Source organism: Phasianus colchicus, chromosome Z (genome assembly GCF_987193195.1).
Source record: "Phasianus colchicus chromosome Z, bPhaCol1.hap1.1, whole genome shotgun sequence".
Classification (NCBI taxonomy): Eukaryota; Metazoa; Chordata; class Aves; order Galliformes; family Phasianidae; genus Phasianus; species Phasianus colchicus.
The window spans coordinates 73,627,286-73,915,643 of NC_143476.1; the positions used below are offsets into that span (position 1 = coordinate 73,627,286).

Here is a 288,358-nt window from a genome sequence, read left to right on the forward strand (position 1 = left end):
GATTTTCAAGAACTGCTGAAGGTCAGGTCACAGGCTAGCAGCAAAATAGCTTTGCACAGATTCATTTTACCTCACTTTATTATTTGTGTTATTCTCAATGAAATCATTGCATAAGGTCATCAGATAACTATGCATATGTTAACTTGCTCTCTGCTTCATCAAAAGCATTTAACCAACACACTTACAAGCATACTGTAAACAAAGTGATTTCTATTTCCAGTATGGATCTTGATGAAATCTGCACTGCGAGGTCAATGCCACCCAACTTCAAGAACAAGCTGCAGTTGCCACTCTTTAAAAATAATGTATAAAGCCTGTGAGCTGTGGTGCCTGCTGCACTGCCGGCACTCACACATTCCTTTTTGATAGATAAACGTTCTGGGAAATCCTGACTTTATGTGCCATGCAATTTTTTAAGATCAGATATAGCAATTATAGTAAGCGTGACACGTTTAAAATAAAGTATCCTCAATTCAGTGGGAAGGGGATTTGGTGCATATCAGAGTCCTGTTTGTTGAGGTGACAGATTAACCATGGGGTGGGCTAGCACTGCAGCATTTCCCTTAAATGTTTCTGCCAGGTAATGTCAACCCAGACTTATCCTTTTGCCAAACGGGAACAGACATTATTCAAAATTCTGAGGTGTTTTTGAACTGTCCCACAGCAATGCAAAGTTCAGCAGCTTTGAAGGAACCCGAAGGTCTGGAGTGTGAGCAGTACAATATAAAAGGATATAAATCTGGTATCCTAGATGTTGAAAAGTAATGCACTCATCTATTGGGAACTAATCCATGCTGGAATGTATTATTTTAAAAGGAGTTTTAGTTAATTTGCTTGCCTGATTTGTTTTACATCTGGAGAGGGGTATGGGGTGTGTGTGTGGGGGGGGGGGGGGGGGGGGGTAAGTAAATTTGGGGGGGGGGTAAGTAAATTTGGTGTGAAACATCGTTATTTTAGGTGGGAATAATCAGCCCACTGGACAAACATTTCTCTGCCTTGCCTTGGAGGTACGTTTGCATGTAGCTGATGCAGCAGCATGCATGCCAGGAGTTTCAGAACTGGATGTTTCAGACACAGAACACGGCAGTGTGCCTGGTCTGAAATGTGCTCAGCTGTCTGCTCGGTGTAGAGGAGCATCTTCTGCAGCTGCATCATAGGAAGCAAGCAGCTGTGCTGTGCAGGTGTGTAGGTTGCATTGTAGTTGGGGATTGTTAGGAGCTGCATACCTACAGGTCTGCTGCTGAGGGAGGCAGCGTCTTCCCCTTTGTGCAACATCTGTGAGTTTTAAGAAGTTAGCTGCAGTGTGAAATACGGTTGTGATTAGACCTCCGTACCGTTGCCGGGTCCGTTTCCAAAACTTTCACCAGACTTACAGCCCACATTGCACAAGGACACGCATGCAGACAGGCTACTGGGCAGGAGCACACCCTCCCGCAGTATTTAAGGACCCTTCGGCATCTCGCTGCTGGGCAGAGCAGAGTGGTCACGCTGGTTTCCACACTTCCTCCCTCACGCTCTCTCCAAGTTGACCACTTGATCAGTCCGCGGCATCCCCAGCCCAGGTGACAGACATCACCGCCTCTCCCTATCGGCGGCACGGACCGCCTGCAGGGGTCCGTCCGCACCGTGCTGCGGGGTGACCGATGCAGGAAGCGGTGATTCAGCCCGCTCGCGCTTCCCCGTCCGCGGGCCGTGCCTGGGACCGGGGCCCGGCGCTCCTGCCAGGAGGCGGCGCCCCGGGCAGCCGCGGGGCGAGGCGGAGCCGGGCCCGGTTGGGCGGGCGGCCGGCCCGGGCAGCGGAAAGTTTGTGCCCGGTCCCGGCCGCCGCTCGCCGCGCCGGTGGCCGCGGAGCCGGGGAGCCGTACGGAGCTCGGCTGTCCGGGCTGGCAGTATGAAGCCGCAGCACTCATGTGCGGGCACCGGGCAGCGCGGCGCGGTTGGCCGCGGCAGGATGGGCGCGTTAGAGCTCGCTGTTAGCCCCGTAAAACGCTTGAGGACTCAGTATGCCTTGCCCTGTCTCTTCGCAGAGGAAGCCTACCAAAAGCTGGCCAGCGAGACCCTGGAGGAGCTGGACTGGTGCCTGGACCAACTGGAGACCCTGCAGACTAGGCACTCCGTCAGCGAAATGGCCTCCAACAAGGTAAGAACCAGCCGGGGGTCGGTGCCCGTGTCGCCGGCGAGCCCGCGTGGGGCGCGGGGTCCGGCGCTGCCGTGAGCCCAGGCGTGCTGCCAGCGATGCGCTTGGCTGCGGGGAGCCACGCGGGCACCCTGTGCGTTATCAAAACCCAAACCGGTGGTTTTGGCTGCCGTGCTGATCTTTTCGTCTGATTGTTTCACACTCGTCCCACTGCGAGCTGGAGCACTGGTCTAGGACAGTGCGTGGGAATCAGCATCGCAAAAGGTGATGTAGGCAGGGAGAGCTTGTTTCCACCGATGGTACCAATCGGGTTTTGTTTGTAAATATAAGTGCCTAACGAAGCACCTCCCTAACGCGGTGTCCTCTGGAGGAACACACTCAGAGCCAATGGCCAACCTAATTACCATCTGTGCAAGTACGTCTGTTATTTGCTATGACAGATAGCAAGGTCAGGGGGGTACTACTTAGACCGACTCTTCACTGAAGCTCACAGTGCCCAGAGAGGGGTGCTGGACGCTGCTGTGCGTGGAACTCTCTTCTCCTGCTCTGCAGTTCTCAACTTCATTCGTACGTATACTTTTCTTTGTGATTTGGGTTTACAAACAACATGTAACTACTATGTAACTATGTTGCTGGCATTTATTTTTGAAGTGAATTTAGTAAGCCTGCTTTGCTTCAGAATGTATTTTCACATTTATTAGCAGATATCCCAAGTACTTGGGGAGCAACATGTAAAATGAGAGAGAATGATGTCTTAATTATAGCAGATAAAAGGACTGTTTCTTGCCTCTTTAATCTGTATTTAGGCAGCTATATTTTATAACCATTTTTGTTGCAATGAGGTTTCTTTAAAATCAGATAATTCGGAGTGTTTTTGACTCAGCTCATGCTTCTTTTAAAAGCTGCTGTGTCTTCTGATTGCCCCTACCAAATATCCTCTCCTCTCATCCGGATCTGAGCCCGGCTCAGCTTGGGGGTGAGATGCGGGCTGTTGGCACTCCAATGCAGGCTGTCCTGTGATAAAATCAGTTTGTTTCTTTGTTGTGTCTTCTGCTTCTCCTGTCTTGAGACACACTTATTAGCAATTAAATATCCCTTTTAAGAGTTGCCCTGCTCTGTTTTCAGATTTAATTTCCAGTTGAAAGATTCTGGATATGTGGGTATGTGCCATAAATGTATCAAGTGAGGAATCTTGGAATTGTTTCAGTACTTCATGAATTCAGTGATACAGTTATCATTGCTCCAAAGGGACAATGGTCACGGCTGGTCTTAGGACCTGTCTTGACTTACTGACAAGTTTGAACACCTGTTGGTGTCCTTTCTATGTCTGTATCACCACTATTTCACAAAATCCTCACCTATTCATTACCTCCTTAAGGCAGACCTGTTGTATCTTATGAACGATGATACCGAGGTAGTTTTGGAATAAGATAAAACTGATTACAAGTCAATTCTTCTAGAGTTCTCACAGTTCTCTGATGAGCAAATACAAAGATGCTACATCTATTGCTGTTTTTCTTCTATTTCTTTGAACTAATTAAAAGTGTTATTTGCCACAGATTACAGGATAAGCTGTTTCTGCACATGCTTATTCAAATGGAAAGGAAAATGTGATTTAGAAAAAAAGTTTATTGTCCTGTTTCAAAAACAGCATTGTGCAGATGAAGGATTGATACACATTGAGCCTTGTTGTTGTGGTTAATCTGAGAGTCAGTAAGACTGATGCTGAGCTTCATAGCAAAACTGGGATTTTGTATTGAAGAAATGTATTGCCTCAGTCTGCTTGGTCTCTCGAATATGGATGTACATGTCTAAAGCACTTTCCTATATAGTATTTCACATTGCAGCATGTAGGAAGAGGCTGGTATTACTGTACTGGCAAGGAATAGCCACCCTCTGGTTTTGGAGGCTATAATCAATTCTTAAGATAATTTTTTTCTTTTCCTCTTTTCAGAAAATCTTTCTCCCCTGTATAAAAATCTCTTTGACATCTTTCAGTTATTTTTCTATCATGCTGGTATACTAACACATATTAACCATGATATGAATTTTTCTTTAATAAGTGAGCCTGTGTAAGAAAACTCAGTGCAGGAGGATTTTAATTTTCAATCTTCTAAAGAATCATTTCATTCTTGATTATTAAAATAAATCCAGCTTTTATACGTTACCTCCTTTTTTAATATAACTGCAAACTGTAACATCGCTGTAAAGCTCTTAGGTAGGTGATACTATTTTAGTTTATGAAGAAATTGAAGCCAAGTGAATAAAACTCAGTTCAGCAGGAATATCCAAGGTTACCCAACTCTTTATACGAAGAGTAAATTCTTAAAAATTATTCGAGAAAATCAGGAAAAAGGTCACTGTGTGTGGGTATATAAGTGTGGTTTCTCATGGTGTTTATCTTTCCATTTATCTGGGTTTCTTTAAGAAATAGCTTGCAATATTTATTTACTTGTTTATTTATTTAGCATGTAATGACATTTTCATCATTGTTAACTTGACTTATTTACATGAACAGGAGTGGCAGAGGAGCTGAGCTCTGTGCTAGGTAAGAACTTTTGTCCTACATGCAAAGGCTACCATAGCATTGGGAAAAAACAAAACAAAAAGAAAAAAAAAACCCAACAACAACTACAAAACAAACAAACAACAACAAGAAAAACAAGAACAGAGAAGAAACTCCTGACTAACATCTGTAAACTGTGTCTCTATCATGGTTCTGGGTTTTCTTTCTGTGATATTTGTTTGAACAGAAATAAATGAATTTGAGGAAATGTCTTACTAATTGGGGCCACTAAACATAGGACCCCAAGGCATAATTAGATGCCTCTGTGTAACGGTTCTGATTTCCAGAGATGCTAACCTGCAACAATTTCTGTTAACAGTGAGTGACGTCTCTGAAAACTGTAGTTTTTATAGGGCTGTTAGCTTGCTGATTGTGATTCCTATGTTAAGATACAGGCATCTTTCATTATGCTTGCACAAGCAGGTAATCTTTTTAAAATAGTAAGGTTGCAAGGTGATGCATATTTTATATTTCTTTTTCATCACTACTTTGTTTTCTTCATGACTAATTTTCTTTCTCTGCCAAACAAGATAAAAACAAAATATCATAGGTGAAAATTTCTCCTATTTTGTGAGAGAAGGACTGGGGAGGAATGGGAGAAGAACTGTCTTTTTCCAGCATGTGGTTCTTCAGTCCTGAGATGAAGTCCATGATTTTGGGTTTGGACTTGCAGCTGCTACTGTGGCAGACAACAAATTCATGTGACAGCCAATACAAAGATGCAGCAACAACTCTCTGTAGGACAGCACCAATTGTAAATCAGTCAGTAGTATTTAGCATGAAACTAGTATTTAGAATGAAACTGATATGGAAAAACATATTTTAACTTTTGTAATCATGACTTTTACAAGTATCACTAGTGTGTTGCTTTAGGGTGCCTGAACTTAGACATGGAAAAGTTTCAGTTTGTGTAAAGTCTTTTGTTGGAATTTTAAGTTTGTTGCAGTCAACAGTTTTTTTTTGCAGGATTTACTGATGACTGTTCATGAACAAGAGTGTAAAAAAAGGTCCATGGAGGTTAATACAAGGATTGTCTCAGAAGTTTCTTTCCCACTATATAAGCATACATAAAGGTCCTTTCTTGAGGAATCTTTTGTAGGTATTAATGCCGAGAAGAGTGAGTTTTCATTTAGTTTGACCATGATGACTATGAGAATAGTTTTTAAAATAGAGCTGTTTTGCGTTGTTCAGTGTGTGCACCAGTATGCAAAAATGCTTAGATTAAAGCAGAAATCTATTTACAAACAGTTCCTGGTGCTGGCTACTAGTCCAAATCCTCCTGAGGTTTTTGAGCGAAGATGCTCAGAGCATCAATGTTACCTACCATCTACCTTCTAAAGATCACAGTAATGTAACTCTGACTGCAGATATTAGTGGGAATATATATGTTTATGGTTCTGTACTTGTTACTTATGCTCAGACAGAAATTTGAATGTATTTTTTAATTTAAAAACAAACAAAAAGAAAACAACAACAAAAAAAAACACAACAGTTTCCAAGATGTAAACATTTAGTACAAATGAAAATTATTCATGAAGGAAACAGGCAACTTGAGATCTACAAAGTTCCTGTTTATTTATTTTTTTTTTTCACATTCCCTCCTGATATCCCCTACCGAGTAGAACTGTTTTATAATCACATTTTCCTGCTGCTAAAAAGAATTTTTCCTTTCCTTCTCTACAGCGTTGAAAGGTTCACACAAGCAACAGGGAGCCAGCTAACGTAATATCCAGGGGAAGAGGGAAGCTAAACTAATTACTTACTTGAAATAATGGGCTTTGTATAAATTCCCTAACATGGTTCAAACAGAAGTTTTGTTTTACCACTGATGGGTGTCCCAGTGGCAAGAAAGAGCTCCTGCTGCCTGCATCCCTGCTTTATCTTTGTTTCATTCTGTGGAAAAGCTTGGATGACACGGTGGTCAGTAAGTAACTCTACAGGAGCCTGAATGGGCTGAGTGTAGAACAGATGAAAGTGGCTAATGTAGCTTGATCGTTTATTAACAGGATAGTTGCCACTTTTGTCTTTGTTTTGAATTGTCAGCACCATCTTTGGTGACAGATTTGCCTCCCATTTATAAGCTTGTTTTCAGAAATTTCATTCATAAGAGCATTATTGTCTTGTGATTTTTCCAAAAGTGAAAGCTCAGCCAAAGTAAAATTGTATCCTCTTCTGTCCTAGCCACACATTAGAATGACCTGTTTCCAATTAAGGGAAAGGATAATGCTGTCATATCCATTTAAAAGGATTTAAACACCAGTCATTCTCTTGTGTTTCAGCTATGGATCATGAAAAGTACATGCTGGAAATGAGTAGAAAAGAACTTTATTGTTATCACGACCAAATTGTTGCAAAGTAGACAGGACTTCTGCTTTGCTTTTCAAATATAAAGAACACAGATAACCAGGTGGAAAACTTGATGGAGCTTATCTTGTGACAGTCCTGTTATATAACATCTGGCAGTGCCATCGCACTTGGCTTGTTGACGTGCTAGTTTAATTGGCTCTTGACGTTCCCAGATCTTTCTAGGAAAATCCAAGGACTTGGTTAGCGCTTTAACATGCTGCTTCTGATGAAGATTACAATTAAGCTAGGGGCAGCTGTTTTTGAGTAAAAGCTTGTTTGAATGCAGCATCAGGAAAAATGTCATTCATCAAGGATTTTCATTTGCACAGTGAGAAGTAAAGGGATCCTGATGAAGTGGTGAGATGGGGAGATGGAGTTTGGACTGATGCATATTTATGCACAACTTTTCTTATACTTCGTAGTGAGAAAAAAGGAAAAGAGGACTGTGGAGGTGAGGAAGGACTTCCTTCTCAGCTGCACTCCTCTGTTTTCATGGTCTGAAGCCAGAACTCATGAATTCAAAGACTTCTGGGCTGGACTGTTGATCCTTGTGCGCAGCCTTACTTACTGCCAAGTCAGACTGCTCATGCTTCTGGAGAACAGAAAATTTGCCCTTGAGTAACCGCAGTGACGTGTTGAGGTATATATTTATGTACTTATATATTTATATAATAGGGAGACAGCACTTGTATGGTGCAAGGCTGTGCCACAGGGAGATAATGGCTGAAACTTGCTTTCCAGCAGACGGCTCGCAGCTCCTTATCGCTTACCAGCATGTCCATCGTCTCGGAAATGAGGGGACAGGGTAGTGAGGTCAGTTCAGTTGTGGTCAAATTTCATCTGTACTAGCGTGTGGTGTCTGTCAGGGTGATGTCAAATGAGAAGAAACCAAATGAGGAAAGACCAGATCATCTGAAGCCAGAAGTGGGGTTTTTTGGGGCTGTAGGTCTCTTGGAGACACCTGCCTCATTGGAGTTGTAGATCTCTTGCTGAGAAGGACAGAAATGAGTGTGGTGGGCCAGACTAAACACCTGGGTTTGGAGCAGCCCCTTCTCTTTGTGCAGGATTTGCACATGCTCACTGCTCATGGCGTGACAAGCAGGCAGTTGTGATTTGGAGACCTAGGAGCCAAGATTTGACCTGTAATGTTAAATAAAATACAATGAAAAAAGACACTAAAACGAGTCAGAAACCCATAATCTCACAGATTCAGTCTTTACTTTACATTTTTGAAAAAATGCAGTTGATTTCTGCATCTCATATTCCTAGTTACGTAAGATGAACAATGCATGTTTGAGTCTTACTGTGATGTAATTCTTTTAAAGTTTTTAGCTTCTGCCAGTGTTATTGCATAGCTTTTCATTCACGAATAACTTGATAATTTTTTCCATAAATATAAGCAAATGGCCCAAACTATCACACAAACAACCTATTTTTGTAGCCCCTTTAATAATAGGAAGTGCCACAGCATGAGAGACTTTTTCCTTGTAGTGTAATGGCACAGAATAATGTAGACAAAATCATATGAATAACTAGGATTACATCCGAAGGAAAAAAAAAAAAAACCTTTAATTTCAACCACCATAATAGAGAATTTGGAAACTATGAAGTATTTTCCATTATCTAAAGCTAAATCGTAAACATTAATGTGTCTTTTTATTGCATTTACTTAAAATGCTGTATATTTCAAAGGTGTTAGTTGGAAAAAGCATCACAAACATGAGTACTTTGTAACTCCTTGCTTAATAGTGGAGTTGGTGGCTATTGACGGGCACAAATATTTAGCTGCTTGTGGCTCATGACAGTGTTTAGAGCCAAGAATTCCTATTTGTAGAGTGTGTTGCTGTAATCAAGGTTAGACAGTGAGATATGAAGCACTTCAGAGAGATATGGCCATTCATTTTTTTAAATTTTGTGTTTTCAGTCATAAGCAGCTTATGCTGTTGTCTGAAGTTGTGGTACAGTGAATGTGGTGCACGCTGAAACATCAATCCAGCCTCTGCATCATAAAGAAACTGCCCTAAGAAACCATTCTGTTTCTCAGATACGTTAGCAAGGGGCTTGCTTTGCATCATCTGCCAAAACTTTTCACATTTAGGAGACTTACCATAAAATAAAGCATGTTACGGATCAACGTGTCCTTCAGTATGGTGAGCATTCCTACAGCAGAAGTCGATGTCAGTTCTAGGTGCTTGCAGCCAGTCCCTTGCATAGCTGAAAAAACAAACACAAGCAAGGAAAAGCATCATGGAAAGCAATGCCAGTCATCCTACCTTGAGCAGAGCAGCAGGGAGCAGCTGCCTCCCGAGCTGTGCATCTCCTCTGAGATGCCCAGCTGCTGCAGCTGCGCAGCTGCCTATCTGGCTGCTGGCAGAGCCCAGCTGTGATGGCACATCTGACTCTCCAGCCCTAACACTGCTGCACAAGTATTGCCTGCTGCTGGCTTTGCTTTGCAGGTGCTGAAGTGGAGCTGCACTGTCAGTAGTATCTATCATAAATCACAAAGCAGAGCAGTGAGACAAACTGGTGTGCAGCGCCTGTTTACAAGATTATCTACAAATAAAACTTAAACAGCCTGCTTCTTCTATTAATTAAGTCGTAAGCCACTAACAACATGATCAGCTAATGAAATTGAGTTGACTGAATGCTCCTATCAGATTCCTCAGCATAGAAGGTATTTAACTAAAATGTGCTCTCATAATTACTTAGGGAAAGGCGATTGGCTTATTGGTGCATTTTTTTTATTGGCTTCAGTTGAGGAGGGAAATCAAAAGGTCAGAAAGAGGTTAAACTGGAAGCAGACCTCCTGGTTAAATTTGTTTGATTTGTGTCATATTACATTATATTATATAGCTAAGAAATAACAAACTTGCAATTAATATACAAGTGTAGATTTGCATAGCAATAGCCCATCTCTCCCAGTTCAAGATAGTTTCCAACTTGTATAGAAAGTGTAGAAGTAGCTTATCTGTATACTTAAAACAGCCCAGAATATATGATTAAGATGTGTTTGTGGTTGCCAAAGTCAGTGACTGAAAATATCTTTCAGAGCTGCTTGCTCCCACTTTTACGTGCTCATGTATGCTGTCCAGATAGTGTCCATATGGCGCAGCTCAGCAGCAGGACTTCACCGAACACACATCCACATGGAAGTTTGTTTTCCAGCTAGAAAGATCAGTTGTTCGTGGGCTTTCAGAACATCAGACACTCATCAGCACTGGATGTTGGCAAAATATTAATGAGGCACTAATTATTTTAACACGTACTAGTCTAGGCTGGTTTTTAAGCTCCTCCATCCTTCTTCTGCACTAATTTAGTCGGTGTTAATGGTAGCTTTTGCCTGCTTGCATTCATGAACACCATACATTAACCAGAAGCATTACCTTTCTTTACAACAAATTTGTCGTTATGAAGAAATGTACAAATTTTTTGAATTCATATAAAGATACCAAAACAAAACCAGAGTTCACTTGCTCTGGAATAGATAGATTACAGGAAATACATAGTGAGCTGCAACTTTGTAGCCATTGTTATGTATCAGTAATATTCCTCTGATCCATTAGGCCAAGTCTGTTTTTTGATGGATATAGAGATACATATTTTTCAATTGCATTAGTTTATATGATTTAAAGTACCTGTTCAAGTAAGGATTAATGTATTTAAACTAGGCTGTCTGATGATGTTGCATCCAAAGTTGACTGTTCAGCTTTAATGGAATAATATTAACCAGAATCAGAGACAACCTTACGCTGCCAACTGAAGTAGTAATGTTGTTTTCCTAAACTGATTTTGGCAATTTAGTGTGAACAGTTGTACAAGAGATGTCTTTTCTAGTAGCCAAGAGCAAAATGACTAGCTATTGATATATTAATTACCAGAAATCAAATTTAAAGAGGACCACTAGCCTTCTCTTGAAGTGATAAGGTGGAATTTTATCATGAAATGCCCTTATCTTGTTGTATACTGGTACTACTCAATAGATTAAGGAAGACAGTGCTGCACTAATTTGTTCTGAAAAAGTTATTTTAATGGCAAGAGGCAGAAATTAAGATGCCAAATATTCTACTTTTTTTCTCAAGGTATTAGTGTATATGATGCTCTATAAAATGTAAACTTAAAGGTAGCTCACACTGAACAATTTCTTTTATGTAGAAACAATGGTTTTCACAATACATCAGTCACCCACTGGAGCTTCAAAGGGTGATCTAAATAGTAATTTGCTAAGTGAGGATATGATTCAGGTGTACTCGATGACCCAAGGAAGCAGTTAGCTTTCAGAGCTGGTTTCAACAAAGAATGGGCAAACACCGAAGTTGACATTTTGCTCTTCAGTGGTGTTTCTGCAAACTCATCAGTGAGACTCCAGAAAAGTAGTGTAACTACAATAGTAAAGAATGGCAGAGGAAAGCATACTAGGGTTTAGCAAAGAACTAAAAAAATAGCAAGATAGTGGTGTTTCATCAGAAGAGTAAGAAAGAGTTTGAAGAACAGAAGCAACTAGGAAATAGACTGCCAAATAAGCATTGTGGACTTACATATCTTTAGGAATGTTTTATTGAAAAATAAGCATGGAAGACTTTTTTCATGCATAGAATCGTAGAATCCTTAGAGTTGGAAGGGATCTTTAAAGGTCATCTAGTCCAACTCCCCTGCAATGATCAGGGACAGAAAACCACGTTGCCCAGAGCCTGATCTAGCCTCATCTTGAAAGTCTCCAGGGATGGGTGGACATCCAATATATCTCTGGGTAACCCTCCCAGTGCCTCACCACCCTCACTGTATAAGACTTTTTCCTTATATCTAACTTAAATCTATCCTCTTTGAGCTTGAAACCATTTCCCCTTTTGCTTTCACAGCAGTCCCTGCTAAAGAGTCCATCCCCTTCTCTCCTGTAGATACTGAAAAGTCTCTACCAGCTCACCTTTGAGCCTTCTCTCCTCCAGTCTGAAAAGTCTCAGCTCTTTTCAGTCTGTACTGGCAGGAGAGGTGTTCCATCCCTTGGATCATTTTTCTGGCCCTCCTCTGAACGTGCTCCAATAGGTCTGTATCTTTCTTGTACTGAGGACTCCACACAGTGCTTCAAGTGAGGCCTCACCAGCACAGAGCAGAAGAGCAGGCTCTCCTCTTTTCAGCTGCTGACCACGCTTCTTTTGATGCAGCCCAGGATATGGTTGGCTTTCTGGGCTGTGAGGATACATGGCTGGCTCATGTCCAGCTTCCCATCCATCAGTAGCCCCAGGTCTTTTTTGACAAGGCTGTGATCAATCCTTTCCTCTCTCAACTTGTACTGGTAATGGATGTTGCTTCAACCCAGGTGCAAGACCTTGCACTTGGATTTGTTGAACCTCATGAGGTTCACCTGGGCCCACTGCTCAAGCCTGTCTAGGTCCCTCTGGATGCCATCCTGTCCCTCTAGTGTGTAAACCACACTCCACAGCTTGGTGTCATCAGCAAACTTGATCAGTGTGCTTGACCCCACTGTTGATATCATTGATGAAGATATTGAAGATTTTAAACCATGCTCCCTAGTGCTATGTCCAGTTTTCGAATTCCTCCATGAATGGGACTCCATAACTTCCACTGGCAGCCTAATTCAATGCTTAACCACTGTGTTTGTTGAAGTAATTCTTCTGAATGTTCAATCTAATCTGCCTCTGATTCAACTGCAGGCTGCTTCCTTTGCCACTTCTCACCTGAGAAAAGGGAGCAGCACCATCCTAGTACAACTTCCTTTTTGGCACTTGTGGAGAGCAATGAGATCTCCCTTCAGCCTCCTCCTCTTCAGATGGAACGGGCCCAGTTCTCTGCACTGTTATAGCTAAAATGATTGACAACAAGCTCTAAAATACTAGATTTATACTTGAAAGGTAACAAGGAACACATTTTTGTGCTGGCCTTGTTATGGGAATTAAATTGCTTGTCTCTCTGACACTTGTGAGCAGCATCTGAGAGCTGTGAGGGACAGGCACATAGTTGAGATCATTCAGAATGCCTTGTTTTGCTTTCTGAACATGTGTTTCCCTCGGATTCTCCCTTCTCAGCCTTAGCTGAGCCACATTCAGTGTTTGCCGCCACTGGCAACCAGAGCCAAAAGGACTCCAGCCCAGCCCAGCTCGTTATACTTCAGGCTGATTAACGTTCCTTGAGGCAGCCGGCATGGCAACGAGCATACTCGGATGCCTCGGCACCTCTGTCTCCTACTGCATGCTGCTGGCAGCTGCCCTGGGCACCATAATAGGAAGCTCCTAGGCCTGTCATAAGAAAACAGGGCTGGGGGGAAAAAGAAATGCAAGCCTGATGCATATTGTGGCCATGGCAACAGGCAGTGATGAGGCTGCCATTTTGGAGTGCGTGCAGGCTGGTGTGGCTCAACAGAAAGTGTCTTGCTGGATTTACAGAGCAGTTCTGTGTGTGCATGTCAGAGGTTTTATGAAACATTACTGGCAGAAACACAGCTTGCAAAAAAAAAATCTGAAATTAAGTATGCAAGGGTGTCTTTAAATTAAATTATTTTTCACTCTAACTGAAAAAAACCTTAGCTGGAATTTTTTTGTTCATATTTACTCCTGAGAAATGGCAATACAATGAATTGTTTGACAAATCATACTGTATCTCTGAGGATGCCCAAACTTTAAACCCCAAAGCTCATATTTCTCAGTAAAAATGATTATATTTTTGTCATACTGTGAAGCATGACCAAAGTTTTGTATGTCTGAATACTGGACGCAGGTAAGACTGCACTTGATAATTTGGTAATTAATTCCTTTTTCTATCTTACTAATGTCATTAAAGCAAATGTGTACATTTGCTAACCGGTAGTGATTTACTGCTGGGTTGGTGTTGGTTTTTTTTTTCGTTTTTTTTTTCTCCTCCTCTCTCTAAAGGCTTCAGAGGCTTTATTTTTTATTTTAAATGAGTTCTTAAAGGGAGCCCATTGCTGTGAAGGTGATGCAGGTGGCTGATGCCTACGTAGTGCTTGGGATTTCTTGGATAGCCTTCAGTACCTCTCTGCGTATAGAGCTTAGTGTGTGGCTGTTTGTTTGTTTAATAGAATGGCTAAATTCTGCTAGTAGATAATGGCTAAGTTCTGCTAGAAGATAAAGCACACTGGAAAACTTCTGCAGAAACAAATCTTATCATTTGGATTTAAAAACTTAGATGTTGCTTTTTCTTCTGTTGTCAGAGATGTACATCTGTAGTCTCATCTTTCTTTCACAGTTTTAGCCATGTGAAAAATAGGTTGGTTATATCCATGTTAAAAAAAAACAAAAAACAAAAAAACCTGTGCTGTTAGGATAAAGTAGAACTGCAAAAAAGAAAAAATCATCTTGTCCCTGTGTTGTGGGGGTTCTTCTTTCCTTTCCAGATAGCTATTATTTCTATACTGATGGATCTCTGAGATGGTTTAGAAGTGGTATAAATAAAACAACGCTGATGTACATCGGGTTTTTGCTTTTGTTTTGTTCTTATTATCAGAGCTTGAACAATTTCCTGATAATAGGAAACTAAAGCTGGCTGACAGACGTAAGTAGGGGATCAGAGGATAGATTTGGCTCTTAAATCTTTCTTCCTCTCCATCATTTAAATAGAGAGTGTCTAAGAATGAAACTACACCTTAATTGCTGCTAGAAGGAGGGGTGATGGGGTTTTCTCTCTGTGCTCTTTTCTGGTTCCTTTCCCAGAGCCTTGGCTGCTGTGCATTAACACTGTACAAACCTATCTGCTCCCCAGCCTGCCTTTCTGCCTGCATCCTGCCAAGTGATGTGCTCACCCTTGGGGATGCACGTAGCGTGTCACGAGGTGCAGGAACTAGTGTAGTGGTGTGAGATCTATTTTGACCCATCCCTTCTTGTGGCTGGAGGACTTTGAGCTGTTTTGATGGCTCACAAAGCTGAGAGATTTGCATCCTTTTGTTCTTGGAAAATTTTCCAAGCAAGAATAGGCGTTTGTGTTTAGACTGTTACTTTACATGAGTGGATGAAGACAACAGTAAGCTGAATAGCAAGCAAGGCAAATATTTGTTTCTAGTCAGCAGAAGTATGTATTATGCTTATGATGGACTGTACAATACTGGGAGTAAGCATTACCTAATGTGTGCTGAGAAAACAGTCATAAAAACCAGAAATATTTTTTGTTTTTTAAAGCGAGGAACATGTTTTTTACAGGTATTATATAGAGTTAAGCAGTAATTAATAGAAGAACTATGTTGATCTTGTGAAGTAAGTTTAAAAATTAATTTTTGTATCAGTTAAAGCTATCAAATGCTACATCCTAACTCATTTTTGTAGAATTTCCATCAGATGAGAAAGCAGCTGTCTAGCTGACTATGTAATTGTATAGAGAAAAACTTTCCTGGGTTTGTTCTCTGGTTTGGTGCCTGAGTGAAAGCATGTGGGGGCTGGAAGGTGGCAACCAGTGTTGCCTTCCAGGCCCTGGGGCATCTGAACTACTCTTTTGGATTCAGCTAGAACTTGATCTAATGTCTGCTGGAGCTGGTGAGCATCTCCAAATCAGCTCTGCCAGGCTTTGGGTTCTGCCCATAGACAGTTTTATTAAGCATTGTTATCTCTTTATCAAGAGCTGGTAGAATCAACTGTTGAGCGGGAACTCTGAAGAACTGGAAACAATTTCATTTGTTTCATGTTTTGCCACTTCTGTGCTTTTTACTGCAAAACTGCATGAGTGCATGAGTGTGAGCCTCTTGTCTGAAAACATAAATCAGGTATTCCTAGAGTTTCATGTACTACTCGGGGCTTTTCCAGCTTCTCCAAACACTATACTTTAAAAAGGTACGTTTTCACAGCTTATTCTTATTGAAAAGAAATAAAAATTCAAGTAAAAAATGAAGAAGATGCCAGATTTGCCTAAAGCATATTAGTTTTCTGTGGCATTAACATATTTTTTTTCAACTAAGGAGTTCACAAGTGACCTAAATTATAAAAGGAAAAGCAAATTAAGTAATTAACAATATGATACCTGTTAATACATATATATATATATATATATATATGTTTAAACCATGAGTAAAAGCAGTGTTAACAGAAGATTATTACAGTTTGGCCTCACAGTGTATACTGGAAATTGTTAGGTAATAGCTGCCTTTGAGTGTTCTCAAAGGAAATATTGATTTAGCTATAAAACTGTTTCCTTGTAAATACTGATTTATTGGCACTCTGTTGAACCTGGACTGCTCAGAAGCAACCTACTGTAACATTACAGGGGGTTGAATACATTGATGAGGGTGGATTGATTTCTATTTATATACTGCATACTACTTAGGTAGCTTTGAAAGTAATGCCTCCTATTTATTTCCACGGGAACTACAATAGTTACAAAAAAACATAACAATACTATTTGATAGAGCAAATTCTCAGCTGCAGAATATTAGTTGTGCAACTACAGGAAAGCTGGGGAAGGGCTTTCATAAGGGCATGTAGGGACAGGATGAGGGGAGATGGCTTAAAACTGGAAGAGGGTAGATTTAAACCAGATATTAGGAAGAAATTCTTTACTGTCATGGTGGTGAGGTACTGAAACAGGTTGCCCAGCAAAGCTGTGCATGTCCTCTCCCTGGATTTGTTCAAGGCCAGGCTGGAGGGAGCTTTGAGCAAATAGGTCTAGAGGAAGGTGTCCCTCTAGAGGTTGGAACTACATGATTTTAAAGGTGCCTTTCAACCCAAACCATTCTATGATTCTGTGATTTATGAACGTGCCATGTGCTTAAAAATCTGTACTGGCAGAGGTCAGCCACTGTTTCCACTGCTGAAATGCACCACCCATTGCCTCCCTGTGCTACACGTAGCACTCACTGACATTCACTGTTGCTTGCTAAACATTTATGAAGACCAAACAGTGGATGTGAACACAGCAAGGCGGCAGGTGGTGCATTTCAATAGTGGCAATAGTGACCTGAAAAACAAGCCACGTTCCAGACAGCCATGCAGATTTTTACAAGCTCTTTATTGTGCTCTTTGTTATAGTTTCAGTGGGAATAAGCAGGAGGCTTTACTTTTGGAGCAACCTATTTATTTATCTCCCTATATATTACTTGACTCCATGGGGTAATTTTGGTGGGGTTTTTTCTGTTTGATCCATTTCATAATAAACATTGAAATTCTCTCAGATGAGAAAGCTTGTACTAAATTCTTTAAACAAGAGCACTACTTTGCTTGGACTGTATTGAAGGGCAGAAGGTGTGGGCATTTTTTATTACTTTTTTTTTTTTTTTCTTTTTAATGGCTCCCTGTAGCCACCTTAACTGAAATAAGCACAAAAATTAGCCATGTATGGGACAGCACCTGTTTGTAGCCTTGGGCTGTGAGCTGGTGAACCAACAGCTGGCTCTGGTCTGCAAGGTACGTTGTCTAGGGAGCACTGGAATGAGCCTGAGCTGCTCTTCTGTGCTATCTTGGGTGGCAGCTAGTGTAGCATACAGTTGTAATGCCACTGAGATCTGCAAGCACAAAGCAGCACATTTATACCCCCAAACTGGATCCTGTGTGGCAGATGAGAGATAAATTATGGGCTTCAGTACAATTCCATGAATACACCACGAGTTTCCTCATGCAAATACTGAGGCTTTTTGTAAGAGAGATTTAAAACATGGAGGTGGAAGGTAAGCAATTTGGGAAATTGCTGAGCGGCCTTTGGCCTGGTTTTATCTCTTCTTCATCTCTCTTTCATGTAGACTAGGAAACCCAATCTCACATTGTACCTGACTGTGGAACTGGAAACCACTTTGTGTTTGCTTCATTTGTCCTGGGGGTATGTGCAGTGCTAAACTCTGGCAAAAACAGACCTGCTGGATTTTTGTATGTTTCCATGTATGCATATGACAGAACTGTGGATGAGACTGTTATCCGTGCTGTCCTGGACAGATAGATCTTCATTTTTTTCCAATCTAAATCTATTTACAAATTGTAGTCTAAACACTTAATGAAACAAACGAGAGATACAGAATAGAATGAGTATTTGTTGGTTAATAACCCTCTCTGTTGTGTTTTTTCTTCCTTGAAAGAACAATTGCACCATCAAATGCACTTTTGTTAGTGGTACATAAGCCATGGTTTTATGAGAACTGGAATCTAAACCAAAAAACTGCATGAAGCAACTTGTAACCTCATTCAAAATGTTGGTATCTGCTGAGCACAATTTATAGAAGCTTGCTAAGGCACGTATCTATCAGAGCCATACTGAGCTTGTGTCAGTATGAGTAGTGTTACTTCTGTCCAGAGGTCTCTGCTTTTATCTGCAGTGTCATTGATTTTTTTTACTTCATAAGATGGCTATTACTTTCTGTCAGATTTTATAAGCTAATCAGTAATTCTAAGGATATAATATAATTTTTTTTTTTTCATGTCTAGTCTTAATGTAAAACTAGAAAAGAATACCATATTTGTTTTAATTTTTGCTTTTTATGCAAGAATAGCATATGTGTTAAGTATGACTGCAGCTTTAAGAAGTTCTTAAAAGCCTCATTTGTTTTAGTATGAAATGGCTGCCATTCAACAGGGTCTCTGATGAACTGCTAAAACATGTGCTTGGCCAGGTCTACAGCAGGAACACCTCATTAAAGTCATTAAAGAATGTCACGTTACAGCAGAAGGGAGATGAATGCAGGCATACCATCAAGGCTGAATTTTGTTTCTACATAGCAAGCCAGTTTCTACATCAAATAGGCTGTACCTCTAAAGCTAATTTTTTGCTGGTGTAGTTGTATCAGTCTTTGAATAAACATACCATCACAGCTTGGTAAATTAGGAGTCATTGTTCCTTGCAGATTTGTCAGGCGTACCTGTTTGCAAACATGCACAATGTTGTCTACAAGCCTCTCTTGTAGCTATCACACAGTAGATATCTGTGGGTAGATACACATACACATCTGTGGGTACGCACACATACACGTATGTACACACAGATATACATACATACACAGGCACACACACCCTGAACATGTAAAGTGTGTATAATATGTTTAAGTTATTCAGATAATTTTGTATTTTATATTCATTTATTACAGAACTATTTTACTAGCGCGAATTGACACAATGAAAAAAAAGCAAAAACAAGAAAGGACAAAAGGGGAAAATGCAAAATTGCATGAAGGCTGTGGCATCCCCAAGGAATATGTACCATGCATTGTTTACTGGTGGCAAGCTTTTGCTTTCATTTTTCACCAAGTATGTTTGTTAGACGAGGCTGCTAATTAGTCAAGTGTTAACTAAATGTGAGCTAGGAAGAGGAGAAAAACCTGGTCTGATAATGTTTAAAGCCAAAACCTTTCCATTCAGAAAGGAACTGTTAGAATTTCCTAAAAATTTCTAGGAGAAAAAAAAAAATAAAACTGTTTCTCTTTTCACAATATTTAAATGACAGAATGCTTGATTTCAGAGCGCTTTGGTATTAGAAAAACTGGCGTTACCATTTTTTAGTCTGAATGCCTTTATGGATTTAGCTCAAGTTGTTTTAGGAAAGGCTTTTAACTACACTGTAAGGAAACTGTTCCTATCCCTTAACACAACTGTCCTTGTGCTGTGTTATACAGATGCAGCTTGTAAATCTAACATATGCAGTAAGTTGCAATAGAAGGTTCCTGCCCTTACTGTAGTTTGGGCAACATGTTACAATTTCTAGGAACTAGTGTGCTGCAGGACAGGCAGTTACCTGAGGCTACTATCATGCACGTGCACACCTCCATGGTACAGTAACTCTTGTTAACAGTAGCATTCCTCCAGCAGCAGTAGTGTGTAACTTTAGGGGTGTTATTGAAGCCTTATGTCTTTGCAGCGCCTCTGATATTTTTACTCTTTGTTTTTGGTATGTCTTTGGATAGACATTCTCTGCCCAGATGCACTGAAGTAAGCATAGGCATTCAAAGGAGGCACATATACTAGATCACACACCAGTCTCTTTACTTCCTTTTTTTTTTGCTTTCCTTTTTGTGATGGTGGTTTGTAAAGTGGCTTTAGCCTAGTACAAGCCCTGAGACTCCACTTAAGCAAAATGTGCCATTTTTATCTACTTCTTGACCTGATAAAGCATCCTTGTCTGGAGCTGCACTTTGGTAATAGGGCAGTGCATATTGGTATGTTTGGAAAATGATGTGATTGAAAGCATGACGAAGAAATGGCAACCCAGTGAAATGCCCATGTTTTTCAAAGTGAGGCTGCATGAGGGGCCCTGGACAACCTGATCAAAATGTAGTGTCCCTCTTCTCTGCAGGGGAGTTGGACTAGATGGCCTTCAGAGGCCCTTTTCAACTCAGGATTCTATGATTCTATGAAAGTGCAGTATAAGCTAAATCATGAAGCTTTATTGAAGACTGATTTCCACCTGGCTCTGTTCCTGCATTTCGTAAAGAGCAGGTGGAGAGGCAGGATTCTTCTCTAGCTGCAGACAAAAGGGGTGAGGCTGATAGCAGTGCTGTAGTTGTTTGTCCATCGTTGCTCCAAAGACATGAGTGGATGCATGCAATTAAAAGAATTGAGATGAAATGCCCCAAACTTCCTCAAGGCACTGTCTAAGAAGAGGTGGACAAAAAGATGTAACTAAAAATGACCTGCTGTGCCATCCATAGATGCAATTTTAAGGAGCAAGACTTATCTTTTGTCCTGTGTATGACTTATTTTTTTTTAAACTTGTTTTTGTTTGTTTGTTTTGGGGGGAATTTTATAGCTGTTACTATTGTGTGTTATGCATCATCCTGTACAAGGTACCATATCTGCAGTGAATGTAATACAAGTGTTAAGGAAAGAGGGGTAAATACTGTTTTTGTTCCATAAATAACAGTTCTTGAATCTGTCCAAGAAAGAATGCCTCCTCACAGGAGTAAGTACTCTGTCTAAAATTTTAACCTTCACTTGAATAGTGTTCATGGTTTCCTATCCTGGTTTTATCAGAGGGCCAGAGAGTGGCTCTTCTGTGAAGTGTGAGGCTGTTTGGTACTGTAGCTGTAAATATACACTGTTTTTTTAAAGGTTTGCTTGGGATTGTTCACTGCAAAATTGGTTGTCATGGAGGTGTAAGAGATAGAGACAAACATCATTAAAATAATATACATTTCTACATGCCAGGTACAGACTTAAAATAAAATAAAAAAAAACAACAAAAAACTATGTAGTCTACTCCAAGGTCCCTGAGCTCATGTCCACTTTAAGCTGATTTTTTGTATGTGTGCCAGTGTCTTTCATAAATATAGTGAGAACCTTTGAGCAAAACATGCAGATGTCTATTAAGAAACATGCAGATATGATGGATTAACTGTATTTCAACTAACATTGCAGTAATTTAAGATATATATATTTTTAATCTTGCTTTAACCTAGGGTATTTTTTGAAACACATCCAGAGCTGAGGCATAGCTAACTTCCTGTTGGTTCACAGCTTTGCCTGTTATGATGCAGAAGTATTTTATGTTTATAAAAATAAATTTGGATGCATGAAAACATGTAGTTTTATTCTGGTTATGATGTGATATGTACATGCAAGTAAACGTAAAGTATTTTATTTTAGCATTGTTTTTTAACAGCAGAACTTCAAAGGCTCTCTATTCACATCAGATGCTGTTTGCAGTAGTAATTTTGTGGACAAAAATACTTCCTTGTGGTTACGCATTTGGTTCTGTCAATTGCAGAGTGGGATAGAGAGATAACTACCTGAGCTATTTGTCACAGCATCTGCCAGCGGCTGTGCAGTCATAACTGCAGCTGTAATCATGCCCCAATCCACTTTTCTGTGATCTAAATTAGCTTTTAACAGTTGCTTTTATCTAAGTTGCATTATTTTCACAGTATTGTATTTGAGGGGAAAGGTAAGTATATCAGAGAATATTGTAAACTGGAACATATTAGTTGAAATTAAACTCCATTTACTGGAGAATATTTATTGCTGTTCTAGTTGTTTTTTAAATGTGTTATAGCCTTTCTGTTCCCTATCATTATGTAGAGCAATCCCTGGAAGAAAGCTTTAGATGAATATCATGTCTTAAAGATTGACATTGGTCCTCAAAGCATGGGTTGAAATAGGATGTAATTTTTGTTGTTTGTGCAATTATTTTGGAGTGCCTATTGAAAACAATTTAATTGTAGAGAATATGTATACAGATCCTGGTTCAGCATGGTTGGAAATTGGTGGATTGCATTTTGAAATTTGTTATCTAATAAGATCAAATGTGTTCCTATATACCCAAAGCTAAGGCTTCCACCATCACTAGAGGGCAGTAAATACAAACACTGAATTACATATTCTACCAGAAAGAAAGCTGCTTTTAAAAATTAATTTTTATATTTAAATGAGTAAAGGAGCTCAACTCAGTTGCTGGATTTTACTGTGTATTCCCACTAAAATAATTCAGGCAAACGTTGTCATCTGTCTTTTCAGCAACACAAAATAATCACAGTTGATGCATGAGAATTATATATCGTTTCCCAAATAAAATGATTCATGAAACAGTATGGCTTAGAATTCTCCATTGTGTTTAGTGAATGTAATTGTGACAAACAGGAGGCAGCCAAGAAAATTATGCTATTGAAAAGCTGCATAATTATGCTACAGTTCTGATCCTTAAAGATGAGGCTCCTTCAGAAGAGTGAGAGTTTTCCAGTTACAGCCTCCAGTTGTTAGCCTCTGATGAAGTTCATCTCTTGATAGCAGCATGAAACCCAACTTCATCTCCAGCCCTGCTTCTCTTGGTGCATGGCAGTTGATTGCTGCAGCCAGAATGTCTCCTCAGACTCCAAATTCTTCCTTTTTTTTACCTTTTTTTTTTCTTTTCCTCCTGTTCAATTAAATTCTAGAGACACTCCTTTCAGTAAGGGAGTCTTAGCTGGAACTCAGAGAAGATTGGTGAAGCTGGTTGATTTAGTCTTTCCCTTTCTGCTCTGCTACATCTAGTTCCAAGCCAGTTCCGATTTTGGTTCACTTGAATCCGTCCACACACCCTTGCTTATGGGATGAAATGACCACTTCTTGCTGTTGTGGTTTCCTAGCAGTAAGTGGACTTCCAGTCTGTGGGAAGTCTTTTCTGCAAGGGCACATGCCAGCCTGAATGTCAGATGAAGTTGGCTAGTCGTATGGAAAAAGTCTTGTTTTTGTGATCAGTAAGACTTAGGTCTAACATGGGTAACTGCTTCCATTGTCTACTGTGTAGAGGTCAATCTATAAAATGTTTTCTATTACTTTTCAGGTGGGATTCTCATTTTGTTCATGAGAAATGTTCAGATGTTCCTGTTTTACAAACTTAAAAGCTAAAATCTGGGCTGCATTTAGCTGTCTTAGTTTTTCTTTTTGTCATATATGCCCTACATCCAGAGTACTTGCATTCAGGATTGATGCCTAGACTTCTGTTTGGAGGCTCCTGATGCAGCTTTATAGATGATCTGGAGCATTGTGTTTGTGTTAAAAAGTTTTGTTCTCAGCTTTCAAAGCTGAGCACATTTATATGAGAGCTCCCATATGGCTGGTTACTGCCCTGCAGAAGGAAGACCAAGACTGTAAACCTCCTCTTGGACAGATGAAAAGTAGTGCTTTCTTTCTGTCCTTTTCCTCAGACCTTAAGCATTGCCTTCTTTCTTTTGTAGTCGACTGCACCTTCAGGAATCTTTATGTACAACCAAGAGAGGGGAAGGAATGTGGTTACTTTATTGTGGAGGATCAGGCTTTCTGCCGGGCTTCTGAAGATACAATCCTTTTTTTTTTTTTTTTTTTTTCTTCTCATTTATGTATTTTTGTATATCAGAAGCCCTGTATCAGATCTCAGGGAAAAGTGAGCATTCCTTGACAGTCTTGTATTCCACGGGATCTTTTGGTCCAGTCTGTGTACCCTAGAGTGGTTCACACACAACTCTAGGTTCTTTTGGCAAATCATGACTGTTAATATGACAGATGAAAAAAAGAATGGAATTCTTCACAAGTATAGGTGAAATCCTTCTGTATTTGTAGAAAAAAAAAAAAAAATCAAATTTTTCATGTTCTTTTGGAAGGAAAATGGATTGATTATTTATTTATTCATTCGTTCATTTATTTATTTATTTATTTTTGCCAAACTACATCAGTGGCATAGGGATTTATGGGAAACAAATAGTTTAGGTAGTATGAGTGCTGACAACTCTAGAACTTTGAACTTTGTATAGAGGTAAAGATTACTGCTTAGATTGTAATATGAATGTTTATGGTAACTCGCTGCAAACTTCACCACAAATGCACAACTTTTAAATTGTTAAAGTTGCTTTCTAGGAGGGCGCTTTTGTAGGAGCAGTATAATCATCCTCCATGATACAAACTATTTAGAACGTAGCATTTCATCTGAAGAAGGTTAATTTTCTGGGATCATTAGCCTTTCATTAACAGTCAGCCCTTGAATGAATGTGGTTTAGCCCATTCTTAGCTTCTTTCTCCCCTGAGTCTATAAACTCTTCAGAGTTGCTGACTTCTTCAGTGTAGTACAGTAGGGAACTGTGTTCCCTCGTTACCTTGAATTTATTTGCAGGTAAATTCTGTGAACTGTAGTTCACATGAATAGTATAATATTAAATGAGTGTTGCCTGTGACCTCTGCATCCTCATGGTTCACCATATTTTTTTTTTCTTTCAATTTTTTCTGTTATATGGAAGTTTCCATAGCAGTGACTTTAATTCCAGGACATGAATGAGAAAAAAGAATACTGTAAGATAGTTGCAGGTCTTGCAGAATGTGATTTAAAGCTGCTTGATTAGATGAAGACATTTTGTGGATGATTGTTAGAAATCCATCAGCAGTGCTTCTTAACCCATTTATTGTTCTCTTTCTCAAGATCAAGGTTGCTACTGCAGAATGGTGTACAGTACTAAATCAAATGCCTTGCAATAACTCAAGAATATAACATGTTTAAAGGCTTAAAACAGTGTTTACTGGCAATAGTTACATTCCTTCTTCATAGTTCCTTACAAAGCAAATGCATAAAATAAGTGCAGTTCAGATTTTCCTTTGTTTTACCCAGGTCTGAAATTTTACAAAGTTGCCTGAAGTTACCCTGCCATACGAATGCTGCTTACGAATTCTAATTGGCACAAAATGAACATTTTTGCAGTCTTTCAAAATTTACTAAAGCTGTACATTACAGCTCCTGGGAGCTCTGCCACCTCATTTATGACTCTTGTGGAGAAAGTTACCCAGGCTTGTTGATTAAATAATGGCCAACATTTCCTAAGGATGTTAAGAGACTTTGTCACCTTTCTGCCACTTAGGGTTCTGTACGTAGGTTGCTCTGATAGTAATGCCTCCTATTTATTTCTATGAAAAATATAACAGATACAAAAAGCATAACAATGCTACTTGATAGAGCAAATGACAGTGTTATTGCTAGGAAAGCTTTGCCTGCATAGTCCATCCTTCCTTGGCCCAAACAGTTGTAAATCAGAAGATGTCAAATTCAGACTATGTGGTGGATGTGGTAGGATAGTCCACTGAAGATTGACATTGTGCCCCGTGGTATTCAGACTGATATGGGGCTTGGTTTCATCGTGTTGCAAGAGAAAGGTTATCTTCTTCCCTGGCCTGACTCTGGAAGTTTCAGCCCAGTTAACATTGTGATGTAGTTATCAGACTTGGTGGTTTGTCTGATTTCCATGAAATCCAGAAGGATCACCCTTTTCCTATCATAAAAATAAGTGCGCATCATCTTACACACTGAAGGCTGCATTTTGAACTTTTCTATTACGGGGAATTCGCATGTTGTCACTTCATGGACTGTTGTTTTGACTCCAACTTATAATGATGACACCATGTCTTCACCATGTCTTGCCACCATTGATGACACAATCCAGGAATCTGTCATCTTCAGCATTGTGTTGGTTCAGTAGGTCCTGACAAACTTCCCTACAATGTTCTTCCTGTTCCTGTGTGATCATTTATGAAGCCCATCTGGCACAAACTTAGCAATATTCCAGCATTGCCACCATTGTTCCCAGTGCATTGAAGCTGACATTCAGTTCTGTACACAGTTCCCTGGTTGCAATTTTCCAATATGCATGGTGGACTGATTGAAGCATTTTTTATGTTGTGGTGTGACAGCTGTGATATGGCACATCTTTCATCTTTCGTTGTCATCACAGCAGAAACGTACCACCACTGGCTCACTGTCCTGACATCCACTGTTTGGGCCCCGTAAACATTCAGCAAGCATCAATGAATGCCAATGGTTGCCATTAATTCCACATGGAGGAGTGATATGACACACATTTGCTCCATGTGCACTTCCATGTCAGACCCATTTTGTCTGAGTGCCTCTCTGCTGCCATCTGTTACATGGCAACAACATAGAATGGGACATTAGTGGAAAATTCAGCCTCTACTGCCATACCACCATCATCTGCCTTTGACATCATGGACAAACAAGCATTACTTTCAGAGCAGCCCTCATGCAGCATTGCTTGTGGAAAACTTACTTGTTTTCTGAATTATTTTTTTAATCAGTTAACGTATTTTCAAATTACACTTTTCTCACTTCTGTATTCTCTGTTTGATTGGAACTAGTACAGAAAAACGCCATTGTTCCACCTTATTCCTTCTCCCTGTTATGTCTTCATAGGTGTATCATATTTCTGAATTTCCACCACTCTAACTTCTGTTTTTCTTCTCTCTGTAAGTTACAGAGCAGATATTTCAAATATTCCTCATCTGAAAGTTAGTGGGTTTTTTTCTTTTTCTTTTGAGGACATTACTTAATAATATTTAATTAGGAATCAGCCTTTGATGTAAAAGAGGGAGAGAAATGACATGACCTTGGTTTTTCAGTGTCCATTTTTACTCCCTATTGCCTTCTTTCCGTAGTCTCTACTTGCTTATGAATTTTCAAGCAGCTCTTTGTACCTTTTTAGCTGTGTTCAGAGGCAGCTCTTGCAATCATCAGTGTTGTGATTTTTAAGATGAGGTGGAAGGCAATGATGGAGTCTATTTAATTAAAGAAATCAACGAAACTATTTTCAGCCCTCATTGTTAGTATTGGATAAGAGCAGTGCTCTCTTGTGAGTGAATGGAAAACAATGTGATGCAGGCATAGGAAAGCTTTATATTGAATGTTACAAAGCTGAGATGAAACAAACAGGAGAAATATTTTTCAGATTTGCTTCTTAGGCTATTTTAACCTCTTTCTGAGTCTCTAATAATCCATCTGTTTTCAAAAATTAATTACTTTGTATTCAGCTGCTCTAAGAGATCTAGGACAGGTATAACTGTGCTTTTTATACACATTTTACATTACCTTTTCTTATGAAAACAGATATGTACTGGATGGTCCTTTGACTGTGGCCAGTTGTCACACTGTTATGCATTTCTCTGCCGTAAGGAAGAAATTTGTTTATCCTGTATTTTGCCATATTGATTTCTACAGGCTTAATTCTTCCGAAAGCATTCAGTGTAGCTGACATTGCTGGGTAGCATCATCCAGAGATCTGGAAACCACTTCAGCCTAAAGGTCCCTTATGACCGTTGTCAATCAGCATCTCCCAGTGAATCAGCACTGCGGCTCAGGCTGGATGCTACACCTCATTCAGCCTGTCCTTAGACATTTCTTCATTGTCATGTCAGGATGCTCTCCCATTTTCTGATACAGGGAGTCTCGGAAATTTGCCGCACTAATGCATATGCCTTGCAGAAAGTGGTGCACGATAATGTACTCCTCCATTTAAGTTTTAGTCTCTGAATGGCAGATGGTGCGTTATTTTATTTAATACTCTGAGTCAGCTCACTGACATGCGACATTTTCAATTAATCCTTTTTTTTTTTTTTTTTTTTTGGCTTTGGATGTATAGCTTTAATTGATTATATTAATCTGCCAAGGGAGAATGAGCAAAAGTTGAGTAAATACAGTGAGAATATGAGAGGACTAATATCTTTCTTTTGAATTCTCCATGGAAACTTAGCATTTTCTGGGAATTATAAGACACGTGACCAGCCTTATTTCAAGAATAGCTGGTTTTTTTCTATTAAAATGGGTGAAGAAAAAAACCCACATGCATACACACACAAAAAGAAAAGAAAGGAAAAGAGAAAGAAGAGAAGAGAAGAGAAGAGAAGAGAAGAGAAGAGAAGAGAAGAGAAGAGAAGAGAAGAGAAGAGAAGAGAAGAGAAGAGAAGAGAAGAGAAGAAGAAAAGAAAAGGAGAGAGGAGAAGAAGAAAAGAAAAGGAGAGAGGAGAAGAGAGAAGAGAAAAGAAGACAAAAGAAAAAAGAAACAGAGGAGAAGAGAAAAGAAAAGAAAAGAAGAGAAAAGAAAAGAAAAGAAAAGAAGAGAAAAGAAAGAAAAGAAAAGAAGAGAAGAGAAAAGAAAGAAAAGAAAAGAGAAAAGAAAAGAGAAAAGAAAAGAAAAGAAAAGAAAAGAAAAGAAAAGAAAAGAAAAGAAAAGAAAAGAAAAGAAAAGAAAAGAAAAGAAAAGAAAAGAAAAGAAAAGAAAAGAAAAGAAAAGAAAGGAAAAGAAGAAGAAAAGAAAAGAAGAAGAAAAGAAAGAAGAAGAAAAGCAATGGAAATTGACTTTCAATGGGCTGAGAAGATCATTTTTAAATTTGGATTTCATAAAAATGAACCCCCTTTGTGTTTCAGTACATAAAGATTGCTCAAGAATCCTGGTAACTCTGTGTTGGTATTTTTTTTTCCTTCATTAAGAAAACTCAAATGATTTATTTCCCTTCCATATGGAAAATTGAAGAGACTAGGAAAGACACATGAACATACAGAATACTCATTTTAACTGCTTGGATGACAAGTCCATAGAAATGAACTGGCAAATGCTGCCAAAGGTACAACAACTCAAACTAATTATTTCCGAATGGAGTGTGAATGCTGCAGGGGAGGAAGCCATTATTAAATGGCATTTGCTGTTTCAAAAAAAGAAAGAAAAAATAAAAGAAATACCCCATCCCCAGGAGAGTCCCTGGTGCTGGCCAATCAGAAATTATCCTACCTCATGTCACCAGCCCCTTGCATTTATATCTTTTAGGGTGACATACTATTGGCTGCTAGTTAGGCTCTATGGGAGGGATTAGTGGCACTCTTTGTGGCTTCCCCTCTAGGTCCTTATTTGGTAGCTTTTGATAGAGCAAGTCTTTCCAGCAGCTGAGCATCTTGACATACATTATTCATTAAGTCCTGGTGTTCAGGAAATATGCATATCCCTAGCTCTTCTGATATTTCTTCAACTCATTCAATATGTCTCTTCAACATTGCCTGTGAGTGCTTGGAATTTTACAAATGGCATTTTTACAATCAGAAGACTACACAGTTGGATTTCATTTCAGAGTGCCTCCTGTGCACACAGTTGCTGAGAACCTGAAGATCAGCAAAAAGAATTAGGAGAGAAGGCATCTTTCTTCTTGAAAGTCTTTACGGTATCAGATAGCAAAGAACTGAACAGCTTAGATTTGATAGTATAGAAAAAAAAAATCAAAAATGCCTGAGGCAAACTATTTACTCTCAGTTTCTTGGGGCTACATAAAGGTAGGATTTTGTTTTACCTTTTAAGAACCTTGATTTGCGGTGCGTGATTGCATGATTACTGGATATCACGAGTATTTGCGGATAATAGGGCTATGGGTAATATGCATATACAGTCAAAAATCAGAAAAGCACGCCTTTGTTCAGCAGTGAGGATGAACTGCACTGTATACAATCTTTCTGATATGCTGGAACCTGTAAAATAATTTTGCAGTAGTGGATAATTAGACAATACACAACGCCATAGAAATTCAGAAGAGTTGTGTTCTTTTATGAAAGACTGCTACAAAAATGTATTTATAGATGTTAAAGGATTAAAAACAAAACAAAACAAAACAAAAACACTCAAAACTGAGGCAGCATACAATAGGTTACAGCATGATTAAAGAGGCTGAGGATAATGGATGAATGCATGACTCATACTGATTTTAACAGCTGAAGAAATGTGAAATTATCAACAGTATGTTTCAGCGGCATTTTCTCTTAGCCTGTGCATGTGTGGCAGTTTATTGATTAAAACACTGGGAGAATGAAAATTGTGTTCTTCTAATATTGATCTACATTATTATGCAGAGCAGCTTTGAACTAGCTTGAAGCTGCAGTTGTGCTAAAAAATAGAATTAAACCAGCTTTTATCTCTTTTATGGGAAAGTTTTGCACCAATAATTAAATCAGTGTGCCAGTCAATGAAATTCACTTAATACAAAGCTAGGCTTGGGCATTGTTTTATCTCTGCTTGTTTATTTGTGCTTAAAAACAAACAGTGATATTTCCATATGGTTAATGAAGCATCATCCTTTGATTGACGTGTAGTAATTCTTCCAAATAATCCTGTTTCTCTTTTTTACTGAATTAAGTCATGCAAGTATTTAATTAAATCATTATATATTACAAACAACATACTCACTGATTGAATCTCTTGTGCTTTTTGTATTACTATCTGCCTTTATAATTGCTTTGTTTTAAAAGTGGAAGTGTAAAACCCTCATTAGGTCATTGTGTCCGATCAGGTCATTGTGACTATTCTCTGCTATTGCAGAATTGTTACAGTGTATTCTCGGATTTTGTTCAGTCATCTGTGAAGAGACAGGATTCTGTTATGCTGACTAGGTGAATTCCTTTCTCATTTAAAAAAAAAATAAGATGGAATTATTTTCCATTCAACTAATAGAGTAGTATTTATTATAATTTGCTTGGAAATATTTTCTGGATTGCCAGACAGCTACTGTGGTGTTCTGTCTTGCTCAATAATAAAAATTAAATCACCAAACTTAAAAAAAAAAAAAAAGAAAAATGAAATCACTGTTACTTACCTCTAAAATGGTTACAATTATTTAACTGTTAATAACTAAAGTTGAGCAGACAGCATGATAGCTGCAGCTGATTACACATGGAAAATATGTCCTCTATTGTATAGATAGTGTCCTATACTGTGTATAGGTAATGATTTCAATATGGAAGCGAAGTAGCACTTAAATACAGTTATAGCATAGTGCTTCCTAAGTTCACAGCATGCATATCTTCGGAAAAAATGTGAAGATGTAGAGGAAGACCTATGCTTACTGGCAAACAAAATTCAATGATTTAGGATATTTTTGAAATGACAGGGAAGACTGAAGTGTGATAGGTCATGACATACATTTGCATTCCTTACCATTTATATATTTTACTTACTTGTCTGTGCTTCAGGCTATACTTTATTGTCTTCTTTTAAATTATATTGGAGAGAATGATGGCCTGATGGATGTAAGAGATTGGCTTTCACTGAGTATCTTTGCTTGAAACAGTGAGCACACTATCACAATGCCAGGCTCAGAGACAGGTACCTGACTGTAGCTTATGAAAAAAACCAAAACCTTGATATTAATGAAATAAATAGACTTTCAACCAAAATCCTTATTTATTGAGAATGCTGTTTACTTAGTAAGAGTCCTGTTAAAATCAAAGGTAGTTTTGCTTCAATAAACATTAAAAACAGAAACCTGATGAATCTATAAGGCTGGCATATTTTCAGTTATGTATGTTTAGTGTGTGTATATATATATATAGTTAATATAAATAATATGTATAAAAAGTGCAGTTTGTTTTATTTTGAGTTATGAATGCCTTTTTTAAAAGTAAGTGTTTTTAGGAGCAGGTAGCCTGAGTGAGAAAGGTCCTCTTAGGGTATCTACACCCAAGGCAGTTCTGCATGCTTCTCCCTACGCAAGTTAACTGCAGACTACACATTTACTGGAGCTTTCTGTTACTGAATCAAGGAATGACATTATGCAAAAGATGTAATCAGTTGACCCCATTTATATTAAATGTGCAGACCAAACTTCTTCATAGCCATGAACTGATTTTCTGGGTAGATCTTTGTGTCTTTGGAGTTGAATGTGAAGTTTCCTCTGGCTTACAGATGCTAAGTCTCCCCAGAATTACCTCAATCTGGTCACCATTTGCGAATACAGTTACTGCAAAAGACTGTCCAGATTTTTTTACATAACTTTGCTGACATCATCAGAAATCATATCTTTTCCTCCACAGAGTTGTTTTTTTATACCAGCAGTTGGCTGTAATATATTTATACAGTGACACGGACACACAGAGCATGATTGCAGAAGGACCTTAACTACCCAGCTCATTCCTCAGTCTAACGTGTTCTTTGAAGATGACTGCTATTTAGGAACCTTTTCTTATCAACACATTTATTCTTATGCATTACAGCTCTCTCAGTATTTTCAGAATTTTGGCTTTTTTTTTTTCCTAACCTCTGCTTGCGTGACAGCAGTATTCAGCAGTGAAGAACTGCATAATTGACTTAATGGACATTTTATAGCCTGTTCATTTCCTGAGGGAATTTCCTAGGTGATAGTCAAGGGCAGTGATATTCCAGGGGGGGTACAGAAATGTCATTTTTCTAATCTTACAGAGCCTAGCATGTAAAATGAGAAAACCTTTCTGAAGAACAATGCAATATATGCATAACCCTTCCAAAAGCCTCCACTTTCTGCCTATATTGAGCTGATAGTATTGTAATTTAGTTGTATGATGTAAATGTAAGCAGGATCCATTGTGACTGATTCTCTTCAACTAGGAATGTATGTGCTATTCAGTTTTTAAAAATTCTTAGTTAAAATGTGTTTTACATTTACTTTCAGTAATAAGAATTTCTTCATGTTTGGTTTGATTTGTTTTGAAAAAGTGCTAAATGTTACTTCTGAGATGACAAATGATGAGAGTCTAGCCAAGTTCCAGGTACTTACAAGAGATGTTTCCTGGATGACTGAAACAGTGTTGACTCACAGATAAAACAGAAACTCCTCTGATTTGCAGTGAGATCTTGCGGGAGCCATGTGAGAATTAGGCAGGGTTCTATTCTCAAATAACAGTACAGGGATACATAAATGTGTGGAAAGCTGACGCTCCTTGAACAAGCAACTGTTTAAGGCTTTGCTTAGGCCTGTATAAAGTTTTTGAAGACTTGGTAAAATTAGAGATTCAGATTTGCTGTATTTTTTTCTTCCCCAATGGAGATTTTAAACATGAAAGGATTGAGTAACATGCATATATACTGAAACCAGATAGTTTTCTTGATCATTTTGCAATATCTCTGTCACTCTTCATTTCTTTTATTTCTCTCATGCTTTATTGTTCTTCATCAGAAACAGCTGTCTGCTTACGGTATGCAACTTCATATGATTCAGTGTGGAGGACGGTCATAAGGTTTTGTCATGTATAATTAGGAAATCAAAGCAGTTTTCTGAATTCCATCTCAGTCCAGATGTTTTCAAAATAGTTGTCAATTAAAGCCTGTTCAGCAGCAGCACAGCCTTTCCCAGATTTTATGCCTAGGTGTTCAGGTGACTTGTGGGGTGATTGGAGGAGAAAAGGCGGATCTCTGCATCAGTCAGAAATGTAGAAGTAGAAGGGACTACTGTGGTGCATCAAAATTAGTCCTCTGTCACTGTGAGCAATAAATATTTATTTCAAAATTCATAGAGAATGTACTCCTCAAGCTCTTCAAGATGATGCCCAGTGCACAGTAAAAACCCGAAAGCTCAAAGGCCAGAATTGTTCTCAGCACTGGAAAACAACAACACACAGGATATACTAACCTCTGTGTTTATATGGTATTATTCTGTGTAATGTACAAATAGTCCAAACGCTAAGCTCCAGCTGAGGGCAAAAAGGACTCCCAGTGTTTATTACTTTGAACATGCTGGAAAACTACTAGCTGCCAGTCATTATTCAGAGAGTTTAGCGCTGAGTGTGAGCATTGCTTGAGAAAATGTAATGCTGTTAGCAGCATCACGAGGTACTCCATCCACTTTCTGTAAGTGGAACTAGCCTCCAGTGTTAGTAAGAAAGATATCTTTCTTCCTATCTGCCCAAAATTAAATATATGAATCAGATAATTTATTTATTTATTTATTTATTTTTAAATCAGATAGCTGCAGAGGAAGCTTTAATAGGTGAGTTCCCAAGCCATACTTACGAGCAGTGGCTAGATGATCCTTTTTTAAAGAGCAGCAGGCGATAGAGTTGTTTTTCTGTGCAGCTGCAAAAATTGAACATCAGAGTCACCTATGGAGGCATATCAGGAAACAGCTAGACAGACACAGACCTGATGAGGGGGATCCAGAGACATTAGCAGCATTAAATTTAAGAATGAGAGAAAACTGGGCCAGTGAATATACTGATGACATATCTGGAAGTTAATGCCATTTTGTCAACTTCTGGCATTTGATTATTCCTATACATTTCATGCAAAGTTTCAGGTTCTGAATGTCGTGTGGAGACGAGTAAGTCTGTGAGATTGTCATTGTGAATAATTTCTCACCTTGGGTGTGTGAAAAAAACTGTTGACTTAAATGCATGTTAACAGATTAAAGAAGGGCTTTAAAATGTGTTTTCAGGACTTTTAGCACTGTTATGTTATTTTTTGGCAAGGATTGACTCATTTTTAAATATTTATAATATTGATCACAAACACATAATGTCACTGTAGAGGACAATGCTGGTTTCATGCAGAATATGTAGCCATAAAGCTCATTGCTTACAAAATGTTTGCAGTATGGTTCAGATTTTCATAAATCTGTTGAGCACTTTCTGGCACATGGTGTGTCTAAGATAAAAATTGTGCCTTTGGTATGTGACAGAAGTAGCATTTGTTGTAGGAGTCTTTGTAGGAGGAAATTCCTGGGCTGATGGCATGTCAAGGCGGCAGGAAAATGCAGTGGCTAATGGTTAGAGTGTTACACTAAAAGTAATTTTTATATGGTGCACTGTGAGCAGTACAGTAATTGGTGACTTCCAAAGACATTGTAAAGAAAATAACATCTTTAGCTGTGCAAAGCCCCTTTGAAGCAAAAGCTTTGATTCCAGTGGGATGAAATGGAAAAGAAATGGATAATGTTTAGTCTAGTGCTTTATATAATATATAAAAGAAGAATTTACCAATTTTCTACATAAAAAGAATTTCTACAGGGTTGTGTACTAGGGATAGAGATTGCTTAATGTAATAAATAGTCATGACTGTGTGAACAAAGTGGAAGATGAGTCTGAAAATAGCATAAATTGCTTGAGTTTGTTAAGAACAGATAGGAAACTAACAAAAAAAAAAAAAAAAAAAAAGATGGTGAACTAGTAGACTAAGTTCCATTATGACAGATACTGATTTACACTGGAAGGAATTTTTTTTACTGGATCATGGGTATTGCTGAGTTCTACTTATTGGTAATATCAAGTCAGATGTCAAAGTGGTGGCACAGGTGTCAGAGCACAGGGGTTGTGGAGTCTCCTTCAGAAACTGCCTGAGTGTGGGCTGGGGCACCCTGCTGTGGGCACTCCTGCTTTGGCAGCCAGATGAACTCAAGGGGTCCCTGCCAACCTCAGCCCTTCTGGGATCCTGCAAGGATGTCTTTTAATCCTGTATTTCTGAAGGAATCAAGAAAGAATTATAATGATGCAATTAGCTTTAAGTTTCAAGGAATGCTAATATCCTCGTGCATAAAACAGATTACCTGTGGGACTTGCTATCTCACAGGGAAAGCAAGTTTTCATATATGGTTGTTTTCTGTATCATATGAGTACTGGCAATTTTCTGAGGCATCAGACAGGGCAAATCATTTTACTGACCAAAATAATTTTAAGAAAAAGATAAGCTTAGTTCTGTTCATACTGGTGTGTAGGAACTCAGTACGTTTGATAAATTTGAGGAGTGCAGTCAAATATATTGTGTAGATCAATGATGAGGCATGCAACTTGAACGGTTGTAAAATGTATCACCAAAAATGTACAGTAGGTTAATTTACTAGTATAAGACATCCTTAGAGACAAGGGTCTTGTATAAACATTTGCATTTTATCTTCAAATTAAAATCAAAAACCTGAAAAAAAGATGCAGTGTTTGTATTTTTATGCATATGCCTTATAGCTTTCACTTGAAAGTAAGATCCTGCGCCTAAGTAATTAAATCACTGTTCAGTATTTCTGGGAATAAAGAATTATATTGTCCAAACCAGGAATAAGGTAGAAGGGAAGAACAATATTATATGTCATTTTTCCTTTCACCATTACCTTAATTTAGTGTGTATTCTGACTGTTGTGTCCTTTACCCTATTACAAGTAAACTGCATTCTCTCATCCTGTCTGAAATATGTCTTGATCACTAACTTACACTTTTGTTGTTGTTGTTGTTCCTTTCCAGTTTAAGCGAATGCTCAATCGGGAGCTCACTCACCTGTCTGAAATGAGCAGATCAGGCAACCAGGTCTCTGAATACATATCAAACACATTTTTAGGTAAGACAATGATGGGAGTTTTACCTTTTTTGTTGGTTTGTTTTTAAGGCTTTTAAAATTGAGTAGCTTTCCATATTGCTTTCTGTCTTCAGAAAGTGTACATTCAGTATTTCATTGGACAGTATTTGAGCAGAGTACGGTTGATCCATTCCATCACAGCTCATTTAGTTTGTGTGTGTAGTTTCCCTGTGTGTGTAGTGACAAATAAGTATTCATCTACATATTGTCATGTAGCGTTACAGTGATTGCTACCAAATTAAACAATGAATGAGATAAGTATGCAATATATTAAAAATAGTTTTTCCATTCTGTTTCCCTTATGTCCAGAAGGAAGTTAGAGCCAAGCGGTTTCAGTGTGCAGAAAGCAGACAGTCACAAGTAGCCTCATTAAATCTCACAGTTCTGATGCTTTGGTATTCCCTGCCTACATGTGAGAAGGCTGATGAATATGACTAAGTCAACATCTGAGCAGGAGGCTGCCAGGAGAGTTTGTGCAGCTAAAGAGCTTACTCTGTGGGATGCATGCTTCGAAAAAGCCTCATTGCAGTATTACAAAGGCTGTGGTTTCTCCTCTATAGTTGCGCAGATCGCAGTGTGTATATCTTGTTAAAACTGGTGAAAATGAATAAGACTTGGTTCCATACAGCTGATTTTGGGACTTTTTTCTTTGGTCAAAAGAAGTGGGTTTTTTTGTTCAAGTCCACTTTGTGCTGCTTGTCATCATAATCTGAATGGATTGCTTAATGAGCTGGTTCAGATTATCCATGATTGCAGTAGCATGCCTGAGCACTGCATTGCAGCACAGCAGGATCTCTTACATGAAGGAAGTGATGAGCCTGTATTGTAGTGAATTGCTGTTGCACGGCTTCAGGAGTCCTGAAAATGACAGTGTAATGTTGCCTGAGAAGATGACCTACTTAGGCTAACTGAAAAGACCGAGATACCAGAATCTGCATGTCTTTACTTGAAAACTTAAGGCTCATTTTGATGGGATAAGGAAATGTATTTGTCAGCCTTACAGGATACCTCAATCTGGAGCAGAAAGAGTGCTGGAGAGGACATCACTTACAAATTACTGAGCCATGGATATTGTTTTGCAGCTCCATATAAATGAAAACCCATGCTTAAAAATGTAGATGCAAGAGGAATACAATGTGGAAAATAACTCCACTAAATCTTATGCCTAAATAAGATCCTTAAATCTAGTATTCTCAAAATGCGCAGCCTAAATATGTAGATTCTGAGCAACAATTAAAAGAAGGAAAATGTGTATAATTCAAATAATGTATTAAATTATCTACTAAGACAGTAACTTACCTCCTGAACATCTATAGACTCTCACATTTGAGATTTAGGAAGGTGTAATTGGAGGTTTTCACTGATCTTCAGAATGGATGGACTGCAAATACGCCTATATGACATGTATAAAATTGTTTTAATGATAATAAATACATCCCTTGTTGAAGAATTAAAGCTCCTATCTTGAGACTGATAATATCCAAGCTTTATATTTTTCAGTGTAACTAACGTGTTTTCCTGTGAATAGAAAGCATAATACAACCTGTCAAGGAGTATAATATAACCAGGGTCAGAATGGCAAGTTGACTTTTGTGGCTATTCAGATGGTCCTGAGACACTTTACCTCATTGTTAACAAAAACACAGGCAATCCTGTGGAATTCCTTAGCAGATCTAAAGCTGTTCAGACAGTCCCTTCCTTTCACTTGAATTATTCTGACAGCTCAGCTTATGAATCTCCCTTTGATGGGTCTAAGCTTTGTGAATATGACTGAAACCATAAACATCAAAGCATGAACACGAGTCACTGTTCCTCATCTGTTGTCAGTTTGCACCAGTCAATAGCTCCAGTGCTTATCCTCCCCCATTTTTCCTGATTGTCCGTATGCAGAGAGCCAAGTGTGGTGGGGGCAACCCGGGAACTTGGTGCCACAGGCTAAAGCTTGGTGACATTTCTGCAGTCTCTTCTGTGCTCTGATTTGTTTGGAATTTGAGGAGTCCAATAAATGCAAGCTGGTAAAGGGTAATTAAAAAGAGAAATGAAAAGGGGAAAAGTAACATGCTAGAAATTAAGAATTGACCAGCTACCCTCATCTGGCTTCAGAGCCTTTATTGTAGATGACCATTTCAAGAAGAATAAAACAGACATGTATATTTTTAAGAGCCCTGACTTTTTGTTGTTGTTTTTGTTTCTTCTAAGAAATAAAATCCCAGTTTTCCTTCTGGAGTCTCACATTAGAAGTATGTCCCTGATATTTCTGGTTTTGCTGTGAGGTTTCTTAAGGGGTAGAAAAGCTGCAGATACATTTTATCAGATTAGAGATGACTTAGAGGAAGTATTAAAGCACCACATTTAAACACAGCATGAATAAAATGAACAAATATTTGTGTAAAATTCTAGCAGTTTTGGCAGGAAATCCCTCAGTTGCCCTAACTTGGGTTTCATTGGAGACCACAAAGTCTGCAGTGCTCCACATCCCCATGGTGTTTCTGCAATGATCATCTGGCAATAGCCTACATATACTTTACTCTGCCTTTAATCCTTGACAGATTGGTAGAAAGTTCTGCTGGCACATATGTTGATGAGGTATATGAAGTTATGCTAATGATTCTGCAGTAAAAGCAAAAACTCAGTAGAAAATGTGGGTTTTTTTAGCAGAATAGTCCTTTTGCCAGTATTACTGTATTTATAGGTGCTATAAATTGTAACAGAAAAGAACTGCACTGCTGATGTGAGCTGCTTTCCCATGCAAAGCATTTGTTGATATGGCTCTACCAGCAAAAGCCTTTCTGTGTTGTGCAAGGTCTTAGCACAAACAGCCTTCTCACACAGTGTCACAAGTGTCAGGTCCTTGGAGTCCTGAGATGTTTTAGAAAAATTATAAAATATGGTCTTAATTTTTTTTTTTTTTTTTTTTTTTCCCCCCCCAGAAAAGAAGGAATTTTAAATTTTATTGGCAAATGAAAATACAGTCTTCTGCTCACCTGTAGTAACCCATTTTAAGTGAAACAACTAACCCTGTGCTGTGGTAGTGCTCAGGGTGCAAGGGAAGTGGAAATAAGACAGTCACAAATCGTATTTGAAGCCAGTTCAGAGATAATGATACAGTTTGTGATGCAGAGTTCTGCTTTACTGATGTTCAGATCTATATTTATCTTGTTTCTTGTTTTTACTGCTCTCAGTGTGAAGTATCTGCTGCAAAATCTACCGTGGCAATTATAAGTTCTGTTAAATTTAATGAATGTTTAATGAAACTTAACAGTGAAGTGGGCAAGAATATTTTTAATTCATTTCAAAAATATTTTTCTTAATTCCTTTGAAGATAAACAACATGAAGTTGAAATCCCTTCTCCAACACAAAAAGAGAAAGAGAAAAAGAAGAGACCAATGTCTCAGATCAGCGGAGTCAAAAAACTGATGCACAGCTCCAGTTTAACCAATTCCAGTATTCCCAGGTTTGGAGTTAAAACAGACCAAGAAGATATTCTTGCTAAGGTAGGGAATATTTAAATATTTGAATTTAAACCACTGAACTAAAAATAGAGAACTTATTCCATCTTCTGCTTATAACTATGATTTCAAGCTGTAGCAGTAAAGGCTGATATAAATCCAGTGAAGCGGAAAAGTAACAAGTGAAATCAGAATCAGGCCTTGAGGGTTGATTTCCACATGAACAGGATTTCAGCAGGAATGTTAGCTGCCTGGAGGTGGGATGTAAATTAGCAGTTGTGGATACAGTAATAATGCTGCATATTCCTAAACAATACCTGAGGAATGAAGAATGAACTGGTATACAGTCAGAGGAATGAAAATATGTAGCAACCATATGTTTTTCAAAAATGCACAACTGTACGTAGCGTTAGAGCTATTGTTGCAGGTCCTGTCATTTGCTCTATCATTTCACGCACATCTGTTTTTAGGGACACTTCCTGTGATTTTGCATCAGTAGCTATATGGCAGTAATGTAAAACTATTATAAAGTGATTATTCATTCAATTTTAGAGGTTTGCTTTTGGAAATATGCCTCTTCGTATGTTCCTGGGAATCCCCCACTTCATACGAATCATCAGTCTATTGCTGAGATGTGGGGAGATGGCAGCAATTCAGCCCCTCCTTGAGCCTACCAGACAATGAGATGGAAAGTGTGTCAGTTTTTTCAAGATACTGTACTATTTCTTCTTCTGTAACACTCCACTTAAAAGTGGCACTCCTTCTTGCTAGTAGGTTAAAATCAGGAAAGGTGGTATTTGCAAATGCAACTATTTCAAGGTTACTAGCTACAACTTTCCCCCTTGCAAAGTTTAGCATATAATATTTGCAGGGGATCTACCAGACAGTAGGCTTTGCATTATCACAGGTCTGCTGTTTGTGTCTGTTTCAACTGACAAATGTTGGAGTCCTGTGTGTTAAGATTTCAGCATTGGCTCTTGCTCAATTCTGTTGTAGGAACTAGAAGATGTGAACAAATGGGGCCTTCAGGTTTTCAGAGTAGCAGAGCTATCTGGAAACAGACCTTTGACAGTCATCATGCACACCGTTCTTCAGGTAAGTAGGAGCAGTCTTGCAGTTTTGTGCTTATCTCAGAAATTTTGCTGGACTTTGAAATCTGAATTGTTTCTCTTCTCCCTTTCTAGGAACGAGATCTGTTAAAAACATTTAAAATTCCAGTGGATACTTTAATAACTTACCTGATGACCCTAGAAGACCACTACCATGCAGATGTAGCATATCACAATAACATACACGCTGCAGATGTTGTTCAGTCAACCCATGTTCTGCTGTCAACCCCAGCATTAGAGGTAAATTATTCTTCAGTGGGAAAGAGACAAACATGAGAGAAAAGGACATACTAGGACTCTGTGCAACTAAATGAAAAAGATTTTAGTTTCTGCAATGTTTTTTCAAAAGAAATCTTGACGTTTCTTTCATGAATTACACTCTTTAAAAGATACTTTCTGAGGATCAAGATTTATTTACCAACAAATATTGTACAGAATGTATCACATTTTTCTTAAAATCATGATCTATTACTTGCAGATTTGTGCTGCAGTAACTTTATAACTTGTTCTACTGTCTCATTATTAACTGCCTCCTCTTCCATCATTATTTCACTTTTGGGACTCCCACTAACTACAGTGAAATTGCTTAGAAAAGATGAGGGTAAAGTGGGTTTTGCTCAGTAGAGCCATTTGGTTTCTGTTTTGAATTTGTGCATGCTTGTCCTGGTTCTGGAAGGCTATTTGGCTATTTCTGTGTTTATTCTCAAGCAAATTGAAGCACGTGCTAAATTTTCTCTGGATTATCTAATTTTTTTCATAAAAAAATGTGCTAGCGGTGCAGCCCTTGTTACATCAAGCACTGACATATCCCAGTGAAGTGCTGGAAAAAGGCAGGTAAAGCAAGCAGGTGAAAGAAGGCTTTGTCCTCATTTTCAAAGATCAGCTGGATTTTAATTCCTTTTCATTGCAACCAATCTTTCACATTACTGAATTCCTCTGCTCTACTTTCCTCATAATGGGAGAGCCATCACTGGATCTTAACACAGTTGGCAAAGATCCTCAAAGTCTCAGGAGTTCTCTTGAGAAAGATTTTCATCATCTCCAAAGGAACATGAGACTATGTTCTTAAATCACTCTGACTTTACTAAACAGCTGAACTGATTGTAAGGTGCTTTTTTTTTTTTTTTTTTTTTTTTTTTAATCAGCTGTTTCTTATGGCCTTGCTCTCCAAAGCTTTGGGAAGTAAAATCTGCCCAATGCCATTGCTGACCTATGTATTTCAGTGTTGTTGATCAGTTATGAAAGCCATTATATAACTTGAAAGCTTGTAACAGCAGGAGCATGGATGCAGTAACATAATGGTTCCCTTGCAGTTCTCACTTCCTACCTTCCTGATAATCTCATACAGAATAAAAATCAGTAAATGTTAAGTAAGATATCATAGTAGTTTATCACCATTTCTTCTCACATCACTGAGGAGATGTTCTTTCTCCAAATGCAGGAGTATGTGTTGTTTGTGTAACGTAGGCTGGAATTTTTAGCTTGAATTTCTACTATAAAGCAGAAATCTAAATCTGTAATTAATGATCTAATAAACATGGATTTATTTGCAGACTGAAACTGAAAAACACTTCAGTTATTGTATTTAGTGAAGCTGTCAGTGTGAAATAAGGATAGTTTCACTTTGTCCAACCTCGAAATATTTATGGAATTCTACATGACTGATGATTTACAAAAGGTTTTAGTAACCTATATGTAAAATATATTGAGATTCCTGATGCATTTCAAATGTGTTTTGCTTGTTCAGTCAGATCTAAATTCAAAGTCGAGTTTTTGTTGTTTTTTTTTTAAACTGAAAATAGTTTTTCATTTATTAGTGATTGTCATTTCTGTTTCATGGTTTTCTAGGCTGTGTTCACTGATTTGGAGATTCTTGCAGCAATTTTTGCCAGTGCAATACATGATGTAGATCATCCTGGGGTTTCAAACCAGTTTCTTATCAACACAAGTAAGTTTTCTGTTCAGAGGTTTTGTCAAGATTTTGCAAATCTGCAACTAGCACCTGAAAAATATGCAGTTATTTCCTTGTTTATTTGCATCTGTACCTTCCTTCATTAAATAGGTAGATGTTTGTATTTAAAACTGGATACTATTTTATATTATCTGTCACTTTAGACATAATGTATGCATAGTACCTACTAGCAAGAATTAAGATAGGAACTATAATTCTGGCACTGTTTCAGTGTATTGGATATTGTCACTTTCCTGGAAGTTAGATAGTTTGTTTAAATTAATTAGATAAAGTGTAGAAGATAAAGGAAGATTAGATAAAATACCAAAAAAAAAAAAAAAAGAGTGGTTATGTTGGAATCATACATTATGACCAAGAATAGCCATACTTTTTTTAAGAAATATAGAAAATAAGTTTCTTTTTAGAAAAAAAAGATCAGCAAGCCCTCCTCTGCCTCTCCCCAGCTGCTGTACTTATTTTCTCATCTTGGTATGGTCATGCCTCTCAGACTGAATTTTCTCAGCCTACCCCTGCAAACTGTAGCAAATCTTTTTTTTATCCGTCTAGATTGTGCTCCGTGTATGGAGGAAAATAAACTAATGAAATGAGACCCTAATGCCATCTCCAAATTTGTTGTTGTTCTGCATTCTTCATGGCTGTTCTGTGCAGCATTGCATGGACTACTTCCTCTCTTTTATCTTCTGCTTGAAAAGCACTGTGAGTCTCATTGAGTACAGCAGTGGCATATTTACTGAATGGCTTCTCGCCACAGTGTGATTTGCTTTGATTACAGTGTGGGTACCACACTGTAGGTCAGTGCAAGTTCCATTTAAAATATTAGTATATTATTTATTTTGACATCCTTTGTCTTCTCCTTTTACTGACCTAGAAGTACAAAATTGAAAATAATACTAAATATCCAAGCAATGTAAGAAGAAAAATCTACATAAATGAAAACAAATTTAGGGCTGTGTATTTGACCCATGTGGTTTGCACATTCACAGGCACTGTCATTTAGGCACATGGGTGAATCTGTTCCTCTGGTTCTAGAATAGTATGACCTCATATCAACAGGATAGTCTGAAGAAGGGAGATCCTGTTCTGACTCATTGCTGCTGTACATTCAGATAACACCTCCAGTCTAGCCTGCATCTAATTTTATTTGCCTGAATGGCCTGAGGGCTACCCTGTAGTGAAATTCAGATTGGTGACTAATCTACAAGGTGGAGGAGATCCCTGTGTTGGTAACAAGTGCAGTTCAGCAGAGTGGTGCAGAAATGTAGTAAAGGCATTGTGCATGAAACTGTGTGATGTCCAAATTCTTTCATTTTTAATAGAATTGAATATCAGGAGATATCGGTGGCTCTGAGGTGCTATGTGGAAAGTTTTTTTGGGTAAGATTGCCTAGATGGAGGGACCAGAATTGTTATGTAAAACTCCCCTTTAGGCAGATGGTTGAAATTCAGCTGAATTAGTAGTAATTTTGGTTTAGCAGCTTAGAAGAAATGTCCTGTTCCTCTCAGTTCAGCTTTTGATAGAGAAGGCTTTTATGTAAAACAAGCAGTGTCACCAGCTGGAACTACTGTTGCCAAGCTCAAATGAAACAAAGGGATTTTTGCCACTTGAGTTGTTACATGTATGAAGAAGAAACCATATGAACACAGATAGACCATCTAATTTAGGTTTGTTTAGGTATCTACTAACTGACGTTTTCAATGAGACTTTGAGAATCAGTGACTATATGGATTATACACGTACAAAATTTCTCAAATCTGAGATTTTCCTAACCTCCAGAAGATCATTTTCTTCCACTTAGGTTTTCCAATGAAACTTAGAAAGTATTAGCATTTCACTAACAATTGTGCAAATACTTACGCTTAACTGATCTTCAGTTACCTTAATTATGTATTTATTTCCATATTTCACATTATTCTTTATAATTATTTATATGTGATATTTCTAAGTATTGCTTCCCTTTTTCAAAATTTAAGGTCTATTTACAAAGTTGTCCAAAAATATGATCCCTCAGAAATACTATTAAAATGTAAACAGATATGGATTGTGTTAGTGACAGGGTAGATACCTATTTGATCATTTTAAGCTTGCCCTTTCAGACAAATAGTCTTTAAGCTTATAGTGTGCTACAGAGTTTACCAACAAGATGAACTTTCTTCCATTTCCACCTTCATTACATAGTTAAACATGTTTTAGCTCAGTCTGTAATTCCAGCCCTTCAGTAGATCAGCAGTGGATGCTATTTGAAAGGAAGATAAACCACTACTTGTCCTCTTTGTAAGAAAAATGACAAGTAGGCGAGCTATATAAGTATTCTATGAAAGAGATACGATTTGACAAATTTGCTTTCTTTTTCCTTTTGCTATTACATTTTTGCTACCATCAAGATAAGGAAAGGTAGAGGAAGATTTTCCCAATTTATGAGATCAATAGGTTCAGGACAAGTGAGGAAGACAGCAGGAGAATACATAATGAAACTAATGAAATCTAAGGAGCAGGGCTTTTATAGGCACCCCACTGAGCCAGAGGAATTTTGAAACAAAACTGCGATAAAGGATGATAAAGAGACAGAGTTTAGAAAAGACTTGCATATGGTTAGATTTCAGATAGAACAGCTGTAATAAATAGAAATTAATGTCAGCACTTCACAAGCGTGGTTGTATAAAAAGTATGTCTTTTTGATGATAGATTCATTTTCAAGCTGTGCCTTAAAACAAATGCAAGCTGGCTGTGTGGTGTCCCTGTGTGAAATCTAAATCTGTGTAGAAAATTGTCTTAACTGCCTTTATTTGTCAAAGCTGACTGTTCAGACTGTTTGTATGTGCCTCAGTACAAGCATTGCTAAGAAGGGGTATGAGCTCCACTTACTCCTGCAACTACCTGGAGTGACTGACTGAAGAACACTTCTGTTAGAGATAGCAGCATTTTGGCATCAGGAGTTAATCATACTCAAACACGAGACAGTAGACAAGGCCACTGCTTGCATTTTCAAACCACACAGAAATGTATGACTGTCCCGTGAGCCTCCTCTATAGATGTCCTGTTCTCGTAGACTAAGACCCCTAGGCCTTCTTCTGTGAGTGTCTTAGATAACTGCAGAAGTACACTGAAAACCAAGATACATGCTCTTTGCTTGATCTGCAGCAAAGCTTCAGCTGTGTATTCCCAGATCTGAGTAGCTGATAGATACAACTTCACTTGAATTTTAGCACACACATGGTGGCAACAAAGACAGGACTAGAATAAAAAACATTAGAATGTGTTTTAGTTTATGCATTTTTGTGTAATATTTTCCATATTGTTTCATGTGTATATGAAAAGGTATTCTGAAAAACATCTTCCTTGTGTTGTTTTCTAACTCACCATTCCAGCACACTGCACTGCAAGGCTGGCTTTTTTCCAGCATACTTTTCCTTGATTTGTTAAGATATTCAGTTAATTCTGAAGTTTTGGTCCTGTGGGAACTACAGGAAGTCTGTTACTGAAAGCTCATCTGTAAATCTTGTTAGGACTGTAATGAGTTTGAAAAATCATAAGGGATTTAGTGGAAATACAGGTTTTAGTAACGTTCTACCCTATGACTGTTATTGCAGATTCTGAACTTGCCTTGATGTACAATGACTCATCAGTACTGGAGAATCATCACTTAGCTGTGGGTTTCAAGTTGCTACAGGAAGAAAATTGTGACATTTTCCAGAATTTGACCAAAAAACAGAGGCAGTCATTGAGGAAAATGGTCATTGACATTGTGAGTTCTGCTTTAGAGTCTTTCTTCCTTAGGGCCAGTGAAATAAATTGTAAAACAAGGTTATTTTACACGTTGTTAGATCCATCATCAATGAAATAAAAATTTGAAGTTTTATTCTGTGTTGTCCAAACATAAGCAGTGAGTTATTCTCAATTTCAATTACTGACTCTATATTTTTAGAAGGTACACAGTCCTGGTTCAAGCTGTTTCATAGTTGATGTCTAAGTCTGCTATTACACAATCATAGTTAGAAATTTTCTACTGAATTGATGATGGACACTAGTGGCACATGGGACTCAGACTTCTGTAGTATATTCAGATTCAGATACAGAAGTTACATTTTTTTCCCTGAGAATAGTTTGTTGCTGCATCCAAAGGTTTTTTTTAAAGTCAGTAGAATAATTTACCTAATACTCATTTATCCTTTCTTTCTCTTTTATTGTTTATTTGAAGGTCCTTGCTACAGACATGTCTAAGCATATGAATCTTTTGGCTGATTTAAAAACTATGGTTGAAACCAAAAAAGTGACAAGTTCTGGTGTCCTGCTTCTTGATAACTATTCAGATAGGATTCAGGTAAGAAAACTCATCTTCAAATAGTCATTCATATTAACTTCTGTTAATAACTTTTGCCTACCAAACCCCCAGCTGGGGTCCATTTCCACACATTTTATGTCTCATTCTTTTCCCTCTTTTGACTTACATGTTTCTTACATGTGATGTATTCCATTACATACTGAGTAATAAGGTAGAAAAGTACTTCTGGACTGGTTTTGGTTTTGCCCTGCCGTTCAAATTATCAACATCTCATTGGTCTTTCTCTGAAATATTTTCTGTCTCTTACATAGGCAGAAGAAGCAGAAGTGAGGTAATTCATAGCTATTACTGCAAGTGTGAAAAACATCCAAATACTGAGTTTTGCTGTTCAGAATAGATCTTGCACTACATGTATTTTCATGATTCTGCCTCACAGCCACCAAATGTGTAAATGGAAAAGGAACTGTTTTTCTTTAGTGTAATAACACAGCAGGTGTTCAATCTATTTTAGGTTCTTCAGAATATGGTGCACTGTGCAGATCTCAGCAATCCAACCAAGCCACTCCATCTCTACCGCCAATGGACAGACAGAATAATGGAGGAATTCTTCCGCCAAGGAGATCGGGAAAGAGAGAGAGGAATGGAGATAAGTCCCATGTGTGATAAGCACAATGCATCTGTAGAAAAATCACAGGTAATTGATTTGGTATTCTTTTCTTGGGAAAAGAATGTCCAGGGCCATTCTTTATATTTTGATATATTTCTGAATGCAGTATTTCTTCCCCTCTCTCCCCCAACTTCTCCCCAGAGTTAATTAATTCAGCTCCTGTGTAGCAAGTGAGAGGAGCTGAGGTTCTTACTGTGGAAACAGTGCATAGCAGTGTGCTTGCTGAAGGAATTCCATCACTGTCGTGATCTGCAATGAAGCACTGGCTTCAGTAAAGAATATTTTATAGCTGCTCATTTAGGGTTTCTTCCAAAAGCAGAATTAAATATAAAACAGCTGTTTGGCTTGCAAAGTGCAGTAGAATCATTTGCAAAGAACAATTACTGTGAAAACATATCCTTTCCAAGTCTATATTCAGAATTATGAATGAGGCATCTGAAATGGTAAAAGATCCTGATCTCCGCATAGAACAGCATGGGTTACTTTCAGACACCTTAAGAGCAGTGTGTCTAGTGTCTCTTACTAGAGTTATCTTTCTCAGACATTATAAATATCCAAAGCTTCTATGCAGTAAATAGATTAAATGACTGTCTTATATGCATGGTTTATTATTTCTTTGTGAATAAGATCTCATCCTGATTTTGTACTACTTGAAACAGGTGGGCTTTATTGACTACATTGTTCATCCTCTGTGGGAGACATGGGCAGATCTTGTTCACCCGGATGCCCAGGATATCTTAGATACACTGGAGGACAATCGAGAATGGTACCAGAGCACAATCCCTCAGAGTCCCTCTCCTGCACCCGATGACCAGGAGGAGAGTAGACAGGGCCAGACTGAAAAATTCCAGTTTGAACTAACACTGGAGGAAGATGGTGAGTCAGATACCGAAAAGGACAGTGGAAGTCAAGTAGAAGAAGACACCAGCTGCAGCGACTCAAAGACCCTTTGCACCCAGGATTCAGAATCTACCGAAATTCCTCTTGATGAGCAAGTAGGGGAAGAAGTAGAAGAGGAGGAGAATCAGGCAGAAGCTTGTGTAGTAGACCATTCTTCTGACACATAACAATGAGGACATAGCTCATTCTTTCTTGCCCCCTCCCTTTTTCTTCTTTCTCTCTCTCTCTCTCTATCTCTGTTTGTGTGTGTGTGTGTTTTTGTTTGTTTGTTTTTGTTGTTGTTGTTGTTGTTGTTGTTGTTGTTGTTTTTTAAATTAGGTAATGGTTTCTAAAGTGTATGTCATGTGCTATCACCATGATCACAACTCACTGTCATCAGCCAGGATGTTTGTTGAGCAAAACTGACCTTGGTGACTCAGTTTGGCACTCAGGAATATTGTGACCAGAATCTTCACCTTCATTGCATCAGAAAGCAGGGGAGTGAACATCGATAAACTACGTTTTAATAAGCTCTCAATTTCGCAAATTTGATTAAATAAAGCAAATGTTTTCACAGGAGCACCACCTGAATGCTGGTATGCTTTGGTAGTTTTTGATTTTATTTTACTTCACAAGTTAAGCATTGGATAATGTTCATCATCAGAGGAAACAGACAGAAAATAAACTGAGGTTCTTGCTGGAAAACAAATGCACACAAACGATGGGATACAACATGAATCTGTGTAAGACGAATGTGTCACCAACAGGAAGATGAGCTGTGGAAATCACATGATTTTCAAATTTGAAGTCTTCCTGATAAGTGACTGAAAAGAGTGTGACACGGTGGGTTGCACTAAACTCTGCATTTTGTATAATATGTAAAAGTGTTCTTTTGTAGAGCTAACTTTTATTATTAAGTGTACTGAGGTATTATATTTAAACAAGAACGCTTTCAGATTTCATCACATTTTTTTTCCAAAGAGTAACTTGCAAGTTTTCAGTACAAATCTGTGCTACACTGGATAATACTTCTAGAGGTTTTTTTTTTCCTTATTATTTTGCACCTTAGAATTTCATTATAATATTAAGTTGTAAGAGTTTATTATTTTATATATTAATGAGTTCCATGAATATCCCTTATGCTACCTAAAACTCATTCAGTGTGATGGCATTTTTTTGTTGTTGTTTTCATTATAATATTCCCAAACATATTAGAGGAAGTTTTGCTGTTGTTCTGATAGTGGTCTGATCCTGGCAATTCTGTCTTACTACCAAAAGTGGTCCTGTTGATACCAGCTGGACTATTAAGATTAATGTTTGCAGGAGCAGAGCCAGTAAGAAAGATAATGAATTGTCTTTTTGATATGAAGACTGCTCTTCTGTCTCTCTGAAACACAATTTTCAGATATTGTTTTGCCTGGGAACTGTAGACTGCCAAGTCAGCACAGGCTAATACAGTGTTTGGGATAATTATTTTGGCAAAGGAAGCATTACTGTAATGTTTCCAATTCTGACTCTTTGTATTTTTTTTGTCTGTTTGTCTGTTGAGCTATCTAATTCAAACCATTCGCTAATCTCTGACATACATACAACATAGAAATCGTGATTAGCATTACTGTTTCCATGTTTTTATTGCCAGAATAGCCAGATTCCTCTTTTGTGTTAATACTTCAAAGTAAATGAGCAATGCATTATGAGAAGAGGGGTAGTTTACTCTACATTATTATTATCTCAGATCTTTTCATTCTGTATAGAGCTTGTGCTGAGGGAATCCTACTTTCAAGTCTGATTGGTAGTGAAAGCTTTTGTTATTTGGAAAACTCAGTGAAGATAGGAGCTCATATTTGTCATTTTCCTGACCTTTTGGGTCACATGTAACAAAATAATTTCATCTGCACTGCTTTGCACTTCATTAAAATTGTAGTTTTGACTAGGGAAAGAGTTGTCTGGAGAAGAAGCAGACTCCCACAGTATCAAGATAGAAGGCTCCAGAGGGACCTCATTGTGGCCTTCCAGTACTTGAAGGGAGTGTATAAACAGGAGGGGGTACAGCTGTTTAAAAGCGTGGATGGTGATAGGACAAGGGAGAACGGTTTCAAACTGAGACGGGGTTTAGGTTAGATCTTAGGAGGAAGTTTTTCACACAGAGGGTGGTGACACACTGGAACAGGTTGCCCAAGGAGGCTGTGGATGCCCCATCCCTGGAGGCATTCAAGGCCAGGCTGGATGTGGCTCTGGGCAGCCTGATCTAGTGGATGGCAACCCTGCCCACAGCAGGGGGGTTGAAACTAGATGACCATTGTGGTCCCTTTCAACCCAGGCCATTCTATGATTTTCTGATATTATGATTCAAGATTATTTCTTAACAAAAGAAAATATTATCAACAATTATTTCCAGTTTGGATTCATTTCCTAGGAAAATTGCATGATATGAACACAAGTAGTTTTTGTTGTTGTTGTTGTTTTAAGTGTCTGAGGTCTAGAATAAGAACTTGTTTAAAAAGTATTGAGTAGTCGTTCAGCTTTTAAATGTGTTTTGCATTCTCCTTTATCCAGGTCAAAGTTTTCTCTACTTTAGCCCTCACAGGGCTTTAGCACAGATGATGCTGAAGGAGGAAAGAGAATGAAGAGAACTCATGTTTTTTCATGTTTTGACTTTTTTGTTCTTCATCATTTTTTCCTGATCCACCTAAAAGTCTTCTCAATCCCCAAGAGTGCCTGGAGCTTTAATAACGGAAAAGCAATATAAATTCCAAAATAACCAGTAAAACCTGAAAAGGTTTTGTATCTGCACAAATTGAAAATAAATGAAGAGAATAACACCATATTGAGATATATACCCATACATATGGACAATCACATAATGGAAAATGATATCATTTCTTAGAGATGGGGATATAACGCACTGTACAATCTTTTTTTTTTCCTCTTTTGCCAAAGTGTGTTTTAGCATTGCGCACTGCTTTAAAACAATACAATTTACAAGTGGCTTTATGTATTCTAAATATTTTTGCCATAAGAAAATGCAGTGAGTTGGGTATTGAGTGCAGCAGCGGGGGGTGGGGGGTAAGAAAATTCATATTGCTTATAACAGTACGCTTTAGCTTGCAAGTTACTGTACTCAATAATGCTGTGTTTGAATTTTTAATTGTTTTGTGTCATTGTTAAAAATTATAATGAAAGGATATAGATAGAACAAACAGCATTCAGAAGTTTAAAAAAACTTGAATGAAATGGATTTTACAGAAAGCTTTGACAATTCTCTTAAAATGCATTATTTATTTTATTTGTGCCATAGATTTTTCTCACCAAATGACCTTACCTGTAATACAGTCTTATTTGTCTCTGTTTACAACTGTGTATTTATTGTAATGTACATACTGTAATGTTAATTGTAAATTATCTGTTCTTATGATAACATCATCCTTGTCTGGGTGGTGTTGCTCTATTTGGAAACTCTTGGTGAGAGAATGATTATTGTGGATACATATTTCTTGTACATTTTTTTCTCCTGTAATATATTCTGTGTCACCTTAGAGCTTGTTTATGGAAGATTCAAGAAAAGTATAAAGTACGTGAAGATATATCAATAAAATTAAAAAAAAAAAAAAAAAAAAAAAAAGCTGCAGGTCTTTGGTCCCAGGGCTGTGCCTTAACTTCAAAGAATATTTTTTTCTGTTTTGCTGCATTTGAAAGTAAGGTAGCTTTGGGGATAGGGCTGGGCATATCTACCATATTTTTAGTTGCTAGCTGATGTGGTTACTTGTGCGAGCTAGTTTGCATGATACTACAGAGAGCTTTCATTCATAAACATGCTGGAAGTTGAAGCTTTTCCAGACTTCTGGCAATATAATTGTATTGCCTCTCTGATTATCTTTTTACAGGCTATCATCAGGGATTATTGCAGCCATTACTTGCTACTAAAAAAACATCGATGCTGTATTTCAGTACTGAATTATGCTGAACAAGCTTTGGAAAGCATCTCTAATAAGCATTTGGTTTTAGTGCATATTTGCAAATGAAACAAATGGAACTAAATGGGGATAGCTCATATAGTTGTTTTTTTTTAATGATCATCTAATACTCTTTATTTAGTAGCACAAATTAGCACTATATAAGCAGAATCAATAAAGTAGGACAAAAGACAGCTTCAATCTTGGAAATGCTTTCCAACACTAATATTAGTGTTACAAGCAGCCAAAGCTTTCATTTTGTATAGATGTATGTAAGGCTTTGTACAGGTGTGTATAGCATAATGCACTAGATCTATAGGAGAATGATAGGCCTCTAGATCTTTTAATAACACTAGTATTAGGTTTGCAAGCTGGACTCTGAGCATCTCTTGCTGTTTGAGTATCACATTGTTCCAAACTGCGTAGGACTGATAGCAGTGGATTTGCCAGAGCAAGGTAAATACCTCTCCTCATTCCAGTGATGCCCAGCCCCTGTAGCATGCGACCTTTCGTTAAAAGGAGTGATTCTTTTTCAAGTGAAAACAGAGCCTCCTTTTAGACACAAACTGTAGATTTTAGCAGCCCTGGCCCAAAGGAAATGGATTGCTTTTGTTTTAACATTATAAAAGGGACACTATAACAACAAAAATCCTGAACAACTTTTTGTTATTAATTTGGGGATGTCTTGAGAGTGGCAACTTGTGTGAACATTGCACATGACAATTCTTTCACTGGTTTCTTAGCCTCTCTTTCAGCCTATGGGATAGTACTGTACATCAATACCTTCATATGAAATTTTTATATGCAATGGAAATAAAGCATGTGTTGATTCTGCCTAGTTACCGTATTTGATTTCCTTTTGCAAGTTTTTTTTTTTTTTCCTACTTACGTATCATAGCTGTGACATCTCAAGAAAAAGCATTTGTCGGAATACTTATATTGCAGTATTTTTCTTCATCATACTATATTATGGGTAGATAATAAAAAATAAATGTGGGCGTTTATCACATGGGATGAGTCACTCAAATGTGATAGTTCATGAAGTCTAGTCCAGAGAAGAGCTATGCAGTTTTCTAGAAAAGCATTCAATCTCAATTTTCATGAAATTTTACTACTTACTTTAGTTGCAGGAGAAGCATATCTCAAGAAAATTAAGTTAAGCGTTAGCTGTAAAGGAGCTAGGTGGGTAGGGATTGCCTAGAGAAGCAATACTCTGCAACAGAAGTAAAGTGGCCAGAAAAAAGGGAGCATATTGTAATTAAATATTGACCAGACAATCTCTGCTCTACATGAATAAAAAGATTTTTAAATTCGTTTCATAAATGGCAGCTCTTGTCCTGCAGAAAAAATACTGCAGAGCCATCATTCCTAGTGTTCTTGAAGTGGCTTTCATAAGCCTTCCCTCGACCAGAGTGATTTCTGGGCGTGGAGATTTTTTGCTTAATCGAAAATACAATGGCTGCTCTGAAAGTAATGCATTTATTTTATGATGTTGGCCCATGATGTCAGAGGCAGATGTTGGTGGTATGGCAGTACAGGTTGAACCTTCCAACCAGTATTCTATTAACATGTTGTTGCTGTGTGACAGACGGTTGCAAAGGGGCAGTCTGACAAAATGGTGTCTGACATGGAAGTGCACATGGAGCAAACGTTTGTCATTTAATTCCTCCATGTGGATTAAATGGCATCCACTGACATTCACTGATGCTTGCTGAACATTTATGGGGCCCAAACAGTGGAGGTGAACGCAGTAAGGTGGGTAGGTGGTGCATTTCAGTGGTGGCAACCGTTACAGATTTTGTTGGGTGTGGCATACAGGCTGACGTTCATAGCTGGTGAAAAGACATAGCTCATGGTGGTGGCTGTGTTGGAAAATAGTGTTTTATAGCTGAGAATTTTCCCTATCAAATAGTGTTATTGGGCTCTTTGTTGTAGTTTCCACGGAAATAATGAGATATTACTTTCAGAGCAACCTATGGACTTTCGAATTAATAATTTAAAAAATTCTTATCCCCATTCTTGAGACTCCTAGATCCTCCCTTAGATTTGGAGTTAGTCTGCAAGGAGTGCAGCTGTTAGAACTCCTTTTGAACCATATTTGGTTGGCAGAGGAGGCTGTTGATCTGGGCTGAGAAGAGGAAGAAATTCCATAGAGTGTCACGGGGCAGATAAAACAGGCTGTGCTCCTCATCCATGCCTTGACTGTCCTCACACATTCCCAGCATCCCCTATAGGAAAATGCATAGAGCATGGCCAATATATGTCAGGGAAGAAGGAACCCAAAATTCCTGCTATTGAAATCTCTTCAGTCAGGAGCTTGGATAGCACACATCGTGCAGGTGAGAGCCTGAAGTTGGCAGGGCAAGCCCACTGCTTCCCTCATCACACTGCCTCTGACCTTGTGTGTGGCAGTAGTAATGCTTCAGATGGACAGGCAAGAGCATAACCAAAAGGGATCTCCTGCTTCCTTGCAGGTCAGCTATGGCTATGGGACCTGAATGTATTTTTGAACTTGTGACTTCTCTGTTTTCTAGGGAGAGAAACTGGCTGAAGAGCTGCAGCATTATTTGCTCATCTTCTGCTGCACTGAAAGCAGAAGTCACAGATGTTATCAAAATCTTCATTTTAGTTTAGCCTACAAGGTAAAGAAAATGTCCAGCTTGCTTCAGTCATTCTGGTTGAGAGACCTGCAAAAGTAATAAAGGAGAATAGGATGTTCAAAGAGCAGAGATCTGAGTGACAAATTTGGAGAAAAACCTGGGAAGAGACAAATATGTTCAAACTAAAATCATCCCATCAAAAGTGATCCTGTCGCTTGGACATGGACATGTTGGAACTGAGTTTGACTTTATTTATCTCAGTTCCCCAGGCACAAAGCTGTTTTTTTTTTCTTCTCACAAAAGAAGTATGTTGAGGTCATTGGAGCTATTGTGGTAATAAGAACTATGTGAGTGTTTCACAGACATCCAGAAAGTCAAAAATTATTCTGATATAATACAATTTAGCAGAGGTTTAAAGTCTAAAAACATGAAATTTTTAGTGCAAGTGTGCAGATGAGCCGTTAGCACTGAAAGGAGAAGAGTGACTACACAATTGGATACACAGCCCACAGTGAGAGCAACAGATGCTAAGTGCAGCTCTGTCCTGCTCTAATAGCATAGTGCTGACAAGTTGTACAGATGGCAAATGATGATCAGAAGGTTCCACATTGCAAGGTTGCCTCCAAGCATTAAAACTCTAGCCTCCACCAATCTTACCCAGTGCCCTCCACTGGGGCTGCGGAGTCAGATGACTATGATGGCAGCAGAACCATTTCTTACCTGAAGAAGCCTGGAAAAGAAAATGCAGGTTATGTAATACATAGTGTATGTGCTATATGGACATGTGTTGTATATGCAGGGGACATGGCATACAGCAAGTGCCTGTGGGCCATTGCTACATAAGTCTAGACAGAGACAGCTAAAGGTGGTTTAAAAGCATCAGTACCTTTTGATAGCTGAAACTCTACAGAAACAGTACACCAAATCTCTTACAGACTTATTTGGACTGACCAAACCAAGAGCTGTGTGTTACCCACTGCATTCTCAGACCATGTTTGGTGCTCTATGCTGCTGCCAGGGGCAGACTCCTGAGCCATGGTGCTGGCTGAAGCCCCATCCCATAGCTATCTCCACTTTGATACAAGGTACACTTGAATACAGAGACACTGGGTCATGTCCCTCCTCTGATGATGTAGAGCTGCACACACAGCTGGCTGTGCACCTACAGCTAGGCACTCCTCTTCTGACACCTGTGTTGTGAAAGTGGTGCGGTCGACACAGTTGAAGGAAGGGATGCCATTCAGAGGGAACTTGAGAGGCTAGAAAGGTGGGCACGGGTGAACCTGATGAGGTTTAACATGACAAAGTGCAGAGTTTTGCACTTGGACCAGAGGAATCCCAGGCATCCATACAGACTGGAAGGAGAGGTCCTTGAGAGCAGCCTTGCAGAGAAGGACCTGGGGGTCTTGATAGATGAAAAACTTAACATGAGCCAGCAGTGTACTCTTGCAGCTCGGAAGGCAAATGGTATCCTGGGCTCCATCAAAAGAGGGGTGGCCAGCAGGAACAGGGAGGTGACTGTCCCCCTCTACTCTGCTCTTGTGAGGCCCCGTCTGGAGTACTGCGTCCAAGTGTGGAGCCTCCACTACAAAAAAGACAGGGAGCTGTTGGAGAGGGTCCAGAGGAGGGCCACAAAGATGATCAGGGGACTGGAGCATCTCCCCTGTGAGGACAGTCTGAAGGAGCTGGGCTTGTTCAGCCTGGAGAAAAGAAGGCTGCGGGGTGACCTCATTGCAGCATTTCAGTACCTAAAGGGAGCCTATGAACAGGAGGGAAGTCAACTCTTTGAAATGGTTGATAACTGCAGGATGAGGGGAAATGATTTTAAGTTGAGGGAGGGAAGATTTAGGTTGGATGTCAGGGGGAAATTCTTTACAGAGAGAGTGGTGAGGTGCTGGAACAGGCTGCCCAGAGAGGTTGTGGATGCTCCGTCCCTGGAGGTGTTCAAGGCCAGATTGGATGGGGCCCTGGGCAGCCTGGTCTAGTATTAGGTGGGAAGGTTGGTGGCCCTGCATGTGGCAGGGGGGTTGGAGATTCATGATCCTTGAGGTCCCTTCCAACCCTGGCCATTCTGTCATTCTGTGATTCTGTGAAGATCCTACACAAAGCAGTCCTCAGCCTTAGAATGGTTGCCACTGAAGAGAAGGAACGAGAGGGACAGCCTGTGCAAGGTGGTGCTGGCTGACAGCAGCTGCAGAGCAGTGCCACTTGCAAAACTGCACGTGAAAATAAATGTTTGAGAGGGAATGAATGGGAGGCTATTTGGTAGTGTTGAGGATGTTAGTGGGATAAAGATGTTCAGGATATATAGTGCTATACAATTATGCATTTTGAGGGGGAAAAAGATGGCAAAGAAAAAGTAAGTTATTAAAAATCTGGAATCTTGCAAGATTCAAAGAACATGACATTTATTTTACCCAAGTGAAAGTTAGGATTTGGTTTGACCACGTGGGGCCAGAAACACGATGGCTGCTGGTCTGTTCACCTGGTGGGCAGGGCAGTCACTGCAGCACACAGCTGCCCCACTGGGGAGCAGGAACTAGGTGATCTCAGCCTTACAGTAGAGTGTTGTGCTGTACATGCTGTGCAGTGCCACAGGACTTGCTTTTATGAGTGTTTATAATGATAAGTGCAATTCACTTTGTTTTAGCTGACAGCAGGCTTGTTCTCTCCAAATGGTGGATGTAACAGGGAGGAGAGACTAGTACTAGGAGGTGGAAGGGCTTTTTCTATCAGATTTTTTTTTCAAATGATAAAGCAGCAGGGCCTTTTATTGCAAACTAGTAAAGCATTTTCTTCACAAATAGCTTTCTCTTTCTGTTTCTAATAACAGTCTCCAATCTGAGCTGATTTTCTCATTTAATCTTCATTGTTCTGCTCTTTCCTATGTGTTTGCAGGAGAAAAAGAGCACTAGATTTTGCACTGGATTGAGCAGCACAGGCGCTCAAGTGTCCATGTGGGTATTTCCCCTGCAGAAAGGGCTCACGTGGAGGGGGTGGGCATCAGGCTGCAGCACTTGCACCATCGCCACGTGCTGTTGACTGCAGTGGCTGTGTGTCACTCTGCATTAGCATCACAGCAGTGGCCCTTTTTTCCTCAGCTGGAATAAAAAGCAGGGCATGTGCACGTGTACTTGTAATGAGCAGAGCCCCAGGCAGCCAGGCTGCAGTGCAGTGAGGGTTGGCAGCCTCCTGACCTGTTCACGAGGCTCCCCCAGATGAAATTCTTAGATGAGATCTCAGGTTTAGGGTTTGCCACTCACACTCTGCAGCATCCCATGCCTCAAGGGCATCTCCAGGAACAAGGAATTGGTAGGTGGGTTTCTATTCTTGTGCTTCTCTCTCCTGCCACAAAATATGTCTGGGTTGGTTTTCCTCTTCCTCCCATCATCAGGTAATTGAGTTTGATGGGGTTGGTCAACATGGATGCATTCAGACAAGGGAGAAGCTGCCTCTGCCAGTAAAAAGGATGTGTGCAGTTCATGGAGGTAGGCTCCTGCTCTCTGCTCTTGCTATATGACTGTGCTAATATGCACCAACATGTGCATGTCTTTTTCTTACATGTACATCAAATCACTGCAAGTAGATGGCCCCAGCAGCTCCCACAGCCTGTGTTTCATGTAATACTCTTCCTCCATCCCAAAGGAATGCTATTAAATAATTTATGAATGAGCTGTGCAGCCTCTTGCACTGAGGGCTTGGGCATTCCCTTCAGGCAATAACTCAAGGATGGCCTGGGCAGTTCCCTGGGTTTCTCATTCTCCTGGTGATACAGTGATGATAACTCCAGATAATCTCCTTGCCCAGCAGAAGATTATATTTTTGCCTTTTGTCCTGAAATGTGTCACAGCATCAAGCTAGGCTGTGTTGTTGTTCAGCCACATCCTGCATAGCATGATTTCACTCTCTTTTTCGTGAAGTGATCACTGATCATTAAGAAGCCACATATTACTTCCTCTCCTACAGATCCTACAGAGCCAGTTCTCTTGTGTCTTCTCTCCAGCTCATAGGCTCTGGTGGTTGTTCTGACATCACAAGCTCCTGGCTGATCCTACACCAGCATGGTAGATACACTGGTGGTTTTTATTCTCCTTTAGCTTTTTTTTTTTTTCTTTTCCCCATGAAACTTGAAAAATAAAGACCTTACAGATGGCAAAATTTGGAAATTCAGCTGATGTGTTCAAACATTAAGAACAGCCATAAAGACAGCTGGTGTTAGTACCTCAGCTGTGTGTCCTGGGAAAGGACTGCTTTACTACAAGCACCCTTTCCCTGGTGAACACTATCCCTTTAAAACTTGTAATGTTTCCTTGTGTGTACAAAATGGATGAAGTCCGTAACTATGCAGCAAGGGGCTAAGTGCCCACTGGTGTGGGGACAGGCGTGGACAGGGGGTACCACCATCTGAGCTGTTCAGCCCCAGCTCACTTTCATTCAATTAAACAAATGGGTGTCTGAGTGTAGGCGCATGCTTAGGATACAGCAGATGTCATCTGGGTTTATTTTATTCCATTTCATTTATTTCATTTCATTTTTTGCTGGTGTGGCTTTTCAGAAGAGTATTTCTGTATCATCTCAAGTTCTGCTGAAGGCCAGGCATATAAAACCTCTTTATTTGCAATCAACTGATAAGATAACATCGAATCATATGGAAAATGGCCTGTTCAAGATTGCCTTGAAATTCAGTATGAAATACACAAACAAGAAAAGGAGAAATGGAAATATTTCAAGGAAATTCAGACAAAAAACAGGGGGGAAAAAAAAGGAGAAAGAAAACAAGTTAATTGCAATCAACCCCAGGTTTCTGACACTTCTTTGCAAAAGTGCAACTTCTTGATGAGCCCTCTGCTTTCTTCATAGAACTGTAGAATCTACAATTTTCTGTAGAAAATGTAGAAAGAAAGAAACCTTCCAAGGTCACCTAGTCCAAATACCTTGAAATAAACAGAGATGCCTACAGCTAGATCTGCTTACTCAGAGCCCCATCCAGCCTGACCTTCAATGTCCCCAGAGATGGAGACATCACTCATCATAAAAATTTCTTCCTTATATCCAATCTGAATCACCTCTCCAGTTTGAAACCATTTCCCCTTGTCCTATCCCAACAGATGCTACAACAGGTCAGTGTCTCTCTTGTATTGAAGACTCCATATTGGGACGCAGTAATCCAGGTGAAGTCCCATTAGTGCACAATAGAAGGGCAGGATCATCTCCCTCGAACTGCTGGCCACATTTCTTTTGATGCAGTCCAAGGTGTGGTTGGCTTTCTGGGCTGCAAGGGCACATAGCTGGCTCATGTCCAGCTTGCCATCCACCACTACCTCCAAGTTCTGTTTGGCAGGGCTGTGCTCCACGTTTTTGCCTCCCAGCTTTACTTACAGTGGTAGTTGTCATGACCCAGGTGCAAGACTTTGCATTTGGATTTACTGTACCTCATGTGGTTCACCTAAGCCCACTGCTTGAGTCTGTCTAGGTCCCTCTGGATGGCATAATGTCCCTCAGGTGTATTGATCACACTCTACAGCTTGGTGTCATCTGCAAACTTGCTGAGGGCACATTCAATCCCACTGTCAATGTCACTGATGAAGATGCTGAAGATCGCTGGTCGCAATTCTAACCCAAGGGACACCACTTATCACCAATCTCCATCCAGACACCGAGCCATTGACCATCACTCTCTAGGTGTGTTCTCACAACCAGTTCCTTGTCCATTGAACAGTACTGCCATCAAATTTGTATCTTTCCAGGTTGGAGAGAAGGATGTTTTGTGGGCCTCACTGAAGTCCAGACAGATGACATCAGTGGCTCTGCTGACAAAGTTACATTATCATATAAAGTGACAAGTTTGGTCAGGTGGGACCTACCCTTATTAAAGTTATACTGGTTATCCCACATCACCTCCCTCTCTTCCGTGTGCTTTAGCACAGCTTCCAGGATGATCTGCTCTATGATCTTCCCTGGCACAGAGGTGAGGCTGAGAAGTCTGAGTTCCCTGGGTCATCCTTTCTAACCTCCTTAAAAATGAGCACTCCATTGCCTTTTTTCCAGTCATCAGGGACTTCATTTGATCGCCATGACTTTTATCATCAAGACTGAGTCGGTGACTATGTCAGCCAGCTCCCTCAGGACTCTGAGATTCATCTCATTGGAATCCACAGACTTAAGGATGTTCAAGTTCCTCAGGCAGTCGTGAATCTGATCTTCTCTTTCAGCAGGACAAGCATTGCTTTCCCAATTTCCAACTTCCAAACTGTCCACTCAAGCGCTTTGTGTAGAACAGTCGCTAGTGAACAGAGAGGCAAAAATTTGTTGAATACCTCACTTTTCTCCTTGTCTGTTGTTAACAGCCTGCCTGCGTTGCTCACTAGGGAGTGTATACCCTCCTGGACTTCCCTTCTCCAGTTATGTATGTGTAGAAGCTTTTCTTATCCTTCTTTATACCCCTTGCAAGTCCAGTTCCAGTTGAGCCCTGACTTTCCTCACCCCATCCTTACAAAGCCTTGCAGGATCCCTATGGCCCTCCCAGTATCCCTGTCTCTGCTTCCACTGCCTGTGCATTCTCTTCTTCCTCATCAGTTTGACCAGCAGGTCCCAGTTCAGCTATGTCTTTTTCTTGCTTTCCTTTTTCCTTGCTCACCTGGGAATGGAGAGCTCTTGTACCCTAAAGAAAGCTTCCTTAAAGATCTGCCAGCTCTGCTCTGCTCCGTTATACCTGAGGGCAGTTTCCCAGGAGGTTTTGTTGACTAATTCCTTGAAGAACTGTAATTTGGCTTTCCTAAAATTTAGCATCCTGATTTTACATTTTGTCCCATATTCCTCAGGACTGTAAACTCCACCACAGTCACTGCAGCCCAGGCAGCCTTCAATCCTGATGTCACCAGTCAGTTTACTCACACTGGTGAGCAACAGGCCCAATATTTCATCCCTTCTGTTGAGGCCATCTGTAACCTGGCTCAGGAATTTATCCCGGAGCCTCTTAGATTGCCTACAGCTTGCCTTCAACCCTTGGTGCTGTAGGCCCTGGATGTTTTTGTGTGTAAAATCTGAAGGGACTGAGAGTCAGAAGGGAGAATTGGGAAAACACTAAAAAGCAAAGCTTCTCCACCCCAATGACTCAGTCCCAAGACACAGCTCAATGCCCAGAGGAGCTGTCTTGTGGGAGCCATAAGAACAGCCTTCATCCCAGTGCTCTCCTCACAGTCAGTAATTAACATTAATGAACTTCATCAGTATTCAAACAAGTTATCCATCAGAATTCCTAACCTGAAAAAGCAGCACAACTTGTAACTGAACTAGTTTTGCTTTCCTTCATTTTCCCTGCAGGTGAGCTCTTGAACATTCTTCATAAGAAATATTTCATGGGATTGCCTCTTTTTCCCCCTCACCAAAATTATCAGTGGAAGTCCCACCTTCATAAATATATGTTTATTTATTATTATATCTGCAGATGTCCAGAGACATTAGTAGGAATGTTGTTGGAGATTCTGTTCTGCCCTGGATGGGCTGTTTGCACAAGCTGCCAGACAGGAAGAGGTGCAAAGCCAAGAAGCACGTTTGTCTGCAAAGTTGTCTGCTTGACAGAATCCTGCACATCTTCAGGGTTTGGTGAACAGTGAAAATCAGAACTGACTGCCATGGGAACAGGGGGAAAAGGCTTCTTGTGCCCCTGCTCATCACAGGCCGTGTGGCTTAGCTAGCCTCAGAGGCCTGGAGGTCTATATTCAGATATATTTGGGTGGTTTTCTGCTACATCTCAGCAGAGCTCCACAGTTTTCCTTGTTGTCACAACATTCCCTGGTAGATTTTATCCTGTGGAGAAAATGTTAGAGTTTGCCTCCTTTTAGTAGGGGCATCCAAGCCTCTCTCCTCCACTGCATTCAGGTGAATGGAGACAAGAGCCTGGTTCTTTCACTGTTCTCCCAGTTAATAGCAGGCAGTGGGTTCCCACTTCTTTCTGGGACCCACATAGTTCCCAGTGCTTTCTGGGATATTTAAGGGAATAAAAATCCCTGTCTGTGAAAATAAATAAATAAAATAGACCACAGAAGGAAAAAATGCGTCAGTCTTCTTAGCCAGGTCACACTGCATTTCAGGCATTGCTGCTGGGTGGCTGTGACCTGATGGAAAATCTTACAGACTACGCTGCTGCTGATAAACTGAAATCTCCCCTGACAGGGCAGAATTTTGTGCATGATTTAAACAAAGAAAAAGTAGATGGGGAGGGATGGGGGACATAGTTGGTGTCCAGTGAATCCAGAGAATGATTCCAAAGGCATTAATGAGATGCAGGAATGGCTTCACAAGAGTGGGCATGAATCACTCTTTTCACCTCTGTGCTGCATCAGCTCAACTGCTCCAGCGTACAGCTTCATTAATAATTAATACAGCTTGGAAGCAGTCCAGCACCATCATCTCTTGTCACAGCGGAAGGGACAGTGTGGGCTCTGATCTGCACTGATGCTCCCGTGTTACAGCTCCAGGAAGGACGGCCGGATTTGAGAAAACAACCAACAAGGTCTCTGTGTCTCACTAAGAGAGAACAGCGGTTGGCTGGGGAAGCTGAGTGTTCTGCCCAAGGTGAAATGAAGGCTCCGGATGAGGAGGGAACAAACACACAATAGAGAAAATAACCTTGACATCTGCAGCACAGCTCAAACAGCAAAATAACCGGGAGCTCGTCAGAGGAGAGAAAAGCATTCCCACTTTCTGTGTTGCCTCAGTGATAGTCTCTGAAGAATCTTTAATGAACTGCTAAAAAGAGCTTATGTCTGCTCAGGACTTAGCTTACTGCAAGACAAAGCACTCCTTGGCCCTCAGAGCCCTGTGACCGGTCTGACTGGGGCTCTCTGGGTGTGGGATGATAGATGGGGGATATGGGAAGCATGATTCTGCCTGAGGAATTCATTCCCTGGCTGCATTTCCAGCAGTCACTGAGAGGTGGGCTGCAGCTTTCTCACTGGGTAAGGCAGCAACATCCTGAGCATGGAGGCCAAGAAGGTCTTGGAGCAAAATTCTGTGGGCCAGCTCATGTGGAGTAAATCAGGCCTCGGTGAACAGATTAACTGTGGGCATGGCAGATGGAATCCTATTTTGGATTGACTGCAACTTATTTTTGTCAGCTGTTCTAACCAAAAATAAAGCTGCAACTTCCCCCGACACAGAGGGATGTTAAAGCCTACTTACTCCAATAAACTGTCCGTGTCAAGGTGGTGGGATGGTATTCAACATCATCTACCAGGTCTTAATGCAGAATTGTTATACAAACATATGAGTTAAGACTTTCAAAAGTACTTTCATGATTTAGAATTCACTACATAGTGAACTTTATAGGCTAATAATTTAGGGATACTTATATACTTCTTTTCTTGTTGGAAAGGAGAAATTTTATGTGGATGTTTGTGTGATTGAGTGCATTTCTCCTCTGCAATAGTTGCACTGAGCAGAAAATAACTGCCTTGCCCAGGTCATTAGTGCCAGGGCCAATGATTCTACCTGGATTAATTCAAGCAGTTATCACAAGCAAAACTCCTGGTCAGGTTGTCATCGAGAGAAGACCTTTCCCACAGCAGAGTCAACAAGAAGGAACATATGAACATTTTTTGATTTGCTAACTTTTACTGAAATCACTTGTCCCAGCAATGCTAGATGAGGTGTGACACCAAGCACTGATGAGGCTGCTCTCTCCAACAGCTCTGCTGGGTTCATCACTGCAGCAAAGGGCTGGTGAGCTGAGCTGTGGGACACTTCAAAATGGAGAGGACAGGAAAGTTTCATGAATCAAGTGGATTACATCATTTTAGTGACTAAACTGACTTTAACAGTGGATATAAATGAAGCAAGTTCACATCCTTGTTGCATGCTCCCTAGTTGCAGAAGAAGTAAACAGACTAGAAAGTCACAGAGTCTGTCTGTCTGGTATGAAGTGAGTAGTAAAATGCTGCCTTTGCTTTGATTTTTTTTTTTTCTTTTAAATTTCCTTTCACACTTTACAATTCAAATGAAGGAAAATGGAGCAGAGCAGGCTGTCTGATAAAAACAGAACAAAACTGCAGAAGTGTCAGTTTTTGCTTTTTTTTGGCTTTGTTTTGCTTTATTGCAAATGCCAAAGCCACTCGCAATAAGTTTTGACAGGGCAATCTTAGAAACAAGTATATGAGTCAAGAGATCAAAGTTGGTTAATCCTTTGCTCATCTGCAGCAGCTGTTAACTTTCTTGGATGTCAGTGGGTGCACTGTGCAAGCCTGGTACTTGCTGCAGCAGATGTGATGGAAAAACAGCCACCCTCCACTCACTGTCTCTCTCCTGGGACTTAGTGCTAGCATCATTGTCTGGAGTCTTGTTTACTCCAGCCTCGTTCAGTTGAAATAATGAAGTCAGATGAAGCATATTTAATAGCTAAGTGCTTTTTCAAATAGAAGCAGGTCAGACTGCCCCTCTGCCTGAGCAAGGTTGAAATGGGATTTATTTTGTGGCAACAGAAAGGAATGGAGACCCAATGACAATGTGAGGGAGGCACAGACGCCTGCAGGCTCTGCCTGTGCAAATGTACATTTCAAGCAGTGAGTTATCATGACATTTGTGGTTCATTATCTCTTGGAGAGTCCAGTGTTTATGACTTATATCAGCAAGACTGTCCTGCAGGGCACAGTGCAAAGAGCTTTTGTTTGGCTGTGTTAGCAGTAAATTCATTTTTCTATCTTCTGCAAACATGTACTTCCAGTTTTCACTTCTTTTCTTGTCAGGACCTCATAAAGGGTTTTATTTCCTCACTCAGCAGGTGATCTGTAACAACTCCCTTGTTACTGGGAGGAGAGAAGGAGCTAGGAGAGGTGGCAGAGCTGGAGGAGGCTGCCACCTCAATCTGCACCTTCTCCAACTCCAATTCTCCCACAGCACTGAAGAACTGAATCATTTGTCAACTGCATTTGAATGGCAATTTGTCATATTTATCACATCTCATCACTTATCCCACCTTTACTCTGAGTAACTCCCTGCACTCTCATGTTACTTGCTGCACGCAGGAGTCCTTTTATTTAGGCTGTGGCGTTCCATTGTTTCTTTATCCATGCTCCCATGAGGTTTCCTTCTTTGTATTTGATATGTCTTCACCTTCACTCTTGCACCTTCCACTTCATTAGGCATGCTCTGCAAAGGATGTATTTCTGTACCTAGAACAGGGCAATTCACGTCTATCATATTCTGTTATTTCAGGTGAATACTTATAGTCATATAGGTAAATAGACACATTAACAGTCCAACTCATTTTCCTCCTGGCACTGAATCTTCCAGAAACATCGTGGGTCTCCTGTTCCTTCATGGTTAATATCATCCAGAAGTAAGTGTTTGTCTCTATGGTCCTGCACAACCTAGTCTAAGCATCCCTGCTTTAGAAGGGTCCAAAACTGCTCTGGGAATCTGAATTTTCAGCCTTCATCAGTGGGTCATGATCAACTATTTTTTATCATAAAAGTTAACTATTATACTGTGTTAGAAACAAATCCCTGCACCACATGAGAAGTACTTTGGCCCCATTCTCCCCTCAGACCATGAGCTCTGAGCTACCAGGAGGCGTAAGGTTCTCTTTGGTGTCTCTGGATGGGGAAGATCTGGAGCATCTGGGACTCCTGACCTGCCTGCCATGCCACTGGGTGAAGCATCTCCTCCACAGTGCAGTCACCCACAGGGAACATTGCTCATGATTCAGCTTTGTCAATGAAAAGCCCAATACCACAGATTACAGTGTCACTGAAGATAGAACTGTGCAAAGATATGAGGATATGCACTGAAACAATACTTGACTGGGTGCATTTTCTCCTATCTTGACAGTTGAAATGGGGCAGACAACACCTCAAACTGCTGAAATAATGCTTCTTAGAGAATATAAAAGCCAGTCCACCATAAAAAGACATGCCATCACAGTGCCCAGTTTGGTGTCATTGTGTTCACATGGACGTTATCCACATGTCTGTAGTACACCACAAAGTGCAATAGTTCACTAAACACATGCACAGGCTCTCTGCCACTCATTGACTCGTTCATCAGTACAAGGATAGCAACTTTCATTTATGGTTTCAGCACCCAGCAGCTTTCACTATTGCCTACGGAAATGCAATCAGAACAGAAAAATAAGGCAGAGAAAACCTGAGCTTGTCATGTCAGATTGAGACATATTAGCACAAGAGAAAGGAAAAAAATCAAGGAAATACAGCTCAGATCTAACTAGCAGAGTGGCTCAAAGAGGCCTGGCAGTGTCAAAACTTGTCAAGGCTGGTTCTAAGTGCAGAAAAAGATGGTGGTCCACTTAGAAAGATATTAAACATGGGCTCAGACCCATATTCTCAGATGGATTGGTGGATGTAAAAACATCTTCTCATTGAATTAGGTCAATTTACATTTGCCTGGAAAAGGGATAGGGCAGAGCAGTGCCCATGCCAGGCAGATTTTACCACTAAGAGCAAGGACACTTGTTAAATCTAAGGTTAGGACACTTGTTAAATCTAAGGTTATATGTTTTTGATCATGGAAGAACCCCTGATTCTGGTACCTTGATTGATACTACTTCTTCTTGCATAGACTTTGAAGAGAAATTAACAATTCAGAATGTGTTTGAGTGAGAAACATTGGTGCACTTTTTATTATGGAAAGGTGGCTGGTTCTTAGGGTCTGTACAATTAATTTCACATAGGCACAAACATAAAACGGGATTACCTGAGTAATTGCAGAGATGACAGGAGCTTGCAACAAGGAGGAGGCCCAGAATGCTGGCTGGCCTTTAAGATGGGCAGCAGGTTCTGGCAGGAGTCTCTGTTACTACTGCAAGAGAAGAGGTCTAAAAGGCATGGAGAAGTGGAAGAAGAGTGCTGATTCTCAAACTGTCTGTTTCTATCCCCTGGAAAGGCTGACAATTTTGCCTTATCTCATGGAGTGCTCTTCCCAACAAATGGGATTTCCTCTGCAGCCAGGGTTCCCTTACAGCATGGGAAACCATGTGCTACTATCCAAATTACGGCTGGGCGCCTCAATGCTAGCGCTGGACATCCTCCCAGAATTTAATTAGACGCAGTAATGAAAATAGCATGCTGTTCTCAACTGCTGAAATGAGCAGGGAACTGCCAAGATGACAGAGAGCACGCTACCAGGTCTCAAGGACACTCATGATTCACACTGCAGGAAAACACCTGACACAAAGCAAGGCACTCCTTGGGAAATTCCATCTGTGTTTGAAAGGATTCCTTCTCCTGCACTGGAGAAAAAAAGAAGAGTGGGAAAAAAAAAAAGAGACCTACTTTCCTGTAGGAATGTAGAAAACCAGTGAATGTAAGGCAGCTCACCCCATAGTCTTTCTGCCAGCAATATCCCTAATAAGCAAGCTTGCTGACCTAGATCAGAATCCATGTACTGAGATGCAAACTGTGCAGCATGGACCATTGAACAGACACTCTGAGTGCATGTGCAGTGAGCTGTAGATAGGCTGGCACAGGTGCTGTTCCACGGGCAATGGGTGCTGTGACATCTGTCTGCCTGTGTCACAGCACAGCTGCATAAACTAGCAAGCAGGCAGCATGTCTTAAGGCCACATTGTTCCAAGAAACCACCCCATGCTCAGCATCTACTCTGTACCCAGCCCAAGCAGCAAGTGAACTCTTTTAGGGTAAAAATGCCTTGAAGAGTACATCTCAATAAGTGAGGGAAGCAAACGGTAGGGATACCACACTGACAGTCAGCCTCCGGAAGATACAGCCTTAACAAATCCCCTCCCTCCCTTGTGTGACACATAGCATCTGTAGAGTGAATATGCAACCTGCAGCGGGGAAGTGCAACAGCACAGGATGTCTGTGCGTCACATGCTATTCCTGCTACCTGAGTCCCCTGGTACATCAGGGACATGTTAATGCCAAACCATGTGAAGAATCTGCTCTCACCTCCCACCTCGTTCCTTACATCTATCTTCTGAGCAGGTGCGTGTATCTTGACACACCAAGGGAGGCTTATGAAATGACGTTATTGTAAGGATGAAAAATAAGTTTGTGTTCACTTTTCTGCTTTCTATCAGTAATGTATGATTACATAAATATCAGTACTAGCAGGTCAAGACAAGCACAGATAGCATCATTAGCCTGTCCCAGGCTCATGCGTGCTCTCAGGAGTGCATATGAATGGCCACCAAAACAGTGGGCGTTCTGCCTATGCAGAATTACAGTACCCTTGCCTCATTCCTCTCCAGTCTAAGATCATGAGTTTTATCTAGCAGAGCACAGTCCTGGGTCACTCATGTCCAGGCCACTTGGCACTGCTGGACAGACCCTGCTTTCTTCTGGAGTGAGGAAAAGTTAATTCCCAAGTTTTTACCATTGGCCTTCTGGACCACTGCCTGTTGCCCAAACTCAGAAACTCTTTTTCAACAATAATCTCCGACTTGACTTCTTGTAGAAGTGTTGCACCTCAATCCTAGGATTTTCATTCTGTCACATGGAGAACATACATGTATGAAAGCAAGAATAGAAAAAGTGATCATTTTATCTGCAACTTGAAATTCTGAGGAAGAGGGGAGGGAGAAGGGGAAGAAAAATCAAAGCTAGTGCTTAGTCTTAGTTTCCACGCTTCTGTGTGATTAAATGCAGTAAAACAATAACCAAGCAGGTCTTTTGACTTGGCATGTTCATTTTTCTCTACGTTCAGCAAAAGCTTGATATCTTTGGCTTAGTCTGCATCCTGTAGAATGCCAGGAACAGATAAAGGAGCTGTAGCTGACGGCTTAGTCACACTGTTCTAAGGTTTAGGGGATTGAATCAGTGCTATGTCAAGGACTCTGTAATGCACCATATGCACAGTGGCTTTATTTCTGATTAATATAAAAAATGGCTAAGATTCTTCCCCTAAATCAATACAGACTACCAAGCTGTTCAAAGCACAGCTTAAGTGGGATGTAAGCAGAGTGCTGGTCTTCTTGGAGTCCCTGTGCAGATTTAATCTATCTGTCTTATAACTCAAATCATGTGTGCCTTGTGAAATTTGGTCTCTTAATGAAAACAGCAGGAACTGAAGAGTCAGTATTATAATGTTAACTCATTGCCTCTAATGAATCATCTCCAGCACAACCAGCATCACATTGCATTAATGCAGTGCCACCTGATCCTATCCTAATCTCATCAATTCAAAGCACAATCTGGCTATGCAAAACTCAAGGGGTATGTGTGGAAAGAGCTACATACTTAAAAAGGTGTTTGGTTTTTTTTTTTTTTTTACAGTTCTCTTCCATTTGAAACTATGCAAGCCTCATTAGAAGCATGGAGAGTTTTAAATGCCTGCTGTGGAGAATTGATTAAAGCATGCTTTCAGGAAGCTGGCAGCAGTGAATTCATTCATGAAATTCTTCCTCCCAGTACTGAAAACGTGTGCTTTGTCATGTCACCATGTGAAAACAAGCTGGAAGGTAAAGGAGTATTTCACAGAATGATGGTATGAAATTGTGTGTTTGCAGACATGTGAGCAGGTTTTTTTCTTTCTTTGTTTTTTTTTTTTCTTTTTCATTTTTCCAATGACATCTCCAGTTTTTAACAGCTCCTACAACAGGAAAACATGTGAGATTTTCCAGCTTAGCAGGCTGCATCAAAGCATGCTGGGCATACTGCCCTCAGACCTGCCTTGTTCTTCAAAGTTATCAGCCCAAAGGAAATAAAACCATCCTGAGCCAGAGAGAGGTACGGTTACTTTGTTTAAATCAAGCTGCACTGCTCCAGAAATCTGCAGCATTTTCAGACTGCTCAAGAGTGATAGCACCAGGGGAAATGATTCAGAGATTTTAAGGGCATTTCTTCAAGGCCATGTCTTATGTCTTCAAAGTGTGGCTTTGGAGAGCGCAGCTGAATGGCAGGTGACTCATAAATGCCTGTTTTAAAGGTGGGCTGTCATTAGCGTGTCGTATATGAAGTAGATAAAGTGTGAATCCACTGGCGAAAGCCAGTGATATGATCTCATGGGAAGGAACCTGTCAGCCCTGGTGACTGAAGTGTTTTAGATACAGAAAGTGGAGCCAGGAGTCCCTTCCTGTTACAAACTCAGTCATTCAGCTGAGAAGAGCCCAAATCCCCAGCTCCCTCCTCATTTACTTACATGCAGACTTCGAGGACTGCAGAATCACCAGTTATGTAATCTGACCTCTATTTCTTGGAACTGCATGCAGCTATTCAAAGCTCTGATTGACCCAAAAAAAAAAAAAAAGAAAGAAAGAAAAACACTCAGTATGATATCTGTGTAGGTGGAAAACTTTTATTTTACCCTTTTATTTCAAAGTGCTTTATTTTTCTTGTAGAGATTTCTTTTTCCTAGAGATTAATTTTTGTAAACACCAACTGACAAGCCTCCCAGCTGCAATGATTCATTCTCTTACCATTCACAGACTTAAAAAGTAAATTTTGCCTATAATCAGAAGTCCTGTCTGAGTTGGCAAGACAAGAAAGCTTTGCCCAAAGGGAAGTCTCTGGTTATCTAGCAGGAACACAAACATGCTAATGAGGAGCAGGAAATCTCACCTGAGGTTTCCACATCACACAGATAGCCTTGTTTCCACATGGACTGAGGAATGAGGCAGAACTGAGTACTGCCCAATGGTGTCTGATAAGACTAGGCTTTATTTGTGCAGTGGATTTAAAATGTGCTCAGCATCCTCACAACTGACAGATCATGCAAAACACTTCTATTGGGTAAAAGAATAATCTTTGAAGACCCTAAAGTGAGTTTTCTTTGAGTTCAAGAAGGACAGGGAGATGTCTGCAGATAATGTTTTGATGCAAGTGGTCCAGGCAGAAAATTTATTCTATGTTGTATGACAGAGGCAAGTTGATACACCAAGCTGGCCACTGAAAAGAAAATACTGACATGGTTGCTTCTGTTGATCAGAGATGCAATATCAGACCATCAATATCTTCCATTCTTTTATGTGATTACAGTACCTTGTCTGGATAGCTGCAAACCTGGTATCAAATGTCACCGGCAGGGTAGGAATTGTGAAAGACTGAATAGATACAGGAGTAAGAACAACATGGATTCCTTCTTCACTTCCCCCTCTCAAACCTAGCACAACTAACTCTGATCACTTAAAACCCATCTAGATTGGTCTTCCTCTGTCCCCCTCTGTTTTTTCTACAGGCTCTGATGATGCTTCTTCCTCAGAACTGAGCTTTTAATCCTCTTTCTCTTCTACACACACCTGTTTTCCTAAATTTTAAATAAAGATACAGTGGAGACACAACAGATCTCAATGCATATAAATAGAAAGGCAAGAGTAATCTTCAGCCTTTGAATGAAGAAGGATTTTTGGTTAACTCTTAAGCTACTACCATATTATGAGCAAATAACACATCCTCTGTCTTACATGCTTTGGTCTTCTCTCCACATGCAACAACATTCACTTTTTGGAAACAAAACACTGTGAACTGGTGTGGTTATTTGACCTTGGCTGGCTATCAGGTGCCCACCACAGTGCTCTCTCACACTCTATACTTAGCAAGGCACGGGGAGAAGATACAAATGACAAAATTGACAGTGCAACTCTCAGAAGCAGTGAACAGATGCTGCAGTTAGCACATCAATCTTTCTTCTGAGAAACTTCAGGGCCTTCTGTGGACATGGTTCAGGAGCACTGGGAGAATGCCTGGCAACCCTTATTAGAAATGTGAGAGTGCCCACTGCTTTTAGGAAGAACAGAGTGCAGGGTACCACAAATGTGTGGGCATGGGGAAGCTCTAACATCTTATGTGTAATTATCTGCCCTTGTACACGGAGCCTTTACTATAGCAACCCATTGATTAGGGAGGGTCAAGCATTCCTTCAGATGCTGTCTGGGAAAGGAGTATAAGAGTCTGGTCTGGCACACAGCTAACAGAAGCAGACAACAGATGCGGCAGTTTATGCAGAAGGATGTGAGGAAGGGGTCGAAGAAGGGACCCAAGCATTGAGTTTGGCTCATTTACCACAGTTTCGGATATCATGGTGACATTCCCTTATTCTTTTTGGTGTTCTTTTTACCACACTTCTGTAAGGCCTTTGACACTGTGCCCCATAGTGTCTTCATAGACAAGATAATGAACTGTGGGCTTGAGGGGTGCACAGTGACATGGGTTAAAAACTGACTTAGCAGCTGAGCTCAGAGGGTAGTGGTCACTGGTGCAAAGTCTAATTGGATGCCAGTAACTAGTGCTGCATCCCACATGTCAATACTGGGCCCAGACTGTTCAATGGTTTCATTAATGTTCTGGATTTTGTAACAGGGTTCTACCCTCAGCTTTTGCAGATGACACAGACAGGGAGGGTTGTGCTGCCATCCAGAGAGACCTCAACAAGCTAGAGAACCAAGCTGACAGTAATCTTGTGCAGTTCAATGAGAAATGCAGAGTCCTGCACATTGGGAAGACTAGCTTCTGGTACCTGTACGTATCGAGGGCCACCTAGCCTGGCACAACATTTAACTGCCAAATAGTAACACTAGACTAGTGAGAACAGAAAGCAAATTACAGGCATCTTCTCCCCATACTCTTCTACCTCTTCCACACCAGCAGTGCAGAGGAATGGGCAATCATGGCTGCTGTCAGTCCCTGCTGGCCCTTCCTGGCCATTCCCTGCCCCTGCTCGCATGGGCTCTGTCCCTCCCACAGGATGCTGTCCTTTCTGACCAGATCCTGCAAGGACTTCCCACAGGCTGCAGCTCTACAAGCACTGCTCCAACATGGCTCTGTGCCACAGGGCCTGCCATTCATGACTGCAGTACTCCAGCACAGGGCCTCAGAGGCAGCAGCTCCCCCACCCATTCTGCCCCACTGTGGGCTGCTTTTATAGAATCACAGAGCCACACAGAACTGGGGTTGAGAGGGACCTCTGGGGATCATCTAGTTCAACCTCCTGCTAAGTCCTGTAGATTAGGTTGCACAGGAAAGTATAAACAAACAATCTGCTATGATACAAGCAGTTGGTATAAAATGCAACTCTGGTAAAGAGATTGCCACCAATTTCTATTGCATCCAACCAGAAGAGTAAAAAATACGCTTCTCTAAGTTTCAAAATGTATGAACAATTCATGGAAGATGGCTTATTATTGGAGATAATAAACTGGTGCAATTTTTATTTTCCCAAATATATCACCATTAAATGGAAAATAAAGGCTGATGGAGGCCCAGGCTGGTGCCCTAATACATGCATCCATGATTGGTGAGGTCACTGACCAAGGAACTGTGATGTCAGCACAGATGGCTGTGACCCTGCTAAACTGAGCATACCTGCAAGACTTGGATCACTGAACCAGGCCTTGGTTGTGCTGTGGCATTGCTGGCAGCAGTTTTTGGTGCTCATTCCACAGCACCTCCAGTGTATCCCCCGCCCTGCCGGGCTCACGCAGCTGGGACACTGCAGGGTATGCTCGCAGCAGCAGAGGTGAGTGTTACAGGGACACAGCCCAGGGCAGCTGGTGGGAATTAAAGGCTGGGGCATTGCTGCTGCCTGCCACGGGAGCAGCAAGTGACCAAGGCCTCTCTTTTACAATTTGTAACATCTGATGATGGCGGCACCACCAGTGAGGGAAGCATCTTCCCGACCTCAGCTCTCCCCAGCCCACTGCACAGACTGGGACTTGGCATCAGACTGGACCTGCCCCATCTATTGGCAAGATGATGTCACTTACATGACCCCTTGTTTCCATCAGCTCTGCTATGGCTTTGCACTCTGGTGGGCAAAGAAGAAGCCAAGTTGTGCCGTATGTGGGCAACAGATAAAGACCATACAACACTTGGTGAGGTTGGATGATGATTACCTCGAGTGCTCTGTCCCGCATCCCACAGAACACTTAGGTTACGGCCTGCAGGATGCACAAGGGTCTGCAGAACTGGTGCTCATTATGGCTCATAAGCACAACTTCCTACCCATGGTCTAGGCTGCCTTTTTCTAAGAACATACAAAAGACCTCAAACCCTGGTTCCAGTGGCTCCAAGATGACATCAAGAATGTCAGCAATGAGTGGTGGGAGGTGTTTGCCGGACAGTGCACTGTCACAAGCTCCCTCTGTACATAAGGGCTCAACAAGGCAGCCTTATTACAGGTACTGTGGGTGTTCATCAAAGGTGGTGTTTGTGCAGGGGCTCAACACCATCACTGCAGCCCTGTACATCCGAGACATCCACCAGCAGCAGGGCTTCCAGGACACCTGTGTTGCAGGAGGGCAGGAAGGCAGCCCCACAGCCACCCCCAGCCCCAGCCCAGTCTCTGTCTTACTGACAAGGCCATTGACATTGCTGTCCCTACTCATTCTGGTTTCTCCCTCTTCTAGCCCTGGCTGAGGCCACAGAATTATTACTATTATCATGTCAGAATAATCATCCCTGGAGACATTCAAGGCCAGGCTGGATGTGGCTCTGGGCAGCCTGGTCTAGTGGTTGGTGACCCTACACATAGTGGGGGGGTGAGGGGGAGTTGAAACTCAATGATCATTGTTGTTCTTTTCAACCCAGGCCATTCTGTGAATTATACATTTATTTCCATGATCAGAAACCAGCTAGTCATGACAGTGCTAGTAAAACAAGCATGGGCCCTAACAGGCTGAACTTTTAAAATCTCACTTCAAACAAAAGTTTCCCAGTTTCAATCATTTTGATGATTATTCTATGATTCCAGATTTTCATATATATATACAGATCACTATGAACAAACTACAGTTGTTACTTTGAAAGCACTGAGTAATTCAGTATATTTTAATATGTGAAGACTTCTACAGTCTTTGGCAGGTTTGATAAAGAATCTCTTCTAGCTTAGAACATAAATTATTGGGCCTCGGTGCTCTCAGATCTAAGGAGGCTCTCCATGGGCTATGCCTCCTCGAGGCTTCAGCCACTGCTGCGCCATGGGGTCCTCTGTGGCTGCACAGGAGATCTGCTCTGCATGGTCCCAGTGGGCTGTAGGGGATGGCCTGCTACTTCGTGGGACTCTCCTGAGCTGCAGGGAGCTTCTGCTGTATATCCGGAGCAGCTCCTGTCCTCCTGCACTACCCTGGGGCTTCTCTCACACTTCTCACTCCTCTTTCCCTGCTGCTGTTGTGCAGCAGGTTCTCCCTGCCAGTGGTGCACCTAACCTCTCTCACAGCTGAGCTTTGCTCAGCAGGAGTTCCCTTTTGAAGCAGCTAGAGCTGGCACTGATCTGCCATGGGGCACTGCAGGGTTTGGCTTGCAGAGGCTACAACTGCAGCCTTCCTGATACCAAAACCTTGACATGTAAGCCCAATACATTGGTAACATCACTGTAAATAATTCTGCAATTTTATAGAGAAGTTCTTGTTTTACACGGACATGAAAGGTGAATCACTTTACACATTTGATTATGATCATCAATGATCTGTGCTCATTTAAATAATTGCTGTTGTCTGGTGTTGAACACCTCTTTTTATACACATCACTGCTTTTTTAGTGTATGTTCTGACCTTTTTGCAGTGGGAAGACAACTTTTTTAGCACACAATAACAGTAGAATTTAACTTCTATTTTTCTCTGGTGACTCAAGACTGTTTAAGAAAAAACACAGCTGAACAGAATCATCATGCAGCAATGAAAAAAAAAAAAAAAAGGAAATGTTATTTAACAAATATTTCACTGAGTTACATTAAAAACCTTTTTTTGGGAGGGAACTTTATTTTCCATTCTGAGCATATGAAAAGCAATGAACGTGGTGGAGAGGAGTCTGACTCCCTTGAGAGGACCCCCTCTTCTTTTGCTCTGCTGAAAGGTGAAAACATTGTACATTTTGAATTCTTTTCAGAGACAGTTATCACTGTAAGTAAGAGAGAAAACCATTCTTTCCACTGCAGAGATTATCCTGTTTTAAATACAAAAATAATGGCATTTATTGATGACCACTAAGTGGTTATAATAAGGGTAAAACCCTGAGCACCAAAAACCATAAAATAAAAATTAAAAAGGCTTTAGCCGGGTGCTGGAAAATTAAAAGGACTGCAAAATATTTGTGATTGTAAGCAGATACTTGAAATTACTTTTTATTTGGAGAGTTATAGCATAGTTGTCATGAGAGAATCTTTAGTTGCAGCTCTGTGAAAAGCCTCTATCTACTGGACATACTGCAGTAGAGTGTAACTTATCTGGGCATCAGGAACTAGAAAGCCTCAGTACAGCAACCAGAATTATCTCATGGCAACTCCTTGACCATTTTTTTCATTTTTATCTCAGTGTGTGAACCAGATTTTAAAAAAGAATTTAGGAGATCTAGTGGTCATGCATCTAAGGTAGAGATTTTCCACTAAAATGATAGCAAATATCTCTTTCATCCTGGAAGGCCCTTCTCCATCACTGCACTTAGGGTTTTCCTGGAAGTGACTGCTGTCTGCACACTTTACGTGACATTATCCAAGCCCTCCAGCCTTTAATGGAGGCATTCAGGCAGAAGTAGGCTGAGCTTCCATTGCAGAGGCAGTTGCCATCTGCATCAGCCTTTCCTTGAGATCACTGCATCCTGCAGCAGAACTGTCTGCAAAGTTATTCCTGGACTGCTGCAGTTCATGGACACATATAAAGGAGGCATTCACCCAGCCGTGGGGCAGGCAACAGGGGAGCTGACAATTGGCCTTATGAGCATTGCTGTTATCCCTATCAAGTTAATCAGCATGTTTGCAAGGACCCTTGTTAAATGTAAGTGCATGACATGGTGGTGGATTAGTGAAGGTTACCCACAGTGCAGACTCTATCACCCTGCACCTTTCTCTAGTCTGTAAAGCTCCGCTTCCCTTTGAGAAAATGCAGCAGCTTCTCTCACTCAAGAAGCAGCAACTAGAGAGGTGCTGGTATGAAAAAGAAGATGCTTTCATAGTCTCAGGCAGCTCCTATATTCTCCATTTCAGTTTTCCTTAGAGTTTGCACTTTTCACTCAATATGTGCAAACTTTCACACCTGCTCTATACCTGATACTTCCTAATTCTCACATGACATTTTCTTTGCTGAGATGCTTTGTAAATAGTTCAGTTCACTGCCACATCTCACAAAAAGCTCTAAGCTTGCCTGGACTGCCCCTTATGCCTGCAAGCATCTTTCCACATCTGACACCCTGCACTTGCTCTGGTCCTGCTCTGAAGAAATGGGGGCTTTCCTGAGCCTCACCAGCACAGATGGGCCTTTCTTCTGGTCCTGGAGGACAAGTGCAGTTTGCATCTCTGAAGTCTGTGGCAGTTAATGTGTCAGTCTAGCACAATTCATAAACTCTTCATGTTGGTGCTGTTGCTCTCTGCCCAGCTCACAATCTGTGCTGCATACATTTTAGGCAGGTGCAGGGACTGAAGGCAGACAAGCATGGTTTGTCACTGGGTGAGCCAAATCCATCTTCCCTACTGTCACTGAGCTCAAACACCATTCCACAGAGATTTCCAAGTGCTAGCTGGAAATACTGTGGGTGGCAGTCATTAGGATGTGACTGTCCTCTGTACCCATTCCATTAGGGATGTATTTCAGACCAAGCAGGAGGTTTTCTGACTTATTTACTGGTCAAATCCTTCATACCCAATGCCCCATGATGTCTCGTGTTCCTGCTGCCTGTGCCTGAGGAGGAGGATGGTCATAAGCATGGTCTGTGCTTCCCTGAGCTCAGGCTGAGATGAAAACCTTCCCTACAGCCTTGGGCTCTGCTGCTTTCCTGCCACAGCTGGGTGGGAGTGATGCTCCCTGTGCCAAAGTAGCTCCTCCAACACCCTGGTAGCTCACTCGCTACTATGTGGTCCAAAAATGCCATGTGGCCACAGGCTGTGTGAAATTAATGTAGAACCTCTCCCATCACTACATGTAATAGAAATATGAAATATTTTTCACTCCTTTATTTAATGGCCATGAAATCAATCATAAAATCAAATTTATAAATCAAAGGCTAATGCAGTGTGCTGTGTGTTCACTTTGTGACCCTGTCTGTGACCTGGTGGGTTTCACATCTGCTAGTCCAGCTGGAAACCTACCCCTCCTTGCTACTGTCAGTCAATTCCAGTTTAAGCTGAGAAATTCAGAGCTAGTCAGCAGGGGAGGCATCACCAGGATGGCACTGGAAGCAGAAGTGAAGTCTTCCATGTTGCCCTTGACTCAACAGAGTTTGACAAGGGAAGTGGTCAGTAATTAGGAGGTAGCTGGCTTTTTTTATTGAATAGGTCTTTACAAGATATCTTTGTCTTCCTTCAGAGGAACATGGACACCCTTCAGAGAGAAAGCCTTGATTGGTACAAAAATGAATTGATGGCTTAGTTGAAGCTGAGGCATATGAAGTTGAAAACAGGTATGGTATGGGATGCTTTACAATGGATAGCCACAGCAGTGGTTCCCAGGAAAAAGCTCACTGTGCTGGAGATTTGTGCCTGAAGTGAGATACAATGCCTTGCAATCATTTCTATGGTTCATTTTTTTGTATTTTTAGTGCTGCCCACTCTTTCAGGCAATGATTACTGCTGTGACTGTATAAATCAGAGCTGGATGACTTTTCCTAATTGTTTGCTGCAGGCAAATTTAGGCAGGTTGCTGAGATAAAGAGTCACAGTCCTGGCAGAACTAGGCAATGGCAGAGCTGTTGGGGACAGGTTGTGATAACTTAGATGCAGGGAGTATGACGAGAGAAGCTGTTTTCTCTGCTATTCAGGGAAGATGTTTTAGGAGGAGGTCACCCAGACATTTGCAGCCAGTTCTGCTCTCTCCCCCAGTCTGAAATTAATGTTAGTCCAAAGGCTCCATCCATGGGCTAGCTATGTAAGAGACATTCGCAGCCTCTGCCTGACTCAGTGGGGCTGGTCTGTCCCTGACAGACAAGCAGACAGGCATATGCTGAACTACCAATATAGGGAGGGAGAACAGGTCCAGGAGTGAGCACACGTCTCTTAAGCAAGGAGATAAACAGAAATATATTTGGAGTTCCTGCTATTTCCCTAATGGGTCTGGCAGCCTTCAAAAGTCAGGTTTATAAGCTTTACCTATGCAATAAGTATTTTGGAAAATGCAATATTTTTTTTAAAAGCATGATGATGAGTCATTCTTAGGGCCAGGCTTTTAAGAGAATCCCTTTTTGCAGAATTTGCTTCGGGATGCAGCATTTTTGTAGACTCCAGCCTTGTGCACAACGCAGCTGCCATGTGGCAAAAGAAATGTAGCAAGGGATTCTTAGCAGCATGCTAGACAGTGATTCCTATGTTCTGTATTATGTTTCCTTGCTTCGATATCTTGCATAAACTCCTTCCCGTGACATTTCTTGATGATTTCTCCCCTGTCTGAGAGGAAAGAGAGGGAGAACAGAATGCAGTGGTGAAGGATGAGAGAAGGAACCCACAGTAAAAGACAATGAAAGGGCTTCACAGAAAGTGGGGATAGAGATTGTTTGAGATAGTTTACAGAAGCAAATATGTAGAGGTTGTTAGAAGGATGGGGATTGCAGACACTTGGACTGAGACAATGAGGGGGATAGAAAACATAAAGAGTTTGAGAACAGCACGAGGATGTCTGGCAGGGAGGTGACAAGATGTCCTCAGGGCAGGCTAGAACTGGATTGGGGGTTGCCCCTCCTGCAGAGTCAGAAGTTTACAGCGAGAAAGACTATGAGCCTTTGTGAGGATGATGATGAGCCTTCATCCCGCTATGCATACGCAAGGGGGAGGGCCTGCATGCTAATGGGTTCCTGGAAATCTAATGAATTTGCATCCGAATTCCTGAAAACAACTGACTGTGTATTAGTTCGGCCTATGTCCCTACTCCCATGGCCAAGGGGGACAAGGATTGGGGTAGGAGACCCACTCTGAGACCGCAGCACGCCCTGCAGATCCCTGAAGTCACGTGTTTCCCCTCCCATGGTTCTGTCTGTCTGCCAGCCCCCTGCCCAGGCCGCCACAGGCAGTGATGCTGCGCTGCAGCACTCCCTGCTTCTGGCTGAGTGGCAAGACCTGGGTAAGACAAACTTTCTGCATGGCTCTGTGAGCCCACCTGGAAGCGCTGGTGGATGCATCAGACAGATTACCCGTTGTATGAATAAATGCAGAAATTCAGGTAGGCTCCCAAGCTAGTAGGTCTTTCAGCAATAAAGAGTAATTCTCCAGGGGGTATCAGAGGCAAGTGGAACATTGTGATGCTGAGCTTGGATATGGAAACAGACATGGAATCTTTCCCATTGCAAGGAGCAGTGGGAAAGCATCACTGCCCATCTCTCTTTACAAAGATGGGAGAACTGGCAGCACAAAGCATTTTTTTCGCTTGCTCTTTCTGCCCTCACCTAAGCAGCATCTCTCAACACATCCCAGGCACACTTGGAGCACTGACAAAAAGCCCTACGCACCAGACAATAGAGCAGATGAAGCCAATATATTGTACGTCTTTTAGGCGCCTATCTCACAGCCTTCCTGGAGTCAGATCCATGGTTTGGGAAATTAGTGGAATGAGAATATTGAAAGCCATAATTAAAGACAGACTTAGAAAACGTCAGCAGCTGCCGTCAAAAGTGCGTGCTGTGGGTGAAACAGAATGGGGCCCGCGTGGGAAAAGGGGGAACAGGGCCTGAAGGGAATGTACATTTTTCCCACGCTTAGACAGACAGAGGTAAAGGTAGAAGATCAGGAGATGTGCAAGTGGCTCAGCAGATGGCATAGAGCTTAAATTTTAAAAAAGTCTTGTTGCCACATGTTGGCCAAGAGAAAACAGCTCTTCACTTGGAAATGAATAATATATAATAAACAATAATATATAGAGATTTTTTTTTGGGGGGGGGGAGGGTGAAAAAAAAAAAAAAAAAGCGGGGTTGGGATGTGACTGTGAGCACACGTAAAGGCAGCTGAAGGGAGCGGTACTCGGAAGGTGCACGCAGCCCGGCAGGGCTCAGCACCTCGCTGCGTCCCGCCGGGGAGAAGGCACGTCCCGCCTCTGCCGCCCCCTGCTGCCGGACCGAGCACAGAGCAGCGAGGGTGGGAAAGGTGAGGTCAAAATACACGTCTCTCGGATCTAAATTGCTTTCAGAGTGAGGGCTTCTCCTGAGATATAATAGCGCTCAGCTCTTTAGAGTGTTCTCCTGTGCTCACGCTGAATGTGGCCAAAGTGACCGTATGCACTGCAGGCACTCCGAGCCCACGCTTCTTGTTCAAAAAGCTCTTGTTCTGATCAGGAGAGCAGCTCTCAGGCATCCCCCCATCTTGATGGGGTGATGCTGCAGCAGGAAAACAGCCTGGCTTTATGCTTGTCTGCAGAGATCACTGTGGATGTGATCTCTGTGATGGATAAGTGGATTCTGCACGGTAGGACAGCTTGAACTATTGACCAGGCTGAACAGCAGCCTTCTGCCAAGCAAGGCCGTTACAAGTGGAAAATTCTTCCTGTGGAAGATGAAATGACAGAATACTCTCAAGGCAAAATACTCAGAAAAAAAAAAATAATAGAAAAAGAAGACAGGGGATTTCTTCACTGAAGAGCAACAACAAGAGCAAACAAATGAACAGATTATTTTCCAGAACTGGCTTTTGTAAAGAATTAAAGTATTTGGCCTTGTTTTGTCCTCAGCAGCTGGGCAGTAAGACCTCACTCCTGCTTTCCATCAGCAGAGTTCTCTGCCAGCTCTATGGACTCCTTTGTCCTCCTCATATTCCCCCAGATTACCTAATTTTGCTCCTTTATATATCATATAATGATAGAATGACTTGGGTTGAAAGGAATCTCAAAGTTCATCTAGTTCCAAACCCCTGCTGTGGGCAGGGCTGCCTCCCACCAGTACATCCTATCCATGGCCCCATCCAACCTGGCTCTGACCAACCCCAGAGATGAGGCACCCACAGCTTCTTTGGGCAGTTGTGCCAGCACCTCATCACCCTCTCAGGAAATTTTCCCCCAGATACCTAATCTAATTTTTCCTTCTTTTAGTTTAAAGCCATTCCGTCTTGTCCTATCACTATCAAACTGTCTAAAGTACTGAAAGGCCACAATGAGTCTCCCTGGAACCTTCCCTACTCCAAGCAAAACAAGCCTGCCTTCCTTAGTCTTTCTTGCAGGAGAGGTGCTGCAGCCTTTTGATCATCTTTGTGGCCTCCTCTGGACCCAATCCAATGCCTTTCCATTTTTCTTGTGCAGGGGGCCCCAGGCCTGAACACAGAACTGCAGGTGGGGCCTCATGAGGACAGAGTAGAAGGGTACAATCTCCTCCCTCTCCCTGCTGTCCACCACTCTGTTGATGCAGCACAGGATACTGTTGGCTCTTAAGGCTGCAGACACACACTGCTGGCTCATGTCCAGCTCTTCATCCACCAGAACCCCCAAGTCATTCTCAGCAGGGCTGCTCTCTATGTCTTCTCTCAGTCTGTACACATATCTAGAATTTCCCCAACTCAAGCATAACACCTTGCACATGATCTTGTTGAACCTCATTAGAGTCTCGTGAACTCACTTTTCAAATTTGTCCTGCTGCCTCTGGATGGTGTTCCTTCCTTCTTGAGAGCAGCCCTGCAGAGAAGGACCTGAGAGTCCTGAAGGATGAAAAACTGAATATGAGCCAGCAGTGCGCTCTTGCAGCTCTGAAGGCCAATGTATCCTGCGTTCCACCAGAAAAAGAGGGGCCAACAGGGACAAGGAGGTGACTGTCCCTTTCTACTCTGCCCTCTTAAGGCTCCACCTGGAGTACTGGGTCCAGGCCTAGGGCCCCCAGAACAGGAAGGACGTGGAGCTGTTGGAGAAGGTCCAGAGAAGAGCTAGTAAGACGATCAGAGGGATGGATACCTCTCCTAAGAAGACAGGCTGAGGGAGCTGGGCTTATTTAGCTTGGAAAGGAGAAGGCTGTGAGGACACCTTATTGCACTTAATGACCCTGCTTCCCTGTGCTCTCTCCGTGTAGCCTAAAGCTTCCTGGTTGTCCCCCTTGCCTGTGCATGCCTCAGCCTCCCCTCCGATTTCTTATGGTGTGGGTCTGGCTACTGCCAGAGCCTTCTCAAACAACTGTCTTTGCTGGCTGGCATAGCTGCTGACTGATCAGTTTCTGAGCCAGCCCCTTTTTAGATGGCTTCCAATGCAGCAAGGCAGCAATGTGGGAGGATGCTCTTGTGACCACAGTATGCCTGTAACATACAAAAGCAATGCATAATGTTCAAACGTTTGAAGACTATATTTCCCCTACGCCAGCAGGCACAGTCAAGGAAAGTCTCTTCAGACCCCGAACGTTCTCAGTCAGAGAACCAAGAAGGCGGACTCGCCCCTCATGGTCACCCTAGCGGTCGGCGGCACGGGCCGGGCCGGGCACGCGGTAGTGAGCGGTGCGTTTGCGGCACGCACGCGTTAGGGGGCCATCTAACTCAGCGCACACCGCACGGACGCGTCACCCGCAGCACCTGCGCGGAGCCGTGCCCTGCTGAGACCAGAAGACAAAAAATGACATTTCTGATATTTTTATTTCCGTGCGAAGTACAGCCGCAGAAAGCCAGATTTTAGCTGAGCCCTTCATTGCTGGGCCGTGGGTTGTCGCGGCTGAAATAACCTGCCCAGTGCTGTGTCCGTTCCCTTCGGCACCGTGAAGTGAAGCGCTCGCTGGGCTGGAGCAGCACCTTCCGGACAGCAGCAGCAGTGCAGCGCGCTGCCTCGGGAGCGGGGCTTCCTCTGCCCGTACTTCGAAGCAGCTCTGCTGAGCTCTCTGTGGTCATCGAAACCAGCGGGCACAGCAGCCTTCCTCTGCCGCGGTTTGTCTCTCCTCATCGCTCCTACATGTGGCTTGTTATCCAAATGCAGAATTTGTCCTTGCCTTCCCTGGCACAGCGAGTGGTTCTTCTGATTACTGGACCGTGTTTTCAGGAAACAGGACTCACTTCCCAGAATTTCAGCACCGAAAGGTCATAGTTACCTCTGAAGTGTAAGCAGTGAACAGGGGGAAAGCATCTTTTTGCCCAGCACTTACGCACCTAGCTCTGACAGGGCAATGGAAACATGCTCACAAGGTCTGGACCACCAGGTAGCTCAGTGCAGAGAGAAAGCCTGTTGTCAGTTAGTCCCCACAGTGCAGTTCTGTGGCTTCTCCACTTTGCTTTGGCAGCAGTTGCCGGGTGCCTTCCACACCAAGTCAGGGATTTCATAGAATCATAGAATGGCTTCGTTTGGAAGGGACCTTGAAGTTCACTCAATTCCAACCCAGAATCACAGAATCACAGAATGGCCAGGGTTGGAAGGGACCTCAAGGATCATGAATCTCCAACCCCCCTGCCACATGCAGGGCCACCAACCTCCCCATTTAATACTAGACCAGGCCCAGGGCCCCATCCAATCTGGCCTTGAACACTTCCAGGGACGGGGCATCAACAACCTCTCTGGGCAGCCTGTTCCCCCAGCTGTGGACTGGTTGTCTTCCACCAGCTCAGGCTACCCAGGATCCCTTGATCCTGGCCTTGAGTATCTCCAGGTATGGGGCACTCACAGCTTCTCTGGGCAGCCTGATCTCTGAGAAAATAATCTCCTAACATCTAACCTAAATATCCTCTCTTTTACTTTAAAGCCATTGCCCCTTGTCCTATTGCTATTAAGCTATGTAAAAAGTTGGTCTCCACCCTGCTTATAAGATCCCTTCAAGTACTGGATGGCTGCAGTAAGGTTCCCCACTGGAGTCTTCTTCAGGCAAAGCAAGCCCTGCTTCCTCAGCCTTTCTTCATAGGAGAGGTGTTCCTGCCTTCTGTTCATCGTTGTGACTCTTCATCTACTCCAACAGCTCCACATCCTTCCTGTGTTACAGGGCTGTGTGGGAGCAGTTTACTGTTAGTCAGGACTGATAATGCAGTAGAGAAGGTTTAGCAGGTTAATGAGTGGTCTTTCTGTCTTCCTCTGAAATGTAATAGGGAATACGTTATCTGCTTATGCAGTAGGGAAAAAAGCCTCTACTATTATATTTCAGGAAAGTAATTAGTGGAAAGTCATGTGCTGAAAGGGAATTAAGTTGAAATTCTCATCCCAGGATCCAGTGCCCCTGATACCAAGTTATGGGAATTACCCATGAAATAAAAGTGGACAGCATGCAGCCTGCTGAACAAAAGCACAGGATTCATACAAGAAAGGAAAGGAGCCCTGCACATGCCCTGTGAGAGCTGCACTGCTCTTGCTCAGGCATGGCCACCACGCACCGGGTGCTGACAGACAGTCCCTGAAAGTCAGAGGGAGAATGTTATCCCCATCAGTAATGTTAGAGCAGATGTTTTTACCCCGTGTGGATAATAATCTGTGCTCGTTGCATGTTGTTTTAGTGATACAGGAAAACCCAAGTGTTTTTCTGCTCTGCCAGGTGGTGTGTGGACAGATATGTGTCCTCACACTAAGCAGACGTCAGAAAACTCATCTTTCTATTGTTAATTACTGAAGACAGAAAAGAAACTGCAGTTTGACTTGGGCTTTATTTTATGTCCAATTTCTGATGTTGTTCCAAAATGAAAATAAAAGAGAGGGCCGGAAGGCAAGTTCCAGCTGCAACACCCACCAGCTGCTACCTTGCTCTGTGGCAGGGCTGGTGGGCAGCATGCAGAGCTGAACACAGGGCACACCTGGTGCTGCTGACCCCTGGTAGTGCCTGCCATCCTGTAGGCCAGGGCCAGACACCAGGTATTTTTTCTTCCTTGCAGAGCAGTGAAAATAGCATTAACAATGAAGACATGCTCTAGCCAGCTTTCAGTACATGTTCATGAAACAGAAGCTGGCCAGGGCTGTAAAAAATAGCTGTTTTGATGCTGTGTTCCTAAACTTTATTTTAATCTTAAAACCTCAGGAGGCTGCTGAGGGGCAGGCATCCTGTGTGGCACCCTAAGATGTTCTACAGCTATTCATAGTCTTAGATTCTAACCACAAGCAATTGTTTGAAACAAGATCATACACATTTCCTGGGTCCTTGAAAAGCCCAGCAGCCCGTAACAGGCTTACCAGCAAGTCTGTCTGCTATGTGCCTGACTGTGTGCATATTGAATATGATTCTATAATTTTATTATGTCCATGTGGCTTTTTTTCTTTCACTGATACGGTGTTTGAGTCAGCGTTTGCCCTTCCACGCCTTTTTTTGTCTGTCGGAGTGGTCTCTGGTCTCACCTTCTTTCCCTTTCTGTGGGGAAGCAAGTCATGCATCAGGTTGGGGTGTCTCCTCCTGCTGCTGCTCCTTCAGCACCTCAAGGCCTGACAGAGCCCAGGCACACTGGGATCAGGCCCTGTCTACCAAATCACGGGGACAGGATCTCACACCATGTTCCCATCGCCTGTGCCTACTATTGACAACATGAGCTCACCATGACCTACGCTACAGCTTTTCCATACTTTCCAGTTAAGTTTCAAATCCTCTGCCTTATGATTTAACTTGTCAGGATATTGCATGTGTGCAGACACGCAGGTAAATTAAGGCACTTGATAAAATTTCTGAAGGGACCTTTGTTCTTCACTTTACAGTGCAATATTTGCGTAGTGCAATTTTGTTCAAATTTTGGTTCTTAATGACCTCAGCTTTCTGATTAAGCTGTGGAGTCCATTTGGTTGTGTATAAGCCTGCAGTTTGTCTTTCTCAGTTTTGGTCCATACTATTGCCAAATCATCCACCCTCACTTCGCAGGGAAATTCTGCCCATTTGCCCTTCCTTAATCAAATTAGGCATATTTTCTGCATCACTTTGTATCTTCCCTTTACATCATCTTTTCTGAAGTCTTTCTCATTGGCAGTTAGGAACTTTCTATATCCTATTCTAGTTCTGCTTCTGACAGGGAATGATACAAATGGGTTTTCATGAGCAAGAAACACAGCATAGGAAGTTCCTCACAAATATGCGCAAGAACTTCTTTACGGTGAGGGTGACAGAGCGCTGGAACAGGGAGGTTGTGGAGTCTCCTTCTCTGGAGATATTCAAGACCCGCCTGGATGCCTACTTGTGCAACCTGGTGTAGGGAACCTGCTTTGGCAGGGGGGTTGGACTCGATGATCTCTGGAGGTCCCTTCCAACCCCTACGATTCTGTGATTCTGTTGTTGAAACAGGTTTTATCCTTTTGGATCACCATTCTCATCTATCTATCTGAGATTTACTCTCTAGGTCTGCATGATTAAAGCCCTAATGTATTCCAAATACAAATAATGAAAAAATATCCTGTTTCCAAGGTGTCAGTCAGAAGTATGTCTATGTCTTCTCCTTTATCCTTCACCTCGTAGCCCTCATTCCCAATTGTTTTCCACTTGCCCCGATAGGAAGAGCAAGTACACTGGGGGCAATCTCACAGATCAATGGCAAGCAAAAGGTGATGGGGAAATTACTATGTTTGCTGGTATCTGGGATGACTTCCATTCTCAGAGGCAATTCAGTAACAAGAGCCAGTGCCATAAGACAAGCTCTGTGAATCAGGGCTTTGAGCTGCTCAGCAAAACCTCCTTAGAGATGACGGATCCTCAGTAATATGCTGGGAAGCTCCTTGTGTTGAGTGAGAACTGGGAATTAATCTGACAATTTTTGCTCTGCAGATGAGATGTCGAGGTAATAGAAAAACTGGGAGACTTGACTGAAGCACAGTGCAACAATGACAAGGAACAGGAACCACTGAATTGCAAGCGTGCTCCAGTGAGCAAGTGCTTTAGCAATTTATAGAATGATAAATGAAAATTAAAAAGCTTTACCTCATGCTAAAAGGCCAACATGTAGGATGCCACAACGTTATGCTTTTGGTAGGAAAATCTCTGATCTTTCTCCTACAAAGTCCTAAGGCAAAATGTCCTGTGAACAGTGGGATGGAGACGGATCTAAGACTAAGCAGTGCTGCTGAGGGACTATCCAGTAATGAATTACTGCAGATGGCTATAATTATCAAAAAGGAAGTCATTTTTTCACAGTTGTAGAAGGTAAAAGGAGAGGGAGAGTGAGGGTAAGACTATGTCACCACAACTATGATATTCACGAATATAGTCTCTTGAATATTTATTGTAATTGAAAAAGGAAAGAAAGAAGTCTCTCAACAAAAAAAAAGCTAAACAAACAAAATCCACTTGGTATACAGAAGTCACATACAAACAGAATATTTAATGGAATACACACAGTCTCTACGTCCACATATATTTAAAACTCTGCACATGGATAAAACTTATACTTCACGTTCAGACAGGAACTCCTGTGGATGAATGCAGAAGATTCACAACATTTGTCACCCAGCAGCATTTTAAACTAACATATTTTTTAGAACCACAGTCACTATATTGCAGAAGTAGCTGGTGGAGGAGGGACAGATTGAGTCTCATCCTCTCACAAATGTATCCTAAGCAAGAACTTCAACACTTATCATCAAGAACAATTCAGCAAGTTAGCTTGAAGGAGCCAGAACAGCTACATTTCAAGGTAAGTATTTGTCTTTGTGTATATATTCATAGGTCTATAAGGAATAATAAAAATAGTAGGTAAAATTATCTGCCAGCCCTTGAATACTCAGGTCACTTAGCAAAATAAAAAATTAGGTAATATATCCCCAGTCCTGTAGCAGCCTGTATATATGCACTTAACTTTCTATTAGAACTGTTATTTTACCTGCTGCTTAGCTATAAAGATGACCAGAATTTCCTTCTTTTACTAAGAAATCTCAAATTCTCTCAAAATTAATTTTCATTTTACCCCAGACTGTATAATTTTGCAAACGGTTTCATAGCAGTAGGTATAAAAGCAGGAAGAATTTTAAGGGCTGCTCAGTTCATTGCAAGTGCTGTCCTGTGCTACTTAATGCAATTTGGCTATTTGCTTTCTCAGAGAAACTATGTGAAGACATAGGAAAGGAAAACCATGGTAATGGTTTCCAGCAGGCCTTAGATTTCAATGCTTTTCTTTGTGAGTCAAAATTAAAACAAAACAAAACAAAATTCAAGCAAACAACCAACCATACAAGTTAACTTAGTATATTGTCAACAAAAATGTAAAACTAAAAATATACTTTGACACCTTTTAATGAAAATGGGTTTTTAGAAAAAATTCAGTACAAACAGTTACTCTTCTTGTCTCAGTCTCAGTGGCCTAACTTTTCTTAGCAGATTTCCAGGGATCATGACACATTCTCTTTGAAACCAGAGAAATAGCAAAGAATTAACAGAACAAGCTTCTCCTCTGTGCAGTCCATAGGCACAACTGGGAACCACTGGTGGATAGGTGTTTCAGGGTTAGAAGTCCCATAGGTGCCCTAAAGATTTGAGAGTTTTGCTGAATAGTGATGGCCTTGCTCACGTGCTTAGAGAATTATCAGAAATATGCAAGGATAAGAGGAGAGGAAATACGAATGATTGGATCTCTCATTTTTATGTCATGGTTAGATTCTAGACTGCACTTTTTGCCAACTGTACTAAGGAACATGTAGCTGTTGAGTGAAAAGTCTGGGTGAATATATTTAATGTTGTATTTATTTTCCTTTTTTAGGATCTAGAAAAGTTAAGGAAGTGAACTGGCATAAATAACTAATTAAAGTCACTGTCCACTGTGCTAGACTACTTTGACTGTGACCTTCTGGCTGTTCCCAAAAAATGTTAAATCAGGGCACCTACTGAAGTTTGCAAAGTTATCTGCAAGAGTATTGGATACTCCTATTAAGTTTTTCAGATATCACAAGTTAACTATATCATATTAAAGAAAACACACTTATATGATAGTATGCAATATAGGCAAACAGATAACATAGCTGATAACACCCTAGGAGGTTATTCTAATGTATCTAGGGAACATGCTTTAAAAATATATGGAGATAGTTCAGACAAGTTTACAAGCATCTTCTGACTAACTGTGTTGTCCCACTAGCGTTGATGTAACATGACCATTTCCAAAGAGGATACTCACAGTTCTAAAAGTAAAATTGACATGCACTTGCAGTAAACATACAGACATCTTTTACCATCATCTCATATATGAAAAATAGTTTAAATGACTTAAGAATAGAGTATTTTTACACTACACTGATAAAGCATTTCCTATATAAATTTTACTACAAGACACGCAGAGCTACTGGAAATCTTAAGCCACACAGGCATCATCAACACCTTACCACACACACAGGACACTTCTCCCTTTCACACAGGTTTATATACACTGAATAAGTCATTAAATATTGCACTTATTGGCCCATGATTCCTCAGTTTTGAGGTATTCAAAAAATAGAAAACATATCTATTTTTATAACATATTTTCATGCAACATTTAAGACATTTCAGTTTCACAAACACGAGTATATAGGTTACATGTTCTGACAGTTCAACTGAGCCACGACACTTCTGACATTACTGACAAAATATTAAACAGGAGTTACACACAAACAGTTCATTTAACACTAGTTGCAGGTACATGTCAGAGTTACTCAAATAAAGTTATCGCCAGAAGTGGTACGCAATCCCCAGCTTTCATTAATGCAAGTTATGCGTGAGCCTGAAGTTACTGCTCTTCTGCTTCTCCTTCACTGAATCAAATACCAGGTACCTTATTCAATAAATGGCAAGCCACCTGCATGTGCTGGAACCATGGAAAATAAACATATGGTCTACAGATGTAATCCCACGGATTTCTGGTGCTAATGAGTTCTGGATAAGTTTACTGTGGCATTTACAGAAAGCTGCACTTAATGAGATAAGTAGCAGTTGGAACTAAGTGAGTGTCAAAGACATACTGCTGCATATGCATACTAAATGTGTGTAGTTACAATTCTGATTCAGTGAATATCCATGGATAAACAAAGTAAAATAAAAGGAAGGAAAAAAAGAAAAAAAAAACCAACAAATTTGTAAGCTGAACTGCATTCACCTCTTCTTAACAAAGAACTGGTAAAAGTTGTTCAGATAACTGAACTGAGTTGCCTCTTTAAATGACGCTAAACATATGATGAATTCTTGTATTGAAAAGCCTATGTGTATGGATTAAACAGTGTAAATCAACAGAACTCACTTCTCTGTTGGCAGAAGTGAGATACTGCTCTACACTCTCTAAAGAATTTACATACTCAGGGTCTCAAACTGCTATATCTGTCATCCTAAAGGGGAACCAGGCTCACATACTCACTGTCTAAGAAACAGGCCAAGGAGGAAAATGTCCTAACAGTCGATCAGCAGGACAGTAATTTAGTTTATGCCCTTAAAAATACAAGCAATAAAACTTGCCAAAGAAATATAGAAAAGAGTAGTTTGTGGGAGAGATTGTTTTTTTAGAATGCAAATGCAGCATCTTTCATCTGCTGTTACGTAACAGAGGCATCATCACCAGATGTAGAATTTATACCACCTTTTTTTTCCCCCTAAAATTGAAAATTCAACTCAAAGCATTCTCAAATATTGGGATCAAATTTCAGCAGAATTTGGGTATCATGAAATACTTTGTTCCTGAAATAAAGAAGGTGCATGTGGTACAGCCGAATGTACAGAGCTGAGCAGACTGGGAAGAAAGCTTAATCCTTCAGAATGACGCTCCGGAAAGGCCACAGAAACGTAGTTGCTCAGGTAGTTTCTCTAAGCATTGCATTAAGTATAAGCACAGAGGAACAAACAGTTCCAGGTAACAGTCACGTACACAGCTGTTCAGAGAGAATATTTTTTGACAGAAAATCCAGCTAGCTTATATGTATTTCAAACACCAAACAAACAGATCTAAACAAACTACAGCAACAACAACAAAAATATGCTAGTAAATTAGCTATGCTATAAGGATTAGAATGCTTGTGAACATGAACTTCTGATCAGAATCAGAAACATGTGTCTGAAGGTTAACTCAGCAAGGCTTGCTAGCTCTCTGGCTGGTTGGTGCCAGGAGGCACTGCAGGAGCCAACTGTGTCTTGTATTCCCATGTGATCCCAAGACATTTTCTGAGCACTAGTTTTTCATACAGCAAGCAGTACAATATCAGAACATGATAAGGCTGCTGTACTATCCATGCACAGGATTAACTTGCTGTAAAAGCATCAGTATAGATCATAACCTGGAAAATAGTTTGTGAAGTGACGGTTCAGCTGGCACTATGGAGTTCAGGACCCTCTGACCAGAGGCATCTAAACTCTCAAAAATGCAATATGCTCTCTGTGACAACTGTTGTATCTCATCTGTTGGCCTAAATTTTGGTGAAAGAGGTCATTTGTGATTGGAACAATGAAGCTCCATGACAATAATCTTATTTCTGTTCTGAGAGTGACAACAAATTAGTGTAAAGTATGTGAGTACTTCAAAAACATTGAGGCTGTAAATAGTTTTGGTTTTCAATTTAATGAACCAGACATCTTGTATCACTAAAATATCACTGATCCTTTCTCTCAGCAGAACTGTGTCAAATACTGCTTCTGACTCCTCCAATGACTAACTCATAATCAGTGACTACTGGATGGGGGTGAAGAATGATCCATTGGTTGTTGAATTTTGATCCTTGATTAGGCTAGGATGGAATTTCCAAAATATTCAGTAATAACGTATCTCTTCTTGCACTTAAGAAAATTGCAGTTCTGTCTCAGAATCAGTTGGAGTTGAATTAGATTGACGCATGCTTCAGTTGGAGACCCTGTGCTATGAAATAGGCCAAAGCTTAATTTCAACACAAATGAAAATTATACTCCTGTTGGCTTCCACAGAACTCAAGCTAAATTTTCATAATGCTTGAGGAAGGAATAGTAAGTTACTTCCAAGAAGCCCTTCTGTCTTTCATGTTCCTCTGCAACAGCCAGGTTTCACCCTAGGAACGTGAAGTATTGAGAGCTCATGATGCTTGTCATCTGAATCTGACCAAAATTTATGGCAGAAAACTCGATATTGCTGTGAAACATATAGCTTCAAAAGCCAACCTATTCCACTGGTTGGAAAATCAAAACTTGTTTTTCCAACAGTAGGTAAACCTGACTGTTGAGAAAAGTTCTCCTTGAACATCCAGAAAAGTCAAATTTCAGAGGAAGGGAGGGTAAGATAAATCAGGTTAGATGGGACATAAGCAGGTCCCAGCCCAGCCACCTCAAAGCAGTGTCAGCTGAGAGGTCAAAGCAGATCGTTAGGATTTTATCTAGTTTTGTCTGAAAACCTCCAAGGATTTGATGTGAACACATTAAAAGTTAATCTGAATAATTCTGAATTCTATGGCAATGTTTGAGTGTCAATACAAAGAACCTAGGAGTTCTTACATAGTGGTTGGGCCCTGCATTTCTGCTTCAGGTGAGCCCTTCCTCGTAATGTGTGGCAGTCAGTCAGTGTTATTCTGTCAGCTGCTTCCCCCAACCTCCCCATCCCATACAAGAAGATCAAGTATGTCAGAGGCTAGAGGTTTTACTTGTCACAGAGCAAAGGTGAATATTTGCACTTGTAGTAATGCTGCATGATCCAGAAAATGCCCAAGATCTCTTGTGTTGATATCCTCCATTCACATTACCTCTCCTGAGGATATAATATGACTTAAACCTTTTCTAAATAAATGAGAGCTGCTGTTGATTGCTGTCTCAAGGCTTTTCTGCTCACTTTTCTCCAGTATGTATAAATGAATATAACAAGCATGGGGAAGAAAACTGGCCTCCATCCATATATAGCACCCTTGGTGTCCTGTCACTTCTTTTATCTAAGCAGCCAGTACCCAGTGAGTGAAAAGGTGTCACTGAAAGTTCCCCAGCACAGTTGTCAACATGCTCCCGTAGACACGGGAGAGAAAAGTACTGCTCTGTAGGAGGCTGGTTTATCGTATGTATAACACATGTCTCTTCTGCCTGACTGCTCATCAGCTCCAAAGAGGACAGTACTTGCTCTTCGTGAAATTCAGCAAGTGAAGGTTCAGCCTCCCTGTCTACTGGGAAAATAAGTGTTTAAGGAAACTTGTTAAGAGGACATAAGTTTTAAAACCCTAGAATGAAGAAGGATCATTTAAGTTAGCAGCCAATGTTGCCCTCTGGTGGCCATTCCGTTTTGCGTGTGTCTCTATATGCCTTGCTTGAACGTTGTTTTCACCATGTCAAAGTCAATATCGGTTATTTAACCAGTTAAAAAAAAAAAAAAAAGACAACTAACAACAAAGTGTCCATTTTCCTCACTGTCTTTCAGGAGTTTATATAAATTACCTTTGAAAAAAGAACTGTGTACAGAGGGATTCCTTTGCATTTTCAGTACCTTTTGTTACTTTCATTTTCTAATTAGTCTTCCTATATATTTTTTTATTTTTATTTTTTATTTTTTGTATTGCAGACAGTTAGGGAAACGTCAGCCTTGTCTTAAAGCCTACGAACAATAAAACAGTTAATTCCACAATTATGCAGTTTAGCTTAAAAATGTCACTGTGACAGAAATAAAGGTGTTGCATGAAGAACTATGTACTGGACATAGATGTGCCGCCAATTACCATTTTAAAACTGTGGAATATGGCTATTTTTATTAAATTCATTGAAACAGAATTTGTGTACTTTATTCTCCCTTTTTGTATGTACTCCTGTGTACTTCACAGCCTTTCCTGATTTTATAGATACATTCATTTTAACTTAGGAAATGATAACCATTTCTTATTATTCCTAAAGTTATTTTCAAAATCTTTCCAATCTGTGATAGTCTTGTCCAAAAAGATTTCCTCATCAAAGAAAAAATAAGGTCAAACTAAAGCTCATTGACATCAGCAACACATCTACATTAGGTCTGAGTGAAATTAGTAGCCAGTAGGTGATGCTGTCCCAGTGACTAAATGGGAGATACAGTTCCTGAAAGCTTAAGCATGCAGGTATGACAGCAATGTGACAAGACAGTTTTTGGCTATGAACAACTGATTGTAATGGATTTAGCTTTTTTAGGGGTAATATCTGAACAGAGTGTTCAATATCTAACACCAGTGGAAAGAAAAAGAGCTGGTCAGACCTGCTCTGCTAGGGCAGAAACTACCAGGGTGTCTGCATGTTGGAGTGAGAAAATGAGTGAAGTTTCAGAAAGGAGTTTAACAAACATGCAGTACCCACACAAATGTAAGTATATCCTAGCCAGGATGAAGTATCTAATGTCTCTGAGGATCTGCACTGAACACCCACATCCAGTTGCAATCTCAAAGGAAGGGCAGGTAGCTTGAGGTCCAGGAAGGCTGGAGGTCTGCTCCTTCTAACTTCTACAGTTTCTAAGCACACAATGTGTAACATACTGAGCCCAGACTTACTCAAGCAGTATGCTCAAGGAAGTGTTCCTTATACAAATGATCTAGACAGAATGAGTGATTGGCTCTTTGAAGTAATATTTCTAAATTAATTGTTGGTCAGGAGAAAATATAAAATTCCTTGGCCGCTGCCCTAAGGATTCAACTATATAATTTGAAACCAATGATGCAAGTCACATGGCACCAGCTGAAGTAAGTATAATGTGAAACAGTAAAAAGAAAAGAGAAACTAATAGCCATCCTGCATGCAAGAGCCAGAAGCTAAAAAACAGATTATTCTTTCAAACTATTAATATCCCCATCTTCATACATATACTCAACTAGATGCTAATGTAGAATAAAAGATTTTTCTCCCAAATAAATTACTAAGACAGTATAAATAAAGGCATATAGACCATTCATAAATACTCTGTTGGCAACAGAACGCGCTGGAGCTGCCTTTGCTGGTAGCTGCATTAACAGCCACAGTTGGGTTGCTGTGGTGGAGGGGTGTCCTTTAGTCGTGTGTTCTGCTTGCCGGCAGTGATGTTGGGATCTGTCTCCAGACTTTCGGACATTTTGTCACAGATGATATCCACGAGTCGCTCAAATGTCTGCTTGACATTAATGTTGTCCTTGGCACTTGTTTCAAAAAATTCAAAACCTAAGAAAATAAACAACACGTGTATGTTTGATACATATTTGAGACTCTCCAGTCATTGTACAGACTTCTCGACACGGATGTATGTGTGATAAACAGAAAATAAATATGTGAGAGCACATACATAAATGAGTGATATTGCAAAAGCAGTTAAACTTGTAACACAATCAGGGCAACTACATTAGTGTCATTTACTTTATAACAAGTCAGATAAAATACAGACTAGCTCAAATACATTCCCTTAAACAAATTATACATTAAAACAGTTCCATATAAAAACTGACACCAATTTGAGAATCCTATTAAACTAGAAATGCTATGTATATCCAGCCATTGTGAAGGTATAATCTACTGCTCTATCTCTAGCTATTATGCTTCTCTGAGCATTATTCAGCTGGAAAAAGCCATTTGCATCATTTCATTAACCTCGTGCCAAAATAGACAACTATATTTGGAAACAAGCAGGTAAAAAAGCAAACAAGGCAAGGAAAGCTTTCTGCAGTTTGATATCTCCTTGAGATGTAGATAAATCTGTGGGGAAAAATCTGTGTCCACGTCTGGAGCCCCCAGTACAAGAAAGATAGAGATATGTTGGAGATATGTTGGTCCAGAGGAGAGCCACAAAGATGATCAGGGGAGTGAAGCACCTACCCTGCAAAGACAGGTGGAGGGAGCTGGGCTTGTTCAGCCTGGAGAAAAGAAGGCTGTGGGGTGACCTCATTGCAGACGTTCAATACCTAAAGTGAGCCTATGAACAGGAGGGGAATCAACTCTTTGAAACGGTTGATAACTGCAGGACAAGGGGAAATGGTTTTAAGTTGAGGGAAGGGAAGATTTAGGTTGGATGTCAGGGAGAAGTTCTTTACAGAGAGAGTGGTGAGGTGCTGGAACAGGCTGCCCAGAGAGGTTGTGGATGCCCCGTCCCTGGAGGTGTTCAAGGCCAGATTGGATGGGGCCCTGGGCAGCCTGGTCTAGCATTAGGTGGGAAGGTTGGTGGCCCTGCATGTGGCAGGGGGTTGGAGATTCATGATCCTTGAAGTCCCTTCCAACCCTGGCCATTCTGTGAAAAACAGGACCACTACATAAAACCAATAAACAAACAGTTTTTTCTCTTTATTTGTTTATGGAGAAGGACTTTTTATCTATCCATTCCCAATGATTACCTCAAAGGCAATGAGAACTACTGTTAATACAGAAGCCTATATGGAGCAGAACTAGCTTTCCTAAGCTCTCTTTTCTGCTCTGTTTTGTCCCACATCTTATCTCCCATGTCTGTTTCCTGTCAGATTTGTACACTGCTGTTCAGCCTGCAATACAGGAAGTTTCTATCAGTGTCAGGTCTTCTCTATTCTTTCCAATTTCTTTTTTCTGTTTGTTTGTTTGCTTGCTTATTAGTTTACTATGCCTCTTTCTCCCCCCTTGCAGATTATGTTACATATTTTTCTCATATTTGTCTCATTGCTGAATTGAGGATTTCTTAGAAATTTGAAGTTTTTACTTCTGTCTTTCCATTGCTTAAGGTTTAAATAATAAGAGTTTACAAAACATCTACTCCACTGGTAATCTTACAGAAGTTACTTCACTTCTGCACATCTATTTTGATTCTTTTTAATCAGTGCTGAAAAGCAGTGTGCCCTTACCGCCACGTTTAGTCAGGAAATATCAGTCACTTCAACTCTTGACAGAAATGCAGGAAACAGCTTTATTATTTATGTTGTGTCAAGCTAATCTTCTATTTCCAAAAGCTACTTAAAACTAAAATTGAGCTACTTAGATAGTATGTTCATCATGTCATCTAAACAGGATGTAATGCACATGTGCTCAGTCCTATAACCACTTGGCAGGTAGTTTTTTCATACCTAGAGATAGAGCAGGTAATTATATCTAGCTTGGCATGATAACCCAGTATGTACAAATAACCAGTGCAAAAAGTTAACTCTGTGTTCTGAGCATTCTTCATATTTTTACTTTATGTTAAGTGCCTCGTGCTAAGAAGTCAGAAAGTTAAATTACTTAGATGTGTAGGAGCTAAATGCAGGCCAGTGCTGGTGCTCATAGGTAGTTTAAATATCAAAGCCTATACAAACATCATAAAAGGATTTAGTCATGTAACTTACGGTAATATAAGCAAGAAATAAAATCTCACAAACATGAGCTTTTTTTCCAAGCACATTAGCTTGAAAAATTTTCTTTCCTAGATATTTCTGGAAAGCAGGAAAACTGGGATAAAAGACCAACATCTGAAAATTATATACTGGGAGGTGATTTTAATCTAAGTCTCAAACCAATTTTTCATTTAGTTTAGCAATCTTCTTCTTAAGTAGAAGAAAAATGTGGAAAGCCAGTGTAGCCTTATTTGTTGATGGCTTCAGTGCTCCTAAGGCGCTCCAGTAGGAGAAAACTGTTCAGATCTATTGGGAGCTCTTGGGTGAAAAGGAGGTCTTCCACATTTCCACTGCTTTGTGTTGAAACATGGCTGTGGCTCTGTGACACAACAGTACAGTCAGATCTTCCCACAGCTGTTGCCATCTGCTGCGCAGGAAGCAGGAAGAGAGTAGCTGTTCTAATGACGTTCAATTTGATTTCAAAGATATACATGCGCTACAATCCAAGAGGATGACTGCAGGCCATTATTTCACTCAGACTCTGAGAGCAACCTGACCTGTCTTGGTCAGGCTGCCTTCACCAGGGAACATGCTTGCTGTGCTTGTGCAAGCTGAATATGGACCATGGGCATAACTTCAATAAAATGGCATGAGATCTGGAGTCACTCCCTTGGCTGCTGGGAAAATCACATTATATTTACAATACAAACAAGCCACAGCTCTGTCAGAATATCATTACGACTGCCAAGATAACAGCTCTCTCTTCTGATCATCAACCAGCTCCGTCACATCCCATGGTCCCATGGGTGATGTGTCAGAATTTGTGCCCACTGCATGTTTCTCCTCTTTTCAAATAAATAGAAAGAGATGAAACTGAGTATGAAATGAAAAGAGGGGATAACTGCCTTGTAATCTGTCTAACCCCCAGCAAGGGTGTTGCTTTGATATTTATTACGTTCCCTGCCAGCTCCAACACATTTCAAGCAGAAAAAAAAACCCTACACTTTACAGTATGAGTAAGAGTGATCTGATGTGTGGAAAAGAGATAGCATAAGCACTATGCCCTCGCTATTTGATGCAATGTAAACTGAAAGAGGAGAAAGAAGTATACAGGCAGGACAATAGAGCAGAAAGGCTGACGGACAATTAGATGATGCCTGAGAACTGCAACACCAAGGCCTCTGAAATGACAGGAAGAATGAATCTCTAAGCTGAGCAGTTTTTAAAGGCAAGAACACAGAATAGCTGGCACAAGAGGTGATCATAAAATGGCAGGTGATACAGCTAGACAAGTGATCTGGGCAGTGGAAACAGAAATTGGAAGGAAAAGAGTCACAAAGATCACGCAGGAGATTGCTGTCAGAAAATACTGTAACAGAGAGATGATGAAGACAACAGGTCCACTACCACAGTGAGAATGCTCTGCATTTTACTGAAAAATGGAAACCCTCTTTTTCAGAGTAGTATAGGACCTTATGGCATGTTCAAGTACAAATATATTTATTCAAAGAAAAACAGAACAGCTGTGGAAAAATCTGTGGAGTTGAGTTATGGTTTTGTTACAAGAAGAAAATGATAGTTACAGTAGCAGTACAGTTGAGTATGAGGCTATGCCTGTGCATACATTGCCTCTGTCTACTTTTTCATTTCCTTTGTGATTCAGAATCTTCCCAACCTGAACTTGCAAAGATGAGATGATGCACAGACTTGAGACAATGCTCTGACCTATGAAAGGGCGACTGAACTCCCACCTCTCTCCACAACAAAGTACTGAACTTACTGTGTATCTGATCTGTACGGATACAAATTTCAGTCACTCAGGAGGTGGTTCCTTCAACAACCCTGTGTACAGACCAGTTGATAAGCACTATTTCTATGTTTATATATGTTGATAACTACTCTAAATGGTGAAAATGGACAACAGTTCAGAGAGTCTCATCTAACACAGCTGAAGAAATTCCTGCAGAGCTCAGGAGTGGGGCCAGTTTTCTTTAATATCTTTATCACTGATCTGGATGAATCAGTTCCCACTCACTAAGTTTGCAGATAACACCAGCTTGGGGAAGAGCACTGATCTGCTTGAGGGTAGGAAGGATCTGCAGAGGAATCTGACTAGGCTGCATGGATGGGCTGCATCCAGCTCTCTAAGCTGAAGCTAAATGCTGGGTTGGCACTTGTGTAGTGGTGGTGTAGGCTCAGGGAAGTTTAGCTGGAATGTTGCCCAGCAGAAAATCAGCTGGTGGTGCTAGTTGGCAGCTGGCTGAACAGGAGCCAACTGTGCGTCCAGCTGGCCAAGAAGGCCAGTGGTCTCCTGGCCTGTATCAGAAGTCGTGCGGCCAGCAGGCCTTTAAAAGTGATTGTTCTTCTGTCCTCAGCCCTGTGATACAGAATGTGCTGTGTCCTGCTCTGGGCTTCTCACTACAAGTAGGATGTGGAGGTGCTAGAACCCATTCAGAGAAGAGCAACAGAGCTGCTGGAGGGACTGGAAAGCAACTATGAGTGGCAGCTGAGGAAACTGGAGTTGTTTGGTCTGGAGAAAAAGAGGGGAGACCTCACTGCTCTCCACAGCTACCAGAAGGGAGGCTATAGGAAGATGGGTGTTGGTCTCTTTTTTTCAACTGAGAAGTGACAGAACATGAGGAAATGGCCTCAAGTAGATCTAGGGAAGATTTACGTTGAATATCAAGAATTTATTCACAGAAAGGCTGCTAGGGCATTAAAATAGTCTGCACAGGGAGGTGGTGGACTTGCCATCCCTGGAGGCATTCAAGACCTCTGGAAGTGAAACACTGGGAAATATTTTAGTGGTGGACTTGATAGTGTTAGGAAGATGGTTGGACTTGATGATCTAAAGGGTCTTTTCCAATCTACATGATTTTAGGACCCTTGCAACAGCCTCCTGACCATCCTGTGCAAGGAATTAAATTCCCCATGTGTGTATTACCTTATGCAAGTGACTATTTCTTTTTAACAGAAATTCTATCCATGAACGTCTGTGGAAAAGTTTCAGCAAGATAGGGGGTATTTTTTCTAGCAGAGAGTGTGAAAAAATACTTCATGTAAAAACTCCTTACTTATGATTGTTTTTCATTTTGTTCTGGGACATTTTGCAGTTTTTTTCCTGGTGATCTCTGCTCTCTTCCTGACTCATTTTGCAAATGCTTCACTGTCTCTAAGCAAGTGCTAAGAGACTGTGAGTTCCTAAAATGCTGGTGCATGATGCCCTTGGATCCATATGCCTTTTAGTACTATCTTCAGGATTTTTTTTTATTGCTTGCTATTAACTGAGAAGAAAGGCTTTTTGTGCGATCATGAAACTGAAGCGAGGCAACTCCTTGGCAACGCTGAGGGCAGCAGAGCTCAAAGAACGCTGTGGTCCTACCACCCATGATGATCTGTACTGTAGAACTGGATGAGATCAGGCAGAGCATGTTACTGGAAAGATATGAAAAAGTCCAAGTTGTACATAGGCATGTTAGGCAGAATGGATGAGAAAATACAGAATATTTAAACACCTTCTGAGCATACGAACATTATGTATGGAAGATGAATGAGGATGCATCTTTTAAATCCCTTTTCTGTTGTTTCACTCACTCTGCTAACCTTCCACTACTGTCTTTTCCCTTTATACCCTTTGCCCCCTGGCATTGACTCAGAGGCAGTTGGCATGCTGCAGAAACAGTGGCTGACCAGCACACTGGTATGCTACTGTTGCAATCCTGGTGATCTATAGTGCATATAGAATAGTTTCATTAGCACGTCTGAAGCACATTAACAGTCTAATTTACTTATTTTCTTCTCTCTCTGCCTTGCATGTGTACTGGCTCTGCAGAGGCTCTTTCATCATCACTCATTAGCACTTGTTTATGCTTGCTTTCAAAAAATAAGAAAGAGAGCTTCACGCAGAAGATAGAACATTGTGCATACTCTCATATTTCTGAAAAATGTGACATCAAGAGGACAGGCTAACTAGCAAATTTTAGCCACAACACAGATAAGAGCTGTGGTAATGTTTTGCCAGTTGATCAGAAAGACCTTCTGGTTTCAGAGTGTCCGTAACAAAGACAGTGTTATTTATCCTCCCTGATGTTGTGCTGTTTAACAGAGATCTTCAAGGCTGCATTTCCCTTATAGCTATCCTTCCTTCTAAGCAAGGTTGAACTGTGCTCTTTAGTACTGCTCTTTCCAGTTCAACCTAGTATGCTGAGGACCAGTATGACAGTGCAATGTCTGAGCAAGAACTGACTGCAGGAAGCTGCTTCCTTTATAACACAGTGGTGTGCAATTGGCAAAGTCCAGGAAACTGTGGCAATTAATCATTTAATGAAGTCATAGTGCATAAAGGAGAGGAGCTAATGCCTAGTTTTCTTGGATCTGCATCCTGTGGTCAATTCTAAGGGGCACTGGCAGGCACTTATCTTCAATCCTGCTGTGAATAGTACCTAATCAGTTTTGCATTCACAGTGTAGGCTTGAGTTAAGGCAACTGCACGACCTTTCTCCTCTGCTCAGCTGTCTACTTCCTCAGAACTACTTAGGTCTTAGACACTTCTAGCCCTCTCTCAAATAGCAACACAAAGAGACAGACACATGTGGCATCATTGCAAATATCATCCCTTCTGGGGAACCAAACTGAAAGAAGGGGGTCACCACTTTTTCTTCAAAACATTGCCTGCAATCTAAAAGACCTGCCTACATTGTGCTCTGCTTTGCATGCCTAGTGGATGGAACCTGTGCTCTCCAAACAAGACTGTGGGCTATACTATGTTAAGAAAAGTATTAAAACAACATTAAGCCCCAAATTGAACGAGTGTCACCAAACTTTTATGAACCTTTTATTAAGGTATGAAGCTTTGAACTTAGCTGAGATACATGAGATCAATTCTCAGAAAAGCTGTGTGAATAATGCAGCTGCTAAATGTGCATACATTCACAAGATTTTCAAGAGAATTTCAAACTTTGCTCACTAAAATACTTCAAGCACATAGATGTTGACTGTTTGGTTGCCCTTCTACAAAAGCCCCTTCCCAGTGCACCTACTTCTGGCCATTATGATAGATGATGTTGTCAGCAGCTTGAAGCTATGACCTTTGGTGACAGAACCCAGTAATGACCATATTTCATTAACAAAAAAACTTTAAAATATGTAAATGAAAATAAGATAAATTTTGTTGTCACCAACATAGAATGTTCATTTCCCCTCAAGGGCAGATATGATTAGAAAATTTCTCTTGGGCAATTCTTAGAAATTCAGTTTTGTTGGCAATTCCTTACATCTCTTCTGAACTCCTGTTATCACTTTGAAGGAGCTGTGTGTAGCTACCACAAGACACGAGGCTAGTTTTGCCAAGGCAGTAGCAGGTTACTGAGACCTAGCATCAGTTTGAGAGTTACACTTGAGAAATGAACCAGTACTGATAGTTAAAGAAATGATTGATTATACCTCTTTAATACAATTGAAGGTCACACTTTTCATGGAGCTCAGCAGCCACAAAGAGGTCCAATTTTCTAACAGAAACTGAGGCCATTAACTGTGTTTTCCAGGGCATTAGACACCCACTTTTTCTTTTCTTGTGTTCACCTTTTAAAATGGCCCCAAATGCACATGTTGATTCTTGAGGTGACTTCAAATAAATCAGGGTTCAAAATAAAAACTCACTTGAGAACAGAGTGTTCCCTAGCCTGTTCTTTCTATAGAACTTACTTACATTATGCTTACTTATAATTGTGGTTGTTGTTAATAATATAGACCACGCCATACAAAGGGCTTGGAATCTTAAAAAGTCTCTTTTGCAAATCAAGACTTTTTTTTTTTGCAAGACTTTTGTGTATATATATATAGGATTTGTTTTTGTGTGTGTGTGTGTGTTTTTTTTGTTTTGTTTTGGTTTGTTTTTTTTTGTTTGTTTGTTTTTGTTTTTTGTTTTTAAACTTGCCTTCGGGAATGGTTATCAGCACACAGATAGAGAACGAAAAAAAGTATGTGAGACAACTCAGTGCCCTTCAAACTGGCGAGAATGTTTCTGTGTAATTCAGTGAAACTCATTCTGTTTTCCCTGACCTCATCTTCCTCAGTCATTGGGCAGATTTAAGAAGTGATTACAGCTGTACAGAAAAAATATAAACATTTTTGTGTGCAGTCTGAGTACAGAATGTGACAATTTGGATCAAAGACACAGTTTATCAAGCATGCCCTTGAGATAGCCCCAGGACCTGTATCCCAGAAAGGAAAACCCTAGGGGAGATAAAGGCGGGACTACAGTATAATCTGCTTCAATGAAGAGTGAATTCTGAATCTCAGGAGTCAGCATTTCCTTTAAAACCTGAAACAGGAGTTTTGATATCTATCTCTTCACTCTTTTTCTCTTTTTTCTTTTTCTTTTTTTCTTTTTTGTGTAATGTTTTCTCCACTGAAGACATTTACCTTGGTCCTACTGAAATGAATAAACATTATAAATGCTCACAAAGTGGGTTATATATATACATACACTGCAATAGGGATTTCTGTAAAGAAAGGTATCACTTTCTTCATGCTACTTACAGTAGCATGCTACGGCAACCATTTTGTTTTTATTGCACACAGTATTAAAATCTCAGTTCTTCAAAAATGTTGGCAATTTTTCTTGATATAATGTGTTGCTAAATTGTTTCTGTCACTTTTCAAGGACTATTTAATTCCTGGTAATTTTTTTTATTGACACCTATGAGGCATGCTTTTACACACATGTAGTGCTTAATGAGTTAGAAGTGATATAAAGATTAGCCATTCTGATGAAGTTATTTGGTGGGATAAACAATTCTAGAACTTTTTTTTTTTTTAAATGGGATCACTAAGTTATGAAAATAACATCATAGCTAACACAGGTGAGATGCCACTCTTATAAAACCCTCTTCCCAAAACATCCATGTAAAAATAGTGAATAGGAGATCAGTTACATACACTGTCCAGAAGAAGCCAGACTGTTCCTTTCCCACAGTCAGATCTAAATATAATAACAATTGCATTAACCTCCAGTACTGGCAAGGTCTGATTTGTAAAACTGCTGTGTGTGCTCTCCAGAGAGATTCAGACTGGAGAAAAAGTGGCTGGATAATATGCTTTGGGGACCTTTCCATCACAAGTGTGGCCAGTCTCAGCCCCAAAACACTTGCCATTATGAAGAAGTATCACTGATGAGCAGCATCAGACAGAAGAGAGATGTTCTGCAATTTTTTGTGGGGACATCCTCCTAGAAAGACACTCTGTGAAACAGAGGGTCATCTTATTTACCTGTGTAAACTACCTGTTCTGCACTGGGAGTTGGTTATTAATGTCTTTCTGTTTGGGACTATTGGCTGTGAAAACCATAATCCGCATGTTCAGCTTCTCAGGAGATCTTTTTGATGTTTAGAGTAAAATATTTCTACAGTCTATCTTCTCAATTTTTTCATTTTATATCTCCCTTCACTAAAACATACCTACCTGTGGCTATAACCACCTGGACATATTATATATATAATATAGATACATACATAATTTTATTACAAAATTGATAACTCTATTCCTATCTAAGGAGCAGCATAAGTCATGTTTTATCAGATGTCTTAAATCTAAGTCAGCCTCTGAGCCAGCACTGATCTTATGGCCGCTTTTAGATGACATGTCATAGTTCTGTATAAGGTCATCCCTGGACATATCTATTCTAATGACGTTAATGTTTTAGTGGTATCACAGACAGCTTAGACCTCAGCCTGCAGAAACAAAAAGGAGGTGCTGTACAGTATTTCTGTACAGTGAGTGTTTCATGAACACTTCATTACAAGCACAATAGCAATTAATGAAATTATTTCAAGCATTCTTACAAGCAGTCATAAAGCTTTTGTCATTTTTTTTCCTTACCAAGTTGCTCTGCTAAATGTTTTCCTCTCTCAGTGAAGATTACCCGCTCATCCTCCATGTCACATTTATTACCCACCAAAATAACCTGGGCATTATCCCAAGAATATGTTTTGATTTGAGTGGACCTGAAAAGAAAGACCAGAGAGAAAAAGATAAGTCAAAGCAAAGCAAATTCTCCTTAAATCAATTTCAAAGAGAACTGTAACCAGGAAAACAAACAAAATAATAATTTTGACATCTAAGGTAACATTCTGTTTATTTCTGAATCTAAAATAAATGAAGGATTATCTTTCAGGAATTATAGCTTTAACTTTTAATGTTAAAACAAGTCAATCTTTCAGTATTTTCTCCTGTCATCAACATTCTTCCTATATTTTTAGAAAGAAGCTGTGTCAGTTTGTCCCATGAAATTAAAAGAAATATTTTCACATTTTAATGCAAACCTTATCATCTAAAAGCAGTGCCTTGAAACAAAATCAGCAGCTTATTTATATCTTATCTTTCACTTTTTAAAATTAATGTCTAAACTTATCAGCAAAACTTCAAGGACATCCTGTCTTCCTTCTGCTATTTCTCTCCAGCATGTTCCATAGCAGCTCTTTGATTTTCCAGGAGGACAGCAACATTTCTGTTGTACATTAATCCATGGTCAGGGGCTAAGATTGAACTTTAACTTACCTTCCATTAAATTATTCAAGCTCCAATCTTGACTACAGCTGAACAGAGGTATCCCAGGCATTGAAACCCTATGATGACCTTGAGTGCTGATGGTGAAACAACACCCTACAAAGCTCTCTCTACAATATGAATGGGATGCAGCTAAAGGACAGCATAGGAGCATGCTTGTAACACCTCTCAGCTGCTCTGCTGATACTCAGATCTGCTCTGTAGGAAGAAAGCTTCATGCCAAGACTCCAGGCTCAGTTGGGAGTGATGCTGCTGGCAGCACCTTCTGAGAGCAATACCTGTCCCTGAATACAGCACAGGGAGCAATAAGATTGCTCTAAGTGCTTACACTTTGTCTTGGAGTTCGCTACACCTGGCTTTACATTCTGCCTCAAGTTCTTGGTAGGGTGTTAATATTCTTCTGCCCTTGTAGGATCAAAGGAGAGAGAAATGAAGAGCATCTCTATCTCCTTGGACAATACAATGTGCTCAGGAAAACTGTATCAAAAATCTGCCATCTAAACATTTTGGAAGATGGCTCTTGTGGGTGCTGGTTCACTAGTCCCCTTCTCAAAAGCTGCATATTCCTCTGTATAGTGAGACCTTGTTGTGGCAGAATGATTCATACACAAGAAAGGACCACAGAGTAGTCCAACACTCTCTTATAGTTAAAGAGAGATATAGATCATATCTTCCCATCTGTCTGTGCTTATCACGAGTCAAGAGGGATGGACGTAGGCAAAAGTTGCCTCAGGCTGTCTTTGTACCCATGCCCAACATCGATGGCCTGCTGGCATGAATTGAAGCAGCCTGCTGCAACTGCCTCCAGCCATGTGCGATGGGCCTGTTGTGCAGAAAACAACAGTTTGAAATGGAAGGGTCACAGTGACTTCAGTGTTGTTCTACTTCACCACAATGACCAGAAACGGATGAAGCAAGCCATGCTTCATTTCTTTTTGCTGCACATTGTTCTGTTGGGCCTGCCTAGAGCTTTCATTGAAAAAATGCACAATGTGGTATTTTAACTCTGTTAAAAAATTGTAATAATTTGAGTAAGACATCAAGCTTTTGTGACAAAACAGAGGTCAGACTTCCATTTACACTTTTACTATGGATAGAATTGCTCAGAAGAAAGGGCACCATGCGTTCATTTTGGCAAAAATGCACTTATGGAACCATGCTGAGCTCTTCAGAAATTTGTGATTAAGGAAAAGAGGATTTTTATTATATTTTAACTGGAATTACATTTGTCACCATAGCAACTTTGCAGGAAATTGAAGTTGTTTCAGAAGCAAAATATACAGTAAAAGTATTAAATTTCACAGAAGGAATCAATTGCATATTCTGTAATATTTTCATATTTTCTCTCTCTGTTCTTTTGAGAAGGGAGAGTGAGAGAGCAGCATGCCAAAGCTTGGCTGCCATCACTGAGAAACCACCACATCTGCAAATGTGAAATATCATAAACTGATGAATGAAGAATTATGTCCTGGAGAATATTTTCACACGAATATAAAGAGAATTCATTTAACCTTGTTTTGCAGACTTCCATTCTACTTAACCTTCTCCAGAATATAAAACACCTCATTTTACTAAAGCCAGCTGTGATTTTTCATTCTGTGAATTATGGACCTGTGCATTCAAATGCTTCTCATTACCAAGGCCATTTATTTTATTCTCAGACATATCTATCTGTTTTTCTAACATCTCATCTAGTTGTGGGGTTTTTTTTAAGCAACAGAAAAAGAGATCTTGTCTTTGATAATGGTTCCAAGGGCTCATGTTTTGAAAAGGACTCTGTGGTGCAAAGATACATCTGACTGACTGAGAAAATCAGACAAATATATCCCCACTCAATCCCACATCAGCAGGAACATGGATTCAAAGAATATAATAGGCTTATCACTGTTATGTTTTCTTTTAGACATACATAATGGCTTCCTTGGACTTTTTTTGCCCACAATTCTCCTCAAAAGCCAACACACAGGTCATTTACAAAAGAGATTCTGCTGTTCCTTACGTATATGTCCTTTCAAATGACTGAGGCTTCTGATTAATCCAAAACACAAAACATTCTCTTTGTAAAGAACTCTAGCCTCAGGAAGATTTAAGATATGAAAAGGCAAAGCTGATGTTGGCAGTTAGCTGAATACGGCAATTCTTGTTCAGTCTCACTGCCCTGGTGTATCTCAATAGTAATTTACCCTGTAAATCTTTCACATTCTAGTTGTATGGTATGCAGACAATCTGCAACATGCCTGAATTTTTATGTAGACACATGAGGGACAGAATAATGCAAGAATTCAATGATCCATTACTTTCAGTGATCAACACAAGACTTTTTCTACTGGTACTATTCTGCCATAATCCTTATCAAAATAGTACTTGCTGAATGCTAAGTAAAGCAAAGCTATTTTTTCATCCTAAAACAGTGCTGTATTTTGCTGTAATAGTTCAAAATAGTGTAAAGTTACATCAATAAATCTCCAAAGGTGTCTTGGACTGCCATGAGAGAAGATTATCAAAGATAAGATGGACACTTTTTGCTTTGTTTGATGGACTGAAATCCTATCTGAAGAAAATGCTTAAAAGACAGTTTTTCAATCACACTTTGTTTCAAACAAAGCCTAAAGAAAAGGCAGTGTAAAACAGTGCTCACTGCTTATATGAACTCCTATTTCTGCTCCTAGGAAATGCCTTGTAATTCTCACTAGTTCACAAGCTATTTTTCTTTCAGAAATATTCTCAATATTGCTTATTCGATCAGTAGTGTTCAATAGGATTTTGTATTGCTGCCACTTCTGTCATTTACTGGAGAGAATAAAAGCAGTGTTGCCAAGGCAAAGCCATTTATCTACCATTACGTCATTTTTAATGAGCATATAGGTTTCAAAGTGAGTATTACAATTCTTAAAATGGTGAACACAATTATAAAGACTCAAGACACTACTGTCATGCACAATCTCCTCTAAGTCTGGCAAAAAAACCCACCCTGACTATCATTTATAGTTATTACCAAGCATAGTAAAACAGTCTGTAAAAGATCTATATTGCAGCACGTTGTATGAAAGGTATGAACTCAAAGGCACATGCCTATTCTCAGGGTAGACTCTGCTTGAGCCCTGCAAAATGGTAGTAGGGATACTGAAAACAACAACAAAAAGACAAATGTTTCAGAAAAATAAAGCAGGAGACTAAGCTTTGAGAACCAGGTAGTCTTGGACCTCTGAAAATGCAAGAGCTTCAAATTGAATCAATTGCCTGATTGTCCAGGCACCTGTGGTGTGTGTGTGTTCAGGGAGCGTGCTGTGTGTATTTGCACAGCGTGATGGAGTGTGGTTCACAAACACCCAGCCCCAGTCAGATGTGCAATGCTGCAAGGCAAGGTCATTAGCACAGAGCATCACCACTGTGAAGTTACTTGTACAGGCTCATTTGTTCGTGTTAAGTTATCTGCATAATCTCAAAGTAGCACAGGGAAGCAATGGAAGACTGAAGAGCCTGAAGAATATCCTGGCCCTGGCTGCTCACAGGCCTATCCCAGGAGCCATCAGCCTGTCAGATATGAACCTACACAAGCCCAGAGGAGCACAGGTGCACAAAGACAGGCAGGAACCCAAACTAAGGACTCAGAATAAGAGACACTAGCTCCAGGCCTCTCTTAGAAGTGCCTCAGCCCTACTGTCCTGGTCCGAAACCAATCTCTATGGGCCAATGCTTTTGGACTCAGTGGGGATGCAGAACATGATGGCATGTGAAGGAAGAGATGCAAATAATGGACTGGTGAAGTTCGAGCCAGGCCAGCTGGCAAGTAGGTTAGGTAGCCTGGGAGCAAGGGGTATTTCTAAGAGGAATTTCACTGTAGATAGCCAGAAAAGTCCTGGCCAGCTGTGTGTCTGCCTCTGTACAAATGGCTTGTACCTGCTAAAACGGGGCTGGGGCATCACAGGCTCCTCCCGGTGCCAGCAGCTGGGAAGAGCATTCCCAGGAGTAGCTATCAGGCAGTTTGTGACTGTTCTCAGCTGACAGGGGGATCCACATTATGCACGTACATACATGTATGTATACATACACATATCCTTGCTAGTGAACCTCCATCCTGCTCTGCCATGGGTGTGCTCTGTGTGTTGTCTATGATCTCTGTGGCCAGCCATGTATGAAGGCTGCTCTGAAATTTTATGATGTTGGCTCTTGACATCAAACACAGTTGGTGATACAGCAGTAGCAGGTGAACCTTCCTGCTAATATTTCATTATGTTCTGTTGCCGTGTGACAGATGGCAGCAGAGGGACAGTCTGACAGAATGGTGTCTGACATGGAGGCGTTCATGAAGCAAAGGTGTGTCACTGAATTCCTCCATGCGGAACAAATGGCACCCACTGACACTTTGATGCTTGCTTAATGTTTCTGGAGACCAAACAGTGGATGTGAGCACAGTGAGATGGTGGGTGGTGCATTTCAGCGGTGGTGACAATGACAGTGACACCCTGTACCTCCACCAGTGCAGAGTTTTATGATCACAGCATGAAGGTTCTTGTTCACACTGACAAAAAAAATGTAGCTAATGGTGGTGACTACGTTGAAAAACTGTTTTGTGCTGAGAATTTGTTCTATCAAATAGTGTTATTGTTCTCACTGTATCTGTTGTGCTTTTCAAAGAAATAAGTAGGAGGCATTAGTTTTGAAGCAACGTACACACACATATGTATGTATGTGTATGTAAATATAAATTTATACACGTTGTATACATGTTAAATATTTATTTTTATATGTATTAGGTTAGGAAAGCTAAAACCCAGATAGAATTTAGTCTTGCCAGAGACATAAAGGAGAACAAGAATAAATTCTACAAGTAGATCAGTGTTAAAACAAAGGCCAGAGAAGATATCGGCTCTTTCTGGAAAGAAGCTGGAGACCTGCTCATGAGGGATACAAAAAAAGCTGAGGTGCTCAATGACTTCTTTGCTTCAGTCTTCACTGGCAACGGCTCTAGCCACACCCCCCAAGTTGCAGAAAGAAAATGTAAGAACTGGGGGATGGAAAATGTACCTGCTATAAGTGAAGATGAGGTTTGAGACCATCTAAAGAACCTGAAGGTGCACAAGCCTATGGGACCCAATGAGATCTATCCATGGGTTCTGAGGGAACTGGCAGATAAAGTTACCATGCTGCTATCCATCATATTTCATGAAGTTCAACAAGGTCAACTGCAAGGCCTTGTATCTGGGTTGGGACAATCCGAAGCACAGATAACAAGCTGGGTGGAGAAGGAATTGAGAACAGCCCTGATAAGGATTTGGGGGGTGTCAGTTATGAAAGACTCAGCATGAGTCAAAAATGACTCAATGACTCAACAATGTACGCTTGCAGCCCAGAAGGCCAACTGTACCCTGGGTTGAACCAAGGGAATCATGACATGAATGCTGAGGGAGATGATTCTGCCCCTCTAATCTGCCCTCATGAGAACTCACATGGAGTACTGCATTCAGTGCTGAGGTTCCCAACACAAGAAGGACGTTGATCTGTTGGAGAGAGTCCAGAGGAGGTCCATGAAGGTGACTGAAGGGCTGGAGCACCACCCTATGGGGACAGGCTGAAACAGCTGGGGCTCTTCAGTCCGGAGAAGGCACTGGGGAACCTTATCACAGCCTTCTAGTATTTGAAGGAGGCCTACAGGAAAGATGGGGAGGGACTTTTTATAAGGGCAGGTAGCAACAGGACAAGGGGAAATGGCTTTAAACTGGAAGAGGATGGATTTAAATTAGATTCTAGGAAGAAATTCTTCACTGTGAGAGTGGTAAAACAATGGAACAGGTTCCCCATGTGAGGTTGTGAATGCCCTCTCCCTGGAGTTGTTCAAGGCCAGGCTGGATGGGGCTTTGAGCAACCTGGTCTATAGCAGGGGGGTTGGAATTGGATGACATTAAAGGTCTCTTCCAACCCAAACCATTCTATGATTCTGTGATGCTATATGGGATTTACACATGCTGTGTGTGCATGTGCCTGCTGGAAATGCTCCTTCAGCCTCACTAATAGTTGGAGCTGGAGCACAGAGAAGCAGCAGTTTCTCTTCCCTAGGGCTGTCACATCCAGCATGATTAATGTTCCCCTAACAGACCAGACTCAGCTCAGCTGGGTAACACTTCACTGTACCATGCAGAAGCTGCTGCAGAAATTAAACCTGCTCCTTACTGCACTTGATATATTTCAGATTCTTTCCACTGATTGGCATACTGATTGACATCTTATGATTCACTCTGAATGTGTCTCCAGATGATCACTTTTTAATAACTCTCATACAAACAGAACAAACTTTAACTCAGAATAGTTTCTAATACATTCTTACCCGCAGACAGCAAGGATGGCAAACAAACTAGTAGATAAAAATATGTGCATATAGCAAATATTTCTCTCAGTAATATTAATTTTAGAGCCAACTTTAATATGCATACTACTGTTTGAATCCAGAGCCCTCCTGCATTCTCTACAGGAGCTAACTTCTATGGGCTTTTTAGATGAACTATGTAGTAAGCCATGTGCAATGACAGCAGAGAACTGCCCTAATGAAAAAGCTCCATGTATAATGTTTATTCCAGCAAGTTCAGGAAACATGTTGTACTCCTGATGTTCTGGTTTCAGAAAGTGCATACAATTAAGTGGAGTGCATTATTCTGTTTAGGTGAAAAAAAAAAAAGGGGAGAGGCGGGGAGGAAATAAAAGAAAAAAGCCACCCTACATCCAAATAAACAAAACTCCTACCAAAACGTTTTTAATTTTTGAAGTGTCAAGTTGATTTAACTAGTTGATTCTAAGTTCTCTCAACCCCATCTCCAGCGTGATGTTTCCAAAGTTCATTAGCAGAACTATCAAGGGCTGCAGGGTAGTGATGGGCCCTGGGGTATAGTCCAGGCTGTCTGTTCTAAAACTTTCTCAGTTTCTTTAAGTGTTTGGTGAGGTGGACTGTCAGAAAATCTGTTCTAAGTTTGAAGCTATGTAGAGAAACACATAGCTTTATATAATGCCACAAATAAAAGAGAGTGTCATCTTTATTTGCAGGAAGTTGAGTTGAATGTCTGGCCATCTCTGAGCAGGAAGGCTGGCTCATCTGCATTTTCTGTAGATTTTATTTTCTGCTGTCATTGAGGCAATGCTGGCATCTTCCCTCTCTTCTCCCAGTCCCCTTTCTGTCGTGTGGGAAACAATGGGTAGGTAGTAGCAGGAAGCTTTGCCGCTTCCATCTTTCCAAGGGATGGAGTCACCCCAGGAGCCCTGTCCTGCTCCTGCTGTCTGGGAGCTCTGGCACTCTCTCAGTTCAATCAGGCTTTCCTAGGAGGCGAGTCTGAGGTCTTCCTCATGCTACCAAGTGTCTATAATTCAGTAGGCATCATGTGTTCTAGTTCTTCCTTGCTCCCTCCTTTTTGTCTCCTAAACCCGCTTATACCCAGCAAACCTGAAAGGTTATGTCCCTTGAAATACCCTTTTGTCATGAACCTGTCCCATCTGTTCTCAATTCCACTCACCTTTAAGATATGAAGGAGATGGGAATTGTATAGAATGATTCTGCACAGTACATTAAAGGGCTGCAGTGCCTGGTCCTGGTGGCCATTTGGAAGCTGGCTCTGTACCAGCTGCTCTGCACTTGGCACTCAGACCCTGCTGCAGGGAGGGCAGAGAGAGAGGTGGCCTCAGGCCTTCCATCTGTTCCCCAGAATAACCACTGTTAGCAGGAGATGAGCCATCCAAAATTTATAAAACCCCCAGCCAAAAACCCCAACTTGATTTTCTGATTGCCATTTTGGAAAAAAAAAGAAAAAAGAAGGCAGAAAAGTTCTGACGTAGCCTCAGGCTTTGGAGTGCTTACTTGAATAATAGACTCTATGTGGTCATTATTGTCATATTAGTAATGTAATAAAAAAGCAGAAAGGAGATCTTAACATTTGTCAGATCTTAGAAGAACTCTGAGTATCTGGGAGAACACACAGTCCCAGGAACAAGAACTACTTTGAGAAACAGCACAGGATCCTTCCTCCTTCAGCTACTCACAGAGAAAGTTTGGGTGTTCACGGCTTTTAACCTACTGCTACTCATTTCATGATTCTGGCATAATACAGCTGAAGGCCATAAAAGCTCAGTGATTATGAGTAATGAAAATTCTATTACCTCTTGCCTTTATGAACTGCTTAATAATTATTGAAGCAACTAATGAAAACCAAAAAAAAGCAATCAATAAAAGAAATAATTATCAATATAGACAATCGAGGTAAATCTGTGATTGCAGTAGGGCAATTGTGCAGAAGTATGCCCTTCGAACAGATGATTTAGAACTAGTAGGTGTCCTATCATCTCCGCTTTTAATTAGAGTACATGACATGCATTCTGAATTTGAGATGTTTAATTTCATTGATAGCACCAGCACCTGCTGACTCCAAGTGCTTACTAACTTACAGTAGTGGCAAAGATGTCTCAGCAACACAGAAGTATTAAACATGGATGAAGGGACAAAAAAAGGGGGAAAAAATGGAAATAAAATCCTTCCATTCTCAGTGCAGCAAAGCAGCAAAGGGAAAAGATCAGAGGAGATGTGGATGTAATAACAAAAATGGAATATACCAACTCCTTTACTCTTGCAAAGACCTAGGTATGTGAATATTTGCCAGTGCTGTGTTTGGTGTGTCGGTTATTTTTTACATAACATTATATCTTTTTCCTGGATTGAAATGAATAAAAAAAATGCATGATGACTCTGAAATAAGCTGACATTTAGAGAAATCAGAAGAATACCAATGAGTCGTCACTTCCTTCTGAGTGGTTTTATCTTCCTTTTGCAGTGCACGTCTTGCACAGAAAGGCTACACGTTTAACCTTCCCTTGGAGGAAGATAAATTGATGATGCAGAAGTTGTGTGACAGGTGTGACACTAACAAAGATCTGGTTAATTTTCAGACAGCAGACTAATCAAAATGAGCAGAGCATCACAGGTCTGCAGTATTCCAGTAGGAATTAGGTCTGCTTTAAGCAAAATAAACTCAGCTTTGACAGTGAACAAAAGACAAAAGTTAACAGAAAACTCCACTACAGGTTTATAAGGCCATAACTTCATTTAGAAAACCATGTGCATATTTTCAGTTCTGAGAGGTTTTAATGAGAATCAAAATAAATTCAATTCTTCTGGAGGATAAAAGTGAGCTAATCTGTAACTTATTATTTTATATAATACAATGAAAGTAAGTGTGACAGAAGAGAATACCTAAAGATATAAAGGCTGATATTCTCAGTGTGTTTATTATATTTTTTCTTATGCAGTTATCTTAGTCACAGTCCACTACTGTTCTATCGAAGAAGTATATACTTACTCAATTACATTCACTCTTGGAAATGCCCCGGGTCTGTGTTTAACACAATGCAATAAGAACTGACATGTTATTCATAACTATATAATTCTGTATGGTGCCTAAGATGGGAGATAGGTGTCACTAGGGCTCATCAATCAAAATTTTCTTTCTTTCTAATCAGCCATTACTATCTGTGTACTATCTTTCCCATGGAAGTGCCTTCTCATTCAGAATCCTCTGCTGAATACTTTACCAAATTACATTTCATTTTTAATGTAATATACAAAAAAATACTCTTAACAGTACATGAATTAGTTTGCTTGTGCTTGTATGTACAGTGTTGTTTCAAATAACAGCACCTAGTGTCTGTGGTCAGAAAAAGATTCATTTCTGACACTAAAATGCAAATCCACAGGATAACAGTAAATGATATCGAGTGAATATATTAAGGGTAAAAGATGTTCAGGTTCAAATTGTAATTCTTTTGTACTTCCATTAAAAGGACCAGAAACCCTCAGGGAATACTTAATTTGTATGAATCAGGTTGCAGATGTCCTTTGTTTTTTGCATCCTTGGCACGATCTCTGCATCCTGCTTTGTTCTCAGCTGTCAAACACACCTTGAAAGTACTTTCCAACACCAGAAGCACAACAGTACTTATTATATATATATAAAAAAAAAGCAAAAAAAAAAAAAGCTATATGTTAATACTATATTCTATATCCTTCATCCCCAGTAACTCATTGCCATCTCTTTAGAAGAAAAGCCCACCAGCTCAAATGTTTTCCTGTACATACAGTGCCAGTCTTAGATGGTGTATGTCACTGTATATATTACATCAGGCAGACACTGCAAACCCTGGAGACCTTTTTTTCTTGGAGACAGATGACAGACAGATGCCCAGCTATTCCTGGGCAATATGGACTTTGGCTGAAGGTGTGCAAATTTAATAAAAATATTTAATTCTCTATGAAAGCCAAGTGTAATTTCTTTTTTTTTTTTTTTTTTTTTTTTTTTTGATGTGTAGTAGCACGCTGTTTGTTTTGAAAAGTTAATCAGATGTTTACATGGAGCGGAGACTGTGTTAATGCATTAAGGGCAGAGAAACTTTCCAACCCACTTCTTATCTTTTGTATCATGACAAAATAATATAGATTTCAATTTTTAGTTCTTATTTGCAGGAGTACAAAATCATCTCCTACAATAAGGCTTACTTATGAGTAGACCAACTAATATGACACATTTTTCTCAGTGGGACACAGTAACGATACATGTTAATGAAGAGTATTTATGTCGTGTATAATGCTGCAAGCTCTGTCATACTGTGGGAGGTGATTTAGTAACTCACCACAAAGACAAAAGGCTGCACGTTTTAATTTTCTCCCCACTGAGAAACCTACCGTTAAATTGTCATCCTTCAAAGCTACTACTTCTCATGCACAGTGCACACAGTCAAAGATTAGGGTTTGAAAGGGGATGGAACAAAGTATTTATAGGGAAAATAATATCCATAGAAACAATAAAAAGCAACACACAGTCTGCACTCACGTATCTGTCCCCATGGTTTCATGTTCCAGATGCTTCGAAACAAGTGATCCTGTTAATCACCACTTTATGCTGATTGCACAAACTGTCGCTGGAACCCTGATTAATGACCCTAATCAATACATCTGATCCAAACTTTTATACTTGAAAAACGTAGCTGTGAAATATGGAAATACTGAAGGCATTACTAAAGCAACTACAGTGTCTGTTTGAGTACATTACACTTATATATGTAAATGAATAATTTGTTGTCACTGTACAATATATATTTATTTTTCTTTGCCATTTTGTGTCCCTACATATATATGTAAAGAAGCAGATACAAACACGTCTCCTCACATTTGCCTTTTATTTGCTTTTTTTCTTTCTTGCAGTGATATACTTTTGATATTAAAAAAATAAAAAATAAAAAAAGGAATACTGACACTGAGCAAGTGCTGGTGCAATGCGATTAGCTCTAATACTTCCCTCCTCACTGCATCACCAACAGCCTGTACAACCTTGGGTGGCCCTAATCCAGCAGTATCTGCAATCTCTTGCTCTTCTGCGTTTATCTGTTAGCATTCCTCCACCAGTCCCGCAAAACAGGAACATGGTGATAGTATTGTGGAGCTGGCAGATTTTTTTTTCAGGTACAGTGAAGTTCTTTTGGTTTGTACACCACTGATAATCCTGTAGCTGTAATTTAGCTGGGCCTTAGAAAGTGATTTATTTTTCCTTTGTACTTTTATCTTTTAAATAGAAAATCCAGATTCATATTGTCAATATATATGGGAAATATTTAACAACAAGACTCCCTATTTTAGGAAACTTCCCATTACTCAGTTCTCTGAAAATCTGGATTACTCATGCTTTTTACTGTCATATCTCTTTAAGAAATTTGGTGCATATTTTTGGCCTTTAATTTCCTTCTGCCTATATTGACAGGAATGCCTTCTGAGTTTCTTTCACTTTTCAAATTAATTCCTTTTGATTTTATTTCCTCTCTTATTTTTGCTTTCTTTTTCTTAAAGGAATTCTTCTATTGTTTCTCTTATATCTGATCTTATTAGATCATTTGGTGCTATCTTTCTCAATCAGTGTTTGGCATAATCTTTTTCTTAAGAGCTAAATCTTACATGTACATAAACAGTGCTCTGAAAATTTTTGTCCTTTTTTTTTTTTAAATTAAAAGGATAAAAGAAAAACCAAGCTGGCCTAATTTTAATCACTGAAAAAACTCAACAGGTCACAGGAGCCACTTTCTACAGATCATGGACCATACTTAGCAAGGATTCATCCAGCATGCAATCCACGTGTTAAATTCATTAGACTTGGTGATGAAATAGATGGGATTATTCTACTAAAATACAAGGAATACACAACTTTCAAAATGCTACATTTTACACCAAAGTTAGTATAAACTCTACCAATATTTTATCTCTAAAGTTACTTATCTTGTTCTGAAGGTAGAGGAAAGGAACAGTAGGAGCTATACGTGAACCCTGAAGGCACAAAACTGAGAATCCCTGCACAATGTCTGGAAGCAGTTTCCCTTTGTGGCTATACGCATGCAAGCACAAAGGATTGAGCTCTGAAATTCTGAATCAGACACGGCCTTTTCATACAGATACCTGAAATAGGATTGGCAAAATGGCAGCTGCCTTAATTCAGCTCCTAGCTGATACAAGTTAATCAGACAGAAACAGTTATATTTTTATTTTGAGGCTCTGAAGGTAAATTTTTAACTACTATGGCCATGCTTTGCTCTTGGTACGCTGCTTTCCAAAATTAATTTGTATGGATATCAGGAGTGAAAGCAACCATTTGTCTATATCTTGCCAGGCACAGGGTGGCAGGATTGTCCTGTTGACTCATCCTACCAGCAAGGTTTCTATGTCAGGTTTATTTCTGCTGACTCACACAGCCGGATGGGAAGCATTAGACTTTAGGTTTTGTTTCTATTATACAAAATAAAACAAACAAACAAACAAACTAGAGGCTTGTGTATTCAATAAGAAGGTCAGTAGTGTATCTGCCTGTGTAGATGTATACCCTTGACTCTCAGTCCTTAGCTTTTGCAAATTTGAATTTTTGTTCTCCATCACAGTCCTTAAAAAAATGAAAGCATAGTGCTTGTGCCTGACCTCAGAAGCCAGATATAAAAGAAATCCAGAACATGATGGAAGCTACTGGCAATATATTCAAGCACGAATACTTAACCAAACACTGGAGATGAAATCTAAAACTTTTCAGAAGTTTTGAAAACTGAACACAGTGGTATTTCAATACAATACAGTCTAAATTACCTAGGGATCCTAGGGATCATGTAGAATGGTCATAAATTAAAGCTTATCTCACACTGCCTCCATGAGCACTTTGAAACATACTGCTTAAACCACTTCTTCAGACATTTTTAAGGTTACATCTTCTCTCCAGTGACAAAAACTAAGTGTTGAATAATGTCTTACTGACATGTTGTCATTGACTTCCATGTGTAGAGACCACTCTCCAAGGACATGACTATGTGCAACAAACAGGTCCTTTATTAGGCAGAAATCTTAGGACAGAAAGTTTAGAAAGGCTGGTGTCACAAAATGGGAAGCAGCAGTGAAACTGTTCTGTATCCTCAGTGCAGTACAAGTCTACAAGAAGAAAGATTTTGGAAATAATGTACAAGAACAAACAGGAGAATAAATTATTTCTTGTGCACTGTTCCGGAAGTGAAAGTCTACCAGTGAAAATCATGGAGGGTGAATGAACAAGCTGGACAGTAGGACATTATAAGGCATGGAATACTGGCAATAACAGTACCTGAGCAGAAAGTATTTCCAGACTTAACTATGTCAACAAAACTGTATTTATCTCAGGAACGTAACAAACTATCTTGCACTGCCAACTCTGATTCTATAGGAGAACAGAATACAGAAGTAAAACTTTTTCCAGTATAACCGCAACTCAATTAGAGATTTCTCTTGGCAGAGCTAGACAAGTTAAGAGTCACAACTCTTCACAGCTCTGACAAAGATAGTCTGACAGATCTTTTTGGGTGCAATTCATCTGGTCTACTCTAGACAGCTACTTTAGAATGAGATGATTAATGAGCTAAAAGCGTCTGTTTCTTGCCATTGACTAAAAGGCACACATTTAATTTGGCTATGGGTGTCTGCAGTATATCAGCTAAATTTATGCTGAAGCTTTGAATGTTGTCAAGGTCTCCAAGGTTACAGAACTCACTAATAGACTGTAAGATTTGTCTACGGTATCAGGTGAAGGTTCCCCATAGACTTTTACTTCACAGATATAAACTAGCAAACATCTCCAAGTAGATTTATCTCATAACAGTGAAAGATTTCTGCAGAGCTGTAACACTCAGGAGACAGTTTTGTAAGCTTTGTTGGTATGAAACATTTCTTATGAAGCTGATTCTGAAAGGCATGTTTGCTACCTGACTTGGAGGAGAGCATGAATCTCCAACCCTCCTGCCACATGCAGGGCCACCAACCTCCTCATTTAATGCTGAACCAGGTTGCCCAGGGCCCCATCCAATCTGGCCTTGAACACCTCCAGGGATGGGGCATCCACAACCTCTCTGGGCAGCCTGTTCCAGCACCTCACCACTCTCTCTGTAAAGAATTTCTCCCTGACGTCCAACCAAAATCTCCCTTCCCTCAACTTAAAACCATTTCCCCTTGTCCTGCAGTTATCAACCATTTCAAAGAGTTGACCCCCCTTCCCTCTGTAGGCTCCCTTTAGGTATTGAGAGGCTGCAATGAGGTCACCCCACAGCCTTCTTTTCTCCAGGCTGAACAAGCCCAGCTTCCTCAGCCTGTCTTCATAGGGGAGGTGCTCCAGTCCCCTGATCATCTTTGTGGCCCTTCTCTGGACCCTCTCCAACAGCTCCCTGTCTTTCTTGTACTGGGGGCTCCAGACCTGGACACAGTACTCCAGATGGGGCCTCACAAGAGCAGAGTAGAGGGGAACAATCACCTCTCTGTCCCTGCTGGCCTCCCCTCTTTTGATGGAGCCCAGGATACCATTTGCCTTCCGAGCCGCAAAGGCACACTGCTGGCTCATGTTAAGCTTTTCATCTCTCAAGACCCTCAGGTCCTTCTCCACAGGGCTGCTCTCAAGGACCGCTCCTTTCAGTCTGTATGGATGCCTGGGATTCCTCCGGCCCAAGTGCAAAACTCTGCACTTTGCCGTGTTGAAGAACTTTCCCCCCCTTCCCAGTGTAGCAGAGTTTTGGATGTGTTTCCTAGATAGAGCAGATGAGAAAGATCATCTTCTTCTTCTTTCATATGGAGACCCTATGGACATAATCCTGACAGTTGCATGTCCTGCTTTGTCTTTTCCTACTATTAGAAATGTGTAGAGTGCAGGGACCTGTATTTCCATGTAGGTGCTGGTAGGGATCATGAATTTAGTTAGGAGATTGAAATGCTGTGGATCACTCACAATCATTAAGAATTCCTTTTAAGAATCCTAAATGATAGCAATTAGCCACATATTGCATATATACATATATATTACATAAACCCAGAAAGAGCTGTTAAATAAGCATTAAACACATGCAGATGTAAGCATTTGTATTCAAAGAGAAGACAAGCTCTCTTGTCTTTTTTAAAAACTTAAGAACTAACCCAACTGCCATAGAGCAGATATGAAAAAAAAAAAAAAAGAAAGAAAGAAAGAAAAAAAGAGAGAAAAAAAGAGAAGAAAGAATAAGAAATACATTATTTCTTCCCTTTGTTTACTTTGTTGTTTTTGGTTGTACCAAGTCAATGACACTTCTCAAGATGGAGGGACTCCATCCACTGTTTTGGAATCTTTAATTTGCTATGCAGAATCTCAGCATTCATTATTTTTTCAAAAAGATAAAATTTCAGCCACTTTGGCATTTAAAACTACTGAAAATACAAATCCAGAAGTTATTAACAGAAAAGAAGTGTCAAGCAATTGGTAGAGTCTCATTGTGGTCAAACACACAAATAATGACTCTCAAAGAGGTCCATAAGAAGAAACATGTGTAAGGTAATGTGATGCATAGATATGGAAGATTTCAGGGGGAAGAGCAGAAGAAATTACAGTACATTTTTGTTCTTTTTTTTTTTTTTTTTTTTTTGAGAGCCACGGAGCTCTTGGAGAGCATGCAGAGTATTTCTAGAAAAGTGGGTCTTTCCATAGCAATCTCATGACTTCCAAGGGCACGTTCATAGCTTCAGTCTTCCACAGAGCTGCACAGAGGAAAATCTGAACAAGATTTGAATCTGTACTGACTTTTCTGATTCTTCACAGCAGTGCTGAATGGATCGATCATTTGGTAAACTAACTTCTGTCCTCTGGACATTTGCCAGGGGAAGGACTTAGAATGGGAAAGAGGATGTGGCTCAGAAAGAAATAATGAGTTATCTGAAACCTGTCCAGTAAAGGAAAGTGGGGTATGCGTGAACAGATGCTAAGTAATAATCAAATACATCTTCTAACATTTATGGCAGGTAATCGCAGAAGGTTCAAGTGCAACAATTTAACACAGGAAGGTAAATCAGATTGAAAAAAGAGAAACCATAGAAAATAACGCAAAAGGTATCATTAATATGTTGTCAACTGCATGTTACCATTTATATATAATGCAGAAGCAAGTGAGCAAGTCTGAGTGAAAAAAAAAACAAAGGTCTTTAATCTCACTAAAATGTAGAACAAAAATGCTATATTTTTGTTAGCTAAATTTGAAAGTCTTTCCTCCCTCTATTCAGTTTCGCCTTGAAGGTTTTCCTAAATGTGTTTGAACAGCATTAGAAAAACACTCACTGGATTCTAAACAATGGCTGCCTAAGGAGAAATTTGATGAATACCCAATACCAAACAAAAGGAAGTATCTAAACACAAAAAACACTCATCAGTGACATAAATCCTTAATATAACCAAAACACAGTTTGTTGATTCACTGCCCACGTATGCAGAACAAAAATAAATGCTAAAAAGCAGAATAAATTAAGAACATGCTCTCAATCAGCGTGAAAAGAACTTTAATATAAACAACTCACCTGAGGAGAAGAGATATATGAGAAGTAGGTAGCTGCTACATTACACATCAAAAAGCAGTTGGGCCTATAGCATACATAAGCAATATGCACAAAGCCATCTTTGGCTGCATTCAGAAGAAAGGCAGGGGTGCTGCAGGAAGATACCACAGAATCCTTATATGGAAAGAAGACAGCGTGGAGCAGCATGCAAAGCAGGATGAATTAAATGTGCTGATTAAATGAACAGCTTGCTTTTTGTACTTCAGTGAAGTTCAAATCTTCCTGGCCAACCACTTTAAGCACACACAGCAATCAAACAAATGACTTATGCTGTAAAACCCCCATGCAGAGAAACAGTAGGTGATGCAAAATTGATCTCTTTCTGTGCTTCTATCTCTCACCTTTGTTCAGCACTTTAAAAATAATACATAATACTTTCTAATGTGGGTGCAAATGCTAAAGGTTGGGGAAAGGGAGTGACTCTTCACTATATGTCTGTAGAAAGAAGCTGAGGATATCCCCTCTATCCTGATACTTGTAAGGGGATGCAGACAGGAGTCCCTGAAATTATACTGAGGCATGCTGCAATCTCAGTCCTTGTGTTCAAATCTTTAGCTAAAGAAATGGTGGTAAAACTGTCAAGTGTTGCCTGCCCAGTTAAGTGCGTGCTTCTAAGCAGCAGGACACCTGGGCTTTAATCCTGATTATAAGAGTATCTTATAGCTGACTGCAAATCCACAGCAGGGAGTAAGGCAGCACAGGTGGCCCTGAGGACCCACTGTGAAAAGCAGGAGTTATAACACCTTCAATTACAAGGGACAAAGGAAAAGCAAAGACTACAGAACTTGAATTTTAACTCTTCTGACTGAGGACTAGGGGAAGATACACATTTTTACTTGTATCTGAAGTACTGACCATAAATCACTGACAGATAATAACTGCAGCATCCTACTGTACTAGGTTGTTGTTATGGCTTTTCCTTTTTTTTTTTTTTTTTTTTTTTTAGCAGTATATTTTGTTTTGTGTTCACTTTAAATCTGTGAGGATAATTTTCAGGGAAATTACATTTAAAATTTGAAGTCATGTAGTCCTGAGCGTTGAATTCAAATCTTGAGTTCTGCTAAACTAGGTTTTTTGTTCAAGTACCTCAACAAGGATTTGTAAGCTTCTTTGCAGACTGCCAATTAAAAGAGTCACCAGATAGTTAGAGCAATGCTCTGCTTGACAATTCAGATTTGCTGAATGATGTGAGCTCTATGCTGTCCTTTTTTTCTGAGTTGTCCTAAAAGCAGTGAGAAAAAGCTTGAAAGACTTTCGTTTTTAGTGCCTCCCAGATATCTCTAGGATAGTGCATGGGATTTGGACATCAGATAGCCACACATCTGATCTTGAGCTGAGCTGAGTGTGGACTGGATCATTCTTTGACTACCAAATAAAACAAATGGGAGAAAGTTGCTGTTTGTTCTCTGAAATCTCAGATTGCTACTTCTGGTTAGAATGTTTCTGTACAAAGCACCTATCTTTCCAATATTTCATTGTGCCACCAAACTCCACATCTGCTTTACTGGTAGCTCCAAAATAGCATGGCCGACTTGCCACAATTCTTTTTACCAGCAACCTCCACACATTCTCCGAAGCTCATCTTTGAAAAAAGCTGCATGCTATTATCCTCCTTTGTATCTCTTCTGAAAAAAGCAACCTGTGTAGTGATGTCTATTTAATGAGGAACGGCTGGGTTGCTGTGAGTGAAGTTATTACACTAATTCTCACTGTTATACTGGAGCACCGTGTATTTTTGTTCGTTTGTATCTTTATTTCCTACACTTTTGTTCATGCTTACTCACAGTGATTCATGTGATTGAATGTAGCCTACTCCTTCAGACTCAACAATAAAGTTGTGAACACTGAAAGAAAAGCCCCAAAACTAGAGCCAGAGTGCAGGTTAGAATGAAGCACGTGGGTTCACAATATCGCTCCAAAAAACAGAACTAGAGGAAGACCTGAAAATTTTATGGCCTGATACATAATGAGGACTTCTGGCTCCTGTTTGTTTTTACTGAGTTTGGGTTAACACTGAACATGCATTTGTAAATTAGTAACATTGTATTATATCTGAATAAAAGAATCAATTTTTCCATCACAGAGAAACAGCAGTGCTAAAGGTTGACAGTCAGCTAACTGCATGGGACAAGAGGAAACGAAGAATGATATTAAAAGAGCAATGCATTTGTAGTAAAGCTACTCCTAATTATTGGTCCAATTACAGTATGATGCAGGGTGGTTTACAGGCATTATGAAAGAACACCTTTCTCCTCACCTCTCTTGCACACAGACTTCATAGCATTCTGATGCTTTGGTATCAGAATAAAAATAGAATATAAACTCTTGATGTTTACTGTACTTCCAAGGATATTACGTGTAATTCTACAAGGTAAAACAGAATAGAATTTCTTTTGTCCATAGATATTAAGGACACATTTTACTCAGTTCAAGTGCTCTGAAGTTTTCCATAAAGTTTACAAGTTGTTCTACTCAAAGTTGTGAACTGTTTTGTTCAGTCTTTTGTCAGAGTTTGCTGGCCCTTTAAGAATCCTGTACAGAAGAGAATTTTGTCCTGTGAACTCCCAATGGCCTTTCTACTTTTACTGCCAGAATTTTAGTCCAGCAGATATTTACATCACCATGAGCTGTACAGTCATCTGCTGATGAACTGCTCCAAGCTGCGAGCTGGTTGATAGGCAGCTACATGTTTTGTTCTGCAGAGTTTTGTATAGGAGCAGTGAAATTGAGGAAAGCAGTCACAGATAGGCAAGGAAGGAAAGTACCATCTAAGGCTACCTCATCTGTTTTTCTAGTAAGCAAAAGCAGAAAACTATTGTTCAAGACAAGCACTGTAATGTCATTTTAGAAAAGGAACTATCTAGGGGACTCAAACAGGAAAAATCAACATTTAATTCAATTAAAAGTAGCAATGCCTCCAATTTTTGTGAAATGGTAAAATAATTGGTAAAACATTCTGAAAAACAAGGTAAAATTATAGCACAGAGACATGCCAGGATAGTAAGAAGTAAAAGCATCTAAATGCTAAAATGAAGAGACAGTCATGGCTGGTTAAGAATCATGTTGATAAATTTAAAATGTACAAATTGGAAGGGATAATCTGAACTACTCACCTTCTCTAATGAAGTCTAAATTAACCACAGTTGCTTAGGAAAAACCTCAAGTGTCAATGCAAGCTACTTAATAAAAACTAGTGCTCTATGTGCCACAACAGTTATATAATCAAGCAAAATGTTGTCTGGCATAACATGATAGAATATTAAAAATCTTCCTCCTGCCCAGTGTGGTTAGACAAAGTAAGGTTTTTGCAGACAAGGTTCTTCTTGTTCTTTTTCAATTTGTTTGTGTTTTAACTTTTTGTTGGAGAAACACTCCTATCTTTGATGCCGTTCTCCTAAATCCCCAAAACACACTAAAAGCTGAGGTCACAACAGAAATGAGTTAGGAGATAGTCATCTTTCTTATAGTTCCCAAATCTCATAAAACCAGCCTATTCCCCAAAGAAATCTTTGCAGAAAGAACTCCTTGCATCCTCTCTGAGGAACAGCTTTTACTATGTTTTCCCTTTTGCCATCTGTCTTTAGGTACATGGAATAGACTCCACAATATCTAACCTGAGATAGTTGCAGTATAAGTGCAATCTCTGATGACTCCGGAGAGCACTGTATTTTAGATGTCTGTTTTAGGATGAGGCAAGTTATTAACAGAACTGCCCAGTGCTTTCACTGTCTGTAAAGTATGCCTAGAGTAACTACTTCAGGGCTGAAACTGGCATAAGATCAGAACACCAAACTTGCAGATTGTCAACTGCTCATGATCCCACCAGCTGTAACAGAATTTGTGGTGATTTTCTTTTTTTTTTTTTAATTTTTCTTCTTTTTTTTCCCCATAACACTATGAGAAATATATATTTTGGGTAGAAACGATGCATTTCTCAACAAGCTTGTTCCTTAAGAGTTCTACTGTTTTTCCACTGTACTTAAAGACATATTGCCGTCAAATCTGTAGCAGATTCTCACCTGACCTTCATCACAACAAACATATATCTCCAACATATACATTGTTTGCAGGAGACTGCTTGGAAGAAAATACTGAGTTCTAATCACTTGCACACAGAAACTCATGATATAAACAGGACATGAGAAAAAACATGCTTTATAATACAAAAACCAGAACTTTTGTTCTCTGAATATTCAGTGCCCTGTGAACCTAATGCAAACAATGGATTCATTTACATTTATTTTCAGTTCAGATAAGTGAATTAATTAGTTTCAGTGACAGAAGCATGTCTAATGCATTCTCCAAAACTATTCAGTTATTCTTGAAATTTTCAAAAAAAAAGTACTAAAAATTATTCAGTCCGTGTCTGTGGACTGAATTAACAATACAGTATAGCAGCCTAGTTCTTGGGTGAAAGCTCATCCTGGGATTTCAGGTGTCATAGATGAAAGCCAGAATTATGATGAGTCTGGGGCATATGAATGCAAGAAACTGGAAGTCTTCATTCAATTTATTGTTACTGATGGACAGAAATAATAATAAAAAACCTTTATTTAATATGTAGCAGATGGAAGCCAAACCATAATAATTTTATTCCAGAAAAGAATATAAGACAAATCAAAAGCTTCTGAAAAAAAAAATAAATAAGAAGAGAACTTAAAAATCTTTCCAGGCCTCAGCCTATTACATAAAATTAACTCCATTCTTCATGCTCAACATCTAATTTTTTAGCATTAAATCCAATAATGATTGCCATACACAAATGGGTGATGTCTGCTTGGATAGAGCACTAAGTCAATCAGGGTCTTCTGGTAAGTGTAGATAACAGGGATGCTTTTAACCCTCCCTTGGCCAAGACAGAAGTTATAAAATAAAACAGCAACAACAACAACAAGCAAACAAAAGCACTGAAGGAAAAAGTCTACAAAGAATTGTGGGTTAGTTTCTAAAAAATCTTTAAATTCACATTTAGCACAGACATCTGATGATCTTAGAAGATATTACAAAGAACTTGAACAGTTTTCTGTGTCAGAAAATCTAGAGAGTATGTAGTTAGTCAGTGCCTCATGCAGGTGGTATGATAGGGAGTTATGGGAGTCAGGGAGACAGAAAAAGTCAGCCTTGCAGAGACATGTTGTGGGCCAGCTTATTTTTATGAAATTTTTACACAAATAAGTGGCATAATGGGAAACAGTTTTTCTGATGTATTGTCCATGTAAATAGATGAAGTATGATTTTTCTTTTTCCAGTTTTCCTTCCGTTTCTTTTATATTCGTAACAAAGTTGTAAATTTTAAATATACCTGTATGCTATTTTACAGTATTCTGATTTGAAACTGATTCAAAGCAGTCCAAAGCCTTCATAAAAATTGACATACTGATGTCTCTCTACTTTACAATAACACTTGCACATACATATGAATTCTGGAAAATTTGGTTGGTGTTCTGTATATAAAAGCAGAGGATTTTACTCAGTCCACCCAATTTTTCAGTTTTGACACAAGTGATTCACTAATTATATAAGGAACCAGGGAACAGACAAATGCATAAATAAAACAGATCTTCTGTGGGAAGACTGAGATAATTTGAAATCAGTATTTTGATGTGACATATGCAGTCTTTTTCCAAAATTATTTTGTTTAGGTTATAGCATTCCTACACTGAGAAACTGGAGGAGGAAGAATTGTGAAGCAGGATAAAGAGAAGTATGTCATCAACTTCAGATCTGTCATAATGGATATGTAAACAACTTCAGTCATACTGGCTGAATTATCTTCCTTAAAACAGAAATGGATGAAAAGATATGCAGAGCAACAGAGGACTCAGAAGCATGAGTGAAGTGTGAGCAAAGTGTGAGTGAAACAGACTAGATAAGGCATTGCTGTCCTACCCATCTCAAAGGTATACTCTTGTGCCAAGAATCTGCGTTCAAAGCATGCCCATTGTGAGTAATCTTATTCAAAAATCAGTATCATTACAAGCATTTAACCCATTCATATTTTTTACGTTGAGAATATCTAATAATATGAATAACAATATTTAGTAGATATGGTCATCTTACAATTTAAAAATTCATATTGATTCACAAAATAGCAAAGGAGGTTACTCTCTGTCACTAGGTCAAGTGGTGATCTAGATAAAGAAATAGAGAGCATTCTCAGAAAGTCTGCTGTTGATACAAAGTAGGGAGGAGTGACTAATACACCAAAAGGCTGTGCTACCATTCAGTCGAGAGGAACCTTGAGATGTTCAAAAGGGTAGGAGTAGAGTCCTACACATGGAGAAGAATAACGATTTTGAAGTTCCATACAAAGCATCGTTATAAAAGCTAGTATTTTCCATCAGAAATACTACTGTGCCCCTGGGGAATAAATTCTAAGATAGAGAACATTCAAAGTGGAAATTCCTTGCCAGGTGTATCAGAAAAGCATCTACAGAATATTAGTTGCACACAAGGTGACTACCCAAAGAGATTATATCCTTTATTGGGCCAACTGATAGACTTGGGAGAATAAAAAAGCTTTCAGACACATGTATCTGTCTTAAAGTATTCAGATAAAAAAGCAAAAATCTTCCCTCTTTAGTCCATCAGTATTACATGTCATTAAGCAATAAACAGAAAGGTAATTTGCTTGAAAGCTGTGAGCACCAACCTGAATCCTGGTTTGGTATAAATTTTATTTTTGCAAGTAATAAGAGTTATGTCTCAATAGTTAAGGGAGATATACCGAAACAATAGAACTTAAAAAGTTGTACATATGTTAGAAGCAACAGGGGAAATATAGACTTGCTGAGTAGTGAAAAGAATCATGATGGCTTGAAAAAGCCTAAGTGTTCAATATCCTGTACTTGATTCCTTACTCAGTGTTTAGAATTTTCTCTTGTAACAAAAGTTTAATAGCGGGAGAAAAGTGCATGCCGAAATAGCAAGAAAGACGTTAATGAATGTTCAGAAAATTTAGGCATATTAAAAGTCAGCACAGACTGATAAAATGTGCCATAAATAATTCAGGAAATAATCTCTAAACTGTTAGTGACAGGTAAATCCAAAGAAGTTAAAGACAAGAATTGTTTAAAAACAAAGTGATACAAATGAAATCAAACAAAAGGCATATTAAGCAGATGCTAGGGAATTATAGACTAGTAAGTGCATTTGATGACTGCAAATCTTTTAAACCAGGTCAGTTTTCTGGCTTCTAATGTGTAACAGGTTCTTAAGATATAGATAGAGTAGATGTCTCTCTGGCAATGGAAAGAATGTCAAACCAATCTTGTTTTGATTGATCATTTGTCTTCACTGATAGGCTAACTATTCTGGTAGGTACAGTTGAGAAAGTGAATGTCAGGATAACATGAAAGAAAAATTTTCTATACAGCAGCAAAAGAAATATGTGGAAGAGAAACAGAGCCAAATTAAAATCTGTACTCAGATAAATTATGAATGATTCCCTGTCAAACTAGACAGGGACAATGAATATAGTCTACCAGTGCATTTCTTTCTGATGCTGTATTAATGACTTGGATGACCGAGTAAGGAGGACTCTGAGCAAATATGAAGACACCAACTGGAGGGAACGACTCACAAGGCACTCCACAGAGTAGCACCAGAATTCTAAATAATCTTGATAGACTAATAAAGCAATCTGGAATCTCTGGATGAGATTAAATTTAATATAGACAAGTGCAAACTGCTACCTTCTGGAAGAAGAGAGCAAATACATAAATACAAGTTTTGGAAAAATAGACTAGTTGAGTCTGAGGTATAGTGATCCCTCAGTGGGGGTAATGCTCTGACAAGACAACTCTGACTTGTGTTAAGCGTTAAAAAGAATTGGCATTATTCATTCTATTCAGCATTTGTGGGACTTATGCTTTGTTTTGTTTGAGAAATGAACAGACAAATCAGGAATCAGAAAATCACAGAATTCTAAGTTGGAAGGGACCCACGAGGATCATCAAGCCCCACTCCTTGCTCTACACAGGACTACCCAAATTCCAACCCTATGTCTGAGTGTTGTCGAAGTGCTCCTTGAACTTTGGCAGCTTGGGGCTGTGACCACTGCCCAGGGAGTCTGCTCCAGGTGCCAACCACTCCCTAGTAAAGAACCTCTTCCTAACACTCTTCTGACTCTTCCGTGACCCAGCTCCATGCCATTACTTTGGGTCCCACTGCTGGTAACCAGAGAGAAGATATTAGAGGAAAGATACGACAGTTATCCAAGGTTTAGGAAATATGATTTGTGAAGAAATACTGAAGGATTAAAATTTTAATTCAGAAAGACGAATGGTGGCAGAAGAAAAAAAAATGGTAACAGCACTTTGCTGCTTAAAAAACAAGGAGGAACGAAAAAAAAATGATCGTCCCCAACTAGAGATAGATCAAGAATGCACTTTCTTGCAAATCTGCCTAATTTTCAATGAAGTAAGCTTTTTGTTAATAGTGTAAACTTCCAAACTGGAAAGATTTACAATAAATGAAATAGGAATTCATGTAAATTATAGGACCTTTTCTATAGTGATTTGTAGATTAAGATAAATAGGCTGTATTTTTTGAGGAAAAAGCCAGTCCAGTGATTCCTTACTTCTAGTTTGAGACTACAGCAACAAATTAAACAACACTGTAACTATGGCAAATTGTTCACTGCTGGCTTTTGAAAGTCAATTACTTCACTGTGCTTAAAAGTTGAGTGATAAAAGTTGCAGAGCCCGTGAAAAATTGTGAACATCTCACGGGGAATGTCAAAGATTTTGCACAGACCCCTCTGCAGGGAGCACTTTGATTTCATGCTCTTCTTTCTTAGTGTTGTGGCTGAGCAGCTTGGCTTGCTTATACTTCTCAATAACATTTTGATGTTAAGTCAGTTTTCTGTTTAATCATCTATGTTTATACAGATCTGAAGGGCAAGATAAAATTGATTAACATGCAATATATACAGAAAATAAACAGCCTCTTCACAAGATGAAGATTCTAGATACAGAGAAAAAAAAGAGAAAGTTTGGACTGGAAATATAGATCAAAGGTAGAGAAATCTGGCAATGCACAGGACAATTAACAAGACAAATGTTTACTGACAAGTTCCTAAACTCCTCTAGTAAGAATTTACTGAAATTGAAGTAAATATTCAACAACTTCTCTATAGTCTAGGTAAATAGAACTTTTTTAAATAACAAAATTGATAGGGCTTTTTTTTTTTTTTTTTTTTTTTTTTTTTTTTTTTTGTGACCAAAATTTTAAATGCCACTAAAAAAAGACCTGAGCAGGATACTGTTGTATCAAATCCTTTAATTAAGAAACACTGTAAAACAAATGATTCAAAACTAAACATAACCATGGATAAAGAATGCCTTTTGATTTCCTGATAACTTCAACAGAAATGATTTCTGACATGTTTTATGCCCATTATATGACATTTTCCAGAAAAGACGGGAAGAAAAACTCTCACTCATGACTTTCATAAAAGAAACATGATTTCCTTTCACTGCTTCTCTGTGAGCTGTTCCAAGGCTCTGCAGAGTTCTGCTACAGATGGAAATGCTGCTGAAAGCTGCCATTGCTAGAGCTATCCAAAGCAATCATAAGCACTGAAGTAGCTTTCATCTTCTGACAACAGAATACTTCCTAGAATGCCTTCTCAAACATAAGTTTAAGATGGGCTTGGTTTTTCAAATTAAATTGAAAGCATTTGAGCAATGCTGTAGCCACTCACACATAGTTGAAGAGACCTTGACAAAAATGTATTCTGTAAATTACCTCTTTCTTAGATATGGGACACTGTCTGTCAGAGGTAGTATCTTTTATTAAGATGATTTATTTGATTGACACAGTTGGCCACTTTTCAGATAGTGGATTAATTTTTCAAAAGATACATAGAAAGTTTGAATGGTTTACAAAAGACTCAAACAAGGTAATTAGGCATTCTTTTTATTAAAAATATTGAGTTACATAATTAGTAGAGAACTGCAATGGCTGCACTGGAAATAATGCCTCCTATTTTTTATGTTGGCCCACCATGTCGGAGGTGGATGTTGGTGTAGGGCAGCAGAAGCTGAATCAATATTCCATTCCATTTTGTTATGTCTGAGGTGGAAGTGCATATGTGGCAAAGGTGTGGAACAGAATTCTTCTATGCAGAAAAAATGGCACCCACTGACATTCAACAACACTAGCTGAGCATTTCTGCATCCCAAGCAGTAGATGTGAGCACACTGTGGTGGTGGCTGCTGCATTTCAGCAGTAGGGACAGCAACTGTGAGTCACCTCTGCTGGTGAAGATTTTATGAACATGGCATGCACGCTCTTGTTCATTGCTGGTGAAAATGCAGAGCTACTGGATGTAACTTCATTAAAAATATCGTTTTTTAACTGAGATTTCTCTTTCAAATAGTGTTATTGTTCTCTTTTATCCATTGCAGTTTCATGGAAATAAATAGAATGCATTTCTTTTAGAGAGACCTACCTAAATCTAGAGCATTTTTACTGAAGTATCATATGTCGTGTCCTATGTCACTATTAAGTCTTCTGCCGGAGTGACCTATATATTTGATACATCACCTATTGCAACAGAACAGGAATGGTTTATCTCTTGCAGCAATTGCTTTATTTTGCTCTGAGAGCTATTTAAGAAATTCTAAATTATGTTTCTAGTCAATATTTGAATTAATCAAAACAAAAATTAATTGGACATGCTGTTTATAAAATATTGCCAACATTCAGAGTATTCTTAATGCGGCATCGTGTTCAAGCTTATTTCAGATAAAAGAATATATTTATTTCAAGGCTTTCTTCATTGCCTCTCTCCACTCTGTGATTTTCAGCACTGTCCTGTCATACATTTTGTGATCCAACGCTTCTAAAGACCTACTGTCCCTGCAGAAAAAATCTTTTCAAGAAAAAAAAAGGTATTTTGAACAATTTGCAATAAATATTTTAATGTGTGTAGGTGTGTGGAACTCACAAAGATAACTTTTAAAAATATTTATCCTACCTTTACCGTCAGACTTGCAGAGCAACCATCTAATGTAACAGAGAAGATGGCAATTAAATAGTATTACTGACTATCATTTCCCTCTATTGACACATCCTTATTACCTTCCATAAAATACAGTACCCTTCTCAGCCAGTGCAGAGAGTGGAGAACAAAGGAGACTATGGTGGCCTGAAGTCCAGATACCCAGCAACCCATCCAAAATTAATCTATCTTTCCTGTAAGAGCAATTTGTTCAAGTGCTGCTTGGCACCACTTAGAATACTTCTAAAAATGCACTACTGAGACACCTGCATTAACAGTTTAAATATTAACCACCTTTTATTTACCTTTTTTGTCTCCTTTTTTACAGGGGAGAGAAAGCAGCATGTGGTGTGTACATGTGTGTGTTAAAGTTCAAACTGTATCTCAGGAAATGAAAAAAGCATTCAGCTTTGCAAAACAGGTGGAAGCATGGCAGAGATTTATAAAGGATGGGATTGGTTACCCTGGAAACAGTTTGAATTTGTTCTTCAAATAAGATGCTCACTGTTGGCCTCTTTCTAACTGCTTCATATGGATTTAAGGTGCAACTTTTTGCAAAGTTTATAAAAAAAAGGTTTGTGTACCACTTAAAGGCATTACTTTGTTTCCCCCTCACTTACAAGCTTATAAAGTGAGACAAATACTTGAGAACAATAATGCAGAAATACCAACAATCTGCAAATATTTGATAAAAATATCCTTAGAAGAATTTGTATTGAATGCATTTAAAGTACTTGTGAACACAAAGGTATTTTGGCCTACATGCTATTTTCTTCACCATAACTAATTTAAAAACACCAATAAGCTGCTGTTTATGGAAATAAGCTACCCCACATCCTATTACAGAATGTACAAACCTGAGATAAATTTCCAGTAGATATGTAACATTATTTTCTCTTCCACAGCCTCACTGCCGAAAGTTTGCTTATTTTTGTAAGAACTGACACTTTACATAACATTTTTGTACGAAGCCTATTAAAATTGGCACTCAGTTCTGATAAGGCCTTTAATGCAGTGCATTAGCAACAGAGAGAAAACTGTATCTAAATCAATCTACCTTTCTCATCATGTACTATTAAACTTCTGGGTACAGGAAAATGAGAACAGAAAGAATCATTGCTGCAGGGATAATGCATGAAGCAGGTGTAGAGCAACGTGCGTTGCTAATTTAGGGATAATCCTGGGCAGTCTGGATGTCTAAGTGGTACAATGCATTCTAGCATCAAACCCCAGAAGCAATCAGTGTTGCCTGGTTCAATTGTCTAGCATCGTCTGAGCTAACACATTCTGGGGACATTTAGTCTCTGTTCTTTGACATCACAGAAAGACGATGTTGGGGAATGGGCAAAAAGAAAAGAAAGCCAAAAAAACATAATCTGAAACTCAATTGAATCTAGTGAAAGAAGAATATAATTGAGGATTGTAAAAAACAATACTGTGCAAATAAAATTGGGTTATATTTCTAATGTACCAGTAGTTCACATCATCGTGCCTAATTAGTAGTATGATTTTTACACTCATTCTTAAGGTCACCATATAAAGCCTTCTTTCTGAAGCCTACCATTTTTTATTAATTTCTGGAGAGATCAGATGGATTTGCTTGCACTAGGGAATCTTTCTTATGAGAAAATATATTAAAAGTTTCTATGTTTGCAGCACTCCAAGTGAAAAGATTTCACTTATCTTAAAATTTCTCATAAATATTCAGCATTTTCTTTGAAATATTATCTCTTGAGATTTTGATGTTACATTTGTTTTTTAAAAATAAAAAAGGAAGATTGTCCCTCATGGTCCTGGATAAAGGCCTGTAAACATTCAGAACATCAAGAGAAGTTTAATTAAATGAACTTAAGTTTCATATTTCTTAGAATCCTAGACCAAGTTCACATACCATTCCTTAAACTATACAATGGTCTTCAAAGGTTATTTTCTATTTCCCTGTTTTACATTCTGTCAGGTAGCAATGCCTGACATATTTCATAGAATCCTGTCTTTATTTATGGAGCCTTTTAAAACTGACAACTTTAGCAAGACAGACCATCTTCAGCAGCATAAATACTTCTGAGCATCAACTTACTAGAGATTATGTTGACTGTGACAAGAGACCTAACTTCACATTCAATACTTGTTTGTGAAATAAACCTGACTTGTGAGACTGCTTAAATTTTAGATTTGGTTGGAAGACAACTTACCTTTTCAGGGACTAGTGGTAAAAATTTGGAATGAGATTCCCTTCCCTCTCAGTAGGTAATACTCCAGCACTACCACAACTCTGGAGTTAACAGACACTAAAAGTGCTTCAGAGAAAATGACTAACCACAATCTTATTTGTGGCATTTAAAGTAACATGGCAAATATCTTTGCACATCCTCCCTATGATGACAGGCAGTGTAAGACAGGCAATGTATAAATGAATATGCCTAAAATAAGCCTGAAATATTTACTGGCATGGCGGGTTGCTGAACAGCTTTCCTTATAAATGGCTTTTTTCATTCTGAATTCATAACAACAGAGAAGACTCACAGAGACACCAGGGTCCATGTTCCATTCATTCATTCTCCTAACATAGAATTACATATGGAATGCATCTTATTAAGAATCACATCAAATTTTCCAAAGAGTATGCAAATGACCTGTGGAATATGCCTCAAAATGGCAGAACACACCAATGAGAAGCAGCAACACAGTAAGCAACATAGGCTCAAAGACTCTCAAGTAGAAAGGGGATGTAAATCCAGCTGCTTACAGGTTGCATGGGCTCTACACACTACCCACTGTATTTAATAAAAAGGATCCCCACCACTGAAATTGTGAATTTGGGAAGATTGCCTAATTCCTTCTCTTTATTTCCATTATGAAAGTGCAGTTAGTAACAAAACAATATGAATTCTTTAGCAAGCCACATAGACTCTTTCACTAGAAAGTCAATTCAGTTTCAAGAAAAAACAAGGTATTTTTTTCACCCCGACTTTTCTCCCTGGCTCTTATTTGGGTAAAATTATTCTTTAAACAAAGAGAAGATTCTTGGAGTGATTGAAATATTTTGTTTTAGTTTGGCCACAGAAATAGGACTTGCCCATCCCAGTGATGTCACCGGCTGCAGGTCAGATAGGATATGTTGACTAGTTACAGACAGGAATCTATTGTTTGTCTTTGAAATGCAGGACATATATCAGGCAGAGCATTAGAGCATTTATTTCTAGGTCCTTCTTCAGTGTATGCTCTGTTCAGACTAGATAATTATAGGTATTCTCACAATAGGGTGTACAATCCATCACAAAAATCATTCATATTGACCAACTGTCAACAATCAGGCTATTCTCTCCTTGCAGTTCATAATGCTCCAAGAATTTCATTGTCTGCTTTTCCTGTTATATCTTATATTGGCATACGAGTATCAGTAATATAATTTACAGACATCATTCTCATATCTTTCCATTATTCTAATTAACTTTGTCTAGTTGAAGATTAACACTTTCCTTCTTAGGACACAGACAGCAATTTTACTAGTTATGTTTTGTAAGTTAGCACATTCATGCTTGTGACTGCATTTTTCCCTAGCAGTCACAGCTCAGTAAAGATCAACAACAATAAAAGTCAGGTTGAAATGTATGCAGAAAAACAAGTATTGGATAGGCTGTTCATTCATTGTCACTGAAGTTTAAAAGCTGAAACTCTTTATTCATTTCTTGACTCTTTGAAAAACAGCATTCTATTTTGTAGATCTTCCAAAAACTGCTTTAACAGTTATTCACACTTGAAGAAAACAGTAACATACTCTAATATATTGTTTGTGTGAGGTGCAGGCAAAATACTTACACACAGTTAATGCTGATCTAAAAATTACCTAGTTTTCAGTCGTAATGTGTTCAAAGAACACAGCAGTAATGTCCAACACATTCTCTGAATATTTTTTCATTACTTTAACACAAAACTACTCTGTCCTTTTTAATGTGTTCAAGACAACAGGTGCTGGACATGCTTTGTTTAACCCTCTGATTTTCATTTTTCATCTGCTCTGTTTTGTACATGTAAGAAGGCATACGTTCTGACATATTTTTACTATGAATAGGACACTTTAGCTTAGAATATGTCTGGATTTTTTTTACAGCTTGACAAGGTTATATTCTTGAACCCCTGTAGAGATCTAAAGTTCTACTGACAGTATCAAAGACACAGATACTCCACAAAGCCTGCTCAGTTCCTGGCTCGTGGTTGGCTGCACAGAAGGGTTCCTGTGGTTTCCAAAGACAATAGTTTGCTCGGGCTTTCAAGTGGTCCTGGCCTGGAGGCTGAGCAAACCTGCTCTTCTGAGTCATGGTGAGCTAGCACAAAATGCGCGCTACTTGTCAGCCATCAGCGCAGGGAATTTCTCCAAATGGAAAAAGGTTGGAATGGGTATACATAATGATGACTGCCCAATAAAATCTCTGTTTTCCTTCTTAAAAAAAAATAAAAAATAAAAAATTCTTACCAGTCTTACCTATCCTCCTTGAACATGAAATCTCATTATTCAGTCTTTTCTCTCATTTAATTTGGACCTTTGTTTACAGTTATATTTTTTACTTCATTATATCTTTATCTACCAAAAACTCAAAGCTCAAAGAAATAATCTGTAACTCCAAATATCCTGATTTATACCTTTAAATACCAAGAAAAAAATAAGAAAAATAGAACAAAATAATTAGTTGATTGACGAGAAAAGATTCCACTTCATTTTCTTCATACCTTTTGCTTTTTTACCCCATGTCAGTTAGCTTTTTTCCCCCAGTCAGTTTTGCTTAGTGCAAAACATGCACTAAGCAACACTGACATTCCCAGCAGGCTTCATTGGTATGGTTCAAAAGTAAACCCATACTCCACAAAATAAAGTATGTATACATTATTTTCAGATGCTCTCTTCCTTCTCCCTTAGCTTTCTCAGTTTTTGTTGTTGTTTTTTAATGAATGGAGAATTAAAAATGCTAATCAAAACGAATGCTGTAAATGCTAATTAATTCCTGAATATTAAACAAGCAATATTTCAAGCATTTTTACATCTCAGGTACCTAATTAGGAAAGACTTGGTGATTTCTGTCATGCTTAGCTATATCTGCTAATGAGAAAGCAAAAAACATTTTAAACTTGTTTTTTAATACCATTCAGCTCTGTGGCAAGTTCTTCTATGTGTATAATGTTAGACATGGCTTAAAAGTAAAGAAAAAAAAATCAAAAAGAAGAGCAAGCAATGAAACAAAACAATCATTTTCAATTAAATATACCTAGGAAAGTACAACAGTTCTCTCAGGTTAAAAAAATAAATAAATTCAAAAAGCAATACAGTAAAAATGCAGTTAATAAAAAGTGTCGTGAACGATTGCCTTAAAAATGCTTAAGAGGAAATCCAAACACTTGTGATTATAAGAATATTCCACTCCAAGAGTCTCATGTGAAATACATCGGTGGTTTTCTTTTTGTTTGCTTGTTTCTTTTTTTTTTCTTGGTGTGTGTGTGTGTGTTAACACATCTCACCACATAAAAAAAGAAGTGCTATGTTCCCTTGAGTTAATCATATTAAAGATCTCTAATAAAAATAAAGATATTTAAATACTGGAATAGTTGCTTCATGATGCCATTCACTTCCTGATGACTTCTTCTACCAGGAGAAGATCCTTTTTTTTCAAGGTCTAAATGAAGATCCTGTTTTCAGGTCAGTTCAAGTCTAGGAGAATGCTGACTCCAGTACAAGACAATCCCTCTAACCCAGTGAAAAAGTGTAGAAAATACAGGAATTGGATGTGAACATACATCAGACAACTAATGATTCAAGTATTCTACTTAATAAGAATAAGCCTATATCATAATTTCCCTCCACAGGTTTTGCAGTATGAAAAATTTCATTTTTATTGTCATTGTTAATGTCAATGTCAATGTCTTTGTTAAAGAAAATGAAATCTAGAAAGTATTTTCTTTTCTTTTCTTTTTTTTTTTTTTTTTAACATTGCTGCATATATCAGTAAGCACAGTTAAAGAGACATGGAAAGTGAAAAGTTGGCCTTCCTGAAGTCAGAAAAGTCTTCAACTTTGCATTCAACACAAAATTTGCATGGGCTAGGATCAAGCTAACATGCTTAAAAAAATCTGCAAATTTTTTTAATCTGAAAATAAACATGGAAGATACAGCAGGAGATAATAAAGCAGAAAAAGACTGGGTGTCCTACATGATCTCAGCCATGCTGGCAGTATTCCACTATGAAAACAGCAAGGCAAACAACAGCAAATTCAGAAGGTTTATTAGAATATGAAAGCAGGAAATTACTCATGGATAATAAAATTATTAGGGGAATAGAAAGCTATGGCACTGTATCCAGGCAGAAACATATAGAAGACTAGGCAAAAAAGATTTGCATTTAATAAAGCTGTAACTAGCAGCAGTGCAATATTTAGGATTCTACAATAATATTTAAATTCAACATGCACATGCAGTACAGCTTTACACTTCAAAATGCTCCCTTAATTCTTCCCCAGCCTGATTGTCTTGGTGTGGGCATAGGTAGCAAGGTCTGTCCACATCTGTGGAATAAGATGGCTGTGTGTGAGGCTGCTATAACCTGGAAGGCATAAAAGCAAACTTAAATGCTTTCTCTGTACATGAAAATAAGATGCAGAGAATCTTATTCTTATAAACTGGGAGAAAGTGTCTGGCTGCCTCCCTTCATACAACTTGTGGAAATATGAATTGTCTTAAGCTACCCAATAATTTAACACAGAACTTTATTCTCATCACTTTTCTATAACTCATGGGATGAACTCTATTACTTGGACTTCTTAAGGAAAGAACACCACAGAATGTGGTCACCAACCACATTCAGGTAGAAGGTATGCCTGTGTTCTTATGTGGGGTGCTGGCCACACAAGCAGGGATACCTGCACATTTCCAAGTCATCTCAGCTCATTCCTGGGTAGCAGAGTTCTCTGCTGTTTTAAGCCAACCGTGCTTTGAACATGTATTCTTCCTCTAATGCTCAGGAAATGATTTCGTGGAGAAAGGGCTGTCATTATCAGCTTCAGCTTTATACTGTTAATATACTAGATCAATACTGAAACCTTTGTTTTGTCTTTTGCTATACAGTTCTGAAGATAACTTCTGCTGTCAGAAAAGTCAACTTCAGGAGTTGAGTATATAAAATCAGACTGGGAGACAATTGCATCATAGATTTTTGATCAATATATGTTCAGGAGTGAATTCTCCTTTGTGAAAATAGAACCACTCCAAGAATTGTTGAAATATATTTTTCAAGCATCCTTAAGCTTTATGTGGCATACTGAGACTACAGCAGCTTTTCTCTTCCCAGTAAAAGCCTTTGCTCCCTTCCAGTTTCATCACTTTCCTTGAAGCCTCCTACCACATAAATGAAATTTTTGGAAGAACAGTCTCAAGATGCTCAAGAAGAACACCAGTGAAAATGAAGATGTCAGTAGGTCAGGAGGTATGGAAGATAGCTCAGCCACAGAGTAGTGAGAAATGATTTTAAAGAGCTTCACTAGAGACAAAGGAGAGAAATCAGTATGAGGGGATGTATGAGTCAAGATCAGTAAAATAATATCAAATAAAGACAAGCTTCCAGCACCAGTTTCCAGGTAGTTTTGGTGTATGAGCCCTCCTGCACTGTTCCACTTGCAGTCTAAGAATTGGTGCTCATGCTGCAGGTACTCACTCACTGCTTCCAATGTGGGAATTTTCTGGCTCCTTCAGGTCCTTCTAATATCCCCTACAGCCCTGTAAAAGCCTTCTGTGAGGACTTTGCCTCTCAGCAAGACCTGATGCCCTACACCTACTGTAGATTCTGGCCTAGGGAAAGCACAAGAGGACATCTGATCACCTTTTCCTCCTAGAAACATACCTACTTTCCAACATAGCTATCACTCTTGAGAAATACCTTTGCTTCTCCTTGGCTGAATTTAACTTGGAGGACATACTGTTTTTATTAGTTCCCTCTTTTAAAAGCCTTCTTTCTGTCCACTGAAGATTTTGCCATCCTGTCCAAAAAGGAGATGGGATCTCACATCATTTGCTATGTCCATATGCCCTCCCTGCTTGCTGTGTGGGACAGTGCTTTTAGTAAGTTTAAGAGAGCTTCAGTATTGTAACCCTCTTACGGTTTCCTTCTGTCTCCTGGGACATTTCACTTTCTGCTGTCAGGACATCTCTTCTTAGCACAGTCAATTCTGACTGGGTTTTCCTAGTGTGACTTTACTGAGAAAGAGAGAAATAGTTAAGTGTAGAAGGAAAATAAATTAATGTTTAGCTCAAGCCTTGCAGTTTTGATGTACCTATACAGAGCCTGCCACATGATCCCAATTTCTTGAAAATGAGAGTCCTCTCCTATGGGATGGCAAAAATGAAGACATCTAAAAAACTATTCAGATTTGAAAACCTTTGCTTAAATGTGAAGAAAAGATTAGGTTTTGTTTTTTAAGAAATACTTCTATCTAAAAGACTGTTTCATTGTGATTGACAGTACGGAAAGCACTTGAAAGCCCCAGATAAATGCAGACTTCCCCTGTAGCTGTAGTACCTGTGTTTTTATTTATGTATCTAAGCTTTGACTGCAGTAACTTATGCAGTGATGAGTCTCCATGGAGACTGAAAAGACATTTTAAATATCCACGATTTTTCCAGCATATAAATCTTTTTTAATAGCTGTCGTATGAATTTTCAGCTGGTGGCAACATCTGCTGATCATTCTTAGTTGTTTGTGCATTTTATGTAATCTACTCACATAAATACACATATTGACAACAAAACTTTGTGATGACTATAAGAAATGAAAAAGCACTTGTATTTAAGACCAGCTATCAATATTGATTTTTTTTTTTTTTTAATCTATGAAGGAACTGTCTTTAACTCTGCTCAGAAAAAAAAAAATTGAACTGCTATGAATTTTCCATTGAGCAAATGGAAAAAAAATGTACATTACATAAAGACTGTAGTAAAAAAGGAGAGACTCTAAGAGATAGCTAATTTCAATTTGTGCCCCTAAAAATACAATTCAAAAGAGGTATTTATTATTTCTCTCAACTTTCCCACAGCTTACGCACATGCAATTTTAATTTATGCTTCATTTTGTTTCTTAATTGCAGGTGCAAGTTGTTTATTGGTAACTTTTCATTGGGTCTTAATGAAATGCTTACTGGTTCTCACCCAGCAGCCAAAAGTGAAAGGTCTGATATTAAATATTGCATCAAAGGAAGGTTTGCATCACCATCCTTTCAGGCTGGCTTATATTTTGTTCTCTCCTTTTCTCCCAGAGGCCATAATGCTCAATTGTATTATCTCATTGTCTTTAATAAAGGAGCTGTAATATGCAGTCTCCTCTCACTGACTGGCAATAGAAACTGCTAGAGAGTTCCATTCTTTTTTCAGACTAGATTTGGAATCAAATTTATTTGTTTTTTCTTTTTTTTTCCTTTTTTCCCCTTTCCTTTAGTTCAGTCTGCCTCTGCTAATATCTATCAAAATGCAAATTTCAGTTCAATTAATATGGGTTTCCTAGAGAGTTTTGCCTTCAGGTACAAGAGCAAAAAACACCCCACCTCACATGGTAGAATATGGTTGTACTATTTAGGGTACATCTGAAAGGCATAGTTTAAAATTTAGATATGGAGAAACTGGTGATATCATGCAGATTTGTCTCTTTGTCAAGAGACTAGGCCTAAAAAAAGAAAAAAATGGCTTTCCAAGGCAGACATTCCATATAAATTGTCTTTTTTTTTGCTTGCTGTGAACTAAGTAAAGATTTATGGAGTATATGACAGGAGATAATTCAAGATAAAATACACTGATTTATTTTTCCACTTGTAGTATCCTGCTCTTATGTGAAGTCATGGCAGAGAATGGCTTCTGCAAGTAAAGGGGAGTGAAGACTATGAAAGGCTTCCCTGCTGTGAACACCAGGCAGTTACTGCTCTTCTCTTGATTTCATGTGTGAACTAAGTCTTAGTTCCAATGGTAGCAAAATAGAGGGAAGTATGGAGGGAGGTCCCTGCTCTTCCAAGTAGCAGGACCTGCCCTGACATACCTTTGTACATTTTCCTTGATGTTCACAGGAGTTATGCACAGGCGTTCTGATTGCCTCTCCAGAACTCTACTGGAACCATAGCTCACAGTCTCCTCTGAGGCAATAATGTGCAGTGTACCTTTCATATGATGATCAAGCTGCTGACCCCTTCTGCCCAGTGCTTACAAGGAACACCCCTAAAGTGCTTAGGCAATGTTTGCTGAGCTTTGGCACCCCATCCATAGGGAGAACTGCAATTTTGCAGGAATAACTGGTGTTCGAAGTCGACACTGCATAAACTAAGCACTGCACAGTGACATCTTAGTTCAGCAGGAGAAAATTAGCAAAGAATTGGAAGCAGTAATTTTCAAGTCCTGCTGGAGTGTCTCGGTCAGCTTGAATCTTTGTGCATCACTGCATTATAAAGCAAAGGCATCCACAACATATTCAGCCACTCAGATGGTTCTCCCTTCTTCATCAGCCAGCACAAAGGAGGATTAAACCTTGACACTTTCTTTCTGCTGGTCCCCCTGGGGACTTTTCTAAGTTGGTTGTGACCTCCTAGGCTCACTGTTTTCACTGCTAGTTCTACATGGGTACTATACAATGCTTGGAGAAATTACATTCTGTAGAAGTATATTTTCCTGTAAAGCTTACTAAAACACAAAGCCTACTAAACACACAAAACCTTTCTCCAGTAGAAAACAGGCTTTTCTGTCCTGCTTATCCTCCAGAAAGAAAAACATTGTAGTGTCTCTCACATTGTGAGCAAGAAGAGTAAGAATTAGGTAGAATTCATAATAAGATGATGTTTTTCTTTTCCTTATTTTACAATAACTTTACACGAAGTTACATGCACATGAAAATAACAGATTTTCTAATGGAAACTCTGTTTTGAGACTCTAGCTTTGGATTTACTTTGCAATCATTAAACAGAGCTAGGTTGTGAAGCTTTTATAGGTCTGCTAGATTTGTAACAGACATGGAGCCTATCCGGAATATATCTGCGTTCTAAGCTTACACAGAAGTTGAAATATACAGTTCTTCAAGTATCCTGTAATTTGCTCTGGCTGCCAGCTGGAATCTATCAACATAATAGCTTTATGGCCTGTTTAAAGCCACCATTCATGTCTTCCTTGAAGCTGAAATTACCAAAAGTTATATTTCATTGTTCATTTTCTTTATATTCTTTGTGTGAATTTGGCAGCGGCTCAAACAAGAAATAGGACTGATGAAACTACACTTTTTTTTTTTTTTTTTTAATTGAAAACATTTATTATTAAGCATTCATTATGAATGTCTTTGCTTAATGGCCAGAGTATTGCAATATTCTGACGATGGATCCTCTAAAGGTTGTTTCTTTTGCAGACCAGACCTAAATAGCATGAAGTAAAAAAAAAAAACAAAAAACCCTGTTACTGGATTATAACTGCTATTCCTTTGCAGCTTGAATCTTGACATAACAACACTGATGGCACTTCTCCTTCTTTATTCAAGGACTGAATTCCAGTGAAACTTCTTATACGTGCCTGTATACAGCCCATGTCACACATAGCTATCAACCTTTTGAAACTGTGAATACCTGACATTTTAAACAAGTTGAACTTAAATTAGGCAGAGATGAAAGGAGGAATCAAAAACAGGTGAGCTAGGAGGAGAAAGGAAGCAACCCAGGGGGTAGCAGAGGTGAAGGAGCTAAAAAGGGAGACAGTGCTCTGATAAACTTCCCTCGCAATACCCACAAAGTTTTGCTACTGGCAAACACCTTGTTGTTTCTGTTGGCTTTTTAAACAAACAGCTTTCAGATTGCAGGGATGAAACCAGTGTTTGGTGCTATTCCCATTATCCCAATCCACAGCAGCTAACTGCCGATCTGGAATCCCTAACAGGAGAGGCTTCTTCAGTGTATCACAAGGTTTGAGTTTGGTGCAGGGCTCTGATATTCCTCCAAAGCTACAAATAACCACTTTAGACTACTAGAGTGCAGAGAAAAGTACATGTTCTGCAACTTGAGCTGAGAGTGGGAACAGTTTTAGGATATTACTGAGTCAGTGATACGACTCATATGTTGTTGGCTGACAGCAAAGCTTTCATTTGGGAGTGCTGAGCAACAGTGTGATTTTGTCAACCTGCTGGACTTGAGGAAGATAAAAAGAATATATTAGTTACTGTTCAGCTAATAAAAGCTATCATTGCCACAGAACTATATAACATTTATTACTAGCAATGTGAAACATTGTGTGTTGATTATAACATACCAGTTTTTTATTTAATTTTCTGGTGACTGTGACTCTCTGTAAATTAAAGAATATTCTCATCACTGAAATCAGCATTTCATACGCTCCCTTCAGCATATAGTTGTGTTATCACACCAAAGTTTGTTTATTTTCCTAAAAAATTCTGGCAGTTCAATACTGGCATTTTCCACTTTTTGAAAAACTGAAACGTATCATCTAGTCCAGGAAAACAACTGATCAAATGGTATTTCTCATTAAAAGTATTATAGCATGGCTTAAATAATGAATATTAGTTAAGCACAGCAGCATTTAGATGTTAATCTGATCTGATTTGCTTTCACCTACGCCAGTGTAACCTCTAGTGCCATATCTGAAGAGAAGAAGGATCTGGAACAGAATAGAAGACAGTTCTTCTGTTTAATATCTGAATAGCTGAGCATCTGTATTATCAATCACACAATGAAAGTCCACTGTGAAATTTCTGGTTCAACAAAGCAAGTTTATTTTCAGACTGTCACACCTGCACTATTGTTATTAATTATTGATGCTCAGTTCACTTACCAGCTGGGAAATAGCCGGCTACAAAGCAGGTATGTTCTGCTTCTTGCTGTGCATTCATAAAGAACAATGGGCAGGAACCAAAAACTACAGGGTAATTCTGGCACATTCTATGTGCTTTTGAAAATAAAAACTGAAGTATGCAAAGGCAGACCTCTCTTCTCACCAGATGTGGATATTAACCATGCACGATCTGTCATGTTTTCTCAACTAAAAAATTCTGGTGTTTCAAATTCATTAGGTCTCCCATGTTTTTCTGAAGGAAAATGGCCCAGGGAAGGAGCAGTGAGGATAGGCTTACTGCTACCCAGTTCTAAAAAGAGTTTAAATACATCCCTCATACTGCAGCCCTTATTTGTAGGGGTGCAAGCTGCAGAGGCACTGCTGCAGTGATAGCACAGCTGCCATTTTGCAGCTGGTGCTCACAAACAGGCTGCAGTCCACAATCCTGTCCTCTGTCCTGCTGCCCTGCAGTTAGGTGAACCTAGTTATGACCAATAGTGGGCCTAATCAACTGCCATGTGTGACAGAAATGAAAAAAACTAACAGACAAACATTTAAGGTTCTCACACAGTATGTTAGATCCAGCAGAAGTCAAAGGTGATTTCATTCTGCTGGTGAATTCCTGAAGCATACCACTGAATTAGCTCCAATGAGGAGCTCTACTCAGCCATCAGCAAATTAGCAGGATTGGGGTGAATGACTCCTGCCACACATCATGAAGGAGAAAAAAGACATGGAGCAATCTGAGTAAATTCTGTCCACACAGTATTTGCTCCCTTTTCTGATTAGATGCTCCGCTTTCTGCATTAATACGGCTTGATAAAGCTCAGCAGAGATAAGCAAACACTCTGATTCTTGGTAGCAGATTAATTTCTAAGAAGCTGGCACATACATACTGAAGCAGGTTCATGTGGGTGCAGGAACTTCTGCAGAAGCTCTTGGTCCCATGGCAAAATGAGTGAAAGGAGAGGCGCATAGGACCGAGAAGCAAATATGGATAATAACACTCCCAAAATTATTTTTTTCTCTTTGGTTGAAGAACACAAAAATAGAAAAGAATGAAAAATGTCATGAAAACTTAATAGCCGTCTTTTCTGATTAATTGCTACAATGCATGAAACAACTTCTTTTTCTTTCTTCTTTTTTTTTTTTTTTTTTTTTTTGACACTTTGAAAACACTTTCTGATGAGGTTTGAACTTTTAAATCAAAGGTTTACTATTTTCAAAACAAAAATAGTTGGATATAGATTTTGCATACATTTCCATACATAATATGCATATTTAAGTTCAGGATTTAGTGAAAAGAAAATGATAAGAAAGTTATCTTCATCAAAGCAATGCCATCCAGGCTACCATGCTGCTTAAGCCTACTATCAGATATGTTATCAGAAAGATGTACTTTTTTCATCACTGAGAGCTGTTTTCCAGGCAAACCTAAAATCTTGCATTTGGAAATACCAAGGACAGAAGAGAATAACATATTCCTTTTTTTCAACTCAACAAATAAAGATTTTTTATATTACATACTGTTTGTTGGCTCATTGTAAATGTTAAGGATGATCTGCTGAAAACTATAGAAAACTGAAATTAAAAATGGAAAACAATAAATTTGCAACATTTTCATCACAGATTCCTTTCACTTTTGAGAGAAGCAGTCTCTGCATATGCTGTTACTCAAATCCTTTACTTTGTAATGTAGTGTAGCTCTTTTTTTTCTGATGTACTGGAAAATACACGGCGGCAGACTTTGGAGTGGATCTGACAAACTGAAAAGCGTGTAGGTGGTTTAAGCTGTCACTAGCTTAGCATATGTGATTCAAATTATGTTTAATGACAAGCTTTTGAAGAAAAAATGACATCTTGTCACAGAACTAAGTTTTCCATATGCAATGTATGACATCAGGAATTCAGTACCAAACAATGCATGGAAAACTTTTGAGCAAAATGACCTGGAATACATCATATTGTTTAAACATTTTAATGCACATTTATTTCACCAACAATTACATTTTTAATAAATGTTTAGATACTGCTATTTGTGGGAAGAAAAGCCTGCTTAAGAAGCTAATTTTCCACTCATCTTAATTCTTCTTTCAGAAATAAAAAGTTCAAAGCAAAAAAGTAAGATATTTGGTTTAGTAAGAACAAAGAATTTTAGTGTCGTCTTGTGTGTAACAGTCCACTTCCAAGAGTGATCATCAAAAGTAAGAAGTCGAAATTTCATGTATTTCTGTTTTCTGTATTTACATCTGTAAAGAATATGACTCGTCTTAATGCTCATTCATTGTGCAGAAAGAAGACAAGTGAAAAAATACACTAAATAGATTATTCTAAAATATTCATCCTTAAATTATTTCCTTTTCTTTTCACATGATATTATTTATGCAACATTAGTGTCTCATTCTTTTATTTTAAATAGGAGTGACTATGAACCAATGCACAACTTCTGACTTGGCTGAAAATGACCTCAAATAAGCAGGGAATCTACTAATATCTCTTCATCCAACCCCAAGTTAATATATGCACTACCAGAGAGTGGTGCTCAGAACACTCCTCCACCTGGCTGCTGTTTGGACGAGGCTAATAGCTGCACGGCAGGCTCTCAGTGCTGCACATGGATCACTGTGGACATGCTGCAGCTCATGCTGGACGTAGCCCCATGGGACAGAGCTCCAGGGACGCACATGCGAAGTGGCACATGCAGCTCGTGTCAGTGCTCTGCACAGCAGGACCACACAAATGGTGCTGTCAGGTAATACCTTTTGGTAGACATGGATGGACTTTGACTCTGCTTGGAAGTACTTTCAAGGTTTCCTCCCCAGTACACAGAATAATGGATTTTTCTTAACTCGTAGAACTAAATTCAATATTGAGAGGTAGAAGAAAACTAGCCTGCCTGTAAATCAAGCATGCCCTCCACATGATTATTAGGCTGAAAGTTGAGAGGTGACAGCAAAAAGAACATATGCCCTTCAGAAGTGCACATAGCAGTACTGACATTAACTTAATGGACCTAATTTGCTTTGAGGCTTTTTACATTTGTCCATTAACATGCTAATGTGTTTTCCAATTTTATTTTTTCTATTATAGACAATTCAAAAAATGCCTTCATGTTTCTTATTACAAGAGAGACATGTGATAGAACACAGAAAAAATAATAATTCTAGTGCACTTAACTATACCTGATAGCTTGTAGGTCATTCAGGATGACAAAAGGAAAGTAAAAGCACTATTTGAATGAATCGGGCTTTTTTTTCCAAAGTGCTGTCCAGAACAACTATTAGTGGTACATCCAGTACATTCAGTTGCCTAATGACATGGTGCAGTGAATGTTCATGTTTTAAGCCATAACTCTGAATATCACACTGTGTTGATAGCCTCATAGTTGCTCTTTAAAGCTCTGCTCTTAAGATACCTCATATGGTACCATAAGCAATTAATCCCAAACCAGGTATCCTTCAGGAAAAAACACATCACAATTTCTGGTAATGGCTTAACTCGTAACATTGCACAGCTCAGGATCTACTCTGCTCTTACGTAATTCTATTCTTACCTAATTTCAACTCTATTGTCTTTGCCTAGGCGACACTCCCAATAACCATCTCCATGTGTTATGGGCACAAATGAATAAAACATGATTAGTATTTTATTCTGTTGGCTTTTACTTGAAATTCACTACATTTTCATGTTACTCCAGGCAAGTTGGTTAGCCCTAAGTTCTGTGACAAGTTCCTATGGAAATACGTAATTAACACAGAAGAACAGAATTTTTATATCAGAAATTTCATGCTGTATGCTAAGCCTGTGTCTCCTTCATAAAGTAAGCACAATATACCCAGTCTGCCAGCTGATACATTCCTGAAGATGCTGAACTTGAGCATAATGAAGACAGTAGGCTATTTAAATCACACCTGAGGGAAAAAAAAAACAAAAACAAAACAAAAACAAACAAAAAAACCACCACCAACAAAAAACAACAAGAGAAATAGAGGAAAGAGAATAATTTTTCATGGAAGACTCTCTGAACTTCTAAAGAGATGTAATTGTACACTTTTTCCAAAGGAGACAAAAAAATTATCCATACAAAGCTTGTAGACTCCTTCAGCCACGTGGGTCACCTGAGAATACATCCCTTGATGTGAGACTTTAGCAGTGCAGTATTCTCAAATTTTGAATTCACACACAAGGAAGCCCTCCATGGCAATGCTTTCAGCAGTCACCAGATATTGGCAGACAAACACTTCGAGTTGGGACAACATTTTCATTGCCAGAGTAATGACCCAAAGTGAGTGTACAATGCAAAAACACCCCTGTCTAGCCTTTGAACATTGCAACTGTGAAGTCATTCAGCTGGGTTTCAAACTAGGACATAAAGGCCCAGGCTTTCATATTTTGTTTCTAACCTAGCCAAAGACACTGCATTAGAAATATTCTGGGCATAAATAACACCTCAACCTCAAAGCTGTCAGTAAGAGGATAGCAAGGTTGTATTTAAAAAGTGGTTTATCTCAGAAAGATTTATTTTCGTGGCACATCTATGGAACTCAACATACTAATTTGATGGCATTTTAAAAAACATACATGGCCTTCACATTCTCCTTTCCACCAAAAGGAACCAGATTCATAAATCTATGTCGACTGAGTCACTAAGAGAAAAGGGAGCATGAAAGCCTCCACAGAAATGTAATGATGATAAAGGCTGAGAGCTGTAAATTCTGCAACTGGCAGTATAAAAGAGTAACTGAAGTAAATACTGTGGCATTATAACCAAACTACTACAAGAAACATGACTCGAAGTGGCACAGACTCACTCTTAACATTCACTTTTGTCATATTAAGATTTAACAGGAAAAAGAAGAGAAAATGAGACTAACTACTTGAAACATGTGGGTGCTATCTAAGACGTTTACCTAAAGAGCATGGTTTGGTTGTTCCCTGTTTCTAATGTAGGCTCTAGACATCAGCCAAGCAGAGAAATGATGCTCTCCAAGTGGTTCCTATTTGTAGGAAAAAGAAATATATATTCCCCAAATCTCTGAATCATTTTAGTGTGGCATCACTAACATGCACAAAAGCAGTGTCAAGTACACACCTTGCTCTTGCAGTGCCCCAGCTGCATAAAGGCCTCCTAATGGCAGATCCAAAATCTGGGCAGAGCTCCACAGGAGATCTGCTGAGTCAAAGCATGTTTGCTTTGCTGTTTCTGCCAACAGACAGATTTTCAGCACATATCCATTCTCACTGATTAAACAGAAGCTGTTCTTGGGAACTTCTGAAAGTCTGTATCTACAAAGGAGAATATTGTTCAGTGCTGTGTCTACTACCATAAGCTAGTAAAACAAATTCAGAGATTGACCCAGTATTGTTTCTTTACCAGCAGTACTGGTTTCTTTGGGCTCTCCTGTGAAAAGGTTCACAAAAAGGTTCATGTACTCAAGTGTGCACCCAGTCTGCTACGAGGGGCACAAGTGGGAGAAACCAACTTCCTCTGAGTCACACCAGCACATCTAATAATGATCCTTCATGTCTCAGGAAGCCATATTCTCTATCCGCATTCTGCCTGGACCTACGATGTTAGTTTAGAATTTCAATACTGTAAATTATTACATTCTGACTCTTCTCCATGATGGAAAAGTTTGTGTCAGGGCAAAGCATTTCTTTTGTCTCGATACATGAACCACTCCAAATATTTCACAAAAAAGAGAAAGTAAAAAAAAAAAAACTTTTTAGTAACAAAATTAAAATCAAAACTCCTTCTGAAATCTAGACTAGAAGAGTATTTCTGCTTCTGTTACATTATTGTTCCCTTTAGTTCTGTCTAAAAAAGTCAAAATTTAAAATTAAAAATACAGTCAGTTTAAAGAAGAATACTAGCAGAATGCACTGCAGGTGACTGATTCTTTTTCAGGAGAACTAGCTGGAAGACTAGCAATACTCTCTAAAATAAATTATAGAAACATTTTAGTCCTTGATATGGATTAAATCTGAATTAGCTCTTGACAGAGAAAAGGAAAAGGGTTATAAGCAATAAATCACTGGGTCCACATGCAGAAAACCTACCTACAGAGCAACTCAAGATTTCTCAAGCCAAATATTTTTGGCATATATAAAAAATATTTATTTATGTTACAGTTTTTGTTGTTACTATTATTTGTAGTCTTTAATTTTTTTTTAATTTTACCTAGTGAATGTAGAACATGAATGTTTCCTGAAGTATCAAATGTTTGAAATTTATTAGATTTTCAAGTCCTTTAGCCAGGCTTTAAGACGGAATGATTTCTCAGTCCCACAGAATGGTAGACAAATGCTTGCCTGTGGTGCTGCTGCGTTGCGTATCTTGGTGCTAATAGGTTTAGATAAAAATACAGACACTGACTTTTTTGTATGTAAAATGTTAATGGTCAAATAAGGTATAGCATATCTCACAGTTGAGCAAAGTCATGCTGACCTAGGCATGGCATACTTGGAAATATGACAATCCATCTGCTATTATAAACGAGAGATGTCAGCCAGAAGTCAGACTGAAAAAAATGTTTTTCAGTACATTACAACAGCTTTGTATTAAATGCTTTTAGAGAATGATCTCTGCACACATTTTAAACTGGCCTTCTTTATCCAGATGTAAAAGGTACCCTTAGATTTATTGTACTGATTGTAATGTAGTTTCTAGATGAACCCTTGAATCCAATGTCTTTGAGCTTGAATTTGACCCATTGTGCACATACATGAAATGCCACCACTGCCATCAGAGGCAATTCTATCACAGGGAAAAGCATTTTAAGTTCCAGAGGGGCTTAAAATCTACTGCTGCTTTTTTGCCTTTCTCAAATGCACAGACATAAACACGGACATCTGGTCTCCTGCAGCATTGGTAATTGTGACGTTTTTTAAATTTTTTTCCTATTCAGAAGCAAGCTATAGTTTTAGAGCATGGGCTAATGAAAATCAATTATCAACCCTGAGATGGGGAGAAAAAACAAAGAGGAAGAACAGCAAGGCAGCAAATGGGCTTATGAAATTAAAAATGAAAATAAAGCAAATCTGTGTCTCATCCTGACAAATGAGGCAGGACTGCCTGTCTGTCATCCCGTTCATCATGCAGATGACTGCTCAGTAGCTCTAGGCATGTAATCAGGCAATCCCCTTCCCCACATTTCTACAGTTGCTGCCAACTGTTTGTAAATATTCTAGATAAAAAGTGTGGGAAATTGAACTTTACAAACCTAAAAGATCCATAGCTTTTAAAAATATATTTTTTTGTTTCATTTTAACAGAGATTTTTGTTTTAACTGTTATGAAGCCTAGCTGTTTTTCACCAGCAGAGAAAAAAATGGCAATGATATTAGATCTAGCAGGTCAGAAAACAAACAGGTGGTGAAAAATTAATAATAAGTACTCATCTTTACTGTTGCTATAAAGAAATCTTTGTATCAGATGAGACTCAATAATACATGGCATGCCATCTGGTTTGCCCACAGACTGCAGCAATGAGATTTGCAGATTACAGCTGGCCCCTCACAGCCACTATCACCCAGTTAACCCAGAACTTGAATGGAAGCAGCCTATGAACAAAGGGCAGCAGAGCCTTCCTTCTGAAGGAAAATCTTCAGCTGGCTGGCCCAGCAAGCTAGCTGCCACAATTGCAGGCTCAGTGGTTGAGGGGGGGTGTAATCCTTCATCTTGTTTTTGCTAAACTTTCAGAGCAGCACCTTCAAATAAAGCTTTCAGTTGCTTCTGAATAGGAAGGAAATTCTGTCCCAAGCTGTTGAACACAGCAGTACTTGCAACTGTGAGCAGCAAGCCTTCAGCATGGTACTACCAGCTGGTACAAAAGACTCAGAACATCCTCTTGTCATAACAAGTTGCACTGTGTAAATCCATCTTCCAATTTGAGCATCATGTAGAGACTCCACTCAGATAAACTCTCTTGTCTAAAAGCTTGTCATCTGGTCTGTACTAACCATGAAAGCTTATTCATTCTCTAGAAAATAGAGATGGATCTTTCATAAGAGCAGTTCAGTGTGGAGTCTGACTGACAGCAGCAAGAGGGGACACACTCTGGAGCTGTCCTTCTCTTTGGATGTCTGAGTACATCACTAGTGTTCAGACTACTTGGGCAACACAAGATCTATTTCTTGTAGAGCAGAATCAAGCTAAGTCTCCTAGTTCTTATCTTCTGAGTGCTGAATGTCCAGACATTCAAGCATACATGGATCAAGAAAATCTCCATGTGTGGAGATGAAATGTGCTCCATGGGTTTAGTGGCTTTTTCTGCCACAACAGGTTAAAAAGCTTGACAGAGAGAAAAAGATTTATTAGGCAGCCTGTGGCTGGGCAACAGTACTCACTACAAACAGCCATCACAACATCACTGCCTTTTACTTCAAGTGTAAAACATGTCTGTGACCTTGTCTGTTGTGAAAAAAGTACACAGTAGTACACATCTTAACCAAAGATGCTAAAAAGAAATGTACTGGACAAATCACACAAACTCTGAACAAAATCTTCCCTCAAACACAATTCTCCCATGAGAACAGAATGCAAGAGAGTACAGAGAACACACAAGACAAATGCTATATATATCACCCAGAATATTGCTAGAAGGCTCTTAGGTATGAAAATACTTCTTGAAGGATAAGATGACACAGCTGAGACTAATTCTAGCTTTCCTTTTGGGTCAGCTGTTCTTTAAAAACATTACATTTTTTGGATCCTCATTTGTCCTTGTCTGATTAAAATGACATATTTTTATGGAAACATCTTGATACTCACAAAATAGATGGTAATATAACCATCCATTTTAAGTTCTATAACTCTGATGAAAGTTTTCTCCATATTTTTTACACTTGAGCCAGATGAATGAGACATCTAACCCATTAAGGTTAAAAGCAACATAAAAATAGTAAAAGACAACCCCACTCATAGCATCCCATTTCTTTCATTGAGCTACAGTAATGCTTTCTGGTAAGTTAGAAACTACTCATCAAGTTGCTCATTTTAGTGGAATAATCCACATTACAGACATCACAGAAAATACAATAGTTGATATAAGTCATATGCAAAGCATTTTAAAGTATTCACTGTCTTTCCACAAAATCAAAAATCCTGCCTTTGGGCATAGGCAATGTATCTGGAAATAAATTTTCCAAGACAATGTATACTATCACAACAGTTCAGTGATATTAAACATTACCTCTGATAGCTAATATGGATTTCAAGTTTTACTTACCAATCTTGCACAGCATTGAAGGATTCTTCATTTGTGATGTCATACATTAAAATAAAACCCATTGCACCCCGGTAGTAAGCCGTGGTAATTGTTCTGTATCTCTCCTGACCTGCTGTGTCCTGAAACAGTAACAAAGAAACCTTTTACATATTGTAGATAAACTGACAAATCTTTTTTATTTGTTTGTTTTCTTTTATAATGAGGAAGAAAACTAGCAGTGGTCATTGCACAACTCTGCAATCCTATTCATAAAATTAATTGAAAGGAGAGAATAATGAGAATAACAACAAAAAGAAGTATTCCGCTTTGGATCATAATAAGAGGAACATGTCCATTTTGCAATGAAGGGAGAGTGGTGAAAAGCAGAAAGAATGCTTTATAACAGAAGCCATTCATTGCTTCACACTGTGCAATGTATTTTGGATTAGAACCTTGTCTCCTGCTCCTGCCTGGGTGCTTCCCATTTTGATAGAGGGGAAAGGTAAGGTCTCATGTTCTGAAGAAGCAGCTGGGGCAAATCAGCATCCCTAAGATTTTCACCATAAGATCAGTATGGTTCTTGAAGTCTGTGGACGTACTGGCTAAAAGTCAGTGTTTAACTGTTCTGTTCGTATGATTTTAAATCACTGGAGTTCATGCCAACTTTAGCACAAACAGAAATTTGTGCTGACAAAAACATAGGGCTGAGATATTGTCCTTCAAAAATAGGAATGATCTCTGGCAAACCAAAGACGGCTACAAGTCCCTTACTACAGACCAGTTTTCTTCCTCATTCTCTGTATTTCTGCAAAGTAAGGAATGAAAGTTTTCCTTTTTCCTACTCCTTGCTTTACTTATTTCCATAAAAAAAAATCTTCACATCAGGGAGCATTTGTTACTACATTTACATGCAGTTTCTACCACAGCTACCTGTACCGAGTCTGTACTGAGACTGTGAGACAAAAGCAATAGCTAAATTACAGGAAGAGAGTAACTATATCCTGTTCCAACAAACCTATTTAATATTTTTATCTGTGAACATTGGAAGCTTTAGATGAACCATACATAACATTTCAGTCCTCTAACTCTCTAATAGATCAGCTGGATATCTTTTTTTTCCAACAGACTTTAAATCATAATTCCATTATTTCAGATATTTCGGGTAGATAAGAACCAGTTTGCAATACGAACAATTTTATCTGTCTTCCTGCTGAAAAAGAGAAATAACTTGAGATAAACAATGTTTTATTTGGATGTTTTCTGAAAAGGTTTCTTGTGTTAGTTGCACTGCCTTATGAAAAGGAAAAAAATAATTGGGCATTCTTTATGCATATGTCATGCATTCTGTAATCCAATGAAGTAAAAAAGGAGATTCTACCTATATCAGAGACCACTTATTGAATAACAAATATAGTAAGACAGTTGCTGAGACCAGATAAGGATATGTCTAAAATACATGTATTCAGTACATCCTGGTTTACAGTTGCTACTGCCGTGGTGTAGTTTCAGTGCTCCAAGGCTAAAAGAGAAGTTAGACATTAAGAGGCCACGTGGCTCTGTCTGTGTAGTATACACCAGACAGGCTTAAACTTCTGCTTGTATTCTGAGCTGGCTGACACTTTTCCACGTGTGTTTTGGAGGCAGGATAGCTTTTCTAACCGGTACAAATTTTGTGGTGCTACTCCTGATTATTAAGGTATTAAGACTCTTCCACTAAGCCTGTGTACATTCTAATACAGAGATGTCAGTTTTCTCTCAGAGATTGTGCTCTGTAAATAAGAGGAAAATTACCATTGAAATTTCAAGTAAAAACATTATTAGCAGGAAAAATGCAACCTTTCATTATAAAAAAACCATGCCTTTGTATTTTTTGTACAGAGTAAGTTTCACTCTCACGTTTCACTGGCTTCATTTATTTGATTTGTTACTAAGAGGAGAGCTGGGAGGGATGGACTGTAGCATGTAAACAGCCTTACTGTACAGAACAGATGCAATTTCTAAACAAGTTCTGTCAGTGTCTGCCTGCTTGCTTGTCTGCCATTGGCGTGTTTGGTTGGAAATATGATGCTGTGACAAGCAGAAGCTTACTGTTACTGAAGCAAATCTTATTTTGCTGTAGGTGATATCTACTGAAACCTGTCTGCAGATAAGAGCTAACAGTCCTCTGAACTGAACCAGGAGGCACTGAGGCTTCCTAGCTTAAGACATTAACCACTTTGCAGACAGTCTTAAAGGGAGTCATTATGGACCTAGGTATTCTAGTTACAGAGAATAAAAATGAGTGTAAAGGAAGAAAAACAAAGATAAAAGTTCTTAAATACTTTACACAAATGCAAGGATCTGCAGATGAGGATCCAAGCACAGACAGAGTGGACCAAGGCATTGGGTTTGACTTGGTCAAAGGAAGGAAGCAGATATTTGGGTTTTGTTCTCTATACAGCAGGCAGCTAATATATGCCTGCAGCTAATGTGACAACAACAACAAAATTCATAAATGGCATTTCTGCATACAGCATAGATGGATGACCATTAACAAGGTGGAGTTATTCGGTTCATATGTTGATAATCACATTCATGTTGGTGTTATTACCAATGCACTTGCTATAAGAAAACAAAGTTTTCATTGGTCGAATATACAGGTTATGTGCAGGAGTGTTTATGTTTCTGTGAGAAATGAAATTAATACCAGAAATCAGTTTTGTCAATGCTTTTGTGTTTTACATGTTCATAAGCATTTCCTCTGTCTTCTGACTAGAATATATTAAAAAACACCCCAAAGATAGCTCCTTATATAGTATTGCTAATTAACAGCAATAACACGTCAGAAGAAGTACACTGAAAATATAAAATACTTGAATATTAAGCAACACGTTTTATTATACTGGTTTAATGTATCTGAAGTACATAGTGCAGCAGTGTAAGTGGATTTTTCTGTTTATTAACTTTTATTCTTACAGAAGAACTGAGCAGAAAAAAAATAATTTTCATATTTCACCATCTTTATATCTGTAAATCACTGTGATTTTTATCCTCGGGTTAGTTTGTACTCAAAGAAAAGCTCCAATTCAGGTATAGCTGCTGGCTGCTGTTATTTCACTTCAGTCTTTTTAGCAAGACGATGGAATTGATCTGGTGACCATCTTTTTAGGTTTATATTCTGAAATATAATGTTGGTATACTGCACTGATGTTTAGTTTAGCAAACTAAAATTAAGCCTGAGGAAGAATAAAATTTGACCTATTAATGAATGGCATTTTAACCAAGGCAGTTCATTTTCATCTTTGATGGGCAGAAAACAAGACATGTGGATCATCCTGGGGGCTCTTTCATTCATGGGAATAAAGTCTGATAAAGACAATTGACTGCTCATTAGAGAAGTAGAGTAGAAAAACCAAAGGGGATGAATGACAGTGAGGGAATGCTCTATGAAAAGTTCTGGCTCATGGTGAAGATACCAATTTGGTACATATTTGACCACCTATCCTTTCCCATCTGGAGCAAGATAATTCTAGATTACCTTGTCTGTTCATTGGAATTAAAAGTGTGAATCTGACCATATACATACATCAGTTATTTTTACAAAAACTTCGTCAACAAGATTTTAGTCAAGTGTTTCTTCCTTGAAGCTAGTCTTGAATAATTGGTAAATTTCCTACAGATTCTCATTATTACTATTTAACTGTCATAATGTTGGAAGCTTTAGAGTATGAGAAATGCACTGGCTGCTGACAGCAATGGTTGCAGAGGAGTGGAGAGCTATAATGTAATACTCTGAGTAAGCAGAAATATGTAGAGACAGCAGACTAGCTGGTATAGAAGAAATAATCTGTTCTGCACATGAAGATAAGCATTTATGGGGCTAGAAAGTATCAAAACACAAAACACAGAAACCTTGTTTTTTATAAATATTTTGAAAATAATGACCATTTAGGCATCCAATATAGAGTTAGCTGAACTAATTTAGCGAAGTAAATCCCCCTTACTGTCAAGGCCTGCTAAGGCAGATGTCATCCATAATGTCTGCCCTGTTAGAACATATACTTCAATTATACCAATGATTTGAGCAATGTATTAAATCTGTCCCTTTCTGAATTAATTTGCTGAGTGTGTGCACTCCCTATTCCTTGCCTAGCACTGCACCACTGACATGAAGAATACTTTATGTAAATAACTTCTAAGTGGAGCAACTTGTTATTAATGCAGACAGTTTTGAAGGTGAAGGCAAACAGCATTTGGCAGCAAGAACTTTTAATGAGTTTGTCATTATGAAATTCAGTCTGGAAAATACAAACTGATTTTACAGCACACTTGAGTGACTATGCCTCTGTATTTCTGCATTGTATGCAAAACATACAAATGTGATTTTACATTACTTTCCCCACATTTTAAGTTTTACATACATCAGGGCAATCCCAGGTATTTATACAAACTTGAGGGTCCTGGTGGATGAGAAGCTGGACATGAGGCAGCAGTGTGTGCTTGAAGCCCCGAAGACCAACTGTGTTCTGGGCTGCATTAAAAAGGGGTGGCCAGCAGGGAGAGGGAGGTGATTGTCGCCCTCTACTCAGCTCTTGTGAGGCCCCATCTGAAGTATTGCATCCAGGCCCTGGGCCCCCAGTACAGGAAGGACGTGGAGCTCTTGGAGCGGGTCCAGAGGAGGGCCACTAAGATGATCAGAGGGTTGGAGCACCTCTCCTATGTGGAAAGGCTGAGTGAACTGGGCTTGTTTAGCTTGGAGAAGAGAAGTTTCTGGGGAGACCTCATTGTGACCTTCGAGTACTTTTAAGGACCATATAAACAGGAGGGAGTATGGCTGTTTGAAAGGGTGGATAGTGATAGGACAAGTGTCCTATCACAAGGGAAAATGGTTTTAAACTGAGACAGGGGAGGTTTAGATTAGATATTAGGAGTAAGCTTTTCACACCGAGGGTGGTGACACACTGGAACAGGTTGCCCAAGGAGGTTGTGGATGCACCATCCCCATTCAAGGCTGGCAACCCTGCACGTAGCAGGGGGGTTGAAACTAGGTGATCTTTGAGATCCTTTTCAACCCGGGCCATTCTATGATTCTATGATTGTGACAGAAAATTGGCAATATTGGAAGATTTCTTTGATAGCATCTGTATTTCTGGTGCACATCATTTGAAGAGAGACAAACAGAACAATAAAATTAGAAATCTGAATTGAGTGAATTCTCACTTTACAGGTCAATATTTTCTGTGAACTTATACAAAATTGGCAGAACGATCAAGAACAGCAGCTGCTTTATGAGTTTCATGTTTCTTTCCTGCTGTTGCTTCCCAGTGGTTATTTATACATTCCATCAAAGAGACTGTATGTTTGCTTCTTTTCTTATGTTTTTACATGAAAGGACTTGAGGCAGTAGGCGAATGAAAATCTAAACTGGCTCTTTTCTGAGCAGCTTAAAAGACACATCTCTGATCTTTCCTCAGGGATCTCTGTGATCTCAATGAAGAAAGTATAAAAAGGGAAATATGACAAACACAAAATCAGTATGTACACTCTTCAGAGAGGGAGAGCCTCTGCAAAAACCATCTTCCTCTGGGTATGGACAGATGCAAACCCAGCTAAAGCCTACTGCCAGCCACTCAGGAAGAGTAACTGCAGGTCTGCAGCAGAAGTAACTGAACAGGGCACAAAGAATGAGAAAAGAGATAGAAGCATTGCAGAAAAATGAGCGACTGTTCTAGGTGCATCACTTCTCTGGAAGCAGCACTTCCAACAGAAATCATTGGGCCCAGAGAAGGAAACATATGAACACTTACTGATAGGAATGGAGAATGTTTAAGACCTGTTTCTTTAGCTAAGGTATGCAAAGAAAATACAGCACTGTGTACGGCCTATTCAGATCTTGATTGTGGACCTATCTCCTCCCAGCAGCTCCTTCCAGACTTCTAATGGCTTTGGTTTCCCTGGAATTATGTTCTTTAATATAAATACATGTGTGTGTGTTTGTATCTATCTAAATACATATATAATAAAAAACAAAAACAACACATTTGGAACTTAAAAAGCTAGCTACTTGGCCTGCCTGTACATGTGATCTAGTGTAGTTCCAAATGTGCTAACTACATATTATGTGGTTAGCATACACTAGTATGTACGTAGTATGATAACTGTATGCTAGTCCCTATAACTCACCCTGAAATCAGAGTTGGCAGGTCGTTCATCATATCAGAAGGCTGTAAGCATGGCAGGGCCAGCTGGAAATAGCTGGGTCCAGAGCTGAGGAGAGAGGCAATATTCCAAACGTACACAACAAAATTACTCCAGGAAGGTGTAGCAGAGCTTCTTCTAGAGGAACAGTTTAGTTCCCAGAAAACCCAAGCCACAGTTGTAAGAATTTTGTTAGATCTGCTTTCTCTCACAATATCTCTGCAGCTGGTAACCGTGCCTGAAGTTCCTATCTGTTCAGATTTTTTATTTTCCTTCTTCCATGTTCTTCACTGTATTTTTTTTCTTTAAGACCTACAGAAAACTTTTATTCTCTGCGGTCCAGATATCACCCCTTCCTAAAACACACAGCTTACAAAAGTCAATGAACCACTGCCTCCTTCCTAGCTCAGCACAGCTGCTATTTGTTCTGGAGTCACGTTTTGAGCCTCCCTGCCATATTAGTAGCATGCCTCTGTCTTTCCTTACCACAGTGAAATCAGTGAGTCCCGGCGTTTTCTTCAAAAATAAAAGAGATTAATTTGATTCAATTACCACTTTGTTCTTTAAACAAGCTTCATGTTACTGCCTAGAAAGTATGTATGTATAGAAAGAAATGCCCAGGTTTCAGTTTTAGAATATATTTTGTTCTATTTTAAGGAGAGAGTTGCAGAACCAGACTTTAAGTTCAGCTCCAAAAACATGGTAGAAATCAAGAATTTGCAAAATACTCTAATTTGCAATTCATGTAGTAATGCCATTTAATTTTCTGAATAAAATTAAAGCACAATTAATATTATTAGTCTAGCCTGTAACAGTATCTAGGGAAAAAATGGTTGAATACTTTCATATTTCTAGCTTTACATTTAATTACTTGTAAATCAGGCTGTAGAAATTTCTTCATAGTTAAAAAATAAAATAAAATAAAAATTAAGACCACAGAGAACCATGCTGAAAAAATTGTTATATACAAACAAGATCAGCAAAGCTTTGATAAGAATCTTTGTTCTAATAGGCAGCTATTATCGCTATGGAAGGAAAATAATATGATATTCCTTGTCTTGTCATATTTGCTTTTTAAAGCCCCTGCTCCTGGAGTTCTGTGGCTGTACAAGAACAGTAGCTGAATTAACAAACCAATCCAGGAATACTAACACCTAGCACTGATTTCTGGTGAAGCTTGAAGGAGCAATCTGCTTTTGAGTGAAAGGAACACAAAAAAAATTGCTGTATCAACAATAATGTTTCAAGAAACAGTTATCTTAGAAATCTGACACTTGAGTACACTATTTACAATTTTCAGACTTGCCACTAAGTCTCCTTCCATGAATGTACTTGGCAACTGTGAAGCTAGACAGTGTCCATCGTACATACAGTAGCATAAGGACAGACTTTGCAGCAGACTCAGTCCTAACAATATGCAACTTATGCCTAATTGCTATCTAAGAGGCAGAGTTGTTTCATGCACAGATGAAGGAGGCTCTGCTTTGGTGACTGCCATTTGGTATTTATAATTTGACTGTTTCAAAACTGGCTCTTCAGTCCACAGAGCAATTGGTGACCTAAAAATGGTTCTGTGCCTGCCCTATGACAAATCTGTTGTTATTTCTTTATTTATTTTACAGTTGTGACAAAGCTTTTACATCTTGCCTGATTTCTCATCATTTTTGAAAGGCATTTGCCTTTCATTTAGCAGTGAAGGTAAAAAACAATGGGCTAAGATATACATTCAGAAACTAAGCTGGCTGTTAAGACACAAGCAGGCAGCATCACCTAGATATTTTGGAATGACACTACCTTCTGCCTCTTCCCGCTTTTATACTTTGATTAGATACTTATACATCTTTGGATTAATTACTTCTCTCTAGAACTTGCTATTCACAAAATATGAGCAAGAAGCTTTCAGATTACTCTCTCCTTTATCATTATGTCCTATTCTGCACCTTGAAGACAGTTTCCTCTATTAGTATTCATTACTCATAGTTAATCAACTTGCCCTTATTAATCAGGATGAGGGCGAACTCCATGGATACAGAGAAGTTTGGCCAGCCATTTTGATCATAGCTCTATGTCAGCAGCTCATTGCCCTGCACAAATTTGCACAACACCATCATCATGTTACAAGATTATGCAAATCCTTGTCCACTGATTAGCTAATGGTACCTCAGCTATTAAGAGCTATGAACATAATTCTACCCTCATGGCAACACCAAGCTTAGCAGATTTTTGTTCTGGCAGGCTTTTTTAGGAGCAGTTTTGTAACTCTTTCAGATAGAAGTCTGAATTAGTAGTTCAAAGGACATTCTTAAGTCACAAACCAAGCACACTTGCCAGAAACTGTCTCTTCACCTCTGCTTTTCCCTGCGATAAACCCATGTGTTTAAGTCTGCAGGAATGTTCTTATTAAATATTAATGACCTTTCAAACTTTCCCAAGAGTGAAAGAATGATTCTCTGTGTAGAATATTAAGTTCACAAAATACATTTAAATGGTCAGCAGAATTACTATCAACTCAAGCCTTTCACACCAAATTGTTTTAAATTTCAGTTAACTAAAAAAAGAAAAAGAATTTTTATATCACAAAACAAGTCACGTTCTACCCATTTTAGGCAAAAGACTGCAAATGTGCTATTTCTGGAAAAGTTCAGGCATAGTTCAAATTCAATCCCATTGAGATATTTTTTGAAGTTTCCTTGTGAAGTGGACTCTCTAAGTAACTTCTGTATCATCTCTTTCTATGGCTGTATCAGGATGCTGAGATATAAAAGGAGCATCAGTGACTTTCAGAGAGTCATTTTCTTTTAGGACATACATCAAAGTCACCTGAAGAAATTCTGGTAAGTTTTGGTATATAATATATTAGGAAGATACTTCAAGATTTTAAGGCTTACATGAAAGAAGAGCTGTGTTTACAGGACAGCCTTCATCAAGCTCTCCTTTCTTCCTTTCAATTTTAACTGCTTTGCACTCCAAAAATTTGTCACCACCAAACTTGCTTAATACATGGCTTGGAGGTAGATTGTTGAGTTTCCCATCAACAGAGCATTTCCTGCTTTAACTTTTTCTCTCTCTTTTTTTTTTTCCTTCTTGGTTCAGATATTTGTGATTAGTAATTTACTTTTGCAAAGATGAGTATTACACAGCATGGTCAGCTAGCCAGAAACATTAATGTCATGTGCCAGGTGAGTTCTTCTGGTATCTTAAACACATTCAGCTGAGCCTGTAGAAGGTGGTTCTGTGTTAAAGTGAAGGATGGATAAAGGACAGGTGGCACAGGACAGATGATGTCAGCCATCAGGAACTGAAAAGGTTCTTTATAGCATGGGAGTCCAGACAGCTTTTGAAAACATACATGGAAGACCAAGAAACTGTTCCTAAACCTTTTATACTCTTTAGCTCTTTCAAAGTGTATCTTTAATTGTCAGCTCTTACAGGACTCCAGAAAATCTGCTATTGCCTGCCTTGAAATTAATTCACATTAGTCGTGAGAAAATTAACACAAAGATATCAGTCACTAATATGCTGCTAGTTTTATCAATCCCTAGGTAGGATGTGTCTATTAATTTGAGGAATCTTTAAATTGTATTGAAGTCACAAAGAAAGATAAGCGTCATCAAAGCAGGATGTACTTCTTAGATAAGCCAGAAGGACTGTGAGAATCTCTCCAAGAAAAAAAGAAGGTTAAAGATGCTAAATGGAAATAAGAATACAATCCACTATATGATTTGTTATGGAGGGTTTTTGTTTGTCCTCATATTTGAGGAAAGAAATATAATTCAGAACAGCACAGGTCACTCTGACAAAGAAACGTTTATTTACCCTGAAAACATCTTTGGAGCTGACATAATGGAACACACGTCAGCTAACCATGAACTTTATGTTATTCCATTATAAAACAGTAAATTATTAAAGAGAGAGCTGTAAGTAGATGTTAAAAATGTCATGGGGAGTTCTGACATAAAGTGGAATAATTACAGTAGATTTCAGCTAAATTGCTTTGTAATTTGGCCCCTAATCTCCTTTCTTTTTTAGCTCAAACTGGTTGAGAGTTTTACGTGTTTAGCATATGTATAATCATATTTAGCAATTCTAATGAACTCTTTGTAATTTTAAGCTCAAACTTTTAAGAGGAACAAAGTCTCACCAGAAAGCATAATTACCACATTACCTGATGACCTATTAATATTTTGTGTTTTTTCTAACTACAAATTTAATCTTTTTACATACCACATCTATTCCAGAGTCTTGATGACAATAGACAATGATACTATAGCTGTTTCCACCTCAGCACTATAGCTATTGCTGTTTGTATAGAAAGGGAATTCAGAACACTATATTTCTGTTTTTCTCTCAAAAATGGTCAAAATCAGTCCCAGTCTGAAACAATTAGGACATTTTCTACAGATTAAAAGTTGTTTCCTTGATCAGTGCAAAGCTATTTTATGGGTTTGAACAGTTATTCTGCCTTAAAAAAAAAAAAAAATAAAAATAAAAAATTAAGTACTATCACATATCAAAAAAGCTATATAAGTTTTGTTAGTAAAGATTTGGCCCTATGTGCAAACACCTCTGAAAAAATTCTCCTCTGACAAGAGTGGTCAACAAGATGGATTCTGATTTTACCAAAATATAAACATGTAAAGATACAAAAGATGTTTATGGGGAGATATTCGATGCACTGTATTTTTAATTGCCTAAACAGTTATTTTACTTGCCTTACACATATGGGAATTTACTTTCTAAGTACTTGAAGACAACACAATTTTAGCACACTTGTCATCTGCCAAACAAATTGCAGTAAATTTTTTTGTGGAAAGTATAAAATTTATGAGAAAAAAAAACCTGACATGTAAGCAGGTACGACTGTGCAAATTCACATGCCTTAGCAAGCTAAAAAACAGGAAGCATTTACAGTATATTTATGTGGAAATACACAACTGTTTTATAGCCATTTCTCTAAGCATCTATTACTGGCAACCAGCCCAGAAAAACTGGTGGACTAGCTAAACCACTGGTCTGATGCAATACAGTCATCCTAACAATGTTACAAAACATTCGAGAAGGCTCAAAACTAGAATTTTGTATCAACTTTTGTCAAAATATTTCCAGAAAAAATATTTCTGGAAAATTTGACATACTTTTTTTTCAAAGTAGAGTAAACAGCGTTGGTATCAACAACATTTTAAAGAAAGAAAGATATGTTCATTCAAAGATTCTTAAAAAAGCCAAAAAAAAAAAAAAAAAAAAAAAAAAAAGCAATGTATGAAGAAAAGAAGCGGTTTCACAAGAAGTATATTGCCTACCTCCCATATTTCAAAAAAGGTCAGGCATGCAAAGCAGCAGCAACTCAACACATGGAGAGAGTTTAAAGCTTTATGAATACCTGCTTGTCAAGAGAGTTTACAAACAACTCTTCACAATAAGCACAAAGCAAACTTTGTAAGTGCATGGGTAGGTCAGTGCACTTTGGGAAAAAATTACAAATCCAAAAGTCCTCATTCAGGGAAATAACTTCCAATGGAAATTCAGACTTTAAGGTACATTGCTGGATGAGAACTGGAATGATGCCACATTCCAGAATAAATTCTAAATGAACAAAAATTATTTCTTGGACTTTAAAGGAAATTTGTTTTCTTTTTTTTTTACTTATGCAGAGAAAGAGAGGTGAAGGCTAACATAATTTCTAAAACTAATATTTTGTGTTTATATGTTTGGAAAAAACTTGTGAAACTGCTGATGCTCTACAACTCTAAGTGATGGTCATTTTTAGCTGTCTTGCATGAATAACAGTTTTCTGGCTACAAAGAGGTAGTAAATGGGAGAAAAAAAAAAAAAAAGAAAAGTAAAATTTGTGTGTATTAAAAATAGCAGTTGAATCAAACTCATCAAGGAACTTCTGGCCAAAACCATAAAACAGCTGCCACTAGAAGCAGGTACTAAATCACAGGCTGTAGAAATTAATGGAGAAACAGAATCATAGAAATATTGTCTAGAAGAGACAGGGACTCGGCAAACCTGACTCTGAGGCCATCTTCTGTTTCACATTTTCAGAGTGTAACACACACAGAAGCACAAGAATTGCCATATCCCTTTATACACAAGAATTTATGTGACTATTTTTGAAGCTTTTTTCGATCCTTTCAGAATCCAAACAGATACATTCTTAAGTTTTCTGAGGAACTCACAGTGATTCTAATTTTACAAGGTGATTTTATTTGGGCTTACTTTTTTAAATCAGCATGTGAACCAGTTGTTCAGGCATTCCAACCACATGAAATTTTCTAGCAGAATAATATAAGAAAAAAAGAGTTCTTCAGTCTGTAACTCTAGTTCACAGAATCACAGAATCACCAAGGTTGGAAAAGACCTTCAAGATCATCCAACCATCCACCCAACACCAATAGTACTCACTAAACCATGTCTCTCAACACAAAATCCAAGTTACTTTAAATCTATGCTGTTCTTTCTTCTAAATAATAAAATCTACATTAACTAAGGGAAAAATCCTATCTCATATAATTAGTAAATTAATTAACTTTCCAAACACAAAGAAAGATCCAAATATATTTGGTGCTAATCATAACATAGACAATTCTATCAGTTCTGAAATCAATTACCAAAGAAAAACATACAAAAAGATCTTAATGGGTTAAGGTAAAAAGCTTGATTTAAATGCACCTTTCCTTCCAGAAACATTCTGGAATTCTTTATATAAGAATATTACCAGGTGAATTGATTGCCATTGGTTATTTGAAAAGACCTCAATGCAAATATTTTAATGAAATACAATAGAATTTATAAATAATTTCTAACAGTAAGATTTAGACCACATGTGTTGTACTATAATTAGTGCTTCAGCTGTGATTTTCAAACTACAGGTATTTTTCTGGTAATTAGAGTTATTCTGTTGTAATGCATCATAAAGAGATAGGAAATCACAGTCTAATGGAAGCAGAAAAATGACCAGCTGTGAAAACTGTAGCAAGTATTACAATCAGAGCTAAATTAAAGCAGTAACTATTACAAAACCAGACATTGGGATTATACGTAGTCCAAGAACAGTCTAATAATTTTCAAAGGGCATTCCTGCCTGCAGTGAAGCACTGACACCATAGAAGATGTTTGATGACAAGAACTCTACTGTAATTTACACATGGTTCTACTTCATCTCTAATTTTAAAAAGTCATTAAAACAAAGATGCAGCTTCCTGGAAACCACGATATTCTACTACAGCTCTATTCCATTTTTTGCCTGTCTTCTATAACACAATAGTGGTTTTAAATCTGTGGAAGTTTTCATTAATTTTTAAGCAATATATTCACACAGCTGCATATTTCTATGTTTATACACAAAAGTACAGATTTAAATACATATGTATATAATATGACCATAATTACATATAATATTCATATTACAATGCAAAGATGTATTTGGTAAATCTTTTGAAAGTACTGTGTCTTTATATCAAGGATAATGATAGCAAAATTGTGACACTGAAATCTTGCCTATGTTCCCAGAATTCTGACTCCCCTCATAAGGTCATGATGAGAAAAAAAAAAATCTAATCATAATTGCTCCTATATATATTTACATTTCACCAAACAAAACAGAGAAGAAAATCATTTTACAGAGGAGTTAAGCTATGATTCATTCCATGATTCTTAGGAGTAGAAATAAAAAAGCAAATATAATAGTCTATAGTTATTTTAGATTCATGTATTATCTCCTGAAAAAAAAAAAAAAAACAAAATTAAATGTAAAAGATATCCAATCAAAGGAATTTGTTCTAGTAGAAAATTAGACTTATTTAATGTCAAAATCCAAACTTAGTGCCTCAAAAGGACATCTGTTAAGTACCAAGCAGTGTTAACATCATTAAGGTTCCTTAGCCATGCCTTTCCATCCCTCTTTCACCAGACAGGACATCAGTTGGTATGCTTGAGTATTTTCTCTGCATGCAATCTCTGCCTTTGGCTGCTGGAACCTAAAAAGAAGCCCCAGAAATCTTTTCACTGAATATAACACTGACCAGAATGTTAACTGGAAATTACATTATCAGACTCTCAACCAAGGATAGTCTGATCTTAGATAAAAGATGAGAATTATTTCTACCCTGATTTGATTAAGCTGTGGGACATGTTCTCTTTTTGTGCAAACATAATTGAATGATCATCCATCAGCTGACAAAATACCTCTGAGACAGACATGAAAGACTAATGGCAAAAGAGAAGACTTGAACAAAAAGAGATAAAAATGAGGATTTTGTCCCAGAAAGGACTTCTTTCCTGGCATATCCTCAAATATACTGGGGAAAAAATAAGTCTGAATTCTGATGATTTAATATCATAGAATCATAGAATCACCAAGGTTGGAAAGGACCTCCAAGATCATCCAGTCCAACCACCCACCTACGACCCCCATTTTCCCACTGAACTATATTTCTTAATACAGCCTCCCTGGACAGCCTGTTCCAGTGCCTGACTCTTTCAGAGTAAAAGTTTTTTCTAATATTCAATATGAACCTTTCCTTTTGCAAGTTGAGACCACTCCCTTTAGTCCTATTGCTAGTTTCATGGGAGAAGAGTCTGATTCCGACTTTGCCACAACGACCTCCTTTCAGGTCATTGTAGAGAGCAATAAGATCTCCTCTGAGCCTCAGCTCCCCCATTCCTTCAGCTGCTCTTCATAAGACTAGTGCTCCAGACCCCTCACCAGCTTTGTTCCCTTTCTCTGGACATACTCCAGGACCTCAGTGTCTTTCTTGTATTGAAAGGCCCAAAACTGAGCACAGTCCTTGAGGCCTCAACAGTGCTGAGTACTGAAGTATGATCACTTCACTGCTCTGCTGGCAACACTGTTTCTGATACAAATTAGGATGCCCTTGGCTTTCTTGGAGACCTGGGCACACTGCTGGTATGTGTTCAGCTAAGTGTCAACCAACTCCCTCAGGTCCATTTCTTCCAGCCAATCTACCCCAAGCTTGTAGTGTTGCTTGGAGTTGCTGTAGCCAATATACAGGACCATGCACTTGTTATTGTTGAACTTCATCCCACTGGCCTCAGCCCAGATATCCAGCCTATTCAGAACCCTCTGTAGGATCTTCCTACTCCCTGAAAGATTGACACTTTCTCACAGCTTAGTATCATCTGCAGACTTACTGAGGTTACACCCAATCTCCTCATCCATGTCATCAATAAAAATACTGAACAGTATTGGCTCCAATATCAACCCCTGTAGAACACCAGCTGTCAGCTGGATTTAACTCCATTCATTACCACTCTCTGGGCCTGGCTTTCCAGCCAGTTCTTTATCCAGCAAATAATGTACCTGTTCAGGTACACATGGCCTGACATCTTCTCTAGGAGAATACTGCGAGAGACAGTGTTAAAGGCCTTGCTGAAGTCTAGATAGGCTATATCGACAGCCTTTCAATTTTCCACTAAGCAGATCACTTGATCATAGAAGGAAATCAGGTTGAGCAGGACCTGCCTTTCATGAATCTGTGCTGGCTGAGCCTGATCCACTTGGTTGCATGCTGAATGATCTCACTCAAGATGATCAGTTCCATAACCTTCCATTGCACCGAGGTCAAGCTGACAGGTCTGTAGTTCCCTGTATCCTCCACATGGCCCTTCTTGTGGATGGAAGTCACACTGGCAAGCCTCCAATCCTCTAGGACCTCTCCAGTTGACTAGGAACACCGATAGATGGTGGAAAGCAGCTCGTTAATCACCTCCACTATCTACCTCAGCACCTTCAAGTGGAAACCAACTGGTTGCATGGACCTGTGACAGTCTTGATAGACTAGTAGGTCTCTAACTGTTTCCACTTGAATCATGTGGGGTTTATTTTGCTCTCCACTCCTGACTTTCAGGTCAGAGAATAGATGACTGGTCTGATAATTAAAGACAGATGCAAAGAAGGCACTGAGAACCTCAGCCTTATCCTCATATTCCATGATGCATCCAGTAAAGGATGGAGGTTCTCCTTAGCCCTCCTCTTAATGTTAATATATTTGAAAAAAAGTCTTGTTCTCTATTACTACTGTGGCCAGTTGAATTCAAGCTCAGTTTTTGCCTTTCAAATTTTCTCCCTGCATATCCGAACAACTTCTTTGTACTCTCCCTGAATTGCATGCCCCTTCTTCCACAGGAGGTAGACAGTTCTTCTGGAGCCTCTGAAGAAGTTCCCTATGCATCTATGCCAGTCTTCTTCCTGTCCAGCTAATCTTAAGACACATGAGGACATTCTGTTACTGTGCCTCTAATCAGTTCTTAAGAAGCATCCATCCTTTATGGACCCATTTACCTTTCAGGATTGAATTCCAAAGAACCCTCCTTACCAATGTCCTGAATAGTTCAAAGTCCACACTTCAGAAGTCCAAGGTAGCAGTTTTGCTGACACCCCTCCTGAATCACTAAGAATTGAGAACTCAGTGTATACAGAAGCACAGAACTGCAGGGTTGGAAAAGACCTCAAGAAATCATAGAGTCCAACCCTCCTTCGAAAGCAGGAACCCTCTACCATTTCACGGTTGTTCTGCCCAAGACAGCTCCCAACCTCCACATCTCCACCCAGTCCTTCTCTCTGAACAGCAGGTCTAGCAGGGCACCTCCTCCAGTAGCATCTCTTACCAGCTGCATCAAGAATTTATCTTCCACTCACTCTAGAAACCTCCTAGACTGTTAGTTCTGCACTGTATTTTATTTCCAGTATACATCAGGGAAGTTGAAGTCCCCCATGAGAAGGGCTGGCAATTTTGCAACTTCTGACAGATGTTCATAAAACACCTTGTCTCTCTCTTCATTCCAGCTAGGCAGGCTATAAAAGACCTTTGATGGAATGTCAGCCTTGTTTCCCTTCTCCCTGATCATTACCCATAGAGACTCAACCTTCTAATTCCCAGCCTTGAGCTCAGCATCGAAACTGTAACAGAGAGCCATACTACTGACCTTCCTTCCTTGCTTGTCAATTCTGAAGAGTGTATAGCCATCCAGTGCAGCATTCCAGTCATGGGAGCAATCCCATCACTCAGTAATGCAACTAAGTCATAGTTTGCTTACTGCATGACAGCTTCCAGCTCCTCCTGTTTGTTGCCTGTGCTGCATGCATTGGTGTAGATGCACTCACCCTCATCCCAGTCAACATTTCACCAGACTCATCTTTAGCAAGCCTCATTTTAACCTTTTCCCTTTTCATACCCAGTTTAGAGACCTCTCTATTATACTGGCTAGCTTCTGGGCTAGGATCCATTTCCCCCTTTAAGATAGGTGGGACCCACGTGCAGCCATCCGGCCAGATGCTAAGTAAACCACAGACACATAGGATTGCTCAAAGACTGCTGCTTCAGAAAATTAGGAGGATAATTTGCCAGAATTGATTACTAGTTAGCTCCCAATAAGCTCCAGCAGGTTCCTGTTTCAGTCCCAGCACATAGCTCAAAGAGAAGTTGATTTGGCTAAATTTACCTGATGCTGACTTGGAGGGGAAATAGCCCTTTCCAAACATCTGTTATCAAAGAGAGCAATTTCACAAGATGACACAGCTCAGCATTTAAACTTGGGTATTACATCCAGTCTTGGAAACACTGAAATGTACTTCAGTTTTCAAAATGACTTTAATTTGTGAGAAGAGATTACAAAATGAATGTGTGAAACACATGATTTTTCTCCCCACTTTTTTCCCTTTTAATCTTCAGCATTATGAAAGTATGACTTGTAATGACACGCTATTTTAGCTAAGAGGGCTGAAGTAAAATGCTTTGTTTTGTACATTTTCTTTTATGCCAGTAGAAATGTCCAGTAACTCTGAAGGAAGCTACAGATTCTCCATATTTATGAAAATCAAGTTTCTTTTCTGTGTCTACACAGGAGTTCCAGGTACCCAGTGTTGTAATGTAGCGTTACATTTATATTTCTCTATGTTTTAATTATACTAATCTCCTATTTCACCGCAAAGAAATCATATACCTTTTTTAATTGGCTATTTCAGTTCTAGGTTTTTCCCAAAGCTCACCTACCAGGAAGAAAAACAGCTATTTATAGAAAGATTGCACAAACTCATCACCAGAAATTATAAAGTGAAAAGCTCAAAAGTGGTTCCAGTGTAGACATTTCCTAATAAGCTATCACACATATTTGACAAATAGTAGTCAATCAGTGAAAATTTATGGTAACTAAAATACACTTAATTTAGTCACTCCACATGCCTTAGCAATATTTTAATCTTACAGCAGAATTTAATTGAACTTGGAGCACAGTCACTTATCACAAAAATGATTCTCTCCTCTCAAATCTTTTAATTGATATATCATATGCTTATTTAACATAGAAAGTCAGAATAACTTGGTATTTTCTAGAACATGCTGTGAATTAACAAGCCTTTGGAAAAATTCCTGTATCCATTTCAATAATATTTAGCAGAAAAGTCTATGTAAACAAATCTATTTTTTCATCACATTTTCAATTTTTTCAGAAGTCTAAAATAAATCCCTTCTTTAAAATAAAAGCATACAGGTTCAAACATAAAATCATCAATTCTATCTTTCTATATGATAATTTAGGCTGATCTCTACCAGAAAAGTGTATAGTAGAGGAACATAATGTCTAATGTAGCTGGCATACTTTCAACCACTAAGGCCTAAACAAGCATCTGTCTTCTCCTCCAGCAATCACTCCAGGATCCCTGTACCATGATTAGTGTTAGTGAAGATTCAACTGACTGAAACTTCATGAAGCATCGGTGATAAATGATTAAATATGTCCTGACTGGCTTAGGATCCCTAGTATGCCATAATCTTGGTGCAGCTAAAGCTCGCTTAGAATGTTCAGTTTTGTTTGTTTGCTTGGTTGTTAGTCTGTTGTTTTTGTTTCTTTGTGTTTTGTTTTAATTGTGTAAATAAAATAGAAGTTACAATGATGAAGACTAGAGCAAAACTTTTTTTCTTTTGTTCTTTATTTCTTTCCGTCTCTCTCTCTCTCTCTTTCTCAGTGCTCAGTACAACAGCTATGCTTTGCAGTTTAAACATGATGCCTTGTCCTCTCTGTCTTCTTTCTGATTTTTAGAGGTCCTTTGCTTCTTTACTAAGTCAGCTTTCCTCTTCTCTTGCTACTCTTTCTCTTCCTGAGAAGGCTGACTGACAGATTATTTTCTCCTAAAACAGAAAAAAATTCTACATATATGGTTATGACAGATCTTTCCTCTACTACAAAAAATGCAATTGTCACATAATGACTAATTGCACAACAATGATGTCTATCACTACTGCATTATGTACAAAATACTCTGAGATGTATAACGGATAATTCGTGGGATCGTATAGCAGAATTTGATAGTGTTTATAAAAACTAATTAAAATAAAGCAGAAAAATAGTTGTTAAAAATGCTTATTTATGCAAAATCATTGATAATTTTTTCTAATAAGTAGCCTGTATTTCTGCATTTTAATTTTACTAACCACACGGAATACTTATAGGTTAGGTCCATGTCACTGGGAAACAACAACGCAGATAATACCCTTTGTTATTTATTGTTTAAATGCATGATCCAAATTTAACCTATACAAAACCAGACTAGATAGCTGTTTATTGTCAATGAATTTTTGAGAATAAATTATTGTGTCTTTGTTTTTCTCATGAAAGATGTCACATTGATTTGCAATTTTTCAAGTGCCAGCAGGAATCAGATCTGCTCCAGACAAAAATCTGGACTCAGTATTATGAATTTAAATGAAAATCAAAAGAAACATTTACACAAGTTGCTGAAGATTGAAAAACTCAAAACGATAAACTTTACTTTCAGAATATAATTAGTAACTTCAGTAATGAAGAGGTGTTGCAGTGTGAATTCTATTGCTGTACTCAAGAGGAAGTAACACTTCTGGCTGCTGAGGCTTCCTTTTTTAGCTCCAGTGTATTATCTCAGACTCTCAGCTATGGAAGAACTTCTTCATTAAATTTCAGTTTCTGCTGTTGGTGCTGGCAGCCATTGCTCATGTATGACAACTCAGAATTTCTCAGTTTGGGTAATGCCACTTGGATACTGTAGATGTGATTGCAAACCAAGTGTCACTGAACTAAGGGAGAAAAGCTATGCATCTCACAACACCAGACTGTGACCAGCTTGTTTACTATTATGACAGTTTGTCAATTTGTTCATCCACAGAACAACAGAATAGAATCACAGAACAGAATCACACAATCCTGAGTTGGAAGGAACCCGAAAGACTAATCGAACTCTTGGCTCTACAGAGGATCACCCAAAATCCAACCCCATGTTTGAGAGCATTGTCAAAGTGCTCCAATAACTTGGGGCCATGACCATTGCCCTGTGCAGTCTGTTCCAGGGCCTGATCACCCTCTGGTGCAGAACCTGTCCCTAATCCCCACCTGCCCCTCCATAAGCACACCTCTGTGTCATTCACCAGACCGCAGAGCCCAGTGCTGCCCTGTGAGGAGCAGAGGGGACAGCCCCTCCCTCACCCAGTGGCAGCGCTGGGCCTGGGGCACACCAGGGCTGCCAGGGCTCACTGCTGTCTTGTATTCAATTTGATGTCATCAGAATCCCCAGACTCTTTTCCATAGGCCTGCTCTCTCTCCAGCCTCTGATCCCTCATCTGTACATATATCTATGATTTTGCTGTCACTGGTGCAGAATAAACTTCATGCGGTTGGTGATTTTCCAGCCCTCTAATTCATCAAGATTTCTCTGCCTTCAAGGGAGATGAAATCTCCTCCCAGTTTAGTATTGTGCTGGTATATTTTCAACAGATTCTCACATGTCTTCTTCCACTACAAACAAGCCACAAGCTCAGAAAGAATCACTGAACCTCAGAATTGTAGGGGCAGACATAACAGGAGAAAACTTATCCCCAGCCTGCAGTTTGGAACTTCTCCATGAAGATGAGAACATTGGCTCTGACTCTGGCAGCAGTGAGCACTGAATTCTCCCATTTTGGTTAAATTCTTTAGCAACGATCACCTCCAAAATATAGGATTACAGTAGTTTTTCTGCATAGAAAGAGAACACAAGAATACCCTAGTGCAGCAGATGATTTCATTTGGTGAATTTCAGGCCTATCTCCATTTCCCATGTTTCATATTGCTGTTTTACAAATACCAGATCTTCAGGCCAGATATCATTTGGCTATTGTAAATTCTGGTCCCATTTGTTCAGCTCTCTGAATGCACCACGAAATGCAGTTGCCTAATCTAGCTGTGGGATTTCCACTCTGAGAAGTAGGCCTCTTCAGTCCGTAGAGTATATATAGAGTATATAAATAAGGCAAGTATAACTGCCTTTACAGATTTGTACTTTAGTGAGCAGGAAAAGGACAGGCAGTAAAATCCTTAATCTTAACAGACTGCCAATCTGTATTAAAAAATAAACAAACAAACAAATAAATAAATAAATAAATAAATAAATAAATGAAATGGAGTGCATAATAAATTCATATGAACACAAACATTAAACAAAGTAATAACAAACCTCTCTGTTGTAAAACTCAACAGTATTTTATGCAACCTATACACTGGAGGACAGCCACTGAGCTGCAGACAGACTTTGTTCACTATAACTGTGTAAAATTGGCAGTATTTTCCCCACATCTGAGTTGTTTTTCTGCTTCCTAGTTATTTAAATTTAGAATAAAAGCAAAATGATCTAATCTGCAATTTAAATCTGTAATCAGAAAAAAAAAAAAAAAAAAAGACTAGATCTTGAATTTTTAACAGTGATGTGCTGACTTAGAGAGAAGCAAAAAAGTATATAAAATAGACCAAGATTTTAACTGTTTGCTAGGACATGAATTACCATGCCTGAAACTTCTCTTTTTTAAATGGATATTTGAGCTGAGTGCTTGGCTAACACTGAAATGTAAACAGACTGACTACATAAGGCTAGATCTCATTGCAAGTTAGGGAAATACAGAATACAGATAGTTCATCAAATATCTATTTTATCTGCACTTTGAGTAGAAGCCTTTTTTCCTTACTTTTCCAGAAGCTGCCCAAAAAATACATCTACTAGAGGACAGATACTGTTTCTCAGAAGCATAGCAAATACAAGGAAGCAGTGGCAAAAAAACTGATCAATAATGACTGCATCTGTTTCCAAGCATTCCTGCAGTTAAAACCTTGCCATAAGGAAGCAGTGGCAAAAAACTGATCAATAATGACTGCAGCTGGTTCCAAGTGTTCCTGCTGTTAAAATTTTGCCTGAAATTATGCTATCACTTTCTTAAAGAAAAAAGGAACAAAAAAGAAAAAGAAATAAAAGAAACAGAAAAAAGAATGCTTTTCAGAAAAAAAAGCATTTAAGAAAGCACTTTAAATATAAAAAAAAAAAAACAAAGAAGAAAATGAAAGAGAGATTTAATGACAATACAGGCCAGAACACACAAGTTATTTCCACATGAAAAACATAGCCTCAGTTACACGACATGCAGCTACTGTTACCACGTCTGGATTTGGATGGATTCTCTCATTGGATTTGAGAATTCCAATACCCATTAGAATCCCTCATTCCTTTTCAAATGCCTCTTGCAGATCTGCAAGTCACACTGCTCCTTCTGATCAGGAGATCTTGGCTCTCAGAGTGATTAGTAACTAAATCATCCCTTCCAGCCTCATTTGAGCATTAGCTTTTGTATTACAGTGTGCAAACAAGTTAAATACCATGCTGGAGAAACAGCATTTCTCAGATTGAGTGATAAGTCACAGAACATGCCTCTTTCGTAACTGGAAAATGAGCTGAGTCTACGTTACTAGCAGCTTCTTCTCAGAAGTGTAATTCACCATCTTAACTAGATTTGTTGTCTAACAAACAGGAACAACTGATTTCAGTTCAAAGACCAGGAGTTTGTACATGTAATTACTACATAAAACCCACAAAAATTTCCATCAGCAATTTTGATTTTTAACTGAATTGCAGCTTTTAACAACAACAACAACAAAAATGGACTCCGAACTTAAAAGACAGAGTTAAGAATACTTTTTAAAATACTGCTAACAGACAGAACAGGCTTTATCTATACCAATCTGTGTTAAGGTAAATATGGATCTGTTACATGAATGGTTTAACTCATATTTTTCAGTCTTTCTTCAGATCTTTCTATTCTGCATTGTACTTTTAGTTGATTTTGTAAACACAGTGCCTATGACTTGATCTGTCCTATTTAATGTTTTTCTTTCAAAGCTCCTGCGCCTACAATTTCACAAAAGAACTTCCTCAAAATTCAAAATTTTGAAAACTCAAAATTTTATAACTGGTTGCTTTTCTCAGAAATTTCTACAATAGATTGCCTATTGTTTTCTGACCTAGAGTAGATATTCATTAACACAACGATTATTCAGCCTGACTTTACTTTGTAGAGTCCAGTAAATCAGGTAAAATAATGCAGAGTATTTCATGAATTAATTTCATAATTACGTATAAAAGCTATCCTATGACAACTATGAAGACTGCTCTGAAAGTACTGCCTCCTGTATTATTATGTAGGCTCACAATGTAAGAGGCAGAACATCATGATTTGGCAGTAGAGATTGAACATTACCACTAGTAGGTATTCCATTCCATGCTGTTGCTGTGTGACAGATGGCAGCAGAGGGGCAGTCTGACAGAATGGTGTCTGACGCAGAAGTATGGATGAAGCAAAGGTGTGTCACTGAACTCCTCTTTCTAGAACAAATGACATTCATTGGCACTTTCTGAATGTTGATAGAGTCCAAGCAGTGCATATGTGCACAGTGAGGCAGTGGCTGGTGCATTTCAGCAGTGGTGACAGTGACAGTGGGTTACCTCCATTGGCACAGACTTTTTAATGAACATGGCATGCAGGTTTTGCTCATTACTAGCAAAAACACACAGCTAACAGTGGTGAACTATGTTGAAAAATGCTATTTTGTAGTTGGGGATTTGCTCTATCCAATAGTGTTATAGTGCTCTATCAGTTGTAGCTTGTCTGGAAGTAGGAGGCACTATGTTTGGAGCAACTAAAGTACTATAACTTGTTTGACTGAAAACTTCCATTCTACACTATTATAAACAGGTACTTTTCCAGATCGTGTTTGAAGAAAAAAACTATATGAAAAGAAAATATACTGGCTTATTTAATTCATCCTGTATGTACTCTTGTCTGAAAGTTTTTATAGGAAATAATTACACTTCAAACCCACAGAATGACTAAGTATTTCCAAACTGAAGTAAGCACCGAACTGACGTCTTGTTTTTGTTTGTGACTCTCCAGTTCAGTTCTCCATGTTCTAAATGTGAAGGTTTTCAGCATTCACATTCAGGTATTTTATTAATGTTCCGCATAGTTATAAAAGAGGAAACTGCGTAAATAATCTTAATTTTCAAAGGCTGTTCCTAAACAACAGGGGCTCAAGTCAAATGATCCTGCTGCTGATGTAATCTTATTCTGACCTGAGCTCAATATAGCACAAAGCTATCAAAAAAAAAAACCAAAAAACCTCTACAAAAATTTACCCAAGGGATTTATTTCCTATCTAGTCAAAAAATAAAAATGTCATTAATTAAACCATAAACCTAAATTTTCCTAAGAATGACTAACCAAGTCTGCTATGATTGGAAGCATTAAAAAAGAATAATTCTATTTTCAGAGTTTGTTTTTTTCTCTTTGTGGAGGCCTTAACCATTCTGAACATTTTTATTGTTTACATTTGGAAACATGGCATAGCTAATCTCTATCAGAGTTCATGTCTCTCATTTAACATTTTGCCCTCTGTAAGTATTCCATTTTCTTGTTCGGATGAAATATTGCAAGGTTTTATATTCAGACTGTTTTTTTAGCAAAACTCTACTCCACTCAAGTAGATATGTAAATTTGTAAGGGCTGTAGAATTAGGTTTACAGGTGTACATCACCTGCAAAATTTTTTGCATTATTTTATTTTTCTAAAAGCACTAGTATTTTACTTGATTTACTTCCCTCACATCAATTTCAATGTGGGAGCTACATGGCAACAATTGCATTACTAAGGTTCAAATACCTATTTTAACTTGACAAGAGCATCCTTTATTTACTGCGTGTTTTGTAAATCATTATGGGAATCATGTTGACATCGGACACTTAAAGAAACAGCTTTTCGTGTCCTTTACACTAGCTGTAATAGGCTAGTTGCCACTTATCAAGATACAGTTATCCTGATAATTGTATCTGACAAAAAAAAAAAGAAGAAAACATCTTCACAGGAAGAGATTCACTTCTCTGTATTCTGAACTCATTCAGAAACAGTTCAATTTCTGTTGCAGGGTTTTCTTAATTTGAGGCACCTTATGTTCAAGGACTTTTTTTTTAAAAAAAATAAAAGGAATTCCTGTATTTGTTCCAGTATTTTTTCAGGGTGAGCAGAATTGATTTATTTATTTTGCAATACATCTATCCAAAGCTCTCTATACAGGAGCGAAAATGTCTTAGACAATCTTGATTAAAAGGAAGTGATTTATTCTAGTTCATCACCTAAGCAAAAGTTCTTATGTAAAAATCTAAAAGCTGTTTCAATTTCCTGAAAAGCACACCATCATAAATCTAAGCTTAAATATTATGGCTTTGCAGTTGTATTTCCATGTAGGGATGAAAGATATATCTAAGAAATATTAAGGCAACAGTGCACTTGCAACTTCCACCCTCCCCACACACACATTTTTTTTTTCTTAATTAGTTTTTTAGAGAAAACCCATGAAGGTTTGATTAATTTGTGTTACAATTCAATATTAAATAGTGAATACTGAAAAATAACAGTCTTTTCTGCATCTGTGCATGACTCAGTATGTTCACCAATACATTTCCATTAATTTCCTCAATGATACTGTGACTGCAAAGTAGTCGTCTTTGTTTTTTCCCCAAACCAGAAATGATCCTGAGAAGACTGGAATTTGTTCATTTTACCATCTCTCAGCCTAGAATATTTCCCCATTGCAGCAGAATTAGATTTTGCACTTAATTTTTACCTAAGCAAGCTTTGAAGTGGACAGGTGATGGTTGAGTTCTCATTCAAATTAAACAGTTCTCTTGTACAGGTCCTGCTGGACTTGAAAAAAACTGTACGAATAATGATGAGAATGCATATGGATTTGTTCCCATGAATGCAGAAAATACCTAAAGAAGATCTGGAGAATACCCAGATAATTAATACATATATGCATATAAACAGTTGTTCACCACTCAAATTTGTTCAACTTCCTTTATCAGTGGGGTCCAACCTGGATTTAGGACAGAGAGGAGAAGCAGGAGTAAACTGTGGCCAGATCAGAAAAGAAAAAAAAAAAAAGACAAAAAAGTCAAGCAGGAGAGTGAAAAAAGTGATGAGAATAAGGTGGAAAAGCATAGATATTCATCTGCAGAAAATTTGAAGGCAAGCAAAACCTTCTGTTTCAGGAACAGAAATGACAGAGAAACGCAGAGTACACAGCTAGAAGCAGATGTGACAAGAAAGCTATTAAGAAAGGGGAATCAGGATCAACACGACCAAAACCAAGATCAAGAACAAGGGTGAAGTTAAGAACTAAGCTAGTTTTAGAATATGGCGCAGCAGTTTATAATACAGATCAGGTCTAGAAAGGATAGAGGGCAAAGACAGGAATAGTAAAATAAATGCTGAACATAAGACAATTCAGGAACAGCAAGTAACTGGGATTCCCTTATATAATAGCAGGGAGTCAAAGTCCTGTATAGGCCAGTCCTGAGCTTACAGGGGTTTGTGATGCTCACAGTTACCAAGGATGCTAACTGAAGGATGTTCAGTTGTCAGCTGATTTAGGGTCTGATGAAGACAGTCTTTAAATAGAGGTAAAAATATAGCACACAGCTTTCATGTTCCACAAAGTGTTGTAGAATTATTCTTCTGAGAGCATCTTTTTATTACTGTAATAAAACAAAGATGCTTTAAAAACATCATATCCCATTATTAAATTCACTTCAAAGAGCGATGCTGTTTCATCTTCACTCCTGCATATTGGCTGCATTGTGGGAAATGAATGCCTTGCATTAACTACTCATTCAAAAGCAGCAATGAAGTGCCATATGCACAAGGTTAAAGGAGAGGAAGCTCTTGCTTCCTTGCAACAGCTGGCAGAAGAAATTCTGTTGAGAAATTCTGGTGCCACTGAAATAAGGACAAAGTTTTAACTAAGTTCAAAGGGTAAGCATATGCCTTTTTGATAAATTCAGCTATCTGAGAAGAGTTGTATGTGCCCTGATATTGAAAAATATCAGTGGAGAGAAAATGTTCACATAGTATTGGCTTCTACTCTTGGATTACTCTTGAGCTTGTTTAGCTTGGAAGAGTGAAGGCTCTGTAGAGAGCCTCACTGTGGCCTTCCAGTAGTTTTAGGGACCATATAAACAGGAGAGGGGAATGACTGTTTACGTGGGTTGATAGTGATAGAACAACGGAGAATGATCTTAAACTGAGACAGGGGAGGTTTAGGTTAGATATTAAGAGGAAGTTTTTCACTCAGAGGGTGATGACACACTGGAACAGGTTGCACAAGGAGGTTGTGGATGCCCCATCCCTGGAGGCATTCAAGGTCAGGCTGGATGTGGCTCTGGCAGCCTGGTCTAGGGGTTGGTGATCCTGCACATAGCAAGGGGGTTGAAACTAGATGATCTTTGAAGTCCTTTTCAACCCAGGCCATTCTGTGATTTTGTGATTCTATGACAAAATGATAATTGCATGTATTTCTCCTTCTAGTGTTACATATGTAATATTGGCTTGAGAATCATTGCAAGAATATGACTTTTCTGTATATATTTGAAAACAAATAAGTATTAAACATAATGGTAAGTGTTTACTTTTTATCTTTGCTCCAGGGAGCCATGCTACACCTTCCTGAAACTCCAGCAATAGTACAATGGGTGCACAAGGGACTAAAATACATGATAAACAGGCATTAGCAATTGCAAGCAATAATTTAGTTCATAAAGTGGAAAGTAACCAAGTTTCTAAACAAAGCAAGGAAGAACTGCCAGGCTCATATGCAACTCCTCACAGTTAGAAGTTTGTTACCTTCACTCAAGCATCAGCTATTAAACAGAGCTGATTGTGAGAATTAAGCACTTGTGATTTATGCTCCTATTGTTTTGCGTGCTGCTCAAGAGTTAGAACGATAAAATTATGATAGAAGAACAGGGATGGAAAACTTTTTGTAAGAGCTGTGTATTTTCATTGTTCCTGTTCTATAGGACTGTAAGAAGCTCAAAATTAGGGTGAATACAACCAATGATTAGGTGTTGCAACCATACCATTAGTGTAGTTTACAGTCTGTCTGTCCAATTAACTAGGTTTCAGAAGACCTATGGTTAATACTCTCATATACAATTTAAAAAATGGGCTTACTAAACACGGTGAAGAAATAAAGCAGCAACTCATACAAAAATGGATAGTGAACTCCAAGTATATTTCCTCTAATTAATACCATATTGCTAAGATTTACTCTCTCCCTCTTTTCTTTTCTTTTCTTTTCTTTTCTTTTCTTTTCTTTTCTTTTCTTTTCTTTTCTTTTCTTTTCTTTTCTTTTCTTTTCTTTTCTTTTCTTTTCTTTTCTTTTCTTTTCTTTTCTTTTCTTTTCTTTTCTTTTCTTTTTTTTTTTTTTTAACTGGCTTAAGTCATACCCCTTTATATGTTCTACAGAAAAGAAACCTAAAGTCAATGTTGACATAGGATAAAAGAATCTCTACTGGAGATTTCCTTTGTAAGACAAAGAATACAACTTCACATTCTTTGCAGAGCACAGCTTTCCTGTCAGATGGCAAAGGAGAGTGGTATGCTGAGATTGTTCATCAAGAAAGATCAGAATGACATGTCTTCCAGGGTGCACACCTAGAGAGTGTTAGGAAATCTAAATCTCAGCTCATGTCAGTTTTGCAAGTTTGCAAAGCAAGGTTAAGTAAAAAGTCAATTGACCTCTTAGACCTTCCTTCTCAGATATCAAAAACAGTTTCAGGATCTGCTGCTTCCCATTCATCTCAGCCGCTCACAGGACATGAATAATTAGTTTTACATCCCTCTCTGCCAGAATAGGCAACTATTTTCTGTAAGCTTATTTTCCACAGAGACATTTAAATGCCAGTAGAGTTATTCAGTGTTTTTCCATTGAAAGTAAATAATAGCAGTTCACAGTGGAGATGGCCACATGTACATGCAGAGGCAGCATTTAACTTTGTAATATATACATATATTAATTAAAAGATTAGGACCTTTCTTAGTTGTTAATTACTTAGAAGCAGATTTGGAACAATAGTGAGAACAATTAATCAAATTAGATTGGAATGCTATTGGTTCTCTCCTTCCACCGCATGATTCACTAGTGTCCCCAAACTATTTTTTCTTGGAAAAGAAACATGAAAATATTGCCGTGTCATATATATATAAGTTAGGAAACTATACTCTAATATGAACTATGGCAGTGCTCACTCAGCTAGCTTTGTTTCTTCAGGACTGCCTTCATAACAAAGTAACCATCTAGGAAAAGCAGCTCTTTGCCACCACCCCAAAAGTAAATAAAGTAAATAGATACGTAAATAAACAAAACAAAAGGAAACAGGAAAAGTTCAGAGAGAAGTTGCACATAGATATAATGATTTTAAGCATGAGCCAGAATCACATAGAATCTTAGAATTCAAATCCATTTTGCTGTTGTAGATCTACAACAGTTGATTTTTAAGCAGTCATGCCTCATGGGATGATGTTTGCCAGACAGAGAGTAGAGGTCACTAAGAGTATACTGGGGGTATTTGAAAACAGAGAGCATTGTGCAAGAAATGAGATTTAGTGTAGCCTACAGCGCGTTTCCGTTCTTAGTGAATTAAGAACATCAATTTCACTATGGATCTAGGGTACTTTCCAGTTATTTATGAATGGGGCTTGTGAAGAATCTATTTCTGGGTCAGAAAACCAGATGAAAGTATACTGTTTAAAAGACACCATTATTCTGCACTGTACACAAGAACACTAACAATTGGTATATGGAATAATACTGGGGATTGGTTTTCTGCACCCCAAATAACTTCTCTTTGCAGTGATTATCAGCAAGATCAACACTGTCATAGATGAACTAGCATGAACAATGCTGGCTTTATTAAAGCATAAGTTTCATAAAAATGAAAAATATCAGATCCCCAACAGAAATATTGATAATTAAAAAAAAAAAAATCTATTGGGGAAAAAAAAAAATGAACTGTATCTTTTTAATTCAAAGAGTCCCTTGTAACAGCAGATAAAAGGGAAGAGAAAATCCATTGTCAATTGCTTTTTATTTGACCAGGTAGCATTAATACAAAATAGTATACTAATGTTTATTTTTTTAAGAATTAAAATTCACTTCATTTCTGGGTCACAGATGCAATCAGAGATTTAGAGTATAATTTTATCTGATTGCACTGATATAGCTGCTTGCTCTGTGTGAATACTGCCTTAGAGCAGTTTTCTGACATACTGGGATTAGCTTGACAAACATTTTAAATGCAAAAACATTTTTAGTTGTAAAGCTTAAACAATTACACTTTTGTATAGTGTAACAGTACAGCACACAACATAAACGTACTCAGATGTATAAAAAATTGAAGTAAGTCACAAGTCTTCAGAAAATGCATAAAACAGAGGAAATTAAAAAGAAAAGGAAACAGTTACCAAAAAAGTAGGCTTTTGACAGAGATATTAGGCAGACAGTTTAATCTTTCCTTGTTACTGTCTGCATGCTTATAAAGAGATTCTGGAGTGTTTGGGTCTTATTTTCTTCCAATCCCTTTTTTTGTTTCCTTTCTCTTTTAACACTTAACCAAAGTATATATCTTAAACAGGGACTTGGTTTTAATATAAAACTCACAGTTGTTCTGCCTGCACAAACTCTTTCCACAAAAAAAGAAAATGTTTCTGAAATGTGTGAAATGCATATAGCAGGAATGTGCAAGGTTCCCATATAAATGAGGAGGAGGAGAAGATAAAATTTATTCCAAGTCATATGCTCATGTCAGGTGATGGAAAGAGCATTAGCATCATTCCTGAAGAGAGAAAGGGCACAGGGTTACCATAGATTCTGTGTAACCATTGCACAGACCACAGATTCTATGCAATAACCAGTGCACAGTATAGCCATAATTCTACATCTATCATATGTATGCAGTTGTATGTTAGTAAATTGTTTTCCCTCACATTATGAAACTGTTTAATTCATGGAGCAGCCTACGAATAATAAAACTCTATTTCAAATTTTGACCAAATGAACCAAAATATCCTTGTCTGAATTAAATCCATCAAGAAAATCATAAAATACCATCAATATTTCACTTTGACTACAGAATGAACCCAAATTCAAATATGATAAAAATACAAAAAACACAAAAAAAATGCCCTTCTGTAAAAAGGTATTCTCCACTCAGTATGAAGAAGCCAGCTCAAACAGTTCAGCTGAAGACCCATCAGCAAACTTTGAATCCAAAAATACTTCCAAAAGAAACTGTCTTTGTACAAGGGGAAATGAGCAGGTCAGTTGCTAATCAAAAAGTAGTGACAAAACTGGTAGTATGACCAGGCTTCCTGACTTGTAAGCTATCAAGCCTTATTTTACTGCTTTATATGTCTAAGCCTATAGATTTGCTACCATTTTATTTTGATATTGCTTACATTATGTAGATTTTGATAATAGAATGAAATCCAAGTGGCTTCAGAATGAATTTAATTGCAGGTTGAGAAGGGACCTAGATAAATCTTTCATTAAAAAAGTGTTTAAAAGATTTTGTTGCTGAGAGGAGTTACTTGCTTCTGCGTAATGCCTATCATACAGGAACTTACCTATGAACCAGTGCTACAGCACACAGCAGAGGCTTTCTCTGGAGAACCTGTAATTGAGTAGACTACACCTCTTCATGCCATACTATCTACATGGGAAGTACACATCGTGATTCAGTGGGCAGCTTGGCATCAAACCCATAAATCTACTTCTTAGAAACTTAAAATACTGGTGGGTTTGTAGGATTCCTGCAATGCTATATTTCAGGATGGAGGCACAGTTCAAACAGTAGCTATTAATTATGAACTCTTACAGCTCCATTTCAGTTCTGAATCTCTTAAATTTCCTATGTACAAACATATTTCCTTACTTTTCTGAAAACACTTTCATTCTTAAAAATGAAGGTGAGGCATACTACTATATTTACTACTCCCTGTCTCACAAAGACAAAGATTTTCTATGTACAACAGATGTTTCTCATTATATACTAGAAATGTTTGTCCCCGATACTATGCACCTAATCATTCCAGCCAGGAAGCAGAAATAGTACTAATCTTCTACTACTGATGAGCTCACATTGATAGTATAGATTTTATTTTATAGACTTCATTAACTTTGTTGATTTTATCTATTGTAAACTTACTGTATTTTAAGATCAATTGATGAAGCTTATATTAATAATACTGTTTTTATTTTACTGTAATGGTTGAAGTATAGTGCCTCTCATTTAAATATCCCCAAAAGATTCAAAAGAAACATTTCCAGTGTTCCCATTCCACAGATGCCCTGGAGAGAAAAATTTCTTCTTTACTGTGTGCCATATCAGAGAGAACTTGATTAGATCCATCGGCATTAAAAGAAATGTCACATCTGTCCTCATACAAAAATTTCTATTTGTTTTGAGAATGAGTTTTTAAGGATGGACACAGAATTGTGATAATTATGCTATGTATAACCAAATACACTGAGTCTCAACCTGACTGTATAGACATATCTTTTGTCAGTTTTTCCCACTACACTACAGTAATATTAGTGTCCTGCAGCAGTAAAATATCATAGCAGAACTCCTTTGCATGCACACAGCTACCCAAAGCTGCTGGCAGACTGACACTTTCTTCAAAGGAATAGTTTTCAACATAGCACAGCTGTATCTAGGATAGGAGTACTGCTGCGATATTGATGTTAGCTGAGAGTGTGGTAATAAATAATTACTTAAATTCTCAGCCAATAGAACTACATCGTGAAAATTTTATAATATACGGTCAAGGGAAACAGAGATAGCGAGGCACTGCACTTCCAGCTTTACACAAATTTATTCCAAAAGTCTAAGCTTTGCAGGAGTTTAAATCCAATTGCAGCAACTATTTAGCAGTAAATCACTGCTACAGACTGATGATTATGTGATAGTCCATTGTAGCAAACTCTACAGTAATAGAATATTTAAGATCAGAAGATGTTTGGGAAGTAATCTAGCCTTGCCTCTGGTTCAGGAAAAAGTCAGCCATAAGATCAGAAGAGATTGCTCAGAGCTCTATTCAGTTGGATCTTAAAAATGAAATTCTAAAAACTCTCTGGCAACCTGTTTTGCTGCTTGACTGTCCTCAGAGTGAAAAACGCTTTTCTTTATATTGAACCTAAACATCTCTTCACAAGTATGGAAAGAAAGCTCTGAAACCTTTCCTACCTAGATGCTCCAGTCTCTCCTCACAAAGAGCTCCAGCTCCCTGGGCATTCTAGTAACCTCTGCTGAACTTGTTATTCATTCTCATGTGTTGGGACATATGGGGAGGGCAGGAGCAAGCTCAACACAGTATTTTAGATGCAGCTTAATGAGCTTAGTAGTTAGGATATATGACAACTTCTAGCAGTTAAGATGCATAATAACTTTAAGATATTAATTAAGGAGTCCACTTCCACCTGAACCCTCAAGAACTTTCCTGATCATTAAAAACATAATCATACTGGGTGGGATTCAGCATGCTTGGCTACATTATTCCTCCTTGATTTTTCTTTCTTTACTCTGTGAGATAGACAGGAATAATCTCAGCAGTTTCCTTCTTTAGATCAGTTTGATTTTAAGCACTTCTTTTTTAAAAAAATATGTATAAATTAGAGGGTATTTCAGTTGACAGCATGATATCACTACTATTTTTTATGCACATTCCTGTTTATCATTCCACATTCTGAAATGTCTGAAATGAAAGCCCCTGTAAAACCACGACTCCAGACTGGAGTAATGTTGACAATGACTGATTTTGATCTTTTTGTTTTAGGTATAACTACAATGGAAGATGCATAAAGTGCAGTGATCGTGGAATAGTGCTTAGTTTTTCCTTAATGGTGAATTCTACCAGGAAAGCCAGGCTTACTGTTATTAAAATGAGCAACTTTGTGGCAAAATAGCACTGACTTGTCTTCTAATACATTCGTATTATTCAAAATAACCTTAAAAAAAAAAAAAAATCTTTTTGCTCCACTAATTGCATTTAAGATCCAAACCATACCAGTAATTCATGTTGATAAAGTAAGTTCTAATTTTACAATGCAATACATGAAAATGTATGCAAATAATATGTATGCTTTAAAACTCTTACTGAAGCTCAGCAGATCCAGTCTAATTAATCAACACAGTCACCCACAAGTTAAAACAGGTAGATAAGACCAATTTGCAAGGCGAGTCAAATCTGCAGTCTGTCTAACATTTTACTCCTTCAAACTATCAGCTAAATTTTACCAGGAAACTAGAAAGTATGAGGGAAATTTACGGTTTTTCTCCATCATAAACAATGAATTACTTAAAAAGATTTCTTAGCATATCCCAATAAAACCAAAAACCTTAAGAAAAATTTATGGTGAAAACCAACCAAACAGAAAACACAAAACAAATCAAAAACAGGAGAGAGGAAAAAGAACAGTTGCTTTTAATGCAACAGACTAAGCTATTTACAGAATGTTTTGGGCTTTACTAATTTTTAATTATGGACAGCAATTTTATGCAGAAACTCAGAAGCCTTTTTCAACAGAATAATCAGAAAATTTTAATTTCAACAAAGCAACACAGAATTCCTGGCACATGCTCTTCAATAGATACTTCTTGTCTTGAATGTCGTTTACTGTACAGCTCTTATGTCTGTTCACTCTCAGATTTTGACAAGGAAACCAAAGTTCACAAGATTTCAGAATCTAAGTGTGTTTCTAAGTAGAAGAGATGAAGAACAGGGATAGGTGTCATGATTACTAAAGTTGAAATGAAGTTATCTTAATTTATTGAGATCAGATATAGATTTAATGACAAATTGGAGAAGCAGATTGTTTTCCTCATTTAGAAGAAGGATTATATAATGTTTTGTTGTGTGGTTATAAGAGAAAACAAGACATTGGGGAATAAAGTCAAGAAATAAATGAAGAAAAACTAACAAAAAACTTTAATTGTGGACATAGACAAGGAGTAAAACCTGAAACCTGAACATGCGGAAGAACTTCTTTATGGTAAGGGTGACAGAGCACTGGAACAGCTTGCCCAGAGTGTCTGTGGAGTCTCCCTTCTACAGAGATAGTCAAGACTCATCTGGACACCTACCTGTGTGACCTATTGTAGGGAACCTGCTTTAGCAGGGGGGCTGGACTTCATTATCTCTTGAGGTCCCTTCCAACTTTGGCAGTTTTGATTCTCTGTGAATTCTTAGTGATTTGCTATTACTAAGAATGCTTACCTTCACATAGCTACACCTCTCATTTTTTAAAGGAGCCATATCCCTGTATCAGTGAGCAAAACTGAAGACCAAATGTTTTCCAAAATGGAAACAAAATAAACATACACACATAGAAATCAGACTCTACAAGCAATCTCAGGACATGGACAAGACAAAGACATACTATGCTTTTAGTATTAATCTATTCCTGAGGCAGAACCTGTGTTATAGTCCAAAATAACTTGTCCATGGTGGTACATGCCCAATCACTTCAGTGATCACATCAGTGACCCTGTTTATGATCTGAATCCTAGTAGTTTTTAGGTTGCAAGCACACCAAATCTGACACTGCAGGGTTTTGCAGTTAACCTAACCTGTGAAGGCAGAAAAAATGGCTCAGCTGCCCTACTATGTGCAGTGATTAAACGTATGGAAGAAGAGAGATCTTTTAGTTTTATGTTAACATGATAAATCTACACTGTCTTTGTTTTGTTAACATAATTTGCATTGGTGAGAAATTTGTTCTTTTAATGACAATCGAATGCCGCCTTCTTAGTTATAACAACTATGTCTAAAATAAATTGCCTCTTTAGAAAGTTTGCTACCTGCATAAATAATACACACTACTCCACAACATGAAAAGTACCAACTTTCGTCCATAGTTTCTGGAGTAGCATTAAAAAAGAAGGAAGAACATGTTCAAGAATATTAGCTGATTTGTTAACTATTATTGGATCAGATCTTATGATCATGTAGATCAGTGTATTTCCATAGAAGTCGAAGGAAAAAACGATTTATCTCAGCTGGTTATCTAGCATATTACTGTAAAACTGTGTGCTGCATAAAATAAGAAAGCAGTCCAAATCTGCCTCACACTTGGACAGCTGATGAAAGAATTTGGAAAAAAAAAATGAGAAAAAGAAAGTAAGAAAATGTATAATAAATTTGCAACTAAAATGTTTTGAAAGAATTTAAAAAGAGCAAGGCTGGAGAAATTTTATAATAATTGAATTGTAGCCCCAAACCATTTATAGCACTGTGTGGATAATGAATGAATAATGAATCCACTTGTCCAGACTGATTTGTTTTGGCAGTAAGATAATTCTTTTTATAAGGAACTTATAAGCTTAAATTCTTTTGACAGAATAAGCATTGATACTCTTGCTGCACTGATGTCCTGAAAATTGATAAGGAATCTGTGATGCCATAGGGAAGTCAATGTATGTCTCTTATCTACTCCATACAGAAGGGATTTTGTTTATGTCAGATGATAAAAATAATTATTTCCTGGCTGTCAGTTGCTTCACACTCATCTCTGCACATTGTTGTCCCAAGCTCAAGAGTTTTATAAAGATATCCTCAGGCAGAACTGAAGTGTCTGCACACTAGGCTCGTTCCACTTGCTGACTCACTGAAAGCAATTAAAAAAGTACCTGTAATTCACAGCTCACACAGCCCATCACTCCATATATCACTGACAGAAGCTTTAAAATAAAACCAAAAAAAGCTGTGTTTTAAAAGTTGATGTGATTTTAGAATGAACAGTTGTGATCTTTTACCTCTAATAGGTTATCTATCTAAAATCTTATCACTGCAAACACGAAGACCTGGTGAAGATCAGAACAATGACAGGAGGAGGAATCTAATAGGCATTAGTGAAAATTAAGCAGACTGAATCTGCTACTCCCAGAATTCGTCCAAGAGGAATGATCAGTGCTGCTGTTTTCATTTAATTCCTACCACTGCAGAGTTCAACCCTTAAGAATAAAAATGAGAGGAAAAAATATTGTACTTGGATTATAATGAAAAAACCAAACTAAACTAATTCACTTACTATTAAAGTCTTGGAAGGCATAAGGGAAAGAAATGTATGAAATGAAAGCAGAACACTTACACATTGCATTTTTCTTTCCTTATGTAAAAATAATGTTTTCCTGTTTTCTTACTGCCCTTTTTCTTAAGTATTGGAAGACATGGAAATCTATGTTTTGCTTTGTTTTGTTTTAAATTTAGCGTGAAAATAGTTTACTTAGCATGAAAATTTATGTAACTTTTGTCATTCTATGGAAAATATTTAGAAATTTAGAAATTCTAGAATTTTAGGAATCTAAAAGTTCTTTACTGATCCTAAATTCTTCTGATATCAACCCACCATTTTAGGATTAAAACTGACATCTAACCCTGTACAAGGAGCACAAGATCTACAACAAATTATTGTTTCTTATATCAAAAGGATTATCATATCTAGCATGCTCTCTATAGCAGCAGCCTGGGGAGAAATGCTGCTTTAAGTAAAAATTTAAAAATTTCTCTGCCAAACTTAGTATCACTTGCTCATTTAATTCTTTGTTTTCAAATGCCATTACAGTTTTTCCTCATTGCAATGTTATTAAGTTAAAGAATTTCATAAAGTGCTTGTAGGTGATTAAAAGCTGAGTGTAAAGTAAAGCAAAGTCACATCCAATCATAATTTCGTGCTTCAGTGTTTAATAAGCTCATTAGGAATCACAGAGGAAGGCTGTATGTAGATTACTTCACGGATGTTCTGAGAAATTAATGGAGATAGGAGGCAATAATGTCAAAGAGCAAAAGGAAAGTTCTGGAATGACAGTTCTGCTCTGTAACCCTGGGCTAATTTTGAAAAATTGTATCTTGTCAAAATAGCAGGGTAGATACCACTATTTATTACATCATTAAACTCCTGTTCCCAGCAACTATAAGGATGTTTCCAAAGGTCCAGCGATACTTGTTGTAAAAGTAGAAAAGCCATTCTGACACAATTTTTCATATCTGCTTAGTGCTGAAAAGAAAATTTCACCTGATGCAATGTAACATGAAATTATTGTAGAAAGAAACAGACATGAAAGAGGAAACACTTTAAATTGATATTAGAATGCATATTTTAATAGTGGGGAAAAAAAAAAAAAAAAAAGTCATAGCTGTCTTCTGCTCCTGAATAGGGCTTCTCTTTCAATTATTGCACCCTACTTATCTAACATTCTGATTTCCTCTGCCTCTTTTTCTAGTGTTAATAATTCCCTAGAATGAAGGTCCCAACTTAATGCTTCTCTATATGAACCAGTGATGTGACAGCAAACAAGTTTAACACATCATGAAGACATGATAGCCTGCTATGAAAAGCAGTAGGTTTCCCCAGTGTTTAACTGCATCAGTTAACACTATTCTTCCTTTCTCAAAAACTCAAAGAGAACCCAAGAAGCACTAACACACCTCACAAAACATAGTATTTTTTTTACGATAAATAAAATAAATGAATATACGCAATTATTCAATATAAAATTTAGATTTTAGACATTCCACCAGTAGACAGGACTTACACATTAGATACTCATGAAATAAAATCTCAGTGCATTTTTTTCCCATTTCTGAAGGTTTCCATTCTTGTCTTTCATAGAGTAGAAAGCAGATCTTTCTCAGTGTTAATTCTTCCTTATTATTATTCTTTATAAAAGAACAATAAAAGAAAAAAATTGAGTCTTTATAAAAAGACTCAGTTCTGTACAGATTATGCTAAGTAAACACTGTAGCCAATGCAGGTAGCCTTGCATGAAATTAATGAGGGGTCTCTGTGTGTTTGGACTGTAGTATCATTTCCAAGTTCTCTATCATAATTACATGGGCTGGAAGCACGTGGGTACAGAATGTGAGTTGAGAACAAGGCACCTACAACCAGGAATTAATTGTTACTTGGTAGAAATACTGTGACTCAAAGGAGATAAGCTGATGGTCAGCTTTGAAGCTGAATGACTGCAGATGCAACTTCTAAAAGGGATATAATATGGATGTGGCCTTCTAGTCTTTGTTTTCCTGAGCAGTGTCTTCATGTGATCAGAAATCATGTAAGAGCTGCAGAACTGAGATCTAAGACTGAAAATAAGGACTTTCAACTACAAATGATTTCAGTTCTGGAAGTTCTTTACAACAGGAAGAAGAACAAAGACAAAGGGAATAATTTCTCTTGAACATTTTCTTTTGAATGGTAGAGGCAAATATCTTATTTTCATGCAAGGGAGCAGCTTACTGGCATGGTGGCCAAATCACAAAAATGAGTTACAACTCTCCTTTTTGAAGAGCCCCAGAAATCAATTTGAAAAGACACATGAAAGTATAGATTTGTGCCAAGGCATATTACAAACTGAAAAAGAGAAAGCCTAAGTGATCTATATCACATGTGGCTCATTTACTTAAGACATATGCTACAAAATCCTGGCTTGTCTATAAAGAAATTGCCTGGCTTTAAAAAACAACAACAACAACAAAAATCAACTCTACTATTTAATATTTATAATGCTGAAGAATATAAGAGAGATTTGAATTACAATTCAGGTAATTAACAGTAAAAGTAATGGCAGCATGCATTACATGGCGTTCTCTGATAAATATACAGACAGAAAATGGATTGGTGAGTAAAAACAGACCAAGGTGAAAATTACTTAATATATGTGTATATGTATATATATAGAGAGAGAGTATATAACAGAATTGCTTAAGAAACCTTACAACCTCCTCAGCAAGTTCCTTACAAAGCCCTGTGGTACTGACTGTAATAAAATTAGTTTCTTCTTAGGAAAAATCATGCTCAGAATTGCTTGATGAAAGAGCACATTTAAGGAAGCACAACCTCTTTCTCCATAGTAAGTACCCACCACAAACAACTCCAGAGATGAGGAGAAGTGCACAGAGGACCTTAAAACTATCAGACTGCAACAGGTGTTAAGATCTGCTCTTTCAGGACTGCAGAAAATATCAGCCCTTTTTTAAACACATAATATGAGTTCTGTTCTCTGTTCTCTTCCTCCTTGTAAAAATATAGCATCAGCAACATTTTCTAGACAAAAATATAGACTTTCTAGAGTATTCTGGATCCTGACACAAAGCCTAGATACATAATTACAAGATTCTGACAAGCATTTTGTATCCATAGAGACACCAGACAAAGGTAACTCTTTTTCATAAAATGGATGAAAGTATCTACACGTGCAGATAAAGATTTACTGTTTTGTTTTAGAATAATACCATAACCTTTCTCAACAATTTAACAAGTCTGGCACAGTAACATCTTTATCTCTAAACCTTACGAACTTATAAGTATTAGCACTCATCTTCTATTTCCTTCTGCAAAATCATTTTCTTCATCAGAGAGTGAAATCCAGAATGAGAACATAGGCAGCTGGTTCTAATAAATAAAAAAAACTTCAATTTTTTAACCACTGGCATCATCTCAGCAATGGTGTCCACGTTCAAAAGGCTGCTGCATGAATAATACTGATTCATTGGCTAATGTCTACTTTCTTAATATAATTTGTGCTATCATATCTTGTTCAAGTTTTTTTGGAAAAAAAAAAGAAAGAGAGAAGCAAGACAAAAATAAGAGTGATATTGACTGTTCTTGCTGTCAAAGCTACCCCCTTGCTTCCTAGTTGCTACAGGTGTGATTATACCACCTAAATTCACAGAATCACATTCTGTAATCATTAAAGTTGGAAAAGGCCTCTAAGATCAGTTGATCACCACCATGTCCATTAAGTCATGTTCCTAAGTACCACATCTAGCAAACACCTAGCTTGCTATAATTCGGACCTATTACTGTCTCAGTTTAGTAGAGCTGTCGTTTCCAAAAGGGACATTTTTAGTGGGATATTTTCTTTTAGCAAGGTATTTTAGCACAGAATTAATCACCTTCAGGAAGATACCTAATTCTATACTAGCTTATAGCAGATACCTAAATCTTTCCTAAGACCCTACGTTTCTGATTCCACTTTTCTGTTACATCTCCCTCCCTCATTTTCCAGTATAAAACTTCATTCTCCAGCTTACCATGCTTGGTAACTCGACGCTTTTCACTGCAGAATATCACCAATCTAGATCAACTGACAAACTGTCCCTAACTGTAACAGTTACAATTCTAGATGAGAGAAAACAAGAGATTGCTGTTGTATTCTTTACTGAAGGTTTTCTTTTTTCAATTATTCAGGAGCAAACATCAGCAAGGTTGGAATTTCTGTCCATAAACCTACTAGATTTAGAAATTAGAGAGGAAATCTCATCAGAAAAGCTTCACGAAACCTTATTCCGTTACGTAGGAGAGAAGAAAATACCTTCTGTTACAACACACAAGAGCTTAACTTTCCTACAAAACGCTGCTGCTGACAGTCACAGCCCCTGGTAAAACTGGAAGGTACTGAACTTACATATTATATAATATTGACAGTATATATTATAATTATACATATATACAATTATATAATTATATAATAAATAATAGTATGTAATATTGTCAAGAAGACAAGTTTCATTGCTTAACAAATCTGAAATCTTTTCTAGCTCCTTACTTAGTTTTAGTGAATCTGGCTATGTTTCTGTAAAAGACATGAAAATAATAGTTTAATTGCAAACTTTGATTCACAGGTGATTCAATTCTGGAATTCTATTCAGTTATTCTAGCAGTTGGTAACTCTGCCCACAGCAGGGGATTGGAAGTAGTTGATCTTTGAGGTCCCTTCTAACCCAAGACATTCTGTAGTTCTCCAAAAGTATTGCAACACTGGAATTACAACTTGGGTTACCAAGAGGATGATTCACAGTAATTCATCATTGTTTCTGTCAAACTTGGAAGTGGTTTGCCATAGAGAAGGGTTTTTTTTCTATTATTAAAAGTGATTTATAAATCAGTCATCAACATTAGAAACTCTTGTTTAGATCTCACAAAATCCATATGCAATCAGATTCAAGCAAGCAGACAAACAACAGAAACTGCAAAACAACCAAAAAACAGCAAAACAAGCAATGAACAAACAAACAAAAAGCCACCAAAAACCAGAGCTGTGTTACTTTGTGTGGAGTTACATTTAAGCAGACAAATCAAAGAAAGTTATACCTAAGGAAATTTTATGGAGGTCACATTTATAAACACTAAAGAAGAAACATTTTGTCTGTGGCTGTACCTGTGGATTTACCTATGTGCTTACAAGAGAAACAACCATGCTAAAAGATGAGTGCTAATCTTGAAAATTCAAGCTCCCAAAAGAGCCAGATGCATATTTCAGTCTGCTGAGATTTATATTTGGGTAAAACATTAACAGAGACTCGCTTCTGCATAATCAGAAAAAAGCAACTTTAGGAAGTTGAATCATTTTGCTCTGCAGAATGATTCTATTCCATTCTAAAGAGCATCTGTGTAAAGATGTAAAAAACAAATTTACCTTTGCATGAAACAGATTTTATTTGGAGTTTGTATATAAATTACTCAAACCCACAAAGTACTTTTTATGTTCTTGTGGAATTAGGTTAAAAAAAGAAAAGAAAAAGGCTCCCAAACTTTAAAAGGTTTAGGAAAACGCTGCCTGTTTTTACTGTGCCTCTGTTCAGTGCTCCTGCCATTTCCCTGTTTCGGAAACCGTGGTTGCTGGAAATTCTGTTTTGCACCATGACATGCAAAAAAACCGTATCAATCCAAACTTGTATCCATCACTATTAGTAGTCTCTAGCATATTTCCAGAAAATGTTCAAAATACAACCATCTCCTAATCCAGTATTAAACCAGGCTTCTTAGAAAATCTTCTCACACTTTTATCAAGAAAGTCATGGAATCATATAATACCCAGTGTTGGAAGGCACTCACAAGGATCACTGACTTCACAAAGGAACCAGGAAAAATTCCTATTCCCCTGGATCCTGTTATTTTTAAGTATTCATACACCTGTACATGACAAAGGCCTGAAAGCAAATTATTAAAATGAGGGTGATGAATTTTCTTGCAGTTTTCTGGTCAGGAAATACAGAATCATAAAATCATAGAATGGCCCGGGTTGAAAGGACCTCAAAGATCACCTAGTTTCAACCCCCCTGCTATGTGCAGGGCCGCCAGCTTTGAATAGGGATGGGGCATCCATAACCTCCTTGGGCAACTTGTTCCAGTGCCTCACCACCCTCTGTGTGAAAAACTTCCTTCTAATATCTAACCTAAACCTCCCCGTCTCAGTTTAAAACCATTCTTCCTTGTCCTATCACTATCCACCCTTTCAAACAGCTGTACTCCCTCCTGTTTATATGATCCTTAAAAGTACTCGAAGGCCACAATGAGGTCTCCTCAGAGCCTTCTCTTCTCCAAGCTAAACAAACCCAGTTCCCTCAACCTTTCCTCACAGGAGAGGTGCTCCAGCCCTCTGATCATCTTGCCCTCCTCTGGACCCGCTCCAAGAGCTCCACGTCCTTCCTGTACTGGGGGCCGCAGACCTGGACACAGTACTTCAGATGGGGCCTCACAAGAGCCGAGTAGAGAGGGACAATCACTTCCCTCTCACTGCTGGATATCCTTTTTAATGCAGCCCAGAACACAGTTGAAGCCTTCCGGGCTTTAAGCATACATTGCTGGCTCACGTCCAGCTTCTTGAGCACCAGGACCTCCAAGTCCTTCTCTGTAGGGCTGCTCTCAAGGAGAGCTTCCTCCAGTTTGTATAAATCATAGAGAATCATAGTCCTGAGAGTTGGAATGGACCTTTAAAGGCCATCTAGTCTAACTCCTGTGCAATTTACACAGACATTCACAGCTAGAGCAGGTTGCTCCGAGCCTGGTCCAGCCTGGCCTTTAAAGTCTTCAGGGTCAGGACATCTAACATATCCCTGGGAAACCTGTTCCAGTGCCTCACCACCCTTCTACTATTGTAAAAGACTTTTTCCTTATTTCCAACCTAAATCTACCCTCTTTAACTTTGAAAATACTTCATAAAAGTAGCTAAGCTTTTCCTTAAAGAAAACACAGAACATATTTGATTTACAGGCAAATAATTATTCAAGACCATTTAATTCTGGGTCTGATCAAAAGTATTTTCTTGCTATGCTCTGTGACAGTACTGATGAGAATATGCTTATAGAAAATTTTAGCAGCAAGATGAACATATATGATACTTCTTTTTAACTCCTTCCAACTTCTATACAAATCTATATCCACGATTTTCTGAGCTAGATGTAGTTTCTATGTCTTTAAGTACTCTCAGTGAATATCCCTTCCATGAAATTGCTTGACTTCTCTTAGTTCTTATAAACTTCCATCAGTGCAGTGTCATTTAGCAAGGGCTTCTACTGCTTATCTATATATATGGGACTGACAGAATGAATTAAGGGATTCCTGCTTTTCTTCTGTTCCTTTGAAGTCACAGGTTCAATCCTTTCCTCCAGATCAGCCCTTAAGATGGCAGGTTTACGAAATGACAGTTCTGTAATTGGAATTAGTCTTTCAAACAAAGGAAGAAGTGCTATAATCTCTGCTCTAAATAAACATGGGTTTAATCCCCAGAGTTATTGTCCAATTAAGGCTGTTATGTACAAATGTCATTTTCTATCTTTGTTTCTTCCATTTAGCTTTTAAGATTCCTGTTCCTGTGTAATCATAATGGCATTCATTATTTTCAGCACTGAGGCATTTCTTCTGGACTATCTGAATTTTCCATAAGGTCTTTTTATCCTAGGCTGCTAATTACTTTTTTGCTTAAGGTCTGGCATTCATTTTCACAGGAATTCTCATATATTCTCCAATAACATCACTTTTTTTCTTTCTTTCCTCTTAATTAGCACAATGCTGGCTTTCTTAGACTTTGCTCTTCATAAACAGAGCTACTCTAACACCCCTTGCCATTATATGATCCTTTTAATATCTTTTTGCCTTGCTAGACAATTTACTTCCAGCAAAACTACAAATGGGCATAATCACATTCAGAACTTATTTGTTGCCAGATTCATCACTGTCCAATGATCAAATTGATTTCCCATTGATTGTCCTTGACTCATGCTTCTCTTATGACTTCCACCTGCCAGCAGCACTATTTTATTGCATGTAGCTAGCTAATGACACTTTTCTGGTCCCTCATTTCATTAAACTGCCTGAAGTGCTGAGACTACAGCATTCCTAGCACCTGCATGGATGGAATTGCCAAAAAGAATTTAGCCTGAAAGCAAAGAATAAAGTTTTCTTTACAGAACGGAACATATTATCAATTGAATGTGTTAATTGAAAAAAAATATTTATTCAAAAAACAAGGCACAGCTCTTTCCTTTGTTTCCTAGAATAATAATGTCAATAAGTTTCCTTCTATTTCCTTTTGTTCCTATGCTCACTACAATGCTGTTTTTCTGCACCTGTTGCTTATGAAGCACCTCCAGAGTAACTGCTAATGGCATGGTTCTGTTTCCTTCACCAGGCACATGCAAGCTCCAAATTAACTCCTTTTCATTGTATATAACATGGATGCTTAGCAGGAATTCCTTCTCTTTCCCTTTCCAGTGTACTGAGATTGTGTTTTTCTTCAGTGTTTGCTTACTGAATAGTTTTTAGTTTGTAAATTAATTTCTTATTGTTGTTCCTAAGGTGAACAATCTGCCACTATTAAAATAAATTGCAGTTCTACTACTCGCATTTGAAAATCATTACCTTAATTGTATATTTTGTTCTTCCTATCATTAACAAGTTTTATTATCACGTACCTACTGAGTATTAAGATTACTAACTAAATCTATTACTAACTAAACCTAACGCCTCTCCAAAACATATGTCTAAGTCTGACAACCTCTTCTTGCAACACAAATTATTGTCTATTCCTTACTCATTTTCTTTCTTTCTTTTTTTTTCATTACTAAACTCTCACCTTCAGGGCTTCAGGGTATTCCCTTGATTTCATCTTTTTATACAGTTAAAAAAGCCTTAAATTTTGCTGTACTATGTGGGAACTTCCACATTTCCCTCTCTGGCACTTCAGGTTCACAGCACAGGTGAAGCTGTCACATATGTGATCAAACCTACTAAAATCTAGGAAACATCGTCTTATATCACAAGTCCATCTCAGTAGTCATTGTGCATGGAAGACCAAAAGATTGTTCCAAATAAATTACATTTGAAGGAAATTGCACTTACTGTTGTTCCAGTATCTCCTGTGATGACTAGAATTAGAATATCCTTTGGAAAAAAAACATCAGAAATATGATGTTCCTGAAGACATAAAATATGAGTCCTAATTATAGACAAATATAAAATTATAACACTTTGATCTTCTAGGCAATTTTTTTTTTTTTTAGCTCAGCTCATCCTAGAAGGATTATTTGTGCTGATTAAATATAGGCTTTGCTATCACTGTGACAGACCCTTACAAGAGGTTACTTCATATTGGTTCCTGCAGAGTTGGCTTTATTGCCAAGTAAAAGTGAATGATATTCAATCTACGTGGGCCAACCATCTAACAAATGCCATACTGTCAGAAACAAAAAACTTCACGTGGCAGACTTTATTTTTTTTCTCTTTATAAGTACGTCTAAATAACCTATTAGGAAGGAAAGTAAGCATTATTTATATCTAGGCACCATCCAAATTTTAAAGAAATTGGCGTCATTAAGTTGCATTACTGACATCTTCCACCAGAATTGATGACTAAGGTAAGGCTGAATTCCTTGTGCTTTTCAAACTGCACTTAATAAATAAAGTTGTAACAACAAATTGCAGGGTTTTTTTGGGAGGAAGGGAGGGGAGAAGGGAGGCGAGAGGGGGAGAAGCGGGTAAGGAGGGGGAGAGTGGATTAAACCAGAAAGTCGTTATCTGATTATAGAAAACAATAGATTTATTCAGAAAAGATCGAAGGAGATTACTACTGTACTGCACTGAATAGAAACAGAAGTAGAAAAAGCAGCTTCTGCTCCAAAAACAAATGAAAGCAGTATCCTAGTTGGGTTTTTTTTGGCTCAACATTTCACAAGTAGAATCTGCGTGCATTGTTCCTACTAACATGTTAGCTACTATTACAGACATTATCCTGAAGTGGCACAGAGTCCTGTATGGCTCTGATTTCTTACCATGTGCACTTAAGGTTACTTCTACAATATAATGCAAATTCGCAGTGTTAAAATAAATAAATAAATAAGTAAGTAAATATTTATAAAATCACCCTCAAACTCCCTTACTCACTTCTGCCTCTCTCAATCCAGAATAACTTCAGAAAGATTTCAAGCTATCATAACCGAGCAGAGGGAAACAGCTTGCACTGAGCAGCAGAATGCAAAAGTGAGCTTTAAATACTGTTTCTACACTCCCTTTTCCATAGCATTTACATTATGGCTCCCATCCAAGACTCTAGTTCTCTGATTTCAAAAAGACAATTGTATAGCAAGAATACAACACTCCTATAATCTACAACACAAATCTTATTAAAATGCAGTGAGGCACCAATATAGGCTTGCCTTTTCCTTTTAAATTCACTACAGCTCTTCAGATGTCTTAAATGTGCCATTAAAATGCCTCAGAGAAGCTGTCAGCACAGCTGATTTCACTTTAAGAAATGCTGTCAACATTAATTCCATTTTAGAAACACTCTCTCTTGATTGGTAAAATGATAGTCTTAATAACTTGCATTTCACATTTTAAAATATACTGTCAGATTTCTCTGGATTTTGCAGACCTTCAACACTTTAAAAAGCTTCCCTTTCCCACCCCCTCCATTAGTTTAAGATTATTTTTCTGGCTTCAGTTGCTTACTGCAGTAAAACCTTTCCATCATCCTATTCTGAATTCTCAATTTGAGGGATTGACAAATCTTGCTTTTCAGAGACACAGTAATTACTCTACTGGTATGAAGTTGCTTGTGTGGGAAATGCTGGGGACGCAGATCACAATGTGAAAGGCAAAGACAGCTGAAAGAAACATTATACCAGAACTGCTTGATCACAGGTTAGAAAGAGTTGCAATTACTCTAGGTCTGTCAGGATGATTTGTTGGTGTAAATGGATGCATTTCCCTATGAAAAAAATTGCCTAAGAGGCACTACAGCAAAACGTTCTAGAAAGTGTCTTAAACTACCTCAGTTTCTCCATAAGGATCCCCATGGAAATTTCCACTTAAACAGTCAGATGAGCATTATTTGAATTTTTAATAATGTTAAACGCCACTTTTTCTTTTTCCAAACAATCTTTGCCTTTGAACGGGGATGTACCATTTTAGTGATACTGTGCCTTTCTCAGAAAATATTTGAAGTCCACCTATGATGTGCGTATATATATATATAGTATTGAGCTGTTGCAGAGACCTGATCTCTGCTGCAAGCAGAGCTATACGTCATGTTTGTTGAAGCAGGCAATAGGGGTTTTTTTCCTATAGCAAAGAGCTCTGAAGAAAAGTAAAATATTTTCACTGATATTATAGATGGTATTTCCAAAACCACTGGAATATTGAGAAAAATACTGAAAATTAATAATGTTTGCAAGACTGATTTTATCCCATTTCCTATCCAAAAATACCTGTGGCCATGAATTTACAATCACTGTGGAGTGTTGGAATGTAAAAGCAAGCTAGCTGGATCAGGCCACAGGGCTCTCTAGCCTAGTATCCTGCCAGTGGCCAAAAGCAGCTGGTTAGGAAAGAACACAGGAACATGATTTTTCTCTAAGAATTTGTGGTGTGTTTTGACATATGTAGCATTAAATGTAAGGCTAACAAACAATTTTGAATCCAAAAGAATTAGGGGGATAAAGCATGTTAAGAATGTACAAAAATATTCATAATGCCAAATTTCAGTTAGTTTTAGTAGTTAAGCAAAGTGGACATACATTAATTAGAAACTAATCTAAGACCAGTGAACACTTCTCATATAGATCAATGAAACACCCGTCCTACTGAAACAGCTATTGATCAGTTTTGATGTTGATCTAAATCAAAGGCCTGAGGCTGAAGGGCTCTGTACATTGTTAGCATTGCCTGAACCACATAATATTGCAGCAGCATAACTTTATTTGGAAATAAGAAAAATAGATGGCCTGACTCAAAGACAACCAGAAGTTCCAGTATGCATTCAACCAAGTAGTGGGATTTACAGACTAGAAGAAAAAGCAGCAGAAAGGGAAGGAGCTGAAAATAAATAAAAAAATAACCACATTGTTTATAGCTAAGCAGTAGTAAAATCATTATGACTTATTGTATAATTTAAGCAACTGAGGGGCTTTACAGGCACTGACATGACATATATATTATTGAATTTCTTTTGAAAAAGATAACAGCATGTCTTTCAATCCATCAGTAGAAGCTCTATTGCAACAACAAAAATATGTAATAGATTTTTAAATCTCTGTAAAGTAACAATTTCAGCAGTGAATGACAGGGATACTGGAGTGCTAGGATAACCTTTTTTCTGAGTTTAGAGTTTGAAACTCTCGAGACGTGATTTTTATAGAAATAGACAAAAGTAAATGTAATGTAAAAAATGGCATCCAAACAGTCAGTGGGTACTTTCCATAATTTTTAAAAATCTGCCATCACTGTCAAGTATGCAGTCTCACATACTGCAGTCCTTCACTGAAGTCCTAAGTATGCCTTGTACTGTACCTAGGTCTTTGGAACCTAAGACCAAATCCTGGCTCTGTACAATAGATACTTCAAGTAGTGGTAAAAGACGCAGATATTTTATAAGGGATACATCCATACTTCACATACAGAATAGGCTCAGTATTCTGGATATAATACAATAGGGCAGTAATTCTTACATAGTTTCACAGAGTTCTGTCATGACTTTTCCAGTAAAGGATTGCAATGTCACATCTGTTTCTGCTTTTGCGGAGTTATTTGCAAAGAACAAATAAAAGAAATCACGTTTAGTATCTTTAACTGTTTCTGAATTTTTACCACACTTAAAGTGCTTTCTACAATGGGCTCTTGACCCCATTCTCATTGAAATTCAGTGAGTTGCTTTCTCTCTCATCATATCTTATTGCATGAACACTGTATGTAGTCAAACTTCAAATAGCCATACCATCTTTTCAATCTCTTACTATACTTTCTTTTGCTGTGATGATCTTATAATTATGTATTATATAGATTATATAAACTACTAGCATCTGCTAATATTTAGAGAAAAGTCTAGCTGTCTTGCTAGCAGCTTTCTTTTTCTGTCAAATATCTCCACTAGAAAATCCTTCCCATGTGCTCATTCTTACTCTACTGCCTGACTCCAAGCACTTCTGTCATTTTTTTCTTGGCTTTTTATCTAAAACAGTGGGAATCTAAGCTGACTCAGATCCTTTGGTACAACTTCAATATAAGGAGAATAGGTGCAATAAAAAGAATAGAGAATAAAGAGTAAATATTAAGAACACTGAGCATCTTTGAATAAATCAAAACTTAGACGTTCTGGAAGTAACTGAGGTGCTCAAGCTGTATAAAACTCCTCAAAGTTATCTGACTGAGATCTTAACACAGTAGTTGTCTGTACAGCTACAAAAATATAGAGGGCTTTCCTTGGCTGTGTGAATCCTTAAACACCAGGTGTTTAAAAATTACTACAACAACAAAAGAAAAATAATAATTAATGAATTGCAGTTTTTCAGAGAAATAAAGTATACCAAATATGACTTGCAGAGAAATTGAAAGATTCTTGATAAAATTGTAGTAAGCACTGCATGAAAAAATACAGCAGCATGAAAAAGGATCCTATTGTGAAACTTTCAGATAAATACTTTTTATGTCTCTTCAAAGATATACACAAAGGAGAGGAAGGGGAATATTTCAGGATATCATTCACCTGTTGGAGTCCAGTTTAAACCATGACAAAAGTTGTGCAACATTCCAGCTTGTATCAGTTAACAGGGGAGGTCCAGAAAGTGTTTTTCTTCTGGTCATCACAATCATGCTCCTAATAAACAAACTTTGCCTAGGAAGGGTTCCCTGTGAGCCTCCTTGCAGACAAGCATTTGTGAACAATTTGCATTACTTACCATAACTGTCAGCCAGCCTAACCCAATGTTGGCCAGAGCTGCTGCCCTTTTCAGGTGTGCCTTGAGCAGTAAATTAATTTGTGCAGGGAGCATTTCTAGGCCATGGAATTTGTCTATACTGTGAAACGGTCAGCATGCTTTATGGCATGACTTTGGCCCAAGCTTGCTAGCACTCTGCCAAACAGATCCTGGGCAAGGTTCAGAAGTTAGCAGAGGCCAGAGACCATACCATACAAAGTCTGGATGTAGCCATCCTCTTTCAGAGACTAAAAGAATTACAACATATGGACAAAAACTGTTCCATGCCAGCTAAACTCAGTGCCAAAAGATAAATCTTGGTATGTTTAATTTACTGCTACACACAGATCCTGAGAAATCCCAAATCCCAGCAGTTCTCAGCTTTCCATATTGATTTATTCAAATCATTTACTGCTTGACTAGATACACATTTGATTTTCATTCTGAAAGGGCAAAATCTTTATTTTAACATTTTTATTTTTATTTTTAACATTGTGTTTCCTATTCTCATTTAAAAGTGTGTATTCTACGCAGCAGAAATGCTGTCACCAGCACCAGAGAAAGGAATTAGGAAATCATAGAATCATAGAATGGCTTGGGTTGGAAAGGACCTCAGGGATCATCAAGTTCCTACCCCCATTCCATAGGCAGGGTTGCAAACTGCTAGGTGAAGTACTAGATCAGATTGCCCAGGGTCCCATCCAATCTGGCCTTAAACACCTACGGGGACAGTACTTACAGTAAACTCTGATATAAAATAAACTTTGATATATTTTTCAAATAAACTTTGATGGGGGCTATCATACCAAGTCAGATGTGACAAAATCAGGCTGAAATTCCTGTGATGAATTCACTTGCTATATTCATTCTTGTCTATCTCTACACTCTAGTCTCAACACTGAAACACATTTTTGTAGGTTCATTTTTCACCACCTTTCTTCTAAACCAATCTATCCAGTGACTACTGAATTTACACTGTAGCCTGTGTCACTTTTGTTTCTGGAGTAGTGAACTGCCTCCACACTTCCAAGGTACTGTAGTAATCTCCTTTAGGACTCTAACATCAAGGAAATTTTCATTCATGGTCCTGTTTCCAGAGACTACCTTGACACAGAAAAGAAATTATTCTCTTTTTAACTGAACACCTTTTTATTGTTAGAGAACTGTTAGGGAGCTTTTCAAGCAAAAAAAAAAAAAAAAATGTGCCTAATGTTTATTGACTTTTTTGCATAACTGTAAGTTAATTACTGAATTATGTTTTGCTTTCCTCATTCCTCTTATAGTCCTCGCTTAGTCCTTATGCCCTATAAGTACAAAATTGATGTGGCAGTTGAAGACAGCAAGATTTTAGTTATCAAATGAAACATCACACAAAACTCTAGAAAGGGTATGCTGACACAAGCAGCTCTCACACCATTTCCTCTGGGAGGATATCTTTTATCTGTATACGATCACTGCATATCGTCCATAAAAGTCCTAGGGGAAAGCAAAAGAAAATGTAGGGTTCTTGTTTGATGTTTTCACTGAGATGCTGCAACTTGAGGGGAACAGTGTGAATACTGCAGTAAGAATGTAGTTAGAAAAATTTCATAATATGCAGATCAGAGAGGGAAAGCTTGATACCAGATTCCTCAAACAAAATTGGTACTGAAATCAGTTTGAAATTAAAGATCTCTGCCTAAGTACATTTTAAAGAGCAGTTAAAGGTGTGGCATAGACATCACACAATCACACAGTCAAGAGATCATTGAGTCTAAATGCCCTGCTAAAGCAGATACCCTACAGTAGGTCACGCACGTAGGCATCCAGCTGATGCCTTGAAGAGTAGAGTATCTTGAAGGATACTCTACTCCACAACCTTTCTGGGCAGCCTGTTCCAATGCTCTGTCACCCTTACCATAAAGTTCTTGTGCATGTTAGTATGGAACTTCCTCTGACCAAGTTTTAGGCCACTACTGCTTGTCGTATCGCAGCACACCACTGAGAAGTGCCTGGTCTTATCTGTTTGCCTCCCAGATCTCTTTAAATATTTATGAACATTTATTAGATCCACTCTGATCTGATCAGTTCTGATATCATTGAGTATGCTTTAAGTTGCACTTCATTTCCAGTTTCTTCTATGTAAATCTGTGAGATTTTTCAGAATGCTTTATTTCATACTTACTTAAAACTGTTTATCACATGATGTTCCCAAATACTTTGTCACTGATTTTGAAGGAAGTATGACAAATTAATGTATATTTCTATTCAGAATTAACATTAAATCACACTGACTCTATCAGTTTTATATTTTATGTAATATAAATGGTCTTTCATAATTGTAGTTTGAAATGCAAATAGATACTGCAGAACTGCTCATTTTGGAAATGCATTTGCATAAACAAAAAATTAATAAATGTTAAAATAGAAAGGTGTTACTTATGCGAATATTGTATGTAAATAATAATGCAGCCGTTGATACAATTTATGAGATGGGGTGATAGTGCTCTATTTCACATTTTGTGTACTGCAACAGCTTTCTGAGATACTTAGTTGATTCTGTCTAAGGTTCTATTCTGTGCTGGATTTACACTGCCGAGCCTAACTGCAACACAATATTCTAATATTTCATCTAAAAAGTGCAATAGTGTGCTGTTACAGTTTCAGTTCATTTGGCAATGACAAGGGTTTTTAAGAACTAGCATTAAAATCTTAATGGGGGAAAAAAAAAAAAGCAAAACAAACAAGCAAACAAAACTCATGAGGCAGTTCTGGCTGGGGAAAAAAAAAAGCTTTTGCTTTAAGGCATGATACAGAGTCTTGTTCCTAGCCCTACATCCTGATAAGTGCCTTCAGGAAGATCTTTTTCATTATCTCTGTCTCTGCTCCCTCTTCTCTGTGGGATACAAGAAACTTGTGTTCACTCAGACATTTCACTTGCAAGTGTTTTTAGGCAAGGATTCTCCTGTACTGTTTTGTCACTGCAGAACAAAGGGGGTCATTCTCAAAGCAGTCCATATGGTGTTGCTGACATACAAAGACCAACAAAATGTTCATTTGGCTAGAACTGAAAGTTTATTCCAGCTGGCAAAAATACAGCTGCTATATCCTCTCTATGCCATGGATGGCCCTGAATACATTTAATTAATAGACTGCTTTGAGCCAAGCATATATTTGTAGTCGGGCGTGGAGAGACATTATGAGAAATGTACTGATGTCAAACTAATCATATTAATATAAAATTATAAACGGATGTTGCTGACTTAGCTTGGAGATACATGAACAATAAAATCAATCGTAAAGGCTACTTGGTGATTAAAACAAGGACTGTGTGAAGACAATAATGTGAACACAGTTTTATTGCTATCTTATCAAAAAATAAGGTAATGACAGTGAGAATTACCTTGTGATCATCAACACTGAAGTGAAAGAACACATGATGCATAGTAACCTAGTGTGCTGCAAAATCTCTTACGCTCCTGATAACACTAAGTATTAAGCTTAGAAAGGTAGAGAAGTTGAGAGGAAAAGAGCCTGTGTTCCTGTAACCAGAGGGCATAGACCAACAAATGATTTGAGATAAGAATGGCCTGTAGCTTTGTTAAGATGAATGAGATAAAGCCTAGGAAAGGAGCAAATTCACCTTTGGCGTTACCTTGATGATCACAGTCTTCACATAAAAAAATGAGATTGCTGGGAAACTATTCCATATTAAAAACAAATTCACTTTGTCTGCCATTTAAAACATGTTAGATGACATAGTCATGTTTGATCCAAACCTTCTCCAGATTAATGGCTTTTACCATTAAATATATATTTTTAAATTACTTGTATTCATGCACAGAAAAAGGATATTTTGGTTAATCAGGCTATTACAAATATCTTACAAAGAAAATGCTGAAAATCTTCAGGCACCCAAGGAAGATGGCACAAACCTGAAGCTTTAACTGCAGCTCCCACATTGTTAAAACCTCTGCTAACATCTCTCTAGCTGAGTATTCCCCTGCCACTCAAAAATTAGGATATGTAAGCATCACTAGCTGCTGCATGAGTAGATTTTTGTTCTCTCTTCCTGTTCAAGAGGATAGTTTGCAGAAAAGAACACCTATTCCGTAGCACCACTTTTTCCTCATTTAAGAATTTTTATAGCATCTTTGAAATGTAGGAAAAAGTAGAAGATGGAAAAGGTTTCAGGTGATTTGGTTGACAAGCTTAGCTGACATAGCAAAAAATTACACTTTCTGTTACGCATCTACTACCATTTCTCCTAAATTATTATTATCATTAATTATAATAATTATTATAAATTATTGTTTATATAGTAAATATATAAACTTTATATAAATATATAGGGGAACAAGAAAACAAAAAAGGTCCTAACTGGCACTTTGAAATTCTTTGTAATAATATATATAACTTTCAATAGACTATATATTGCACCTGGCTGCACAGATTATAAATATATGTCATCCTGTGCTATTTCTTAAAGGAATTTAAGTCAGAATATATACTACGCTGAATTTTAATGCCTTAAATGTTTTATTTTATGTTCTAGGGTTGAAGACAGCAAAATGATGTAGGAAAGCATTTCTTTTTCATTACTCTGCTATATATACAGCTAATATATAGACTATAACATTCAGTGGCAACCCACAGTAGTTTAAATGCTATCTATCAAACTTCTATAGCTTGCTTAGTTAATAGAATTATTATCTTGGCTTACCCATATCTGTAGCTTAATTCTTTTTTCATTTTTGAAAACTGTTTTTACTTTGAAATCGATCCCAACTGTGCTCACAAATGCAGAAGTAAAGGAATCATCAGCATATCGGAACAGAAAGGAGGTTTTCCCAACACTGCTGTTGCCAATGATGAGCAGTTTGAACATGTAATCAAAGTTCTGGTCAGATGTATCTTTCTGGCCATATCTGGAATCTTGAGCAGATGCCATCTGTAATTCAGAATAAAAAGAAATAGTTTATTGTCTTTCGAGTCACATAAACCACGAAAATTCTAGATTTTATTGGAATTTTTGGTAACAGGCATATAGAGCTAAGAAATTCACAGACGTTTAAGACACTTCTAAGATTCTTGTATTCATGATAATAGTTGAAAAAGAGGACTTATCAAAGCTAAACATCACTATAATGAAAAAAAGATCCTTCTAGAAGTCCAGCTCTTGATAATGGTTATGACCTACATTCAGAAAATGTAAAGAATGAAATAAATTGTGAAAATACAGACAAAGATGCTTCTCTTCACATTCACAAGGAATAAATAAGAGATGATAGGTAACTTATTGCAGAGGAGGTACAATTCCAAACTAAAACTTAGAATCATTAATACGTGATACAATTCTTGAATAATTTATGTTACTATAAATATTCTACCATAATTTCTTAATGCCTACCATGTTTTGTATATATTCGCCATTAGTAGCTTTCCATGAAACAGTGAGTTAGTATATACCTCTGAAATAAGGTCTTGATATTTTTCAGTTCTCGTATCTTGTATAGTTTTGGAATGGGAATAAATGACAGCTGATAATGTCTTCATATTTGCATCCTTAAAACAAGAGTTCTAACTCATGTAAAACATCAGATTACAAAAACTGAATAAACTGAATACACTGAATATCAAATTCATTTTGCTTAGAGGCTTCAAAGATAACAGGTTTCATAATACATTATATGCCCTACTTTCAGAAGGGTTGCAGAGGTTAATTTGAAAACTGAGACAAAATCTTACCTGTGATGATTAAAAAGCAGATGGCAAAACAAAAACTTAAAACTAGATGTTTTTCACTTTATGCACATGCTAAGAAAAATCTCAAGAACTTTGGAACCTGGCAGTATTTTAAATTCTTGCACTTGGGCAATGATAACGGTAATACATTTGCACACCAATTTCAGACAGCAAGACCAACAGCCCATTCTAACATAAAGGTATTCAGAAAAGCAGCTTGTGTCAAAGCTTTCTAAATTAGACATCTCAGAGTGCATTCAGGCAGTCTAAGAAGACAGCTGGAACTGAGACCTTGCAGAAGGATGAAGGGTGTACACTAACTCAGTGAATTTCTCTCAAAATTTCAATCACTGCATAAATCTTCTGAGCCAATTTTTTGTCTTCTAATACAAATAACACTATGCTAGCTTCTCTGGGCACATGGAGAGTCATACAGTAGTGGGGACAAAAAGTTATGAAGGAGAAAATGGAAGTATCAAGCTTTCAATGGAAAATGCAGTATAATATTTATATTTCATAAATAATGCATTAGGGACTGTTTGATTACAGAATTATCCTTTTTATTTGGTAATAACTAAAGTTCTTGACTAAATCTGGTCTCAGTTACTCCCATCTTTGCATCCTGAGTGCTTGCATTAGCTTTAATATTTATTCACTTCTTTCTCAAACATGCAACATTTTAGAATGAAAAAGTACAAATTAACAGGTGTGAATATCACTAATATTTCACCTTTCATATTTCTACAGTGAAATACAGAAACAAATCTTCTCCACTCTCACCACTCTCCCCTATTCTAAAACCATGTGGGTATTTTGCTTGGAACATGTGCAAAAGAAAATTATATTGTGTTTACGCTAGTCTAATCTCAGCAGGCTATCAAATACTAAAGCGCTAATGTACTGCACAACTTACAACAAGAGGAAGTCAATAAAATTCTCCAAACCAAAGGCTGTGCAGTAGCTGGGCATGTCTGTGAGTAGCCCTTATGCTTTTGCAAACAGCCTGTTCTGCTGTTCTTTGGTCTCTCTTCCACAATCTAGCAGCTGAAACCATAAATTACCACTTCTAGAATGAAGAACAAGCATTTTCTTTCTTGATGTTTTCTCCTGAGAAGACTCCCGTGTAGCTTCTTCAGCTTGCCTCTTGACAAAGCCTGCTGGTCTCCACCAGCCTTATATTCAGCTTGCTGGACCCCATGTACGTTACATTTAATCCTTAAGAACTTCAAAAAGTTGTGATTCAGTGAGCAGAGCAATCAAGAGGCCTAGTTTCTAATAATAGTGCTTGTAATAGTCTCACTCAAGCTTGCACTTTGTGTTGCCTTCTTAGGTAAGAACATTTCTTTTCAACGCTTTTAAACAATGTTCCTCTAAGTTAATGTTTATGTGGATTACCCATGCAGTAGTTTTCTTAAATGTTCTTAACAAAATTAAAGAATAAAGCTCAGCAACTTCACTATGCCTTGAACTTATGGATTCATTACTTGCAGTGCTATATGTAGAATTAAGAGCAAGTTGAACACAGAATCTCAGCAAACTTTTATTTCAGTATTTCTGCCTATTATATATAGCCGAAACTATAAGAGAAAGGCAAGAAAAAGGACTTATTTCTCCACTTTCCATCTAGGCAATCATGAGGAGGTTAGTGAGTTACTGATAACAGTTCAGATTGTTTGGAGAGATCAACTTCAGCAAAGAGAAACAGTCTTCTGAGAATACCACAAGAGAGTGATCCCTTCCTGTTTCCAAAACTCAGATGAGTTTTAGAATAGTACTGTTGCCTGCACTAGCCTGAAGAAACATCAAATTCAGCAGCTGGTGTCATTACTTCCCAAAGCTCATTCATTTCATAACAAGCTTCAAAGTGTGCACCAGGCTCCCACTCTAAATGATACTGTAGAGGTGTCTCTATTTTTCTGCTAACTAGAAGAGAAACCTAGATGCTTGATCTTGCAGGGATTTGTGCATGCTCTTGCAGTGTTTCTGTTTCTTAAGTGCAAACTGCTTGTTTCAAGCATGGACTGCACTGTAGCCCAGTTGTAGAGAAAACAATACTGCACTTTTAACACGATTTGTGTCAACAATGGAGGCATTTAACAAAGAAATGTGAAAAATCTGTTACGGATCCTTCCTCTGGAAAAAATGCTGAAAATAAGTAGCAGAACAGCCATACTCAAGCATGTTAATTAAATACTACACATATTGACAGGAACCAGATAAACATGCCAAATTTGCTAGTGCTGTAATCTTCTGCTTCCAAGAAAACAAAAACTTTACTTTTATTTTGACAAAGTTCTCTCCTCAGATGATTAAATGGCTACATTAAACATGCAGCACATTCATTAAAACACACTGAATTTTCTCTCCAATTAAAATTTGTCTGTATTTAGTAACATTAAAAAGAAGATGCACAAAGCTGTTTCCATTAGCTCATTTCATGCACCATTTTTTTTAACAGCATGACGGCCCCTGCAGATCCTCACAATCACTAGGATTTCAGGAGAAAAAAAAAAAAAGCAGTCTTGGGCTAACTCCTGAAGGACTCAAGACAAACCTGAGAGCCCAGACCTGGCCCACAGGGCCAAGAAAACAAATCTGAAAAGGTCTTCATGATAATGCTAAAGCACTTTGCTGTGTTTCTTTCTATGGCCTTAGAGGACCTTTTTCTTTGATAGAATTAATTTGAACAGCTTTCTCACTTAAGCAGGGCAAGGTGCCATGACATTCCTGGCCTAGACATCACTTCAGTTTGAACTTATACATCAACCATATTCTGGATGTCTATGCAGACTGAATTGCTCTTGGAAGAGAGAATGTAAAAAGAAAAGCTGTGATTGAAAATACTAAGGTTCATTCTTTTGCGTATGCCACAGCTACTTTCTATCCTGTTAAAAATTATAACAACAGGTATATTTTAAAGGAAAAGATTAAGAGTAAGCCTGGAGAAAATGTTCTCTCTCTACTTACAGTAAGAATAGATGGACATGATTGGATAAATTTTAATTGTTTCAAAGAGTAGGATTTTTTTCCATATATTGTGTAGAAATACATACATTTATATTGCTTTCAAAAAAGACTAGCTATGTTAGCAAAAAGACAACTCTCTGCACAGGCAGCTTTTTGTGAGATGGATCCTCCTTTTTGTCAAATATTACTAATCAAGATATCCAGGTGAAATGGAAACAATGAAATGGATTGAATTGAAACAATGAATGGAAACAAGTGGAAAATTCAGTATTTGTAATTCCTGAGATAGAATGTAGGATGCCCCACAAGTGAGCAGCTTGAATCTGCAGATCAAAGTTCATCATCAGTGTAGTTAGGATATTATCAAGATCCTTATATGGAAGAACATTTCATTTATTCTATGACTGTATGGCTTACTCATGAAGAAAAGAATGATTTCATACGTAAACTGCCAGATGAATAATCTGGGGATTGAGTTTTGTCTCTGACTTTTTCCAAGATATACTCTGACTCTCATTTTCCTTTTTTTCCTCATGTCTTCAGCAAGATGCTCAATCTCTCTTACTTTAGTGCTCTCTCAACAGTTAAATGACTATCCACAGATGCAGGCCACAATCCTCAAAAAGCTTTGCAGATCACTCTTATCATCTCATTTTTAACAGAGTTCAGTGGACAATCATTTATTTGGAATTATGGATCACTGACCATCTGCAGCATACAGCTTGTCAAACAAGTTAATTTGTAGCATCAGGAGAAACATATCTACTTCAAGGTATTAGGAATTTGTATTCATGAATATTTGTAAGCATATCATTCCATTTGAAAAGTATTGTTAGAGATGTTTTACTATAGTAGACATAATGAAATGCCAAGTTGGAGAATTTGAGGAGATACAGACAGGAGAGAATCTAAAACAAGCTCAACTTACTTTGTATCAGCAGAAGTAGCATGAATATGGCCACAGTGCTGGCTACTGCCCAGGACAGCAGCATGCAAGGAACAATAAAGAACAGTTCTGGAAAAGCTTTAGCACATGATTTCTAATGATCTGCTTATGGTGAACTAAGCATTACTTCTCAGCCATTTTTCATTAACCTTTCTCCTGTGAGTGAAATCTAAGAGTAAAACATGCACAGATAGTAACCTTGAGTAAACATTAGGTAGTGAAAACTATTCAGGCAGACGTAGACACTGGACATTGAGAAGAATTGAGTGTACACTAGACCTGCGTACCTTTGAGTTGCATTAGAAAATACGGAACCAGCAAATAAGTGACTTTAAACAGAAGTAGTGGCAGAAAATGACTCCAAATGATTAATTAACAAAAAGGTAAGTATGACTTGTTCTGTGGACTCATTGGTTTCTCCAGTTCTTCTAATATTGACCAAGAATGACAAATCTAATAATTTTACTCATTGACAGAAGATGCATTGCCATACTAAATTCTGTGTCTAAAGGATCTGATTTGGCTTTTTTTTTTTTTTCATCATAATTGTACAAACTCTTAAGTATCTGGAAAGATTCTTTTTACTTGCTCTTGCTGTTCTACATTGTGTTTGCATGTGTCTGTAATAAACCATTATGTCTGAGCATAACCATTGTCAGTGACAACAGGACGTGAAATGCTCTGAAAAAAAAATGTTCTCATTTGTTCTCTGACAAAGCATGAGAAATGCTTATATTGTCTTCATAGATTGTTTCCTTTTCCATACTTTTATCTCACCTCTATGGCATTAGTGATCTTTGAAATTATTTGCCTAAGAGAATTGCAAAACTAGTCACAAACTCTGATCCAGATCCAGCTATCTCTAGATGATGACAATAGCCAGTTTTTATGCTGGCTCTTTCTCTGGAAGGACAGTTTGAGCTGCCTTTCTGGTAAGTTTTGGCTCTTCTTGTCTTCTTGAGAAATGTCATGAGCCAGAGTTTCAAACAAGGAATTCATAAATACCAAAAAGACAGTCTTAATGCACAGGCCCTTTTTCTTATCCTCTTACAATGTTTAACTTCTTGGTTATCTTTTAAATTATTTTTTGATGGAAATGGAAAAAACAAAACAAAACAAAACCAGTGCTTACACATTCTTCTGACTTCTTTTTGTCCTGATCAAAAGACACATACTTAATCACTTTTTTTGTTGCTCTATGGTTCAGAGAGATGTTAGCTCTAGAATGGACTGTTCCACAACACTTTTATGTACAAAGAAGCAACAGTATTTGTTTCTTGGAAATCAGGCAATTAGTCCAACCAGTTCTAAGCCACATTTGAACAAGAAGGCTGGAAAAATAAAAGATTCTTAGGAGAAAAGTCCATAATAGAATATTGTTTTACTTGAATCTCTAATAAGAATAGTAGGTAAGTACACATGGAATGGTGTAAGTAGAAGAAAAAAATGTAGAGAAACCACAAGGCAAAATCAAACTTCATCTGCCAGACTACATTTTCACACAATTATCATTTTGGATCATATCTGTTTATAAACAGACATTGTTTGACCATTTCTCTAGCTTTGAAAAACTGGAATTTAAAGTGGTTTGTGGTTTTTTTTTTAGTGTTCACTGTCTGTTTATGCTGAGGCTCTGCTATCTACTTTTATTCACTTTTGTTAAAAAATAATTCAATTTATACTGATAACTAGATATAAAAAATAAGCAGCAGTTCTCTGATATATGGCGGTTAAATATGTATTCAAATATGGACTTTATTCTCCCCAAATTTTATTTTAATATTGAACAACAATTCTGTTTTTTCAAATATTTATCAGTGCCAGTGACCCATCAAATGTCAAATGCAAGAGTGACCAATCTGTATTCTTCATCAGAAAAATCTGCTTTTAATGAAATGCTCTTCAAAGCCAATACATGCTAAATATGACTTTGATATTTCAAAAGACACATGTAAATAAATGTCAAATTCCACATAAATATTCCTAACACATGCACACAGCATGCAGAACTAGGCAGTTTAAACAGCAGACTAATTATTCTGTTCTCCAATCAGAAAACTGAAAAACATTCTTAGTGAAGACTGGTTTATTTGGAGTGCACCTGTTTGACTGAAATATTTCAGCATATGACATCCAAGCAAAATGTTTATGAAATTATCATCCTCTGTCCAAAGTCAAAGAAACCCAACGCCACTTCAGTGTAACTTAAGATTTCAGATTGTTTTCTGAGCAAGCATATTAAAGTGAATGCAGTTCAAGCTGGTATTACAGACAGCAGATATCCAGCGTGAAAAATATTTGCTAACAGAGCTGCAGTTCAGAACTTAAATCACCACTGACTTCAGAAGTGTTCTTTGCATTGTACAGAATCAGCAAGATTGATTGCTACCAGTTCACCAGAAACGTGACCAATCTTCTATTAGAAAGCAGTCATGTGTTTGAGTATACAGTCTAGGGGCCCACAGCTCCCACAAGAGATCATAAAAGGGGTCATAAGAAATAATTAATATACAGCAAACTGCACAGCACAAATTTTTAAACAACTATCGAGATACTGCTTTAAATTGTGCAGTGTTACTTGTGTCTGCATGTACATCATTTGTTTCTGACATACTAAGGGGCATGATATCCTTTCATATGTGAAATGGTTGAAAAGAGGCCACCTCCTCACTGCTCCAAGCTCAATGAGTTGACTATCCCTGCTGGAGATGGATGGCAGCTCCTTGCGCAAACAAACAGGTGGAGACAACTCGACAACTTCCTGCACGCCCAGACACCAATTCCGCACACCATCCCTTGAAAACTTACCCTCGTCTGCTCCCAGGGGCCTGCAATCAGAGCTCAAAGGGCATTAACGGTACCTGCAGGGCACCACTTGGTTCACCCCTGAAGATCTGAACCCCACAAGAGGGACTGCACTGCCAGCTTTCCTGCTCGGGCAGCCTGGGGCACCGAGCTGTGCGCAGGACAGGGCACACAGAGCCCCACAGCCGGGGCTGCCCACCTGCCGGGCAGGGTCACGGCCGGGGGACCTTCGCCCACCGGGCCCCGCACTCGCCACGCCCGACCCAGTGAGCCGCCGCCGCCGCTGCTGCCGAGCGCCGTGCCAGGCAGCCGACGGCGAGCCCAGCCCGGCGGCTCTACAGTTCCTCCTTAGGTCTCCTCCCGCCCCGTCCCGCCGCCGCCCGCCTCCCGGCCTCGCCGCACCCGCCGCCTCCTCGCCCCCGGCCCGGGCACCGACCTGCATGGGCGCTTCGTGCCTCATCGCCGGGCGCGGCCGCCGCTCGCCCCGCTGTCGCTCGCCGCCCGCTGCCCACCCGGACTCTGCCGGCAAACCCGCCTCGCGATCAGCACCGGAGCTGTCCGCGCTCCGCCCACGGCACCGCCCCTCCCTCCCGTGCGCCCCAGGGACATGTAGTCCCCGCCGCGCGCCGCTCCTTTCCCCGGCGGCGGCTGAGGACTACAGCTCCCGGCATGCTCCGCGCCCAGCGTCCTGCCGCGGAGGCCGGCGCGAGGGGTGGCGGCGCAACCCGCGCGGTTCTTTGCGAATTAATAGCGGTGGGGGAGACCCTCGGGCTGGGCCTGGAGCCCGAGGGGCACGCGGAGGCGGGGAGCCGGGACGAGAAGAGGGGGCGAGGGGCGCCGGGCCGGGAGGCGGCGGCGGCCTGCAGGGGTCGCCCCACTTCCGTGCAGCGGGGGGCTTCCGCTTCGCCGTCCCGGCCCCTCCGTCTGCCGGGGCCTCGCTGCGGTGCGCCGGCAGCGCGGGGTCCCGACCCGCTGTTCGCGCCGCGGCGCCGCGCTGCGGGCCCCTCGCTCGCAGTGATGCCGCACTGCTCCCCCGGCGGCGCGGTGCTGTGTGTACAGCAGCCCCTGGGCTTCCTCCCCGTAGCTCTCGGCCACGTTCTGCTCTCTGTGTCCCTTCACTGTGTCCTTGCTTTGCTCTTTGCTGGGCTTTGGAAAATGGTGGTGCTGCTGCACAGTAGAAGCAGCCCGGCTCTGAAATGGCGGCCCAGCGTTGGGTGGTGGCTTGTGCTACTGGCAGCAGTAATGGGGCTGTCAGATAGGAGTACCGCGCCTTCAGATATAAAGCAGCTGTCAGATATAAAGCAGCTCACCTTCCACACGTGTTCCCAGGCTTTGTTTTCCAAGAAGTTGCTTTAAGCATATTTGTCAGCAATTTTCCCATAACAGTCTTCTGCTGAGTCCTTCGTTATGATGGGCCCAGACTATACAGCTTCCAAGCAGGTAGGAAAATGTATGATTGGTTTTGGAACCACATTTAAGATTTGACATCATCTTCCTTACTAAAGCACTGAAGATAAAGCATTGCTGTGTTCAGCAAAAATGAGCAGCTCCAGGGACATTTGCCAGAGCTTGCGCATTATCAGGGAGAGCAGAAGGGAAGTGGTTTGCGGAAACAAGTCTGTCCTCTGAAGTACCCCTTTCTGTGTATGTGGTGCATGTAGCATAAAGCACAACGCCTATAGGAGCTATGACCTAGGCAAACTCTATGAAGGAGACATGAATATGGATTTAAGTGTCTACCAAAAGTAGTTTCAAAATTGATGTTTTTTACCATCACTGAAAGGTATTTAAAACTATATCAGTATAACATAAAAACAGGAATTAAGTGGTGTTGATTTTTATTCGAAAACCTGATGTGTGCCATCATGTATGCTTTCAGCTGTTTCTTCTTTTCTGAACAAAACTATCTTCGACATTACTCTTTCTGACACTGTGGTCATGCAGACATCATGAATTTGCTCAATCCTTACATTTTAAATCGTATCTCTCTGTATGCCTTAATGGTTGAATTTTTATGCTTGAGATTTATTGTCTTTATCAAGTTGAAAAAGAAATTACTGAATAATATTTCTCTCTGAAAACAGAGCACATTATATTTATTAGCATTTGCAATTAGGGAAAAAAAGAAACATTCCCCAGAATGTGTTGGTCTAGAGTTTTCTTTTAAAAACTACAATATGCAATCTTGAATATAATAAACTATAGCTTTACATAAAACAGTTCTCATTTTGGAATGGTACTTTAAATCTTAGCTGAATAGATTTTTGAAGCAATAGATTCAAGCATTCAATGAAGCTTCAGACTATAAAATTTGGAAAGCATACCCTGAATTTATTATTCTATCTGTATTATTCTATATTTATTTATCTTCTACTTTGTAAGTAGAAAGATACTGCAGATTCTGTATTAGAAATTATAAGACTTACATGGTGATGGATTCCCAAATTTATCCCAAAACAATGATCTTCAACATCTATTATTATATTGGCATTTATCTTAGCATTGAACTCCCCAAGGAATCTCGCATTTATGATTTCAATGCAGGGAACTATCAATAAAACATAAAGCAGGATTCTTTTTCTGATTTTGTATGTCTTTCTTTAAACTATAAAGTTACTATTTTTTAATGACAACTAGTAACATTAAGGCAAGCAGTGTCTCTGCATAAACAATACTCTTCTTATTCCCTGTTTAGTTTTTAAAGGCATTAAAATTTAAGTAATGCTGAAATATTCCTTCAGGTGTTTGCAGAGATGTTACACCCACCCCACCCCCCCACTATTTTCTAGCAGTACCTGTGTGACCAGAATTATATAATTTCATGCTAGACAACTCACATTGCTCTTCTATCCCAGTCCAATTATATGCTCTGACAGTACTTCACAAAGCACTGTTTTCATGGGGCTAGAGTTTCTGCTGATTACTAAGCAGAATTGTAGAATATCCCCAGTTGGAAGGGACCCACAAGTACCTCTGAGCCCAACTCAGGCTCCACACAGCACCACCCAAAATCCAAAGCCCACGTCTGAGAGCGCTGTCCAAATGCTCCTTCAACTCCGGCAGCTCGGGGCTGCGACCGTCGCCCTGTGCAGCCCGTTCCAGGGGCCGACCGCCCTCTGGTGCAGACCCTGTCCCCAGCCCGCAGCTGCCCCTCCCCTGGCACAGCTCCATGCCGTTCCCTCGGGCCCCGTCGCTGTCACACAGAGCAGAGCTCAGCGCTGCCCTGCGCTCCCTGTCAGCAGCTGCAGCTGCCGTCGGGCCTCCCCTCGGCTCCTCTGCTCTGGGCTGAACAAACCCAGGGGCCTCGGCCGCTCCTCACACACCTCGTCCTCTGGATCCTTCCCCAGCTCTGTAGCTCTCCTCTGGACACTCTTAGTGCTTCCTGTACTTCTCATGTTTGGCATCCAAACCCGCACCCAGTGCTGGAGGAGAAGCCACCCAGCACAGAGCAGAGGGGACAGCCCCTCCCCTCGCCCGCTGGCAGTGCTGGGCCTGGGGCACCCCAGGGTACGGTTGGCCCTTTGGGCTGCCAGGGCACACTGCTGCCTCATGTTCTATTTGCCATCAACCAGTGCCCGCAGATCCCTTTCCATCAGGCTGCTCTCCAGCCTCTCATTCCCAAGTACACACAGGTATCTAGAGCTACTCTGTCACCATTGTAGAATTCAGATCTTGTTCTTGTTCACAGCACTTGCTCTTGTTCAGTCACAACATATGAAATAAGTTTGGGATACAGTTAAAGCTTAAAGCTCTGCTTTGTACGTAATTACTATAAATCAGCTGTTTTCACAAAATGCTAACATATGTCTGTGAGTTAGCTAATAAAATGTCTGTCCGGTCTTGATGTAGAAGAACGTGGCTTCAGAACGTGGTTTTGTAGCACAAATTTTATTTTGCCTAAACCATGAATTTTATAGCACATAAAAAATAATCAGTAAATTTCAGGACTGTAAAAATACTAGACATCTCGTATTAGCAATGGCATCAAGAGACATCTGGTTTGTATCCAACTGAGTGGTTCTGGATGAGTGAATTTTGGAATGACAGACATGTTGTTAACAAAGCTGTTTCAATTTCTTGCTGGAGGTGTATGTAACTAGAAGAAAATATAAATATAATTCAACTTTTACATCACAAGTTCAATGCATGTATTGGGAATAAATACCTTCTGTGATTTGAAACTTGAAGTGTAGGCTAAACCATAAAATTAACAAGTATGATTCAAATGTTGAAGAAATCTGTGCTAAGCAAGAGAGAAATAAGGCAAGAAGAGTTCGTTAGTGATTGTTGTTTCTTTCTGATAATTTTTAGATTGAAATACTAATTCTTTAATTTGTAATTAAACTAAACAGATATTCCTGTTAGGTGCTAGGTACAAGATGTTAGGTACAAGATGCCAGCAATTTTCAAATATCCATAGATGTTGACAGTGTTTTTCTCTATTCTCTTCCTTAATGTCAAATAGCTTTCTTTTTTCCTCTGACTTTTTAGAACACAGTATTTCTTCTACTCCTGCATGCCATTTGACTTGTTCTGGGACTGGAATTTGAATACAGAGAAAAGAAATATAAAAAGAGAGACATAGGTCTTTCACAAAGCAATAAATGTCATTCACCCTGACTCCTGTCTGTCAGGTTGGAGATTTGGTTTACACTTGCAAAATGTAAATGTTAAGGCATGCCTTCCTTAGAATTTTCTTCCTTTTTTTTTTTTTTTTTTTTTTTTTTTTAGTATGGGATCTTTATATACATTTGACTTGGTAAACAAGAAAATGGTAGCTAAATATCTCAGGAATGTTCTTTCGAATTACAGTTTTTGATACTGTTTAATCAAGAAGACAAGTGCAAATTAACAAAATAGAGTTCTGAAAGGAAAAAAGAAATTCTGATGAGAGCAGGCATGGCAGTGAAACAACAAAATCTGCCTGAAGTATAGCTCTCAGGTTGAAAATCTCTGTAGAGACATCTATTTAGAATATGAGGCAGATAAACGAAACAGAATCTTGTCAGGCAGTAAAGGATGGAGCTTGTTATATTTGCAGCAGATAAAGAAGTTTCATCACTGCATTGATGCTTGGTTTGGTAGCCTCGCCAGATTCTGGAAGTGTCTATAATCCCAGCAGGCAAGATTCTCACGTCAGGCCACAAGACATTACTCTGCTGATGCATGAACTAGAGTGCCACAGTGGGGAATGAAAAAGCAGTGGCTAAAAGAGCAAGTCTGGTATTCAGCGCGTGAGACTTGACAAGTCCACATTACTATGAAAGACAAATGGTTCCTGACAGTGCAATGTTTTTCTTCTGTTTCTCACTGTAGAATGTGCAGTCACAGTCTCTTCCCTGCAAAACTTTGCAGCCGCTAAAACTGTAATGCAGAACTGAAATGCAGCTTTTCATTCTTTGGTTAAAGGACCAGCATAAATAACTGCAGTTCTGCTGTTGATGGAATTGAGGATAATCTGTCTTTGCACTGTAGTTGCCATGGCTACTGGGTCACAGAAGCATATACGCTGTCACATTGCCTGCTTCATTGGATAGAAAAGGTAACACTGTTTTTCAATTGCATTGCACACTTTGTGTCCAGTAAGCTCATCCTGGTACATGGAGATCAAATGAGTGTTTCATACCAGTGATACGTGCCCTGGGCACCTTTGATACGTGCCCTGGGGCCGCCTCTTAGCCCTTGACTCCAGTCACCCCCAAATCTGAACACACTCACAGCTATACATCTGCAAAACCAGTGATATCAGTAGGAACAAGCTGCCACCAGGCAGTGAGGGTGGAAGCACTTTTAAGTCTTTCAGCAGAGACATTGGTTCAAACTGTAACTTCAAAAATCTTAAAAACATCTGCTCAGCTGTTTCCCGAACAAGGACTTTATGTTTAAGTTTTCACACCATTCAAAATGAAGACCAGTGTATATAGTCTTTATGATGGGTAGGCTTTAAAGGTTATAAAATTTTTGGAACTAAGAACCGTGCTTGGAATTGTGTATATATTTGTAGCGATTTCTAGTACATGCATCATCAAATTAAACAATGCACTTAAATTACAGATTAAATATATTGCTTATGTAATGCTTTTGCAACAAGCTTTCTATTCATGGCAAAATATCATTTAAAGCTTTCTGTATTTTCAGAAGAAAGGCTCTATCTCTGCATTCTCATAGCATTCATCACAAGACACGTCCTAGATGAGAGGAAGCTCTTATGAGAGAAAAGAACGTGCATTAGTGTCTTGTCAGGCATGGAAATTCTTAAACATAGCAAGCAAACTACAGTTTTGTAAGATCAATCATATACCACATCAGAGTTCTGGATAGTCATTAGATGACATTGATGATTCACTAATCAGATGACCTAGAGAGAGAGGTTCTGAGGCTATTGTTCTGGTACAAATTTTTATGCAGTTCCTGCTGTCAAATTATGTGTGCATTGCCAAAAAAAGTTGTTAAAACAGCATAGCATAGACAGCATCATGTAATAAATTCAGCTGTATTAAGTTCTGCAGGACAGCCAAGGGAAGTAGCAGCTGCAGACAGCAGGTTTTAGGTTGTTAGATCAAATGGGCTTTCTAATCTTGGTGAAAGGTCAGTTGCGTAAAGAACTAATGTTAGCAATTTTATCAGATATTCATATGATCAGTGAAGCTTCTATGGGTGTTGTGTTCATTCATTAATTTTGCCTCTGACTTGTCTGCCATTCCTGAGTATGATGTTAGCACAAAGGTTCCAGTAATCAATGGAAATGACAATGAGTGATTTTGATGCAGTTGCCTAGTCCTTATGCAGCACACTAGATTTTCTTTTGAAAGTTTTTAATACAGTAACTAAAGTAAAGAAAACTGAAAAAGGGGTAAGGGGGAACGGAGAGAGAAGAAATATGTAGTTAAAAGAAGTGTAACTGGTCAGATTATACATTTTTCAGCCTAAAATGTAAAAATGCATGAGAAAGTAAGTATATCCACATCTAGCTCTAATGTGATTTAATTTTGCTTGTTTTTCTCATCTAATAAACATTTCAAGATAAAAACAGAGTTGCTACTAATGATGTCATGGTGACTTTTTCAAGTACTTCCCGTGAATGCTGTGCAGCTGTGATAGAAGAGGCTATTGTGGCAGGAAACAACCTAATAGTTATTTTTGGGTCCCTTAGCTATGCATGACTCAGGAAGAAAAGAATCATTACTTGATTTTCTATTCTGTCTGAGTGCTTACAATTCCAATCACTAGACCTACTCAAACATCAGTCCTATTTCATCAGGGAGATGAAGAATAAGCCTCTGGAGCTCAAATGTAAGCTTGCATATCTGTGACATGCTCATCCCCTATAGATCTCATTATGTTTCAGTTAGAGGCATCGACCTTCTTTCAGGTCTGAGATCTTAGGTTGAAATTCATACCTAAAGAGGGAACCCCAGTTTGTCTTTTAGTATCACATTAACTTCATAAACATAATTTGGAATCTCTGAAAGCATACTAATTTTTCCACTGGAGTAGAGCTGTTGAATAGTTGGCTGTTTCCTGAAACAGGCTGCTCAGTGATGTGATTGATGCCCCATCTGTGGAGAATTTCAAGTTGAGGCTGGATAAATCCCTGGGCAACATGATCTAGCTGTGGTGTCCCTGTTCATTACAGGGGAGTTGGATTAGATGGCTTTCAGAAGTCCCTTTCAACTCTACGGATTCTATGATTATGTGATTCTGTGATTAATGACATATTGTCTGCCTACATTTTACTCCATATTCACTAACTTTAATGTCTTCTTCATTGTATACATATACTGTCATGCCTGAGAGCTGAGAGATGACTCCTAGCTTTAGATCTTCATTATTTGTTAATAAAGGAGAGCTTTCTACCTCCTTCAGAGAAATCTACCCCTGTTTTCAGCTGCTGTTTAATTTGTTTGAAAATTAAGTTTGTTTGAAAAAGCATTTGGGGTTGTGTGCCCTGTGAGTATCCATACTTTGGATGTTTATTTCCATTGCCAGTGCTCACTGTGAAATAGTACATCATACTAAAATAACAACTGAACGAGAACATCTCAACCTAAGGATAGGTTCAGCCACAGTAGCATGATTTAGTGCATTTTGCCTGGGTATCACAAGGATGCATCATTTGACACACAGCAATGAAGGTGCAGAGGAGTTGGTCAGGAAGTGAGTCAGGCTGTTTGTGTATCTGTCCCAAGCTCACAAGAACCTAGAAAATATGTAGAATATGAGACATAAAGCAGATAGATAAAGATGGGATACAGAAGTTGACTGTATTGCAAGAGAACCCAGTACTAGCACCATGAATTCTGCATACAGTCCCAAACAAAAAATTGGCAGCTGGCCACAGTGTCCATAGTTAGTTCATAGTCCATTTACTATAGGAACAATTGCCTAATTTTAACATTCTGTAGAGTTGGCCAGTTTCTGATCGAAGCTGACAGTGGGTACTCACGCAAGTTGTTCCATTGTCTCACCCAGCAGCTAAAACCTCCATCGAAGAGGAATAACAGGAATTTCATGGGGAAAGACCTCATACATTGCTTCAGCCATGTCAGCAGTTAAACTCACATCACAGAAAACATATGTGTTCGTAATTTTTAGGGTACCTAAACAATGTTTTACTGCCATATATGTCTAATTCTCACAAGCACAATCAAAATGCCAAGATGTGTGTTCTAGAAAAGAAGACTGAGAAGGGATATGACTAATAATAATAAACATATAAAGGGGGGGAGACAAATGGATGAAGCCAGGCTCTTCTTGGTAGTGTGTAGTGATAGGACAAAGAGAAATGGCCTAAAACTGGAACACTGGAAGTTTCATACTAACACGTGGAAGAACTTCTTTACTGTAAGGGTAACAGAGCACTGGAATGGGTTGCCCGGAGAGGTTGTGGAGTCTCCTTCTATGGAGATATTCAAGAGCCATCTGGATGCCTACCTGTGTAACTTATTGTAGGGAATCTGCTTTACCAGGGAATTTTGATTCGGTGATCTCTTGAGGTCCCTTCCAAGGCCTGCAATTCTGAGATTGTGTGATTCTGTGAAATGTGGTCTGGGAATTTGTTTGAAAGTAGGTTTTAGTTCTGTTTGTACTACAGATTCTTTAGGTGGCTTCAAGGATGTCTATTTGTCTCCATTTCCCTATCTGTAAAATGCAATAATTTTTTAATCTCATGTCTTAATTGACAGCAGTTTGGGAGATATTAGGGAGGAAAAAAAAACAGCAGTTGGGAAGAGGAAAAAAAATGAGCAAAAGAGATCTTGTTTGAAAATGGTGATTAATATGTTCCTATAAAGGAGATACTTTTAAAAAAGATAAGGTCAAAAATAATAACCAGTCAGTTGATTACTGAAGCAGTATGTATGCCCTTTCCAAACCAAGAGAAATTAATTCCACAATTGTAATTCTATACTATAAAGAGCTTGTTCCTGTATTTCTAGTTACTCTATCAAAATGCATTTAAATGAGAATTCTATTGCACTGGCAACAAATTGCAATCTTCCTTTGTATTTGCTAATATTCTCTGCAATGTTTTTGCAGGTGATATGCACAGACAGTATTCTTTCTGTCAGTTCAGTTAACTTCAGTCAAAATATTCCTTCAGGAAGATGCAACATTCTAGAAAATATTTTATGTTCTTGTTGTGCTTTAACCTTCATGCACCTAACCATCACACACACAGCCTTTAAATTACTTCCCCTCCCTTCAGTAAGATGGAAGAGAGAATTTTAAAACATGCAGAACTCTGTAGTGGGAACTGTTGATCATGGCCTGAACCTCTGATTGACCACTTGAGGCAAGGAATGAGTCAGCCGCAGGAGCACAGGTGAAGGCAATTCACCTGTGCTACCAGGAGGGATGGAGCCTGGCTGCAGCTCTCCTAAATCCCATTTAAGTGCTGACTGCCACTGAGGAAAGATCTTTTTCTAGAGATCGCTCCTCGTGGAGTTTATTGCAAACCTACAGCATCGGTGAGCATTTTTGTTTATTATCTTTCCACTGCGGTAATCCTACTTAGCCTAACCTCTGTACACTTATTGATTGTACATCTATTGATTGTATAAACTCATAGATTGAGATTAAAAGTTTTTAGTAAGACAGAAAATGAAGAGAGAAATAACAGTAATAATAATAGTCATAGAATCATTAAGGTCAGAAAAGACCTTTAAGATCATCTAATCCAACTCATCATAGCTCATCATAGCTATGCCCACTAAATTATGTCCATAACTGTCACATCTGTACATTTCTTGAACACTTCCAGTGCCAGTGACTCCACCACTGATTCCTGACCAGCCTGTCCCAGTGCGCTAATATTCTTCCTGAAAAGAAATTATTCAAAATATCCAGCTTCCCCTAGTGTAACTTAAGGCCATTTCCTCTCATTCCGTCACTAGTTACCTGCAAGAAGATGCCAACCCACCTTGCCACAACTTCCTTTCAGGTAGTTGTTGAGGGCAATGAGGTCTCCCCTGAGCCTCCTCTTCTCCAGACTGAACAATCCCAGTTCCCTCAGCCACTCCTCATAAGACTTGTGCTCCAGTCCCCTTACCAGCTTTGTTGCCCTTCTCTGAACATGCTCCAGGGCCTCTATGTCTTTCTTGTAGTAAGGGTCCCCAAACTGAACACAGTACTAAAGGAGAAGGCTCACCACTACCGAGGTCAGAGGGAGAATCACCTCCCTGGTTCTGCTGACTACACTATTTCTGATACAAGCCAGGATGCCATTGGCCTTCTTGGCCACCTGGACATGCTGATGGCTCATGTTCAGCCAAGTGTTGACTAATATCCCCAGATCCTTTTCTTCCATGCAGCTTTCCAGCCACTCTGCTTCAAGCCTGTAGCAATGCATGGAATTGTTGTGGCCAAAGCGCAGGACTCAGCACTTAGTTCTGTTGAAGCTCAAACAATTGGCCCATTTATCCAGCGTATCCAGATCCCTCTGTAGGGCTTTCCTACTCTCAGGCAGATCAACACTTCCAACTTGGTGTCACCTGCAAACTTGTTGAGGATGCACTCAATCCCCTCATCCAGATCATCAATAAATATATTAAACTAAACTGGCCTCAATACTGACCCCTGAAGAACACCACTGGTGGCCAGTCTCCAGCTGGACGGAACTCCATTCATCACCACCCTTCCAGACTTGGCCCTACAGATGGTTTTTTACCAAACAAAAAGTGTACGTGTCCAAGCCATGGGCTACGAGCTTCTCCAGGAGAATACCATGGGAGACAGAGTCAAAGGCTTTAATAAAATCTAGGCAGAATACATCCACAGCCTTTTTCCTCATCCACTGGGCAGGTCATCTGGTCATAGAATGTTGGTGAAGCAGAATGTGTCTTTCATAAACATATGCTGGCTAGTCCTGATCCTCCAGTTGTCCTGCAAATGCTGTGTGATCATGGTCAAGATGATCTGCTCCATAATATTCACCAATACCCAAGTCAGCCTAACAGGCCTGTAGTTCTCCAGATTCTCCTTTGCACCCTTCTTGTAGATGGGCATCACACTGGCAAGTCTCCAATTGTCTGGAATCTCCCTGGTTCACCAGGACTGCTGGTAGATGGTGGAAGGCAGCTTGGCAATCACCTCTGCCAGCTCTCTCAGTCCCTTCAATTGGATCCCATCTCGGTCCATGAACTTGTGACAGCTCAGGTGGAGTAGCAGGTCTCTAAAAACTGTCTTCTCCTGAACTGTAGGGGGTTTATTCTGATCTTCACACTTGTCTTCGAGCTCAGGAGGCTGATTAAGCTGAAGATACTGGTCTGACCATTAAAGACAGAAGGCACTGAGAACTTCAATCTTTTCCTCATCATTGGTGGTAATGTTCCCCTCCACATCTAATAAAGGATGGAGGTTCTCCTTGGTCCTCCTCTTTCTGTAGGTGTATTTGTGAAAACATTTTTTATTATCTGTTGCATTGGTGACCGGATTAAAGTCTTGCTGGGCTTTTGCCATTTTAATTTTCTCTCTGCAAATCGTAGCAACATCCTTGTACTCCTCCTGAGAGAGAGACATAATGCATATATATATATATATATGTACATATGGATGGATGGATGGATATGTATATATTTACAGAACAATTAATGCTCACCACCTGCTGACTGATGCCAGCCAGTTCACAAGCAGTGACTGTCCCCCTATCCCCCCAGGCAACTCCTCTTGCTTTTATGTTTTTTTCACATGATTTCATATGGTCTCTTTGGCCAATTTAGGTCAACTTCCCAGCAACTTGTCCACTTCCAGCACCATTGCTGGCAGGATGGTACAAAAAGCTGAAAAAATAGAAATGTCCTTAGCTTTATACAGCACTGCTCAGCAACAACTTAGACATCGGTATGTTATCAACACTGTTTTTCTCTTGAAACTAAAACATAGCATCATACCAGATACTATGAAGAAAGTCAACCCTGTCTCAGATGAAACCAGGACTGTTAAGTTCTTTGATATTTCACAACGTTTCTCTACCAGTCTTGCACAACAGAAGTAAAATAAAAATCTCCTTGGCTTATGCTGTTCCAATTTGATTCAGCAGGGACTGATGATTTGTGTTTAATTTTTTTTTCTAGTTTATGGATCATTCTTTATGTTCTTGCAATAGGCGCTCTCATAAGAAAGGGTTTATTTTATTTATTTTTCCTTCTTCAGAGCAGTACATTATTCTCCTCCAGTTAGAAGTCCAGTGGGACTGAATACTTTGGTTAAGCACATGCAGGCATAGGGTTATGTCAAGAACTCTACCATTCAAACTTATTTAATATTTTTTAAATCATATTTAACATATTTTTTTTAAGATTAACAAGAGTAATAGCTGAATTCTGCACCTAGGACAGGACAATCCGGAACATATGTACAGACTGTGGGATGAGAGGCTGGAGAGCAGCCTGATGGAAAGGGATCTGCGGGCACTGGTTGATGGCAAATAGAACATGAGGCAGCAGTGTGCCCTGGCAGCCCAAAGGGCCAACCGTACCCTGGGGTGCCCCAGGCCCAGCACTGCCAGCGGGCGAGGGGAGGGGCTGTCCCCTCTGCTCTGTGCTGGGTGGCTTCTCCTCCAGCACTGGGTGCGGGTTTGGATGCCAAACATGAGAAGTACAGGAAGCAATAAGAGTGTCCAGAGGAGAGCTACAGAGCTGGGGAAGGATCCAGAGGACGAGGTGTGTGAGGAGCGGCCGAGGCCCCTGGGTTTGTTCAGCCCAGAGCAGAGGAGCCGAGGGGAGGCCCGACGGCAGCTGCAGCTGCTGACAGGGAGCGCAGGGCAGCGCTGAGCTCTGCTCTGTGTGACAGCGACGGGGCCCGAGGGAACGGCATGGAGCTGTGCCAGGGGAGGGGCAGCTGCGGGCTGGGGACAGGGTCTGCACCAGAGGGCGGTCGGCCCCTGGAACGGGCTGCACAGGGCGACGGTCGCAGCCCCGAGCTGCCGGAGTTGAAGGAGCATTTGGACAGCGCTCTCAGACGTGGGCTTTGGATTTTGGGTGGTGCTGTGTGGAGCCTGAGTTGGGCTCAGAGGTACTTGTGGGTCCCTTCCAACTGGATATTCTATTTTGCAGCATGTCCCTCTTGGATTTCGCTGTATGAACAGCCATCTTTAGAGATAACAAAGACAGTGTTGGTTTTTAGCACCAGGCATCAGGAAACAAAGATGAAAGTCAGCAGGAGCCTTAATTATACATAGGAAAAGCAGATATATTGATCCACATACTGTGCCTATGCAGCAGCTCTTGAGTCAGCCCTCTCCAATGACATTCACAAGACTGGGTTGAGAATCAAAGAATATCACAGAGATGTTGCCTGCCCCTCTTCTATAATAGAAACTTGTTGCATATTCTATTTTATTTGCAAGAACAATATTTACCCTTATTACGGCATGGCTGGCACAGAGAAGAATTTCAAACCTACCATAGCTGCTTCCACAGTTCAGACAAACATATTCGTGCTGTGATGAGGCTCAAATGCTAACATTAATGCCATCTCCTTCAGAACACTTTTCCACGATAGAAGGAATCTGGTTACTAACTGTGCACTTTTGTTGTTGTTGTTGTTCCTGAAGTTTTTAGCTGTCTGAAGTCTGCTTTTTACAAATGGTTGGCTCTAGTCCAGGGTTAGAATATTTCATCAGCAGCAACATTACAGGCACTGATTATTGTAGATAATCTTGTTTTGTGTAAGAAAATAAGAAAGAATACTTCCTAAAGCAGCATAGTAGGCAAAGGGAAGGAGAAATGACTGCTATCCTTAATATTATAATAGTAGCTTTACTCTAGATGGTGTTTAATTCTAGCCATTGTCTCTTAAGCTTTCCTCATGAAAACTCCTAGGTCTTCTTTCTCTAGGTCTTCTTGTTATAATAACCACCTTCGGCTGTCTATCTCTGAGAGCAGATAGCTCTGAAAGCATCTTCAGTATGGGAGATTATTCTCTGTGATAACCAAAATTGCATGTAGATCACACATACTTTTTTTTTCTTTTTTTAAACAGATTGATTGGAGGTTTTCATTTACATCCATGTTGTATACCTCTATATTTAAGATGTCAGTTTAAATAATATTTCAAAGTTAGCAGCAATATGTAATAAAATATTAGTAGCTGTGCTGTATCATCAGTCCTAAAATTGGAAGTAAAGACATAATATTTAACTACTCACAGCTACTTTTCATAGTAATAATAATGCTTGAAGAGAAGATTACGCTATGTAGAGTAATAGAAACCATACTGCGCACAGAAAGGAAGCATAAAAGAACTCTATATTTGAAGATAAAAATACTTACACTAGTTTAACAGAACACTGATAAATTTTAGCATCAAGTCCTCAATATCTTTCAAAATAAAGAAGTAGGCATCATAAGATATATCCTATTTATTTGCTGACATTTTGGATAAATTGAACAAAGACAATATCATTAACTACATATAATTTAAACTGACTTGACTTTAAGATAATCTGATGTTTAATTACTAGATGAGTGAATAAACTATGTATTTCCTTTCCAGAGTTATTTTTGATAAGATTATAATTATAGATGTTTAATTAAAAGGGCATTAATTTTGGGCCAGAGTTAAGCCATTACAGTGAGGTAAATATGCAAGTGCTATCAATATATTTTATATATGAAGCAAAATTGTTTTGAAAAATGAAGATTGAAGATAAATTAAGGGTTATGGATGGATTGCAGGAAGATTGAGTTTCTTTAGGATGCTTTAAAACACAGTCTTTATCCTTCACATTCCTTTCCTGCCATTCATTTCCCAGAACCCTGGTAAGGATGATGTCACATCAGGTCTGACTGAGGTCATGGTCATGATACATCTCTCAAGCTGCATTCTTGGACCGTTGCTATTCCATTTCTACTACCACCTCTTTCTAGCAGCAAACATTTGTATTTACTTTCAAACACGTGCCAGAAAAGATGGGAAGTCGCTTCTCGAAGATTTTTATATGAAAAAAGGCCAGTGGTAATTCCTCAGCCATGAAGGCAAGTTCATGACTGTATTCACCAATAATTCAGAAGTGAGCAATCAGAATTGATTTCTTACATGTAATAATGCCCAGGATATATATTTAAGTTATCTGTAATGCGTCTTCTATGGCTGCAATTCCACCTCACATGCTGTATCTCTTTCTGCAGACCCTCTAGTAACTGACAGAGGGAGATTGGTTGGAACAGTGACCAAGAAAAGAATAAATAGCCAAACTAACCTGGAACTTTAAAAATAATTTGCACTTTCCACACACCATTTGTTTCTCTTTGGCCAGAGGAGGTTCTTTCAGGTAAGCAAACTAGAAACAGTATGGCCTTAGATTTGTTAGAATCTTAACCATAAATGTCTGTGGTTGTGAAGACACATTTGCTATAATTGGTGCCTTGATTTTCATATGCTTCAGTTCTCTTGCTATGCTTTTTTCTCTTACAGAGACCTGGCCCTTAAAAAAGTGAATTCAAATCAGTTTGGAATTCTGCAATATTCAAGCCACTGCTTTTAAAGTAGCAAGAGAATGGCTTCTGATATGCATCCTAAGTGTTCAGATTGCATCCTAAGTAATGAATTTCAGGTCCATGAAAGTCTCTTTTTTTTCCCCACCAATTTCCATGAGATCAGCATTTCTTTGCTATTGAAGAGCATCTGTAGAAATGTGCTTAGGACTTTTTTTCTTTTATTTCTGAACAGCACTGCAAAAGGATTTTATAGGATTAACCAGTCTCTGCTTCTATGTTGCTTACCCCTCTGAAGCCTCAGGGATCTGTTTCTCAAGGGATTTGCTCTCACATCAACACCTTCTGTGGCTTCACAAGAGTTGACTACTGTATACAAACCCCTGAATGCGCAGAAAGGAGAATAAACTCTCCCTATAGCCTCAGATTATATTTGGCTCAATCTTATTATACAGCTTGTTTACATTGTTTTAAATTAAGCATTTGTTAAGTCAAAGCCCAGTGTCTCCAAAACACCTTAAATGTATTTACTACCACTGCAGTTTTATCCACTCCACAAGTGTTATCTTCTCATCAAAGTATATCGCTGAATTCTAGTGACAGTTGGATGAGATCATCAACTATTTTGTACCATCTTCTTGTCATGTATTACTTCTGAGTGTTCTGCTTTCAGTCTTTCCCTAATATTTACTTCAGTTTGTTTCCTGATATTTTGATTCATCATAGGGTAATAAAAGTTTATCATTAGCACTGTAGCATCACATCATATTTTGAATATATATCCAGGCATCCTTTTATCTTACAGCAGCTGTTAACAAATTCAGTGATAAAAGGACGTAAGCTGAAAGTCTCCTCTCCATCTCAGGCTGTAGATCCAGGTGAAAATCAGAGGGGTGACATCTGTGACACTTTCATCTCTGGAGCTCTCTGGGATATTAGAGTTTCATATTCATATTCACAGATGTTTCACATAGTCATTTTTCAATGGATCATTATATTCAGCCCTCAGAACTTGTGCAATTTTAAGACTTCAGAGTTCTTAGCTTTCTGTGCATTTCCATTTTCTGTGACCAAACTAGCACCATGTATCAGCTATAACTAAAAAATACCAAGAACAGAATCCCAACAGGGAAATTTCATTTACATGGAAAAAAAAAAAAAAATCACATTAAAATAAAACCTGGGTGAATATTTTGGCACAGTAGCTGAAGCTGAATTTCTGGCTGGGTTATCCTTTTCCTTAATTTGTTTTTAATCACTAAATTTTGCAGCAATGTGATTCCTAAGTAGCTTTCTGCTCTCTCTCCTCTTGCAGAATGTCTGCTGCCTAATTTCTGCAGTGTGAGTAATCTCTGTTCTACTGGATCCTGAACTAGGAGATTGATTTTTACAAATCTATTAGTCAGTTTTATTTTGTGTGTGGGTTTATTCATTTCTTACAGGAAGCTGAATGTGCAGAGGGAGTATTGCCAATGCATTACTTGCAAAGAACTTACTCCATCTTCTGGATCAGTCGCTAATAAAGAACTGAAATTTGGTTTGGCATGACAAAGATTATTGGAGGAAAGTGCTTTTCACACACACACACCCCCTCAGTTCCACCATCATGATCACTTTTTTGCAAATATGCAGACAGTTCCCCTTCATTTGTCACTGCTCTTTTCTGAGGTGTTTTAAATTACATCTTATGTTAAGAAGGCACTGAATTAAATAACTATTCAAGTACAGATTGCACTGACCACAGTCACTCCTTGCTTTTCTCAGGGTTGACTGCTATCATCCAGTATCTCTTCATCATTTTATCAAATGATAATTTTTTGTTTCTTTCTTACTTCCATTACAGGCCTAATTTTCTTAACATCCTGGGAGCCTAAGATCAAGAGAGATAATAGATATTTTCTGACCACAGATTACTTTGGAATGAAACTTAAATACACATTTTATTGAACTTTTATTTCTTTTATCTAAGTTTCCTCCTTACAGTACATTTAATAACTTTAAAAATGCTTATCCTGCCATCTTGTTTATCCCGTGCTATTTTCATCCTTCTTCAGTCCTTGATTATCTCTTATTTTCTTAACTAAAACAGACAAGAATCTGTAGTATCCCCTCCTACTTCACTAATCTCTTTACTTACTGCTTGCATCAACTCACCTCTGACAGTAGACCTCGACATAAATTTACTTCAGCTCTTCCTTAGCTTTCTTCTTGAAGGCTTTTTGTTCTGCCATCCTTGTAGATTTTGTAATCCTCCCAGACCTCCAGGACTGTGGCTGGATTAGCCTCAGCACCTAGCAAAATGAAACATAGAAGAAAAAGCTCTGCATAATTTCTAACAGCAAGAAAATCCAAGAAATCTGATAAAGGGAGAGGCAAAGTGAATCAACATGTTTGTACAAATTATTCATTCAGATCAAAGAGTTGTGTACACATATGGATGTATCATATCATATACCCAGCATGTCCCACATAACCATTAGATGTTGAATCTTCTGAAGAAGATTTTCTTACAGGTCACCATTCTGCTTGGAAATGCTATTCCTTCCCTTTTTCTTGAGCCATTTATTTACCTGATAACACTTTCTTACTTGAAAGCAGACTTTCCCTGCAGACAACTCATCTGTGGGCTGCATTTGGGTTTCAAAGCTTGCAATACATAGAAAAAGTGGCAGTCAGGACATACCTGCCTGTCATTAAAGCTCTCTTACTAACCCTTAGTCTTCCAGTTTTCTAAACTAAATAAGCAAGAAGTCCAAACCAAGACAAAAATACAGAACTACTTATACTTCTATCATGAACACAATCAGTCTTGCAGTATTCAAGTTCTGAAAAGTATGTCTATGCAACCCAAAGCCATGAGTGTTCATCTTGATGATCACCAAGTATTTTTGTTTGATGCAATCTCATTCAGCAGTAAAGGTAATGAACAGTTTGTACACATTTGCACCCATACTTGCATGTGTAACACACTACACGTGGCTTTGCACAAGTGCACAAATTGTGCAAATGGTGAGGAATAATCAGATTCAGCAACTTTAGCTGCCACCCCAAATGTCTCTCTTAATTTCTCTAATTGATCTTGATTATATCAAGTTTATAAAGTAAATTAATTTTCTCAGAAGCACTTAGCAAAAATAGTTCAATACAACCAGCATTTGACAGTATATCTCGGTGTAGCTCAAAATTCACTTAGGAAAACATGTCTTCCATTTCAACCTGAAGAGTGTATAAGCTAATTCATGTATAAAAGAGTACCTTTAGAAAGGTAATAGGGTCAGGTCTAAATAAGGTCAGTTAAATGTGAGGTAGTCTGTCCATACTCTGAACAATACTGAGGTGGACAGCAAACAAAAAAATTGTCAGGTAAAGGTGATCAGCACTCCTCTGTATGCATAATTCTATCTTTCCCTACGCTGATCAGGAATTTTTTCTTTTAAGACAAGGGATTTACTCACAAAACGAAAACAGAAATACTCCAAAATCCATGTCTTTAGAAAGCCAGAAGACTTAGACAGTTCAAATATAGGCTTAACAAAATTCTGAAATTCCTCTCAGCTAAAAGAATTTTAAACCAACTACTTCCATGCAATTTTTCAAAGTACCTACAGGGCTGTTGTCATTGTTTCTTCTTGTTGTTGTTTACCAGCTTGCATTGTGGCTACAACAAGCATTACTTCATTTAGTTAACAAGTATTGTTGAACAGGAACTTTGTCCTACATTTTTCTTTACTGTTCATTAAATAAATTTCTTAAAAGACTGTTCCATTCAAATGGTAGTTTTATTGATTAAGATTAGACATAATTTTATTGTTACTGAATGCAAGAATACAGTTTTATGCCAAGCCATTCTCAATAATTGTGCACATTTCAGACTGGGGAAAAGCTTATTAAAGTAATGAAAAGTGTTCTTAAAACAAATGCTGTAAGACCAAATGTCCCCAGCTGAGAGGCTGACATAAGTTATCTAAATTTGATTTTAGCAGCTATAGCAATTTCAAGAAATAAAGACTGGAATCTTGCATATAAAAGCCCTTCCATTTATTCCTTCCAGAACATCTCTGAAATTCACAAAAGGCATCAAGTCTGAAGCATATGTTACAGAGAAAGGATCTGACAAGACTATGATAAAAGGTAAATCAGTTTTTTATCAGACTCTTGACATTATCCTCTCTCTCTCCCCCTTTTTTTAATCTTCAATGGACAAAAAGTAATTAAAAAAATTGAAAGGACAGCGAGAGAAAAGAAGATGCTATTCTCACTCTGCTTCTCTGCAAGTCCTTCATTTTTAATAAATGGGGCCAGTAGCTTATCTTAGTACTGCTGGACATTCACCAGTGTACGACAGCTGTCAGAAGGTTCTAGGTTTTGTGAAAGTGTCCTAAAGTTTTCTGTTTCTTGAAGCAGAAAAGAACTCAAAATAAGGTTGCACTTTTCTGTTGAAAATTGAATTAAAATGGAATTTAAAAATACAATGTTCACTAGTGACATGAATGAAGGATCTGCTGAGCTGTAGCACTGAATCTGAAGGAAGTAGTCTGTGTTACAGAACTGAACTCTGAATAGTGCTACTTGTCTTTAACTTATATCTGAGAGTCCTAAGTCTGAGCATACAATATCAACAAGAAAAGTGAATAAAGTGAATATTCTCTTATTTAAATCCTAAGTATAAAATGGGAATGACTAAATTATACCACTCTCTCTCTCTCCCTTTTTTTTTTTTTTTTTTTTTTTTTTTTTAAGGAAAAAATTATCAGGAACACAAAATGTACTGATAGGAAATATTGAAAAACATGGAGAAAATTAATACTATTTGGAACAAACTGAGAACTGCACGCGGTATGCATTAAATGTAATTTCATTGACTGAGTCCTGCATATCCTATGCAAAGAGAGTAGGAAAACCACAGTTAATCTGAAATAAAGCCACACAAGCTTGAATTCAGCTGCACGGGCAGCCTTAAATTTTGTATTTTAGGGTACTTGACAAAATATTAAATAATGATTTCTGACATAATATTTCTTTTTTTTTTTTCCTAACTGATCTGGAAGAATTAAAAGATCTATGAACACATTGGCTATCTGCATTATGGGAATACATGAAAGACTGTTCAGAGCAGAAGCTGTGGAGCAAGATAAAAGGCATGAGAAAGGAATGCTGAAAACCAAGCACAACAAAAGCCAAGTGAGTTGCAGGATCATAGAATCACAGAATCACAGAATGGCCAGGGTTGGAAGGAACCTCAAGGATCATGATTCTCCATCCCCCCTGCCACATGCAGGGCCACCAACCTCCCCATTTAATACTAGACCAGGTTGCCCACGGCCCCATCCAACCTGGCCTTTAGGGATGGGGCATCCACAACCTCTCCCTCAACTTAAAACCATTTCCACTTGTCCTGCTATTATCTACCCTTTCAAAGAGTTGATCCCCCTCCTGTTCGTAGCCTCCCTTTAGGTACTGAAAGGCTGCAATGAAGTCACCCCACAGGTTTCTCCAGGCTGAACAAGCCCAGCTCCCTCAGCCTGTCTTCATAGGGGAGGTGCTCCAGTCCCCTGATCATCTTTGTGGCCCTCCTCTGGACCCTCTCCAACAGCTCCCTGTCTTTCTTGTACTGGGGGCTCCAGACCTGGACACAGTACTCCAGATGGGGCCTCACAAGAGCAGAATAGAGGGGAACAATCACCTCCCTGTCCCTGCTGGCCACCCCTCTTCTGATGGAGCCCAGGATACATTTGCTTTCCAAGCTGCAAGAGCACACTGCTGCCTCATGTTATGTTAAGCCCCATCAAGACTCCCAGGTCCTTCTCTGCAGGGCTGCTCTCAAGGACCAGTCTCCTTCCAGTCTGTATGGATGCCTGGCATTCCTCTGGCCGAAGTGCAAAACCTTGCACTTTGCTGTGCTGAACCTTATTAGGTTCACCCAGGCCCACCTTTCAAGCCTGCTGAGGTCCCTCTGAATGGCATCCCTTCCTTCCATTGTGTCAACCTCACCACTCAGCTTTGTGTCATCAGCAAACTTGCTGAGGTTGCACTCAATTCCATCATCGATGCCATTGATAAAGATGTTAAAGAGCACCAGTCCCAAGACAGATCCCTGGGGGATGCCACTCATTACCAGCCTCTGCCTGGACATCAAACTATTAATCACTATCTCCTGTCTGCAGCCTTTTAACCAATTTCTTATCCATTGAGTGGTCCACCCATCAAATCCACAGGCCTCCAATTTGGAGATAAGGATGTGGTGGGGGACCATGTCAAAGCCCTTGCTCAAGTCCAGGTAAATGACATCGGTCACCTTCCCCTTGTCCACCAATGCTGTCACTCCATCACAGAAGGCCACCAGATTGGTTAGGCATGACCTTCTGGTGAAGCCATGCTGGCTGTCTCAGATCACATGCTCATTCCTCATGTGATCAAGCATGTCGTCCAGGAGGATCTGTTCCATGATTGTTACAGGATAACAACCCTGACTGGAGGAAGAGCATGTGGTTAGGAACCACTCATGACCCTGAATGAATAAGCGCCTGCATGCAAGGTTAAGGAGTGTTTGTTGGCATGTAAAGAAATGTGGGCAAGTTACAAGAGGAAATTTGGAAATGTATAAACTGTTTAGATTGTTCACGTTTGAGTCTGTGCCTGAGATACTGCACCACATGGGTTTATCTTTCCAGAGAAAGATCCCTCTCTTCTCATTCATGGCAATAGCAGCATCTCAACTATTTTGAGCTTAAATATTGCCTGAGATACTGGTTACCTCTATTCTAGGAGATCACATCAGAGGAAGATATGCAGTTTTACCAGTTATCCTGCCCAAAACTGCACTGCTCCTTTGGTGTTGGTTGTGGAAGATCAGGTGTTATGTCTAAGTCTGTTCTACCTGAACTATGGCTGTTTTTTACTCATCATGGAAAAGGAGAGTCCAAAGGAAACTGAAGTTTCATCAAGACCTTAAGCTGCAGTCATTCTTTCCTTTCCAATATAGGGCCATAAAGATCTGTTATGGGAAAGACCTAGAACTTCTCCATCGTGAGCTCAGGTTGATGATATACGCTGTTTTAAAACATGTAAAGAAGGAATGTAGACTACACTAAAATGGAACTGAGCACGTTGCAATCACAGAACTATTTGTTTGTTATAAACATCTAAAGCTAGTTGTCTTTAACAAGCTCTCCATATCAATAACACTGTTTACAGGCCACAGTCAATTTACTTCAAACAGGACTGTCTCCTGTAAAGTTTTTTAGCTTTACTGAGAAATGTGTTTATTTTCCTGTTGAAGTTTGAGTATTATTATTATAACATGAAAGACCATAAAGGTAATAACTAATTTTCATAGAGACAATAACAGGAAAAAAAAAGGTGACAAATGAGAAATGCTGGGTTTTCCCCATAATAATGTGTGTGTGTGTTCTGAAATATAGCATGGGCTGCATCTGCATAGGTGGTCAGGCCTCACTCTTGCTATTCAGGAAGATTTACAGAATATGCTCATTTTTTTTACAAGGCAAAGGGATCATTTTTCTTCTAGCAACCACTGTTCTCTGTATACCAGTAAATTTGAGGCCCTGCCCTCTGGAGTTGAGAGGTGAGGCAGCATCATACTCTGATTACATGTTATTATTTGAAAAACATCCAGTGCAACAAAACCCTTATTCAGATTCAAACTCCTGCTTAGTAGTATCATAAATAATTGTAATTCAGTTTGAATTTCCTTTCCTGAGAGAATATTAGCCTACTTTCTACTCTGGTAAGCCATTAAATTACCCTTGAGCTATTAAATATTTGCAGGTCTGAGTGCCAATTTTGTGGCATATCCAATTTCGTGTACTTCATCTGTATTTATGGGCTGCATTAAAAAAAGGGTGACCAGCAGGGAGAGAGTGCCTGGATCACCTTCTGCTTTTCAAATGAGATGTCTTGGGCACTAACACTAGAAAAGTATAAAAGATCAGTGTCCTTTGTTTAGTTTCAACAGCTGAGAAAATCAGATGAAAAATCTGAGAAAGGGAGCAGGAAGAGTAAAAAATGTGCATGAGAGAAGAGGCTGTAGAAGGGTAGTTTTGAGCGTTGTGGCAGCTGAGAAGAGCTCAAATTCTGTCAGCTGTGCCCAACAGCTGAATGTTACTTCTCAGCACTGGTTATTCATTCTAATATTTCCTCTTTGGATGCACTAAATCAAACCAGAGGGATGGATATTCTGCAGCCTCTTAGCTCAGCCAGTCTCCTAGACTTGAAGGGCCTCTAGTGGCTGATGGTCTCATTATATTAAAAGCAACTCCAAAATCCTCAGGTTTCCAAGTGTTAATATCAGGCCTTTTAAGGTGTGAGTTTCTCTCTGCCTATTCTGCTTTGTATGATCTTGACTAAAAAAGAAGAAGCCCTTAGCAGAAGTATGATATTCTATGTATGTTATTCTATGGATGATAATATGAAATAGAAGAGTCACATCATTTCAGATCCCTGAAATATGTTATGCACATAGATCTCTTTTATAGTCTTTCTTTATCCTCAGCATCCCTCACCTGTACTGAAATTAGAAGATGTTACTTTTATAAACCCTAAAAAATAAGGGTTTTTAATAACTGACAGATAGCTAATTGATATACCTGCTGAGAGAGTTTAAGACATTTAATTTCAGCCTAAAGACATTGCTATCAGAGAGCTGATGATAGCATATTGTTTCAACTTAGCAGAGATAGGCAAGATACAAGAATTTGGAAGCTAGTCAGCAAAGCTCAAACTGGACATAATGCCAGATTAACAGAAAAAAAAAAAAAAACCAACAAATAAGCATTGAAAGAAATAACAGATTAAAAAATAAATAAATCCAAGACAAGTGTCAGAACTGGTTGACTCTAAAATAACCTTAATCCAGCAGTTCAAGTAAAAGACAGTTAGGAGTAAAACAAATATCACTGGGCAAAATTCTCTGACCTCTTTTTTAGGTCAGGAGAGTAAATGATAGTTTCTTGGGGAAAAAAAAAAAAAGTTTATTATTATTATAAGTTTATTATTATTATGTGAAAGGAGGTTGGTGATAAACAGGGAGGAAGAAAACAGAAAAAAAAAAAACATAACAGACACAAACTACAAACTGTTGGGGAACTAGCAAAATACAAGCAGGTAAACCATAGGTTTATGTATCTGAAGAAAAAAAAACAGCAGGCAAATAATCATTGATAGATAGTGCTATATAAGGAACAACAACATTCACTTATCTTCTGGACAGCCAATAGGACACATCCCAGGCTATATATGTCAGTGTCAGATGTAAATGCGGTGTGAGTTCAAGTACAGAATTAAAGCTCATCTCTAGCCTTTATTATTGACACTACAGAAAACAAACATGGACTTTCACGCAGGATGATCCTTAATTAGCAGCTGCTATGAGGCAGTATTTGGACAAAACACCCAAAAAGAGCACTCAGAGAAACCATAGCCAGCAAGAAACCAGCAACCAGTCTGAACCTCTAGGCTCTTTCAGGCTAACCTTGTTTTAAATGTTCACCAGCTGCAAAAGGTTTTTTGGTTAAAATGTCAAGCTATTTTAAACATTTCCTGTTTCTGATCAAATGCTTTGGTCAGGTTGGCTCAGGCCTGGTCTTTTGTTTTAATGAGAAAAAGATTGCTGCTGAATACAATAATTGTTAATTATAATTTGTTAAAGCATACACTTTACAGATGAATAAGGTACTCTGATAGCCAAAATGTGAAGGTTTCAGCACAATTGTCAAGAACAAATATTTTCCAAACACTGCAATCTAAATATTTCTAAGTGTATTTGCTAAGGCTAAATGAATGAGTTCAGATATCTAGGGCTCATATTTCAGCCTATGTTCACAGAATTCAGAGTACCAACATAAAGGACATATATATGTATATAAATGTTGTTTTTTCTGTTAATGGAAGCCCTGTCCAACCCAACACTCTTGTCATTTCAGCTCTTCTTTACTATGTCTGTTGAATTATCAGTGTTTGGAAATGAAATAATAATCATAGATCTTACTGGGAGTGACAAAAGATAGGTGATACAATAATCCTCTACCTATTTCTGGGATTTTAAATGGCTGATGGCTGCTAAATGCACTGTTTCAACAAGTCACTCCTGGCTACTTTAATTACCTGCAAATGCAAGGAAAAGCGTGTCTTGCAATCATCTGCTTTCACGGGAATTGACAACGAAGTTTTAAGTTGATTAAAGAACAATGCAGTGAGCAACCTGGTGCTATCACATTGTCACTGTCAGCCCAGGCTAGCAGAGCATAGAAAGCTGACTGCATAGGACAGCATAAAATAAATCTTTACCTATCAGAAATTGTGGAGGAAGACTTAGTCACATCCTTCCAAAACCACAATTCAGGTTACATCTATTCAGCTTCTTAGTCATGATTAGCTTAGCCTGGAGTTTGAGAAGAATCCTGTAGCTCTTGATAAGATAGCATCAGGTGAAGTAGTGAACACCAGAGGGATCTGCATATTACATTGTCTTGACTCAAAAGGGCTCTTGACCTCCTCCCTCCTCCCTTCTCTTTCCCCCCCTTCCCTTCCCCCCCCCCCCCCCAGAATAAACAAACAAATTAATTGAACTGAATCTATTGGAAAAATATTCTAGAATGAGTGAAGGGAAAGTTGCAAATTCAATACATGGGAATAATAGCAATCAAGAGCATGCATGTTTGAAATCCAACAACTGATTGTGCTGCATTTCTGTGAAAGAGCATCCAGAGCATAAACATCTTATGATTAGCATCACAGTATAAAAAGAGCAATACTTTGAAAAACTGAGTAGCTAATTATGAAATCCAGAGCGCAGATAATGAGGCACAAGACACAGTTCTCTCAGTGTGTGCTGCACTTACAAAGCTCTTGTTGCATTCCCAGAATGATGATTCTGTTTCAGGAGATGTATGGAGAAACTAGAAATTATCCAAGGGAGATTAGACAGCAGATGTGGGCAGACGTCCAGAAGCTGTGGGAGGAAAGAAAAAAATAATTCATTTAACCAAGAGAAGAATGAAAGACAACATGATATATATTCTTCAAATATCTGAAAAGCAAGCAAGCAAGATGTCCCATAATCATCAGTCAGGAATAGTGGCTAGTACTGCATTAAAGAAAGTTAGCTTGAACTGTGAGGAGAACTTGGCAACAGACAGGCTACTTTAGAATTAGCAGTATCTGAGGCCAAGGGTCTGTTAATAGGTTGGAGAGTAGCATCTGAGGAACAGTTCCAGTATTGATTCACTTAATAATTGCATGGGGCTCCAGCTGAACATTATAAATAGGTCTACCATAAAGCACAAATCTGAAATGGGTCCCTCAGGCAGTACTGTGCATGCGCATGCAGTAAGCATAGCACTTTTTGTTTTCTTTAACCTTAGTCTGAGCTTCAGAAGCTATTCAAACAGGCTGGTGCCTCACTGGAAAGGAAGAGTAGCTAAGGCACATTGGCAAATCATGATTTCTTTTGTCACAGAGGGAAGGTACTCTGGAAGATGAGAAGTAATTGGCTATTTTTTCAGTTCCTCATCTTCAGGCTAAAATGCTCATTTCAGTAATTTTCATGCTACATGTCTTTGCTGGAAACTGAAAATGAAGCTACAGATCTTTATTTGACTGGTGTTGGGATAAGAGGAGGAAAGAACATATTTTAGAGCTTGCTTTCAGTAGTCAGCCACTTTTGTTTTAAATGTCCCCTTTCTTTTCCTCTTTTCCTTTATTATTGAGCCCTATTATCTCTTGCTGGAACAAAACCTTTTCTTCAGTATGGTTTACTTAAGGTATTACAGCTGACATTTGGAAAACTCCACTTATAAAAGTGATGGTATTATCACTGTTAAGGTCTTTGAAGCTTGAAAAAGCGTTCTTCCATTTTCCCTTACCCTGAAGGAGTACACACAAAAAAAAGGGGCAATTGGATCAGCCCAGTCAAAACATGTGTTCCAAAATGAAGCAGAGGGCATGATGTCAAATTATATATCACAATTGCTATAGAATACAAGCAGATCTGTCCATGTCATAATTTCTTTCAAATCAGAACAATGATGTTACTTTATTAAAAACTGAGTAAAACAAAACATAACCAGCTCAGTCCTTATGTGCTCTTAAAATTTCTGTCTAGGAAAAGCTAATAACACCCTTTTGTCCAGTATTTCTTTGCACCTGTTCATAAGATGAGGAGATAATCTTGTTTATGTATATGAGCAGCACAACAAACACGTACCATCTGTAGATGTAAATGTAGAAGCCTAGGGAATATGCAAGCTTCAATTCAGGGTGAATAATTTGGAAGCTCATTTTAATGTCACTGACTTTTGTCTGTATACTGAGCAGACCAAACAGTATAACTGGCATACTTTTCTTGCCCACAGAATGTTTTAGGTTGTAAAGGACCTCTGGAAACCATGTGGTCCATTCCTGTTTCTCAGGGACACAGAAGATTCTGAAGTTTCCAAAGCAGAACCAGAGACTACTATGCAAACTGCTGTCTGTCAGCTGCTCTGTTAGCTACACTCTGAAGGTGAAAGAGCAGAACAAATTTAAATAAAAAAGGTCAGGGACGAGAAAGTCATGAAAAACAATGTCAGGTGGGGAAAAAAAAAGGTCATAGAAGATAAAACCAGAGAGGATAAAATTAGTGAAGGATGAAGAAGAGAAATGGTCAGATAGGAGAAGTCAGAAAAATGCAGTTCCAAGAACAATAAAAATATAAATGAGAGACAAGATGTAAGAAAAGAAGAGAAGGTCGTAGAATGTCAGAGAGGTTCAGAAAAGTTCAGAATATCAGAGAAGGACAATAAAGTTTGTAAATGCTCAGAGGCTGTCAGAGCAAGCTAGATATTGCCAAAGAGGAGATCAGACAGGGCAAGGCTGTGCCAGGGCTGGAAAGGAGATCAGACAGGGCAAGGCCGGGAAAGGGAAGGGAAAAGGGGAGGGGAGGGGAGGGGAAGGGAGGGGAGGGAAGGGGAGGGAACCCTTTGGATTGTTTATGCCCTTCTGTGTTGTCCGTCCAACAGATTGTGAGGGCCAGGGCCAGATGTGCAGACTGGCACACCTCCTGCGGGACAGAGCATTTCTTCTGTCCACAGAGAGGCCCGAGCACTCTCCCAGGAGCCTGTAGAGCTGCGCCTGCCAACAGAAGCACTGACTGCACCAAATCCTGCATCCTACCAAAAGTGCTTCTGCAAGGTGTCAGAACGTATTTAAGTATCACTGCAAAGGGTTCATGATCTGCACCAGACAGCTGAAGTTGTTATTCCAGCTCCCAGGAAACAGAAGCAGTCCTAAATCTGACGAGGAATCTGGGTCATTGCTCAGCCCAGTGAAAAGAAATCCCCAAGGAAATAACAAAACTGAACATTTCATACTCTCTAATTACATTTCATCATAGTTGCCAATGACTTCAAAGCAATCTGAGGCTTAGAAGCTGCTTCTGAATAAACAACTTAGCCACTACAGGCCGCAGAGCTCTGTATCAGGAGTCCAGCAAACCCACCAGTTCCTCCAGGCCCCAAATTTTCCCAAGTTTGTCTTGGCAAATAAAGTTGGGACATGCATCCTTGAACAGTTAGCAGTGTTCTTTAAGGAAAAAAAAAAAAAAAAAGAGAGAGAGAGAGAAAAGAGCAGGGAAGGGAAGGGGAAAGGGAAAGATGCTTTCTTCAAGCAATTAATGGTAGATCATCCCTTTGAGGCAGTGTAGTCAGGGCTTTTCTGGGTGCTTTAGCAAGAAGATTAGGAACCATTAAAGAACCAATTCCCACCATTAGAAAAGGGACTACTAGGGGGGACAGTCCCATGATACAACTGGATGTGGGCAAGTAAGTGAATCCAAACACTGCAAAAGAAGATTTAGCTTTTTATATAAGCTGATTGGCATTTGTGCAAACTGATTGATACTGTGAAAAATGCCCACGAAAGGGTGGTGTCTGGCGATGCCTAAGCATTTATAAATGTTAGAAGCAAGAGTTGGGAAAGGGCCCAGGCACAGGTAGAGTTACAAAGCTCTCGAAAATCCTGTTGCTAGGCAAGGACCTCGGAAGTGTCAAGTGCTGTCAGTCCAAAGCACAGCGGAAAATCAGAACATTTCAAGTGCTGTAGATTGTGTATTCTCCCCTTCAGTTTTCCAGTTAACCTGTTTTCAAAACCAACCAAAATCTTTTCCTGATGACTTTTTATTATTTAATACGTAAAGTTTAAGTAAGGAGCACATACTAATTCTGCCAAATTAAACAGGAGTGATGAAAGTACACTGTTTTGAGCAGATAATTAATGAAGCCTTCATTACCGAGCGACAATGAAAGTTAAGAGCACTCAGATAGGTCTTACTCATTCAGAAGTCCTTCTATTTTGGGACACCAGAGGTCATTAAAAACATGACGCTTTGACATCTCTTGATCTGGGATCTAAATCAGTGTGATGCAGAAGTCTGGCATAACACTGAACTAAGTTTGACAGAACAGCATCATAGTTAAAACAAAGTTTCATTTTTTGTTTGTTGGTTCCTCCTCCTCTCCCCCATTTCTTTATTGTACTCAGGCAGAACATTTTGCTATGTACAAATTTTGGTGAGAAAGCCCCTATTTCTTCCCTTCAGACTTAGTCTGCCCAGTCTTTTAAGTAAATGTTGGTTTGCCTGAGCCCATCTGACCCTAAAATCATGAAGTTATGTTCAAATAAAATTTAAAAGTTTGTGTTGAGTGTATTTCAACTACACAGAGAGAGCCAGAACACCACCAAGTTCTGACATAAGCATGGGTCTGATCTAAAGGCAGGGAATTTTTATACCTGGAATGTGAACTAGAAAATATCAGACAAATGCTTCTAGTCTTGCAAGCTGCTACGCAAACCACTGCCACCCTAAAGAGAAAGTTACTATATGAAATGGCACCACGACATCCATCACAAATTGTTTCCTGCAGGAAAACTGTAACATGCAGATGTAGGAAGATGGCTTAGGCAGCAGTAGATAGCCTGGCATGGTGTGGCAGAGAACCAACCTAAGCGCTAGTGTGTGAGGCTTGCTCCTTGCACCACCTCCTGTTACTCCTTGGGTGGTCTTTGCGTATGTCCAGTCTCTCCTGTTGGGGACACATCCATTAGAAATCTACAAACTTCTGTCTCTCTTCTGTTGTCCTGTCAAAGCAGACATGAGTGATAAAATTTCCTTTTTTGTGAAATGATGAAAACAGCAAAAATTAACACACATTGCTCCCCTGTAATACCAGTAAAAAGGAAGACTCCTATCCATGGGGCATCAAACGTTCATGAGTTAAAATCCTATTTGGAGCAAGCATAGCATCAGGTAAACCAGACCTCCACAAGTCTGCTTTAAAGTGGTGCCCTTTTGTTAGACAGTGGTGTTTTTTTTTTTTTTTTTTTTTTTTTGTTTTGTTTTGTTTTGTTTTGTTTTTTTACTTCCAAGCTACCTGCAGCTTCAGAATCATTTTCTTGTACTCTCCTGCTTACTTCTGCCTCACATTTTTGCTATTTTCTGCAACTGAAGAGTCTGAAGGTTGAGTGTGCTTCCACCTAGCAGCCTGGATACTAAAACCAGCATCCTTTTACCACTCTCCAAAAGCAGTTACTGCTTCGTGCCCCTACACCACACAGAACACAAATCTGTTAGCTGCACTCTGAAGGTGAAAGAGAAGAACAGATTAGAAAAAAGGAGTAAGCACTGTATCCTACCTTAATAGAAGATGTGGCCTAGCTCTGTAAAGTTCAGACTTTGGGGCAATTTTGCAAGGGATTTCTAGCTAATGAGGATGCTGGGAGTCTGCATGGAATTTTTGCTATCCCAGTTTCTGATCAAAATGCTCAATGATCAAAATCACTTTAGGATTATTGAAGAAGAAGAATATAGCAGTAGGTTACCTGTTGCTTTCTTAACTCTTATATGTACAATACAAGCATCATAATATTAGGTAACAACAGTGACAGTGAAATTTAAAATTCCAGGTAAGCCTGAATGCTATGTATTGTATGATATGACATACTATTTGAAGGCATAGCTTGATTTGGTGACTGGTTTTAATTTCTACAGTAACAGACAATTCCTGAAGTAGTCTTTTTATTAGAAAAGAAAAAAAAAAAAAACTGAACATTTCCACTTCTCTCTTATCTAGCCTCAACTACACTATAAATGAATGGAATAAATTATTCTGTTGAATTAACAATTCAAAGTATAAGCTGCCCATGCAGAGGAAGAGCAATATGAAGACAAAATATTAGCCTGTTGCTTGGGAGATAAATATGAATGTGTTTGATTTGCTATACCCGTCCTTCCTGCTGTTAGATAATTCACAAACAGTGTTGACTCTGCAGATGAAAAGAAGAAATAAACTTCACCATCTTTGGTGGGCTTTTTTGTTTGGTTGGTTTGTTCATTTAAAATACACTACAGTGCCTCAATTGCTTAGGTCATAACTTCATATGCAATTTGAAATATTGTGTTTGCAATCAGTATGTATCAGCATTCATGCTTTAATTGATTCTCCATGCAAGTGAAGTATGACCTCTCTCTGAATCACTATGTGATGACATCACTGCAAAATCACACCATAGCTAACATTTTATAAGTGGTTTTTTTTTAGCCAAATCCTCATCTGTTTCTGCACAGGGGATAGAGAGATACATGTTCTTAAGCACTTGCTGCTGTAATACCAGGAGACATACTACCAGCCTACCATACTTGTATTTTTGGACAACTGCCTTGAGGCTTGAACTGACAGTATTGAAAGGAATTTGGACATTGCAATAGAGGGTTATCAGCTTCCTCAGTTGGCAGAAAAGTTAACACTTTTCCTCTGGGAAGTCCAAAGTGTAGTTTAATATTCAAGTTTTTCCTGGCTCCTAATCACATTCATCTTCCCTTGTGTACTTTCCCATTCAAGCTCTGTTAGAACACTCAGTGGTTGTAAACATCTGGTTGCCAGCAAAAAAATACAAAATTAAGCAATCTATATATTTGTCTGTCTCATAGCACAGATAAAATAAGCCAATACAAACTGTTTCATTTGTCTATCCTCTACTGACTATCAAAAAGTTCAAGGCCTCAGGTCTTCACATTAAAAGTGAAATCTTAATTCTGTAGTCATTCTATGTACTGTTTCTTCAGAAGATTCCTTAATCTGAATCACCATCTGTTGATAAGATAGGATTTATACTTTAGTATAACATTATGTAGTTTTACAGTGAAGATCCTGAGGGTGAGATTAGGTTTAAAGGGGGAGAAAAGTCATTTTGGAGAAGTTTTGTGTGATCTCATGTATTCAACTCTGATTTTTAGCTGTTTTTTTTAATTTTTAATTTTTTTTTTTAATCCTAGCTGTTTGGAAGAGGAAGTCCAGACAAATAGATGCAGATCTCAGACTGGGAAGCAATTTTTCCATGTGAGCTTCTATGAGGCATTAGAAAAATAAGGTCTGCCCTCGTCAATTATTTTAAATTCTATTTAGAATAGTAAAATACTTTTGTTTTCTGCTTTTTAAATCTGATCTCATGATAATTAAAAAGTTGTTAAAGAAACAAACTAGGACACCTGAATATTTATATCATTTGACAGAATTTCCCCATGATCCTACCAGAGTTGCTTCCAAAAACAAATGGTCTGTGGCAAGTGACTGCATTTTGAGAGTTTTTAACTTTAATTCTTAACACAAAATATTCCTATATACATTGAAAATTGCTTTAGGTTGTGGCTTTTAAGGGGTTGTCCCCTATATAAAAAGAAAGAGGATTAGCTGTATTGTACATACTGTAATTCTGTTCCTTCACCTAAACAACATTTTCCTGCTGCAAATTGTATCCAAAGTGAGTTTCTTGTCCTTTGTTAACAATCCAATAACATTAGTGATAGGGCATTGAGTCTGGTTTAGCTGGTTTTATTCCTTGTTTCTGTGAAGTAGGTAGCTGCTGAATGTCACAAGGAACCATGTAACATGGAGCAACAGAAGAGTGGCTGTTTGCTGCAGTGTTCTTTGGGCTACTGGGCTTTTACCACTTCCAATTGTAATTAATAACAGAGAAAATAGGAAAGGAAAGAGCTGAGTAAACAAGCTGGAAAATGTGTTTTTTGTTTTGTTTTGTTGTTTTGTTTTGTTTTGTTTTTTAATGAAAATATTAAACAACGTGAAGCCTGATAAAACCCATCTTTATCATTCATATTGCTGTATATCTTTCAAGAACAAGTTCTCATGTCAGTGTCCAGCTGATTGTGAGTTAAAAATAATCTCTCTTCTGTCTGAGCTTTCTCTCAGTGTATGGATGTTTTCTTTACTTTTCCATCACTGATGCAGCAGAAAGTGTTTTACTCACAGGTGTGGAACTAAGGGTCCTCTACCAACCACATTAAGGGACATCTTTTCAGTGACCTCCTGTTAATCAACATTTTTTCACATTACTGCAGGACACAGCTGGAAATACACCTTGGTATTTCTACCTCTTTCAGTTTCACTTGGAGAGACAGGAAATGGGTTCCCTAAATTCAGCACCCACATCCAGATGAGTTTCCAGAAGGCTTCTTTTGCAGTTTTCCCTACTTTTTCCAGTCAGTGGAGAGCCCCAGCTAACACACTTAGCCCCTCTATTGAGCAGGGGCTGTATAGCTGCAAATGAACTTTATTTTCTCCTCTTGCTTAAAGTCACCTACATTTTCCATGGCACTACCCTCCTATTAGTCTGGTTTAGTACTGCTGAATGTTCCCAAGAAATTTAAACCCTTATGCCACTGCAGCCTAGTGGATTTCAGGGATGTCTGAAGACAGTGGAGCAACAGTGACAAGTCTTAGTGCTCTTAGAATTGTAGGTGACGGAAGGGAGCAGGTACCTGATAATAGAAGACAGGCTATCTTTCTGCATCACTGGATTGAAATGTTGCTTCCTGCTTGTGTAGCAAAAGAAAGTGATGACAATGCCTTCTAATAGGATACAAAAAATACAGAGCAGTAGCTGGTAAAAAGAAGGAAAACTGGCTCACCCCTTCCAGGGACAGCCCAAGAGGGACACAATCTCTGCTCACAGAAATGGTACTCCCTCAGCTGCTAACCCTTAAATGAAAGTGAGCAGGGATGGATTCAGTCTCCACCCTTTCTGGTCACTTAGGTGTATTGCTGGGTTGGCCTTGCCTTTTCATCTGGTGCTCAACCCTTTGTTCAGGCTGTGACCTGGCAATTCTGCTGCACTGCTCTTACTGAGTATTTTTTATTTGCTAAAAATAATGCACCTTGAAAAGATGTAGATAGTATCATTATGATTTGGAAATACTTAGAAGAGGAAAATATTTTTTTCATATTTAAAGAAGTTTCATACTTTTAAAGCCAATATATGCTTAAACTATACAGTCAATTGCCTAATAGGGTTGTTTAAATTTCTGTCTCACTTCTGGAATCTAAGTGTATGGTTAGAGTGTAAATATTTATTTTTTACTAAATTCCTCTTTCAGACATATGAGAAGCTCAAACATCTAGGTTATTATCCACAAACAGTGGTGCAGTGTAAGATTAACAGAGGTGTTACTATGAAAAATAAGCTTGCACTGACACATAGTGATTTAATGGTTTCTTATCTGAATGGAAAGGAATAATCAATTAGTTGACATTTAAATTGTTATTTTTATTTTCTTTGTCTTTAGAAGATAGTAAGATGATATAAGAATTCTTTATCAAAAATCAATTTTTATTGGTAGTAATGTTTAACTTATTAAAACTCATGGCAAGACACACTGTTACTTGTAGCAGCTATAAAATAATTTCTGAGTGATGTATATGAATGTGTGGAAGACCCCGCTCTAAGAAGATGAGGACAGTAGGAAGAAAAATACTTTTCAAATTCTTCATAGTAGTTTGCTTTTCTTTGTATTTTCTTCCAATATGAGAAAGGTTTGAGCCTGGGGAAGGAGGGGGTGAGGACTGATTTTTCAGGAGAGAAGAGTGGAATTTCTCTCTCCTGAGTGTTGGAGGCTGTTGCCAAAAATGTCTTCACTTTTGAAAATTGAATCCATTAAAGAGATCACTACAAAGGAAGCTAAGAACTGCTTGGGAATTATTTCCTCTTCAAGGAATCACAGAACCATAGTATCACCAATGTTGGAAAAGATCTCCAAGATCATCTAAAACAACCATTCACCTACCAGCAGTATCCAACTTGAAGGCTTTCTACTTAAATATTCTCTGTAATAGATCATTTCTAAATTAATCTGATTGCCCTTAAAACTCCTGTACCTCCAAAATATGTCTTTTTGTAAGAACTAGAAGTAACCTTTGTAACAGAACTGGTTAACTGTAGCAGTAGCCTGAATTCATTTCTAAGTCTGCCTGTAAATGATCATCAACTCTGGGCTGTACACTCTGAGAAAATCATTATTCTTAATGTGGCATTACTGCTGAAATGTCCCTCATTAAATATGGACTTATTTTGGATTTTGTGTGCTATTTCCAGAGCAAACCTAGTGAATTTAACAGTGGGTGAATCTGTCGCCTGTGGCCATTCTTGTTAAACACTGCCTGAGTATGTTACAGTATTAATGAGTTTTTCCACAAGTAGGTGGAAAGGATAACCTGCAGATGGTTTAAAACTGAGCTGCAGGTTGTTTTGTGTATAATAAATTATGAGCACTTCTTGTCATTCAAACTTACGGCTTCATTTTCCAGTTAATTTTTCATAAACACTATACATGAACTAAATCCTTTTATAAAAGTAGTTCATAACCTGCCATAAAGGTTACTGTCTAATGTACATGCAAGATGAAAGGTGGAAGCATTATTTGCAGGTTTCATTGCCTTGTTTTCATCACTTTTTCTGTCTTCTTCTCCCCCTCATGAGCTTCTATCTGTCTTCCTGCTGCCGGTATAGTACTTAATGCAAATATTGTATCGGGCCTGCTAAATCTTGAATGTTTTGTATCCTGATTTTCAAACATATTTCATATTTGAAACAATTTGAGATCTTTGAGCAGCCACTATGTTCAGCCAGGCAGGTGTTCAAAACAGAGGAAGGGCTTAGTGCTGCAACCAACTTCTTTCCCTACTGGAAAGTGTTCTGGTACAGAAAATTATAAGCTAAAACTGCACCTGTGACACCAACCTACAATTCTTAACTGCTAATTGCAAAATTTACCTTTAACCTTTCATCAGGGTCCCCATAAACATTACTGACTGAAAAAAAAGAGTGCAGATCATTACACTGCTTGGGTTTCCATAAGTCACAGTTGACATAAGTAATTTTAAGAGATGAATAACAGCAGTTGAGCTGTTTGAAGATATTGAAGTTGAAAGACTATCTGACCTGTGTGCACTGGGACTATTATGAGTATGAACCACACGTCGAGGGCAGAAGAACGTCCCCTTCTCATAGACTTCCAGCCAAGCAGTAGGAAAAACACAATGCTCTGCTTACCCATATGCAGCACTACAAATATGCAGAGAGGCGCAGCCAAGAAAAAGTCAATGCATTAATTCATGTCCTGTAGTAGATTTGAGCTCAGGTGGCTGAAGATGGTTAATTTGACTGTTAGGGCCAGAAGGCCTTGCTCTGTCCCTGGACTGATGAATTCACTTTTGATTCACAAGAAGTATTAGGTCCAATTTCAGAAACAAAAGCTGAAAATACATTGCTTTGTTCTATGCTGTCTTCCTTCTTCATTATATACAGCCACTGAAAAGGTAGACTAGGCTTTTTAGCTTTTTTGCCTAAAACAAAGTATTGAGAATGAGAAACCTCCAGAGCTCTTGCACTGGAAGTGCCTTTCTTTTTCATAAACTGAAAAACAGATGGGCTGTGTCCTAGTTTTACTTGGTACAGTACTAATCACACACATCAACATTTTGGTTGTTGTTGGTGAGAGGACAGGTGAGGATGAGCTGCTACCTTTATGGAGCAGCAGCTTAGGGTGGGATGGAGCCAGAACAGCTGGCCTGAATTAGGCCAGGCTTATGCCTTACCAGGTGACATCAACTGTAGGCTGACTAGAGAGCAGCTACTGTTTGGAGATTTGCTAAACATCAGTTGGCACACATGAGGCCTTGTGCTGCTGGTGAGACATTGGTTGGCTGGTGCTAAGTAGCTGCATTTTGCATATGTGTGTATACACATGTTTGTATGTATGTGCATACATATATATAGTTATCATTGATTTGTAATTTTATTTCTTTTTCCACCTTATTAAGTAGATTTTATTTCAGTCCATGAGTTATATTTTGTTTCTTTTTCTCTTTCTTATCTTGTCAGGCACAGTCATGGGGCAAGTGAATGGCCACTAGGTGCTGAGCTGCTGCTGGGTTAAGCTATATTGGGCAAATGCACATATGTTCCTCCTCTGTTTGAAATAACATAAGGTGAGGAAACTCATAGAAAAATGACTACTGATTCTGTCCTGTCTGCTTGTCAAAGAAATCTACTCTTACTTTAGGTGATCTTGAGAAGAACTGTTTGTAATATGCTTGTGGTTATGGTATTCAAGAAAAGATGTCAACTCCCAGAACTGAGCAAAGCTGAATTTCTTGTGCCTGGGCATGTTCATACAAATGTGGGATGGGGAGGGAAAGGGAAGGTTGTTCCAATATCTGTAATAATCTCTGGTTGACTGTTGAGAGTTGGTAAAGGGAATGTTAATAGTTAATTTTTAAATAGTAGCTGGATGTATTTATTGGGCTTGTTTAGAAGCAGTATTTATCAGCATGATATAGCTAGAGATGAGCTATTATGCTCTTTAGAAATACTGAAGTAGTGCCAGTTCAGCTCAATTTCAAGCCGCTTTTTCTTCCAAAGGGGATTGCTGCTATCATAGAATCTGCGGAGAAATTAGTGGGAATTGGTCTAATTGTCACCCCAAAAAGGTGGAGGTGGGAGGTGTAAATTTCACTTACTTGTCTTTAAGAGCCTGCTTTTATCTGTTCTTCTTTTTTTTTCCCCTCTTGCATTATGGTGTTTCTTTTTATAAAGTACCTTCAGTATGCTCTTGGAAGCTGCTGAATACAGCATAGGGGATGGGGATGGTGTAGCCAGGAACCAGCCAAACAACAATGATACCTGCTGAATTGGACCAGTAGACATGCGTGCAACAAAACAGATACAACCATAGATAAACACCTTATAACTTTAATTCCCAAATGTGTCCATCATCTTCACTCCCAGAGGAAGAATTTATCATAATTTCTCAGGAGATTATGAAGCAGGTGTTTGATTTTTATTATCCCCTCTCTCCTGTAACTAATTTGAATATTAATGAATCAAACCTGTTGAGAGAATGTGTTAGTTGATATTTATCTGCATAATTATTGTTTGGAGTGTATCTCACCTCCCCTCACAGGCACTGTTTTGTTCCCTTGATGACATGGCAGTTTCATAAAGCATAGGATGATGCTCTTATAATGAGCAACTGTATAATTAATGTTCATGGAACAAGGTGTTCATCAGCTCCTGAGTCTTTGCTGTTCACAGAGGTATGATTTCTATCTCTGTAATGCTCTTCTTTCTAACCTCGTGTTAATTCATTTGATGCTGCTTGATACAGGATCTCAAGAAAACTGCTGAAAACATTATTTCTTCCTTCTCAGGCAGCAGTATGCAAGAAAACACCTACTTCAGGAAAATTACCCACCTCTGTGAAGTATTTGGCCCCAAGCGTTGCTAACCTAAAAATACATCTAGCTTAGTGTATGGACATCAACTTCTTTTGAAACATCAGCTTCTAAAACTGTCTGTCCTCTGGACTTGCTATATTCTTCTGTTATTTCTATTGGTCATATAATTTATTTATTTTCCTTTTCTTCACAATAAATTTTAATTTTTTTGTATGCTTCTGCACATTGTTTTCTAATGTTTTCAAAGATGACTTTAAAGTTTTATTTTTCCCTAAGTCTACTTTCCTTCTACTTGAAGAATCCTCTCCTCTGCTTTGTACCAGGGTAAAGCGGATAGGATGAATTAATGAAGGTGAGAAGGAAGGTCCAGGGAAGAGTCTGGGCTGTTCAGAAGGCTTTGAGAGCTGCCCCAGAAATGATTGTGAAGTGTTGTTCCTTTGCTTTGTAGAAGCCCACCTTAGCTTCAGGTGTGAGTGAATCTAAGGCTGTTACCAAGCTAAAAATCATAAAAAGGACAGAGCGACTCAGAGAACACAAGAGAGGGGAAAAAAATAAAAATAAAACAAAAAAACTCAAGTGGAGGGAGCAGGAGATTATGGGAAGGAGAAGATTATGGGAATACATTTATTAGAGATACAATGATCAGGGAATAGTTATTATCACTACTGAAAGTGGTAAGGTACTGGAACAGGCTGCCCAGAGAGGCTGTGGATGCCCCATCCCTGGTGGTGTTTAAGGCCAGGATGGATGGGGCCCTGAGCAATCTGGTTCGCTACTTACTGTAACGACTGGCAACCATGACAGGGTAGGGAGGTTGGAACTCAGTAATCCTTGATGTCCCTTCCAGCCAGTCTGATTATTCCCAAACTTTCTACCATCTTTTCTAGTGAAGTATTCTTAATATCCAAGTTGTTCCTTAACCAAAACTGTACTTAAATCAGTCCAATGCAAATCGAGATGCTCTTTCCACAGTTTATTCAGAAAGGAGTATATAGTACAGTCTGTTTTATTACTTCCTTTTGGTCAGTTCTTTGTTCTCATCTATGATGAGGTTGTATCACTGAAAAGTCTGTTATCTAGGAACATTTTATTGGGAATGGAGACATAAGAAAACAATTTCTTGGTCTAAATTAGATCTGTGCTTGTGAATGTGAGGCAAGTCCTCTGATGTGTTCAGTAGATGCTGCTGGGCATAGAATCATAAAAACATAGAATCACTCAGGTTAGAAAAGACCTTAAAGATCATCGAGTCCAACCATGACTTAACCATACTACCCTAACTCTAACAACCCTCTACTAAGTCATGTCCCTGAGCACCACATCCAAACAGTTCTTAAACACATCCAGGTGTGGTGACTCAGCCACCTCCCTGGGGAACCTATTCCAGTGCTTAACAACCCTTTCTGTAAAGAAGTTTTTCCTGATATCCAACCCAAACCTCCCCTGGCGCAACTTAAGGCCATTTCTCCTTGTTCTGTCACCAGTGAGAAGAGACCAACTTCACTCTCTGCAGTCACTTTTCAGATATTGGAAGAGAGCAGTAAGGTCTTCCCTCAGCCTCTTTTTCCCCAGACTAAACAGTCCCTGTTCCTTCAGTCTCTCCTCACAGGGCACATTCTCCAAGCCCTTCACAAGCCTTGTTGCCCTTCTTTGGACCTGCTCCAGTACCTCAATGTCCTTTCTGTACCTAGGTGGCCAAAACTGAACACAGTACTGGAGGTGAGGCCTCACCAGTGCCAAGTACAGGGGCAGGATTACTTCCCTAGTCCTGCTTACCACACCATTCCTGATATAAGCCAGGATGCCATTGGCCTTCTTGGCCACCTGGGCACATTGCTGGATCATATTCAGCCGACTGTCCATCAGTACACCAAGGTCCCTTTCCATCAGGCAGCTTTCCAGCCACTCCTCCTCAAGTCTGTAGGGTTGCCTGGGGTTGTTGTAACCAAATGCAGGACCCGACACTTGGCCCTACTGAAATTCATGCAGTTAACCTTGCCCATCGATCCAGTCTATCCATGTCCCTCTGTAGTGCCTTCTTCCCCTCAGGCAGATCAACACTCCCTTCCAACTTGGTGCGTGGTCAAGTCTATGCAGGATAAGGAATTCTTGGCAGACTCATGACGAATATCTCCATTCATCGAATGAGGGGGAAAATGTTATGTCCAAGTCAAGCAAAGTCCACTGAATTCTGTAGCTCTTAATCCTTACAGACCTGAGCAACTGCACCTCTTGGGCAGAGTCCTTGTTATAGTTCATCTGCTCTGTTTCTTCCTGCCAAAGGCACACTTGGAGACTGGTCTGACTGAACCAAGGACAGCTCTAAATGAGTTTTTGATACCGTTCTCTGCAGGGAACTGCAGGCGTGTTTGAAAATGTTCGTTTCATTTTCAATGGCTATCTATATTTAATGTCTTGATACACCTTTTTAAAGCACTCTAAGGTAGCTACAAAACAACTCACCACATTGTTTTCCACTTAGCTGACCTCTTCCTGCTTTTAGCAAAGCACACAGAAGTGTAAACAGTCATTCTGAGTGCTGAAAGGGCAGGAAACCAATAGACTTTGTAAAGTTGTCCATTCTTTCTGCCCATTTCAGCCATTATTGCTCTTCTAGGAGCGGATGTATTTATATGTACTTATATGCTTATATGACAGGAAACCAAAAATATATATTTTTTGAAATAGATTTGCCTTGTGAAAGTGAGTATTAGAGGATTTGCTTAAAATCACGGAATCATTGAGGTTGGAAAAGACCTCCAAGATAATCCAGTCTAATTATCCACCTATCACCATTAATTCTAAGTAAACCATGTCACTCAGTACAACATCTAAGCATTTATTGGGCACCTCCATCTTGAAGAAATTTGAACACCTCAGTATGTTCCATTTATCAGGTGGCTATTACTTGAAATCCTGATCATGAGATTCTGTCACCATTTAACAGATGACTATAAGATGTCCAATCCTGTCACATACAGAAGTTTGACTCCACTTTTTTTCAAAACCGTCACTTAAGGCTCCCAGTGATGAGCCATTTAAGAACAAAACAAAACAAAACACAAAACTTCAGCAAGCTTGTGGTGGCAGCATCGATGCTGTGAGAATCTAAAAATATAAACCAGTCAAGGTTTCCAGTGTTAGGTAATATTTTTTGATTCACTCAAAGTGACATGTCTAAAAAAAGAAACAGATATTTCAGCACACCAGCGCTCCTGGAAGACTAAAATAGAAGATGGGACTTGTAAAGCTATATGCAGATATCAATAGGAAAAACGTCACTGTTGACTGTGAAGGTCACTGCTGCTCTTTCACTGAAAGAAGTGTTCTGCTCTGCTTGAAACAAGAACTAAAATTAGTCCAATCCCATCTCAAAAGTTCAGTAACCCATGTTGTATAATGCAGTATCACATCCTGGTAATAAACAACACAAGTTGTGTTTGTGATACTTCAAGAGCTTGGTCTTTGCCATATATCACATTTCTCTTGGCTTTGCAGAGCCACAGTAACTATTTTGTTCATGTTTTTATGTTTCTTTAAGTTCAGTTGAGCTTATACCTCTGTGTTGTCTCGCACTTGTGGGCTAATACTACGTAGGCACTTAGACGTAAATGCTATATACTTGTTATGCAATATTTTTGCTGTGGTTTGAGCCAACAGTAACAGCTCTCAAAACTTAGAACTACTTCACTTTAAGAAACACAGGACATTAAAAGCACACTGAACAGTCATAGCCCAAATCTATTAAAAACTGCACTGAATATAGAACTGAAGGTTATGTAGAACTAAAGTTTGTCAAAACATTATCTGTGCTAGACAAAATGCCTTAGTATGTGTGTAGCTGTGGAACTTGATTTTCATTTTCACTTTGGTACTCCTGACTTTCTCTTCTTAATGCAGGTCTGCATAAAAGCATCTCTTATAATGATGGGAAGCATGTGTGCTGCTTAATTCCTGGAGTATGGCCAGTCTGAGGGGTCAGTAACTGTCGTCAGATAAATTCTCCTTAGTTGGAAGGCAGTATTTACTCTTCTGATTAGAAGATTTAGTCATTTTCCCAGCAAGTTTTTCAACACAGTTCTGGCTTTATAGCTTGCCCTGGCATTTTCTTCATGCCAGGGAGGAGCTTTTCTTTGTGCAAGGTACCAGCTTACCTAGTTAGACAAGCAGATATCCTATTATTGCCTGAAGCCTGTGGCCATTGGTGGAACGTGCAGGAGGAGGAAAATACTGTACTGGCTTACCTAACTTCACTGCATGGTTGATGCCAATAACAGTTTCAATCAGAAAAGGGGGATTGAATGAATAGATCAAAATGAGTTACTGGAAAAGCACAGGATTTTCACTTTTACACCTAGAAATTTAGAGCATGCTTTTTATTAATTTTCTTTTATCCATCCTGCTTTAACCACTACCTGCTGTTGTTGCTGTTCTTAAAGAGGCTGGCAGAGTTACTTCTGCATCTCTATTTCCTACATACTATGGCTTTCATTACAGACCTGTTAACTTTTTTTTTCTGTGACTTCACACACAGAGTTTTCTAATGACATGATTTAATACTTAGGATTAGTAGTCACAGTATGTTACTGCAGTAAGCTAAATGCAATGCCAATCACTTAAATGTGCCCATAAATATTAAAAAAATAAATTAAAAAAAAAAAATCAAACCCGGGAAAGCTGTAGTGAAACATTAGCTGGGTTGGGTTTAATCTCAGTGGAGAAAAGAGTGCATGATATTGTCTCTCACAGGTGACATAGTTGCTTTACTCGGCTCTAACAGAAACTGCTTTTAGACCACTTTTCCCTTCTGAGCATTTGTTTATTTGCTCTGCTCAGGATTGCTTCTGCTGTGTCTCAGTTGTGTGGCAAAGTGCCTCTGGAGGACCTTCAGTGCAGAAAGAGCTGGCTTGTTTCTAAATACCAAGAAATCCAGTTTTCTGTAAGCCCTCGACCTCTTTTACATTCAACTGTAACTTTCTGAAGTTCCTCTAGTTTTATGCATGCATAAGACAGACATCACTGGCCTGCTGAATTTGAACATTACATGCAACAGTTAAAGATTGTAAGTAGTGATCTGTATTCCTGTCTGCCAGAGCATTTAGTTATTTGTCACTGTATTGTTTCACAAGCATACTTCTATGTAGAAAATAGAAAACAAATTCCTTCAGTCTCCTAAATACTTGATTTCCTTTTTTGAGCATCATGCTTATAGTATATAGGAAATAGCCTGTGTACATGTCTGGTAAAAGGACCAAAAAAAAAACCCCAAAAAGCCAGACACAGTTCTTCTGGAATATCATGAAGGACAGATGACTGGGAGTTTACAAGCAGGAGGAGGACTAACTTTTTACGTGGTCTGACAGTGGTAGGTTGGTGAGGCACTGGCACAGGCTGCCTAGAGAAGCTGTGGATGCCCCGTCCCTGGAGGTGTTCAACGCCAGGTTGGGTGGGGCCCTGGGCAGCCTGAGCTGCTGGGGGGCAGCCCTGCCTGTGGGAGGGGAGGTTGGAACTATAAGATCTTCAAGGTCCTGCTCAACGTAATCTGTACTACAATAGCCTGGCTATGGGTTCTTTGCCCCATTTATCTCATAGCTCTTATTTGTATTGTCTGTGCGACCTGAGCACTAGTAACACTGACTTCTTCTCTGTGGATTCAAGAAAATACTTTTCTACTCATAGAAAGAAAATAAACATCAAGATTAATTGCTAAAAAACATTCCTGTCCTGTGTCCTGCAGCCATTGAAGACAGATAATTGAAAAGGAGAACAGGAAGGGAAATTAACTGACTGAAGTACTGAAATCTTTGTTCTGTTTAGAGGATTTTGACTACTCTTTGGCATTATTTTCTTTAACAAGAGGCTTTATGTTTAAGATATTTGGGCTTTGAGAAGGGCTACAAAAAGCAAAAGAATCTAGACTGTTATTTTAAGGCACAAAACAGTACTCTGATTGTTCCCCAGGTTTGAAGCCAAGTGTCTCTAATACTGGGCATGATGCTTTACCATCACACAGATCTTTGTTCCTTCTGCTGAAGTGATGCAGTTGTATAATGGATCTAGCAGTCTTTTATATGGGAGACGGTCAAATTCTGGGTATAACCACTATATTATTAACATGCAGTATCTTAAATCTTGGTCTCATGAAGTTCTTAACACCTTCTCTAGCATGCTGAAAATCACCAGTGTCAGCAAAAGCTGTAGCTGAAATAAGCTGCTGCAAGCAGAAGTGGTGACGATAGTGTCAGAGCATCTCACTAAAAGGCTTGTGATCTTTTGTGGTATTTTTTGGCTAAGTGCATACATAGGAGCCCTCACCTTGCAGGCAGAGGGGACATAATTCTACAGGACACTGCATGAATATTCTGAAGTGTTTCTGTCATAAGATTAAACTTTTTTTTTAAGGATGGGGTAATACAGTTGGCACCCTTCGCTATCTAACTTGCACTGTGTGGGAAAGACTGGAGGTTGTATTTCAGTGAAGGAAACTGTACCTGACAGTATTGTATTTGCAAACACATCCTCAGATATTAACCTTGCAAAGCTTAAAAAAATAAAATAAAATTGATTAACTTCTGGGGTAGAAGCAAAGGCCTTCAACTTTCAGTCCTAATAGCTTTGAGGTTTGTGTAATCTACTCTTAATCTGTTATGTACAAGAAAAACAAGTCAAACTCAAAAAGCAAAATGAGAAAAATACCACAATGTGCAAACATGTGGTCTGACCTCACTCATAAAAGTAGGGCATATGAAGGCATTACTGCACTTTGCTGAGAGCCTGGGCTAGTGCCTGAAATCAAGCTGTGAGACGTTACTCACTCCAAGTAGCACAGGGGAAGAGTGTGAGAGTGGTGAGGGGTTAGAGAAAGCAGAGTCTTTCCCCCAGCACATTCTGACACTTGACTGGACATTATATTGCTGCCATTTATCTGCCTGTACTCAATCTCTGCACCTCTCAGAAACAGCAACTTTATCCTGAGCATACATACAGCCAACAAAGTCCTGTCTTTGGGGACCTAATACAGGAACTTATCAATATCTCAGCTGCAGCTCTCTTTCCTGCTGGCCCTGGGAACCCATGCAGAACTGGCACAGTCAGAACAGAACTAGTCACCTCTCCAAACACTAGCACAGACTGTGACCTACTGGGCTAAGTACCTGCTTTTTTGGAGATTTTCTGGGAAAACTTATGACTGTCTTAAGCTTTTGGTGGCCTGCCTGCTTCTTAATTGGTTGATCACTTCAAAAGGAAGTGTAAGAGAATTCAGGTCTTTGGAAGCTTTGCCAAGCTTCAAACAAAGGAGATGAAAATACATGAATTACAGCTGAAGTAAGTTCTTTGCTCTAACTCTGCGGTAAGTTAGGGAGGACAAATGAGTCATATCTGTGTGGAAGGATGATCTGTGACACTGAAACTCTGCAAGGGTTTCAAGGGACTGAGAAACTGCATGGCAGTGTCAGATCAAAGGTTTTTTGTTCCCGTACTGTGCTCAACTCCCATGCTTTCTACAGGCTGTGAGTACCTTATTAGAAGCACAACAGATAGTGCCCTGGACAAGGAGAAAGGAGTGGAACATGTAAGCAGAATGCAAAGCCCTCTCTGGAGTGGTGGAGGAAAGCTGGTGTGGAGCTGCTGGGGTAGACGAGGTTGAACTAGAGAACGAAATGAAGGGGATGGGGCAGAGGAGAAGGCAAGAGAAGTGAGACTTAGCAGGAGTCACACAGTGAGATTTTGCATCAGTTTCTTCAGACATAACTACCATCTCTTCTGGCAAGTCACAGAGGACCCTGGAGACCGTAAAAGCCACCGTTTTAATCAATGTTTCCATAGGTATATATTCAAGTGAAAAATCTTCTGTCCGTGGGCCTCACTACTTTGCATCTCTAAGCAGAGCGCCCTTTTGAACAGACTGTCATATCTCGGCTTGCCCAGAGGAGGGCACTCCGCGACCGGCTGTGCGCCGGCCCGGCGGGCTGGCAGAACCGGCGCGGGCGGCTGTGCGGGGCCGGGCTGCTGGCCGTGCAATGGCACGGCTGTGGAAACACGAACAGCCCGATCCTAAGCCCCAACGAGAAAACAAACTCGAGAAAACTTTCTGAAAGCTTAAATGGAAATCTTATTTTTCACCTTTTATTTTCAAAGGCATTCATTTTACTTAGCTCCATTTTGGCACTCAAACCCAGCAGTGATTTATTTGCCTATGGGCTGTGACATCTGAAGGAGAAGCCTATTTGGCAGTGGAGGAAGGAAGTTCAGGTTTTAGATAACCTGGAGGCCGGGTGGCTGATGCAGATACCGACCAAATAAGAACTTTGGTATTACATCACATTCATGGTACTGAACACAGGTGCCCTGATTCTGTAATATGCAGGAATTTGACATGCTGCTTTCTGGAAATAGAAGCCCTGAAACACCTATTTTCCAAAAATCTAGGTAAAAACAAGTGGTTCCTGCCAGGACGTTCCCAGAGCAGCTGTAGCAGCTAGCTACAAGCCTGTAATTAGGCCAGTTGCAACTCAGTCAAATTCCCATTCCTCACCTGATCCAGAGATTTATGTCTGCTCAGGATTCCAAGTCCTGTGATTATCAGGCTTTATGGAAAAGCTGTACAGGTCCGTGAGAGTGAAGCTGTTGGTATGAGGGATTACTTTTTTTTTTTTTTTTTTTTTTCTGGAACTAGAGACAGAATGCTAAGCCTGGGTTTGTGTTGCGTTGCCTTGTTCCTTGGCAGAATAACTGCAATTTGCTTACTAATAGGGTTGGAAAGCTTCTGCCGATCCTGCAGATGAGCTGCTTGTATATGCAGGCTGCAGGTATGCTTGAGGACAATGTTGATGTAACTTGGAGAAAAATAAATTGCAGAATTCTAGAGAGGATCGATTCTTCTTGTAAAATACACAAGTCATTTTGAAGTCCCCGTGTTAACACTGACTATTTTATCCAAACAGTTCTAAAAGGAAAGGTGAAACATATTGATTTCAAAATACTCTGCAGCTCTTTACAGAAGCTAGAAATATAATTGTCAGTGCATGGGCTTTCAGAGACATCCACAGCACTTAAGTACTGAGCTTAGTGCCTACAGCTCCCTGAGGAGCTATGAAGGCAGGGCAGAACTTGAGAGGCAGTGGGAAGACTGGACAGAAGGAAAGATGAAGTAGGAGGTTCAGAGGCAGGAAGGGCAGAAACACAATTCATCTCTGGGTTAAAGAACGCTCTCAAAAATCCTAATTTTTGTAACGTCTTTATATTTATGAAAACTCACAATGATTAGTGTAGTAAACTGGACACCTCGAGGGAAACATTAGAGAGAACAGTGTTTAAAGACTTTGCTTCAACAAAGTATAGGGGAGCAACTAGACCTAACCTGGTTCAGCAGAACACTCTTTGTGTTCAGCTCTAAGCACGCATTCATGTCCTCTTAAAACCTATCTTTAACAATCTCTCCTTTTCCTTAGACTTGCTTTTATTTTTATTATTTTATTTTATTTTATTTTATTTTATTTTATTTTATTTTATTTTATTTTATTTTATTATTTATTTATTTATTTATTTTGCCATGTGTAGTACCACTCCTTTCCAGTAGAGGGAAAACGTGCACTTCTATTCTGGCTAGCTTCCTCTTCCCCCATATGCCTCTCAGCACAGTAGACCAAAGCAACTCGGTGACAGAAAACAAAGCACTGTGAAATTATTTTTACATTAAGCAACTTATTTTTCAATTACTTAGATTAATCTGGAAAAATTTAAGTTGTGTGATGGCAATACTGTTGGCCTGGGAAGCCAATTGGTGAGAGGCTAAGGGAAGAGTTGGCACAGGACTGAGAAGTGAAACCTGAGTATCTCGAATTTTTCCTTATTCCTCTTTTTGTCCCCCACCCCTTTGGCTATGATCCAACAGTACTATCATGACTTGGAAGAGAGAGGGAGGAAGAAAGAGACCTCTATGCAGGATGTGCACATGGCTGGAGCCTAATTGCAGATGGGCAGACTGTGTAGTCCACACAATCAAGTGTATGTGCATTCAAGCACTATCTTCATACTTACCTAGAAAAACTTAAATATATCTTCTCACTTTTTTTTTTCTATCTGAGGTTTTTAATAAAACATGTGTTGCTGTTGACACTGTAAAATGAGCGTGTATTACTGTTATTTTAAGATCTGAAGGAAGAAATGCCCAGAGAAGGATATCACACTGTTTTATAAGGTCACGTGCTCAGATATTAATTTGTACTGAATTATCTGGACGTCCGTTTTTACCAGCACTGTAAATGAGCAGAAGTACTCACAGCGCGTACGAACAAGCAAACACATTTTCAGAAATTAACAGCAACTTTCACACTTTAAAACTTTCTTCTCATATGCAACCTTCACTCTTTAAGGACCGTTTCTTCTCAAACATCTGTATCAAAGATCAAGGACTGTGCTCCCCGGTTTCTGATGTGAATTACTCAGCTGGGAGAAATTTTAATGTCAGCTGCAAAGCATCATCCTGGAAGGGGGGAGAGTGTGCTGCAGGAGCGGCTGTCCTCCTGCCCTCCGGCTGCAGCCTTTCCGTGCCATGCACTGCAGCAATGCAAGCAACTGCTGGTGAGGAAAGCTCCGGGTTGCCGGGAGGAGGTGTCTGGAGGAAGAAGAGAATGGGATGTGACGCTTGAAGTATCTTTGGGGAAAAAAAAAAAAAAAAAAAAGAGTAAACGGGATGAGACCCGCTGCCCAGGACAGCCTGCACGTTCAGTACAAAATGAATGCAGCCGTTCTGCAATCTGACTAACAGATGAGGCCTGCTCTATACGGCAAAAGTTCCTTAGAGGAGTATTTGGGATGTATGAAGAAACGTCTTTGTCCGTGAAAACAAAACGCCAGTGCTGCCCTTCCCTGTCCTGCTTCACACGGCTCCGAGAGCCCGGGGATGTGTCTGGGGAGGGAAGGCTCCCCGTGTGAGCAACGGCCAGGGCAGCAAGGCGCGCCCAGCGCTGGCCTTCCCCTCGCCGCGTTCCAGCCGGGGGTGGCAGCGGGCGGCCGCGATGCCCTGAGCGCTGCCTCCGGGGCTGCACAGGGGCTTTACGCAGAGCCGGACCGGGCCGTTCTGTGCAGCAGGAGGCGGGGCCGAGCCTCAGGGCGGGGCCGGCCCACTCGGCGGGGCGGGGCTTTCCCCGAGATATAAGGGCGAGCCGGGGGCTGCTCGGCGTTGGGAGTACGTCGGGAGCGGGGAGTGGAGAGGCAGGTGGGAGACGGGCGGGACGGCGGCGCGGAGATGGAGCTGCTGCGAACCATCGCCTACCCGCCGGGCGGCGGCGGAGCCTCCAGCACTACCGCCGCTGCCAGGGGCTGCGAGGCAGCCGTGGGGAGGGCCGGCAGTGCCGAGCCGCGTAGAAAGAAGGCGGAGGAGCAGCCCCACCAGCACGCGCACCCTGCCGCCGAGGTGTCCCGGATTATAACCGACCCCACGACGGGGAAGCGCTACTGCCGCGGAAAGGTGCTCGGAAAGGTAATGGCCGGGCCCGCGGCTGCGGCGCTGCCCGGGGTCTCTCTGCGTCTGTCGCGGTCGGGGCCCCTCTCGCCCGTACGCCGAGCCGTGCCTCCTGCGCCGGCGGGGACCGTGCGGGTGTGCGCTGTGTGCGCTGTGTGCGGGGCGCAGCCCTGCGGGAAGGATCTCCGCGCATCTCCGTGTCTTAGCCGGCTGACCTGGCCGAAGGAAGTTACGCTCATTGACTAATGTGCGAGCTGGTGAATGACTCAGTGCGGGGCTTCTTTCCTACCTTCTGTAATCGCCTTTTTTTCCCGTGTTTCTTCAGGGTGGATTCGCCAAATGCTATGAGATGACAGATTTGACGACAAATAAAGTTTATGCTGCAAAAATCATTCCTCACAGCAGAGTAGCGAAACCTCATCAAAGGGAAAAGGTGTGTGTGCGCATGAATGACTTTTTTTTTTTTTTTTTTTTTTTTTTTTGTCCCTCAAACTCTCTTTGTGTGCAGGATTGCCCAACCCTTTTCCTGGAATAACTCCAGCGGAGCTGTCTGCTCTGCGCTTCCCAGGCTTGTGGTCACACGGCTAACAATGCTTTTTTCCTCCTCTCTTATCTTTCCAGATTGATAAAGAGATCGAACTGCACAGAATGCTTAATCATAGACATGTTGTGCAGTTCTACCACTACTTTGAAGACAGAGAAAATATTTACATTCTTCTGGAGTACTGCAGTAGAAGGGTGAGCATCAACTGGGAGAAATCTAGTGCTTACTTGCCTGTTATCTGTAATTAATTTAACACTGTAGTGTGTAAAAAGTATTTTTTTTATGGCTTCTTTAGCTAATACATGCATTAATTTTCATTTACTGAACGTGAATTGTGTGTGTGAATGCTCAGTGACGCGTCTGCCTTTGTTTTTTCCTCTGCAGTCAATGGCTCACATCTTGAAAGCACGGAAGGTATTGACAGAACCAGAAGTACGATACTACCTCAGGCAGATTGTGTCAGGGCTGAAGTATCTTCATGAACAGGAAATCTTGCACAGGGACCTTAAACTAGGTAAGTTCTGTTCCTCGATGGCTTCTAAAAATACATACTTTTTCAGCCCTGTCAGCCTTGTACCACTTTAAACTTGTGTGCTGATGGCTTAATTAATAGAATGAGCTTAGTCTATATAGTGTTTGAGGAATGGTATTAAGTATCGATACTTTAAAAAAAAAAAAGTCTTAGCGAGCTTTTGGCTTTGAATAAAGTATGACTCAGCACCTGTGGCAAATGCATTCCTGCTTTGCAAGAAGACTAACCAGAATTGCTTTCTGCTAGGTAACTTCTTCATTAATGAGAACATGGAACTGAAACTGGGAGACTTTGGCTTGGCAGCTAGGCTGGAACCACTGGAACACAGGAGGAGGTAAGAGCATTTAAAAAAAAAAAAAAAGCCTTATAGTGTACAAAACCAAAATCACTTAGAAATGAGGGAGACAGATTCTGTTCCAAAGGAAGAGCTAATTGTGTCGAGATTTTTCCCCTTCTAGAAAAGCTTGCTGTGTTTTGACGTTTGCATTCCTCCTCTGAGCATTTGAATAATAGCAAATGCCTGAGGCAGGATACCTGACTAATAGTGCAGATATGAGTCTGCTTTTCCTGTATCATGAAGACACTGTGAAACACGTCTACACTATTAGCATTCATAAAAGTCGTCTTCAGAGTCTCTGAGCTCTTGCCTGAACTTGAGAGTAAAACCTGCCTTATGAAAAATAGTTTCTTTCCTCTTTCTGAGCTCCTAACCTAACCTGCCTCTGTGGCCTCTTTGATTTGCAGAACAATATGTGGCACACCAAATTACCTCTCTCCAGAAGTCCTCAATAAACAAGGGCATGGCTGTGAATCTGACATCTGGGCCTTAGGCTGTGTAATGTAAGTACTTTGCTGCCTTTGAAATAAAATATATCTGTCATTGGCTTAGGCTTTTAAAAGTTCAAAGGAAATGGATGCAGTACTATGTTGGTTTGCAGCCCTTTTTAGATGCCTAACCGAAGTGCAGATAAAATGTTTGCAGTAGTTTCTGGCTTGTGTTGTGCGTGCACAAAATGAAGTTGGCTTTCTTTTGTTTTAAAACAGGTACACAATGCTGTTGGGAAGACCCCCATTTGAGACCACAAATCTTAAAGAAACATACAGATGTATAAGGGAAGCAAGATACAGTCTGCCTTCATCTCTCTTGGCACCTGCAAAACACTTAATAGCTAGCATGCTGTCAAAGAATCCTGAAGACCGGCCCAGTTTAGACGAAATAATTCGTCATGATTTTTTTGTACAGGTTTGTCTTATCTAGTGTTCTGGCTTAAACCTTATCTACCCTTACAAATGCACCGTGTGGTTTGAAAATTGCTTTTTCAATCTCATTTCCACAGGGCTTTACACCTGACAGACTTTCTGCTAGCTGTTGTCACACTGTTCCTGACTTTCATTTGTCAAGTCCTGCTAAAAATTTCTTCAAAAAAGCAGCTGCTGCTCTTTTTGGTGGTAAAAAAGATAAAGCCAGATACTTCGAAAATCACAGTAAGTGAACTATAATTGTGCTTGGAACTTATCTCTAAGCTATAAGTGTGCGCTAGTAACATACAGCTATGAGATAGGAGTGCAGCACCTGTATCTATGTCTCTGCTTCTTCAGATTAGGTTTGACCTCTTTATTAATAAAGTGTAGATGGCGGGCTGCAACCTACACCAACATACATAAGTAAATGCTGCTTCTGGCGTACTGACAATCTATTTGGGCCATCTGTTAGCCAGTTTACTCTCACAGGTTTATGTATAATGGCACTGCTATTCTGGGAGACTGTGGCTGGCTTAAAAGTACACCTGGAAGGAGACAAACTGCAACTAACATGTTAGGTTCTCTAATGCAGGATATTGAGCAGCAGTTCTAGATGCATCATCAAGACTTTTGTTTTATTTTCTTTTGTTGCAGATAGACTAGCTAAAGAAGATGAAGAAATTTACAAGCTTAGGCATGATTTGAAGAAGACATCGATAACCCAGCAGCCCCACAAACAGAGAACAGATGAGGTAAATACAAGTGAAGTTCAAATCAAATCCAATAACAGCTGGGTGGAGTAGCTATAATTAAGTTATATTTGACTTGGATTTCAAAGCTGAGGCTGTACACAGCATAATCAAGCTTAAATGATTAGCAGAGTTGCTTTAAGAGAGCTTAACCAAGCTTCAACAAAGTACGGTACCCTTTGTAGAGCGACTATCTATTTCGTCTTTTGAGTAATTACAGTATCTGCCTAGCATCCATTGTTCTCTGTGTGGAAACTAGTCTGCCAGGTACTCTTTCCCAATATTCCAAATGCAAGGCTTCAGTTCATGATTAAGTTGCTGAGTTCTAATTCCTGCAATGTGGTGTTCATGCCTGCATGCAACTGTGTAGTCTTCTGCTTTTCTGCCCTGGTAAAATATTAACAATATTTATGGTGTGAACTGAACATTACAACAATGGAAAGACCTGACGTCATTCTTTGAGCTCAGTCTAGTAGGAGTTCTTACTCTGCAGGAAGATTAACACCAGTTTTCTTGGAACTTATTGTTGATAGACAGGAGAGCCATGCAAAACCTTGAGTATAAGACTTGGCTCACGTGAACAACAAATGTAATGCATTTGACATCATCTCTTCTAGGAGATCCAGCCCCTAATCACAACAGTAGCCAAGCCAGGAGCACTACCAGAAACAAAGCAGATTGGAGACTCTATTCGGATGATTGTCAGAGGAACTTTAGGAAGCTGTAGCAGTAGCAGTGAATGTAAGTGCAGCAAAATGCTGTGTCTAATTCCATATCACACACCTACTTTCTTCATATCTCAGATGTGGAAGTCTGAGAAAGCAGCTGTTTCCCTCCACACTCTGTATTTTTGGTACTTCACATTTTGCAGCCAGCATGTTGGTAGAAGTGAAAATGGAAAGCCAGAAAGGCTAACTATTAAAATTACAATGTAGATAAATTCAGATTTAGAGTTAAAGCCTGCTCTGTGTGGTTATGTCAGTCTAATAATCCCTCTCTTTCAGGCCTGGAAGACAGTACCATGGGAAGTGTTGCAGATACAGTTGCAAGGGTATTGCGTGGATGTCTGGAGAACATGCCAGAAGCAGACAGTATTCCCAAAGAGCAGCTGACAACATCCTTCCAATGGGTTACAAAATGGGTGGACTACTCTAACAAGTATGGCTTTGGGTACCAGTTGTCAGATCATACTGTTGGTGTCCTTTTCAACAATGGGGCGCATATGAGCCTTCTGCCAGATAAGAAGTAAGAATGATTACAAAATAGATAACTAACTTGAGATAAAACAATTTAAGTTCGAATTGCCCATCTCTGACCTCCCTATTTCTCCTGCTCTTACAGGACAGTCCACTACTATGCTGAGCTAGGCCAGTGCTCTGTCTTCACAGCTGCAGAGGCTCCTGAACAGTTCATTAGTCAAGTGACTATACTCAAGTATTTCTCTCACTACATGGAAGAGAACCTCATGGATGTAAGTTCAGCACATTCTGGATTTTGAGCCACAGAAGTGAACCTTAAGCTAAGTGAACTGAGCGCTTAATATGGTGTATATTTCCTTTCCTAGGGAGGAGACTTGCCCAGCCTAACAGATGTACGCAGGCCCAGGCTTTACCTCCTACAGTGGCTGAAATCTGATAAAGCATTAATGATGCTCTTTAATGATGGCACATTTCAAGTAAGTTTGGTAGCATCACCTGACAAAATGCTTCTACGGTAATTCATTGCAAAACTAGCAAGCAGCAGACACTGAGATGAGAAAGTATATAAACAGGAGCTCTCTTCTCTTTTGCAGGTGAACTTCTATCACGATCACACAAAAATCATCATTTGCAGTCAGAGTGAGGAGTATCTCCTTACCTACATCAATGAAGACAGGATATCAACAACGTTTCGTCTGACAACTCTTCTGGTTTCAGGATGCTCACTGGAACTAAAACATAGAATGGAGTATGCTCTGAACATGCTACTGCAGCGATGTAACTGAAGGGACTGACTCCGTTAAACCATACGGACCCTCTTGTTCACTGTGAAATCTACAGTGGGGATATTGAAGCAACTAGTATGTTGATAATGGGGATATGTGGTGGTACGAAAACTTGACTGTCATGGTGTGCTGGGCACACTTCTGTTACAGACGCCTGAACCTACTGTTGGACTAAAATGGTGTGACAAGGAGTTCTTCGGACCATAGTTTTCCTTGCTTCATGTGTGTGTTAAAGATATTTTTGACTTGAATTCTGAGCAGAGTGTGACTTCTTGCTCCCCTATAAGAGAGCATTTTTGATGGAGTTAAACTGTGAATATGCATCTGGAAGGGGAGGGAAGGGTGAGGTCCATGGTTATGGAATAGCTGTAATAAGCAGCTTCTGGCTGCTTAACTGTGAACTATGGCCATATTTTTCTTTTTTTTTCTTTTCAGAAACTACCCACACTTGTGGCTGGCAAAGTGCATTCCTTGTTGATAACTTTTTTATTTATTACAGCCCAAAGTGAAGTATTTATTACACTAATTTTTTTTTTTTTTGGACCTTGACATTTTGAATATAATTCTGTTGGAAATAAAGTGAATGGAAAACCTGAAGCACTGATGTCCACTCTTTTTACAGTACAACTTAACATCCCTTGCTTCATCTTGCTGTGTATCTGGCAGGTTTGCATTTCTAAAGCCACTTAAAAATAAATGAAAGAAACTGGCTGCCGGTCAGGTTAGGAGTGATGAGCTATAGAATTGAATAGTCTGTACATGACTGTGCACACAAGCATCCATCCACATTGATGAAGCTATAGGATGATGGTGTAGACACTGACACTTAGATATTGTTCTGAGATAATAATTCAGTGCTGGGACCAGTACAAGGAGGACCTAACCTGTAGTGCAATCCCATTGCTCCAAAGAGTACAAATGTAAAATCATTTGCCTTCCTAAATAGAAGGCAAATATGTCTATTAAATTATGCAAATACATTGGATTACTGAGGACTCATGACTCAGTGTGAGAGTAGAATGTCGTCTTATGGCCTGGTTTATTTCTCTCTACAAGTCTGCAGTACTTAGACCTAAATGCATGGCAATCTTCAAGCAGCTGATACAGTATAAAGCAGTAGTTCAAGTGCAGGTGAGACAAAGATGGCAATCCAAAATAGTCAGTGATACAGCCTCTGCTCTCTTTCTTCATCTTGCAGCAAGCATATATGAAAGTGAGTGTTTCACCTATATTGAATACTATGCATTAGGTAGTAGTTATTTGCTTCTCAAGTCTAGACAGGAAGACCTAATGGATTTCTTCAGATGGGCTCATTAATGCAACAGGAGGCGATGATTGATTTTATTCCTGAGAAGCCATGTCTTAATTGGTGCACACTGTTGAGCCCTTTCCTCTTATAAAAGAAGATCTCACTTTTTCTTTATGACACCAGAAAACGATTTAGAACAAAAATTACTTGTTCTGTAGTACTCAATTTATTCAAATAGAAAAAACATAGTTGTTCTTTTTTGACTGTGTGCTTTGGAGAAACTATGAACTTCTACTCCAATGACTTTAATTTCTTTGAATATCAAAATTATTTTCTTGTGGCTGAAATTCAGGCTGCTGTAAGCAAGAAAACAGGCTTCATATGCAGGATAATGAAAAGTGGGTATAGAAGACCCAAACGCTATTGTAAAATACTAATTGGTTGTGGACATCTGTAATGCACTTCATTTGATGCAGCTAAGTCAATCAGTTATCTGTTTGTCATACATATATGCAGTACCAGAATTCTTGGTGTTTTCTAAACCCTTCTGTGTCTTTCTGATTGGTGTTCTATATCCTCACATCTCTTTTAACTTTCATATTGACAAATAAGAGAGACTTTTGAATCAGAATAAGGAAAAAGATCCATTTCAAAGTACACTGCCCTTGCCCGAGTGCCTGCTTTAGAACTTCTAACATAAGGATTAGTATCTAGAACAAAGGTTCTGAAATTCTCTCCCAGGATGGATCAAGTCTTAAATGGAAGTCTTCACTGTAGTGAAATAATTGACCTCCTTTACTCAATCACACAATCCCTGTTGTAATTCTGCATTTGAGAAAATATTAGGAACATACTTGTCCACTCCTCCTTATAATATGTCTTATATTCTCCTGAACGTAAGTCCTACATTGTGGATTTTCTGCTTGCCAAGCAGTGATTCTAAGTTTTCTATTGAAAATAAAAGCAAACATAACAGGAGCATTTACTTTGGGAGCATATGTATTTGAAGGAAAATATAGTAATTAAGGGTGAAAGTTGACACATAGGTTTCCTTAGGCTGTGTGGTGGACCCAGGAAATAAAATTGTCACAGAAAAGCAAATACTTTCTTGTACTCATATCAAAACATACTTATCGAATCTTAAAATACCTTTTTGCATAGCTCAGTGTAGTAATCTGCCCAGCAAACAAATCAAGGAAACAATTCAAATAGTTTATTCTTTAATATCAAAATAATAATGCATTACCTAGCAATGCTACTAGTGTCTCAAGTGTTCTGGGCCATTCTGTAATTCATTTAAGGTGTTCTAAAATTAGTCCATTTCATGAATTCACTTCAAACAGTATACAAGAAAAAAAAAAGGCACCTTGTGTTGGATCTCATTCTGCAATATGGAACAAACTTCCATACATTGCCCAGGCTAGTTATTAATCAAGAAAAAAAAGATTCAGTTTCTGTCATTACTTCTGAAAACAATCAGATTGGAAAGTAATCCTTCAACTGTCTATTCATAACAATTTCCTGACTGATCAGATGGATTTGAATTCAAGAGTGAATTGTCAAAAAACAACACGTAGATTCTTAAAGATAACTATTAAATCTGTTGTTCTTTTTTAATTTGTTTGGTGTTGGGGTTTTTTGTCTGTTTTTAAACTTCTAATGCCATATTAGCATAAATAGTCTTTAACTGAATTGCCACAATGTTAGAGCAAAGCGTTTGAAGGCAGAAATTAAACTGCACATATACATAACATGTTGGAAATAAATACTGTGGTTCATCAGTGTTTGGAAACTGGCATATAATTAGCCTCTGAGCTTTATCAGTGTAAATTAACTTCAGCATGGAAGCAAAATTTGTTTGAAAGATTCTGCTATATGATATAGAATAAGGCTAAGTTTGCTTGTTTGTTTTCATCTGCCATGTAATCAGCAGTGAGAAAACATTTTATATTGTCTCTATTATGCATGTGTGTTTTGAACAGGAGTAAAGTATTATCCAGATTAACTATTTACTGTCCTTTCCTGTTTATTATTTAAAGAGACACCTAAACCTGGAAACGGTTGCCTGAGGAGGGTAAAAGTTCCCCATACCCAGAGGCATTCAAGGCCAGGTTGGATGGAGCCCTGGGCAGTCTGATCTGATGCATGGTGTCTCTGCCCATGACAGTAGGGTTGGAACTTGGTGAGCTTTAATGTCCCTTCCAATCCAAAACATTCTGTGATTGTATGATGGATGATTCTATGATTCAGTGATTGGATGATTCTGTGATTCTGTACTAAAAGTGTTAATGTAATCAACAGTACCTTGAACACATCCATTATTGATACAAAACTGGTCCAGGTAATGAGTTACTAAACATTTCTTCTTTGGAACTTAAATGGCAGTAAGATTCTTTATAGTCACCTCCACAAAAGACTTTGGCTGAATAAACTTCCCAGCACTTTGTCTTCACTTGAGGCAAGCCAGAAACGAAGATTATCCCATGGTCTGCCTCCCTTACTTATCTTGAATGATTCATGAAAGTCACTACTTATTTTCCACTGATAATCTCAAAGGCAGTTAAAGGAGAAGGTGGAACAACGGTGTTCTGTAGGTGAATGTGTGGGTGTCTTTTCGTATATGAAGATCTGTAGGCAGAGGTGGACAGAAAGTAGAGGCAGCTGGTAGGCAGCCCAAGCAAAGCCCCAGGCAGACAAGGTGCTCCCTACTCCTCACTAACCCTTCCCAATGATCTCAGCACAACCTCTAGCCTTCCCACCAGAGAAAATCCCATCTTTCTCCTTACCAATTACATTTTGTCTAGAACAATATTTGTAATCTGACTGTGGACACTGAGTGAATAGATAGCTCAGACTAAAATTCCTTTTTATTCAACCATTTCCATTTAAGAATAAAGTTGAACCTCGGCCCAAAGCCTGTTTAGAGAATTACTACTGCCATTACTAGAGATCTCAGTTAATACTTTTTCCTTTCTTGGACACCTCTATTCACCATCTCTCTCTCTCTCTCTCTCTCTTTTTTTTTTTTTTTTTTTCTGTTCTTTTTTTCAGAGTTCTACTCTGAAGAATAAACATCAAACAATTTATTTACATGTATTTAAGGGCTGATCACACAGCCATACGCATCTCAGACAAAGATGACTCCAAATTTCTGCAGTAATTCAAATAACACATTTAGAACCCAGTCATTTTGGATGTCTTTTCTGAGGACCCTTCTTCTGACAGACTCAATTTGCAGTATTTCACATTAAATGACCACCATATCAGCACTGTCAACAAGATAAATAAAGTGAGGTCTGAATTCAACTTTTCAATCTTAACACAGACTCAGGAAGACCTTAGCTTCTCATGGGAGGATTGGCTGACACACCTGAAGGCTGTGCTGCCATTCAGCGAGACCTGGACAGGCTGGAGAGCTGGGCAGAAAGAAACCGGATGAGGTTTAACAGAAGCAAGTGTAGAGTCTTGCACCTAGGGAGGAATAATCACATGCACCGGTACAGGTTGGGGGATGAGCTGCTGGAGAGGAGCTCTGCGGAGAGGGACCTGGGTGTCCTGGTGGACGACAGGTTGGCCATGAGCCAGCAGTGTGCCCTTGTGGCCAAGAGGGCCAATGGCATTCGGGGGTGCATTAAAAAGAGCGTGGCCAGCAGGTCGAGGGAGGTGATCCTCCCCCTCTACTCTGCCCTGGTAAGGCCTCATCTGGAGTACTGTGTCCAGTTCTGGGCTCCCCAGTACAAAAAAGACAGGGATCTCTTGGAAAGAGTCCAGTGGAGAGCCACAAAGATGGAGAAGGGCCTGGAGCGTCTCTCCTATGAGGAAAGGCTGAGTGAGCTGGGTCTGTTTAGCCTTGGGAAAAGAAGACTGAAAGGGGATCTGATCCAGGTCTATAAGTATCTAAGATGTGGGGGGCAGAGTAGGGAGGCCAGACTCTTTTCTGCAGGAATGGATTTGCAAAAGTCTATTTAAAATGGTTGTTTATTTATCTACTCCTCTTAATATCTTTGCAGTGTTAACTATTAACAGATTTTTGGGAAGAAATGCAATTCCTGGAGACTGACCCCAACACAGACACAGGCATAGCTGCTTGTAGCTGAGAACTAAGAAAGCCATAGTCCTTGTCTCTCAAGACCATCAGAACCAGGATTGCTGAGACTTGATGTTGCTATCATTTAAAAGATAAAATATGAAGAAGAAAATAAATCTTTCAAGATCCCAATTCTCTCAAGGCCTTCTGTTCTAATATATCACAAAGAAGTAAAACAGGAAAGAAATATGTATATGCATGTTCCACACTCCTCCCTCCTCCACCTCTCTCTTTTGTAAGTCACCTCTGACTGCAGTATATCTAATATATTGTTAGAATTGCAGAATAAATAAAAATGAGATGTCAATTTGGATGTAAGCTCTTTTGGCTCTAATGAATGAAAATACTGCTTCTGTTAGAAGTGGAAGGGGGGGTTAGTACAGTACTTGATAAAGTAGGTTATGGCAGATGAGGATAGTCAAGGAGAACAGAAGAAAGGAAGCAAGGTTTTGTCATCAAAGCAAGTTTCATCTTGTAAGGAAAAAAAAAGGAAATTTGCTTATCATTTTCAAGGCCAGCTTCTCATGTCTGCCGTCACATGAAACTGTGGATAGTTGCAGTGAAAAATGCATGAGAAGTACAATAAATGGATAGAACAGGAAAAGCTGGACTTTTTAGTACGAGGCAGTTGAGACAAACTCATGCTAATTTAAATTCATTTTATTATATATTAGCACAGACTGAAAAAGTTTTGTATGAAGTTTCACTTTGCAAGTAAAGAAAGCTGGTCTGATTTTCAGACACACAAAACTCAATTAGTGCTGGATATCTATGGAAATGAAGTGGATGGTCCCTACTTACAATAAAGGCTAAATATCTTACAACATGACACAGAGTGAGGTGGTGTTAAACAAAGGTTGTGGAAAGGTGAATGCACGCAGAGAGTTTACAATATAGTATATGATGCTTTTTATGACTCTCTAAGCATTTATACTGAGCTTCTCATCTTCACATCTGTTTGTCTTTCCCATCATGCCAGTTCCTTCTTGCTACTGCTAATTACAAATAATTAGATAGTTGGCTTAGGAAGGTGAGTCATGACATGGAGGATATGTAGGAACATATAGGTTTTCAGAAGGGTTCTGGAAAAGGTGGAGGAGTCTGTAGCATCCAGAAGAAGGGAAGTTGTTAGAAGGCCATGTGTCAGTGGAGGGAGCCCTGGGAAGGAAACATGGGAGAGGGCTGGCTGAAGGAACATGTTTTGAATCCTCTCCCAGCACAAATATGTTGTGAAAGAAATGGAGAGCTGAAGAGGCAGAGCAGGAGGAGGCAGTGAAGGACAGGCCCAGAGAAGGCTGCGACATGCCTAGGGGAGAGGGGTCTCACAGCAGACCTGGGCAGGCTCTAAGAAGGACTCACAGTTGACCCTGAGGTGGAAAGCCTGCTTTCAGCCACCTCATCCCCACATGAGACCCATAGGACAACGGGAAAGGGGGAGAAAAAGTGATTTTGTTTTATGGAGGTGAAAATATTAAATTAAAAAAAAAGCTACAGAAGAAATTAAATTGATCCAGCAGTCAGTAAAGGGGAAGAAGGAGCAAGTGGGAACTCATGTTTGGATCAAGGGAGTGAACTTGAATGTCACCTCATGAATTTGTGTTGAAGAAAGCTGTTAAAAGACAGCACTCTGAGAAGGATGGAAATGACAGAAAAGGCAGCTGGCACGCCATTCTGGTGATAAAAGCAGGCATGAACTGAGGGAAGAAAGTGATGTGACTAGGGAAAAGACAGAAAAAGAAATCAAGAAAAAAAGAAGGGTTGAGTGCAAAAGTTCAAAATCAAAGAAAAATCAGAGCCCTTCCCCATTAGGAGGAGCTGAGAGTAGAAGGAAAATATTTGAACTTACTTATTAGTAGCCTTTGTGTATCTGCTGCTAGGAGAGCTGGTGAGCAGATTAAAGTGGGTCAAGAGGAGTACCAGCAATGAGAGAATAAAGGCAAGAGATGCAAGCAAGGTGCCAGTGGGGCATGGAATAAAGAGACTGTATGAAGTGGGATGCAAACAGGGAGCACGAATTCCCCTCTGCCTGAAGGAGAAGGTGCTATGTCAGAGGCCTGAGGCAGAATGCTTAATACACACAGTATGCGTGGCTGAAAACATTAAAGTAAGTGCTTAGAAAATGTTCACAATCTCAGTAAAACAAAGGATTAAGAATGATCCAGTTAGATTAGAGGTGGTAGCTTTGGGGACCAGTATTGCAAGACAATGCATTACTTCTCTGAGTCACCAGTTTCATTCTTCCATGGGCCTTTATTAACTGCAAATCTTTACCTCCTGACAGCTGCCTGTGGACCATGTGAAATGAGTTGGTGGCTTATTCCTGCTCATACTGAGCAGGTATCCACATTACAAAAAACATCACTGCTAATTACAAGCCATTTGCACTAATTGGTATCCTTGCTGGAAGTCTTCAGAGGGAAGACTAATGACTAAACAACAGGTAAGGCAACTAAAACACCCTGTTTCCATCAAGCCAGGTCAGGGACCTTGTTGGGTAGATGGCCAAGACAACTGTTGCCTTGAGATGTGACAGATTTGGGTGACATTTTTGGAACTAAACATTGACATTCTAAGCCTTGGTTTTCAGCAGTGACAGAGATCTGTGACTTTCATATGTGGCAGCTATCCTGTACTGCTGCTAACAATGCAAAGAACTTCCCATATCCTAATATTTCTCTATGCTTTGCTTTCTGACTTTCTAGTTGTTGCAGTTTTCATTTAGTTGTGCATTATCTATATAAATGACAAAGTATGTAACTTCCGTTTTCTAACTGATATGTGAAAGTAATGTCTTGATAAAATATTCTACCTCAGGTTTCCCCATTCAAGTAGTTTCAGATTTAGAAGCACAGTAGAAAATAGCTGTAACAATCCATTTTTCTATGAGAAAAGTAAGGTGAAAATGGAAGGCAACTGTAAACCTCTTGTCTCCTTGTTTTACTAGTTACTGTCTCTCCTTCCATCATGCAACATTTGTGTAACTGGAGAAATATGGGGTGGGAGGGCTGGGGGAGGGGTGGAGGAGGGGAGCAGAAAACACATTAACTAATCTAAATATTAGCAAAAGCTAATATAGCAGGCTGCCAGAGCCTTAATGTTTCCTCAGTATCTAAAGATCACAAGTTTGACATAGAGAGCTCAGATAGTCTGAAACTTTTGAACAGGCAAACAGAGCACAGTGCATGGGACAAATGTAGATTTCAGGGAAGTGAGTGGAAGCTGGAAATACAGTTACCTAAAAAGTGAAACAAATCTGCAGCATGAAACAGGAGGAAAAACAACAGATGATACTGTAATTGCATTGACCAATTTACTGATAAGCTCCATTCTGACATTTCTTAAGCTGAATATTTGACATTGGAGTTGTAATTATGTCCAATAGTAGAGATTTATAAATACAGTGTTTTATTCAACCAGTCTGAGCTCCACTAAACTAGCAGATGGAACAAAATATAATCAGTGTGTCCTCTGCCATTTCAAGGACTTTCTGAAATTCCATTAAAGTAATTCTCCCCTTGATAGTGCAAAGAAAGAGCATTTAGACATTTGTAATTCTAAGAATGTTTATAAAAAGATTTCTAATTTCACTAGAGAGAAGGGATCTGTTCTTCAGTGTTTTCTACTAATGAGTAGATATAAAATAACCATGAAGGTTTTAAATTACATGCTTTCAAGAATGCTCTCTAAGTAAGATTATCTTAGCCATAAAGAACAAGTAAGATGAATATACCTAATATTATCTAGGAGCAAATCCAGAATGTGGTTTTAAGTTGAATTTAGAATAAACCTTCAGCATTTCAGATACCGCACAGCAAATTGCAACACAGTTTTGGCTTCTTGTTCTTTTCCAAATGGAGCTAAAAATAAACACCAAGTTGTTGTGTTGTTTGTTGTTTGATTGTTTGCTTAGTGTTTGTTTAGAGTTTATTTCTTTGTTTTGATTTCGGAAGAATTTGACTGATTGGCCACATTTTAGAAAGTAAACTTACTTTGCCCATAATTAATGCTTCCCCCAGAATGAAGAAATGTGAAAATCATTTAGATAGAATATACATTCCTTATTGTCTTAGATGCTTATTGTGGACAAGAGATGCTCAGCTGGGACACATTAGTAATTCCACCAATACAAGAAATTTTGCAGTGAGAAAGGGAAGCTGTAGTTGTTGCTAGAGCTTTCATTACATGAAGATGAGAGATAACCAGTCTTTTGGATTGTGATTAGTGCTAATGATTTCTAGAAACGAGTCAGTGTCTTTCTGAAGAGGAAGGACTCGAGATCCTTTCTCTCGAGGAGCTTGCCAAGCAGTTGCCACCAGTAACTGCTGTCCTCTGCGAAATCCTCCTGATTTCAGGAAGTGTTCAGACAAGCCCAAGGAGCTGAGTTAGTATCTTCTGTTGTAGCACTGTGTACTAATTATAGACATAGAATAATTGTTGAGTAATAAGGCAGTAAGGAATGACAGGACAAACAACAATAAGATTATGTGGTCACTTGGCAAGGGATGGTGCTCGGTATAAGGCAGCTAAGGGGGGTTGTTTTGTTTGTTTTTTTCCATTCTAATTAGAGTCTATGTCCTATTTTGCTAATGTTATTAAGGTATTGTGAAAGGACTGTGTCTGAGGGATGGACTTAAGAGAATTCAGGACAGTGAACTTGCAGAACAACTCAGGACAGGTACTCTGTGCAGAGGGTATGGTGTGGAGAAGAGCTGTTGTAACATGATAACAAAGACAGTTGGCATTGGTAAATTAGGGGTAGCAGGACATTGCAAAGCAGTGATATGACTTGATCTGTTATCACTTAGATCACTGGGCCATTATCCTAAATAAGAAGCACAGTTAAGTTCAGAGACATGATTTTTGAGTAAATGTCTAAACAGGCAGAAGCAGACTGGCCAGAGCACTCTCTCCTAGTGCTCCAAGCTAGTCAGAAGCAAGAGCCAGGTTCTTGCAGCTGCTATACCAAATACACCCTGAGAAAAGACACCTTTGGTATGGTATTTATATGTGTCCTTCATATGAAATCAGAAAATCACAGAATGGCTTGTGTTGGAAGAGACACAGTTCCAACTCTCTTGCCATAGGCAGGGCTGCCTCCCACCATCTCAGGCTGCCCAGGGCCCCATGGCCCACCCTGGCCTTGACACCTCTAGGGATGGGGGACCTCCTGCTTCTCTCAGCAATCTGTGGCAGTGCTTCACCACCCTCTTATTAAAAAATGCTTTCCTAATGTCTAATCTAAATCTCACTGCTTTTATTTTAAAACTGTTCCTCCTTGTCCTATCTGTCTGTGTAAAAAGTCAGTCTTCTCCCTTTTCATAAACTGCCTTTAAGCATTGGAATGCTGCCATGAGTTCTCTCTGAAGTCTTCTCCAAGCTGGACAAGCCCACCTCCTTCAGCCTGTCTTCTTAGGAGATGTGCTCTACCCCTCTGATCATCTTCATGGCCTTCCTATGGACTTGCTCCAACAGCTCCATGGAGCTGGCTTACATTCAGGCTTACATACAGGAATAGGCCTTGGTGGTTGCATCTACTATGCCCATTTGTG

General features: G+C 39.1%; 3 protein-coding genes and 2 long non-coding RNA genes across 10 annotated transcripts in view; 3 read left to right on the top strand and 2 right to left on the bottom strand.

Annotated features, from left to right (window-relative positions):
• The window catches only part of PDE4D (phosphodiesterase 4D), a 390,407-nt gene extending 336,945 nt beyond the window's left edge, over positions 1-53,462 (top strand). For 4 of the 5 annotated variants that reach the window (XM_090132456.1, XM_031605459.2, XM_090132458.1 and 1 more), the window contains exons 6-15: positions 2,028-2,140; positions 36,204-36,297; positions 39,638-39,810; positions 40,762-40,860; positions 40,950-41,114; positions 42,723-42,822; positions 46,434-46,588; positions 47,042-47,164; positions 47,637-47,819; positions 48,452-53,462. In XM_090132456.1, the coding sequence (XP_089988582.1) occupies positions 2,028-2,140; positions 36,204-36,297; positions 39,638-39,810; positions 40,762-40,860; positions 40,950-41,114; positions 42,723-42,822; positions 46,434-46,588; positions 47,042-47,164; positions 47,637-47,819; positions 48,452-48,859 (1,613 nt within the window). In that variant the 3' untranslated portion in view covers positions 48,860-53,462. Of the gene's footprint in view, positions 1-966; positions 1,563-2,027; positions 2,141-36,203; positions 36,298-39,637; positions 39,811-40,761; positions 40,861-40,949; positions 41,115-42,722; positions 42,823-46,433; positions 46,589-47,041; positions 47,165-47,636; positions 47,820-48,451 lie in introns of those variants that run through there. The other variant, XM_090132459.1, reaches the window with a different exon arrangement.
• Positions 53,463-66,168: 12,706 nt separating this feature from the next.
• On the bottom strand, positions 66,169-74,582 carry LOC149913081 (uncharacterized). Its single transcript, XR_016461544.1, has 4 exons — positions 74,496-74,582; positions 71,338-71,419; positions 67,933-68,037; positions 66,169-66,392 (listed from the first exon to the last, which is right to left on the bottom strand). It is a non-coding gene; the product is annotated as an uncharacterized LOC149913081 (long non-coding RNA).
• Positions 74,583-88,712: 14,130 nt separating this feature from the next.
• RAB3C (RAB3C, member RAS oncogene family) lies at positions 88,713-222,050 on the bottom strand. The gene is made up of 5 exons (XM_031605461.2): positions 221,878-222,050; positions 213,702-213,929; positions 157,629-157,747; positions 106,946-107,070; positions 88,713-96,965 (listed from the first exon to the last, which is right to left on the bottom strand). Exons 1-5 carry the CDS (start codon positions 221,899-221,901, stop codon positions 96,778-96,780), a joined length of 684 nt encoding a protein of 227 aa, XP_031461321.1. The 5' UTR covers positions 221,902-222,050; the 3' UTR covers positions 88,713-96,777.
• Positions 222,051-259,275: 37,225 nt separating this feature from the next.
• On the top strand, positions 259,276-261,099 carry LOC149913082 (uncharacterized). 2 transcript variants are annotated; one of them, XR_016461495.1, is made up of 3 exons: positions 259,276-259,451; positions 259,601-259,707; positions 260,929-261,099. It is a non-coding gene; the product is annotated as an uncharacterized LOC149913082 (long non-coding RNA). The 2 variants fall into 2 exon arrangements; XR_016461494.1 differs by having other exon boundaries at positions 259,276-259,406.
• An 11,046-nt stretch (positions 261,100-272,145) lies between these two features.
• Positions 272,146-278,070, top strand: PLK2 (polo like kinase 2). The gene is made up of 14 exons (XM_031605462.2): positions 272,146-272,440; positions 272,748-272,855; positions 273,044-273,160; positions 273,351-273,480; positions 273,745-273,832; positions 274,243-274,338; positions 274,543-274,741; positions 274,836-274,983; positions 275,395-275,492; positions 276,107-276,230; positions 276,494-276,734; positions 276,831-276,960; positions 277,054-277,164; positions 277,282-278,070. Exons 1-14 carry the CDS (start codon positions 272,207-272,209, stop codon positions 277,471-277,473), a joined length of 2,016 nt encoding a protein of 671 aa, XP_031461322.1. The 5' UTR covers positions 272,146-272,206; the 3' UTR covers positions 277,474-278,070.
• The last annotated feature ends 10,288 nt before the right edge of the window (positions 278,071-288,358 follow it).

Coding starts and splice junctions, on each gene's coding strand:
- PLK2 (XM_031605462.2), top strand. CDS start 272,207: ATGGAGCTGCTGCGAACCATCGCCTACCCGCCGGGCGGCGGCGGAGCC. Junction 274,984..275,394: donor CAGATACTTCGAAAATCACA/GTAAGTGAACTA, acceptor CTTTTGTTGCAG/ATAGACTAGCTAAAGAAGAT. Junction 276,961..277,053: donor TGGAAGAGAACCTCATGGAT/GTAAGTTCAGCA, acceptor TTCCTTTCCTAG/GGAGGAGACTTGCCCAGCCT.
- RAB3C (XM_031605461.2), bottom strand. CDS start 221,901: ATGAGGCACGAAGCGCCCATGCAG. Junction 157,748..213,701: donor GAATTAAGCTACAGATATGG/GTAAGCCAAGAT, acceptor TTACTGTTTCAG/GACACAGCAGGTCAGGAGAG. Junction 96,966..106,945: donor ACATTTAGCAGAGCAACTTG/GTAAGGAAAAAA, acceptor TTATTTTCTTAG/GTTTTGAATTTTTTGAAACA.